Raw genomic sequence first — 249,099 nt, 5'->3', positions numbered from 1 at the left:
GGGGAGTGGTTGTGCTAGGGTTTGAACCCAGGTAGCTGGTTTCTAGATCAAAACATCTCTGAAGGCTAGAGTGGAAAGCGAGTATGAATGGATGTGCTAAGCATTCCCCCACCTCAACCTGCATTTGCACTAGCAGGATTTGACAGACCATGGAGCCCAGACTTAATCCGACATCTATGGTTGTTGTGTGACAAAACTTTTCCTGGTGAGATGCAACGCACACACGTATCTACTCACTCCAGCTGGAAAACCCAAAATTACAGATACCACCAATGTCCAGTTTGGTGAACCAATGACTTTTATTGGGCTTTTTACTGGAATATGGGGGAGGGGTTACTTACAGGAGCAAAAATGACTCAAAGACAGCTGCATCACCAGAGCCCATCCCAGCCCGAGTGATAGCTCACAAAGCTGAGAACCTGGAGCACACTGTACATACATACAGCCTGCAGGCAGCTCCACAGGTTGGAGTGTCCTTTCCTGGCCTCCCAGTTATCTAAACCTCTTACAGGCATCTCCGCTGGTCTCTGCTTCTTCCAGGCTGCTGCTCTGATCTCACGACGGTAGCTTTTCTCCTCTGAGAGTTTTCTTCGAAGCTCAGCTTCTGTCACTCTCTGAGGGACTCCCAGCTTTTCCTGTTTCCCGTGGCTGGGAAAGTCCAGTGAATCCGGTCAGTTTTAGGGACTTTGTTGAAGAAGCTATGTGGAAGAGCTTCTTCGCAGGGCAGAATGTTTCAATTTCACGACTGGCACACAGCAGTGATGCCTCTTCCCATCAGAGCTTTAAAGGGCCTTGCGGTGGACACCATGTCCATCCTGTGGGCTCCTTCAGAGCGGTTTCTACTGAGACGGAGTGAGTAGCCTAGCTAGGACTATCCGGGACAGAATCAAGCTTTAGTCTGAAGCACTGAGCTGAGCCTGTGTGTTCTGCACCCTCCTGGGTGGGGCAGCTATCTGTCTAGTTCCCAGGTCAGGGAAGACTTGCCTCTCGTAAGCAAACTGTTCCGTGATGAATGGGAAAGAGCCCCAACTTACTCTGCACACGGTCAGGCTTAGGAAATGACCAGCCCTAAATCAGAAACCAGTGGTTTCCTCCTCCCCGGTTTGGGATGGGGTGAAAGACTCAGCCCTGGTTTTGCTTTCTTCCTTAAAATTTATCGTTACCACCATCATCACCATCAGCATCGTCGTGTGTGTGTGTGTGTGTGTGTGTGTGTGTGTGTGTGTGTGTGTGTGAGAGAGAGAGAGAGAGAGAGAGAGAGAGAGAGAGAGAGAGAGAGAGAGAGGTGTGCCTGTGGAGGCCAGGTCAGTACTTGGTTCTTTTCCTTCTACCTTTATGAGGATTTGGGGCATCACACTTGGGTGGTCTGGTTTGGTGGCAAGAGTCTTTACCTCTTGAGCTGTCTCCTTAGCTCTTGTTCTTCCTTCCTTCCTTCCTTCCTTTCTTTCTTTCTTTCTTTCTTTCTTTCTTTCTTTCTTTCTATCGTTTCTGCTTGCTCTAAATGGAATGTTCTTTCAGACAGAGCTGTGGGAGAGGGTCTGCAGAAGCTTGTAATGCCTGTTAAAGGAATATGCTGTCAGAGTCTCCTCTGGGCACAGGCGATGCTCGTGTGACAGCCACTCGGTGGTCCTTCCATGCCCTTGTGAGGTGCATGGCAGCAGAGTCTAAAATCACTCCCGGAAAAGAAGCATTTCCCTGTCAGAGTATCCTCCCCCTCCCTGAGCAGGGAGCACTCTCACCCTCCTCCCCCCAGTTCTGCCTTTAAGAGTGCTCCCAGCCACAGCCTGCTGCAGATCCTGCCTCTTTAAGGATCCTGGAGGGGAGGGCACAAGCTGAACCAGTCAGAAGTCAGTCTCTCCAGTTGATTGACAAAGCCCAAGTGACATATGACAAACTTTTCCAGGGGGAGGTGAAACAGACTCATGTAATCACCCCAGACAGGGAACTCAAGAGAGACCAAAGTATGGATAAGACCAAATCTAACGTGGTAAACCAATGTGTTTTATTGGGGTTACTTACAGGAATATGGGGGAAGGTTTGCTCACAGGAGCAGAAATGACTCAAAGACAACTACGTCATCAAGTGTCCACCCCAGCATGGGTGACAGCTCATGAAGCTGGGAACCTGGAGCCCACTGCATAGCCTACAGACAGCTCAACAGGCTGGAGAGCGTCCTCTCCAGTTGTCTCGGCTGGTCTAAACTTCTTCCAGAAGCTGGATAGGTTTTTGCTTCTTCTGGGTAGCTGGTATGGTCTCAGAATCTTCTTTGCAGCTCAGCTTCCTTCTGTCTGAGAGCTTTTATTGCTTACTCTGGCAGGGCGGGGCCTAGTGAGTCTGCTCAGTTTCAGGGAGTTCTTGAAGCTACCTTTTCGTTGTTTACCTCCCTGATTAAGGAGCTTCCCTGCTGGATGGAACATTTTGATCTTGGAGGAGACCTTTACACCACACAACCTTTGGCTTAGCAAGTCACTCTCAGCCAGTACTAGCTAATCTGAGAGTCCCACCAGGCAGGGTTCAGAAGGTACCCCTACAGATCCCACCAACCATGGGTAAAGTTGTTGCTGTCAGGAGGTATGGAGTCAGCCGAGGTCTACAGGGCTCTCAGCGGTGTATGCCTAGCTTTTGCTTTGCTTGCCTCTGGGAAGCAGAAAGCAGCACAATTATTGTTCATTTGTGATCTGGACATCTGTTCTGCCCTCTGTTAAGCCCTAGTGGATGCAGAGCAGGCTCTCGCTACCACCAGTGGAATGAAAGAGGGCAGGAACTTGCTATTACTTTCATGTCCCCATAGCTCACCTGTCAATCTTCATTTGCCTCAGCCCTTCCTCCAAGGGTAGGGGCTTAGTAGGTGCTTGTTGCACACACCTTTAGTGCACCTAGACTTGCGAACAGAACCCCACATGTTTAGGGGGCTGCAGTGTCCCCGGATCTGAATTAGACCTCTCCTAAGTCAGTGCTGTGATCCTTGGTTTTGGTCAGGGACTATTATTGGGCGAGTGGCCACGAGACCCAGCTCTGACCTGCTGGGACTTAACTTTTATCCTTTCAGTAAGAGAGGCACAGAAGAGACAGGGTCCCGTTTGTCCTCTTTCTGCCACAGGACAGTTGTGTGAGAGGAGGCAATGCCTGTTCTCAGCAGCCATCTTGTGACTCGGAGGCCAAGCACGACGACAGTGACACCAAGGTCAGAGGTGCTCTGACGACGATGACGATGACGGACGGCGTTACTACGTTTTGAGTCAGCCTTAGGAACCAAGCTCTGGGCCTCGTCTGTGAAAATGACGTCCTTGGTTTTTAAGCCCTTGCCAGTCTGTGTTTCCTTCTCCTATGGGAAATCAATCCCAAAACACACAGACACATCGATCAGCCTGAGGGTTGAATTAGTGTAAGTTGGCACTTACTGGGTGTTTACCGCAGGCTCAAAGCAACTCCCTTGTATTCACACACACACACACACATCTTACAGCACCCGGTTGAAGGAAGAACTACCACTCACAGAGGAAGGAAGAGCCCTCTTAGAACTGGATGTGGAAATGCACACCTGTAACCCTAGCACTCTGGGGACAGGGACAGGAAGATCAGGAGTTCAGGGCTGTCCCGGGCTCCATAAATCCAACAAACCACCACCACCACCACCACCAACAACAAAGAAAAACCACAAGAAATCCAGACGTGTGCTAGGCGGCGTCACTGTCCCATGGTGAAAGACAAGGAGATGTTTTCCAGAAGACTGAGAGGGAGGAAGATGTGAGGGGGCCCATCCACAGATGTGGAAGTGCTTGGCCATTCTTTCTGGTCATGTCTTGATTGGAGGGTGGAGCCTGTGTGTAAACATGAAGGTGACCTCCAGCCTCGGTCACAGGCTGAGATGGGGACTGGTACTCACTGAGCACCACTCGAACCCAGCTAGCTGTGTTGTGTGTGTCAGAGGTTCTCTGGCTACATTAGGAGGCACTGACGGCTCACGATTGTGGACAGAGTGCTCCTGGAACCCCCGGGGTACCATGTGCTGCTATGCCCTACAATGGAGAACTAACCTGACCTCAAATGTCACTAATCCTGGGTTTGCTCCCTCAGATTCTAATCTTACAGATTAAAAAATATAGAGAGAGAGTTTTGGAAAGGTGAAGTGTCTTGGCCAAGGTCACCCAGTCAGCTGGATATGGCTGGCACATGACTGTCACCAGCTAGGGAGAAATGATTTTAGGACAGGGCCCACTGAAACTGGGAATGATGCTGGATCTCTCTAACAACAGACGCAGTGTTATTTGAGGTCAGAAGCAGTGTTATTCGAGGAAGAGTTTGGGAACAAGAGGCTAAAGACTTTTCAAAGACACTCATTCCATATCCAATACCTGATGGGCTCACCACTTTATATCCATATACCCAGAAAACCTCGCTCATGCCAAAGCCCACGTCAAATGTCACTGTGCCCAAGGCCCCAAAGGAACAAGGCAGCAGCTACCACAGTCTCTTCTAACCTTGCACAAAAGACTGTTTTACTCCAAGGCCCTAGAGAACTATTCCAGGCATTTCGAAGGGAAGTAAATAGGCGATAATGTTCCTGCCCCAGAGATGATGACACTCTAGAGAGGTTATTTCGTGAAACAGGGACTGACTCCATAGGAGATAATAGATCTGAGGCGGGGCAGGTAGGGTCTGAACATGCAGTTTAGAGGCGGGGTCAAGAGGGCAGTTGACAAAGGCAGGAATAATTAAGAGCAGAGATAAGACTTTCTAGGTTGTTAAAATCCCTTTCCAGGGTCTATGGTCCCTAAAAAGTTAGGTGTTGCTGTTCTTTCCATTGTACGTTGAGGCAAACCTTTAGGCTTTAGGCGGAGTGGAGATGCTAACAAGGTCATCGGTGAGTGGCTGAATCCTAGAAGCTGAAGGGATCCCAGTGCCTATCGAGGGTCCACACTCTACTGTAAAGGGGGGCGGGGTGAGAACGTTAGCTGAAAGTTTGCAAGATCAAGGTCACACTGAGCAGCCTGCCGGCTGGTAGCAAAATTCCCATTTTGGCCTTATCTCAGGTGGGTATGAGGGCTGCCTCTTGTAGAGATCATCCAAACGGGCACCTCTGCTTAGGGATGGGGAGCGCTGGGACAGTAAGCGCAGAGCTCCGAGGGAAAGAAACAGAAGGGAGGAAAAAGATGCATCCAGAGTTCTTCAAGGTCGCCGCAGGCCCAGGGCATAAGCGGCCCTGTCGGTGGGAGCGTCGAACAGCTCTTCTGGGCGTCAGGCGATGCGCGTGGTGGTCGCTGATCCGACCCCTACAGATCACCCACTGGGCGCTTCCTACGCGTGGGTGGCGCGAGCTGCTCTTGCAGACCTACTCAATGAGTCTTGGCCTATAGACTAAGCAGAGCCAGGACCTGAGGGGCGTCCGAAGCGACGCGTCTCCCGCTCCGAACTCTGCCTGTGCGGCGCACGCACGAACCGGCTCTTGGCTGACGCTCCCTGGCAGCCGGGTGGTGGCTCCGCCCAATCCCTGCCCAATACCACAAGCCTCCGCCCTAGCTCCTTCTATTCTCCATTAGGCCCCGCCCAGTTTTTTCATAAGGTCCCGCCCCAACCCCGTCCATTTTCTACAGGGACCCCCCCCCGCCCTCTCGCAAATTAACCCCGCCTCCTTACCCGCCCAACTCCCCGCCCTCTCCACCAAGGCTCCGCCCCATTTTGCTATGGCTCCGCCCAAGTTCCGCCCCCGCTCCGCCTGCCCCGGGCCCGCTGAGCGGCGCCTGTCCGGGATGCGGAGCCCGGACGCCTGAGCCGCGGCGCGACCTCGGCGCGGGAAGTTCGGGCGCCGCGCGGCGATGGAGGCGCCCGGCAGCGGTAGTGGCGATGGCGGCGGGGACCCAGGCGGGGACGGTGCGCATCCCGATGCTCGCGGTCCCAGCTCCGGGCCATGCGCGGCCGCCCGCGACTCGGAGCGCCAGCTGCGCCTCCGTCTGTGCGTACTCAACGAGATCCTGGCCACCGAGCGCGACTACGTGGGCACCTTGCGTTTCCTGCAGTCGGTGAGCTCCCGCCACCTGTGGCCGGCCGGCCCGCGCTGCGCTTTTGTCTGTGGTTCCCCGCCTTGTGCATAGTTTGAAAATGGTTACATCCGCGGGGCCGCTGCCCGGGGCCGCCCCGCTGGGGGGCCAGTGAAGGGAGAAGCCCGGACAGGGGCTCCTTAGCTGCATCGGGGACCTCTGGGCTCTGGAGCCTTACCCCAGCTCGAATTGCAGAGCTACAGCCTTAGACTGCAAAACAGCATCCGAGTGCGTCCGTGTACCACGCACCTTACACCGGTATCATCAGGCTGTCCCGTTAATGGGCTCATCAGTACGGCACTTATATTTTCTGATCCTTAAGATCAGGGAAGAGTTCGGCTCTAGAGAGGTTGAGTCCCTTGCTCTGGATAGTACTGCAGGCCGTGGGGTTGGATGCAAGGCGGTGACCCAGGGCAGCCCCGCGGGGGCTTTAAACACCGTTGCGTAGTTGCCCTGGTGTCTCTAGTGAGAATGAGGAAGGGGCCACTTCCCTACCCTCCTAGGAAGTGAGAAAACTGGAGGGGGTGAGATGGGCTGGTCTTGGAGACCTGAGGGCTTTAATCTCCGTGCCTCCTGCTGGGGCCGCTTTAACTCCCTTCTTGGGTTGGAGGAAGTCTTAGCCCTGATTCAGGAAGGCGTGTGTGTGTGTGTGTGTGTGTGTGTGTGTGTGTGTGTGTGTGTGTGTGTGTTTCAGAGACCCCCTCCACTCCCCAAATCACACTGGAGTTCTCTACATTTGGGAGAAAGAGACATTCAGTGGCTTAAGGATGCAGGGGAGTCTGTGTGAGGTCGGGGGTTCCCACTCCGGGAGGAGGGAGTACGAAGGGGGGCACGCTGTGTAGAAGCATTGAAAGACGTTTGGCCCAAGGATCCTTCTGGAAAGGCCTGTGAGAATAAGACAGGGTGGCTTTCTTTTCCATCTCTTCCTCTCTTACAGTTGTGTGTGTGTGTGTGTGTGTGGGGGGGGGGGAGAGAGAGAGAGAGAGAGAGAGAGAGAGAGAGAGAGAGAGAGAGAAGAGAAGAGAAGAGAAGAGAAGAGAAGAGAAGAGAAGAGAAGAGAGAGAGAATCGGCCAGAGCTTGAAGCTGGCAGTTTCTAAATGAAAGAGGCAGCCACATTGGCATTGCTGAGCAATGACAGATTCTAGGGAACTCCTCACTTCCCCCTCGCAGTGGCTGAACTCCTCAGCCTTAAAAAGAAACAGGAAATGTAAATCAGTTTTTATATTAATGGGGAAAAAACACACCTCTCCACCCCTTCCCCGCAAGTGTGCCCCTGGCCGTTGTGCTAGGTTAACTGTGGTTTTAAATTGTCCCTTCGGAGACTCTGGGAGAAACTACAATAATGGAAATTGATTGGAGTCCACATTCTTAGAATTAAAGAAATCGGGAAGAAAAAAGTTTTCTCTGGCTGTCATGTCATCCCCAGGACACCTGTCGTTTGTGGACAGCCATTGCTGTGTATGAGGGGGGCGTTCTGAGATGAGCCAGACATTGATGACACAGTTTTCTGCTACCTATGCTGACCTCAGTTTCCCCACATGTACAAGAGCAAGGAACCCCAGGCTGCTATTGTGCCTTGCCCTTACTTGTGTCTCCAAGCCAGTGCCCGAAGTGGAGGACTGATTGTGTAACCTGAGTAGTGTGCCTTGCCCTGTGAGCCCAGGAGGCCACCTCTGGCCTCTGGGGAATGGCCCTCAGGCAACCCGAGGCCACTTAGTCCTGGAAGCTTGGACAAGAGCTGCATGCTCATCTGACCGCCCGCCCGGCTTTCTTTCCTGCATGTAGCAGGGCACAGACGGGCTAGCAGCTCTCTCTCTCTCTCTCTCTCTCTCTCTCTCTCTCTCTCTCTCCTCTCTCACCTTCCCAATTTGTTAGCTTTTGTACACCCTGACTGAGGGGGTTCCCTGGGCTCCTGGCTCTCTGGGAGGAACCAGTGTAGTTTACAGGGACAAAATGGGTTCTTTAAAAAGTCTAGAGTTTGAGCTAGTGAGGTGGTTCAGAGAGTTCAGTACGCCTGAGAACCTGAGTTTGATCCCTGAGGCCACACTGTGGCATATACAGCTCCTCCCCCGCCCCCAAACAAACAAACAAACAAACAGACAGATAAATAATATACAAGGTCCAGAGCTCCAAATTCACAGCCAGACTGTGTGTGTGGCGTGAGGTCTTTGGCTTTGGGATTTAAGGCAAGCTGGCTCTACATCTTTGGCCCCTATTCCCTTGTAAAGTGGGAGAGGAGACTAGATCTTGTTCTGTGGGTTTTATAGGCTAGGTAGGTTGTGTAACTTACCCAGAGCACTCCGAGCAGTGCCTGCAGGCAGCCAGCTATGCAAATATCCACTGGCCATATGCGTTATGTGATAGTCTTACTGGTGAATAGGGTAGAAGGTTCAGCTTCCAGAGAGGAGGGTGTCATAGGGGGCTGCCTGGAGGAAGTGAGGTCTGAGCCTTCACTAAGAGAAAGCCTGGGGACTTCCATTGAGTTTCCTGTTGACCTCTAAATTCCAGCCACGGAAACCAATGAGTCTGTTCTGTTCCATGCTGGGGCTTTGGGGCTCCTTCAGTGTGTCCACACTGGATTTAGGCTTTATCCAGACACTGGGTTGTACCGTTCCTTGTCTCCCAGGGCTCTTAGACCTCAGGTGAGGAAGCAGAAAAGGTGGGAATATTTTGTGGTGATGTTGGCGTATTTAGGCCATTGTAGGGGTTGAATGACCTACAGAGGTGGCATGGGGATGGTGTAGTGTGTGTGTGTGTGTGTGTGTGTGTGTGTGTGTGTGTGTGTGTGTTGGGGGGGCAGGTTAACGGAACCTTGGGTCTCAACTTTGAAGTCTTAGGCAGTGCCAGTGGGGACAGTAACATGACAGGTGCCATTATGTAAGAGCCAACCTTTGTCATTTACTGTCTAGCATTCTGCATGTGGCAGCTACTTAACCCTTCCTCAAGAAGGGTGCTGTTGATGTCCCACTGACAGATGAGGAAATTGAGGCAGCAGGTCAAAGTGAGCTCCCCAGTGGCCCCTGTCCTCTTTGCCCTGGGCTTATTAATGGTGAGTTCGGTGCCAGGCTTTTCCCTATTGACCAACTTATACCATGCCTCAGTTTCCACATCTGTACTATGTATGGGTGCAGTGGAGCATCTATTTGACACGGGTATCATGCAACTTGAATGAACCTGAAGTTAATGCCTACTGCCTGACATGTAGTAGGTGGTTGCAGGCTGACAATGGTATTTTGGGGCAGGGGTTGGTAGATAGGATGTACCTTTAGGGCTAGACTGACTGAGTCTTTCACCTCCTGTTCCTTGGTTGGGTTGGGTAAGGCCTGGCATGGTGGGCAGAGAACCCTGAGGTGGAGTAGGGTCCATCAGCCTTGCCCTGAGGATTCCCCTTGGCTGAGGACAGAGACCCTGTCATTTCTAGGCATACAGAGGGTCTTCTCAGAACTACCCCAGCTGGGGTCCTTAAAAGGATTGTGGTCACAAAGCTCCCAGAGTGTATCTAGTGGTTCTGCTTTTTGGGGGAGGAGCTTAAGGTTTTCTCTCTGGAGCCTGCTCACCAAAACAAGAAATTGTGGTTTGCAGAGTCACTCCTTGGTTTTTTGTTTGTTTGTTTGTTTGTTTGTTTTAAAGCTCCTAGCCCTTCCCTTGGGGGAAGGGCTTGGACTGGGTATACAGGGCACACTTTAGAATCTGCAGTTTTCCAGTCAGAATGAGTACCTAGTGGGTTTGGGCATCTTCGTGTGCTTGTGTTTGGAAAAGTAGGGTGCTGGGAAGTGTGGGCACAGCAGTTCTGCTTTGTGGGTGTAAACAGTAATCATGGGGGTGGGGAGACAGCTTAGTGGGTAAAGCAGTTGCCTTGCAAGTGTGAGGACCAGAGTTCAGATCTCTAGAACCCATGTAAAATCTTGGCAGGAGTGGCTGTCCATTTTTAATCTCTATTCTTGGTACGTAGGGTAGCGTGACCAACCAGTCAGAGACCCTGCCTCAGTATAGAAGCGGGAGAGAGATCAAGGAGGACAACTGGCATCAACTTTGGGTCTTCTGATTCATGTGCACACATGTGCGTGCACATATACACATACATGTACACTTGCACATGTAAACATGCACATGCACAGCATAGTGAGTGCACACACACACACACACACACACACACACACACACGCGCGCGCGCGCGCGCGCGCCATGGCACATGTGTATGTCAGGGGACCATGCTATGTGAATCCTGGGATCAAACTCTGGTCATTACTCCTGGAGGGCTTATCCTTACCCGCTGAACCATCTTGCCAGCTCCCCAGTTTTAATTTATTTGTTTTTGAGATTAGATTTCCTGTAGCCCAAGCTGACAGTGGACCTGCTGGGCAGCCTAGGATGACTCTGTGTCACGTGACCAAACTTTTCCCCGGGAGAGGAATCCATTCATTCCAGTTAGGGACCCCAACTTGCTGAGCCAGTGAACTTTATCAGGGTCCCATATGGCGAGGGGTTGGCTACTCACAGGAGCAGAAATGACTCAGAGATAGCTGCATCATCAAGGCCCACCCAGCACGGGTGACAGCTCTCGAAACTGTGATCCTGGAGCACACACCACAACCTGCAGCCAGCTCCACAGGCTGGAGAGTGTCCCTTCCAGGCGGCTCAGTTGGTCTAAACCTCTTCCAGCAGCTGGGCTGGTTTCTGCTTCTTCCGGGCAGCTGGTCTGGCAGGGCGGGGCCTAGTGAATCTGCTGAGTTTCAGGGAGTTCTAGAAGCTACTTTTTTTGTTGTTTCCCTCCCTGCTTAAGAAGCTCCCTGCAGGATGGAGTGTATTAACCTTGGAGGAGAGACTGTTAGACAAAACTCCTCCCCTTCCTCCTGCTCTCACATACTTCTTGCCCCCCTCTTCCCCAGTGATCCCAAGCCTTGGAAGGAATGACTGTAGATGTCCACCTATGACTAAGAAATAGGCCGCCGTGCAATGGTTCTCAGAAACTTCACCGGTGGTTATGAGTTGAGGCTGACAGATGATTTATGGGCATAAACACATACGTTTGACAGGCATGACACATCCACCTAGTGACATAGCGCCACCTCAGCCACAGGTTTTTGTCCAGGCTGACAGTACCAGATGTAAACTCTTTCTTGTGGAGTAGGCCTCAAGTCCAACTGGAAGGCTGTACTCATGACAACTGATCAACTACTGCCCAAGCAGGCATAGCCTGCCTCCTTGCATGTCAGTGTTTTAGCACGCAGGGTCCGTAACCTGGCAGAAATGTTGGTGACAGTTCTCCACCAGCACCCTGCAGGGCCATCTCTCCGTATCCGACAGTCATAGCATGTACACGCACACACACACACATGCACATGTGATGTCCTCGGCAATAGGCTCTTACCTTATGATTGGTATATGACCAGCGGCAGTGGCGAACAGCCTTTGTGGTCTGTGGAGCCTCTGGGGCTTCCCTGGGCAATGATTCACAGGGAGGTCGGCCCCTGCCCCTCCCCCACCCCCGGACTAGGGTTTTCACCTAGCAGCCTTTTGGCCTTTCAATTCCTGCAGTCCCAGGAGGGTTGCAGGGTAGGTGGAAGTACTATTGGCTTTCCAAATCTGCAGGGCACTCGGCGTATGTCATCTATATGCAGGTGATGGACAGGACAAGGCAACATCCCAAGTCACTGTCTCCCAGGCCTGAGAGCCTGTGGCCTTCTGTTCTCAGTTAGGCGTCAAGTCATCCCAGAGGTTCACAATGGAGATACTGCAACCTGACACAAGCAAGGCCCAAGACAGCCTGGGAAGGGGCCATTAGTTTGCCTCAGTGGCTCCCCACAGATTGAGATTGGGCACAAAGCAGAGAGGAGGAGGCGCTAACTTCATTAGCTCCCTGCAATCCTTAGTCATTCTCTCTGAGCCATTGCCTTTCCGTCCCCTGGAGCTCTCCCACAGAGCCTCCCTTCATTTCTCCACACCTGATGAACTCAGTGGAGCTGACCTAATTTGCTCTGGGCCGGGGGTGGGCGGGTGGGTGGTATGAGACCCTACTCTCTCCAGCTGCACCCGCTGGCTTCCCGGGTCCCCACCCCACCCCCGACTTGGCAAATGTAGCTGTATCTGTTGCTACTCCATCCACCATACCTGGTTGTTGGGGGGAATTCCTGATTGGGAAAACCATCTCCACCCCTAGGATGACCTTTTGCTGGAGGTAAATGCATCCTCCTTAGTCTTGGGAGAATGACCCACCCTGGGACAGGCTTGACTGTCTCCACTTGTGCTGTTCTGGAACAGCTTCTGTGAACTGCTCCTGGGCTTTAAGGCCATCCATAAACCTCTTAGCACACAGTTTTGGCTTTGTTTCAGTTTTTCCTTAGAATTCCAGCTTGATACATACAGGTCTTGCCACAGTTACCCAGTAACCCAGACAGACCTTTTTACTGTCTCCTCCAGGGTGCTCTCTCACTTGACAGACTCTCTTTATGTGCTGGCCTAAGTCGCTGAGAGCTGCCAAAGCCTTTCCTACTTTATAAAGATCTTGTCCCACCAACAGACTCAGCAGACACTAAAGGTCCAAACGAACCTTGAAGTCCCTGTTAGATCAGCTTAAAACAAAACAAAACAAACAAAACAAACGAACAAACAAAACCTCTTCAGTTAACATAGCTCTGTCTGGCCCCGTGAACTCGGGTTCAAACACAGTTCCTCTTCCTTTCCTAGTTCCCTTAATAGTGCCTGTCCCTCCTCCACAGTCCTCCAGCTACTGATCTTTGTGGGGACTTCAGATGGAGATAACCGTGTGCTCCTAATGGCCCTGATAAGCCAGTCTGTCAGGGACTGGTTTCCCTCCCACTGTCTCAGGCTATGCAGCCCTTGTCTTAAGGAGGGATGGGAAGTCCTGTTACTCGGTTTTTTCCTGCCTCCACGGCAGCCAGATTGGTCCCATCTGCCCCCACGTCCCACAGCCAGAGCTGTAACAGGCTCTTTCACGGATGGTTTAAAAGTCTTCCCTCATCCCAGCAGTTTAGATGCTGCATATTGTCTGCTCACACTGGTTTCTTCCATTGGACCATGGTTAACGTCCCCATCTGCACGCTATATTGAAGATTTTCCCTTGTTTTCTACCGAAGGTTGGACTTGAGGGATAGCTTTCACTGCCTTTACCATCTCTCTCATCCCCTTGTTTATCTTGCCAAATCAGAGGCTAACACGGCTAGCCACATCCTCCTCTCTTGTTGCAGTTGCTCCTTTACACAGACCAGCTCTTCTAGGCTGCCATCTCAGCCTCTCGGCGTACGCATGTCTAACCGCACACAACAGAAGCCAGGCGACCTCTGCCACTGCTTGCCAACCATCTAGACGTTCGTGCGTCCATTTCAAAGATGGCAAGGTTCCTTCCAAACCTTTAACTGTATTTACACTGTGGATGCCACTCATCAAGCCAGCAAGACTGCCAGGCTGGGATTCCTCCCACAGACACTCCTAATCCTGATGGCTCAGCCTCAGTTGCATGTCTTACTACCAAGAACCATGCACCTGCTGTTGTAGCACAAAGGTACACTAACACACACCATCCAGGAAAGGACAACTCTGTTGGAATTTCCCCTGTGGATTCTCTCTCCTTGGGTTCCTCAGCCTCAGTTGTATCCTTTGCTACCCATAGCCAGGACCATGCACTCACTCGTCCCAAACTCATCTTTGGTTCTGTTGTGTCCCTGTTTGGGTGCCAATCTTGTTGCGTGACAACATTTTTTTCACAATGCATTCATCTACTTGCTCTAGATAGGAAACCCAAGATAGACCAAAGTACAGACACCAGCAACGTCCCACTTGGTGAGCCATGAGTTTTATTGGGTTATTGACTGGAATATGGGGGAGGGGTTACTCACAGAAGCAGAAATGACTCAAAGATAGCTGCACCCCCAAAGCCCACCTAGCACAAAGCTGCAAACCTGGAACCCACTCCACAGCCTGTAGGCAGCTCAACAGGTCGGAGTGTCCTTTCTAGTTGGCGCAGGTGATCTAAACCTCTTCCAAGCAGCTTCAATGGTTACTGCTTTTTGCAGGCAGCTGGTCTGATCTGAGTCATCTTTGTGTCTAGGCTCTGCTAACTCTGGCAGGGTGCGGCCTAGTGAGTCTGCTCAGCTTCAGGGAGTTCTTGAACTACTTTTTTGTTGTTTACCTCACTGCTTAAGGAGCTCCCTGAAGGATGGGATGTTTTAATTTTGGAGGAGACTGTTGCACCATTTCTGGTCCTTCATCTCCTTTTCTTTTTTTTTTTTTTTTTTTTGGTTCTTTTTTTCGGAGCTGGGGACCGAACCCAGGGCCTTGCACTTCCTAGGTAAGCGCTCTACCACTGAGCTAAATCCCCAGCCCCTCATCTCCTTTTCTTAAGTTCTGAGATTACAGACGTTTGCAACCACAACCCATTTATATGTTGTTGGGAATTGGTCTTGGGACTTCTTGTATGTCAGGCAAGCATTCTACCAACTGAGATGATATTGAATATCTTATGGTGTTGAGGATGGAACCCAAGGCCTTGCACATGCTAAGCAAGCTTTCTACCACTAAACCATACCCCTGAACCCAGCGAGGACCCCTTAGTGATAACATCTCAGATGTCATCTGGGTTTGGTGGCTTCATTTCCATGTTTGTGCCAAGCAGAGCTCAGGGCAGATGGAAATGTGAGCACTGATAACACTTTCTAGTGTGCAGGTATTTATGGGACTCCTGCTGCTCCTTCCAGACTGTGAGCCAGGCCCCGGGAATGCTGCCCCCAACGGGGTACATGTGGCTCCTGTCCTATAGAGGACGGACAGACGGACGGACGGAAGCGCCTGTGAATGAACAGCTTTCTCTCACACACAGGAAGGTCATTCACGATATTCTCACACTTGTCCTGGTAGCCATGGATCCTGTCACTCCAGGAGAGATGGATGGTGCTGGTGTTCCTGGCCTGGGACACCTCAGGCCAGGAGCCAGGTCCTGCTGGGCAGTTCTTTCTCAGGTTCTTCCCTCAGAAGGATGTCTGTCTTTGAAGCAGGCAGCTCCAGCCAGCGTCACACTTCATTTCCCGGTTGCTTTTTTGCATTCCTGGAAAATAGCTCTCTGGGTAGGATCCTGAAAGAGGGGACTTACCCTAATCCAGTGTGTCTCCTGACCTCACTACTTAACTACAGAGCCAGGGTAGAACAGGCCCTCTTCACCCCTGGTCTTCAGATGGCCCTGACAGCTAGAGAGCAAGCCCTGGGTCATGGGCTGAGTCTTTTGTTTACAGGTGATCCCTGTGAGGGGCATTGGCTCTGAAATTAGACAGGGTCCTGTCCCCAGAGCCCTGAGGACTGTCACCCCAGAACCCAAGATCCCAGAATGGGGTCCTGGAGGAGCCAGCTGCTGGCAGGGCACTCGGGCCTGCAGTTTTACATAGTGGGGCTACTCTGCATGGTGGAACACTTGTATCATCTGTCACCAGCTAGATGCCAGGAACAGCCTCTGCCCAGTGAGACTGACTATCAGGAACGTCTCACAAGTCGCCAGATGTCCTGTGAGGGGTGGCTTGAACAGAGCCTTCTGATAAGAACCACAGGGCTGGGCCCCCTCTGCACTCCAGCTTTGGGTTCCAACCTTTGGGTGTTCACACGTGCTGGCAGCAGTATGGGAACCCATTGCACGTGTGTGTGTGTGTGTGTGTGTGTGTGTGTGTGTGTGTTTTGGGGAGGACCCAGTGTGTTGTGTTTCTCACCCAGCATTGTGGCCCCTGTGTTTTCTCCCCTTATGGGTAAGAGCACTAACTTGGGCTACGCTCATATTTTGACTCTGTTCCTGTGACCGTGGACCTAACCCTTCTCTTCTGTTTGCCCGTCTATGAAGCATGGCTGCTTGCAGTCATCCCAGGATCCCTTCCTGCAGTGCATACAGTGGTCCGATCTGGGAAAGGTGCTCAGTGCTCTGGGTTTTCACTGGTGGCTGCAGGTTCACTGTTGTCCCTGGAAGTTGGGGACCTTTAGCTCCCCCTGTGTCTGAGCATGGGAAGTTTCATGTGCTTTCTGGACTCTCTCAGGGGCAGCAGGGCTCCTCCATTGTCTTGTGGTTGGGCACTCAGTCTGTGTTTGTGGCCTGGTCCCTTCCCCAGTGTGGAATCGACAGTTCCTTTGACTCTTGGCAGAGGAGGCCAGGGTGTTATAGACCAGGGTTGGCCGGTGGCTGTCAGCCTCTGGGGCCTGGGTGTCTTCGGACGGAGAACAGAGCAGGGTGCTTCCACTGAGAGCTTTTATTCATGAATTCACTTCCCATTCGGTCAGTGGACACAAGTATGTATGAGGTTCCCAATGTTATGCTGTGTCTTGGTGTGAGGTTGGGATATGCTGAATGGCCCCTTATCTCAGAGTCCTCAAATACCACAGAAAGAGCCCTTGAAAAAAAAAAAAAAGACCAGTTGTTGTAGTTATGACAGGAGGCCCTACTGTGTGCTGGACATTACACGATCATCTCTGATCCTTCGCGCAGACTCCTGTAGATGTCACCACACCTTATTATCTCTCTCAACAGGGTTTCTCTTTATAACCCTGAACCAGGCTGGCCTTGAAGTCAGAGACCCGCCTGCCTCTCTGCCTCTTGAGTGCAGGGATTAAAGTCCTGCTCCACCATCCCCTGGCTCCAACACACCTATTCTGCATAGGCATTCCCAGAGAGGCTCAGGAATGCACTCAAGTCTGCAGCGGGGATGATGACACACGAAATAAATGTAGGTAACAGGTTTGGTGACAGCTGCTCAAGTGGAGTGGCCAAGGAAGGCCTCTGTGGAGGGGGAAGAGCTTCAAGACGTGTTACAGGCAGTGAGAGGTGTGTGTGCAAAAGCCCTGGGGCGGGGTGGTACCTGGCTGGTTGAACAGATAGAAGTTTGAGTGTTACGGAGGGGAGAAGATAGGATGAGGTTACTGTGGCTGGTGGGGGGCCAGGTGGCTTGGGCTCCTCCTCATCACAGTGCCCCCTCCCCCGTGTGTATGTGTGTGTGTGTATGTGTGTGTGTACTTCGGCTTCACTGGGAATGTGGAGAACCAGTGATAGTGTTCAGCAGGGACATGGCCATGGTGGAAGGCGGTTTGTGTGGAGATCTCTGGAGTTGTCTGCCTCCTTTGTGGGTAGGAGTCTGTCTAGGAGGCAGATGACACACCTCACCTCCTCCAGGCAGACCCCTGCTGCCTACAGGTTGCTGCCGGGTGCCCCAGGGTGGTTCTCCAGGCAAGGTCCCAGCTTCCCTGTGGGTCTGACCAGGTTACAGCGAGGGGTAGGTTGGAGGCAGGGAGGGGAGGCGTTTGGACTGTTTGCAGCCAGGGTGGAGGTGTAGATGAGGTGTTCTGGTGGCTTGTCTTCTCAGTCTGTAAGCCAGAAGATGATAGATACACTTGAGGGTGTCAGCCCGGCCCCGGCCTTCCTGTGACAGACAAGAAGACAGCCTTGTTTTCTGCTCAGGAAGTTAGTTGACTGATTAAAAAACAAAAAACAAACCGTCCAGCGGCACCTTGGGCCCCACCCTGCGCCCAGCCATCCTAACGTCTGAGCCGGTTGTTTGTGTGCGTTCTGAACTCTCACACACCCACCTGTGCCGGTGTTCAGACCCACCTCAGGGGGAGGGGCTCTGGGGACAGGAGGCTTGGCCAGGGCCTCAGCTGTCTTCCCGGTACAGCACGGACACAGCACGGAGGGATCACCCTGCAAGGGTCGCTGTGTGGCCTCAGCCCTCTTCTCTTTCTCAAGCAGTTCTCTTTAATTGAGATACGATTTATGGGCCAGAACCCTCACCCTTTCCAAGTGTGCAGCCTTTGTGAGTTCTTTGGTGAAACCATGCAATTCCCATCTTCCCCTGTCACCCCTTCGGGTCTCATTCATTCTTCCTCTAACGCCCCGGGTGTGTACCACCTTCAGCACTTGCTCTCCGTGGAATATTCTCCTCCTAGATGCCCCCTTCCCCTCCTCTGCCACCCCAGCTCACTTCCTTCAGACCTTTGCCCAAGCCTCATCTCCCCTGGGTCCTGTCTGACCTCTCACCACCCTACCTCACCACTTCCTGTCTCTTCTTTCCCCAGTAGCTGACACCCCTGGTATTTTATTTAACGAGTGATGTCTTTACCTTCTCCCAGAGTGTCAGCTGGACCAGCACGGGAGTATTCCTCTGTTTCATTCACTCCCTTCTCTGGCTTCAAGAATGCCACCTGGCACAGAGTAGATGCTCATTAAACATTTGCTGAATGGAAAGGGCTGCTGCTATGTCTATATGCCTGCGCTGTTACATAAGGTGACGGGCTCGCATTATGTAACTGCTAGTACTTTTGCATAGACTTTGGCAGCCTGAGATTAGAACAGACTAGTGTTTTCTAATGTAGCCGAACTTATGTGGGTGGGTGTGGGCTGAGGGGCTTTGGAGCAGCAGAATGTTCTACTGTATGGCATCCTGCTTAAGAGCCCAGGGTTTGGGCCAGTCCGTCATAGTCAGAATGTCAGGGTAAACGTTTATCTCTGCTTCTGGGGCTGTGCAAAGTAGGGCAAGGAGCCATCCCTCTCTGGGCCTTGGTTTCCTTGCCTGTGAAATAGTTTGGGATGCTTAGTTTGCTGCTTCGAGGTGGTTCTCTCCTCTGGATTGTTTTCCCTTCCCTTCCTCTTGGCACAAGGATAGAGGCTTGAGGACAGCAGGACCCGTCTGAAGCTGGTGGGCTCTGATCCTTGGTGTTTGGCTCTGCACTCTGCACACTGAGAGGAGGTACCTGGCCGGCATGGTTGCCAATAGAGTGAGAAGCTATTCCCCAGTTATTGCTGCAAGAGAACCCCAAGATTGAAAGAGGGATGGGGTCTTTTCTTCAACACGCAGCAAATCTGTTCCCCTTCCCATGATGCGCCGCCACCCAAAGGGTGAAAGAAATGGGCGGCTGCTGTTGTGGGCGGGGCTATTGGTGTGGGTTGGACCTCTGTTATGGGCGGGGCGGGTGCGCTGCTTCTTGCTGCGCAGAGCTGAGGTCACTTGTCTGGTCCCACAGATGCTATGTCTGCGTTGTTAATGAGTTATAGTAAGTTCAGTGGCTTAAAACCGCTCCTGTGTATTTCTTAGAGTTCCTGTGAGTCGGAGGTCCGGTGCAGGAAACTGAAGCTGCAGTACAGGTCACAGCCAGGGCTGGGAGGGAGGGGCTTAGCTCCTTCGTTGTTACTTTGTTACTTTGTGAGAGGATGGCAGTGAATACAGGGTTTGAACCTGGTAGGCAAGTGTTCTACTACCGAGCTCAGCCATACCCCTACTGGCAGAATCTTGGCAGGCGTTCTATCACCGACTTATGCTTCCAGCTCTACCACTGAGTCACGCAGGCATACAGGCACGCGTGCGCATGCCTACATGTTCCCTAGTGGATTTCTAGTCAAGTGCTTTACCACTGAGCCAGTCCTCAGCTCCTCACTGAGGGATTTTGGGCAAGTACTCTACTGCCACACCCCTAGGCTATTACTGGGGGGGTTCCAGGCTAGCTCTCCACTGCTATGCCCCGCCCCCAGGTTGCAGTCTGTGGTAGACTTCTGTGGGCAGAATTCGTGTTCCTATTTTAAAGGCTTGAAGTTCTCCTTTCCCGGCTGGCTGAAGTGAACATTGTAGCACTTTCTTCCTCTCCACAGCCCGACCTCTCTGACATGGTACAGCATATTCAGTATCTTAAATATTGGCTGATTGGGTTGTAGGATTGTAGCGATGAGCCTGGAGCCCAGCCCGTGGTACCCTTCCGTGGTACCACTGGGGACTTTAGGATCAACCTTGAGGGTACTAGGATGGTTGTCCTCTCATCCCCAGATGCCATCTGTCTATGGATTGACCGAGGCTGAGGAAGCCATTCTGGTTGCACTGGTGTCTCAATGTTGGGGTTTTTCCAGGCAACTTATCCTGCAGTGACCTCCGATTGAATTGTGAAGTGCTCAGAGAGCGCACTAGGGAGTCTTAACCCTTTGCACTGGCTTGTAACTTTTTTTTTTTTAAATATGGAACTCGTCACGAATTTTTGTGTCATCCTTGTGCAGGGGCCATGCTAATCTTCTCTGTATTGTTCCAATTTTAGTATATGTGCTGCCAAAATGAGCACTGGCTTGAAACGTGTATTGTGACCCAGCATAGGTTCTGCCTGATTGACCAACCCTTCCAGGCACCTGTGAAGAACTTATGTCCCGACATATTGGACTGCTGGTCTGAGGAGGTCATGAGGGTGAGGTGGCATACTGGGCTTCTATAGCCTTCCTGGTTTCAGTGCCTCCTGCTCTGTTGATCACCCAGAAGGCTGTGGTCACCACTGAGGATGGACGTGTGTCCTTCAGTTTTCACCATGTGCATTTTGGTCTGTGGGATGTAATGTTTCAGTTCTGTCTTCCAGAGGAAGCGATGGCCCCTCTGTCATCGCGGGACCCATCTCTGACCCCTTCTCTACTCCTTGTTTGGAAGCCTATCTGTCTGTTCCCGTGGGCTGCCATTTTTCTTTGCTTTCTATCCCATTCCAGAGTCTTTGGGTCTTTTTTTCTCCAGCACATCTCCTACAGGCACTGTACAGTTGGGCCTGCTTTTTCAAATCCATTCAGACAGCCTTTGCTTTTTAATTCTACAGTTTAGCTCACGTATGTTTATTTCAGTGATCGACAAGGCTGATTTTAGAACCAGTGTCTTGCCACATCCTTCTGGTGTGGAAAAGGGGCCTCTTCCCCTCCCATACCTACCCTTCTGGAGGTAGAAGGAATGTTAAGTGGAGGAGGTAGGTTGAATCTTATCTCCTCAGAGTGGCTAAAACATTATTATTTGACACCCCCCACACACCCCTATCACCCTGAGCTGGCCCCATTAACTTTCTTTCTACCGATGACCTTGCTCCACCCGGCCCAGCCTGAGTCTTTTTTGCTGTTCCTTCTACACAGAGCAGTGCCACCTGCTCTGCCCCAAGTGTCCCCACCTTGGCTCGAAGCTCCAGGTCTCATCGTTTTTCTCCACTTAACTAGGGACTCATACAGCCAGGAGCCACCTGTCTGTTTGCTCCTCGGAATCTCCAACAAGCCTCCGTCTGCTGCAGCATGTCATTGGCACACCCCTGGTGTCTGGCACAAAGCAGGCACCCTGTTGGTGTTAGAGGAAGGAGTGGATGCATAAGAAGAGTTGGAAACGAAACCCTTTTTATGTGTGATAGAGCCACTCTGCCCCTGATGTGTGCGGGCGTGCACCCTGGGTGAGGAGCCACTCATTGGGCTTCTCCATCTCTCACTTTACCACACCCGGGTTTCAGAAGGGTCAGGAGGTCTGTGCGGTCCTGGCCACCGGCTGAGGTTAGCAGCCATTGTCAGGGTGGCAAAGGGATGCACGGCAGAGGCCTGCTCCCCACCCCGCCCAGCTCGGCTGGCGCACATGTGTCATTGACTATGAACACAGACACTAGGACTTGAGCCGTGTTCATGGCTCTCCACGCAGGGTCTCAAGTTAAGCTTTCGAGTCGTTTGTTTCCTTGTTCTTCCCACCAGTCCCACCCCAAGCACACACATTCTTTTTATTGCTTGGTCCATTTGTGAGTGACTGTGGATCCGAAATATATAAGCTGAAGCCCCACAAACAGGTGTATTCATTCCCAGGTAACCGCAGTTTGGTGCACAAAGTCAAATGCACGTTTAACCTTGATACTGAATTGTCCACTGTGCATTTAATACCCCAAATTCCCCGAGAGTCCTTTTTGCCCATTTCCCCTGTTCTGGTAGCTTTAATGGGCAACTTGACACAGCCTAGAATAGATTTCTCAGTTGAGGAATTGCCTACAACAGATTGGCCTGTGGGTGTGTGTGGGCATTATGTTGATTATTAATTGATAATAGCCCACTGTGGGCAGCACCATGCCCTAGGCAGGTGGTTCTGAGCTGTGAAGGAAAGGTATCTGAGGATAAACCTGTCTGCCAGCTAGCTAGCAGCATTACCCCACACCCCCTCCACCCCATGGTTCCTACCCTGCTTCCTTAGCTGTGAAGTGAGCTCCCCAGTCAGAAGTAATGCTGTATGGAATAGTAAGCAGGCCAGAATTCAGCTCCCTACCCTTGACTTCCCTCAGTGATAGATTGTGACCTCGAAAGTAAGTCCCTTAAACCCCTTCTCCCCAAAGTTGCTTTTGTCAGTAGTAAAGATGAAGCTAGGACACCTCTCCATTGCATCCAGGTCCGCCATCCAGGATGCTGTTTCTTTCTCTCCCTTTGGTGAGGTGTTCTCTGCAATGCTGGGATGAAACCCAGGCCTTCACACATTAGGCGACTGCTCTGCCCCTGAGCCCTCCCTACTTTAGAGAGCTGGGGCTGGCCCCTCTAATGAAAACTTCCCACCAAGATGTGGCTCTGCTCTCACATTTGCCCTGGTGCTATCCCTGACTGCCTCTGCGATCTGTGGACCATTAGCTCTTGTACCTCAGTTATCTCAGCTGTAAAATGGGGGCCTCTGGTTCTACCTCTCAGGGTCCTTCTTATTAGCCACACCTTTTTTTTGAGTTCACCTGTTGATGTCTTAGATACTGACTACATTGGTGGTCCCTGGTGTTGCTCCTCTGGGCCTTGCTAGGAAGACATAGGGACAGCAGCATGTAGCTGAGTGCCAGACCTGGAGCCTGCTCCTTGAATGGGCTGTACTCAAGATTGCCATGCCCTTGTAGTAGAGCGTTTGATGGATGGAGATGGGTAGGAGGTCACCGTGTCCCCACAGCCGGACCCCTGGCGCCTTTGCTTGCTCTCTTCTTCCCCTTCTTACGTCTGATCATCCGTATGTGTCAGTGTATCTTGCCTCTCCTGTCCTAGGCCAAATTCTGTGTGTTGTTAGTCTTTGCCCTCAGTGCCCTTGGTGTCACCTAGTGAAGGACAGAGGGCTCTGGATCCTCACCACCCAGCTCAGATCCTGGTCATTCACTGGTGTGTGACCAGTGGTTGCCGCTTTACCTGGTTCTAATGATGTCTCGTCCTGATGGGGGTGGGGCAGACCAGGGAGGATCTGCAAGTCTCCTAGGACAGTGTCTGCCACCTAATAAACATTCTGTCTATTAACTATAAATTACCATAGTAATAAGCTCAGGCTATGCTAATAAAGTACTTGATTATGCTGGTATGTAATACCGTGCTAATCAAGTTTCTATTATTATCCGGCCATTCCTCCTGTGTTGGGTGTGTGGGCAGTCTTCAGCTATCCAGAGTTAGCAGCTATGTGCATCTTCGTTTGAGTGTGTGTGCATGCTTGTGTATCTGTGCACACGTCTGTATGTATAGGCCAGAGGACAGCGCTGGGTATCTTAGGTATTTTCTGCTTTTTAAAAATATCTCCCCGACCTGGAACTTGCCAGGTAGGCTAGGCTGACTGTCCATTCAGTAAGCTCTAGGGATCCTTCTCACTGGTTCACAGTACTGGGAGGCAAACCTGGCCACCATGCCTAGGTGTGTGTCTGTCTGTCCATCTGCCTGCCTAACTACCTATCCATCCATCCATCCATCTATCCACCCACCCACCACACCCAGATGGGTATGTATGTATGCATGCGTGTGTGTGTGTGTGTGTGTGTGTGTGTGTGTGTGTGTGTGTTCATTTACTTAAGACAGGGTCTTTCTGTGTAGCCCTGGCCATCCTGGAATTCATTATGAGTTCTGGGATTAGTGGTTTGTGCCACCACTGCCTGGGACCCACATTTAGCTTTTAAAACATGGCTTTTGGGGTTGAAACTCAGGCCCTGGTGAATGCAAGGCAAGCCTGTTACTGACTGGGCCACCTCCCAGCCCGTGTCAGCGCTTCGCCCCCTTTATTAGGACACTCTGGCATGAAACACTTTGGTGTTAGAACATTAGAATGAGGTCTGGGCCAGCCAAGGTGGAGGCAGCAGGTTATCCATGATCTCATATTTCCAGGAGGGGAAACTGAGGTACAGGGCTGCTCAGCGACTGCCTTGGGATTTCATTGCTGTGAAGAGACAATATTCACCGTGGTAACTCTCACAAAGGAAAGCATTTCGTTGGGGCTGGCTTACAGTTTCAGAGGTTCAGTCCGTTATCGGCATGTTGGGGGAGCATGGCAGCGTGCTGGCAGATGTGGTGCTGGAGTGGAAGTTAGGAGCTCTCCATCTTGATCCAAAGGCAGCAAAAGGAGACTATGTATAGCTTGAGGATAGGAAGCCCAAAGCCCGCCCCCACAGTGACGCACTTCCTCCAACAAGGCCACGCCCACTCCAACAAGGTCACGCCCGCTCCAGCGAGACCACACCTCCTAATAGTGCCACTCCTTATAGGACTAGTCAAACACATAAGTCTGTGGAGACCATTCCTATTCAAACCGCCGCAGTAACCCAGGGTGAGTTGGTGGCTGAGATGGAACTGGAGCTGATGTTTCTACATGGAGACAGTTAGCCTTAACTCTACTGCCAAGGGCCTTTGAGCACCAAGGGAATGAGGAAGGAGACCAGGATTGAGCCCTCTCTGGATGCGGTGGATGAACTGCGTGCCTGTGAACAGTGCCTTTGATTCCAGCATTCATGACAGGGGAGGGTGGGCTGTGTGTTTCTTGTAGGAAGTCACTGTTGGGTTGACACTGTGGGTCAGGTCTCAGTGTGACTGAGGAGCTGTGATCAAATTAGAGCACCTTTCCTATCCTTCGTGATTAGAGCCCAGGCTACCAACTGGGACTCCTCAGGCCAGGTCAGGCCCCTAAGTGGGTTCTGTTGGCCTGCACAGTGTTTTAGATGTTTCTTGTTAGTTGTCAACATTGAAAAGGAACTTCTTGAGCCTGACAGTGGTGGTATATGCCTTTAGTTCCAACACTTGGGAGGCAGAGGCAGGCTGATCTCTGAGTTTGAGACCAGTCTTGTCTACAGAATGAGCTCCAGGATAACCTGGGCTGTACAGAGAGGCCTCTCTCAACCCCCCTAACCCCTCAAAAACCTTTTGATTAAAAATTTTTTCTTGCACAGAAATCTACTTTTATGGTTTACATGTCCAGCTGAGGTTCCTTCAGGCTGCCCTGGCACAGACTGTAGTTTGCCATAGTCCTCACCTTTCTCTAATGCTTTCCCAACACAAACAACTACATGTATTTTTGATAAGTGCACTTACCCCCTTGCCCCCCTTTTTTATTGAATAGTTGAGAGGATAAAGGAATATTTCTTCCAACTTGCTTTCGTCTTTTTGTCAGGCACATGAGGAACGCATGTTCCCTTTACAGGAGAGAGAGGTTGTTTTGAAGGGCCATCCTTTGGTCTCCTCTGTTCCTACTGGGCCATGGGCATTTGAAGTGGAGGTGCCTGCCAGCTCTTGGGTGGTCCTTCTCGGTCTCTGTGTGGAGAAGAGAGAGAAGGTTGTCTCCAGAGGGGCCGATTCTGTGGCCCAGCCTCTATTTCCTGCTGCCTGTGGGCAGTCTCTTTTGCAATGTCAGCTGTGGTACAGGATGCTCTCACGTCCATCTGTCCCACTGACTGCTCCATTTTCCTTTGAGAGGTCTCGCTAGTGATGAAGCAAGGGGTTTCCCCAATGCGATGAGCCTCTCGGGTGCTGTCAGGTCTTCCTGCCCTTACATCTAAAGTTGTTGTCCTTGCCTCTCCCTAGTTCGAGTTTTTGAAACAGTAGTCACCAGCAGGAGCTGTCTGTCAGGGATTCTTTTGTGGCAAGTGACAGAAAAACCCATCCCAACAGCCTTCAGGAAGAACAGGATCTGGCGGCCAGCAGGATGGCTGATCAGGTAAAGGTGCTCATTACCCAGTCTGACGACCTGAGTTTGATTTCTTGGACCTACATGTTGGAAGAAGAGAACCGACTGCTGTGAGTGTGTGCACATGTACACACACACACACACACACACACACACACACACACACACACTCTCCCTTACACCTCACTCTAAATCCAATTATAAATAGTAAACAGGGTATGCTGACTAGCCTGGTGTACATAGTGAGTTCCAGGACAGCCAGGGCTACATAGAACCTGTCTCAAACAAACAAACAAACAAACAAACAAACAAAGAGCAGCAACAACAAAAACCGGAACAGAGAGGCCCGGGTTACCAAAGAGTCCGTCAAGTCCTGGGTGAGCTCTGATTGGCTATGACAGGTCCCCCTGTGGTTCCCTGCACCCCTTGGAGGTGGGGGAGGGGTGGTTCCTAGAAAGAAGACCCTGGAGCATTGGGACCATGAAGGGTTGGATGCTGGGTGGGCTGTTTCTTCTCTTTGCTGGGGCTTCTACCTCAGCCTGGAAGTCCTTGCCATTTCTTGCCTTCTTGCCACCTGCCTGCCATAGTCACGCTGCCTCTTCCCCCACTGTTCTGGGTCTCTTAAGAGCCCCAGTGGTCACAGACCTGAAGTGCCGTGCTCCAAGCACAGTGGCCCCCCCGGAACTCAGAGGGGAGGTGTTCCCCTGTCACCTTATTGTTTCATAACCTGTCTTGGTTCACACATTCACCAGTTGTGTGACCCGGGGCCCATCCAGCCTGTTTGCATCGGTGGTATGGTGTGAATGGTGTTCGTTCTCTTGGGTTGGAGGATGAAGTGTGAAGATAGCTTCCAGTGGCTGGCCCAGCCTGAGCTCACAGCTAGTGTTTGCGGAGTGAACCAGCAAAACCGGCAGGGGCTTGGAGCCCGTTCCAGGTCTGCTGAGGCGTCCGGGCATGAGGTCAGCCCCAGTGGGAAGCATCCTGCTCTGCCCTCCCCTCCCCACACAGGGAGATCTGAATGAACAGAACCCAGAATGTTCCGGCAGTGCTGGCTCCCTCGACAAGTGACAAAGGCATCTTTGTCTGGCCCGGGTGTGAAATCATTCCACGGGGTTTTGGGGCGGGGGTAGGCTCTGGTAGTCAGCTTGCCAGGATGGGAGGGGCGGGGCTAAGGTGTCCCCATCCCATGCCGACTCCTGTAACAGGGTAGCGTGTTCCTCACCCACTCCCCGTGTTCCTCACCCACTCCCCGCTTTCATCTGGGCTAGAATGCTTCTTTTGCCCCCTTCCCCGAGTTGAGGGGAGAGGTTAGAACCTAAGTCTTTCAACATGCTAGACATGTGCTCACCATTGAACTACTCTTCCTAGCTGTGTCCCCTCCCTTTATGTTTTGAGAGAGTCTTTCAGGGTAGCCCAGGCTGGCCTCAAAGGAACAGAGTTGCTGCCTTAGCTTCTTGGGGTTGGGATTTGCAAGCGTGTGTCCCAGTACTCAGCCGGCATGCTCCAGACTCCGCTTGTTTGAGGGAGAACGATGCGGGGCTGCCATTCTGCCGAGGAGACGCGTGTCAGCGTCAGCCTTCTGTCCTTTTTACCACAGTGTGCACAGCAGCTGTGAAACCAGGCTGGCGTGGCTGCAGGGGACAAGCAGAGCAGCTCAAGTGTTAAAATAGCTTGGCGGTGACTTTAAAACGTCTAAGCACCCTTGGCTCTGTTCCCTTGGGAATCTCTCGAATAAAATCAAGGAGGAAAAAAAAAAAAGCCCATGGCACTGGGGATGCTCACTGGGTAAGAGTGCTTGCTTTGAAAGCACAAGGCCCTGAATTTGAATCCCTTATTTATACTCATGTAAAAAGCTGCACAGGGTTGGAGGTGGGAGCCAGAGACAGGCACATTCCAAGAGTTTGTTGGCCAGCCTGTTTGGCAGAAATGGTGAATATCTGGTTCAGGAGAGACCCTGCCTCAGAGCACTAAGGTGGAAAATGATAGAGGAAGATTACCGGAAGCCTTGATCTGTCTTCCTCCTCCTCCTCTTCCTCCCCCTTCTCCTCCTCCTCCCCCTTCCTCCCCCTCCTTCTTCTTCCTCTTCTAATAAAGATTTTACTTATTGGATGTATGTGACACTGTAGCTGTCTTCAGACACATCTGCAGAAGGCATCGGATCTCATTACAGATGGTTGTGAGCCACCATGTGGTTGCTGGGAATTGAACTCAGGAAGAGCAGTCAGTGCTCTTAAACACTGAGCCATCTCCCCAGCCCCCCTGATCTGTCTTCTGCATGTACACTTATTGGTGCGTACTTGGGCACATACGCACCCAAGTGCACACGTGCGCACGCGCACGCATGCGAGCACACACACACACATACACACACACACACACACACACACACACACACACAGCAAGCATGAAAGCTGTAAAGCTTTTATTTCCCCAGCTGTGTTTCTAACCACACAGTAAAACAAGAAAGAACCAACAGGCAAACCACAGAAGTGGTCATCAGCAAATAACTTGTTAGACCATCAAGCAGGCTTTGCAAAAAAACGACCCTGACTCCTGACCTCTCTGTGGATATGATGGCAGCTAGAGTAAGTCAGAAAAGCAATCCCAATGTTTAGGGGGGACAACAACAACAACAACAACAGCAGCAATGACAATAACAACAAAAACAATAATAACACAGAAGCTGTGCTTAATGAAATCCTGTCAGGGGTGGCGGAGGCAGGAGGATCAGGCAGACTTTCAAAGTCATCCTCAGCAACTTAGCATATTTGAGGCCAGCCTGGGCTACATGGGATTCTGTCTTACATAGAAGAGGAAGAAGGAAAAGAGGAAGAAAAAAGTTAACACAAAAGCCTCTTTGGGTGGGCATGCCAGTCAGCTTTCTGTCTCGGTGCCAAAGCATCCGGGAAAGTCAGTTGTAAAGAAAGAAAGATACACTTTGGGCCATGGTTTTTGAGGTCTCAGTCTCGGGTTGGTCCAGTTTCCTTGGGCAGTGTGCCATGGCCGTGGGAACAGGTCCCTGAGACCTGCTCACCTCCGGGCTGGGAGGGAGGGAGGGAGGGAGGGAGCGAGGGGCTTGGGCCCCTATATCCGTGCAGTAGTATCTCTCCAAAGAGCCGAATTCCTTTCGCCAGGCCACACCTCTTAGAGGTTCTGCCACCTGAGTAGCACCCAGGATGCCGTCCTGGCTATGTGACTTGGGAGCAAGGTACCTCTGTGTGTCTGTCTGTCTGTCCGTCCACCCGTCTGACTATCCATCTATCTGTCTGTCTATCCGTCTACCCACCCATCTGTTTACCCCTCCATCTATGTATGTATCTGTCATCTATGTATCTGTTCACCCCTCCGTCTAATATGTATGTATGTATGTATGTATGTATGTGTGTGTGTGTGTGTATGTATGTATGTATGTATGTATGTATGTATCTGTCATCTATGTATTTATCGATCGATCTTCTTTCAGTTCTCATGGCAATTACTGACTGAGCCATCTCTTCAACTCCCCCGTTTCTCACTTTGAGCCTTAGCTTTATTGGTCATAAACTGGGGACACCAGTAGCTCTCCCCTCCTCCTATCCTTGTCCCACCCGAATCAAGGCAGGCTGTAGCGGCTGTTTAGTCTGCTGCTGGGCGTGCGGTAGGCAACTCAGTAATGCTAGGTGTTACTAAGGATAAACAGGCCCAGCCTGGAGTTGAGAATACACAGGACAAACAACCTAAAAGACAAACGAAACAAACAAAAGCAGGAAAAAAAGAGAGACATTTTACAGAACACCCAGACTATAGCCCTGGGTTCCATAAACCACTGCTGGGCCTCTGTAACCATGGTGATGGAGGTGCAACCCTTGGTGCGACCCTGGTTCTTGAGGGAGACCTGTTGTGCCTGCCAGGGGACATACAGAAATGCAGTGTCAGGAGGGAAGGAAGGAAGGAAAGAAGGAAGGAAGGAAGGGTGGATGGATACTTCCACTGGGTAGTACAGGCAGGCTGGGAGTTATCTGGGGCTGAGGGGTTGGCTTGGCAGGTAACATGCATACCAAGCAAACATGGGAACCAAAATTCAGATCCCTAGAACCCACAAACAAGCCAGACTGGTGTGAAGGCTGGCTGTAATGCAGACAAGATCCTGGGAGCAGTGGGCGAGCTTGACGATAGTCAGTGGGCTCTGAGGTCAGAGAGTGCTTACCTTGGGGGATAGAGTGGAGCAAGTGAGGAGGAGCAATGGCAACCAGCTCCTGCCTCTGTGTGGGTTAGTATTATGTTAGCCTGACCCAAGCTACAAGCATTTGAGAATAGGACTCTCAATTGAGAAACTGTCTACAAAAGATTGGTCTGTGGGACATTTTCCTGATGAACCATAGCTGTGGGAAGGCCAAGCTCTGTGGATGGTGCCATCCTGGTGGGTCCTGGGTTCTATAAGGAAGCAGGCTGAGCAAGTCAGTAAGCAAGCACTCCTCCGTGGCCTCTGCTTCAGGTCTTCCTCCAGGTCCCTGCCCTGATTTCCCTCAGTGATGGATTCTGATTGGGAAGTGTAAACAAAATAAACTCTTCCGCAGATTACTTCTGGTCGACGTTTTATCACAGCAACAGAAAGCAAACCAAGACTCTGTGTGTGTGTGTGTGTGTGTGTGTGTGTGTGTGTGTGTGTGTGTACGTACATGCATACAAGTTCATCCCACATGTGAGTATGCATGCATCAGACAAACATCTGATGGCCCCATAGAGAAGGGTCTGGTGAGCAAGGCTGGCCCTTTTTTTTTTTTTTGTTTGAGACAAGGTTGTTCTGTTTAGCCTTGGCTGACCTAGGACTCATTCTGTAGATTAGGCTAGCCTTGACTCACAGCGATCCGCCTGCCTCTGCCTGGAAGAGCCCTGGGATTAAAGGCCTGCCCCACCGTGCTCTTAGCACTGCATGAGATGCTGACAGATGTCACTTGCAAGTCCTTTGCAGGGGGAGGGAGGGCCTGAGGCTGAGAGGACTTGGAAGCCCCTGTCCAAGTTTGTCTTAGCACTTGATTTTGGATGCACAGCTGCCTGCCGGTCACCACAGCACTCCCACCAAGACACCTTCCCATCCTGCACCATGCGTCAGGTCTTTGGAGCCCCTGGAAGGCGGTGGGAAGGGTCTCTGCGGCTCCAGGCAGATCACAGTGTCTGCAGCCTCTGCCAGCCTGGCCAGCCGTTCACTTGGTTTGACGTCTGAGCCGCACACTAGGGTTGGGAGAGAACTGAGAGTGAACACCCCCCACCTCACCCCCCACCCTCTTCTCTCTCTGGGGCTGAGTGGAGACAGCTGCAAATCCCATGACTGTTGAAAGTCACCCTGTGGGGGCAGGGCCCTCGGTACTGCCATCCCCAGCACAGGAGGCCGGGAGTTCTGAAGGTCCAGTGACAGGAGGTAGGATGAGCCTTCCCTCAGGTTCTCCTCGCAGTTGTGTTGTGTTCTGTGGCCGACGTTGTCCTTGGTTGACCTTTGCTCACATTCCATTCCCATGCTGACTTCATTGCAGTCCTGGGCCGCTCTGTCTCGACGATGCCAGACATCTCTGTTTGGCTGTCCAGCAGACCCTGAGAGCCCACCATCTTGCCCTTGTAGCCCCTCTGGCCTCGCAGGGCTTGCTGCCTTTTCGGATCACTGCTTGGTGTCCTCTATCCAATCTTCCTCTCCAGCCGGCCCCAGCCACCAGGATATCCTGCCCTATCATGTCCACAGCAGCCAGAATCTGGCCTCCTCATTTCTTTCCCTCTTGCCTCAGCCACACCCCATGGTGACAGCCTCAGCCTCCTTTGTCCCCACCAGGAAGGTCATCTTCCCCTGTCCTCCTGCTTCCACTCCTGGCCCTAGCACTTGGCTCTCGCCAGGGACCTTGTTAGTCAGGTCACTCCTCTCTGCTCTGAATAAAAGCCCCAGCTGCCCCACAGTGTCACCTCCGCTCTGTTTCCACTGCTCTGACCTCATCTGCACACATTTTGTCACCTCCTGCCTCAGGGCCTTAGCTCATGCTTGGTCTGAAATGCTCCCCAGAGGTGTGTGCATTCTTCACTTTCAGGTATGTTCCAGACACTTTACCTCTCGGTGCCTGGCTTTCCGACATGTGGGTGCCCGGCTCCCAGACATGTGGGTGCCTGGCTCCCTGACATGTGGGTTGTGGGTGCCCGGCTCCTCGACATGTGGGTGCCCCGCTCTCGAATATGTGGGTACCCCGCTCCCTGACCTGAGGGTTCCCTGACTGACCTGTCTGATGTGTCAGCTGCTCTGCGCTCTCTCTCTGCTCTTCAGTTGCTTCCGGTGGTTACATCACTGGAAAGCTCTTGGAGTTCAGAGATCTTGTCTTTTCTGTTTCCTGGCCGAGGGAAGATCTTCCTGCTCATTGTCACCTGTTCCTTTCCAAGATCAGAGGCAACCCATGGGGTGTGTGTCTGTCTCATCTAGAGGAGAGACAGTGGACATTAAGGTTATGACACTTTGGGGTCTCCGATGACACGCCAGTGCTTGAACACCCGGGTATGTGAGCCAGGACTGCTTACAGAAATCCCAACTCAGTCTTTGAATAAAAGAGGGCTTTGTGTGTCTCCCTGACTCACACCTGGGCTTCAGGCACAGCTGGATCAAGGAGCTCCTTTGCTTCCTTCCTGAGTTCCTCCGTGATAAAAACTTTGTGGGGAAGAGCACTGCTGTGATTGATCAGACTGGGCCATGGACTTCCTCCCCAAACCCCTCCCAAACCGCTTCTACCAGGATAGTACTTAAGGTTCAACTTTCAGGAACTGGAAACAGTGGGAGCTGTGGAAGGGGCTAGGAATGAGTAGAGTCACTAATGGGAGTGGGGCCTGTGGGCTCTGGTGACAGGCAGCTTTGCCTGTCCCCCACAGCTACCTCAGGTCTTATAAAACCCCGGTCCTGTTGGGTCCCCTTCCCTTATCACGATGGGGCTCCAGATGGCTTGTCTGTCACTCCCATAACTGTTGGGTGTGTGTCTCCCTCTCCCTCCCCTTCTGCATATGTTGCCTCTGGGCCTCTTGGATCTTGTTTCAGGGCTCTGAGAAGATGCTCGGGGACCACTGGCTGTTCCCCTCTCTTTCCAGCAGGTAGAGGAACTGTTCTGTCGAACCTGAACCTTTTGGCTCCTGGGGATACTCTGAAACTGCCATGCCTGTCCTTCTTAACTTGGGGTCCAAGCTGGGACATCTCAGTTTTTCTGTCTGTTCTAGTGTGGTTTCCTGACCACCCGTGTATCTAACAGGCTTTAGGAGATAAGGCCGGAGACGCAATTGGTCTGTGACACCCTCCTGTTCTCAGGGAAGCGCCCCCTTGGTTCTCTCTTTTCCTGCCTCACCCCGTTAGAGCCTGGGCGACACCTCAGGATGCCTGTCTTCTCTCAGGGCTCAGTCACAGAGACCCTGGTGATTCATACACCCGGCCTGAGCATTTTAACTGTAGCAGCCTTGGTTTCTCTATCCTGACTTTTAAGCTCAAGAGTTCCCCATGTCGGGCGGCAGAGAGGGCTCAGTGGGTAAGAGTGCTTGCTGTGTTAGCATGGGGGACCTGAGTTTGAGTCCCCCACACCCACATAAAAAGCCAGGCATGGCACACATGTCCCCGAGACCCCAGTGCTGTGTCTGGGTAGAGACAGGGTCGCTGGAACTCACTGGCTGCTAGCCTAACTCCAGGTTCAGCGAGAGACCTTGTCTTGACAAGTTTGGATTCGGATTCGGTCCTGGGAAGCTGTGTGACCCAGAGCAGATTACTTAACCTCTCTCTGCCTTGGTTTCTCTACCCATAAAGGTGTTCTCAGCTCCAGGGGCCACTGTATGGTTTCCATAAGGTGATGGCATGAGGGTTTGTGGGATAGTTCTATTCTAGTTGCCCTGGTGACACCCTTTATTTCTCATCTCCGTTCCTCTGTTGGCTAGACCCCCAGTTAGGCCATTTCCTCCTCCACCACATCAAAGCGGCTTCCTCCCGACCCTTTTTGTGGCACCTCAGTCCCAGCCTAGATGCAGCCATTGTCTATGGCTGGAGGTGACCAGCAGGAATGAGGCCTCAGTAAGTGCAGTCTAGGGCATGCTTCCACCCTCCCCAGAAGGGTTAGACAAGCCCCATCCCTTTCCTTACATAGTCATTTGGAAGAGCTTCACCCAAGGGTACATGGGGTGCCAGGGCCCCCTCTGTGCTTGGGTACATGCGGCGGGGGGATAGGGGGAAAGTGTGGCCCTTAGAAAAGCTTCAGTTTGAAGCAGGCGGCCCTGTGGGTGTGCAGACACCTGGACAGGGCAGCTGAAGCTCAGAGTGTCTCCTTCAGTCTGCAGGAGTTCAGGGCTCAGGCACGCAGGACCAGAGGAACTCACCTCTCTCTGTTTTGTCATTGCAGTGTGATGTGAGGTAACTCCAAGCAGCCAGCCCCTGGGCTCCTAACTGGGGTGCAGGGCTCTTGAGAAATCCAAGAAGTACTGTATATGGGGCCGTGATTGCTTTCCACAGGGATACACCTATTTGCTACAGAAGCAGGTCAGGGTCCTGTAAGGAGGCAGGAGGTTCCTAGTCAGTCCCCCGAAAACAAAGAGATGTTTCCATTTCCTTAATCCTGGCAAATGTTTATCGGATCACCTGCTGGGAGCCTAAGGGCTTTCTGCCCCTGCTATCCCAGGTGTGCTCTGGAGATTGCAGCCTCGGAGTCTGTTCTGACCCCTCACTCTCTACGGACACCCCTCCCCCATCGGCCCCTCCTCTGGGATGCTGTAGTTCCCACGTGGTCAGGCCGGAAAGGCTTGAGTCTGTGACGAGGCAAGCGACTCGGGCCAGCAGCTCAGGGTCTGCTAAGGAGACTTCTGGCAGGCTGGGTGGGAGTGGGGAGTAGGGGTGAGGACAGATGCTGAGAGGGCTTCAAGCGGGCAGAGGAAGGGGGTCTATCCTGTGCTTCTCTGGGTCCCTTGGGTCAACTGAGGAGGCTAGAAAAGGAGCGAGAGGTGCTGTATACGTCAGTATGTAGCATAGACTGGTGGCAGCCTAGTGACCGGGAGAACAAGCAAAGCTGGTGGCCTGGGATTGGAAGGGAAAGGGAAGGGGTGGGTGAGGCATCTCAGTGGAGGGGACTCACCTTAGGGGACTTCCTGAAGAAGATGGGGACTTCTAGGGAGGCGGGAAACCCAGGGGTCAGGGGGGAGGAGCATCCGTGAAGGATGGGAGGACTGCTTGGGTGACGTTTTCTCAACCCTACTCAGCCACCAGGCTCTGAGCCTAAAGGCTGCTCTGAGCTGAACGAGAGGTGGTCCAAGGCATCGGCCTCCTGCTGAGGTGGGAGATGCAGTTGGCCTAGGAAGGTAAAGCTGGAGAGACAGACATGCTGACTGACTGTTCTGAGCTGCCCGGCAGGCTGTAGTCTTTCCCTGGAGTCAGTGGGGGTGACAGCAAGGCATAGGTCAGAGCAGAGGCTGCCATTGGGTCACCTTTGAGCAGGAGTGGGGAGACAGGGGCAGCCTGGCTGGCTAGGGGAGAAAACCGTCTGGGGACGGAGGCGGGCATTGGGATGGCTGTTTTCTCTTCTCTACACAGAGATCGCTGGGAAGACCACAGAGTGGCTGGGAACAGAGGCCATGCTGTACCACTCTTTTTGGGGGGATGGGGCGGGGAGAGGGAGCTAGGTCAGCTGTGTGAGTGAGCTACTTAATACCCATGAACTTGCAATTAAATGCGGAAGTAGGAGACAAGAAGGGTGGTAAAAGGGAATATTGTTCCCAGCTCCCTGGGGAAATGGCCAGCCTCCAACATGAATGGGCTTCAGTGTCCTGGGGGGCTGGGGTTCCCCCTCCACCCCTCCATTTGGCTCTTTGTCCTGCTGTGTTGGATCCAACCACAAAGGCCAGCTTGATTCTCACTTGCTGCTTTCTTGGGGAGCAGTAGGGGGCTTCGTCCCCAGAAGAGAACTCTCTGTGGGAAAGGGGGGGTGATGGAATTTGGGGGCTACCCATAGATGCCATCTCCTAAGCTATCACCTCGATAGCTCCCTTTCCATCCACAGCATTCAAATGTCTGGCTCCTTTAGCAAAGTCTTATGTGCAAAGCATACCATGTTAAGTCAGGCTTGTGGACTTGTGATACGATGTCTGTGTAGCTTAACTGGTTCCCATTTCCCGGAAGGGCCACAGGCTGGCCCTTCTCTTTGTTTTCCCCAGGTACCCACAGTGTTGATTTGTTGTTTCGAGACAGTATCTCATGTAGCCTAGGTTGGCCTTGGGTTCACTAGGTAGCCAAGGATAACCTTGAACACTTGATTCTCCTGCTGGGATTCCAGGTCCTGCAGCACCATGCCTGCCCTGATCGGTGTGCCGGGGACCTCCTGGATGTTAGGTAGGGGCTCTGCCAACCGAGACACATCCCAGCCCTGATTTCTGTCCTTGAACATCAGCGTCGCCTGGTTTGGGACTTTAAGCTAGGATTCTGTTGCATATGATCTTTGGTTTCTTGAGAGCTTGTCTGCAGGTTCTGGTGAGGACCACAGCTACCTGTGTTCCCTTGAGCGAAGAATGTTCCTCTGTCCAGGCAGGTTGTCCTCACTGACAGGTGCACAGCTTTGGGAGGGATGCACATGGAGTGGGAAGAAAGGAAGGGACATCGGCTTAGCTGACTGCCTAGCTGACTGACTGATTGACTAGCTGACTGACTGATTGACTAGCTGACTGACATTATCAGCCACATCAACCCTGGTGGTCAGTGGGGTGGCAGACCTCTCCACCAGATCACTTCACATCCCCAAGTGTCTTTTAAATTAACTTAAAAGGTATCACAGCCAATTTTATATAAGATATGCATATATAAAACTAGATAGCGTAGTTGGGCATGGTGCAATCCTAGCACTTGGTAGACTGAAGCAGGAGGATTGCCATGAGTTTCAGGCTAGCTTAGTATACACAATGAAACCAGCTCAAAACAACAACAAAACAAAACAAAAGCAAAACAAAATACCCAGCCAGTCTGGGAGATGGCCCAGAATAATGAAAGACGTACATCTGAAGACCTGAGTTTATTTCATTTGAAGGGACACACACACACACACACACACACACACACACACACACACTCTCTCTCTCTCTCTCACAAAATTAAAAAAAAACAACCAAATTCACCCGTATGTAGTATGTATGCTAAACATGACTTATGTAAAATTTTCATGTGATTCATGTGTGGCAGAGGTAGCCTTGTATCCCCATTTGTGAGTTTAGGTGACACGCATCTTGCACTTTGCTATGGAAGGTGTCACACAGTGGTCTCATCTACCGTAGCCTTTGCATGGGTCTCCATCAGGTATCAGGTGGGTTCTCTGTGCATTGTTTAACCCCCTGTTGTTGGACATTGAGGCTGTGCCCATTGGAGCCGTTTGACGCAATGGTGGAATAGAGATAGGCCAGGCCTCAGTTCTGGGCTGTTGCCTTTCCAGGGTTGGGATTTCTTTTCTTTTCTTTTCTTTCTTTTTTTTTTTTTTTTAAGATTTATTCATGTATGTGAGCACACTGTTGCTGTCTTCATGCACAACAGAAGAGGGCATCGGATCTCATTACAGATGGTTGTGAGCCACAGTGTGGTTGCTGGGAATTGAACTCAGGACGTCTGGAAGAGCAGCCAGTGCTCTTAACCACTGAGCCATCTCTCCAGCCCTAGGGTTGGGATTTCTATTTGGTAGCAATTTATGCTCTATCTCTGTCTGTCTGTCTGTCTGTCTGTCTGTCCGTCCGTCCGTCCATCCATCCATCCATCCATCCATCCATCCATCCATCCATCCATCACAACAGGGTCTCACTAAGCAGCCCTGGCTATCCTGGAACTCAACTATGTAGACCAGGTTGGCCTTGAGTTCTCAGAGATCTGCCTGCCTCTGCCTCTCAAGTGCTGGGATTAAAGCTTGGCCACATTGCTTTCACTGACAGACGTGGATGCGTTCTGGTAGAAAACTCAGACGAGTAGCTCCCTAGCCTTCCAGATCCTTCCAGTGTGTTCATGTCACAGACAGTTAAAATGGACGACTTTTGTGTACATGCATTTGAGTTAAGGCCATGGGCCAGGGGTGACTCGAATGCCCCAGAGTCTAGCTCTCCAGTTGGATCGAAGTCTCTGGAGGCAGAGGCTGTGAGCACGTAGCATCTATGCTGGCCTTGAGGAACATCTGTCGGGTGGTTTCGCATTGCTGTGTGTAGCGCCAGCACATGCCTGTCTTCTGCCTACTGTCACTCAGTGTGGGTGCTGGAGTTCACCGGCTTGTCCCCTCTTTCTGGACATCCCTTGTGTTCTGTCCTTGATTTTACCCCCTCCCCAGTTGTGACAGCCCAAAACATCGTGTGTGCCCTGGGCATGCCACCTGGCCCAGGGGGAAGTCTCTGGTCTGTTCTGAGCTGCTCTGTAGGGAACCCCCTCCCCACAAGGACAAGGCTGGCACAACTGCATTCCTCTTCTGTCGGTAAGGAGATGGAGGCTCAGGGAGGTCGAGTCACTTTCTTGAGGTTACAGAGCAAGTATGTAGCTGAACTGGCTTCTAGCTCCCCCTCCCTTCTACTTTTGGGTACCTACCTCGTACCAGAACCAGTTGTAGGTGAGCTGGGCATTTGGGGGTGGTGGTAGGATAGACTCTCATCCCTGCTTCCATAGGCCTAACATTCTAGGTAGATTTGAGACAGGACGCCAGACGCCAGACATCCACCCACTGGATGCATCATTTGGTGACCAGTGGGTGAAGGTCAGGAGATGGGAAAATCATAGCTGTGGCGCCACCTGACATTTGATGGTGTTTCACAGTGACAGTGGCTGTGGGAGGGTTTCAGTGGGTCAGGTGTGGCACAAAAGAGTTGCTGCTGAAACACCCATGAGCTGCCGCTCGTGCTCTCCTTCCAGTGCTCTCCTTCTGTTGCTCATAGGGAAACCGAGGGGCGGAGATATTCATTTATTTGCTAGGAGATCACAGAGCCCAGAGGTTTGAGAGTCCTCTGTCAGGCTGCCTCTAGGCCAGTGTGGTTCTCAGCCTGTGCTCTCGAACCCTCTGGGGTGGGTCTCAGATGTCCTGCCTATCAGGTGTTTGCATTATGATTCGTAACAGTAGCAAAATGAACGGTTATAGAGGAGCGAGGAAATAATGTTATGGTTGGGGCCACCACAAGGTGAGGAATTGTATTAGGTGGTTGCAGCGTTAGGAAGGTTGCCGTCCACTCCTCTGGGCCCATTGTCCTGTCCTGGGGAGCTCTGAGAGTCCCCGGGAGCTGACCGCTGGCAGCAAGAAGTCAGAGTCAGACTTGAGCGTTTGTGCGAGTTGCATCCAAGGCTTAGAAACCATTAGGCTGCTAGTCTGTCTTTCGACTGTATGTTCCTGGCCATTCGTGTTTATTGCATTTGACAAAAGTGCCAGTCCCATACAGATTCGGTGTTAAGGAGAAGAAGCTGTTCTCAGGGGGAAATGGAACAAGCCTGTCTCAGGAGGGGAGTGTCGCCGCAACAGACTCTGTTCAAGTCCTCACGATGTGAACTCAGGTTGGTGAAGACGGGTTGTCCCGTGCTCTTTGTCCCCCCAGGAGCTGGGACAGCTGAGGGGCTCCACCCACTGAACAGATGGGAAAGTTGAGGCTGAGGCAGGTGAGCAGCAGAGGGGGTCCTGGCCCCTGGATAGAACTAAACCTGCAGGCCCCCCTGAAAGGCTGACAATCCATCAACATCCCTGAGCTCCTGTCCAGTAGGGAGAGCCAGGGCTTCCCCAGGGACCACCAGCAGCTGGGTCCCCTCCTGGGCCTCTGCCCCAGCCTCTTCTCAGCCCCTCTCTTTGTCTGTGTGGCCATGGCAACCCGGCTGGCCACTTGGCACTTCCAGACCCAGCCCCCAGTCTGGAATGGCTTCCTCCTCCCACGGAGCTGTCCTGGTAGCTCTGGCCTGGGAGCCTCCTCCCATCCTCACTGCTGGGGGCCACCGGGTAGGGCCTCCAGGGAAGGTGGCAGCAAGGTTTCTACCCTCCTGGTCTCTTCCTTCTGAGGTTGCTTCTGCATTTCAGTCTCTGGCTTGTCTGTTTCCCTTCCTTCCCCTTCCCTCGCACAGCCTCCTGTGTTCTGGGGCACTGCCAGCCCGCACTGGTCTTTCTTACCTGCCTTCCCTCTCTGTGCTTCCCCATCTCTGGCTGGGTGCCAATACTTCACATATGGCCCCTTCATCTGAGAATGGGCTGGCTGGCTCAGAGACTTGCCTTTAGGACATGTAGGCCCCTTTCTCCAGAGGAGCTCATCTATAGCCCTACACCAGTGCAGGGATTCCCAGCTGTCTTTAAGGGGAAGGGGTGTCTCTTGGAAGTCTTCTTGCCCCTCAGAGACTCCCTCTGGTGAGTGAGGGACGCTGAGCTTGGAGAGGATCCTCTCGTCCAGAAGGATACTTAGCCAGAGAGAATTACCTCACGGGAAAGCCTGGGGCAGACCCTTCTGGGGGAGGTGGGCTGCAGATTCTGTGTTCTGACATCTGACACAGTCACATGAAAAGCTTAATCTCTTAGGAAAACCTACATGCTTTCTTCCGGTCCTCTGTGACAAGGACAGGCCCCACTCTGGGATGTTTAGGTCATTTATGAGTGGCCGCAGCTGTTCTGTAGCTACAGATAAGTAATGCTTTCACCTAGAAGGCCACAGTTGGAGGGTCCTTGGAGACCTTGGTGGGATGGAGGCCTGGTGTGGCCTTTGACCCAAGCTTGAGAGAAAGTGACCTGCTTGAGCAAAGGTCATGAACCCTGATACCCACAGCTGGGTAGGTTAGGTAGCCAGCTGCAGGAAGAAAAAAAAAATCACATTTTGCCTATTTGAGACAGGGTTTCTCTGTTAGTCCTGGAGCTCACTCTATAGACTAGGCTGGCCTTGAACTCGCAGAGATGTGCCTTCCTCTGTCTCCTAAGATGCAACATCACTGGTGACCTAGCTCAATCCGGAACGTTTTAATCACTTTGGAAATACACCTAAAGCCGATTAGTGGCCACTCCCATTCTTCTCTTCACCTATGGAAACCATAGGCCTATTTTTTTGCCTCTATCTGGTTTGAACATCACATGTTAATGGTATCTCACAAGATGTGGTCCTTGTGTCTGGCTTCTTTCACTTAGCGTGATATGTTCAGAGGTCATTACCACAACTGTTAGAATTTCATTCCTTTTTCCTGGCTCAGTCATATTCTAGTGAATGGACGTACCACAGTGCCACACTTTGTTCTTCACCTAGTGAATGGACGTACCACACTTCGTTAGTTCATTCACCTGTTGATATTTGTGTTTCTACTGTTGGGCTGTTGTGAGGAGTGCTGCTATGACTGTGTGTGGTGATTTACACACAGGTGTTTTCACTGTTCCGAGTACATGCTTCATGTGGTTTGAGGTTTCTTGGGTGGACTGAGTTTGGACAGTGTATCTGTCAAATGAGACAGGTGCTAGCTCTTGATATAACAGAAGAATTGCGCTGTGGGCTGCACGTTGGGGAGACCAGTGTTCTCTTTAACGTGGAGTGTTTACTGGATGCAGCCACCAGTCCTGTGGGCTGGCCACTGTCAGAAAACTGAGGTTTAGAAAGCATGAGGTAACTTGCCCAGAGTCACATGGCCAAAGAGGCAGCAGAAGTTAATGAGACCCAAGTGAGGCCTTGTTGCAGAGCTCACATCCCTGTTGGACATGCATCTGAGGCTTCTGTAGAACTAGTGAGCACGAGCCCCATGCAAGGGAATGAGCAGCTGCTTCCTACCATGGAGCCACGGTTACCACCCAGCCACGGTTCCGGCCACGGTTCCCAAATCTAGCACTGCAAGAGATTTCCGACAGTCGGAAATGCGGACTTTTGGGTATGAAACCATTTGCTTTGTAAAAGCTGGCAAGTCAGTCACATTTGCAACAAACAATTCAGGAGCCAAACACAACACATCTGTGGTCCACACAGGCTGCCAGCTCACACTCTGCCCTCTGGCGACTTGCAGGCAGAAGGGAGGTGCCCTGCTGGATGAGGCCCTGACTGAACCAGGGACTCTTCTCCTGGGGGTGTGGCATGGCTCTGACTCAAGCTTGTTCCTGTTCTGTTCTAACGTGAGCCCTCACTGAGTGGGGAGAGGTTAGAGGTTATTTTGGGGTCCCTCATCACCTCTTCAGGCCCTAAAATCATAAATGCAGCAGTATGATCCCGGGCTACTGACTGATTGGTGCCTCAGTGTCCCCCATCTGTTGTTGGTGCCCCTCTTGAATTGCCTGGCACTCAGAAAAAGCTCGGAGGCGCTGGCCATGGTTATTAGCATGCACGTGTGCATAGGCCACTGTCCACCATCGGGCAGAAGGGGTGACAGGGCGGCTGCTCTCCCATGTGCACCCTGCCACTGTGTTTTCTGCAGAAGTGGGGTTCCTGCGTGCCCGTGGCACTGCACAGACGAGCCTGCTAGACGGAGGCTGTTTGCCGCACGTGAGTGTGCGGTTTATTCATGTGGATGTTCCTGTTTCACACCCACTCCCCTCTGGCTTGCCTTCCCACATCTTCAGATATAAATGCATGCTGGGGTTCTTGGGCCCCAGGGATGTTCCAGCTGATGGTGAAGGGACAGGGCGGGTGGTGTGAGGAGGAACTGGGTCCCTGAGCAGGGCTGGTCAGGCAGTGTCCCTGTGACCCCACGGTGTGGGTGTGAATCTCGGTCGGGCATGACCCCTGCTTGCAGAGTGGCTGTAGGCAAGTGCCAGGCCCTCTGGCACTGTCTTGACACTAGGCTCTGGTTGGATGGAAGGAAATCAGTTTCTCCTAGTCCTGACCTACAGGCCGGGGAGCCTTACTCTGCTACCCACACTTTCTGTTTTCTCTCCCCAGAATATAGCAGACACTCATTTAGGCCCAAGCTCAGTGGAGATTGACATAAACCAAAGGGGGCAGAGTCAGTGCAGGAGAGACATGACTAGTTTTTTGTCTTCCCTGCTTACCCTATCCCCAGTTCTCTTCCTCCACCCTCCAATCCATCCCCCACCTAACACGTTGGCTCTCCCTCTTTCCCACAGAGGCCTTTCCCTCTCTTCCTGCAGAACCTTCTTAGAATTTAGCTCGATGTTGCTGCCCCCGCCTCCATTTTTGGTTGCAGGGTGTGTGGTGGGGGTTGAATCCAGGGTCTCCTTACACCCCAGTCTCCCTTGTACTTTTTATTTTGAGATAGGATCTCACTAAGTTGCTCAGAACTGGCCCTGAACCTACTTACTCTGGAGTCTGAGCTTAGGGTCCTCCTGCCTCAATCTTTGAAGTAGCTGGGGGTGACAGGCCCAAGTCAAAGGGGTTGGCTTTGTGACGCTTCCGAGGAGGCGTGTCTAGCTCGGGGGGCGTGTCTAATTTGGGAGGCGTGTCTTGCCTAGGAGGCGTGTCTAGCCTGGGGCTTTCTCATGTCCCAGGCTGGCCTCTGCCATCAGGTCAGGTCGTCTGATCCTCTGACCCGTGTCCGGTGTGAGGGCTATGACTATGTCCTCAGCATTTGTGTACGTCAGTGCTTGTATTTTCCTACTGCCTTCCTGACAAGGAGCCTTAGACTTTGTGTCATGTACACAGTGTCTCTCAAAGAGTAAAAGGCTGAGCCTAGGTAGGTAGAAGTCCACTCAGTTCCCAGGGCCTGTGCTTGTGACCGCAGTACTGTGCCCTCTTTGCTGTTGGGCTTATGCGGTATGCTTGTGTGCTGGGCCCATTTCTTCCTCTGTTCCCTACCTTCTTCATTTTGCTACTTATCCACCATCCATTCACCCACCCGTCCATACATCTGTCCACCTACCCATCTATCCATCCACCCATCCATCCACCCACTCACCCATCCACCCACTCACCCACCCATCTATTCACACATCCACTCACACATCTACCCACCCCACCCCCAAACCGTTTATCCATACATCTACCTATCTGTCCACAGATCTACCCACCACCTGTCTGTTTACTTGTATATCTAACCACTCACTCACCCATTGGTCTACGTGCATGTGCGCGTGTGTGGGGATGGGGGTGTGAGGGCACAGGGGCGGTAGTTAAGAGTAGAGGAGGAGGGGCTGGGGATTTAGCTCAGTGGTAGAGCGCTTACCTAGGAAGCGCAAGGCCCTGGGTTCGGTCCCCAGCTCCAAAAAAAAAAAAAAAAAAAAAAAAAAAAAAAAAAAAAAAGAGTAGAGGAGGAGCATGAGTGGAGTTTATTTTAAAAAGACTTCCGGTACTGTGTAAAGGGGTCATGTAAGTTGTGAGGAGGTGCCGCACAAAGCCAGGCAGGAGACACAGTAACAGTTGGGAGGGGACAGTAAGGAAATCCGGCTGTTCCCTGGGGTCTGGAATCCAAGCTGTGTGATGTCCAGGAGGGACAGGAGTTGAGGGAATTACTCCTTCAACCGGTTACACTTGTCCAGTCTGAGGATGAGCCTTCTCCTTTCTACCCTGTCCCCACCCCCAGGTCCCGGCCCTGTGAACGGAGCCCTGGGCTGTGACTCTGAGGTGGAGCCAGGCGTTTGCAGCTCCTGCTCTAGGCAGGGTACTTCCCCCAGATGGCCCCGCCCCCTGCCTTCTGGCCCCGCCCCTGTCTGCTGACCCCGCCCCCTGTCTGCTGGCCCCGCCCCTTGTCTTTCTGGAGCTGTGAAAGGTGGGTCCTGGTTAGTCAACGGATTTACTTCTGAGTGCTGAGCTTGCTGTGGTCCTGTTTCTCCTGAGGATCAGAGTTTTCTACTGAGGCAGAGCCATGAATGAAGGAGACTGAATAATAGCCTTAAGTGGATTGAGAGACCACAGCACTGTCACTCACTCATTCATTTGTTCATTCATTCATTCATCATTCAGATTTACTCACTCTTACTTGCTCAGCCATTCATTCTCACAGTCATTCATTTATGCATCTGCGCAGCAATTTGCCTATTCATTCATGCACTCATGCATTTGTTCATTCATGCACTCGTGCATTTATTCATTCATGCACTCATGCATTTGTTCATTCACTCACCTACTTTTCATTCATTCACCTATTCATTCACATTCATGCTCACATATTCATTCACGAATTTGCATACTTATTCATTCACGAGTACATCTTGAGCACCTGCCTTGAGGGGCTGGGGTCATTAGGTGCGGGGACAGTGAACAAGCCCGAAGATCCTGTGTGAGGTAGACAACCAGCAAGCAAGAAGATACACAGAAAGAGGGTTGGTGGGGAAGAGAACAGGAGTGCAGAGCGGAGTGAGCCATGCCCTTTCGGCTGAGGGAAGTGTGGCTGTACGAGGTGATGCTGGAACAGAGTCTTTAGGAAGACGGGGCTGGTGCAGGGGCCAGGCTGAGGTCTGGGGAGGAGAGAGCATTACAGGAAGGGGAGAGCCAGAGCAAAGACTGGTGTTAGCCATGCTGTGTGTTTGAGGTACCGTGTGGTGGCCGGTGAGGCCGGGGCTGTGCGGCAGGGGCGACTGTGAAGCCTGAGGGTGAGAACACCGTCTTTCAGGCCCAGTGGGATAGAAGCCTCTGGGGTAGATGGAGTGGAGAGGGTCGTGGGGTGACAAAGGCTGTGCCTGAACTTGACTGTGCCACCATTCTGGCAGGAGACGTGACATTCTAGACCGAGACACTTCTGGTACTAGGATATTTAAAGACAGACCCTGAAGAATTAAGGTCTCCCCAGGAATCTCACACTGGGAGAAGGGACAGGCTGAAGACCCCATTCCGGCCAGAGGAGAAACTTGCCTCTCAGGAGGGTATTTCTAAGTCAGGACAAAGATGGGTCAGTGAGAGGCAGGACCTCCTCTCCCCCAGCACAGCTGCATTCTGTGGGCCTCTTGTCCTTTAAGCCCAAACGGAGTCAGTTCTTTCTCTGATTTTCACCGTTACTTGTGTCTCCTAGGGACAGGTGACTGAGCTTGTTAGGATCGGGAGAGCCCAGGTTTGGACCTTACTCAGACACCAGCTGGGTAGCAGAGAAGCGGTTGGTGAGCACAACAGGGGGGTATGGATGTCGAAGTAGGTTTAACAGGGCACTAACAGGGCACGGGTAGGAAGGGAGGCCCTGGTGTGAGGCATTGTGGGTAACTGGGGAGGGCTCACTAGTTGACTAGCCAGGAGAGGTTGTGTGAACCCTGGCAGGCCACTTTTCTGTTTCTTCATGGCTTCCCTGTCTGTAGAGTGAGGGTGATGATGCTCACCTCTCGGGGTGGTCTGTAAAAATAGATGCCTCATGAAGACTCTTGGAGCGTGGTTGATGCTTATTCTGAGAGCCCTGGAAACTCGTGATGGCCATGCAAACATAGGCAGAAGCATTATGATTGTCGTCATCAACATCAGCACCACCAACATCACCATCCTCAACATCACCATCACCAACATCACCATCCTCAACATCACCATCCTCAACATCACCATCACCAACATCACCATCACCAACATCACCATCCTCAACATCACCATCACCAACATCACCATCACCAACATCACCATCACCAACACCACCATCCTCAACATCACCATCACCAACATCACCATCATCACTATCACCATCACCCACATCACCATCACCAACATCACCATCACCAACATCACCATCATCACCAACATCACCACCAACATCACCACTGTCGCCACCACCACCAGCATCAGTGCAAGTCACACCATCATCCACACAGCCCTGCTGAGGGGAACAGAGTAGGCCTGGAGCTTGCTTACTGTCCCAGAGCAGAGCGGGTGGAGGTCCGAAGGAACAGCTCCATGAGAATTTTAGGAGTGGACCTTAACCCAGGCTGGATGGGCGGGTGATCGAAGGGTGGGCACAATAGGACCTCACTCTCTAAAGACCCCATTGAGTCCATGGCTGGTGGCTTTCTGGGGAAGGGACTGGTGACAGTCCAGACCAGACAGGCTGAAACAGAAGGGACTTGGTATCCCAGAAGCCAGACCGTGAGCTACAGGTGCAGTTGATGCGGGGGTGCTGGGTAGCTCCAGTGGCAGTAAGTATTCAGTGCCTCACCTGGAGGAAGGATAGAAGCAGGTTATGAAAGGTGGGGTGTCTTCTGTCAGAGCCAGGCTGGAGCTTCTGGGACCTAGGAGTTCTTTGGGTCCAGGCCTTGGTGTGGCAGCTGAGATTCCAAGGGACACTTGACAGTGGCTTTCCTGATGTTTCTGTGGGCGAACCTGCATCACAGCCTGACGTGTGTCCTGGGCCTTGAAGAAAGCACTCTGGGCTCAGGCATTGGGTTCTTGGCTCCCATAAAATCTCCTCGGATGACTCAACTACAGGAGATTGATTGAAAGATCTGTTTGGGGTCTTCTCCTTTGGTGCTGGCTTCAGGAATGTCTGCCATCAAGCCCGTGGAGGTCTGCATGGGGCACCCTCCCCGCTCCACACACATACAAAGAAAACCCATGGTTTCTACTTTTCTTTTCCTGGGTTTTTTTTTTAAATGGCATCACTAATTTTTGAAAACAAAGCAAATAAACCACAGCCGTATTTCCTGTCCCCAGCATCTGGTGGCCACTTGTCATCTGTGATGTGTGGGGAGAAGATGCGTTTTGATCATTCTTTAAAACTGGACTGTAGAAAAGTAGGAAATGATGTACCATTAGGTGATGCCCCTGCTGGGTCTTTCTCATTTTTAAAATACTTTGCAAGTAGCTCTCCCCAGGAGCCTCTTCAAGTCTTCCCCCAGATTCCAGACCTGCCTATGAGATTCCTTACAGTTACAAATTTTACAATTTGTTTTCCTTTGAGGTAGAGTCTCTAGCCCAGGCTGGCTTCAAGCTTTCTATGTGTGGACCTTGGACGCGTGACAGTTCTGCTGCATCTGCCTGCTTCAGGAGACACTCATTTCACTGAGGCAAATCCTCAGCCCCACCCCCTTTATCCCTGGGTGGCCTGGAACTTGCTCTGTAGACCTGACAGATCCACCTGCCTCTGCCTCCCGAATGCTGGGATTAAAGGAGCGCCCCCGCTCATGCCGGCACCCACTTTCCCATGCCCCTCAGCCAATGTTTGTTCTCTTGTATAAATTTGTAATCTGGAGCAGCAGGAAGAGGAAGTGGCTAGAAGGGGCAAGGCCTGTGGGTCGCAGTGATGGCTGCCAGCTGCCCGCAGGCACCCTTGCCTTTTCAGTACTTTACTTGGACCCCCTTTGTGTCCCCTGCTTTATTTTCAGGCTTTTTTTCATGTGTGCGTATGAGTGTGCACAAGTATGAGGGTGCACATACACACGTGCATGCATGCACGCGGAGGCCAGAGGCTGAAGTCGATGTCTTCTTCAGGTGTTTTCCTTTTATGTTTTGGAGACAGGGTCTTCTCCCTTGAGCCTGAGCTTACCAGTTCAGTGAGCCCCAGGGATCCTCCGGTTTCTACTTCCCCAGGCTGGGATTACAGATGTCTACCACATACACTGTGTCTTTTTAACATGGTCCTGAGGGTCTGAACTCAGGTCCTGATGCTTGCCTGCCACTTCACCACCTGAACTATGTATGAGCTGTCTCTCCAGTGTGAGCACTTTCTCTTAAAAAAAAATTGTGTGTGTGTGTGTTTGTGTGTGTGTATGTGTGTGTGTGTGAGAGAGAGAGAGAGAGAGAATGAAAATGTGTGTGTGTGTGTGTGTGTGTGTGTGTGTGTGTGTACAGGCATGTGCATGTCAGAAAAGGTTGCAGCAGTCAGTCCTCTCCTTCTGCTCTATGGGATGGGTGTTGGGTGGGATTGAACTCAGGCTGCCAAGGTTGGCAGCAAGTGCCTTTACCTGCCAAGCCATCTCACCGGCCCTTCAAAAACTTGTGAAATAAAAATCATTACAAAGTGTGGACCAGATCCCTGGACGCACAGAACTGGTTTTCACTGGATTGGCAGACTGATAATGTTCACGAGGTTCCGAATAGCAGGGGGCGGGGCTTCGGAGCGGATAGAAACATGGGGGTCTGTCTCCAGGGTGAACGGGAAGGAAGAACGTGCTCAGACTCCTCAAATGGTGGCACTGCCATCCATCACCATGGTGAGGAAGGAGGCCATGGGAACGGCTTTCTGCCAGCCCTGTGCAGCTTTTCCTGGGCGTTTCTGGACCCCAGTGAGGCCTCAAAGGCCATCTGCATCCAGGGCTTGGTGAACTGCTGAGGTTTAAGAAGTCTGTGTGGGAGAGCGGCTCGGAAGGATGAGGGTCAGTGCCCTGCTTCTCTACCCTCACCGGTTCATCTCCCTGCCCCATCGTTCTCTTCTCTTCTCCCTTTACACCTCCCTCTCTTCCTCCCCAGCCCCACCTCTCTGCCAGACCTTCATCATTTGTCACACCTTGGGCCCAGGTACGGAGGGCTCTGCAGGAGGAATCTGCTTCTAGGACACTTAGACTACAGCTTTGAGTGGTCACTGCTCATTGGCTCTTGCAAAGGGCCCGGTCTCTGACTCTGCTACCTCTAGTGCTGCCCCAGGCCCCTCCCACAGGGAATTTCTTCCAAGCCTCTGCTCCTGGGTCCTACCTGGTCCCTCCCTGCTGCCCCTTCCTCTGCTTGGAGCAGCCCTGTACCCAGGGCCCCTTAGCCCCAGCTGCTGCAGCTCCCCCCACCTGCCCTCTCTTCTCTGGCCTCTCTCTCTCCACAGCCCTCTAGCCTCCGAGAGCTTCATCTCTCCTGTTCTAACCCTGACTCCTGCCTTTTCTGCTGATGCATTAGCTCTGAGGAGTCCGAGGATGGGCTGGGAGGCGGAGCGTCTGTAATGCCAGCACTCCCACTGGGGGATGGGAGGCAGAGGCAGGAGAATCTCTGGAAGCTGGGGGAAGGGGCAGCAAACCTGGCATACACAACAGCAAAACAGCAAAGAGGCCTACCTCAAGCAGAGTGGACAGTGAGGACTGACACTTGAGGTTGTGTATACACACACACACACACACACACACACACACACACACACACCACACACCACACACACGAGGTTCATTGTCCAGTGAGAAGGAGTTGTTTGGTGAACTTGAAGATCAGCAATAAAAGCTAAGGGAAGCCAGCCAAGGGAATGAGCTCTTGGTTGAAGGGAGGGAGGCTTAGAAGACTGAGCCGAACGACCTGGTCTGTGGGTGATGGCAGTGAGCTTGGTGGCTGGAGCCACGCCTTGTGCCACCAAGTGGGGCACCTTGAAGCCAGGTTCTTGGGTAGAGTAGACAGAAGTGCAGTTTTCATAAATGAACCTAGTGGAGTTGTGCCTGGTGTCGTCACCCAACACAGGGATAGGGACAGGGTCAGCACGCGCCTGCCTTTTGCCTTCTGCCTTCAGCTGCTGGTTGCAGGAGACCCTGGGCGAGGAATTGACTGACAGGCAAAGCAGTCATCGCTTTTCAGAAGAATGAACCCCGCTGAGATGGCTTTATATACCATAACATCTAAGGGCACACCGAATGGCTTTTGCCAGCACCGTGGCATCTGCAGGCAGGGAGCTGAGAGCCAACCCCATTCAGCTAAGGCTGCCGGGAACGGGTGGCTGAGGGGCCAGGTAGTGAAGAGAAATGCTTCGTGCACAGTCCATCCACAGTCAGACTCTTCTGGTGGATTCCCACTGCCTGAGGGAGGTCAGGGCTTTGTCCTTAGGGAGGGGGCTTCTAGGGAAGGAGGACATGAGGTCTGGGTGGGAGAGGGCACAGAGAGGCCTTCACCTTGAGGAAGAAAGCTGAAGGCGTGAGAGCAGCCGGTTGTCTGGCTGTCATCAACTGTGTTTAGGAGAATCAGTTTAGGTACTGATTAGTGTCCCTTAGGGATGCGTGATCTCCCTGATAGCTTTGCATGAGTGCATGTGGAATAGCTCGTCACAGTGCCTTGGTAAGAGTTATCTCAGGAATGTCCTTTCTTTTTATCACATCTGTCTGTTCGTTCGGCGTCCGTCTTTCCATCCATACATCCATTCATATCTATCTATCCATCTGTCTGTCTGTCTGTCTGTCTGCTTGCCTGCCTGTGTCTTGAGCATCATTGGCTTGTGTGTGTTCCCCCCACACAAGTAAGAGAGCAGCTTCCACCACTGAGTCCAGGAATCAAACTCAGGTTGTGGGTTTGGCACCAGCCATCTTTCTCCTCTGGGCCACCTCACTGGTCCCTATCAAGGGCTCTGATGGTCACTTCTCTTCAAGGGCTTTTTTCATCTTTATTTTTTCCTTGTCAAGAACAGTGAACGCTCTTCACTGCTGAGCCATCTGCTCGTCCCTCACAACTTCTTTTGGAAACCGTCTATAGGACGTTGGGAAGCCAGACTCAAGGGATGGAAGCACCCACTGCAGTCCTGCACCACCGCTGCTCCTGGGTTCTTTCCACCCGTGTCTAGCACATGCCTGGATTCTGTGCTCATTTGTGGAGGACGCAGGTTTGCGAAAGGCAGGGGCAGTGGCTAGCAACATCGCTTCCTTCCTGCTGTGGTATCTTCAAGGTAACCAGGCTCAGCTGGCTTCTCCAGGGAATGAGACTTTGATTCACGGACAGCTCTTGGAATTCTGTCAGCTGGAAGGGGTACCGGTGTGGGCAAGCGATGAGAACGCTCAAGCTGGCGTTTTCGTCGCCACAGTTCGAGGACGGCCCATTCGTGTGGATATTTTCCACAGACCTGCTGGGAACTCGGACCCATGCAGTTTTATTGGCAGCACCTTGCAGAAACTCGATCCTCGATCCTCGGCTGAGGGGATCTGCGAGCTCAGCTGCCGCTTGTATTCTGTGCGGAGCTGCTGAATCCCAAAGTGTTTTTATGGCATGTCCCCGTCACCCTTACTAACACAGGAACACGCTGATAAGTTCTGGAACTTGAGAGCCACCAGGGTAGGCATGGTTTATGTTTGATAAAGTGTGGGCAGTTCTCACAGTGCCATCCAGGGCCCTTACAGAGCCCGAGCTGGTGCCTGTGAGTTGGACTCAGTGGGGAGTGCCAGGAATTGTCTTTCCAGTCACATGCCTGCCCCAGACAGCTCGCTGAGGATTGAGTTTGTCACTCTGGAGGAAGGTCTGAGTCAGCCAGAGCCTTCGCTCCAGAGAGTGGCAGAGCTCCTGGAGTTTCTTTTATTCTTGGATGAAGGGGTTTTTCAAAGTGAGGCAGCGTGGGAAGGGATGGACTAGTCCATGGAAGAACAACATGGCGGCCGTGTTGCGACAGCCCAGAACATACCAACGGGTCTGATTAAGCCGTCCCTAACTCCTTTCCCCCTTTCCCTCTCTCTCTGCTTCGTTTTGGGACAAGGTCCTGTGTCAATCCTCAGCATCTCTTCCTCCCTGGCCTGCCCCTCCCTGCAAGGTAACTCCTTCTCGACCCTTGTTCACACCAGGGATTTGGAATCACTCTGGCTGCTTTCTCCCCAGCATCCGGCCATGTCATCTGCTAGACCCCACTCTCAGGCACAGACACCTCCGCCCTCGCACCTTTCCTAGATCTTGTTTAACAAGATTGCATTGGCCTTGTGTGCCCTTCTGGGCCTTTGGCACTTCCCCACCCCCCACAAGCCCTTGCCCTTGGCTGGTTTTTTGCCCTGACCCCAGGGCTTTTGGGCTTGCTCAGGGTTTCTCCTCTCATTTCCCTTCTGTGTTTGTTGAGCTTTCTCTGCCCTAGTGCAGTACCAGCTCATCCCCAAGCTACTTAGCAACCAAGGTCAAAGAGACCTGTGTGCTTGTGGCTTACTGGATACCCCTGCCTAGAGGGCCCCATGCAGTCATTTAATTTTCCCTTAAAGCTGTATCTCTGTATTTGGAAGAGCCCAGAGCGAGATGTTTTAAACAGATTTAACATTTAGAGTCCGCAAATAGGAAAGATGGCTTTTTTGGGTTAAATTTTGTGTGTGTGTTTGTGTTTGTGTGTGTGTGTGTGTGTGTGTGTGTGTGCGCGCACATACATGTTACATAACATGTGTGGAGTCACTTCCCACAGTAGCCCACATAGAAAGCAACTCTGTCCTCCACAAAGCTTCTGTTGCCTCTGAGGAGCCATGCCCTCAGGTCTGTTACCACCCCCATACCCACTCATCTATTTCCTGGGGCTCATAGTGTTGTCTTTTCTAGAATATATATGCTTCACTGTAGACAGTGTCATAGGGACATAAAGGAGCCCATATCCTGCACACAGGGGACTCACATGGTTTACAGAGTCTCAGGGTCATCATTAGCTGACCTGGGTATCCGCTGTCAAGTATGTATGCACAGCTTGCGTGTGAACTTGAGTTCTCATTTATCCAGAATAAACACCAGGAGTGGGGTTGCTGGGCTGTGCCGGGCTCTGTGTGTTTAGCAGCATGTGAAGCTGCAGGTGGCTTTGCAAAGGTGCTGGGTCACTTACATTTCCCACCAGCAGGATCCGAGAGATTGGTGGTTCACGTCCTTGACAACACTTGGAGTTGTCGGTTTGCCTTTTAAGCCATTCAGGCAGACGTGTGGAAGTGCCAGGCTGTGGTTTTCCCCAGCTTCTCCCTCACTGATGGTGTTGAGTAGCTCTTGTGTGCCTGCCTCCTACTTGCATGGCCATGGGTTCAAGGTCGACTTTGTACGATTTTCCTGTTTCTGCTTATGTAGTAGCACCCTGACCTCCAGGCCTGATATGTGCAGCTGGCGTCATCTGGGGCCCGGAGTAGCTGGGGCTGGTGAGCTGGCTCAGTGGGCAGAGGTGCTTATCTTTGAGTTCAAGACCCGGACTTCTGCAAGCTGTCCCCTGACCTCCACAGGTGCAACACTGCAGGCGTGCTCCTTCCAAATAAAACTCATCAGTAAGATAAAAAGTTACAATGGCTGTGACCACCTGCATAAGGCCATCGTGAGATCAGAGTGGGCCATCAGAGCCACCCCCATGGTTCCTCCCCTGCTTCTGTTGCACATGATCTTGGGGTGCTACAATGCACAAGATGAGAGAGTGGTTGGGATGGGGACTCCTGTGGTACAGTTTCTGCGAGTCGCCATGTAGGCTGGGGTGGGGCTTTTGTATCATGTGACTGCTCAGGGGTCACCCATGGTCTCAGAAGGAACCCTGATAAAGTCATCGGTTCACCATGCTGGGCTTGGGATGGGAGGGGCTTCTTCGGTCTGTGGCTGCCTATCTGGAGTGATAGTCGCTTCCGTGTGAATCCCCAGGAGGAGTCACATAAGGAACTAGTTTAAAAGTTGGTTTGTTTGGTTTCTTTGTTGGGGTTAGGGTTATAGTCTGGACACAAGTCTCTTGCCAGAATGTCATTTGTAAACGTTTCCCCAAGTCTTAGCTTGTTTGCCTATTGTCTTCCTGGGCCTTTGGCTTCACAGAGCACAGTTTCTCTGCTGATTTAACACTTGTCTTCCCCTGTGCTTTTTGAGTGTCACTTACAAGTGAGGTTGATGTCACTTTGCCTAACCTCAAGCCACACAAAGATATTTCCCCTCTGTTTTCTTTCTCAAGTTTTATTGTTTTGAAATTTGCATCTAAATGTGTGGTTGTGTGTGTGCCTGTGTGTGTGTACTAGTGTGGTATGTAGTGTGTGTGTATATCGTGTGCCATGTGTATGTGTGCATAGTGGGTGTGGGTGTGTGGTATGTGTACATGTGTGTGATGTATGTGCATGTATGTGGGGTATGCCTGCCTGTGCGTTACCTATCGAGCCCAGAGGTCAACTTTGGCCATCTTAGTTTATCTCTCCCCACCTTATTTTTTCAGAGAGACTCTCTCACTGAACGTGAACCTTGCCTTTTTGGCTAGCTGGCTTGGTCATCAAGACCCTGGGACCTGCCTGTCTACGTACCACACCGCTAGGGTGACAGGTGTGTGCTCCCAGGCCTGGCTTTTTACCTGAGCGCCGTGGATCTGAACTCGGGTCCTCATGCTTGTGTAGGAATTGCGTGACTCACTGAGTCACGCCCCTCGCCTGTGCGCTCGGCCTGGAGCTTTGTTTTGTATGGAGCATGTTTCTGCAGGAGGCTCATTCCTCCGCACTTCGTGTCTGTTGGCTGAGGTGCTGTTTCTCTGTTGGCTTCCCACTGCATGCTTTGCCTTAGCTGCATCCGGCCCTCGTGAGAGGCCGCTTGCACGGCTGCTCACTTTCACAGACCCACGCCCTTCTCCTCGCACCGGGTGCCTGCCTAATTATTATGACTTCGTAGTCATTCTGAAGATTGGGCCGTGGGAGTGCCAATGTTCTTTCTCAAAACCATTTCAGCTCCTGTAGTCTCTTTGCCTCCTTCTCGTAGGCATTTTTATCATATCAACTCGTGGGGGGAGGGGGGCGTAGTTGGAAAATCCTCTGAAGAAGCTGCACGTTTGGGTTCTCTAAATGAAAGCCAAGCTGCCTGTTTGCTCTTTGGCCCAGTGATGGATTGGAGGTTGGTGGCCGCCCTTTCAGATCAGTGTTTGCTGTCCCCACTGGTCCTTCTTGTCCTTGTCCTCAGCCTGGCTGGCCTCTTTCTATCCCCAAATACATGGCTTCCACAGGCACTGGTGTCGAAGTCCTGGGATTCTTTGGGTGCTTGACTGTGGAATCAGGAATGCAGACAGCCAAGAGGAAGAAGATGAGGAAGAAGAGGGGGATGATGGGAGCTTCCAGTGTCAGCCAGGGCACATCTGTGGCCTTGCTTGGTCCTTGGTAGATGGCCTGTCAGAGAGCACTAAAGTTACCATGTCTGTAGTTTGGAGGGTGTATGGTATGAAAGTCCAGTCTGAGGCCAGCAGTGGAGACAGGCCCCCTGTTAGCAAATGCTTGCACAAGATCCATTTGGCTGCAAGCATGCTTGGAAGAGGTCTGAGCAAGGGGACACTGGCAGCTCCTATCCTTCTCTTCTTCCTCTTGGCTGTCTGCATTCCAGACCCCACAGGTAGAGACACTCAATGAGTCTCAGGACTTAGCTGGTACCACTAGAAGTTGTTGGGGGGGAATTAAATGGGCTCTCTAGTTTATGCTTGCTAGTGTAATTTTTATATACTGCTAGGGAGATTGCCCATGACGCTGTGTTGGAGATGTTGGTCTCCATTCCAGAGAGGAGGCATCAGGTGGGCCATGCAGGCCCATGGTGCACAGCTCTGAGATGAAGTCTGCAACTCAGGCAGGTCCCATGCTCTGTGCCCTGTGGTTCAGGACCCGCTAGCTTGTAAGGCCCCTATGGGTCGTTTTGCCTTAGAGTTGAGTCTGTGAGCCCTTTCTTGCACCCTTCAAAAGCCACATGTGGCCTCTGAGGCCCCAGCTGCAGTTGCCATGGAGCCCAGCTGTCTTCCCATAGCCTGTTGCTAGGCAGATGTCTGGTTGCCAGGTGCTACCTCCTTGGACCCCTTGACTGCCAGAGAACCTGTATGGGGCTGCTGTGGAATGGGGCCCACCTGGTTCTCTTGGTAGAGCTGTAGCCAGGAAAGCTTTGGTCTGGTGGTGTCTGAGCAGCCCTGAGCTTGGGGTCTAAATGCTCCAGCTCCAACATCACTCATTGGACACGCTGACCCAAGGCTGGACAGGTCTCAAATCTTCATTTCATAGATGGGGACAGGGAAGTCTTGTGATGTGGGGAGGGCTGTGTCCCTCGTTACCGCAGGGGACCCGTGGCACTGCCCAAGGTGGGGGTGTGCTCTGCCTTGCACACTGAGGGCTCTGAGGAGGGCTGGGGGCGTCTTTCCTTTCTGGGGTCCTTTCCATGCCACTTGGTGCGTAGCCCTCCTCCTTAGGGCTGGCCTGACCTGCTTAGAATCGACTTCTCTTTCCTTCGCATGTGGTCAGCATCTGCTCATCTCTCAACTGTATCCCTGATGCCCTTTGCTGCCCCTTGGTTCTGCTTTTCAGCCGTGCTCACGCACGGAGCAGGCTCTTGTCACAGAGCCCCTGCACCTACTTTTTAACCGCTTGGCCTGGGGTCCCCACTGCTGCCCTGGGGTTTCTTCCCTTCTGTCTTCTTGTCTAAGGTCCTTCCTGGCCACAGCACTGAAAGCAGCTCCCTCCACTTTCCGCTCTTGTCTCTCTTCTGCTCTGTACGAGTCCACAGAGTGGAGGTTTTGGATCTTGCTCAAGTTCTGTGCCCAGGGCTGAGACCACAGTGCCACCCTCTTGGGTCGTAGCAGGAGGTTGAACACTTGTCTTGAGTCCTACTCTGATCTTATGGAAAATACCAACAGGGCACCCTGGACTAGGACCTGAGCTGGCTGTTGTGTTAACTGTTGGCTAAAGCACTCCTGGCTCTCCAGCTCTCCTTGTGAAGCTGGCTGTGAGAAGAGGTGACTCTGGCCTAAATACACCTTGCCTTGGGCAGGAGCTAAGGCAGAGCTGGCAGCTCAGGGTCCCTTAGCATAAAAGAAACAGCTCTGGGACTCGAACCTAGTTCTGTGCTATGCAGAGCTGTCTGGAAGCCACTTACCCTTATTTCTGGGCCTCATCCACAGTGGATAGAACATGGGGAGTGGCCCGATGGGGAAGGCAGAGGACACCCCCAAATAGCAGCTTTCACCCCCGTCCTCCCACGTGCCCAGCCTACCTCTTGGCCTCTTGGCTTAGCTGCCAACTGGTTCTTCCACACAGCCTGCCTTGAAGGTACTCCTGGGTCCCCTTGCTCAGACCTCTTCCAAGCATGCTTGCAACAAAATGGATCTTGTGCAAGCATTTGCTAACAGGGAGGCCTGTCTCCACCACCAGACAGAAAATGCCTCAGATTGGACTTTCGTACCACACACCCTCCAAACCACAGCCTGCCCTGTTTTTGTAAAAGTGACTCTGGCCTAACCATGCGAGAGGCCAGAGGCCGGCCTTCATCTTCCTCTCTTTAGTAAATCACAGGGACTCTGCCTTCAGAATACTAGTACCTGTTTTTCTACCATTGCCTCCTGCTTCCTCTCAGTCTCTCCACACTCAGCCTGGTCCCTGGCCTGCCTAGAACTTCTCTGTGACTCCCACTGTACCCAGAGGAGAATCAGAGACCCCTGGTTGGCCCCCAGGGTGCTGCATGCTGGGCTCCTGCTGGGTCTCTGGGTTCACATCCTTTTCGCGGCGTTCTTGCTTCTGGGATTCAGCCTCACTGCACTTGGAACACGGGTGGGTTGCTGCCGCCTCGGGTGGGTGCCTTTGCACGTGCAGCTTGTTCTGTGTCAAGAACAGTCTCCCTAGATTCCCACAGCTGATTCTTCAACTTCATTTCAGTATCAGCTTGGACGTTCTTGTTCTTGTCTCTCGTCCCTGCTTAGCCACATCACGCCACGCCTACTTGTTAAGGTTGCATTCAGGGCTCTCTCAAGGTCTCTGTGGCTTTCCACACTAGGTTTCCACAGAGTCTCTCATTACACCATGAACTTGCCCCTTCAATTAGACTGGATGGCCAGCAAGTCTGTCTCCCATAACCCCAGCACCGGGGCTACACATACCATTACTGAGTCCAGCCTTTTAAGTGGGTCTTGGGGATTTGAACTCAGGTCCTTGAATTTGCATTTCCTTTTGAGGAACTGACACTTTTCCTATTGAGCCGTCAAGCCAGCCTTCAACTATGCTTTTTAAATGGAAAAGAGAATGCTGGGTGGTGGTACACACACACACACACACACACACACACACACACACACACACACGAAGGAAAGAAAGATAATTCATTTTTCATATAAAGTTGAAACGATTCCAGAAACGGTGAGAGCCAGTGTTATAAGCCTTAGTTTATGGTTCCACATAGCAGCAACCATCATTAATTCCAGGACTCAGATAGAAGAGGCAGGGGGATCTCTGAGTTCAAGGCCAGCTTGGTCTACATAGTGAGCTCGAGGCCAGCCAGGGCTGCATGGTGAGACCCTGTTTAAAAACAAACAAGAAACAGTAACCATAACAAACCCAAATCAAAGCAGAGGCCCTGGGCTTTGCCTCCCTGGACCTACTGGGTATGGAGGGTACAGGGATGGGTGCCCAGAGGACGGAGCAGGGCCTTAGGTGAGCCGACATCTGAGCTAACACTCGGATGAGTTGTGCAGGTACCTAGAATAGGACGGAGGGGCCTACCCAGTGCAGAAGCCCTGTGAGGCGTGCCTGCCAGGTTATGTTTCTGGGTGTGCTCACATAGGGTGGGGGGGGAGAGAGAGAGAGAGAGAGAGAGAGAGAGAGAGAGAGAGAGAGAGAGAGAGATAGAGAGAGCATGAAGGCTTCAGAGGCTGTGGTAGCCATTGTTGGAGGGATGCAAGGGACACACATTAGCAGTGTTTTCGTTCTGTGGGGTTTGTCTCATGAAGGCTGTCACAGAGGAGCCTGGTTATACCCCGAACTGTAAAGCAAGTGTTCATGGATCTGAGCGGTGAGTGGGGGGCGTATATTATAACCAGAGGATCCCCAGCTCTTGCCAACAAGGTTCTCACTCTGCAGAGTCTCCGTCTCTGGCACCCCAACCTTTTCCTTGTTTGCTTCGGAATTAAGAGCAGACAGACTTCCTGTTCCCCTTCTTTACAGAGGTGACCCATGAGGAAGATGACTTGTCTCGCAACAAAAGGCCCTAAGTCAGAGTCCCCGTGGGAGCCAGCTCTGGGCATGACGTCAGCCCACATCACTGTGTGGGAGTAGACCGGTGACTCAGGAACCGGTCCCTTATCTTAAAACCTCTCCATGCAAGTGGGTGCTTTCCGCCTAGTTGCTAGTGCTGCAGGGTACTTGCAAGCACCCCAGGAAGGAGCAAGAGCATCTCCAGCAGTCAGAGGCCAGGAGCTGCCTTCGCAGGCCTACGGAGAGCCTGCGGCCAGACCACGTTCAGAATCAGTGTGCAGGTCTCGAGTAATGATTGTAGCAATGTCTGTGTTGTGCAGATGGGGAAACCAAGTCTCAGAGAGAAAGGGTGGGTCACTGTGAATCACTCGCCCTCAGTGGGTTGTGGAGTTGATGCTGTGTATGGGGGAGGCAGGCCCAGGGAAAGGGGCTCTGGTCTTCTTCCCCACTCCTTTTGTCCTTTTTTCTCTCATTCATGTACCTCCTATCTATCTATCTATCTATCTATCTATCTATCTATCTATCTCTATCCATCCATCCATCCATCAATTTGTCCTATCCTTATATTCACTCATCCATCCATCTGTCCATCATCTGTCCATCCATTCATCTACTCATCCATCAATTTATCCACCTATCTTTTTATTTACTCTTCCATCTGTCCATCTATCTGTCCATCTGTTCATCCTCTGTCCATTCATCTATCCATTCATTAATTTGTCCACCTGTCCATACACCCACTCATCCATCCATCCATCCATCCACCCATCCATCCATCCATCCACCCACCCACCCATCCATCCATCCATCCATCCATCCATCCATCCATCCATCCATCCATCCATCCTATCTGCCCATCCTTTCTTCCATCCATCTATCCTGCTACCCATCTCATCCCATCCCATCCCACCCGTCCATCAACTCATTGGAATGTATTACGCCAAGTGCTGACTGCCAATTGTAAATCAAAATGTGTATGAGGAGAGAGTGAACCTGTGCCTTCCTGTGGGAAGGGCTGGACTGGGCTGAGGGAGCGACCTTTTATTGACCAAGAGGCTCAGGGAGTAGTGTCAGCTGCAGGGGTGTGTTAAGCATGTATGCAGGAGGGTGGGAATTGAGGCTATCCCTGTCCAGAGCTGTAATAGGAGTGGGTGACCTACTAAGGGAGAACAGGGGTGCTGCAGGCAGGGAGGGTGTGCTGCAGGTCTTGGAGAAGCAACTGGGCCCTGGGGACTTGAAGAAAGAGCCGTGCTGTGCCGTGGGTGAGTGGTAAGAGTGGGTTCCTTGGCCTTGCTGGCCACTCATTTTTGCCTATTTATTTTTTGAGACCGGGTTTTTCTGTGTAGCCTTGACTGTCCTGGAACTCGCGCTGTAGACCAGGCTGGCCTCGGAACTCACAGCGATCTGCCTGTCTCTGCCTCCCGAGTGCTAGCATTAAAGGTGCGCACCTCTGTGCCAGCTCTGCTGGCCACTACTTCCCAGCAGCCTCTTTGCTTCTCGTTCTCCATGACTGTGAGAAGCTACCATCAAGTTCAGGCCTAAAACAACAGAAACTTATCACGCAGTCGTCTAGAGGTCAGAAGTCTGAACTGTGCCCTGGGAGCTAAAGACAAGTAGTTGGTAGACTGGTTTCCCTGGAGCCTCTGGGGCAGGAGGCAATCCCTTGAGCTGCCTTCCCAGCTTTTAGATGCTACTCACAGTCCACACTTTGTGCCTTTAGTCTGATGCAGCATCTGGCCCTGACCTCATGCCTGCCCCCTTCCTTCAGGTCCTCGAATGACCTTGGGCCCACAGACGGTCCAGGGGAACTGTCTATTTCAAGGTCATTTCCTCCATCCCATAGTTTGGGAGCTCACGATCAGCCGGCTTCAGTGGCCCGAGGCTGGTGGGTCTCTCTGAGAGCCCCATGCAGAGCCCCATCTCTGCACCCCTTGATCCTTCCCGAAAGGTGTCCTCTTCACCCAGTTGAGGAAGGAGAGGCTGGTGTAGACCCCGGGGACAAAGAACCTGTGCAGAGCCTCGGGGAATGGCTTTTATGCCACGACCATCAGGAGTCAGGGGCAGGAAGTGAGAGACAGTTGGGACTGAGACTGGCCAGAGTGGAGGTTGCCGAAGGCCACTGCCTGGATGCTGGGTAGCCCAGAGGTTGGAGCTCAGCTAAGTCCACTCGGCAGGATGCTCTTGAGCTGTTGGCTTCGGCTGATGGAAACCTCAGTCTTCTTTTCTGTACAGTGGTGTGGGGCTGGCGGAACGAGGTGGAACGAGGCAACACCAGGGAAGCTGCAGCAGCGTTGCCCACACCCCGAGCTGCAGCAGAGCAATCCCCATCGTCTGTCTGTCCTGGAGACCTGCTCTGCATCCAGGAGCTCCTGCTGCCTCGGAATCCTTTCCCTAGGGTTGCAGCCGCTGCAGCAAAAAGCAAACATGGAAACCTCCAGCCGCGTGGGCGCCACCCCCTCCTGTCCTGTTTGGAGCCGCACTGTTTTCATCCTCTGTGCACCGTTTCCTGGTTCTCCACAGTCCCCTGTAGATAAAGTGCGGGGCTGGACTAAAGCCTGTCCAGGGACAATTGTTTGGGGAGATGGGGAAAAAAAGCTAACCTTTGGACCTGGGTGTGGGGGGCTCCCGGAGCAATTGTCTCAGATGTCAAGTGTCAGTGCCATTGAGAGCAGCAATTCCATTGTCCCAAAGTGCAGAAGGAGTGGGACCCAGGGGGCCACCCGCCCCGGCCTGGGCTCTGGGGTCCTGGAGTGTCTGGCTCTGCTTTGTCCTCGCATTCCGGCAGGAAATGCCACCTAAATCAGGCCTGTTCCCAGGCATTGCTGGCTTGTGAGCTTGTCACTTTTGCTCCCAGCCACCTGCCACACGGGTTTCTGTGGTGGACTTCTGTGGTGTGCTGGAGGCTCTCAGTGTGTTTTTGTCTACTCTGTCTCTCTAGACAGCAGGCCTTGGTTTTGTTTTTGACAGTGTGTCGCTGTATTCCGCATGTAACAGTCCCCTGGACTCGAGGGAGGGGTGGGACGCCTGGGTCTGAGCTGTCAGAGTTTGGTTATCACCACCTCGGCCAGATACCAGGATATTTTGTCCCCAGAAAAGAAGTCATGGGAGCCATTCTATGTCCCTACTTCCCAGAAGAGGGAGCAGAGACAGAGAGAGGGTGTTGTTCCTTGTTCCCCTTCCTCAGAAAAGGGAGGTAAGGCCCAACTGCCGGGACACTCAGCACACTGGGGCATTAGCTAGTACTCGAACCCCAGATGTCTGTTCTAGTGGCAGTTTTGTTAGCTGGCTGTGGCTGGCCCTAGGCAGATACCTGGGCAAGATCTGGTTGTCTGACTAGAGGGAGGAAGCCAGGGAAGCTACCAGACGGTCTCCATAGCTGAGATCTGTCCACCTGTGTATCACGCCCCACATGTGGGTTCCACCATGTCTCTTCAGAAACTCCAGGCAATCACAGATCAAGGGCCTGTGGTGCAGAAACCCAGTCTTAACCTAACTGCAGTGACCCCCCCATTGTTCACAGGATAAAGAAACCGGAGGGCTCAAAGGAAAAGGGAGGAGCTGGGGTCTGAGGAGGAGGGATGCCAGGATAGGCTATAGATCTAAGGGATAACAATGATGAGACTCAGCAAGAAAAGCTCTGTGCTCCATTAGTGATGTCTGTCCTGGCGTGTGGGTTTCTATTAGTCATGTCTTTGTGTAGGAGAGGGTCTCACACTCAGGCAAGGGAAGGCAGCAGTGAATGTGTCAGATGGGAAAGACTAAGGGAGCTTGCTCTGGGGGAGGGTGGTGAGGCACAGGCTCCAGCTACTTAAAGCCTATGTGCCCATTATCCCCAAAGAAGCTAGGATTGGGGCATTCCTATTCAAACTTAGGCACAGAGCCTTCTGCAGGTTCAGCTAAAGAGGGTGTGAGTTGCCCAGGGTGTCTGGGTATCCACTGAGTGGGCCTTGGCAGGGGAGGGATGGGTGGGGCTCCGTGGGGAAAGGTTGCTTCCCCTCTGCGGCCTCCCCTCCCCCACCATTGCGTGGCTCACAGCAGGTTGTAGCAACTTGGGTTTGGCTTCAAGTTCCTCTTTGGTGGGTCACAGGGTGGTTGTCCCCCATCAGGGTCTGGAAGGGAGGTGGGGTAAGGGTATTGGGGTTAGGTGATCACCTGGGAGGCCTGACACTCGTACTGAGGGCTTCACTCTTGGCTCTGGCATTCCACAACACCCTGAATGGACAAGTCAATAAATTGATAGGCAAACACAAGTAGAGTCCCTGGGTGTAACTGCCCACCAGCATGGCTGTGGAGGAAGTGGAGGGGCAGGTGCTTCAGACCAGACAGGCCAGGAAACCCTAGGGCCTCTGCCCCACCCAGAATCCCCACCCCCATACTTGCAGAGAGCTCCCTATCAGTTCACAGTGCCTGCTCAAACACCAGACAGCCCCTCAGACAGCCTGTCTCTCATCTGAGCACCGTCTGCTTGCACAGCCAGCCCACCGGTTCCAGGAAGCTTTGGTGGTAGTGAGCGGGTCACCTTTACTAAGAAGACAGTGTTGAGTCAGAGGTGCTGGGTGCTTCCCAAGGCTGGGGTTGGGGACAGTCTGCCCAGTATGGGCAGGAGGTGCAGGGTTTGCTGTTGGTGACAGGTCACACTGTCCTCTGTCACTGCAGGAGACTAGGGGAGATAGTTCAGGCTGGAAAACCCCAAAAGGTACCACTAATCCAGGTCTAATGGTATGGACCGGTCATCCCTGCTCTTTGATAGGCTGAGGCAGGAGATTACAAGTTCTAAGCCCGCGTGGCCCACAGAGTGAGTTCAAGGCTAGCCTAGACAACCTGGTGGGATCTCAGTTATTTAACAACGGTTGCTATGGCAGCATACCTTGCTAACAGCAACCTTAAGGAGGAGAGGGTTTACCCTGGCTCACAATTCCAGGGTACAGTCAGTCATGGCGGCGGAGGCACGAGGCAGCCACTCACGTTGCATCTGTTGTCAGGACACTTGGAGAGGAACACAGTGCTTTCTCTCTTTTTTATGCAGTCCAAGGCCCCGTGGAATGGTGCCTGGCCCCCATATTGGGGATGGGTCTTCCCACCTCACCCTAACCTAACCTAATCCCTCACTGGGCATGCTTAGTGACTTGTCCCTAAGGTGACCTAGATCCTGTCAGACAATGGATAGTATTGATAGGAGCCTTTACACAACTACCACCGGATAACCGAATGGAGAGCAGGGGGAGTAGCTCAGTGGTAGAGTGCTTGTCTAGCATGTTGAGGTCCTGGGCTCAGTCTCCAGCACTGCAAACAAGCCTAAGCCCACACAAGTACAAACAGGATGGGTGTGTGTGTGATCACACTGGGTATCCAGCTCCTTAATGGTGACTGACACATGTCTGACGCTTTCTCAGGAAGCACGGTGCCTGGAACCTGTGGACACCCAGCTTCCATTCCCCATAGAGCTCTGTAATCTGCAGATGGGGGCGTGACAGGGGTAGATGTTCTCCTACAGTTGCTTGAGAGTATTTTATGTGCCCGTACCACTCCGGTGTGTCACGCATGTGTCACGTGACAGCATCTGAAGCGCTCCCTGCAGATAGAGCACTCACGCTCCCTGATTCATAGAGGAGGAAACTGAGACCTGGGGTGAGGGTGAGTCACTGCTCATCCCCCTCCCCCCAAGTGTCAGTGGCAGAGCTGGACCTCGATGGCCCGCTCTGCACTGCTCAGCATTTGTTCCTGGCCCCGTCTAGCCCTTTTCATTGCATGTGTGAGGCCGGGCAGCGTACTGAGCCAAAAATAAGATGTGACCTGTGTGCTCCCCTGTCCCTGGTCATTGCTCTGGCTAAGCGATCATCAGTGGATCTCCTCCAGGTCATTAAACGGACTTCTGTGTCATGAAATCCTCACTGCATGGCTATCCTGGGCTGGGGTGGAGGAAGGAGATGTCACTATCTCATGAGTGATGGGATAGTGTGTCATTTGTAAGTAAGATCTTTGTGCTGTGCTTGAGGTTCCTGATCCTCATCATATCCAAACCAGGTTTGTGAGGGGGTGGTTTATAGGACTGGGGTCTTTGCAGGACTTACTGGTGCTTAGGGGGACCTCCCCATGTCTGGCTGCGGGGGTCTGCTGGGGGCACTGTGGCAGCCCCTCTGCTGTCTTCTAGGGCTGGTTTATTATCGTTAAAGGAGTGGTTTGTTCTGACTTTGTTGCCAGGGCGCTATTGGTCCATGATCCTCTGCTTCCTTAGACCCTGGACCAGCAGATCACAGTGGGGATGGAGCCCCATGGGCATCTCGCCTCCTTTGTACTTGGTGTGATGTGGGGACGCCCCCACCACCCCTCTCAGGTTTCACCATATGTCGAGTGAGGTCACCCCAGCTGAGGTGTGGGTGTCCTTGGGGACAGCAGTCCCTGTCCCCCAGCAGCTCAAGTTGCCATTGTCTCTCTCCAGGAATGAGTGCAGGGCTCTGCTCTGCATCTCCAGGGAGAGCTCTATCCTCCCTGGGCTGCGACCATGGTTCCAGACAGATGGCTTGGGTCCCCAGGCAGCTGCTGGCTGCTTTGAAAGGCAGGGCCATCTGTGGCCCTCAGTTACTCACTTGAGATGCACATTTGGGCTGGGTTCTCCCTGTCAGGCCAGACCACCACATCCTAGCCCCGGGGCTCTAAGTGAATGCTTCACAGCTGGGCACCCTCAGTTCCCCTCTTCTGTAAAATGGGCACACAGGAGAGGGCCTCCCTCCTGGAGCTGTAGGGTTCAGACACATGCTACTTTTGATGGCACATCTCTGCAGTCCCAGATGCTTAGGAAGCTGAGGCAGGAGAATCACTTGAGCCCAGGAGTTTGAAGTCAACCCATCGGACCTGCTCTCAAAACAAAACAAAAAAAAAAAAAAAAAAAAAAAGCAAAAATAAAATCAGAGCAAATTCCTGGCTGTAGACTCCAGGTGCGAATGTTAGTAAGTTCCCAGCTCGCTCCTTCCTTTCTCACCTCCCTCCCAGTCCTCCTCCTTGCCTGGAGTTTCCTCAGGCCGCACCATGGGCTAGGCACAATGAAGGCAGAGACAGCCATGAATGAACCTATGCCCTGTGGCTCCCTCAAGTAAAGTGGGGTGGGAGCATGGAGCACAGGTGTCCGTGCTGGGCGGGAGGGACAGCACTCTTCATAGCTCGTGTTCATGGAAGACCACTGAGGGGGTCTCCCATCCACTTGACCGTGGGGGGATCTTAAAGGCAGGACACATCAGACAGTGAGTGCCAAGACCCTGGGGGAAAATGGGCTTGAGGAAGGTATGAAGCTGGGGCAGAGCAATCATTTTTCCAGGGTCACATGGACAGGTGGGCTTCTGTCTCGCTTGTGATAGGTGCCTCCTCTGAGAAAGCCTCCTTAGGCCCTGCAGCGGTGGCAGATATCAATCTTCCTGCTGGGTACGGACACCTCTGGGGACCTTGAAGACACATGCACTGTCTGTCCCAACAGTCCATGGGGGCTGCTGTCCCTGTTTGGGTTTTTGCTCTGTGGTTTTGGGTTGGGTGACATGCTGGCTCTTTGTCCCTGGGGGTCAGTTTGTCCCATCTGTAGAATGGGCAGACAGGAAGGCCTGCCTTGTAATCTGAGGCCTTGCTGTGTGAACCATTGAGAGCTTATGAGCCGCCTCCTCCTCTTCCTCTTTTTCCTCCTCTTCTTCCTCTTCTTCCTCCTCCTCCTCCTTCTCCTTAGTGTGGAGTCAGGGGAGCGCTCTCCCACTGCTTGACCTTGGCTCAGTCAAGCTGTAGATCTACCTGATGGTCCATGGGGTCAGGAGTCTATGTCCCTAATCTTTGTCTAGCCAATTCACCCTGGAGCAGTTTGCCCACCTGAGTCAGGCAGCCTCTCTGTCCCCAAAGAGACTCACACCGGAGCTGGGCAGATGGAGCCACTCTCCCTGAATAACTCACCCTGCCCCTTGGGGATGTGCTCTCAGAGGCCTCGCTGACAGGGGGACACTTGACCTTGGTACAGTATTGGTGGTTTGGCAGTCACTCATGTCTGTGATTGAACCAGGAAAGGAGCGGGGGGGGGTCCCCCATAAGCACACGTGACTCACTCAGAGAAGTGGCCTTGCTAGGAAGGCACACCAGAAAGCTTGGGAGTGTGGGGAGAGACAACTGTTTGCATTGTGGAGCAAATCACCTTGTGGAGCCTCGAGCCGTGGGGGGAGGTGGCCCCTTACCTATTAGGGGATAGGACGAGAGGTGGAGGTTCTAGAAGCAGGGCTCTTGATGCACACGTATTTGAGGCCCCCAGAACTATGACAGAGCAGGAAAAATAGGTGTGATTGATCAGCAATGCTTGCTACAGCTGCAGGAGGGCAGGAGACGGACTCTGGGCTTGCAGTTTCCTCCCTGGGGTGTGGCCTGCTCCTGTTCTTCATCTGTCTGTGGGCCAGCTCCTGCCAGGTGTGGCTGACACCTGTTCCCATCTGCCCTGCACATCGAGGAGGCCTCCTGGCCCAGAGATGTCACCTAGTATATGAGCACGGGCAGGGAAGAAGCCTGTGTGGGATGGCAGAGCGTGGTGTCCGCGTGACAGGTGCTCACTTCTGCAGCAGGTCTGCCCTTTGCTGCTTTTGAGTTTTTGTTCACACCGTAACGTGGCTAACACAGGCTCATCCTTGTGCATGCTGCTGGGACCCTGTGTTCTCAGTCACTCGTGGCTGTGGCTCAGACCAGGATGCAAATTGTTCCTAATGCCCCAGGTCCCTAAATAGCTGGTCAGCTTATCAAGAGCCCTTGCCTGGCTGTAGTTTGCCCAAGCTGTGTAGTGATGAACCTACCATTTCCTGCACCTTTGGTGTACGTCGTAATTGCTGTTATTATTGGGATGAGGGGAGTAGGTGGATGCTGAGGGACCGGGTGGACCAGCAGTGGACAGGGCCCTGGGGAGCCACAGGGAGCATCTTAGGATGGGGTCTTGTTTCAGGGAAGTCCCTAAGATGTGAACCGCATCTTCCGCTGCCATCAGACCTTGGGCAGAGACACTCAGAGGGTCCCCTCAGCAGCCTCGCAAATACAGACAATACCAGCACCGCCTGCAGGGTAGTGGTTGTGAGGCTGCTGTGCCTCTGCCCAGAACCCCCCGCTGGCACATTCTTTCCGGGTCACGAGCTGTTCTTGGTGCCCATTGCTCGGCAAGTTGGCTTGTGTGCACGTCCTCTGTGGGTGGCCTGAGCCTCCCATTGTCCCAGCACAATAGCAGTAGCCCAGCTCGTGTGAAGAAACCAGGACAGGAAGCTCCATCTAGGTCAGCCCAGTGGTACTGAGGCTTCCTGCCCGCCTGCCTGGGCGCCTGTGCTGGGCAGGGCTACCTTTGTCTGCCTGTCTGGGTGGCTGGAGACGGGCACCCCAGGCCTAGCTGCTGCACCCTCTAGGAAACTTCGCCCCCAACCGTTCCTACTGTGTCCTTTCAAAAAGCAAGTTCTACTGTTCTGGGGGCTTGAGTTGAGGCTCCCGCCCTGTGTCAGGCCCCTCACGCCTTCGTTTGACTTCCGAGTGTCTACGGTGGACCAGGCTCTGCTCTTGGCCATGAGGGTCCAACTGTGAGCAGAGACGTGACGTCCCTCCTTACTGACTTACCGTTTCTTTATCCTGTTACATTGATAAGACACATGCACACGCACACGCAGACACACACATACATGCATGCACACTGACACACACACATACACACTGATACTAACACTCACACATGAGCACATACATGCACACCAACTCACACAAACACACTGATACACATACAGATACTCTCACACAGACACACATACTGATATACACCACACACAAAGATACACACACATATACACACACCACACATAGATACTACTCACACACTTGCACACATATACACTGATGCACTCACACACATACAACATACACACGGACACACAGATGTGCACACACAGACGTGCACACACACATACTGACAAACACACACTGATACATGCACACTCTCATACATAGGCACACACCGATACACATCATACATACATATATATGTACTCATACACACACACACACACACACACACACACACACTGATACATTCACATACATACACACCGCACACATGTGCTCAAACACACTCTGATTCCCATATCTGGGGAGAATAAGCTAAGATTCAGAGAAGCTGGTTCACTTTTCTGAGGTCACTCAGGAGGCTAGAGGAGAGCTGTGGTTTAAACCCATACCCAGTGGTTTCCTAGCCTCACTCCTGTTTTATTGTCGCTGGTTTGACTCTTAAAAGCTGGTGCATGTTGTTTGAGCTCATTTAAAAAAAAAATTCAAAGTGGGAAGGTAATGACCTCGGGTCAGGGAGGGCTTCTTGGAAGAGGTGAGTAGTGCTTAAGGCCTGGTAAATGGAGCTGGCTCAGGGCGGAATGGGAGGGGAACAGTCAGCAGGAAGAGCTTATGCAAAGGTCCTGGGACAGGCTTGAGAGTGTGGCTTCAGTGTGGGGGGATCTGGACTTTAAAAGAGACAAAAAGCCGTGCGTGTGTGCGTGCGTGCGTGCGTGTGTGGCATGGTGGGAGGAGTCTGTGCAGCCCACCATAGGGAGTAGTGTAGGAGTGTGAGGACCGATCACTCTGCACCTGATGTTAGGACCCAGAGACAGATAACCCTGGTGCTCAGCTGGCTTTTTGCTTGTTACTCAGTCTGGCCTCCCAGCCCGTGGATCCTGTCCCACACACGAGGCACCAGTGTGAATGTGGCTCCTTGGTGATTTTAAGTCAAGATCTTTTCTTTTAAAGCAAACTTTATTTACATTGGTGTTTTACCTCCATGTATGTCTATGTGAGCCTGTCAGATCTCCTAGAACTGGAATTACAGACTGTATACTGCCATGTGGGTGCTGGGATTTGAACCCAGACCCTCTGGAAGAGCAGCCAGTGCTTTTAACCACTGAGCCATCTCTCTAGCTCCTCAAGTCAAGATCTTAAGCTTCATAGTGGGGGAGTCGTGAAGAATTAAGTTGAGTGTTGATTGGTCTGGTCTGTGCATCTTAAGGGACCTTGAGGGGTGAAGAGGCTGAACCCCAAGGAGGCAGAGGTGTCATTGACTGAAGGGGAGCTAGGACCGAGAACACAATGGTTGGGTACATGCGGGCCTGGCCTGTTAGATGGGGTTTCTTGATGTCCACACTCCCTGGGAACCAGGTGGACCAGTGAAGTGATAGCATTTGAAGTCCATCACTACCCATGGTCACCCGGGGGCTCGTAGGTGGAAACTAGAGAATCTGTCCACATGCACCAGCCCGTGCTGCTGCGTGAAGGCCCTGTTTATTCGGGGACACTGTGGGTGTCAGTCAAGGTGACAGAAAGGGATCTGACAGCAGCATTGAAGGGCCAGCAACCCCTCTGCCACCTGCTTCTGCCTCCCTCACACCAGTACACTCCCTGCCATCTCCTGGAGACATCTCCTTAGACAAGCGTGGTAGGATGGGGCCCAGTCTTAATTAACCCAAGGCAGGGAGACCACACACTCTCTCCTGGCTCAGTCCCCTTGCGTCCTTGCTGTCACAAAGATGTGAGACATGTTGATAGCTGACTGGTCCCCTGGACTGGCACAAGACTATGGGCTCATTTTCTCAAGGGTCTCTATGTGACCACTGCCCAGTTAACCGGGGCCAGGCTTCACATCCTGAGCCGGAAGTCTTTGTGGGAGACTGGCCTCAGTTTCTCTTAAGTGCTGGCTTAGGTCCCTCTCTTTCCCTTCACATCCTTAGCCACCTCTGTGGCTTCCACAGTAGCTTGCCCTCTGCCCACTCTGCCCACTCTGCCACACCCCAGCTCTCCAGCCACCGACACAACTTTTCATACAGTGCACTTCCTCCACTCTTACGCTGGATCCTGACATCTGCTCTCTCCTGATAACAGGGTCTCTCTAGCACGCCAAAGGACACATCTACAGTCCCAGCACCAGGGATGTGGAGGCAGGACTGAGTTTCAGGCCAGCCAAATATAAGGAAGGAGGGAAGGGAGCGGTTGGTGGGGGAGGGGAGGAAGGAAAAGTGAATTGGGAGCCGTGAAAACTCTTAATTTCGGTTTTTCTCAAAAAGGAGGGGTGGTCTAGAGATGCAGCCCAGTAGTAGGGTACCTATCTAGTGTGCCCAAGGGCCTGGAATTTCATCCCAGCACCCCACAAAACCCGTCATCCCATCTGGTGACATTGATTGGCCATCTTCTCACTTGGCCCCATGTGCAAGGGGGACAGACAAGTGTCTCTGCACCCACGTGAGTGCTTGGTTGGCTTGGAGTGTCCCGGGTGCTGCTGTCTTGATGTGTGAAGGGAAGAGACGGTGAGAACAGTTGTGTACGCACAAGAACACTCACTGTGCGTGCGGCCATCTCTGGTATCTGGAGCTGAGGTTCCCGTGGGAGAAAGTGAGGGCTTCAGTGGGTAGAGCTGGGGTACAGAAGAGATGAGTCGTGTTCTTGACATTTTATGGTTTTTCCTTTGAGTCAGATAAACGTCTTAAAGCTTAAAAGGAAAACACCAGGGACAGGTGGTCATTGTTGCGTGGTCTGAGAGGTATTTGGGTGAGGAAGCAAGTCTTAATGTGTCTTTTTGGGCTGTAGATTCCTGGGGGGGCCGGGTCTCCGTGTCATTAGCTCCACAAAGGGTCAGACATTGTAGATAGCCATAATAAGCCTTTGGCTGAGGAAGCAGTTGCGGGTAGGGCAGCCCAGGGAAGTAGCCTGTCAGCAGGAGAGCTTTTAAATCGTTGCACTGTGCAACCTCTCAGGGCCCGGCCAGCATTTGAACCCATGTCCCACTAGCAGGGGCCTCTGGGATGGGAGATATGACCCCTCATCTCTGCTTTTGTTTTCCTAGGCGTTCCTACAGCGGATCCGGCAGAATGTGGCCGACTCTGTGGACAAGGGCCTCACGGAAGAGAATGTCAAGGTGAGGACTCCTGTTGCTACACTGCTGGCCCTACTTCTTCTAGGAGGCTCTGAACTCACTCCCCAGCACTGCCTGCCTCTGGTCCCCAGCCTGCTCTCAGCAGCCCTGGCACTGTCGGCCTGTACCAGGAGAGAGGGAGGCTGTGCCCCAGGCCCACTCTCCAGTTCAGACACAGTGTGGCCATTCCGCCCTCTCTCTTCCTTCTGTCCAGCCTGGTGCCTCTGGAAAATCCTTCCCAGATGTCTCAGGAGCCTGATGTCTCCTGCTGCCCTCCTGCTCCTGCAGTGGACAGGCCCACAAGTCACTGGGCCAGCTCCCTTCTGGCTGTGGCGCTGGGAAGTCTGGGCAGTATCAATGGAACGTCTGTGCCTCTGAGGCCCACGCTGGCCAGCATTCTGACCTCATGTTTCTAAAAACCTTTTACTTTGTGCTCTGATTGGCCTGGTCCAGGGGGAAATGGATACAAGGATATATGTGTTTCTGCAGTACCTAGCATTTACCACATATGTGGTCAAGGATGACCCTCACCCGATGCCCTGGCTTGTGGCGGTCACATGCATGTTGATAATTCTGATCCCGCTCTTTCACCTTGCTGGAAGGCAGTGCCACTGCACAGCAGGTCCTGGGGAATGGGATGGCAGGAGTGGTGAACGTTTGCCTGTTTGCTGGGACCTATGTTCTTCATTCCATGCATTCATTCACTACAGATAATCACCGAGCACCTACAATTCATTATTACACACTTGTTAGAGCTTAGAGGCCCTTGTTATCACCTAAAGTTAAGCTTTGTTAGTTTTTTTTTTAAGATTTATTTATTTATTTTATGTATAGAGTACACTGTAGCTGTCTTCAGACACACCAGAAGACAGCATTGGATCTCATTACAGATGGTTGTGAGCCACCATGTGGTTGCTGGGATTTAAACTCAGGACCTCTGGAAGAGCTGTCAGTGCTCTTAACCACTGAGCCATCTCTCCAGCCCGCCTTGGTAGTTTTTAAGAAATCGCTTTTTTATCAGGTCTTAATCTCCATCCAACAAGGGATGGGAGTCCTGAGGGCGTGGCTGTGAAGAGGAACATCCACAGCCTGGGCCTGCTCACAGCCCCTCCCAGCCAGTGAAACTTCCACTGCTGGTGATTGTTTTTGTCTCCTCGTCTTTTTTTAAAGACAGGGTTTCTCTGTGTAGCCCTGGCTGTCCTTGAACTCACTCTGTAGACCAGGCCAGCCTCGAACTCAGATTTCCACCTGCCTCTGCCTCCCAAGCACAGGGCTCAAAGGTGTACGCTGCCACGCCCAGCCCTGTTTCTGTCTTGTCTTTACACTTTGTGACAATGAGCTCTTTTGTGTCCGGTGTCTTTTGTCATCCCACATCTGCAGGGTTTGTTTGTATTCCAGTGTGCAGATCCAGCCCATGCTTCTCCCTGGCTCTGTAATAGTTCACACAGTATTCTCCTATGAATGAATATTTGAGCCTTTTCTACTTTGGCCCTGTTACCATTTCTGAGTATGCCTTCTGAGTATTCCTTGCCTCTTCTGGATGTACACTCAAGGGACAGACAGTATTGCAACCCTTTCTCAGTCAGTACAGTGGCTGGGTCTAGGGTACCTTCAGCATAATCAGGTTCAACGGTGCAAGTTGAGGTAGGCAGAAGGGAAGGTGAACAGTGGTGACAAGCAGCCCTCACAGGGATGGAGGAGGAGTGGGCTTCTGGCTGCCCTGGGCCTGTCAGTAGCTGAGGTGTAGGCGCTGGCCCCTGGCCCTCCCCTTCCACTGTTGTGGGAGCCCGGCCGTGTGAGCAGGCTTGTTGGTGCACATTGCCCTGTATGCCTGAGGCTTCCGAGTGTGGCAGTGTTTGTGTACACTGTGATGCTCTGTTATTCTGCAGCCAGCTGGGATGTCGACTCCTGCCCTCTGAGCCTCCAGTCCTCAGGGGTGAATCGGAGCCAGGAATGGCTTCTTGGTCATGGGAATTGGATGCTACTGATGAGTGCGACAACCAGCCCAGGTCTGCCCCTGGTCTTCACACCTGCTGCTGCTGGGACTGCAGCCAATAGCAGCTGCCTGACCCAGGGGAACCTCACCCTTTGATGTCTGTTCATACACCCTGGGGTGCAGCTATTCTGGGAATGGACCTGCTCCCCACTCCTGACCGACTCTGGCCTTTTGGTCCATTCTAGATCCTCTTCTCCAACATTGAGGACATCTTGGAGGTCCATAAGGATTTTTTGGCTGCCCTGGAATACTGCCTACATCCGGAGCCCCAGTCTCAGCACGAACTTGGGAATGTTTTCTTGAAATTTGTAAGTATGCGGCCCAGAGAGATGGTCAGTGGGTGAGAATGCTTGCTGTGTAAATATGAGGACCCGAGTTTGAACATTCAGTCAACACTGCCTCTGCTGTAGCCTTCACGTGCCCACTCCTGTGGTCTGGTTCTCCCAACGACCTCCCAAGAGTCTATGGGGCATGGTCTTGTACACAGATCCCCGGCCTCAGCCTGCTAGGCTTCATTCTAGCTATTAGTTGGTGACTTACTGTGAGCCTCCGGGCCCTGTTCTTCCACCCTGGGTGAAGAGCTTGGAAACCATCTCCTCTGAGCTGCTAGAAACTCCCCTGGAAACACAAACTTGGTTGCTTCTCTCTTCTAGAATTCCCATGGCTCCATGTCAACAGAAAACAAAAATCCCCACATCCCTGCAGGCCTTCCACTTCCTGGAACGCAACTCCTCATCCAGTCACCCCAGTTCCACTGTTGGTCTAGAAAAGCAGTTCTCAACCCGTGGATTGTAACCCAAAGAACGACCCTTTCTCAGGGGTCACCTAAGACGATCGGGAAACACCACAGATATTTACCTACGATTCGTAGCAGTAGCAAAGTTATAGTACTAAGTAGCAACAGACATAAGTTCATGGATGGGGGTCCCCACCCCATGAGGAACCATAAAGGGTCACAGCACGAGGACTGTTAAGAACCTACAACACTCTAAGCTGTCCCCTTGGCAGGCCTCCCTGTATGATACTGGCCACACAGGAGTGGAGACCTTGTGGCTTGATGGTCTGTCCCCTTCGTGGCAGGTGAGATGGCCCAGCAGATTGAAACGTTTGCTGCGGGGCCTGGTGACTGTCATCTGGTGCCCAGGACCCAGGTGGTGGAAGGAGGGACCTGACTCCAGTAAACTGTTCTCTGAGCTCCATGTACATGGCGTGGTACTCTTATGCCCAGTGACACACCTATGCAAGTACATAAGAATTTACTTCATGGTATTTTCTTTTTTGAGACAGGGTCTCACCATGCAGCTCTGCCTGACTGGAACGCACTATGTAGCTCGGGCTGGTTTTGAACTCAGTGGTTTGTCTACCTCAGCCTCCTGAGTGCTAGGATTAAAGGTGTGGGCCACCACATCCAGCTATAAATACATTTTATTAAAAAAAAAAAGGAGAAATGAATTAAGAGACTAGCCCACGCTCACCTGCCTGCTCCATGGGCCAGCAAATGGCAGTAGGGCAAGCCCAAGGATGTTACCACACGTGACCACAGATCTGGACCTAGGAACAGTGACCCGGAGCATTTCAGGTTATGGACTCTGACTCCGAGGTTGAGGCCTCTGCTCTCAACTGCATCCACCTGCTGGGGTTGCTGTGAAACCCTTGAAAATCATTTCAATACTTGAATAGACGTACTTAGCGTGGTGTGTGGTGTCCTTGCCGCTGCACACAGAAGGTGACAGTGTATACAGGAAAGCTTCTGTTCACGAATCCTACCAGAGACTCACCCACCTGCCCCAGGCCAAGGCCCCCTGAAGATTCTGTGTGGGGTGCAGGTCTGTAAAGATTACAGTGTCTAGGAGGCTGAGGTGGGGAGAGTGGGACGTTCCCGGCCAGCCTGGGCTACTTAGACTGCGTCTCAGGACTTAGAGCAGGCGAGATGAGGGGGCACAGGCCTTACCCACACACCTGGCTGATTCCCCTCCTCCAGGCAGTGCCAGCAGCCGACGGAGCAGCCTCCAGGCTGCTCGGGATGAGTCAGTGTTTTTAATTTCAAATCGTGTTTTAATTTAAAATGTAGCTCCTTCACCCTCTCCATCCCTGTGCTCACGGAGGGAGGGGGTGAGTCACCATGGCTGGGGAGTTTGACAGTAGCTGGAGGCAGGTGTGCAGGTGGCTTCATGGGGAGGGGAGAGGAGCACGAGGGTGATGTAGTGCTAACACCTGTCTAGACCTAAGCTGGTCCCGGCTGGGAGGGTGCCCGAGTTGGGGTGGCCTTGGGGGCCGTGCACAGTGGCAGTGAAGGGGTCCCACTTTGGTGCAGGCAACCAACCCCTTAGACCTGGGGCTCTTAGCAGGGATTTGGTTGTGAGGGAACTGCACCATGCAATGACTGGTGGTCCCACAGTATCAACACGGTGTCCTCTCTAGCCCCAGAGGCCAAATGTAGCTTTGTTCCTCATCCCTACGTCCCTGGGGACCCCAGGCAGCACCTAGGCTGAGGAACTGACCAGACTACGCATCCCCTTCCACATACCCAGTCTTTAGAAAGAACCTACACCCCACAAGCCAACCACCATGTATTTAATTTACATAGACAAGCACCAAGGGGCCCCCTTTTCTGTTCAGGGTGCTGTTCTAAGTGTACCACACATTATATACTAAAACTGCAGGATTGCTGGGCGCAGGGGGCATGGGACGGGACACGGGACACCTGTCTTCCCAGCACTGGGAAAGCTGAGGTAGGTGGAGTGTGAGGCCAGCCTGGACTATGAAGTGAATTTAGAGCTAGCCTGGGCTAAAGAGTGGAACCCTGTGTCTCAAAACCTGACAGTAGCCTTTGGTGGTAGTTACTGTCACCACCTATTTTACAGATGGGGAAACTGAGACCCAGAGAGACTTAAGTTATAGTTTGAGTTTAGGTAGCTAGTCAGCGTCACAACTGGGATTAGGCCCGAGACATACTGCAATCTGTCACTGTCGAAAGTGACACCTACTCCTGAAATACAGGTACAAGTCTGAGTGCCAGGCACAGTGGTGTAAGTTTGTGCCAGGAGGCAGGGCAGACCTGCACACCCTTCTGCCAGCATCCTGTTAGGCAGTCGGCATAAGAGTGACCGAGATCGATTCAGATGGCTGTATAGATGGCCGGATAGATGGTGATGGGTGTGAGATACTGGGGTCATCAGGTGACTAGGACCCTTCTGGGGGCCCCTCAGGGTCAGGCCCATTGGATGTCACAAACAGGAACACAGGGCATAGAGTGGCTTTTCAGGTAAGCATCCAGATATAGTGACCCATGCAGTATTAGGGATGCACACTATATAGTGCCCAGTTGTGCATGTGATGTTGGAGTTTATATGGACACCCTGAGGGGCTCTCTTCCAGGGTGGAGTAGGGTAGTCTTGAAGATGTTCTGGTTGGCCAACGGCAGAGGGAGACCTTAAAGCTGCCGTGTAGCAAGCCCTGGGGAGGATGGGACAGCATGGGACCAGGCCCTGTGGGGCTTTTAGCCAAGGCCAGGATGTTGGGTCTTGTTCTGAGAGTTGTGGTCAGCTGAGGGCTGGTGAGTTTGAATCGTGTGGCTGTTTCTGCTTATAGAATGTATGAAGGGTTGGGGACCCTTGCAGGTGCAGCTGACCTTTCCCCATCTTCATGGCCTAGCTGCTTCCTGCCCTTCTCCAGTCCTAGGTCTTCCTGGCTGTGGTTTGGAGTCGATGGTACCTTCTCCCGGGTATTCTCATAGCTGTGACAGTGTGCATGGCTCCCCTGGCGACTGGGTCTTTCCTTTAACCTGCGTCTGTATGTCCCCGTCTACCACATCCGTGTGTACAGCCGTGTGTCTGTTCATTCCTTCTTGGCCAAACACTTAGCTCCTCTGACCCGGGGGAATGAAACAAGCCACACACGGGGACTTGATACTTAGAGCAGGGCTTCCGAATCCGCAGACCAAGATCCAGGCTGGGGCTGAGCATCTTGATATGAGGACGGTGGGCGACTGAACTTGCTGGGTTTGCGGAGGGCAGCATGGCTGTCTTAGTCAGTGTTCTTTGCTCCAAAGACCCATGACCATGGCAACTCTCATAAAGGAAAGTGTTCAATTGGGGCTGGCTTACAGTTTCAGAGGTTTAATCTAGTTCCATTATGGCGGGAAGCATGGTGGCATGCAGGCAGGCATGGGGCTGGAGAAGTCGCTGAGAGTTCAATATCCAGATCCACAGCAGAAAGAGAGTGACACAGGGATTGGCTTGTGCTTTCGAAACCTCAGAACCCATCCCCAGCAACACACTTCCTCCAACAAGGCCACACCTCCTAACCCTTTCAAGTAGTACCACTCAGTGGTGACTAAATATTCAAATCTTGTAAGCCTGTGGGGTATGTTCTTATCAAACTACCACAGTGTTACTGGCTACTCCTAGCTGCTCCAGGCAGAAAGTTTGAGGCCTTCCCTTCTGGAAGGCTGAGGCAGGGGTGACCTTGTAGATCGTCAGAGGTAGAGTATCCTGTCCTTTGCTTCCCTCTCTGCACCTGTGGCAGACATTACTAATCAATCAGTGTTCTATCTCTTGAGTCCTTAGGGGTCCTGAGAGTGCTTGCCAGCAAGCTCCAGTTTCATTGCCATTGGCTGGGGTTGGCATGTGGGAAGAGCCAGACCTTTCCTTGTCTTCTGGCCTGGCTCCTTGTGGTGTAGGTGGAGGTAGAGAGGGAGGTGTTACTTCATTATATTTGAGCCTTGTGCTTTGCATTTTCTTCTTAGACTATGACTAGTTGCACCCAGTCAGCAACTCACAGCCACCTGTAGTTTCAGCTTTAGGGGATCTGATGCTGTCTTCTGGCCTCTCCAGATGCAGTGTGGCCCTCATGTGCTACACAGAGAATGAAGCACACGCATGCACACACACACACACACACACACACACCTCACACACCTCACACACCACACATACACATACCTCACACACTTCACACACATGCACAACTCATACACCTCACACACCACACATACACACACCTCACACACCACACACACACACACACACACACCTCACACACATATACATACACACATACCTCACACTACACACACACACACACACACACACACACACACACACACACACACACACAGAACAGGACTGTTCAAGAAGATCTTTATTGTCACAACAAAAGCCATAGCTCAGCTTCAGTGAGGAAAGCACCTTTCGTTGGTGCCCGAGAGTGGCACTTCTGAGGTATGCATTGGATTCGGGTGTGACTAGATCCAGGTGTCCCTATGACATTTTTAGGATCATTTTTCTCTGTCCCCTGTCTGTTTCTCAAATGTTGTTTTCATCCTTAGAGGGTAGTGGTGGCAGTACACAGGTGTATCTCTTACAATGGTTGGGGTAGTCTATCTCTCTCTCTCCCAGAACACCACACCTTCTTCAGGGCTCTGTTGGCCACCATTGCTAGGACAGGGAGTTCTCTGATTGGCTGCCTACTGGCAACTTTTCACAGTGCCGAGAGATGACCAGAGGAAAGCAATTTAAGGAGAAACTTTTATTTTGGTTCACTGTCAGGGGGAGAGGCCCACCGTTGGTGAAAAGTGCTTTGTAGATCAGGAAGCAGAGCTCTGCCTGGGAGGTTATAGGCAACAAGGCCCACCCCTGGCCACTTGATTCCTCTGGCCAGACCCTGCCTTTTAAAGGTTCCACAGTGTCCAAATACACCAGCCAGAGACCAAACATTTAAACATACGATCCTATGGGGGAACATTTCGCATTAAACCTCCCCGACCCCTGTTTCTCAATGGGCTGCATAGGTTGCAGGTAGATGTTGGGTCCCCTGAAATCCACGTGGTTCTGTGCCCAGTAGGTGCTTCGAGTGTGTAGCTTGATTATTGTAATGCTCAGATGGTTGGGATTCACCCCATGGTGTACGTATGTGTGCATGCTAGGTAATCATGGCAGGATTTTTTTTTTTTAATGTTGGTACTTTCCCACCAGTGTGTGTTTATTGCTTGTTTTTGTGTTCTTGGTTTGTGTGTGTGTGTGTGTGTGTGTGTGTGTGTGTGTGTGTGTGTTTGTAGCTTCTTCTTGGAGGGTACCCGAGGGCCCTGTGTGTATACCGTGTGTCAGGCTGTTTCCCTCTGCTCACACAGGTCTCAAGGACCTGTTATTCCTAGAAACCAAGGTTTAGGGAAGCAGAGCTCCCTGGTCAGGGTCTCAGCTGCTCATTGTGCTGACTGTACCTCATGATGCCCCAGGGTCCCTCGGAGCTTAGCCCGTGAATTTGTGGTTTGAGCCTTCTACCTTAGGCATTGATTGCCCCCAGCTGCCATCCTTCTCATGCCATGACCTTTAGAGGGCATTGGCAAAGGGTACTTGTCTGTCCCACCAGGAGCTGTGAGATGAGAGTTTTTTTCTTTGCTTTTTGGGCAGTTGGGTCAGTATGGACCTTGTGAGGTTCTGGTGGAGAGTGACTGACTGTCCACGCCCACCGAGAGCACAATGATCTTAACCCAGTGCTTGGCCCATACCTGATGTGGCCGTTACCACTCGCCGGTCGTGGGTGCTGTCCCTCAGGATGTGCGCTCAGATCTGTGGGGCGCAGGGTGAGTGTGGCAGGTTGGGACTTCTGTTGGAAAACCCCATCCTTCCTTCATTTCCCTTTTCTGTTTCCCTCCCAGGCGCCTGTGGAGGAAACAGTCCCCCTCTTGCTCCTTTTGTCTCCCTCCCCCATCTCCCTCCTCTGGCTTCCTCTTTCCTGTACCCTCTTTAGGAAGCATGGACCTCAGAGCCGCTTTAGACACAGGATGAGCAGCTTGCCCTCCACACCCACTTCTTCCTTCCTGAGTTTCCTGGGGTCTCTGGTCTATCCTCCATCTGAGGTCTGGGCTATGGAGGCCTCCATCCCTGAGGGGCCTCCTCAGGACATCCTGGTTTGGGGTTTTACTGATTCTGGGACCCTTTGGAATAGGGACTGCTTAACTTCCTGCCGAGAGGGCTCTGTTCTGTCCAGGTCTGAAATGTGACTCATGGGTAGGGACCTGGTGACCTTCAGGCGACCTCTGGGCTGGAAGGAATCCAGTTTTGGGTTCAGAGTCACCTAGAGGTCAACAGAGGTAGTCTCCTGTTGCAATAAGTTCCTGACATTTACCACCTCACTACTGGGGACACTGAGGTATGGGGCTCCTGTGAGGAGCCCAGATTCACAGCAGGGAATGCAGAGCTGGTGTCCAGGTCTGGGTCCCCTTGCTCAGTGCATGTCCTAAATGTGCTTCTCCCTATTCCCAGAAGGTCACGCAGGCTGTCAGAAACAAATGGACTGCGGTCCTGAAGCAAGTTAGAGTTTCTGAACCACTTCATCTCCAGGCCTGAGCCTGTATCCCGTGCAAGACCCCGGGGAGCCCCATGTGCCTGCCCCCGCCTCCCTCGGGCTGTGTCCTGCATCACCTCACAGCCCTGCTCTTGTCTTGCAGAAGGACAAGTTCTGTGTGTATGAGGAGTACTGCAGTAACCACGAGAAGGCCCTGCGTCTGTTGGTGGAGCTCAACAAGGTCCCTGCCGCTCGCGCCTTCCTCCTGGTGAGTGCCCCGCCCGCCCTTACCCACTCTGTTCACCTCCAGCCCACCTGAGCTGCTGGCCGAGTTCCCATCTGGAGATCCCCCTGGGCTATTTACAAAAGCAAGCAGCGGCCAGCTTAGAGTCAGCGTCCAGCTTCTGGCAAAGTAAAGGTAAGGGATCAAAGTGGATTCTGAGGATGGAACTCGGGTCCTCAGGCTGGCACGCCAAGCCCTCCACCGGCTGAGCCATCTCGCCTGCCCCGCCTCCCACTTACTGAGACTTAATCTTATTCTGTAGCCCACACTGGGATAATTCCTGCCTCAGCCTCCGTGGTCTTGGGGTGACAGATAGGTGCCACAGTGCTTGGTAGAATGTAGGTTTTATTGTCTAAGACAACGTTAGGGTACTGCCCCCATCCTTTTATCAACAGTAGATTTGAGGACTCCCTGATGCCAAATGCCTCTCAGGACCTGTGCTTGGAAAGAGAGCTCGTCAGGGCATCCATCCCGAACTCTGACCTTTGAGCTCCTGCACATTTGGCCGGGGACACCCCACTCCATGCTCCATGTTGCCATTTTCCCATGGAGATGGATCTCAGCGCATGGAGTGGGACGGTTCAGGGGTGTAGCCGAGGAGCTTTAGCCAAGCTCACAGGCATCTAACCTGCACCACAGGGCTCCCCACCCTCCACCCCCCGAGCCAGCATCCCTTCTGCACAACCTCCTGCCAAACGTCCCCAGGCCTTTGATGCCAACGTCGCACGGGGTTCCCTCTCTGGCACGTTCGTACTGCGTCCAGGGCCAGTGAGCATCCAAGGGAGGCGAACCGGCCAAGCCTTTTTCCATTCTTGTCTCCATTCCGTCAAGCCTTCGTGGCCAGTCTCCTCCCTTACTCCTGCCATCCCGACCTTCGAACTTTGCTCCTTGTTCTTGTGTTCATAAAACAGCCATGGCAGAACACAGAGACAAGGAGGTCCCTCTGCCTGGTCTCTGCCTTTCAGCAACACTGTTCTTCTCTATTCTCTGCTGCCCAGGATCCACCCCTGGCCTCTGCTGGGGTCCTGGGGGAATGGGGGCAGGAAGGAGCCAGGGAAACGAGGAGGGCATTGTAAGGGAAGAGCCCTCCACTTCCTTCTCACGCAGCCTTTCTGGTGGGCCAGGCTGTCACACTCCGGCAGCAGCTGCCCGGGGGCTGTGTAGACAGGGAGGAGTGTGGGGTGTTGTACGGGTACCATCTGTCTCCCTCCTTGTTGGCATCTCACAGCTTCTGGCCACCTGCAAAAGAGCTGTCATGGATGCCACGGGAGGTGACTGTGCTGGGAACAGACAGGCTGGCTCTCTGAGATGGCTGTTCACTTGCGGAAGATCTTGGAGGACTTTGGCTTCCTATGTTTCTGTGTCTATTAAACGGTCAGCTCATGAACCCGGTCGGTGGCTCTGTGTGGGGGGCCTGTTATCTTGAGAGGCTCGGTATTGGGTAGGTACAGTAGTGGACAGGGCAGATGTCCTTGTCCTCGTGGAGGCGGTCCAGGCACACCTAAAATGTATGTTATGTAGCTTTAAGCTTCCTGAACGAGACAGGGCACTGAGGACGGCAGGACGCATGCGTACCTCTCAGCTCATATGCACTCTCATACAGTCCGGGGCACAATTCAGGGAGTGGTGTGCCCACCCTGGGCTGGGTCTTTCCACATCAATTAGCAAAGCCAAGACAATCCCCCACATACGTGTCCTCACGCTGTTCTGATCTAGACAGTCTCCTCAGGTGATTCTAGGATGTGCCGAGTTGACAATTCAAAGTATCACAGGGCTCCGTCAATTGGCCGACTGGAGTAGTTTGTCCTCAGACGGCGAGGGAGCAGGCAGGCCAAGTGAGTAGGAATGGCCTTGTAGGAGAAAGGCAAGGCGTCAGGGTAGCCTGGAGCCTGGGGTTCAGGGAAGGAGCAGTGCTGGAGGAGGGAACTGGAGTCTCTTCAGTCAAAGGTGCTCTCTAAAGGCGTGGGTCTAACTGTGATCTACACCCAGGAAGTGAGCGTGGGTAGAACAGAAGACTAGGGCGGCCATGGGATGATACTCATCTGAGGGTCACGTGTCAGCAAGGGTTTTGAGGAATTCTGTCTCTGGGCCTGGAAGAGTCAGGAGAGCAGTGGACGGCCTGGGCGTTTGCTCGCTTTTCTTTCAAATGAAAGTAAAAAGAGGGCCGGGATGTAGCCCAGTCAGGAGAGTCCTTGCCCAGAAAGCATTCAACCCTGAGTTCCCTATGTAGCACCAAAGACACTGGGCATACTGTTGTATGCCTATAGTCCCAGGATTCAGGAGGTGGAGGCAGGAGGATTAGAATGTTCAAAGTCACCCTTTCCTGACAGTGAGTTCCCAGCTAGCCTGGCATACCTGAGACCCTGTCTCAAAGAAGAAAAGGAAAAGCAAGACAAAATGTGGGTCTTGGAGCACTGGGACAGGCGGTGGCTGCAGTCATCCCGTTTGAAACTGAGGGCTTCTGGAAAGTCCTCTCATCCTCACTCTCTGGTCTCCTTTGCCTGGAGCTGACTTCACCCAGGCAGCTTGTGGTGAGGACAAAGGCCTGAGTGTGCGCAGTGTGGGGTCTGGCATCACCCAGCTGCTGCACGGGACCCCTCGCCCGTGCCAGGGACAGATGTAGAGGCTGAGGATGTGTGGGCAGCCACAGCCGGGATCCAGGGTGCAAAATCGCGCTTTTCAGAGAAGGGAGCCTGTGGTGATGTCTAAAGGGCGCTTGGGCTTCCCTGATCCTCAGGCCAACTCAGGGTGCATGGTTTCCCCATGGGAAATGGGAGATGGTAGGCACACTCCTTAGAGGCTGTGTGCCTGTGCCTCTAACCATGCTGGGATCATGGCAAACCATAGGAGGGGGTTCCTGTTTCCTAGGGGGCAGAGGCAGGGGCAGGGGCAGGGGCAAGGGCAGGGGCAGGGGCAGGTGTAGAGAGGCAGAGAGGCAGAGAGGCAGAGGCAGAGGCAGAGGCAGAGGCAGAGGCAGAGGCAGAGGCAGAAGCAGAAGCAGTCAGATCTCTGAGTTCAAGGCCAGCCTGGTGTACATAGTGAGTTCCAGGACAGCCAGGGCCACATAGTAAGAATCTGTCTCAAAAATCAATAAGTAAATACAACACAAGACAACTACTTGACATGGCCTCTGACCTTCGTACACACGTTGCCAGAGCATGCACCCCCGTAGCCCCCCATCTGTGGTTTACTAGTTCTGAAGTTAAGGACTGGACACCCCAAACTCCAGCGCCTGAACTGTGTGAACCGAAATAGTAACAGTTTCCAGTTCTTGGCTGGTTGGAGGTCAGGCTCTGGTTGTTGTCACATGCTGGGGCAGGAGAAGGCTTTGTGGGCTGGGCCCAGGATGAGCAGAGGCCAAGGGTGCTGCTTGGAGGCAGGGCCGCTGCTGCTGGTAGTGGTCGTGGGTGGATCAGTCTGGACTGAGCTGGGTGTGTGGGAGCTCTGCTAAGCATTGTAGAGTTCTGGACTACCAGTTTATAGGCATTCCCAGGCCACCACCATAACCTCGCTTCAGAGGTAAGATTCTCAGTCCCGAGCCTGTCGGAATCTGAGGTGTCTTATCTTAATCCTGCTTCTCGTTTCATACATTGCCGTTTTGGGATGGAGGCACAGTTCAGAGTTCATACTGGTCTCCCGGAGGACCAGCGTTTGGGGCTCTCAACTGCCCGTGACTCTGGGTTCAAGGGAATCTGAGGTTCTTTTCAAGCCTCCAGGGGCATCCACATGGAATATTCATGCAGGCAAACTTGTACACACATGAAAATAAAACTAACAAAACAACAAAAACCAGACAACAGTTGGGTCTCTTTTTCATGCCTTAAAAAATATGAATGGGGTTGTCTTGTACATAACTTTCTGTTTGTCTTTCTTGTTCCGTAGGTTTGGGGGTTATCTGTGTTACTGCATGTGGCCCTGGTTCTGCCACGTTCCCTGATGTTTGGGTGCTGTTGTATGAATCTGCTACAAATCAATTTAGGCAGAAATACAGATGCTTTCCCTCTCTAGCAGATGGCTGGCTATTTAGGGCTTCTCAGGTTTGGTCAGCGGTTTGACTCTGTGTGTGTGTGTGTGTGTGTGTGTGTGTGTGTGTGTGTGTGTGATTTCTCTAGACCAGAATGGTGAAATTGTAAAAATCCTCATAGTCAATGTTTTTGGACTTGCAGTTCTATGGTCTGTCTTAACTGCTGACGTACCGTGCGTGGGGTGACCCCGTGCAGCAGCACTGACTGTGGTACGGATGAGATCAGGCCCCAGGCCATGGCATGTGGCCCCATAAAGACCTCTGCAGAGGTCCTAGAATTTGTCCCTCTCTTAGGGTCACCGAGCTTCTCCTGCACACTTATCTGCACTATGTTCTGAGAGGCCCCATGCTCCCGTGTCGTTATTTGATTCTATTAATGATGGTCTCATGTCTCTTTGTAGAACTGCATGCTTCTGGGAGGCCGGAAGACCACGGACATCCCTCTGGAGGGCTACCTGCTGTCCCCCATCCAGAGGATCTGCAAGTACCCACTCCTGCTCAAGGTGAGACCCCCTTGGACCTGTCCCCAGGCAAAAGTGGCGGGCTCTGTCAGGCTGCCACTGACAAGAGAAGCTGTTAGTTTTTAGGAGCTGTGGCGTCTAGTGGCAGAGCTGGCCCTGGGCCAGGCTGGACCAGCTCCTGCCTCTTTCTGTGTTCTCTGGGCTTCCACAACCAACTTCATCTCCAACGAGGCAGCAGATGGCTGTAGGCATCTGGACTCACACCCTGTCAAGTTTAAAGTCAGTAGGAGACAGTGAGTTTCTCTCTTGGAGTTCTGACGGACAGCCCGAGAGTCAGTCTGGCTGTGGCCAGCCATCTGTGGCTAAGGAATGGTGTATTCCAAACAGTTTGGATTCGAGTCACGTGGTTTGACATTAGCTAATCACAAGAACCTTTGGTTTAGACTCTGATCATCTTCCAACCTACTTAGACCATTGCTTTTCCCTTAAATTGGTCATTAGCCACTGGGTAGTGCTATGCTCTGATTGGCTGAGATGGGCCCCCACATTCTGTTCTACTCCAATGACAGGGTCCAAAGCAGGGCTGTGTTCTGATTGGCTGGGATCTGGGTCAGGTGCTCTGCTCCTGAACCAATCTTTTTACTCAGACTTGAACCTTAAGCCAGTTACTGGAACCCACATGCCACAGCCCCAAGGAGGGACAGACAGGCTGGCACCAAAGCCTGGGCTCTTTTAGGGGGGCATGGAATGACTTGGCATAGCCATTCATGCACCTGCTGTCACCTTCCCTGCTAGCCACTGTGGCCTGGTGTTGGCTGAGCAGTCCAGGGCAGATCCAACCCTTGACTGCTTCATCCTCAGCCTCAGAATTGACAGTTGGGCAGGTCCTGAACTGCATGGACGGTCCTGTCCCCATCTGCTGCTTGGTCCTGCTTTCCTGGGCCTTTACAAATGATGGCTGTTGGCCAGTGCCAACCCTGACTCTGTCTGGCCGGGGCCTGTCTGATGATAGCTGGCTCTTGGGTTTCCTGCTTGCAGGCTAATCCAACTGACCGTCCATGCTCATGCAGGAACCTGCTCACAGGACCACCCCTGTCTTTGTTCTGTGAACTGGAGGGAGGGTAAGGAAGGTGCTGGGGCAAACCTTGACCTTCAGTTTGTGCTGGAGAAGGTGCATGACCTTGAGTGTCTGAGCTGACAGGATCCTGGAGCTGTCAGCACTGCTGGGGTCATGGTTCTTGTGGGTGTGTGTTAGGGTATGTATTTGTGGACACTGGAGGCTAAACTTGGGTATAGTCCTTAAGGAGCCACGTACCTGCATTTGAGATAGAGCACCTTAGAGGGACCTTGGGCTCCCTGTTGTGCTAGACTGGCTGGCTTTCGAGCTCCAGGAACCTGTGTTCCTGTCTCTGTTTCCCCAGCATTGTGATTCCCGCCGAGTGTCACCACACATGGCCTTTATGTGAGTGCCGAGGGTAGAACTCAGATCCCGAGTTTAGATCCTTTTGCTTGCACAGCAGGACTGAGCCATCTCTCCACCTCTCTCAGGACACTGTACTAACACAAGAAACTGTGGGCATGGGGCTTAGCTCTCCCTGTGCCTCCTTCAGCCATGGCCATTTGGACCTCTGAGGGAGTCCGGGGGAAGCTCAGCTGCATCCTCCCGTGGTTTCATGAGTGCACGGGTGGTGGGCAGTCAGGAGCTGCAGGTTGGTCTGGCTGTGGAGCCCGAGCTATCTGAGCTATCCCTTGGAGGCGGTGACCCTCGCCTGTTCCCTCCTCTTTTGTTTGGCATTCACACTAGTTCCTAGTTCTCAGGCAGACTCATGCTGTGGGGTTTCCAGAGAGATTGGTGAGACCAGGGCCAAATCCAGCAAGTGGTTTGCTCTTGTAACTCATGAGCTGAGAACTGGGGAGGGGCTTGTACTTTTGCAAAGCTTCGAAACAGAGAGGGGGATCCCAAACCCCCTACCTGCAAGGCAAACCAAAGTTAACAGGAGGATCTGGTGCTGCTGGCAAGCCTGGCTGTGCGCTTTCTGGCCCTGTCAGGCGGCTCAGTGGTTAGTGCTGGGCTTTGTAGCCCATGGCTGCCCGTGTCTAAGTCACAGCTGTGCAGTTTATTAGCCCCAGCTCTTGAGTAAGTCATGCCACTCCTTATGCCTCCGTTTCTCCTTTGAGGTGCAGAAGGTGTAACAGTAGGGCTTCCGGGTTTGTTATGAAGTGAGTGTATACCCTGTGCATCATGGACAGGAGGGCAGACGAGGCCTTCAGGACACAGAGAGGGGAAGAAAATGGCCGCCCCAGAGCCCATGAGCTGCTGCTGACCAGTCTCGTTCTAGAACCTCACTTACCCCGGCTCTGAAGTCGTACATCTGTTGAAGAAGCATCCTTGGGAGCTCAGTTGGCCCCATGCTTGGGGGTGAAGTCTGTAGGCCTCGTCAGTTCCCTAAATGAGGCCTGAGAACACTGATGGCTTTCATGGCTCTTCTGGGTTCTAAGCCTTGAACATTTGACCCTTGAGGAAAAATCCTTACTTGCAGCCTCAAGAGCTGAGCCAAGCAGGTTTCGGAGTCTTGACCAAGTCTGGGGTCACAGGAGCTTGCAGAGAAGCAGGTTCTGTGTCAATAACCCGTGTGGGAAGACCTGTGTGGCCTCGGAGCTTGGCGGACCTGAGGCCTGTCCTTCTTTCTCTAGAGCCTGGGGTTTAGTCCCACACGGCTCTTGCCCCAGGAAGGTGGAGGCAGCTGGGGCAAACCACTGGCTGCTACTGCAGGAAGCACCCACAGGAAGTGGCGGAGGTCTGGCCTTGCCCTCTTGACAGCTGTGCACGCTGCTGCTCTCTCCTGCTGCTGCATGTATTGGGAGCCTGGAGGCTGCTGGGGACCAGCCATCAGGGCCTAAGATTCCTCCGGGAACATGTGTGCTCTGTGACAGACAACTGCTCAGTGTCCCGTCCTTGGCACTTACCCCTGGAACATTTGTATCAGCAAGCAGCAGGGCCGAGGGCCTTTTACACCCTTGTGGGGGGCCTCCTCTGCTCACAGTTTCCAGGGCATTCTAAAAGATGACCTTGTGAGCACAGCAGCTGACTCCAACCCCAGCCTGTCCCCTCAGCCCTGCAAACATGTACCCGCAGATGTCCCCCGTTCTAAGAGGCTCCTTGTTCCCACTGAACTCCCAGTGGGACAGGCTGCAGGGTTGGGGAGCCCGGGGTAGGGGAGGAGTAGGCAAGAGTGAAAGCCTTTTGGGAACAGCCCCAAAAGCTGAACTTGAACACTGCCTAAGAATAGCCGGAACATTCTATTTTGGCTCTTCAGCCCGGGCTCAGGATAGACAGTTGGCATTTTCAAGCGTTATTGAGTTTTCCATCAGGGTTTCCAAGGAGACGATCCAGAGTTGGGGTGATGCCTTGCTATGTAGCAAGCAGGTCCCTAATGGGAACCCGGGCTGATGCTGGACCTTTTGATTGTCTGCTGATGGTACCTGGCCCTTGCCGTGGCTCTGATACAGCCTTGGATCTACAGGTGGTCTAACAGACTCCAACCTGGGGCTTGCGCCTCCCACTGGTGGGTCTACAAGGATCTTGGAGTCACAGTCCTTATCCCTGTGTGTCTGGCATTTTCCACTTGGTATGACATACTTCACATTATAGTCTGGGTTCATACTCCTTCCCTTTTCATGACTGAATAGTACTCCCCTGTGAGCAGTGCTATGCCTTACTGTCCATTCATTGTCTGGTGGGCATTTAGGAGCAACACTGCTCTGACCTTCCACAGCTCTTAACACCCCCGCTTCCCTGCATGCTGGCTCTCATTTTCCCCAGAATGGCTCTCCTCCTATCCTACCTCCCTTCTCCATTCCAGGAATCAGCCACTTCATCCTGGTGGTTTCTCAGGCCAAACCTTGGGTTATCCATGTCTCCCAACTCTTCCTCCCTCCATTCCAGTTGGGGAAGAAGCCCTATTGGCTCCCTGTGGAGCCTGCCAAGGGTTGGCTGCTTACTAGTCCTGCCCTCTGCCTTGCCCTAGGCTGCACCAGCTCTAGCCTCTGCTGTCTGCCTTCACCCCTGGCCCTCCTACACTGAAAGCATCTCCCTGTGTTCTCTTATAGCACCTTCCCTGGGGTGTGCCCAGATCACCCTTTCCAGGGTCCTGCTTCATTCTGCTTCTGCCTTCCTTTAGCCTCGTGACCAGGGAGTTTGCTGTGTTTGCTTCCCCAGTGGGGATGGTGCTTACCACCCTGATTCTCCGTGTGGATTGAACAGTTTAGGGGGAGGGACTTGTGCTGACACTTCAGTGCCACAAACTTACCTGGGGAGTATTCTCCAATGCTGTCATGGAGGAGGCTGGTGTGGGATTTTTATTTCCTCCCAGCTCCTGCTGGGTATCTCTTTGAGACGTGACTGAAGCTCTGTGCCTCAGTTTCCTAGTGTTGGTAGTGTGTTAGTTATGGTTATTCTACGTGGCCGGATAAAGAACGAGTAGAGGGACCTCTAAGATCCTCTAAGATCCTTCATGACACGAGCTATTTTGAGTGACACAGGTCGGCTTCAACCCTGATCAGCCACATACTTATTCTGGCCTGCGTCTCACCCTCGTACGGTTGAGCTGTCTTTGTCCTTCGGTTTAAGAAGCTTCTAGAAGCACTGGGAAGGCCATGTTTGCAGTCTGACATGATAGCATTACCCTAGCTCAGTTGCTTCTGTTTATTGTATAGATTGCTGTGAACTCTGTCCATCTGCATATATGTCTCTCTCTGCCTCTCTGTCTTTCCTGGGAATGGCACCCAAGGCCTGTCATATCTCTAGATAAACACCAGATTGTTGAGCTACACCTTACCCTCTTTTACTTTGAGACAGAGTCTCAGTAAAGTTGCCCAGGTTGGCCTTGAACTCTCCACCCTCCTTCCTCCTCAGCCCCCTGCGTAGCTGGTGCTGTCCTGTCCTGTCCATCCATCCCCTTGTTGCTGTTTCTTCCAGTCCATCTCTAGGATGGTTTGCTTGCTGGTGTTGGGGCTCAGTCCCCCTTCTCCTGCTGCAGCTGTCCAAGGGAGTGTCCTAAGTATCTGCAGTTTTCCTGTTGTCATCTCTGTAGAGCCTGGGGGTGTCACCCTTGTGGTGGCTTCCTTGGGAGGCTGGCACTCTAGTCCTCTGAGGGTTGTGGAGATCTCCTGACCATGCATCACAGACCCGGGCCACATGTACAGCAGCTCTCCGCCCCCCACCATGAGTTAGGGCAGCATGGATCTTGGCACAGCTGATCCTACTAAGGGGTAGCCAACCTGCACCCCACCAGTGGTCACTGTCAGGTGAAGACCCAGGCCTGCACAGGCAAAGCCACAGCTGGCCACAGGAGGATGGCTTGGGAGGACGCTGGGAAAGTCCAGCTGTGTTTGCACTGGGCAGAGTCCTCCCCACTGGACCTGAGCGGCCAACATCCCTTGCTCCTGCACCAGAGGGCCCAGGAGCTGCAAGTCTGCAAGATATCACCATTTTTATCTCTCTGCTCCTCTTGGAGACTTGGGTCCTTGGATCCACACAGGGTAGAATTGCTCAAGATATTTGCATGGAGTTCGCTTTCTCTGCTGTGGTAGACATCTTTTCAAATTCTTGTACAAGTTTTCACTTCCTGTTTTCTTACTTCATTTTTCTTTCTTTGGCGTGTGTGTATGTTGTGTGTGTGTGTGTGTGTATGTGTGTGTGTATGTGTGTGTGTATGTGTGTGTGTATGTGTGTATGTTGTATGTGTGTATATTGTATATGTGTGTATGGTGTGTGTGTGTATGGTGTGTGTGTGTATGGTGTGTGTGTGTATGGTGTGTGTGTGTATGGTGTGTGTATGTTGTGTGTATGGTGTGTGTGTGTATGTCTGTTATATACTCAAGTGTAGAGGTGTGCATGTATGTATTCATGTACATGTGCATGGAGGTCAAAGGTCAATATCGAATGTCTTCATCTATTGATCCCCATTTTTATTTTGTAGACCAGGCTGGCCTCAAACTCATAGACTTGCCTGCCTCTGCCTCCTAAGTGCTGGGAATACAGGCTCACATCACCACACTATCTCTGCCTTTGTTACACAAGGCTAAGGATCCAAGCTTACATAGGTCCTCACGTGTACAACTGAGCCACTTCCCCAGCCCCCCTTTTCTTGAGTGATCCCCTTTGTCTTAGTCACTGTTCTATTGCTATGAACAGACACTGTAGCCAAGGGAAATTATGAAAGAAAGCATTAACGGGGGGGGGGGCTTGCTCCCAGCTTCTGAGGGTTAGCTCATCAGCACGGTGGAAAGTGCGGTGGCCAACATGGAGAAGTAGCTGAGAGCTTCACATCCTGATTCAGGGTAACAGTCAGAGAGAGAAGGCTGAGGGGTGGGGGAGAGCCTGCAGCAGGCTTTTTACAACCGCAAAGCCGGACCCACATGGACACATCTCCCCCAAGGCCACACCTCCTAATTCTTCCCAAACAGTTCTGCTTCCTGGTGACTAAGCATTCAAGCACATGAGCCAAATGGGGGGCACACCTTTCTCTCTGCTTGTACTGCACTGTTATCCTCAGCGTTACTAGAGGGGACACCAGAACAGGACTGTGCCCTCTGAGCTAGGTAGAGAAGCCTGGTGCAGCGGCCTTTGTGAGCAGAGCTTGCATAGGAAGCCCAATCTATACTCAGCCCCAGAAAGTAGGGGTGTTGCTCTGTTTGGTCTAGCTTGTGGTTGTCACCCCTTCCTTTCTAGGCCCCCCTTTTCTCTGTGGAGAGGCTGGCATGGCCTCCTAGCCTTGTGTTGACTTTCAGGCATCTGACAAGGCCAGGGTACAGGAAGTGATGGGTTTCATCGAATCTCCCAGTAACAAGCCCAATGTTGTCTTTACGCTAGTTCGATGGACACATTCCACTGGTGACTGAAAACCTAATTTATCATCCTATATCGTTAGCCACCTCCACACCTGGGAAACCTAACTTAAACTTGCTTTTCCAGAAAAGAGTGGAAAACAGCCAGGACTCAGGCCCGTTTCAGTCAAAAAATGTTATCGGGGCGCCCAGGCCGGTGTCTCCAGCTGTGCTTCTCTGAACTTTCCGGCTCAGTGGGCCCTCCCCTCAGGTGACTCCGCCATCAGGCACCAGCAGCCTTGGGCTTACTTCGTCAGGGAGAAGAGGGCTTATCCCTCTGAGTCCTCAACTTGAGTCCTGGCTGAAGCCCTTGCTGAGCGGGTCTCAGGCTCCCTTCCTGAGGTGGAGGCTGGAAGACCCAGGCTGTGAGATGACCCTACACAGGAAGCTGGGCTGTAGGACCCTCTCTGGGACCCGTAGCCCAGGAGAGGGTCAGGAATGGTGGCTGGGATGGCACATCTGCCCTCCAGTCATTCTCGTCCTGTTTTCCCATAAGCCCTTGTTGGAGCCCAATGAGACCGGGCAAGCAAGCAGTTGCATACCATACCTGACCTTTGTTTCTTGCCTGGCTGGATCTGGCATCAGAAACTCATGTCCTGCGTTGTACTCTGTGGCTGCACTGTGGCAGGACCACCCCTACTTTGGGGACAGGATGGAGTCGCCCAGAGTCGTACCTGCGGACATCACCTTGGTATAAGTGATTGCAAGAGGTAGAGGCACGAGGTGGCTTGCAGAAGCCCTGTTTCCTTCCTTCCTGGAACCCCATGCCACCTGTGAAACCACACGGGATAGAGCGACGCTGGGGAGGTTCACACCCTGGCTTGTGTGGTGGCCTACTACCCCTCACCGCCCCGCCTTGCCCAGGGCTGGCCTCTTCCAAACAGTTCACAAGAACAGTAGGAGGAGACCTGTAGCTAGCAGCTACCATGGCCCCACTTCCTGTCCGTGGTCTTGGACTAGAGGCTCTGTTGATCGTGCCTCAGTTTCCTCACTGGGATGGCAATGCTTGGTTATGCTGGTTCCGGTGCTGGTGTGTACAGTGCTCCGAGCTGCTGCCGTTGCATGATCCCCACCTGAACAGCCCTTGTCGTTACTCTGTATAGAGACAGCAAGAACCGAGTTACCATGGAAACAGTGGTAACTGTGATAAACATTGTGCTGTTTGCCGAGAAGCTTCTGTTCACTTCTGCATCCGTCGGTCGGTCGTCAGGGGATGCTACCTGGTTTCACTGTGAGCATGTTTTGCTTCAGAGAGGTCAGTTCACTTGTTAAGGAAGTGGGCTGCCTCTATCTCGGCAGCAGGGCCTAGGAAGTGGTTTGAGCAGCGTGGTGTGCATGAGGCCTGAATCTCTTCTCGATGCCTCTAGTGATGGGGTGCTTTATAAGGCAGACTTCTTCCTCATGGAAAACTCTGGCCAGCGTAAGGATGTAATTAACTCCACCCAGCCGCTGTCCCCTGCATCTGACTCCTGGACCCCTGGAACTCTAGTGAGACCCAGTGGTCACCATTCTCCCGAGGTGCTTAGCAAACAGCTCGGAGTTCCTCTCAGAAATACCTCTTTGGGCCCCGTAGGTTCACACAGCAATGTCACTTTGGGTGTGGGTCCCTGAGTTTTCAGGATGGCAGTCTGTCTCCTTGGACCCTGGTTCTGTTCTGCCTTTACCCAGAGAAACCTGAGTTCGGCTGAGTTCTGAATTCAACAGGGATTTCTCACCATTTACCATGTAGGTCGTAGGTCCCAGGGATCAAACGGGGTTGGGTGCAGAAGCCGCCTCCTTTGATGAGACATCCCTCTGACTGCCTCTCTAAACCAATTTTATTTTTTAAAGAATTATTTTATTTTACCTCTGTGTGTGTGTGTGTGTGTGTGTGTGTGTGTGTGTGTGTGTGTCTGTGTGTGTGAGTCCACATGCACGTGAATGTGGTTGCCAGAGGGGCCAGATTCCTGGGAGCTGGAGTCACTTGGAAGTGAACTCAGGTTCTTTGGAAGAGCAGCAGTTGTTAAACTGCACATTTGGACCCTCTCCCGCCCCCACACTTCACTTCCTTATCATTCATTCATTCATTCATTCATTCATTCATTCATGTATGCATATGCATGTACCATGCATGCATGGTGTATGTATGGAGGTCAAAAGGCCCTTGTGTCTGTCATTAGGTACCTTCTGTCTTTTGTTTGAGACAGAACTCTCACTGGTCCTTCTTCTAGGGATCTACCTGTCTCTGCCTCCCACCTCACCATCTCTGGGCTTATAGGTGCATATGCTATGCCTGGTTTTTTAGATGGGCTCTGAGGGTCCACAATCAGGTTCTCTCTCTTGCAAGGCAAATGCTTTACCCACTGAGCTGCCTGCCCCTCAGCCCTGGATTGTCTTTTTTTTTTTTTTTTGGCTAGTTTGGACATGGTTCCGCCATCTCTCCTTCCTGCCTTTGGGACGTGTCCTTGGGGACATGATGGCTCTGATCCAGTCATGATCCAGGCTGCTTTACGTGTGAGTGTGTCTGAGACCACATCGCCTGACCTAGATCACAAGGGCTTCCTTCTCTGTTCTCTTCCCTCGGTTGTACGGTCTTGGTTCTTCCATTTGGAATTCAGCCCACTGAGTTAGCACTTGGTAAGGAAGTGGCCTGGTTTGATGTTGCACTCCGATGCACCGCCCGGGCCTCCTTTCCCAGGAGTGCCCTTCACGGTTGAAAGTGAACAAGTCTATACATCGTGGGGTTCTCTCCGCTGCTCAGTTCTCTTCTGCCGCACTCCGCACCCCTAAGAGCTTGACGAGAGTACCTAGAGGAAGCACGCACAAGGGTGGCTCTTGGTTCTTGGAACTTCGTGGCGTGGGGCCAACACTCCCCTGTGGCCAGAGACACCAAAGTCTGCACTTCCCCTGCAGCTTGGCCCGTTACCAGCTTGTCCTTTATGCTTAGTTTCTGTTCCCACCCTCATTGCTGACCTCAGGCAGAAATAGGGGTAGGGGCAGTCAGCTGGGAAAGGGAACTGAGCCTTTCCTCCTTCTGAGTGCCCAGCATTGGCTGCCTGTGGGGACCGCTCTGAGAGTGGCTGAACTTCCAGCTCAGGCCGTAAGGGATAGGAGACAGGTGCTGTCTGTGAATAAGCTGCCGGCCATTCTGGCCCCCTGGGACTTTTGCGGGGGGTGGGGTGGGGGATGACCAAAGTGTGGCTGGTGCTTGGTTGATCCCTTGTTGTCCTGAGCAAGCTGGTGGCTCTGAGTTTAGATCCCAGCCCCTCCCCCCCAGTGGCTTTGGCTGCCACCAGTTTCCTTTGCTAGATAGCCTATGACCTGTCTTTCAAGCCAAGCCAGGGGACTCAGGGTGAGGCTGAGGCTGAGGAGGGACTGACCCGTGCTTATCCAGTTAGTGGCCAGAGCCACGCTGGTACCCGTGCAGGAGAGGCAGGGGACATTGACTGTGAACACAGGAAATAGAGAAGGGTATGGTGGCAAAGCCGGGGCTGTCTGGTGGGTGGGGTGTCTGGTTCAGGAAACTTCTCTGATGCTGTCCTAGTGCCCTGACTGAGGAAGTCGAGGGCCTGGCACAGGCACTGTCACCTCAGCATCATCACCACCGCTGCTGGCCCCTGAGCCTCCTCCACGGCTCACCTACCACACCTGGTGATGGCTGACTGGGATCTTTTGGTTGAGATCGGCCAGGAGGTGAGTTGGTAGAGTGATAGACTAGGATGCAGGAAGCCCTGACTTCTGCCCTCGGCACTGCACAAACTGACCGTGGTGACACACGCCTTTAATCCCAGCTCTCAGGATGCAGGGGCCGGAGGGTCAGGAGTTTAGGATTCTTCAATGACAAGTGTGAGGCTAGCCTGGTCTTCATGGAGCCACGTCCCTGGAAAACACTGTCCAGCCCTGATAACGTTCCTGCCTGTGTCTGAGACAAGGGTCAACTGATGGCAGCTGGGCTGGATGCTTTATGCACTCTGTCTTGTGTCCTCTGGGCGAGAGGCCTGTTCGTTTATTCAGGGTGAGCCTTGAACACATACGTAAGACAAGTGGTTATCACTGAGCCATGCACGAGCCCCAGGGGGCATTTCCCCCTGTCCATTTCACTAAGAAAGCTGGGGCAACCAGGGTCTGTGGCCACCTCTGTGGCCTGCCCATCTCCCTGTTCTGTGACCACCCCCGACCCCAGTCACCTGCCATCTCTTGTCATTCACCATGTTTCCTACCTCTCGCCCTTTGCGCCTGCTCTCCCGGCTGCCTGCCAGGTTGTTCCCTCTGCCTGTTCCCACCCAACCTCCCTGTTCAATGCTCATATGTGGTCTATTCCAACTTCTCCGGGCATTTCTTACTGCTGCCCACTGATTTTTTTCTTTGCTTTTTGGCCTCTGTATTGGGCCACGATACCCACCAGGCAGTGTTTTTGTCTGTTTTCTTGTATACTGAGTCTACCTTTGAGGACGCTCAAGATGCCACTCGTATAGTGAGTTAATGAATGAGGGAGGAGACAAGTGAATGTCTCGGTTACCTTCTTATCGATGGAATAAAATATCTCACAAAATCAGCGTAAGGGAGGGAGGGTTTATTGCAGTTCATGGATTTTGGGTACGGTCCTTGAGGGAGGAGCAGGTAGGGGCATAGATGGTCTCTGTGCACGCAGTCAGGGAGCAGACAGGGGTGAATGCTGGTGCTCAGCTACTGTTCTCCACTTCGTTCCGTCTGGAAGCCCCTGCCCATATTCAAGGCTGGCTCATCCTGTCAAACCTCTCTGGAAGCGTCCTCCTAGACACCCAGAGATGTATCTTCTAGGTGACCCCAAATCTAGTTGGTTCTCCGTGCAGACCGGCACTCACAAGAACGAGCCGGCAAGTGTGGGCTTTGCTCCCCAGCCCTTTGGCACACTGGTTCGGCATGACTCTCCCTCTGCCGGGGGCCTATGCCCCTGGACTGATCACCCTCTTTTCTGCCGCTTCCCACACTAGGAGTTATCTAAGAGGACCCCGGGCAAACACCCTGACCATTCCGCGGTACAGAGCGCCCTGCAAGCCATGAAGACCGTCTGCTCCAACATCAATGAGACCAAGAGGCAGATGGAGAAGCTGGAGGCCCTGGAGCAGCTGCAGTCTCACATCGAAGGCTGGGAGGTGTGTGGTCAGGGCCCTGGCCTGAGGCGGCTGGGCCCCCAGCGGCAGCTGTAGCTCACAGGCTGGTGCCTTTGTTTGGCCAAGTGGTGGCTTACAAGTGGCTTGAGCTGATTTTCAGTGAAACATAAAATCCAAGATTTCAAGTTCCTGTAGAAAACTTGATAACACTGCCGCGCCTCACAGTAGCTGCCACTGAGACTCCCGTTTCCTTAGCTTCTGTCACTGCGGGCCATGCCAACCCCCCCTCTCCCCCCTCGGTAACTGTGTACCGCCTCGCCTTCCTGCTACCTACAAGCCTTTGTGCTTCTTGTGCCAGCATCGAGGGCAGCATTTGCATATCTCGCTGTATTAGTTTATTTTCCTGTCACCGTGACAAAATGCCAGATGAAAACCACGGAAGGAAGGAAGGAAGGTTTGTTGTGCCTCACAGTTGGGGGTGCAGCCTGTCATGGTAGAGAGGAGCAGTGTCTTCACACAGCGGGTCAAAGCACACTCAGAGGAAGCCAGCAGAGACGAGATAGCTCTCTCCTCCTTTGTACTCAGATGATGATACCACCCACGTTTAAGGTGATCTTCCCTCCTCACAGCCAGAAGTCTAAAAGGTGATTCTAGGTCCTGACAGGTTGATGGGCTCAGACTTTCACACCACCCTGGGTATATGTAGCCCCCACAGTATATGTAACTGACTTTTCTTTATCACACTTACTTGTGTGTGTGCGCACGCGCGTGTGAGCATGGTCAGAGGTCAGAGGACACCCAATAGGAGTCAGCTCTTTCCTTCTACTGGGTGGGACCTAGGCATTGAACTCACATTCATCTGGTTTAGCAGCAAGCCCCTTTACCCACTGAGCCATCTCTTCAGCCTGTATCCAACTCAACTTTCCTAACCCCCACCTCCTACACTATTGAAAGTTTCCTGTGTGTCTCTAGAAAGAGGGCAGAAAATACAACAGACAGGAAAGGCCAGCTCAGCTGGAGGGAGAGATTAAGAGCTGAGATGAAAGGTTCTGGGACAGACATTGCTGTCTGACACCCTCATCCCCACACCGACCCCACCCCCGCCCACCAGGCCCTGGGTGGCCCTGGATTTAATATTCCTTTCTTGTACCCGCCTCCTGACCCTGGATGGAAGGCCTAGCTGCAGAGAAGACTGGGGCTTTGTTCAGAGAATAGGGGGTGACATGTCCCCTGAACTCTCCCTCACTGGTCATCTTCTCCAGGAGAGCCCTCTAGCTCCCAGAGTCCCTTGCAGATGGACTTTGGAAGGGGCATTGAGGTTTGGCCTTGATCACAGTGGAAGGTGGGAGAGAAAATGTTCCCACTTGTGTGAGCGAGAGACCGGCGACCACAGGAGGGCCTGGTTTTCTGTGGCATTAGCAGTACAGCCCTCTGCCTTCCCTGAGTTGGTAGGATGGTGTGTTCAGCAGGCAAGATGACAGGTAAGGCAGCCAACCTGGCATCTGGCTCCTTTGGCTGTAGGGACCACTCATGGCTTTCGAAGCAAGTGCCATGTGGCCTACCTTCCTACTGTGTCACAGGCCAATGTCCTCAGCTCTTCCCAGCCTCTAGACACACACTGGCATGTCCTGGTTGCCATGGGACCGAGGGGGTGACTCCAAGGAGCTCACAGTGCATTTCAGAGCAGGATGTGTGGCCAACCGGGCTGGGTGGGTGGCTTTGCTCCAACAGCACTATTTCCTTCCTGTGCCTTGGACACGTCTGTCACCAGTGCCCTTCCCTAACCCCGATGGCTATCTTGCATCTCTGGAAAGAGATAAGGAAGTGGGGAGAGGGGCTAGAGACCTACTTCAAGTTAGTCACGTGTCGCCGGCTCCTTGGTGTGATTTGGTCATTTGGACCATGCTTGGTGCCAGAGAAGCTGGGGAATGTAGGTCATTGGTCAGACAACCAATGCCTGCGAAACTCGGTGCCCAGGATGAACTGAGGGGAGCAAGGATCTGGGCTATCTGAGCGAGGGGTTCTGAGCTCGCCATGATTCCATTCACTTCCCTCTCCTCAGCTCTTGAAATCTGTATGACCTGGCCCGACCCTCCCAGGACTCCACATAGACCTACTAGGTGCTGGCTCTGTGGACTCCTGCTAGCAGGACTTTCCTACTTCCTGTCTGTGCTCCTCCTTAACACCTCTCCTGGTCTTCTGCCCCAATCTTGTCATTGCCGCTCAGCATACCAGCTATGTTAGTTTGTGTGACACCCATCCCACAGCCCTTGGTAGTGCCCGAAGCTGCACACAGCCTTCTCTGGATCCATCACTCCCATAGTCCTGCCCTAACATTCCCACTCAGCATCTGCCGAGCTCCTCCTGCATCCCGGGGAAGGTCGGTAGGTGCTAATAATCTCCTGATCTTACAAAAGTGCATATCTGTGGGGAAGGCTTAACGTGGCAGATTGCCAATAGATCGCAGGGAAAGACAGACCACAGGACACCCAGACAGAACCCAGACAATCCCTCATGGGACCAGATGCTGAGCCCTAGGGCCTGCCGTTAGCCACAGGAGTTTGTCAGCTCCCTGCACCTCCGAGTGTCTCCTGTAAAGGGACGCGCAGTCCACTGATGGCCCACTCGGTCCTCCATCACATTGCGTTGGCTGTCGGTCTGCTGAGAGCTTTGCCTGTGGAGACCGATAGGGATTTAGGGGGTATGGAGGGAAAGGTGCTCGATGTTATTGTCGGTCTGACGGGGTCTAAAATCACCTCGGAGACAGGCATGTCTCTCAGCCTCCAGGTATGTCAGTGAGGGATGAGTCTGGAAAGATCCACTGTAGTTGTGGCAGGACCATTCCCTGGTTGGGATCCTGGGCTGTGTGATACAGAGAGAGCTGAGCAGCAGGGGCCATTCATGGCTCTCTGCTTCCTGATTGTGGATGGGATGCAGCCAGCTACCCAGACTACCCAGCCGTGATGGACTGTAACCCTGAACTGCGGGGCTGAAATAAACCCTTTCTCCCTTGAGTTGCTTTTGTCAGGGTGTCAGGGTGTCCCCTCTGCAGCAAGGGAAGAAACTTCAGGTGACGTGTTCTTGCTGCTCACGGCTACCCTCCATTGCCCCCTCAGGGCTCGAACCTCACAGACATCTGCACCCAGCTTCTCCTTCAGGGCACTCTGCTGAAGATCTCTGCAGGCAACATCCAAGAGAGAGCCTTCTTCCTCTTCGACAACTTGCTCGTCTACTGCAAGCGGAAATCTAGGTGAGCTGGTGGGACAGGACCAGGCTGTCCAGGAGGCTGGGGCAGGGTCTGGCTGCCCAGGGGATCTGCTGTGGCTGAGGCTGGCCACCATGGTGATAGAAACAGATAGAAAAGGGCAATGCCAGATGGATGGCCCTTTCTCCAGGTGACACCTCAGGCTTGTCAGTGTCCCTCTCTGGGCTTTGCTTTTCCTTCTGAGTATTCCTGGAGATATTCTAAGACAAGTTTGGGAAAGTAGTAAGGAGGTATCTTGCCATATGTTTTTAATATGTGAAGTGGTTCATGTATTAGCATTATGCTTCCGTGGGTCCCAGTCATATTTTCCTTGTGCCCCCGGAACACAGCATCATACAGCAGCTCTAGATGGTTGTGGAAGTTCACCAGCATCCTGAGATCCTAATGTCTCCAGGGTGCAGAGTGGGAGGGGAGAAAGCTCTCCCCGTTGGGCAGGGGGAGAAACAACCAGCTTGTCAGCACCTTCACCTCTCGCTCGCCCTCTGTGGGGACCAGGCGTGAGGGACGGGTGGCAGGTACAGTTGTGTGTGGTTGGAAGTGTCAAGTGGGGTGTGGGGCAGTGGGAAGAGGGATGGAGAGACCCCTGGAGGCTCGGATGGTGGATGGATAGTGGGTTCAGAAGGGAGAGGGAAGAATGTGGTACCTGTGGGGTTGGAGGAGGAGGAAGGAAGAGGGTGATGAGGGATCTGTTTAACCTGGGGATGAAGGAGTGGGGAGCAGATGATCGGTAAAGGAGGGAATGAATGAAGAAGGTGAGGGAGTGGATGAGTGACCCCTTGAGCCTGGTGATGTGGGGGCGAAGGCGGGAGGGGATAGACGAGGGAGGTTGGAAAGGATGAATGGTGGATGAGGAGTCTGTTGCTCCTGGGGATGAGGGGTTGAGAGCTGGAGATGAAGAGAGAATGAGAAGAGATGGGGGAGGGGGCGCAGGGAGAAGAGAGGTTGGTTAGGAGGTGGTTAGCTAGAGTGCGGGTTGGTGAGTTGGGGCAAGCATGGCTGTTGAGAGGAAGATGGGCTGTGGAGGCGGGCATAGACTTGCTTGGTAGATGATGGAGATGATGGAGTGGGGCCTGAGCATAGGAGTGTTGGTGGCTGGTGGGTGACTGAGCGGTCTGCTAATAGGGAGGGTATGGGTCAAGGCTCAGTAGATAGTGGTCAGCAGAGCAGCATGTGCCTGGAGGGCAGGGTTGGGACGATGGCTGCCAGGGTCATTGGCTGGTTCTTCAAATGCACTGTGAATGGGGAGAGGGAGAAAGGAGGTTGGGGAGAAGGGTACTGGGCAGAGGGCGCCTGTCCTGAGAGTGAAACGGTGGCCTTCCAGGGGCTTCTCTGCGCCCAGGCTGGATCGCACGCACGGCATCGTGGTCTTAAGGACTGTAGCCTTAGAGCCTCACTGTGTGAGAAAGCTGGCCACGAGGCACTGGTGGCTGTTCCGCGTGCTCCACGCAGGCTCAGTCTCCTCTTATGCCGCAGGACCCACATCTGTCCTCTGTGTTTGATTTAGAGTTCGGCCACTTCTCAAGCTCCATGACTTCTCCTGCCTGTGCCTCAGTTTCCTTGCTTGTAAAACGGGATGCTACTGAGTGCACCTCACAGGGTCATTGCGAAGGTGAAGGGTGAAGTTAGGGCTGGCTGCTGGTGCCACCCCTATGGACCCCACACTCACCCCTGGGTACTTGGTGTCACCTGTGGGCAGCCCTAGGACACAGAGCCCCTCCTTCTGCCCCTCTTTTTTGTTCTGGGGGTTGGTCCTTCCTGCCACGGGCCTCAGTCTCCCTTTGTGCCATCTCCCAGTGTAGACATGTTCACCTGCCTCTTTCCCAGGTGTTCTCCTGCTTGCTTTGTGCACATCTCCATTGCTGTCTTGTGTCTCCTGTCCTGCTGCGACCACCCCTAGAGGCCTCCTTAGACAATCCTAAGGCTACTATGAAATGTCACCCTGTAACCCTTCCTTGCCCTGGATGCTAGAGGCAGGTGCTTTTCCCGGAGCGTACTGGGGTTTGGGAAACAGAATATCCCTTTAGCATTCCATGGACAGCTCCCAGCTGCTGGCTGAGCTGGGCTTGCTCAGCCCCTGGCTTCCTTGCCAGGCCCTTCTTTCTCTGTCACCTGTCCTGGGAGGAATAGCAGTGACTTCCTCCATCTTGGCTTCTGCTGGGACTGTCGCCGGCTTTCCTGTGGCCAGGCTACATCCTCTAATGGCCACTCTCTTCTTAGTGACACAGGGAACTGGCCCTAGGGAAAGGGTACACTTGTCTCCCAAAAGGACCAGGCATGAGGCCAGTGTCCTGCCTCTAGATTAACAGCCAGAAGGAGTGACCATAGGAAGTACCTGACGTGGCCAGGCAGCTGCTGGCTCAGTTGGTCCCTGTCTGGGATGTGGGTGGAGCAGTCTCCATCAACAGTGGCACGGAGTATCCTTGCTGATTTAGAAGCAGAGGCCTCCCTTCGGCCACCAAAGGAGGAAGGGGGTGTTTTAAAAGTCGACCTTCTCAGTTACAGTAGGGGAAACTGAGGCCCGGAAGAGCTAAGTCTCATATCCTGTTGCTGCCCACTCTGTTCTGAGAGGCCAGAGTTAGCACCAGGCCCTGCTGCCGCCGTGTGACTCTGGGCGAACGCTGTTCTTGTGTCTGTTATGTGGGGCTGAAGCACTGTCGTCCCGGAGGGCATGCTTTACAGAGCGAACAAGACGCATCCAGGCACCACTGGGAAGTGGCTGGGGTGGTGAAGGCTCATGGGTGAGGCTGAGGAGACCATTCCCCTTCCGCTTCCCTTGGATGTTTTGCACGCAGCTCACATGCGTCTGAGCTCGTCTTGTCTTCTGGACAACACTCCTGTCCCAAACTTATCCCTTAGTTCTTCCTCATTCCCAGTAGGTTACATTAAGGTCTCTGTCACTTAGGATTCTCTGAGAACAGACCAGCAGGATGTATGTGTGTGTACATAGGACCTGCATGCTCACAGACTGAAGCACACTCATGTACACAGGCAGATAACCACATATGAATTGATGCATATCCATACACACGTACACCCATGCATTCACACATGTTTGTCCTGCATATGCAAACATACGTACTCGGGCGTATACAACATCTACATACTTGCATGTATTCCCAGATATCAGTGTACCTGCATACACTTCAGATGCACACACATACGTGTACATGCATGCATACCTGTTCATACATGGAAGCAGAAGGGTGGACTTTGGGGTGTACACAAACACACCCATGCTTGTAACTTTATAATAAAGCAGAGTTCAGGCAGCCAGTCCCTGAGGAAGCACAGGGTCCCTCTAACTCTCACAGCATCTGTTCCTCACTCATCACAGACCCTTGGAGCCTGGGTCTGAAAGCCACACTCGTCCCCCACTGCTGCAACCCTCACCACTTGACTTGCACATCCAGCAGGAGCCCAGGTCTCCCCCAATATAGCTGCGTTCTCAGGGGTGTCTAGCCACATTGTGGTCCAGGGTCCTCAGCCTACTCTGCACACCCTGCGTGACTTACCCAGCTGCGGTGACTTGGCCTCAGGTAGAGAAGAGAGGTCTGGCCATAGCCCTAGCTGGCTATGGGTAAAGAAGGTCCACCCAGTGGATCAAGGAGGCACAGAGGGGTCTTGCTCCGACTGGTGTCTCTCTCTGTGCTCTATACCACCTCTCCCAACAGAAGACAAGCTCTCCAAGATTTCTCGTGTTTCCCTGCTGGGCCAGCACTGAGCAGAGTGCCTGGCACCCACCGGCCATTTGTGAGCACTGAATATGCGGCCCCACTTGGTACCCTGTCCATGGGAAGCCCTGGCCAGGCGTTCTTTTGTTTGGTGTCTTAATTTGTTTGGGTGACTGTAACCGGTATCTTAAAGGACACATGTCTTCAAGTGTCTGCCACGTGAGAAGCCTAAGGGTTTAAGGCACCAGGAGACCAGTGTCCAGCAAGGCTTCTGCTGCGTCCTGGCCTGGTGCAAGGGGTTGAAGTACCTCTTCGAGGTCTCTTTGTAAAGAGACTCATCCCATTCATGAGATGCCACCAACCTCTGCCGTCTGCCCACCTCTCCTCTCAAGGCCTTATCCCCCCCCCCCCACTCTTAATATCAGAGTTTGGAAGTCAGCAGATGGATGTGAAGGGTGCCACATTCAGGCTGTAGTGACTGAATGTGTGGGCTACAGGGTCCCCCCAAGTGAAAGCATGAGTTGGGGGTAGGTGGGAGATGGGTAGGTGAATGAATGGATAACATAGACGGGTGGTTGGAAGGTAAGTAGATGGATGAATGGGGATGATAGCATATGGATAGGTGGTCAATGAAATGAATAGATGGATGAACGGGTTTGCGGGTGGGTGAATGAATGGGTGGGTGGATTACAGGTAACATCAGTAGATGGTTAGAGCTGAGTGGGCAGGTGAGTCCTGGCTGGATTATGGATAAATGGAGTGTGTGTGTGCGTGTGTGTGTGTGTTTGTGCCTGTGTGTGTGTCTGTGTATATGTGTGTGTTTATGTGTGTGTGTATGTGTTTGTGTGTCTGTGTGTGTGTGTCTCTGTGTGTGTCTGTGTGTGTCTGTGTGTGTATGTGTTTGTGTGTCTGTGTGTCTCTGTGTGTGTGTCTGTGTGTGTGTCTGTGTGTCTGTGTCTGTGTGTGTCTCTGTGTGTGTGTGTCTGTGTGTGTGTGCGCACGCGTGTGTGTCTGTGTCTGTGTGTGTGTGCGCGCGCGTGTGTGTCTGTGTGTGTGTCTGTGTGTGTCTGTGTGTGTGTGTCTGTGTGTGTGTCTGTGTGTGTGTGTGTGTGTGTGTGTGTGATGGTTATATGGATGGTGGATATACAGATGGTAGGTGAGTGGATGCTGGCGTATGGACGGTAGGGAGATGGTTATAGATGGATGGGTGAGCAGGTGGATATACGCTTGTCTTCTCTATTCTGGTTTCAATTTGAGAGGTACCATCTGTTAGAAATCAGTGCCCGCTCCCACTTGCTAGCCCAGGGGACTGGGTTTCTGTACTTCCTGTTGGTCTTCCACGAGGTCCCCATTAACTGAAGAATGGATCTGCGAGGTCAACAGAGCAATCAACCGATTTCCAGATGAGAAACAATGGCCAGCAGAGAAGAGACTCACCCAAGTCGCCTGCCCACCAGCAGACACCCCATGTGCTTCACCCTAGCCCGGAGCTCCTCCCTGCCCTGGGCACGCCCCTCTATGATGCTGCCCCTTGTAGGGAATGCTGACTTACCATTGTCTTTCAGGGTCACTGGGAGCAAGAAATCTACCAAGAGGACCAAGTCCATCAACGGCTCCCTGTACATCTTCAGGGGTCGGATCAACACTGAGGTCATGGAAGTGGAGAATGTGGAAGACGGGACAGGTGGGCCCTGCCCTCTCCTCTAAACCTCTCTCTCCCTGCCCTCCCTGGCGCTGTCTGTGATGTACGTCTCCTGTATTGTTGAATGTAACTTACCTGAAGAAAAGCACTAGAACTTAGCAAAGTACAGTCCTGGAGCTGAGAACTCAGCACAGGGCAACCCAGCCCTTCTGCCCCATAAGTGACGATGTCTTCATTGAGTGTTTCCACCATTTTGTTCTTCCTTTATGTGGATGCATGTTTTGCCTGCCTTTATGCCTATGTGCACCATGGGTGCAGTGCCCATGGAGGCCAGAGGAGGGTGGATGCTGTGGAACTCGAGTGGCAGATGGTTGTGAGCCACCATGTGGGTGCTGGGAATTGAACCCCGGTCCTCTGGAAGAGCAGCCAGTGCTCTTAACCACTGAGCCATTTCTCCAGACCTACACTGTCTGTGCTTTATAATACAGTCCTTTTTTTTTTCCTGCTTAAAAATATTTTTACTGTGTTTGGTACAGTAGTGTACACCTTTAATCCCCAGCACCTGGGGCAGAGGCAGGCTGGTCTCTGTGAGTTTGAGACCATCTGGTTTACCTCGTGAGTTCCAGGCCAGCCAGGGCTATTTAGTGAGACACTGACTAAAAACAAGTCATTACCTCCTCAGCCTCCCTTACCAGGTATTTTTCTTTAAATTCCTCTGGCTTTTAAACTTATGCATATTAAAGTGGCTTTAGATGTATGGTGGCTATATGGACATGCTTTTGTAAGCAAATAGTCATGTGGTCTTACGTGTTATACCTGGCTCTCGTGCTCAGGGTACTGACCCTGGGTTGCATTCATGTCTCACATAGTGCTGGACAGACCCTGTTTCCTGTGGTTGGATAGCACGCACTGCAGGAACAATCCACAGGCAGGCGACCAACTTAGGATAGTTTCAGCCATTCAGTACTGGGACGAGAGATACTACATCTCAGTAGATGTTCTGTGAGCCTATCTGGGGAAGATTCTGAGTGGTTCTGGGCCATGGCACACCCGTAGGCCCTCTCCTTAGGTTCAGGGTGTGGCAGGACTCCATATTCCTAGGTACCGTTTGACATCATGCTTTCAGAGAGGGCTGCTTTCCTGAGCTCTGGGCAAGAATCTCCCGCCACTATGCTTGTGCCCACATAAGGGGTCAGGACACCTGTGTCACTGTGCTGTCGGAAGGTGGTCTGTGCAGGTCTTCTTTGTCCATGAGAGAGAAGCCAGGAGGGAGCACTTGCTGGGGAAAGGCAGGAAGAGCACTTGCTGGGGGAAAGGCAGGAAGAGCACTTGTTTAGCTCCCCAGGCCTGGCCCTGGTGGTGGCCATCGTTCTGTGGGTTTTTGATTGTTGCCATCTGTGTACTGACCCATGTTTGCCTCCTGCCCCTACCAGCCGATTACCACAGCAATGGCTACACCGTCACCAATGGCTGGAAGATCCACAATACAGCCAAAAACAAGTGGTTTGTGTGTATGGCCAAGACAGCAGAGGAGAAGCAGAAGTGGCTGGACGCCCTGATCCGAGAGCGGGAGCAGCGAGAGAGTGGGTGCCTAGACTGGCCCTGGGCTGCCGCAGAGGGTGGGGGGCCTCTCCTCTCCCAGGAGGAGAACTGTGTATGTGGAGGTCTAGGTCCCTTGCAGAAGGGTATTTTGTTGGGCGGGGACCTCTGCGACTACGTTGGGACCTGGTAGCAACAGTCAATTGCACTACGGTCCGGAGGTGGCTTCCTGGTCACCCTGAGCCTCTGGAAACATCATGTTCTCCCCCTCACCCCCACTACTCAGGTGCTTGCCCAAGCATTTGTATGCTGTCACTGAATAGGAATCTGGGGGATGGTCCTTGTCACAGTGGAGAGCCCCTTAGGACACAGTCACTAAGGTGGTTCACAGAAAGACAGCGCAGGGGTTGAGGTGAGAGGCCAGGCTTGGATGCTCTCTGAGCCATGACTGGGCCCTAAGATGTGCAGTCTGGGAACTAACTTGAGGGCCTGGGACTTGGGACAAGTTACTTCAGTGACCTGAGCTGAGGTGGATTCACTCTCTTGCTGCAGATTCTGACTATGTTGCCCAAGGCTGTGGAATGGCCATCCTTGCAAACTCAACATGTTTCTACCCCCACAGTCACCCCTGTCCCCCGGGTTTACACAGAAGCAAACAGGGCCTCAGTTTCCCCCATGCACATCCCGCCGACCTGAAATCCCAGCTGTTCTATGGATCACAGACACCTCATGTTTGCCACAGTTCCATCACCCTCTGAGCCCGTGTCGCAGGCTCTCCTCCAACCAGTGCTGAAGCACACCCTTGGTGCCACCCCTGAACCCCTCATCGCTGCTCTCTGTTCAGGAGTTCACCATAGTCTCAGGCCTGCCCTTTAACACGGTCATCTAGGCCAACTGCCTCTCACCCTGCTCCATACCTCCCAAGTCACTGTCCCTAGCACGGTGTCCCTGCCTATTTTCTAGAGAAAATGGGGCACTTAAATATCAAGCCAGAATGTATTAAAATGCCGGGAGGCCAGATAGGCTTTTGGCTTTGGCCTTTGGATGGTCAAGGGCTGAACCTCTGAAACTGCTCAGGCCTGGGCGGGGTCAGTCCTGGGGTAGGGGCAGGGAGTTGGCCTGACTGGGTGGGACTGAGCAGTACTTTTGTGGTTATAATCAAGAGCTGGGGTTAGCACAGGGTTTATGTCCTTAAGAGGTGTGTGTGGTCCAAGGGGGGCCTTGTCCTTAGAAGTGAGTGCTGTCTAAAGTTCAACCTCAGGGCTGGGCGCACAGGGCTGGGCTCACACTGTGGTCTGTGGTCAGAGTTTCAGATTGGAATCCTGAGCAAAACATTTTGGGGCAAAATTTTGGTACCACGTTTTCTGTTCAGATGGCATAGTTCCCCGGGCCCCAACTTCTTGTTTGTAAACTGGGAGTCATTGTGTCTCTTTTCTCTGGGGCATGGGACATGTGTCTGGGACTGGGAAGCACTTATTCACTGATACTGTTATTGTCTAGATGGTGGGGATCAGAGAGCGCATGAGTAGAGTTGGGGATGGGGATATGGCATGGGGGGCAGAGCTGTGTGTGTGTGTAGTGTGGAGGGACAGGACAAGGCTTTGGAGCTTAGCTCTGAATTAAGGCACCACCAGTTAACCAGGACTTAACCTCCGTGGGTCCCCATCTAGTCTAGCAGTCCCTGACAGGTGTGTGTGGCAGTAACCAGGGGTCAGGAAGTGCTCCGCAGCTATGCTAGGTTGAAGGCGGGAGCCATGAATGCCAGAGGCCCCCTGGCTGCCTCCTGTGTCCCCATGGCAATCATGTCCCCATGCAGGCCTGAAGCTGGGCATGGAGCGCGACGCATACGTCATGATTGCGGAGAAGGGGGAGAAGCTGTATCACATGATGATGAGCAAGAAGGTGAACTTGATCAAGGACCGCCGACGGAAGCTGAGCACCGTCCCCAAGTGCTTCCTTGGCAAGTGAGTGGCTTGTGTGCCCTTATCCCCAGCTGGCCACCTTCCCATCCCACCCTGCCCCACACGCCCTTTCTTTTGCCCGAGACCTCCTCACACAGCCACCTAATGCCCCTCAGGCCTGTGGAGCAGGCTCAGATGAGGGTCAAGGCTGGCAGCGCTCTGCCAGGTCTGTCCGCTGCATTTGCTCCTGACCTGCTGTGCAATCTGATTCCTAAGTACAGGGTAGAGGCCGAGATCTTCCTGACTCAGTGGGCTAGCCACACTCTTTCCATCTGTGTTCTGTTCTGCCACGGTGTAGGCGTAGGTCACTGGGGCTATGTTTAGAAGATGAGGGAGATGAGGTCGGGTGGGTCTGATGTGGGTCTGAGGCAGGCTGGAGCTCGGTGGCCAGGGCACTGAGGAGGAATAATGTCGGTTGTCCTGGGAGGAAAAGATGAGATTGGAGACCCATGTGTGGGGCAGGCGTTTAGATAGTCTGAGTCAGGAGACCTGCCCCGCGGGCCACCGTGTACACAGAAGAGGCTGAGCCGATAGTATTGGGGAAGGGACAAGTCGAGGCCTCTGTGGACAGTGGCCAGCAAGGTGTGTGTCCCTCGGTAGGGAACAGTTTGCAGAAGCAAGACGACCTGATGGAGCCCGTGGAGGGCAGGAGCCGGAATGTCAGGGACTTGGGTTTAGATGTATGAAAACAGAAAGCCCTACTGGGTGTCCATGTTGCCCATTGGAGCCTTTGGAGTTAAGAAATAGCCCAGGGTAGGCCTGAGGCCTGGCATTAAACATGCCAGGGCTGGGTGTTGGGGGAACCAACACTTTTCATCCATTGTCCTTGGGGGCTAAGAGTCCTGGCTCTGCCTCTCTGAGGCTCTGTGAAAAGGAGAACACTGGGCCCAGGAGTTCTGTGGGAGCTAGCTGGAGATGGTGGGAAGGGCCTGGAAGGAGCCTTTTCTCTAGCAGTGGCCCGCCCCGCTTCTGCCCCGGGGTATTTATATGGGAGAGCCTTCCTGCCAGCCCAGCCGGATGGGATAACCTGTCTGTGATTAAGGCTTCTGAGGCCTGACTCCTCAGGAAGGATTAGAGATTTCTCTTGCTGCCCATTTGAACCCTAGCCAGCACTACAGCTCATGTAACCACAGGGCCCAGAGGAACTGACTCCCCATTAAGAGGCAGCTTCTTCAGGCTTGGCTTCCCTCTGCACCTGCCTGAGCTTCCAACACCCCTTCCCAGCCAGTGTGCAGCTCCAGGAGCCCCTGGTCCCTCCTGTAAGGAGAATAAATAGGTGGCTGCAACACAGGCCCTCCAGCCCTTAATCTGATCTACAGCATTCATTTCAATCTCTCTTCAGCATCTTCAGTCTTCCCCAGTCATTGCTTTCTCTCCTGTCAGCTACTGGAGGGCGACAACCTGGCTGTGGACTTACCCTCATAGCCTTTTAAGCCTTTCAGTCAGACTGGGTCTGCGTCTTACTCCCTGTGCCTTCTTGCTGCATGACTTTGGGCACTGGGTCTCCATGAGTGATAATTAAGGAAAGAGAAAGACTGGAGGATGCAGTGGGAGAGCAATGGGATTGCAGTGGGAACACAGTAGGGGTGCAGTGGGAACGCAGTGAGGATGCGATTGGAACACAGTGGGAATGCAGCGGGGATGCAGTGGGGATGCAGTGGGAACACAGTGGGGATGCAGTGGGGATGCAGTGGGAACACAGTGGGGATGCAGTGGGGACGCAGTGGGGATGCAATGGGAACACAGTGGGGATGCAATGGGAACACAGTGGGGGTGTAGTGGGGATGTAATAGGGACACAGTGGGGATGCAGTGGGGGATTCAGTGGGGGACACAGTGGTAATACAGTGGGAATGTAATGGGGAACACAGTGGAGATACAGTGGGGACGCAGTGGGGACGCAGTGGGGATGCAGTGGGAATGCAGTGGGAATGTAATGGGGAACACAGTGGAGATACAGTGGGGACGCAGTGGGGACGCAGTGGGGACGCAGTGGGGATGCAGTGGGAATGTAATGGGGAACACAGTGGAGATACAGTGGGGACGCAGTGGGGATGCAGTGGGGACGCAGTGGGGATGCAGTGGGGACACAGTGGCACATAGCACTGCACTGGCCAGAGCACTGAGAACACGTGCTATGGCCTCCATTCACATCATCATGTTACAGGGACAGGTGTGAAGAAGTGGCCAGTTTGTGCCCCACTCAGAAATGAACAGACTTCACATTTCAGTGGTAAAATCTGTGTACTGTGGGAGAACATTGTGTGTGTGTGTGTGTGTGTGCGCGCGCGTGCGTAGGTGTGTGCGTGTGCATGTGTGTGCGTGTGCGTGTGCACCTGCCTTCCAGCATCCTCAGATTAGAGAGACAAAAATTAATTCCTTCCCTCCCTCCCTCTCTCCCTTCCTCCCTCTCTCCCTCCCTCCCTCTCTCCTTCCCTCCCTCTCTCCTTCCCTCCCTCTCTCCCTCTCTCCCTCTCTCCTTCACTCCCTCTCTCCCTCTCTCCCTCTCTCCTTCCCTCCCTCTCTCCCTCCCTCTCTCCTTCCCTCCCTCTCTCCCTCCCTCCCTCTCTCCCTCCCTCCCTCTCTCCCTCCTTCCCTCTCTCCCTCCCTCCCTCTCTCCCTCCCTCCCTCTCTCCCTCCCTCCCTCTCTCCCTCCCTCCCTCTCTCCTTCCCTTACTCCCCTCCCTCTCTCCTTCCCTTACTCTCTCCCTGTTGCCAGCCAGCAGCAGGAACTGAGCAGGCAGACTTCTGCCCACAGGGAGATGACTGTCCCTCCAGGAATCAATCGTCACAGAGGAGTACACAGATTAATAAAGGGTCCCCGGGCCAGCGAACCCCACAGGCAGTTGTGCACTGATGTAGAGGGAGAGCTGTGGAGCGGACTCAGCCAGGGTGGGTGAGATAGCTTCCTATCGGAGGTTACATTCCAACCAAGGTCTGAGTGACAAGTGTCGGCCACAACAAGGCCAAGAGGAACAGCTGTTCTGGGCATGGCGTGGCAGATGCAGGAGTCTGGTGGCTTTCGTGAGCCGTGGCACTGGAGTGGCAGGAGAACTGAGTTGGTAACTCTTGGCACAAAGCCCAGGAGTCAGCAAGGCGGCATCTGGTGGCGCCGCCTCAGGGGTCAGGCTTTACTTCAGGTGTTCAGGGAGGCTCAGTGGGGTAGAGAGGTGAATTGTGAGAGCTCAGGACCAGTCAGGACAAGGTGTGCCAGTTGGGCAGTTTGGGAAGGTTATGTGGAAGGCAGAAGCATCTGCTGCCTCCCTCAATGGTGCTTAGATGTCTCGTTGTTGACATCCACACACTGGGGGCTCTGAGGTAGGTGGCTTTGCTGCAGCAGCTCTGTGTGCATAGCTGCAAGCAACAGAGACCAAACTGGGCATAGCGTGGCGGCACACACCCGCACTCTTGGCACTGAGGAAGCTGAGGTATGAACAGTAAGCATTCAAGGCTGATCTGGGCATCATAGCAAGATCCTGTCTCAAAAACTGACCGATCGACCACAGACAACCGTTAAAGACTTGTCGGGGACTGGGAGATGATATAGCAGGTAAATGTGCAAGCAGGAAGGGCTGAGCTTCAATTCCTAGCACCCATGTAAAAATCTGCAATCCCGGTGCTAGGGAGAGGGCCGAGATAAGTGGGGCTTGTCAGTAGCAATGGAGACCTTGTGTCAAAATAATATGGGGAGTGATAGAGGAAGACACCCCAATATTCACCTTTGGCCTCCACATAAACACACACAGGGCCTGACAGACATCACCAGGGACATCGGCAGGGACTTTGTGCCTGGGACTCCCAGATAGCATCTCCACCGCAGGCTCCAGGCAGGAAACAAGTGATCATTCTGGGGCGTGTGTGGTACACGGAGTCTCTGATCAGACGGTGCTCATGGAAGGATGGCAGATATGTGCCCCTGTGTCCTCTGCGCCCAGCCTTGGCCTTGACCTGCAGCAGGCTGAACGGTGCCCATTGGGCAGGGCTGAGGGAGAACAGAAGTTGGCACAGCCTAGCTGTCAGTGGACTCTGCCACTTGATCTCACCTCCACCTTGTACCCCCAACCTGTCTCAGTGCCTCCCACTGCTGTGGGGACATCTTTCTGAATGCCTGGGCCTTGTTCATAATCCCACCCAGAGCTCCTGTAAGAACCCAGCTCCCTGCCCCTGCCTGTCACTCAGAGCTGCTGTGCACTCTGATGTCCAGCTTGGACACTCCCTTCCCTGCTGGCCCGGTACAAGTGGAAGCCTGGGGACAGCATTGAACAACTGGGAGCTTCGTAGGAAATAGCAAATTTCCTTCTCTGCCCCTCCCCTCTCTCCCGACGAGTTGGATCCATGAGGTTGTGGTGGGCCCTTTGAGGAACGCCTTCAGCTTTGGCTGGCTTGGCAGTCTCCACTTGGCCAGCACCCCCCCCCACCCCCCGTTCAGAGTTCGAGGTTCCTGCATAAGAGGAGATTAACTTTATCTGGTTTCCCCTCTGAGTTCCAGCTTAAAGTTTCACAGGATTAAAAAGTCCACCCGCTAATTCCAGATGTCCCTAGGCAAACCACTTGCCAGCCACATCCTGTTGAGTAGCGTCCAGCTTGGGACAACTTTGCTTTAGTTGTCCCAACACGCTGAAGACCCGGCTTGGTTTCCCAACTGGTAGCGAGACCCAGTGTGGGCATAGTCACTGCTCAGTTGCTCTCCTGAGTCTGTCTTCTGCCCCCTGAAGTCCCTTTGGGAATGCCTCCTGGCCCTCCTGTGGCCACAGGGCTGTTCGTCCCTATCAGAGGTGACCCCGGATAGGACAGCCGGTGAGGAACCTTGCTCTGGTTCTCCGGCCTCCAGCCTCTGAGAGTGCTCGCACTGCACCGGCATCTGTTTGCCTTCTGGGGTTGCTGGCAGTCTTCGCCTTGCCCCAAGAGCTGGGACTTGGAGAACAATGGAGTGGAGTGTGAAGGGGGTGGCGTGGGGGGCGGTTAGAGGGACTCAGAACTTGGAAAGTTCCCACCCAGGGTGCCGGAAATGTACCTTTGTCTTTCCCACATCCCTGGGTGTCTCCTGGGCTTTCTGAATGCCTCATAATACTGCTACCTACAGAAGAGCAGGTCCTTCCTCTGCCAGCACTAAAAGCTAAAAATAGCGTCCCCTGCTGTAACCGGAGGTGGGGCAGCTGGTTTCCATAGAGGGGGCTGGGCACTGCTGCCCACGCTGTGGGTGCTGCTTGCTCCAGGCTCACCCTGTTCCGCTGGCTCCAGTGGGCTGAAAATCTCTGCTGAGCCCAAGAGGCCACAGGGGCTGGGACCTCAGTCAGAGGCTTGGTACGTGGAGGCAGAACAGCTACCTGTCGCATCTGTGTCCCCAACCTTCCTGCCTGCCGGTACCAGAACATTCCTTCTTGCTCATTCCCCACTTGCTGTGTGGAGGACTCTTGAGTCTCCAAGTCAACGGACTTGGAGTCTCAAAGGTCAACGGACAAGGTCAACACCTATCAGCGAGGGCTTACATCCTGGGTGTCTGTGCTCAGGGAGGGGGCTGGTAAGCACAGGCAGATCTGCAGACAGTGCTTGTACAAAGAGGAGGCATAGTCAGGCGGGCAGGCTGCTGTGTACAGGGCTCCCTGGCGGTGATGTGGACTGTTGCCCCTTGAAGAGGTGACATGAAAGGACCCAGGGAAGGACATTTCTAGGAAGATGGAGCAGCAATTTCATAGGCCCAGAGGCATGATGGGGTCTAGGATTTTGTTTTTAAAGAAGGGAACAAGGATGAGTGAGCCAAGGCCAGGGATGGGAGAAGGGGACACAGGAGAGGAGACTGGGCTAGGAACGACGTTCTAGGAGTGGAGGCGGTGGCCAGGGTTGGTACACATACTTTTGGGCAGATGTGTGAGACAGTTGAGGCAGAGTTGAACTACTTTCTGAGTGAGGCAAAAGCTATGGGAGCACTGTGAGGACAGAGAGGGTGTGATGGGAGCACTGTGAGGACAGAGGGTGTGATGGGAGCACTGTGAGGGCGGAGAGGGTGTGATGGGAGCACTGTGAGGACAGAGGGTGTGATGGGAGCACTGTGAGGGCGGAGAGGGTGTGATAGGAGCATTGTGAGGACAGAGGGTGTGATAGGAACACTGTGAGGACAGAGAGGGTGTGATGGGAGCACTGTGAGGACAGAGAGGGTGTGATAGGAACACTGTGAGGACAGAGGGTGTGATGGGAGCACTGTGAGGGCGGAGAGGGTGTTATGGGAGCACTGTGAGGACAGAGGGTGTGATGGGAGCACTGTGAGGGCGGAGAGGGTGTGATGGGAACACTGTGAGGACAGAGGGTGTGATGGGAGCACTGTGAGGACAGAGGGTGTGATGGGAGCACTGTGAGGACAGAGAGGGTGTGATGGGAGCACTGTGAGGACAGAGGGTGTGATGGGAGCACTGTGAGGACAGAGGGTGTGATGGGAGCACTGTGAGGACAGAGGGTGTGATGGGAGCACTGTGAGGACAGAGGGTGTGATGGGAGCACTGTGAGGGCGGAGAGGGTGTGATAGGAGCACTGTGAGGACAGAGAGGGTGTGATGGGAGCACTGTGAGGACAGAGGGTGTGATGGGAGCACTGTGAGGACAGAGAGGGTGTGATGGGAGCACTGTGAGGACAGAGAGGGTGTGATAGGAGCACTGTGAGGACAGAGAGGGTGTGATGGGAGCACTGTGAGGACAGAGGGTGTGATGGGAGCACTGTGAGGACGGAGAGGGTATGATGGGAGCACTGTGAGGACGGAGAGGGTGATGGGAGCACTGTGAGGGCGGAGAGGGTGTGATAGGAGCACTGTGAGGACAGAGGGTGTGATGGGAGCACTGTGAGGACAGAGGGTGTGATGGGAGCACTGTGAGGACAGAGGGTGTGATGGGAGCACTGTGAGGACAGAGAGGGTGTGATAGGAACACTGTGAGGACAGAGGGTGTGATGGGAGCACTGTGAGGGCGGAGAGGGTGTGATGGGAGCACTGTGAGGACAGAGGGTGTGATGGGAGCACTGTGAGGGCGGAGAGGGTGTGATGGGAGCACTGTGAGGACAGAGGGTGTGATGGGAGCACTGTGAGGACAGAGGGTGTGATGGGAGCACTGTGAGGGCGGAGAGGGTGTGATAGGAGCACTGTGAGGACAGAGGGTGTGATGGGAGCACTGTGAGGACGGAGAGGGTGTGATGGGAGCACTGTGAGGACAGAGAGGGTGATGGGAGCACTGTGAGGACGGAGAGGGTGATGGGAGCACTGTGAGGACGGAGAGGGTGTGATGGGAGCACTGTGAGGTCAGAGAAGGTGTGATGGGAGCACTCTGAGGGCGGAGAGGGTGTGATGGGAGCACTGTGAGGGCGGAGAGGGTGTGATGGGAACACTGTGAGGACAGAGGGTGTGATGGGAGCACTGTGAGGACAGAGGGTGTGATGGGAGCACTGTGAGGACGGAGAGGGTGTGATAGGAACACTGTGAGGACAGAGAGGGTGTGACGGGAGCACTGTGAGGACGGAGAGGGTGTGATGGGAGCACTGTGAGGACAGAGAGGGTGTGATGGGAGCACTGTGAGGACAGAGAGGGTGTGATGGGAGCACTGTGAGGACAGAGAGGGTGTGATGGGAGCACTGTGAGGACTGTGAGGACTGTGAGGACAGAGGGTGTGATGGGAGCACTGTGAGGACAGAGAGGGTGTGATGGGAGCACTGTGAGGACAGAGAGGGTGTGATGGGAGCACTGTGAGGACAGAGAGGGTGTGATGGGAGCACTGTGAGGACAGAGAGGGTGTGATGGGAGCACTGTGAGGACAAAGAGGGTGTGATGGGAGCACTGTGAGGACAGAGAGGGTGTGATGGAAGCACTGTGAGGATGGACAGACACGGTGTGGTGGAGCACTCTGAGGACAGACAAGGTGTGATTTGAGACACCTGGGCCTTCCTAACTTTCCAGTCAGCTTTCTGGGCCTTGGTATGGCCTTCTCCTTATTTTGTGAATTTCATCTGAACTGCACACCTGCATACATACATCTATACAAACAGACACGCTCATTTAATATCCATGCCATCTAGCCATCCCCCCCCAGCTATCTATGGTGTACCTCCACCATCCACCCAGCATCCCCCCTCAACCTCCACACCTGCCCGTCTACCCAGCATTGTTCTCTCTGATGGTTTATCCATCTGCCCGTTCTTCTTATTTACCTGTGTACCACATGGCCATGTATCTATTGGCTTATGCCTCTGTCCATGTGGATAACTCAGGTTACTTTCCACATCCATCTACCATCTATTCTCTGTCTGTCCATCATTCATCTCCCGCCTACTCATCCATCTTGTCATTCCTCTATCTGTCAGTTCGTCCATCATCCATCCATCATCCGTCCATCTGTTTGTCCATCCATCATCTGTCCGTCCATCTGTCCATGATTCATCTTCTGCCTACTCATCCATCCACCCACTTGTCATCCCTCTGTCTGTTGGTCCATCCATCATCCATCTATCCACCCATCCATCATCTGTCCATCATCTGTCCATTCATCATCCATATCTGTTCATCCAGCCATCTGTCATCAGTCTGTTGATTCGTCCATACATCATCCATCCATCATCCATCTGTCAGTCCATCCATCCTCCATTCATGCATCTATCTAGCCATCATCTGTCCATCCGTCCATCTATCATCCATCCATCCATCACCTACCCACATCTACTCATCTGTCCTCTCATCCACCCATCCATGCACCCACTCACAAGCTATGCACACACCTATTCTGTCAATCATTCATCCACACACCTATTCTGTCAATCACTCATCCACACACCTATTCTGTCAATCACTCATCCACACACCTATTCTGTCAATCACTCATCCACACACCTATTCTATCAATCACTCATCCACACACCTATTCTGTCAATCACTCATCCACACACCTATTCTGTCAATCACTTATCCACACACCTATTCTGTCAATCACTCATCCACACACCTATTCTGTCAATCACTCATCCACACACCTCTTCCACTATTTACCAAATATCCACTGTCCATCTAATCATGCACCCAACTGTCCATCCACCTCCTACCCCTTCCCTGGGTGACTGAGGCTAGCCCAGAATTATTAGGCACAAACAAGCCTTACCATGATTTCTGGGGCTATGGTTTTGTGTGCAAGGGAAAGATTTGCCTGCTATTCCTGGGGTGGGTGGGGCCAGGCCCATTTGTTCTGGTTCCGGGGCTGGGAGCCATCTCCCTGCATCTTCTGTTTCTGGCAGTGAGTTTGTCGCCTGGCTCCTGGAAATTGGTGAGATCAGCAAGACAGAAGAAGGGGTCAACTTGGGCCAGGCCCTGTTGGAGAATGGCATCATCCACCACGGTGAGTGGGAGCGGGTATGGCGAGGTAGGCTGCGTGTCAGGGAAGCAAACCTGTACCTGCGCTTCAACACAGGCTCAGGACCATGGCTGCCCCATGACACTTCTCTGGGGCGACAGAACTGGTATTCACTTGAGTACCAGCAAGGGGGGACTCCTCAGAAAAGCAGATGGCTGGGAAGTAGAATTTTCCACTTGCCCCTCCAGGGAGAGCTAATTTGAGGATGTTTATTGGGTATTTCTTGCAGTTGGGCACTTGCTTGCACAGCCGTGGGTGGGACAGGAGAAAAGCCCTGTCCTCACAGAGCTGACGTTGTGCTTGGAGGGGAAATGAAGGTGGTAGATGGTGCCATCACAGCAAGAGTTAGTTGTGCTGGGGAGAGGAGGGAGTGGCAGTCATGCCGTAGGGGGTCAGTTCTGGACAGGGGTTTGGGACGTCTCCCCTGGAAGTGAAGGAGGCAGATAGGTGCTATGACTCTAGGAATGGGGGACAACCAAGGCACAGGGGGGATGCCGAGTGCTCTACAGGGAGCACCAGAGAAGGCAGTGAGGCTGCCTCCTGAGTGGACAGTGGCTTGTTAGGAAGCCACTGAGGTCAGAAGTCTTGGAGCTAGGGAAGGGACTTGGCTATGGAGTCTGCGTGGGCCCATTGAGCTAGCCAGGAGCCACTGAGTGTCCAGGTCGGGGGAAGAGTCTGTTTTTAGAGTCTGGGACTCTTGGCTGTACAGAGCCTGCTTTGGGGTCTAGGTCTCCAGCAGAATTGAAAGGTAGCCGTCAAGAGGCCAGCAGTATGGTCCTTACCCCGGAGTTCTTGCTTCCTGTTCTTTCCAAGGGCAGGACAAATCAGAGGCGCCCACAGATGTCTAGCTAGGTCGCCAGTCTCTGCCAGGCTTGTACGAGCCGTGGGCCTCACGTCCCTTGATGTACTGGGGGAGCAAAGGGTGGAGACGGAGGGCGGGTTTCCCCAGCCTTACCAGTCCCTGGGTCCTTCCAGTCTCCGACAAGCATCAGTTCAAGAACGAGCAGGTGATGTATCGCTTCCGCTACGACGATGGCACCTACAAAGCCCGCAGCGAGCTGGAGGACATCATGTCCAAGGTAGGACGTCTCCTTGCAGCCTGTGGCGCCCATCCAGCTGGAGGGCCCTGCAGCCTGCCCCGCCCAGAGGGCATGGCTGATTCAGACCCTGCTCTTGCTTGCAGGGCGTGAGACTCTATTGCCGGCTTCACAGCCTGTACGCCCCCGTGATCAAGTAAGTCCCCCTGGCCTCCCTGCCTGACATTAGCAGAACGGCCCCACCCACATCCCCATCTCTCTGAGCCTCTGCCCCCTTGTCCATCAGACATGGTTAATAACCGACCTCTTCCATCAGACTGTCAGGATAAGTGAGTGAATCCATGGGAAGTGCCAGAGCGTAGGAAGGGACAGGCTGAGTGGATCTGCCTGCTGGTCCCCAGCTGTGTGACCTTGGACAGTCACTCAGCCTTTCTTCTACTCACCGATTCTGTCTGAGGCAGGTTATAAAGCAGGACGTACCTCAGGACCTGTGCACTTGCTGCTGCTATGGGATGCTCTCTCCTACATACCAGCTCCCATTTCCCCCTTCCTTATTTTCCCTGGGACGGGACAAGCAGTCTACCTACCACCGAGTTCCATCTTGCCCTTGACCACCTTCCTGACACCCGCCCCAGGGGCTCTCCATACTTCCTGTCAGAGCCATGCTTCCTTATCCTCTGTGTCTATATTGCCCCTCCCAGAAACCTCCTGTCCTAAGGTTTTCAGATGCTCCGGGTTGTGGAGTCTCCTTTTATTTATTTATTTTTAAAAATTTAATGAATCTTTTGATTTTTGATTTTATTGGCTGTTCGAATCTAAATTCAAATGGTTTTGTCGGGTGTTCCACCAGGACCAGAGTTTGTTGAGTGAATAGTTCTCTTCCTGCCAAATGGGCCTTGCAGCCCCTGGCATCTCCTGGTGCCCTGGGGGTTAAAGTCATGTAAAGTTATGCCCACAGGAGGCAAAAACAGTGGTTCAGTGTTTATTATGAAGCTTGTTGTGGGTGGAGGGACAGGGACAGGGGGACATGACTTGTTCTGGGGACTTCGTCCAGTCTGTGGGCTGTGAAGTCAGGCCCCTGGGAACCCTTCACCCTGCCTCCTCAGTCACCCTCATTTGCTGCTCTGTGCCAGTTCTAGGAGGTAGTGGCAAAGGACCCAGCCTCCTCCTGGGCTCCCGTGGCCTCTGCCTGTGCCCAGCAGCCTCCTGGGCCCCCATGGCTTCTGCCTGTTTCCTAGTGGCCTTCCCTGGGCCTTTCAGCCCGCTGGTATGACTTTTCTTTTTTAGGTGGTGGTGGGGGTGTACCTAGGGTCCTTGCTTAGGCGAGACTAGTTCTCAGAAACGACCACACCCAATCCTGAGCATACTTCAGCGGCCCCACCCAAGGTTGTAGAACTCGGTGTCTATCAGCTTCAGGCTGAGCTTGCTGCACTATGGCCATTCAGGGCCCACAGCCCCTAAGGCTAGCAAGGTGGAGTGCACATCTCACTGAGGCTCCCCTGCACCCTCCAGCCTTGGGTTTTGCTCTGGGCCTGGCCTGCAGTTCAGCTGTGTGTCTTTGAAACGTGTGTGTCAGCACCAAAATAAGGCAGAAGGGTGGGAGCCTTGTTCTCCCCTCCTTAGAGACCCAGGGCCCCTTGGCTGTGGAGTGCGGATGTCCGGCCAGGGAAGGTCCTTGCTGTGGGGATGCACAGCTCTGTGGGATGCCCACAGTCACCAGTGTGGCACTCCACCCCAAGACAAATCTTCTCTACATGCAGGCAAAGCTACCTCAAGAGACATGGCATCTCAAAGAGGTTCCCCTGGGCTGGAGAGTGTCTGCAGCCTGAGGCTTCCCCATCTGCTGCTGGGGGTGCAGCTGACCCATAAGTCAGGAGCGGATCAACCTCTTCCCCATGTCTGTTGAGGCTCTTCCAACTGGAACAGGCTCCAGAAACCAACGTGCCCCCCACCCCCTCCAATGCACTCATTGTCCACCTCTCCTCCAGGGACCGTGATTACCACCTGAAGACCTACAAGTCCGTGGTCCCCGGGAGCAAGCTGGTCGACTGGCTCCTGGCACAGGTGAGCGTGCGTGGTCCGGACTCTAGCTGGGGACAGACCCGGCTCTTTTCTGCTCTCTGTGTCTACAGTATGACCACACAGGGAGCCCGGCAGAAAGGGAACGTGCAGTAGCTGTCCCTGTGCAGCAGCTTTCTGTCACGTGGTGTGTCGTCCTTGGATATCCCTGATGCTGAATTACATACCCAGCCTTCTCCCTTTCTGCCATCCTGCTATGTAATCTCCTGATTGGTAGCTTCACAGTCACAGCGTGGCAGCCACAGCTCCAGCCATTGCATATAACCACAGACAAAGACAAGCAGCAGGGAGAGCTGAGCCTTTTCCTTTCCTGTAACGTCAAGGGAGGGGACGCCTCAACGTGCTCTCCTATCCAAGTGGTTTCCCCCTTAGGTGCCATTGGCTGGGTGAGCCCCATTTAAATCCTTAAACCAATCTGTATGGAGGAGACCAGGAGCGTAGAGAGGGGCACTGAATGTCTCAGGATCCACCCCCTAGGTGCTTGGAGACAGGCTCACAGGCTTGGGCTGTGAGTTGAGACACTGAAGGTCAGATATATCTAGGCTTAGAGAAAAGAACCAGCCTTGCTGTGTGAGGTCTCAGATCGTGGCGTCCCATCCGGTCTGACCTTCAGGACAAGCTGGGGTGGTGTGGTGGCCGTCCCAGTGTTACAGATGGAAGCCTGAGGCACAGGTCATGTGACTCGTTCAGAGCGCAGGGCCAGGTAGGGAATGCTGGGCGGGGGCTGCACCACCTTGATGATGACCCAGCTGTCGGATGATTGTGAGCGGAGATGAAATGCTCTGGCCTTCCTCCTCCCTGTCTCCTGGACCCCAGGGCCAGCAAGAGCACTTGGGGCAGGGAAGATGGGCAGTTGGGGTACCCTGAGAACCCTTTGCAACAGCTACCAGGGCCCAGCAGATGGCTGCTGAGGGCCTGGGCACACAAGTCACAGGGGAGGCCACATGAACCATGCAGGGAGGGGCCCTGTATAAACACAGCTCGGCAGAACCACAGCCCGGGGCCAGTGACTGACTACCCCTTGGAATCTCGGTTTTTCCGTCTGTGATGTGGTGGCTGGGAAAGCCTAACTCAGAAGGCCTCCTTGTCATCGGGAAGCCTGGGTCCGCCCGCCTGCCTATGCCTCAGTTTCCCCTGCTGACAAGGATTCAGTCTGTGGAGAGATGGAGCATGATAGGTGTGGTGGGCAGAGGTATCCCATGGTGTGTCTGTGGCCTTTGGTCACTCATGCTCTCCCTGTGTGCTCCCATTGGTCCCTGAGGAAGTAAGGTCGCAAGATAGAGGCGCTCCTTTATGTCAGGCAGGGGTGAGCCGGCCTCCTTCCCAGGGGCCTGTGGGGACGCCATGACTTGATTGAGAGACAGAAGCAACCAGAAAGGAGTTAGAGAGCCCTGGCCAAACTGCTCCCTTCCCCCCTCCTGACTTGTCCTCTGGGACACTCAGGTCTATCACCATGACCTGGGCTTGTCTTGTGTCCTCAGGAGCCTCCTTGGCCTCTGCCTCTGGGGATAGGACAGACAGGCTAGGCCGGTTCTGAGCTCTTTGCAAATCGAGTAGACTCCAGAGGCTGGCTGGTCTTCTTAGACCAAGCACCCAGCCAAAGCCACTAGGGCTGGCTGTCACTGTCTTCCAACTCTGTGGCAGCTCTGTGGGCAGCTGCTCTGGATGTGTGTGTCCCTCCCTGTTGCCTCCTCTGTCCTAGCTCCAATCTTGCCATTCCCCTGCCTCTGACTTAGGGTCCCTTAGGCGTTGTTTGCTTTCTTTGTGATCCTCACCTAGTCATGCCTTGAGGACCAAGGCCAGTGATCCCTCAGCCCCTCCCTAGCGTCCTCAGCCTGCCCTGCAGCCCCTGCTAGAATCCCTACACCTGGTGCTCATGGCCACTGGAAAAGCAATCATGTCTCTTTGGCTGGGAGTAACCTCTTCCACCCTCCAGAAAGAGGGCCAGGCCTGGCTGGCTGGGTGTCTGGCCTCCTTTCCCCTTGTGTACTGTCACAGTTGTGTGCAGGGCTGGCTGCCTGTGTGTCTGGAAGCCTAGGAACCTGGCCCTAGCTGAGGTTCCCCTGGTGGCAGCCCTTGATCCAGTCAGCAGCTGGGACTGAGTCTGCCAGCCCTGCTCCCACCCTGAAGATTCTAGCCTCTCTCTGCCTGGGTAGCAGGGAGATTTGGGGGTTCCAAGATGGTTGTGGTGACATACACCTGTCCTCCAAGCAGGCTGAGACAGGGGGATTCCAAAGCTAAAACTTCCCTGATCTGCAGATGACTTGGGAAACATGCTGCTCTGGGCTGGCGAGGGGAGCCCTGCAGTCAGGCCACTAAGGGAGCAGACACCAGAAGTCAGCTCTGGTCCCCATCCCTAGAGATCAGTCAGGTCCCTAGTTCTGATGACATGTCGTAAAGACAGAAAAACCTAAGTGAAAGATGACTGGGCCAGAGGCCGCATGTCCAGATGTGTAGAACCAGGTGGCCTTTGGGACAGTTGGTCATCTGGCCATTGTCCTCTCTCAGGTCAGACCACCACAGCCTCACCGTCACTTCCTCACATGGCCTTGTCCCTGGTGGGTCAGTGGTGTCCCCTTTCCTGAGGTTTGCAGAAGCCCCTGCAGGCTTTCTAAGCACTGTGGACTTCATTTCTAACATCAGGGGACATGTCTACAGACGTGCAGAGCCATAGCAATTTGGGATTTGTGTCTCTTGTGAGAGCAGCACAGAGGTTGGTGGCCCAGAGCAACTAGGGCAGTCTCATGATGTCTTTGAGGATCCCAGTCTCTGTGTTTTTCTACTCTGCCACCGTTACAGTGTTTTACCCTGTGGTCACATTGTGATTGCAGAAGCACCAGGCATCACACCCTAGTTCCAGGTAGGGAGTTAGGAAGAAAGGGTTAGTCTGTGTGCCCTTACTGGTGGAGGGCTTTGCTGTGTCTCATTTTCCACCTTCTCTGCCAGGGTGGTTGTGAAATGGGGGGAGAGTTTCCTTATCGGGGAGGGATCAGGAAAGGACTGTTGCTAGGCAACCAGCATCATCTAATAAAGTAACATGTTAGGAGTTTATTGGGAATAGTCCCCAACATGTTTCGGGACCTTGGTACACAACATGACAAATCTCTGTCCCCATGCAACTTGTGTTTCTCGATGGTGGCCTGTCATAGCTTGACAATTCCATGCTGGCTCCCCTCACAGTGTCCCCTTCTATTTCCATTTCAGGGGGACTGCCAGACACGGGAGGAGGCGGTGGCGCTGGGTGTGGGCCTGTGCAACAACGGTTTCATGCACCATGGTAAGTGCGGGGCCTGGAGCTCCGCTTAGGGCCTTGATAGCCAGCTTTGTGTGCACAGTGTCTCAGCATTGAAGGCTTATGCTTCAGTCTTCCCCCAACCGTGCTCCTAGGCAGCATGGTGTCCTCCCATGCCACCTCCCCGTTACCTTTGTCTGCCCCTCTCTCAGAGAAACCGTGTCCTCCAGTCTCTTCCCTTGCTCTGCAAAAGGGCCAAGCAGCCGCCACGACACTGTGTGGCTAGGTGCCAATAAAACTTTATTTAGGAAAACTGGCCGGGGGCCATAGCATTCCGAAGGTGATTTGCCTCTCTGTGCCCATGGCCCAGCCCTATGCTCCCTCCAGACTTAGCTCCCCTGTGGCCTCAGTTTCTCTGGTTTCTCCAGAGACTTGGCTGTCTTGTCCCCTCTACTGCTCACTCCTTCAGCTGAAGGGACCAGGCTTGACCTCCCATTGGTCCCGTCTCCTTCCCAGAGGCCCTTTGCACCATGCAGTAGTGCTGGCCCTGCCTGTTCTGGGCAGGAGCCTCTCATTTGTGGGTAAGGATAATTGTGGTCCACTCAGCCTCGTTCCCGGAAGGCAGCTATCTGGGTAGACTGCATAAGGAGGGGTAATTGGGCGGCCTCATGCCCTTAGGGCCCTTCATGGGGAAATTGCAGGCTGTATAGCTTCCCCCCCACCCAAACTCACATATCTGCTAAAATAAGAAAGGACCAAACACTGGGGAGTGGCAAAGGGCAGTGTGGACACAGAGTGGAGGAGGGGACAGCACCTTCTGCCACGTCTGAACTGATCCTCAGTCCTGATGTCTTCTGGGAGGGACTTAGGCAGGGGGAAACCGAGGCCGCTGCAGCCCTAGAACCATCCCAGGGATTCGATGCTCTTGGTCTTCTATTGGAAGGGAAAGCCAAGCTGCAAACAAAGGGTTAAAGTATCAGAAGGAGGGGTTTGAACCCAGGTCTGTGTGCACCTCTCAACACTGGACTAGCAGCCTTGGCTGGGAGGGGGAAGCGGGGCCTCACCGAGCTGGGCTGGTGACTCGAGAGTTCCTCTCTGTCTCCCTGGACATCACTGCTCAGAGACGGCACCGTGACTCTTGCTCCAGCTCTGGAGTCTTCTAACCCCATGTTTACAATGGAGGCTAAATAAGCAGGGTGCTTGGAGCCTGGCTGTGCCCTGCTCTGTGGAGAGTAGCAATTTGCGGGTCTGTGTGTTCCAAAGCAGGAAAAGGGGTTGCCCAGCTACACACTCACATGCAGGTAATTCCCCTGCAGGAAGAAGAATGCCCCGCTTGACTAGAGTGGGGTCTGGAGGAATCTGGATGGGCTCTCGTTGCAGGCTCTCACAGGCCTTCAGCAGCTGCCAACTCTCGGCTTTGATGTACCCTCCCTCCCTCCCTTCCTTCCTTCCTTCCTTCCTTCCTTCCTTCCTTCCTTCCTTCCTTCCTTCCTTCCTTCTTTCCTTAAGATTTCTTGGTGTGTGTGCACACTTGTGTATAGTTACCCATAGAAGTCAGAAAGAGCATCAGACCCCCTGGAGCTGGAATTATAAATGGTTGTGAACTGCTCAATGTGGCTGCTGGGAACAGATGCGTGTGCGTGTGTGTATGTGTGTGAGTGTGAGTGTGTGTGTGTAACATGTGGGTGCATGTGTGTGTGCATGTGAGTGTGAGTGTGTGTGTGGTGTAACATGTGGGTGCATGAGTGTGTGTGGTGTAACATGTTGGTGCATGTGAATGTGTGTGTAAGTGTGTGTAACATGTGGGTACATGTGTGTGCATGTGATGTGAGTGTGTGTGTGTAAGTGTGTGTAACATGTGGGTACATGTGTGTGCATGTGATGTGAGTGTGTGCGCGTGTAACATGTGGGTGCATGTGTGTGTGTTTGTAACATGTGGGTGTGTATTAATGTATGTGAGTGTGTGTGTGTAACACGTGGATCCACTCACTCATGTAAACGTGGAGGCCATAGTGGGCTCTGGCTATCTTTCTCAGCTACTTTCCACTTGAATTTTTGAGACGGGGTCTCTATCTGAACCCAGAGCTCCCCCAACTGGGTAGAGCCTCTGACCAGCAAGCTCTGAAGATCTGCTGGTCCCTGTCTTCCCAGAGCTGGGGTTAGAGACATGTGCTGCCCCTGGCATCTCTCTGGACGCCGCGGATCCGAGTGCAGGCCTTACTACTTGCACGGCAGGCACTGTACCCACCCAGCCATGCCAGGTTTTTAGAGGAGTCAGACAGCCAGGCCTTCCTGTGGAGTTCACATGCTAGCGTTGGCTCACAATTCTACATCCCTACAATGGTCTCTCGGCCAAGCTATCCTTGTCCAGGAGCCACTTCTAGCCTGTGGCTACTGGTTGGCCAAGGCGGCTGAGCCGCTGCCGTCTGACCGCGGCTGTGTCTGTGGCTTGCAGTTCTGGAGAAGAGCGAATTCAAGGACGAGTCTCAGTACTTCCGCTTCCATGCGGACGAGGAGATGGAAGGGACCAGCAGCAAGAACAAACAGCTTCGCAACGACTTCAAGCTAGTGGAGAACATCCTGGCCAAGCGGCTGCTGGTAGGAGCACAGGAGGGCTGCTGTGCCTTCCGTCCCTGCCTCTCGGCAGCGTCCGACAGTAACCAGAGCAGGGCATGCGGCTCTGAGCACGAGTCTCAGGACTGAAAAGCCAGGTCACTGTGCCAGCCAGGGCTACACTCCTCATGAAGCACGGGGGTTGCAGGAGCTCCTACCCTTTCATCTACTACGCAGCTATGGCTTCACCATGCCTCCCGAGTCACCTCCTACAGCACTATAGGTCTCAGGAGCTTGTGTCCTGCTCATATCCAGGAGCCTTGAGTGTCTGCAGTTGGGAACATTTACTAGCCCAGGACAGGGGTTGGGGATTTGGCTCAGTGGTAGAGCACTTACCTAGGAAGCACAAGGTCTTGGGTTCGGTCCCCAGCCCCGGAAAAAAAAAAAAAAGAAAAAAAAATACTAGCCCAGGACAGGAATGTTGGCACCCTATCCCACCTAGCCTGATTTCTTAGGCTGGGCTTGAGTTGGCTGGGAGAGGTCTTTCCATAGCCACTCTAACCTCTCTGGTCTATGGTAATCCTGGGGACTGAGTTCCCTCTGGTACCCCAAAGCCCTCCGGTGTACCCCATCACACCTGAATAAGATTTAGCATCTATCCCGCCTCTCCAAATTAGTCTCTTGGGCACCGCTTTCCTCACTGCCTCAGCGCCCTCCCCACCCCCCCAGTCTTTCACCCTGGGACTGCCTCAGGGCCTTCTCACGTGCTGCTGTGCCTGCTGCCTGGAGCCCTTTCCCCATCTACGAAGTTCTCAGAGGTCACCCGCTCTGTTCTACCTTAGCCTGAGCACATTTCCAGTCACACTGCAGATTGCTCCTTTCAAACACTGTCAGCCGCACAAGTGGGGGCAGCTTAGTAGCGTTCCCAGTGCCGTGGAGTTCCCCAGTTCTTCTTCTGGCCATCCTGCCCTGGGGAAAGTTTTCCCCCAACCCACAACTCCCTATACCCCAGTTTCCTGTTGCTTGGCACTCAGGATCCCTTTCCTTTCTGTCAAAGCACTTGCTGTGATGGTCTCTGGGCTGTGGGGAGGGCAGTGGGCAGGGCAGTGGGCAGACAGGTGATTAGCCCTGGCTTGTGGGAGGAGAGGGTAACATCCACACTTGACACAGTTGTACCTACTGTCCCACAACACTCTGTTTACTACGTTCCTGTGGCCTGGCTCTGCAGACCCTGTCTGCACACCTGCCCCTGCCGTGTAGACTTGGGGCCCCAGCTGTAGGATCCTAGTCGCTGGGGTGCAGGGTGGTGCTGCTCTCATCTGGTTGCCCTAAGTGCATCTTGGGCTTTCAGATCCCGCCGCAGGAGGATGACTATGGCTTCGATCTTGAGGAGAAGAACAAGGCAGTGGTGGTGAAGTCCGTGCAGAGGGGTTCGCTGGCTGAGGTGAGACCACCGGTGGAGACTCAGGCGGGGCGGTACCCCTCCTGGGAGTGTCTTCGTGTCTCGAGGTGGACCAGCTTAGCAGGTTCTGAGGTGCAGGGTAGCTGGGAATGAGGTCTGCTTTCCTGGCACAGTCCACCAGCGCCACCTGCTGGGCCTATGGGGACGTGCAGGGAAAGCGGAAGACTCCGTGAAGGATTTCTTTTCTCTCAACCCATTTATGGTATCTCATTGCACATTCTTGTTCACATTCTCATGGTTACAAAGTGGCCACTACACTGACCCCTGTGCTGTCACAACACAGGCTGGCACCCAAGGGAACTGCCACCCACCCTTGCTTCCTCATTTACAGCTCAGAGCCCATCTTCCTGGTGCTTCTAGAACATCCCAGCTTCCTCGGTGGAGAGGGAGAAGGCCAGTGACACCTGTGCTTGTCCCTCCAGATGGCTGGCCTGCAGGCGGGGAGGAAGATTTACTCCATCAACGAGGACCTGGTGTTCCTACGGCCCTTCTCTGAGGTGGAGACCATCCTTAACCAGTCCTTCTGCTCCCGCCGCCCGCTGCGCCTCCTGGTGGCCACCAAGGCCAAAGAGTGAGTGTGAGCCTCAGGCTGACTCAGCAGGTCTCCCTGGGCCAGGAGGTCTTCCTCTTGGGTGGGCCTGTTACCTTTGTGAGCTCAGGCTTGGAACCCAGCCCCGTCGGGGTGGATACAGTTCCCACCGTCCATGGATTCTGATGACATTGGGGAGGGAACAGGGTGGGGGACGGGGCAGATATACACTGGGCAGGTGTGTGTGAGGTGTGGGCTGAGTTGGTGGTCGTCAGTCAGGTGGAGGTGGATACATGAGGTTGGAGAAGGAAGCCAGACTAAGCAGAGATACAGTGGCCAGAGACTAGGGATGGAGTGATGGCTCTCAGAGACGACTTCTTGAGGAGGCTTCTGGAGGATGGGGTCTCCAGAAAGATGAAGCGTTGTTGATGGCATGACAGAGAGAGACAGTGAGGGGGTTGGAGCAGTGTAGGAGAGGAAGGGCTTTCCTGGGGCTGCAGGAGGAAGTCGGCAGCTGCCCAGCATACAGGGTCAGGGTGGGCCATGTGCAGACATAGGTGCAGTGGGTGTACTTCTGTTTATTTGTATATGAGTGCTCTATATGCATGCACACCTGCAGGCCAGAAGAGGGCATCGGATCCCATTACAGATGGTTAAGAGCAGCCGGTGCTCTTAACCGCTGAGCCATCTCTCCAGCCCTGGTATACTTCTATGTTAAGAAGTATTTGGTGGGGTTGGGGATTTAGGTCAGTGGTAGAGCGCTTGCCTAGGAAGTGCAAGGCCCTGGGTTCAGTCCCCAGCTCCGGGAAAAAAAAAGAAAAAAAAATTAAAAAAAAAGTATTTGGTGCCAATTACGTGAGGCAAATATTGGCCATCAACTATGGAGAGTTTTCAGAGACTCAACCTATGGGCATCAACCCCTTTGGGGGTCAAGTGACCCTTTCACAGGGATCGCCTAAGACCATCCGAAAACACAGATATCTACGTTATGAATCCTAATAATAGGAAAGTTACAGTTATAAACTAGCTATGAAAATAACTTTATGGTTGGGGGTCACCAGAACTATATTAAAGGGTCGCAGCACTGGGGAGGTTGAGAACCGCTGGTTTAGACTCTGCTTCTGTAAGGACAGAAGATTTAGGGGAAAGGTGGCAGGCAAGGCTTAGCTATTAGATGCCAGAGACGGAAGTCACCAGGGTTTAATCTCTGAGGACGGGCTCTCAGGGTTGCTCTGCCTGCCCGGTAGACATGGACGGGATCCTGCTGTGTGTTGGGGACGACTGCCTAGCAGCTCAAAATGAATGACACTTGCCACTCCCTGAGGCTGGTACCTTCCCTTGGCACCCACAACCCCCAAACTGTGCCTCCCGTTGGTATCCGCCACCCTCTCAGCCTCTGTCTGCTTTGGTGATGGCCTTTGGTTCTTTACCACATGCTTTGGGGACCTGGGTGACTGACGGTGTTTATCAGTGCCAGTCTTTTCGGGGTTGATTTCCAAGAAGCCTTGGAGACAGGGCAGGGTAGTGGCAGGAAGGGACTCCTTGAGGAGCCACCCTCTTTTTTCTCATGGCTTGTCTCTGCCCCTGTGCCCTCTAGGACCATCAAAATCCCTGACCACCCAGAGGCCCTGTCCTTCCAGATTCGAGGAACAGCCCCGCCGTGTGTCTTTGCCGTGGGCAGAGGTGAGCTGGAGTCTGGTGTGCAGAGCCTCTCAGGGCTGCATTGTGGGCGTGGAGAGCCACGCACATCCTCAATGCAGGTTTCCATAGCAGCCCCAATGCCAGCATCCAGCTGCCTGTGTGTGAGACCTCGGGTAGAGCCTTAAGCAGGCCAGCTAGAACTAAGAAAGGGGCTTACATTTGCTGAATACTTAGTGAGGGCCAGCCATCCCCCATGCCAAATCTTTCAGAGTCTCTAGAGCCCTTTGAAGAGATGCTCTGTTGACCAACTTCACAGATGAGAACGTTGAGGCCCAGAGAGGTGAAGTAGTTTGTTGTAGACCGTAGGGCAGCGGTAAAGTTGGAAGCCCCTGAGGCTGGGACCTGCACTGGCCAAGGTCCTCAAGGCCTGTGTGTCTCTTAGGCTGGAGGCAGCTGGCCATTCGATTCTATTTCTAGACCTGTCCGTTGACCTACAGATGCTCAGGGTGATGGCCCACTGCTTGGCCTTGTGGTAGAATTGAGAGGGATGGAGTTGAGCTCGGCGGCTATATTTTGCCCTGGATTTTCTGAGTCTGTCCCCTGAGGGTACCTTTGGTGTTTCTCTGTCACCTGGCTTCAGTCCGTCACTATGCGGGCATGCAGGGTTCCAAATGACAGGGGCCCGAGATGCCACATTGGGCCAGCTGCCTCTGCAGTGTCAGCCGCAGCTCTCTGATTGGCAGCTGGGAGGAGGCACAGCTCTGGATGCAGTTGTTGCCAGGGGCAACTGGAACCTGGCTCCTTTGGCCCGGCTCTAGCCTCAAGTGTTCCTGTCCCCCAGGTTCTGAGGCTGTGGCTGCCGGGCTCTGCGCAGGCCAATGCATCCTGAAAGTCAACGGCAACAGCGTGGCAAATGATGGCGCCCTTGAAGTTCTGGAGCACTTCCAGGCTTTCCGCAGCCGCAGGGAGGAGGCCCTGGTGAGCACTCGGCAGGAGGCGGGAGGCTGGGCCCCATCTTGGAGGGCCCCTTAGGGGCACTGAGCTGAGCCGGGGGTGTGAAGGGCCCTTTTACAAACAGGAGTGTTGTAACTCTGGTGTGTGCACGTTGACCGTAGAAATCACTTGCAGGGCTGGGGTCCTGAGTTCTGGTGGAGGGTACAGTCACTCTTCCGTCCACACGCCTTCTCTTGGCAAGTGTGGTCATTGAGTGCCTGTCTCACACCAGATGAGCTTCCTGACTTTGGAGAGTCAGGGGAGATGAGGATTTTACGTGTTTTTGAAGCCCCGCTTCAGTGCTCCTACCTGGAGCTGATGCTCCACACCAGTGTGGCCAGTGGTCCCTCGGGGTCCGGAGTGACATTTTGGAGGTCTCTTCAGGGGTGGCCTCATCCCTTCCTCTCCAGGCACTCACCATGCGACTGGTCCTCTGACAGTGGTTCTTTTCAGGGCCTTTACCAGTGGGTCTACCACAGCCACGAGGACGCCCAGCAGGCGAGAGCCAGCCAGGGTGCCCCGGATGAGGACCCCCAGGAGGATGACTCAGGTAAGGGACAGGGAGTGGGAGGAGCTTTGGGCCAACTGTGATGGCTGGTCTTCTGTGTCCCCAGGGTTCCATCCCAGCTGGTCCTTGGGACTGCAGCTGTGTTGGCCCTTTGGTGCTGCAACAGCTCAGAGCAGGACTCTGTCTTTAGTAGTTCACAATGTAGTCCTTGCAGCCCAGACGTGAATCTCGCTGGGCCGTGGACTGACCTGTCTGTTTGAGCTTCTAGAAGCTTCCCGCACGCCTTGGCTCCCTATTCTCTTGCTGGCGGATGGCCTAGCACAGCTCACCCAAGTCCTAGCTCGATATCTTTGTGACTCTGCCTCTGTCTGCCCGTGAGCCCGGGATGGTTCCCAGTTACTTTTTTTTTTTTCTTTAACAATTTATTTATTTTTATTTATGTGCGTTGGAGTTTTGTCTGTATGTACGTCTGTGTGTGGGGCGTTTTGGGGGTGTCAGATACTAGAATTACAGACAGTTGTGAGCCACCATGTGGTTGCTGGGAATTGAACTCAGGTCCTCTGGAAGATCAGTCAGTGCTCTTAACTGCTGAGCCATCTCTCCAGCTCCTCCCACTTTCTTTTCATTGGCTCACCAAGAGTTGGTTACTTAGTTACAGCCCAAATTCTCCCTTGCTGACAGTGTGACAGACTCCTGGGTTATGGAACCAGAAGTGCGTGCGCATCTTCTGCAGACCACCGTTCTATCCCAACCTTCCATGGTCCCCTCTGGAGTCACCCTTGGCCTCTTACCAGTCAGTTCACTTCCTCTGCTGTCTGTTGATAGGCGTCAGAAACTTACTATGGCCCAGATTGACAATGGTTTCCCCCAGAACCTGAGCCTGCCCCTGGTCGGTCTTTATCCTGGATTCTCAAGCCTCTTTAGTCCTTCCTTCTGCCCATGTGATTCCTGCAACACGCTGTCCACCCTAGCGTTCTTCCTTTCCACAGCCAGGGTCTGACCAGTTCCCACCACCTTAACTGGCACTTGTTTGTTCTGCACCTGGTTTTTACCAGAGTTATGGCAGCCGCTTGCCCACTGTCCTCTCCCTGGTTGATCCCCACCCCAAGTCCCACACAGTGTTCTCCCAAAGCGAGAGCAGAGCCTTCTGGTGGCCTCCTCGCTGCTCAGGGAAAAGAAGAAAACAGAAACACAACCTTCAACGCCAGGGGTCCGGCTAGCCTGGCTCCCAGTACCACCTCCCTTCTCAATGCTTCCTGCCCTCTGCTCTGCATCTGACTGAATGTGTTTCTGCCCTGGCTTCACCCTTGTGTGCACTGCCTGGACCACTGCCCTCTTCCCTTCACTCAAATGTCACCACCGCCTCAGAGGTCACCCTGTGTGCCCTAAGTACTTAATCCTTCCTGGAGCTGGCGCGCTGGCTCACAGAAAAGTGTGGGCTCGGCCAACTGAGATCTGAGTATGGTCAGATAAGCTTCAGGGCTGGCTCAATCCAGTATCTCTCACTCTCAGCCGTTCAGTTGGCTTTTTACATGGTGGCCCTGGCAACTTTTGAGTCCACCTGAGAGAATGTCTCCTCCCTTCTGTGAATCCAGTGGGGTCCAGACTGGCAGTGCTGTCTGTGGAACTGAGGGGAGCAGGTGGGGTCAGCCTCTAATGAGTCTTGGGTCAACTCCATTCAGGAGGGGCTCCCCTGTGGGTGGGATCGTGAAACAGCCATGGGTGTACAATGTGACTTGGTGTCAGGGGTGCTGGCTGCAGCCTAGTGCCTAGGGCCCAGTGCTGTTCTCAGTGTGGTTTGCCCCTCTGGCTTCTAGTCCTGCCCCTGCTGTCCCTGGGTCCCCAGCTGAGCCTGCACGAGGACAGCGCTGTGGTCAGCCTGACGCTGGACAATGTTCACTTGGAGCACGGTGTGGTTTATGAATACGTGAGCACAGCAGGAGCCAAGTGTCACGTGCTGGAAAAGATCGTGGAGCCCCGAGGCTGTTTCCGCCTGGCTGCCAAGGTCTCACCTTGTTCCCTAGTCCGACCCCAGTCATCCCACTCCTCCCCACTCCGTACCCAGTCATCCCACCCCCAGCCCTGCCCACTCAGACCCTGACCTGCGCTGTTCTGCCTTGAGGTCAGGGAAACTGATCCTTTGCCCTGGAGCCCTGGCATCTAGTCTTTATCCCAACTCTCGTCAGCTGCAGGACCAGTGAGGATGGTTACTGTTCTTTTAGCCTCACTTTACCTTTCTCCAAAATGGGCACGTCACAGCCCCAGTCTCTTAGGGTGTCACGCTGTAAAAAGGCCGCCCACAGGTAAGAACTCTGTCGCCGAGGTACTCACGCTCTCGGGACTTGTCCTCCCTCCCTCCTGTAGATCCTTGAGGCCTTTGCCGAGGACGACAGCCTCTTCGTGCAGAACTGTGGGCGGCTCATGGCCATGGGCAGCGCTATCATCACCATGTCCCACTACGAGTTCCACAACATCTGTGACACCAAGCTGGAGAGCATTGGCCAGAGAATCGCCTGCTACCAGGAGGTGGGTTCCCGGCGTCCACACTCTGGTTACGGCCCCCTCGGCTAAGTTCCACCTAAACGTGACGGGCTCAGTCGCTGGGCAGGCCACGGGTGGACTTCAGGTACAACTGTATCCAGGTGTCTGATCGGACCCCACAGCAATCTGTTTGCCCACATCAGCCTCCCTCTGAGGCTGGGCCTTCGCCTGTGGTGACCAGATGACCTGCGGCTCTCGCTGTAGCATCCCCGTCAAGATGAACTCACAGGGCACTCCTGGCTCTGCCCATGCCCCTTGCCTTGACCTGCCCCAAGCATTGTAGAATAAGGAGGTGGCCCTCCCTGAACCTCATAAGTGAGGGCCAGGAGACCTGGTTTCTAAGACGTTACTGCGGCTGAAAGAGAGAAAAGACTCCACGTCAGTGCCGAGCCCCACAGCTTCTGGGAGCGTGTCCTTGTGAGAGACACTCAGGGGGAACAGCTTCATTCACAACCATTAACGCTTTCTCCCATTTGGGAATGTCCGGGACCACAAAGTGGCTCCAGGGTATTCAAAGACTCGCCGAAGCCAGCTCACACTCCTTTGTCCCCTCTCCCTCTCAGTTTGCAGCCCAGCTGAAGAGCAGGGTCAGCCCCCCCTTCAAGCAGGCACCCCTGGAGGACCACCCGCTGTGTGGCCTGGACTTCTGCCCTACCAACTGCCACATCAACTTCATGGAGGTGTCCTACCCCAAGACCACCCCTTCAGTGGGCAGGTCCTTCAGCATCCGCTTTGGGCGCAAACCCTCCCTCATCGGCCTTGACCCAGAACAAGGTACTTGCGTGTGTCTATTAGATCTCTTAGTAGAGCTCACCATACAGATGAGGAAACAGAGAAATGTCCGAAGGCCGCTGTCCAGGGCGGGGTTGGTGGTTCCCGTCTTTCTGTGTTACCGTCTTTAGTTTGAGTTTCAAGATGCCTCTCGTGGTAGACTATGGCTGCTAGAGTACCTGCCATCACGTCTGCACTCCAGGTAGGGGAAAAATACCTCAGTAATTAAAATGTATTTTCAACAAAGGCAGCTGCCTTCTCGGGTGCCCTAGTGCTCTGAGGCATCATAAGGTCAACGTTGCTCCTTCTATTTTTCTGTCCAGAGGTTCAGGCAGGGTCTCCTCTGTGTGGGTTTTGTCCTGTTTCTGAGTAGGCTCCCCCTCCTTTGTTACAGGCCACCTGAACCCCATGGCTTACACCCAGCACTGTATCACCACCATGGCTGCCCCGTCCTGGAAGTGCGCGCCTGCTGTAGATGGGGACTCTCAAAGCCAAGGTCTCATTGACAGTATCTTCGTGTCAGCCAGTGGTGCCCTGAGCCAGCAAGAACGGGGCCTGAGCTTTCTGCTCAAGCAGGAGGACCGGGAGATCCAGGACGCGTATCTGCAGCTCTTCACTAAGCTGGATGTGGCCCTCAAGGAGATGAAGCAGTATGTCACCCAGATCAACAGGTGAGGCCTGGCCCGGGTGCCCCCCTCTGGACATCACTGCTCATAGCGGCCATCTTGAGCACCTCAGGTCCTGTGCAGCATGCTCTGGGCTGTCCCTGCCAGGTGCCCAGAGCATCCTGGACGTCACTGCTCATAGCGGCCCTCTTGAGCACCTCAGGTCCTGTGCAGCATGCCCTGGGCTATCCCTGCCAGGTGCCCAGAGCATCCTGGACATCACTGCTCATAGCGGCCCTCTTGAGCACCTCAGGTCCTGTGCAGCATGCCCTGGGCTATCCCTGCCAGGTGCCCAGAGCATCCAGACAACAGGAAGCCCCTAATTCCCTAGGGAGAGCAGGCTCTAAGGAAGTGAGGCAGGTAGGCAGTGTCCTTATGAGGCTAAAGCCTGTGAGATTCCCTGTGTTGGCGTTGCAGCACAGTGGGCCGCTGACAAGGTGTCCCTGTCACCACAGGACATTGTGGGGCCTACAACAGCTGTCGGCTCTGGACAGAAATAGACCCCACTCACTCACTATTCAGCCTCAAGAGGGGGACACAGGTTAAACAGCTCCTTAAGTTGACATTGGCTAAAGCCAGGGGCAGGCAGTTCTCTACAACATGTAATAATAAATGTCCAGGCTGCGGATGCAGGGAAGAAGAGGAGGGTGAGGAGGAGGAAGAGGAGGAGGAGGAAGAAGAGGAAGAGGAGAAGGAAGAGGACAGGAGGAGGAAGAAGAGGAGGAGGAAGAGGAGGAGGAGACGAGAGGACAGGAGGAGGAAGAGGAAGAGGAGGAGGAAGAGGAGGAGGAGACGAGAGGACAGGAGGAGGAAGAGGAAGAGGAGGAGGGGAGAGGAGGAGGAGACGAGGAGAGGACAGGAGGAAGAAGAGGAGGAGGGAGAGGAGGAAGAGGAGGAAGAAGAGGAGGAGGAGGAAGAGGAGGAGGAAGAGGAAGAGGAGACGAGAGGACAGGAGGAGGAGGAGGAAGAGGTGAAGGCACAGCAAGAGGAGGAACAGGAGGAGGAGCAGCAGTAGCAGTAGAAGGAGGTAGAGGAAGAGGGTCAGGAGAAGGAGCAGGAGCCATTGTGGATCGAGAGGCCCGAAAAGCACAGTGTCTGGACCGATGTAAGGGCTGCTTTTGCTCTCTGTCTGCTGTCTGGAAGGAACATTTTAGAGCCGGTCAATCGGGACCATTTGTGCATGGCCTGGAACCAGATAATGCTAAAGGGAATATTATTACTGTGATGATGATGATGATGATGATGATGATGATGATGATGATGATGATGATGATGATTACTGCTGCTGCTGTTGTCGTTGTTGTTGTTGCAGTGAGAGCGATGCAGTCAAGCCTAAGAAAGGCTCCTACTTTGCTCGGTCTCTGCTGTGGAGCTCCTGGGCATGTAGGATGCTTGCAGCATGCTGGACCTCTGCTTGCTCAGGGCTATGGTGTCCTCCTCCAGTTGACAGCCTAAGTTGTCTCCAGACACTGCCCAGTGCCCCCTAGTGGGCACATTTATTTAAAATACAGACTTAATGGCCTGTCACGTACAGGGACCCGGCGATGCCCTGCGTCCTTCAACTCTTATCTTCACAGCAGCCTCCCGTGGGGATCCTGATGCCCCCCCGCTTCCCAGAGGAGGAACAGAGGCTCCGAAGGGAATAACTTGCCTCTCACCTAGGAAATGTCAGTGCGAGAGGGCCGGTGTGAGCAGGGCCTGCGTAGCCGCAGAGCCTGAGCTGTTAACTGATGCTTACTGTAGCCACCCCAGAGGCTGGAATCTGTCCGCTCCCCACTTTACTTTTTAACTGAAGTTTTATTGTAGACTTTCCTGCTCATGGCGTGCTCCAGGGGCAGAGCTGCTGCCTGTAACTGAGGTGCTCTGACCTGCAGACTCTGGGCTTCTTGTTCATATTTACTTTCTTCTCTGTCTGTTTGTTCTTTTGAGTCAAAGTCTCATGTAGCTGAGGCTGGCCTAGAACTTGCTATGTAGCTGAGGCTAGCCTTGAACTCTTGATCTTATTCTCCAGACTCCAGAGTGCTTGGACTACAAAGTACCACATCCTCAGTCTGTATGAAGTGCTTCTAGCTGGGTCCAGCAGGGGGCAGCACTGGGTATCCATGGAGTTGCTGGTGGGACTTCTGGAGGGGAAAAAGACTGCTGGGTAGCTTCCCTTCTCTCTCACTGTGTGAGCCTGTGTGGCGTTACCCTGCCGGCCTTCGTCCTCGCCCTCAAGGCCGTTACCTTGTTCTGGCAGGCTGCTGTCAACCATCACAGAGCCCACGTCAGCTGCACCCTGTGACCCACCCTTGGTGGAGGAGACCTCATCTTCCCCACCGGCCAGTGAAGAGAGCGAAGTGGACAGGACTGACCATGGCGGCATCAAGAAGGTGTGCTTCAAGGTGTCAGAGGACGAGCAGGAAGACTCGGGCCACGACACCATGAGCTACCGAGACTCCTATAGGTGCGTGCGACCCACTGGAGGTCACCAGACAGTCGAGGCTTCTAACCTGTGGGAAAGTCAAGACTGGCATTTCCCAAGGGGAAGGGCATCGGTCTCTGGAGCTAAGAATGTGTGTTTGGTGGGGCGGAGGTGCAGGGCTAGGGGCATCTGATCCTCTAGGAGAACATTCCAGAATGCCTGCTTGGCTCTCTTGCCTTGAGCTGAGGCCTCCGATCCTGGCAGATGGACCCCATTCATTCCGTGTTACTCCACATGCTCACAGGCTGGACGAGAGTCTGGCTTCTGTGGTGTGTGGGGCTTCTGTAGATCGGAGGAGTCAGACGTTTTCTTGTTTTCCTGCCTCCGAGGATGGGAGTGGCATTTCTGCAATTGTTAAATTTATTTTGAAAATACCAGCGGGGTGTTAATTAGTAACCAGACAAAACCAGGACTTTTGTGCTGTGACAGGTCACCCTCATTACCACAGAGAAGTGGGGGTCCCCAGTGGAAAAATCACAGGGTGGGTCTGACTCAGAGTCTGTCTCAGTCCGTAGTAGTGTGGGCAAAGTCTGAAGCCACAAGATTGAGGGGGTGGTGTTGCCAGCCTACCTGTGTTCCCCAGATCTGCCTGGTCCCCGTGGCCACCTTCCAGTGTCTCTGCGGCAGGATTTTCCGGCTGCTTTTCACTCTGAGTCCTTGGAGCATTGTCTCAGATCCCCCTCTTCCCCCTTATGTCTTTGGCTCTCTGATTTTTCCTTGTCCAAAAAGCTGTTGGCACGGTGGCTAGCTTCCCGTTCCTCATCCTGTTGAGTTCCTTTCGGCCAAGTGCCGTGTGGGCAGGCGTTTCCGAGCTCATGAGAGCTTGAAGTGCTCAGAAACCTGGGTGACACTAAGACCCCTGAGTGAAGAAAGTCCCCCAGTGCTTCTGAGCTGGGGCCTGAGCAAGCTTCCCCCACCTCAGACACCAAGCTGGGCTGGCCTTGTGCTGCCTCTAGCTAGGTGTCCGCCCAAGGCCAGGAGGTTTGTCTACACCCCAGATGGTGGATTCCAGGGCTGGCATGAGGGTGACTCAGGCTGTCTCTTGTCCCCTTGCAGTGAGTGTAACAGCAATCGTGACTCTGTCCTGTCCTACACCAGCGTGAGAAGCAACAGTTCGTACCTGGGCAGTGATGAGACAGGCTCAGGTGAGCATGACCTCAGGCGAAGAGGCTGCTGGGGGATATGGGATGGCAAGGTTGCCATGGTGAGGATTGTGGCGGTTCTGTTAGGGGTGGGGTTGTTTGTTTGGGTCTTGTGCTTTGTTTGTTTGAGTTAGAGATTCTCTGTATAACAGTCCTGGCTGTCATTTTGTAGACTAGGCTGTCCTTGAACTCATAGAGATCTACCTGCCTCTCATTCCTGAGTGCTGGGATTAAAGGACGTGCAGTGCCACATCTGGCTCTGTTCTGCTGTATCTTATCACACTCTTCAACATCATAGCATGGGACAAGTTTTCAGAAAATATTTACTATATACCCAAGATCAGCCAGGTGCTGGGGACATAGCATCCAGTAAAACAAAGAGAAGAACCAGCCATTACCAGTGTCACACACACATACACATGCACACATGTACACACACATACACACATGCACAAATACATACACATGCACACACACACACAGACACATATACGCAAACACAGGCGCATGCACACATACACACACATGCACACATACATGCACACACACAAACGTGCACACGCACACATATACACACACACATGAATGCTTCAGACTAAAAATAATAATCATTGTACACTATGGGTATACATACTTAGTGGTGGAATGTTTGCCCAGCATGTGCAGGGCACTGGGTCTGCCCCCAGCCCTGCTCCCCCCACCACAAGAATGGAAGAATTCATTTTGTGACCACAGAGTACATTACTGAAAATTCCCTCAAGAGTTTAAGGTATCCTGTCCCCTGTGAGTTCCCAGCCTTGTAGGTCTCAAGCTGTTGTGTCTGTTCTCATCCTTCCGTGAGTCTGTCCAACAGAGTCGATGCATAAGAATGCAATCTTAATTCTACATCTGTTTAATGGAAGGGAGGGAAGAGGAAGGGGAACAGAGGTCAGAGCAGACTTTACAGACTGTAGCCCATGAGCCATGTGATGGATGGGAAGGCTATCCCGGTAGCACTGCAGGGGGATGCTCACGTGAGGGAGCTGGTAAAGTAAGCTTGCTGACTCTTGCTCATAATCCTAGCACTTGGGAGGATGAGGTAGAAGCGTTGCTGGAAATTCGAGGCTAGCCTGGGCTACATACTGAGTTAAGAGGCCAGCCTGGGTGTAAAGAGATTAACTTGAAAATCAAGAGAGGCCAGTGCGGTGTCTCAGTGCGAGAAGGTATGTACTGTCCAGTCTGATAACCCGAGTTTGATTTCTTGGACGTACGTGGTGGAAGGAGAAAACAGACGCCCACAGGTTGTCCTTTGACCTCCACATGAGCACCACAGCCAACCCTAGCAAAATAAGTAGGATGTCATTAAATATTTTCTGCAAAAAGAAAGAAAATCCAGGAAGGAAGGACTGGCTGGATCAGTCCTCTCCCTGGCTGTCACCTGCTGCTAATCCTGCAAGGCTTTGATGCCCGTGACAAAACTGAGACTCACAAGGTAAACGGCTCTATCCAGGGCTCGGCTGGGGCCTGAGCTTGTCACATCCACATCCCCTGTGGGTCCTCGTGTGCTTCTGTAGCCATAGCAGTTCTCGGGGAGGTGTGAGGTGGGACAGCATGGCTGACAGCTATGGTTCCTTCTTTGTGCCAGGGGATGAGCTGCCCTGTGACATACGCATCCCATCCGACAAGCAGGACAAACTTCACGGCTGCCTGGAACATCTCTTTAACCAGGTAGGGCCTTTCCCCCACTGTACCCTGGATGGCTCTGATCGCACTGGGGTGGGAGGTATGCTGTGGGTGGCAGGCCCTTCCTGTCTGTAATCAAGGGAGCTTTTTGTCCCTAGGTGGATTCCATCCATGCCCTGCTCAAGGGGCCTGTGATGAGCAGGGCGTTTGAGGAGACCAGGCATTTCCCCATGGAGCACAGCTGGCAAGGTGAGGGGACTCTAAAGGACATGGGCACACACAGGTCTCTGTCCCTCTGCTGCAGGACAGCTATGGGACGGTCTTGGTTCCAACAGTTCCAGCCTGTGAGCCAGGGCTGGTCACTCCTGTGTTCGTTCAGACTGAGCCTGGAATGTTGTTTTCTTTTTTTCCTGGGCCTATGGGGTGAGGCAGGAGGACAGCCTGGAGCATGATCTCAGTCCCTGAGCTGTCCTCCCTGAGCCTGACTCACAGAGTCCATGCACATCAGAGCGTGAATCATTTTCACTTATGGTCAGTTTTATTGCTGATGTAACTTAAAGACTAAACTCTCCTATTAGAAACTTAGTTTCATGAGTACCACATTAAGCTCCGTGTAGTTGAAAGACCAGCACGGCATGTCACTCCTTAACAATAAATCAAAGCCACAGATGAGACGGAGACAACACCAAAACCGTCTTCAGCACATGTTGGTCCCGGTGCCTGCTCAGAGCGCCCTTGAGAGGGATTCCTGAGGGAAAGCCGTGCTAAGGCCTTCCTGGCATCAGACTGAGTGGGGAGGGGGAAGATGAGCATCCCTGATCCTCCCCTTCACACATTCAAGCCATGTAGCTATCTCCCTTCTGACCCATTCGCCCTGCATCTACTCACCCACCCTCCGTTCATCCCTCCCTTCCTCCCTCCCTCCCTCCCTCCCTCCCTCCCTCCCTTCTGCTTTCCCTCCCTCTCTCCTTCTCTCCCTCCCTCTGTCATCATCTGCCCACCCATCTATCATGCACCTTCCTTCCATCTGCTTACCCAACATTCACTCACATCCTACCCATCTGCCCCACATCTGTCTGTACATATACATCTGCCTATACATTCACCAACCCTCCCTCCCTCTCTTTGCCTACCTGTATAGCCAGCTATCCATCTACCTGTACACATGTCCCTATCATCCACCCATCCATCCACCCACCCACCCATCCATCTACCCATCCACCCACCCACCCACCCACCCATCTACTCACCCATCCATCCATCTACCCACCTACCCACCCACCCACCCACTCATCCATCTACCCATCCACCCACCCAACCATCTACTCACCCACCCATCTACTCACCCATCCACCCATCTATCCATCCATCCATCCATCCATCCATCCATCCATCCATCCATCCACCCATCCACCCATCCACCCATCCATTCACCTACCTACCCACCCATTCATCCATCCACCCATCTACCCATCCACCCACCCACCCATCCACCCATCTACTCACCCATCCATCCGTCTACCCACCTACCCACCCACCCACCCACTCATCCATCTACCCATCCACCCACCCAACCATCTACTCACCCACCCATCTACTCACCCATCCACCCATCTACCCATACATACATCCATCCATCCATCCACCCATCCACCCATCTACCCATCCACCCACCCATCCACCCATCCATTCACCTACCTACCCACCCATTCATCCATCCACCCATCTACCCATCCACCCACCCACCCATCTACTCACCCACCCATCTACTCACCTATCCACACATCCACCCATCTACCCATCCATCCACCTACCCACCCACTCATCCATCCATTCATCCACACACCCACCCATCCATTCATCCACCCACACATCCATCTATCCATCCATCCATCATCCATCCATCCATCATCCATCCATCCATCCATCATCACCCTTCCTCCTTCCCTCCCTGCCCTCCTCTCCACCCTTCACCCACCCATCTCCATCCTCCCACCTATTCACTCTCCAGCGCCCATATCCACTGACACATCTGCTGTCATCCACCATCCACCTACCCATTCCCGCCCCACATCTGCTTATCCACCCGCCCATCATCCATCTGTCTGTTTCTACACCAAGGTACCAGTAAACTGATTCTTCTAGGCCTGCTCTGGACACTCTGACCTTGAGATGAGTCAGTGTTCTCCAGACTTCTTGGGTCACCCATTGTGTATAGGAGACTAAATTCAGATAGCCAGCCATCTTCCCATAGTATAAGACAGCAGAGAACCTTTGGACTGTCTCAGGGGCACCACCCAGTGTCAGAGGTGATGTGGAGGGCATAACCACAGGGGTCTCAGAAACTCAAACAGTTAAAGGAGAGGGTCAAGTGCCTGCCTGACCTTTGACTGGTCCTGCTCTGGGCAGATTCAATGACCAACCTTAGATAACTCCTATACCTTTCCTGCTCCAAGCCGGGGCTGCTGCTTCTGTGCAGGGAAAGGTTACTGGGCTAACACTCATCTGCCGGCTCAGTTGGTTATGGCTATGAGGATGTAATACCCAAGGAGCCTGTAGCTTCACCTTCCAGCTCTAGGAGAACCAGCTGTCATTGATTTGTAATGTCTGCACGGGGTTGGTTGTAGCTGTGGGGAGACGGGGAGGGAGTGCCAAGGCTGATTAAGGGTGTCTGTTGTGGATGCCGTACTGTGACGCCTCCCTTAGTCTTGCCTTGCACGACTTGTGAATACCTGTGAGTCCCATCAGTTATGTTGACATAGGGTAGTGAGCTTTGTGACCTGGTGATGGGACACAGGCAGTTGGTGCCACCGTTCTTCAGAGCTACTTCCAGCCCTCTCCTGACCTCACACACTCCTGCTGCTTTGCCGCCCCAGAGTTCAAACAGAAAGAAGAATGCACAGTCCGAGGCCGGAACTTGATCCAGATCAGCATCCAGGAGGACCCTTGGAACCTACCCAGCTCCATCAGGACCCTGGTAGACAACATCCAGCGATATGTGGAAGGTCAGTGGGTGGAAAGGGTGTCACACATGTCGGTGGCCTTTGGTTCTGAGTATAGACTGTGGTGTTGTCTGGAACGGGCCTCGCTATGTGTCCCTGTCTTCATGTCTAGGGAGGAACAGAGAAGCCGAGTCATTTCCTAGTGAATGTCGTGACCTGATGAGGCCCCAGGCTATCTGTATGGCTGGAGGAGCCTTGGAAATGGGGGCCATTCTTACTGAGGCTTCTTGTAGTCAGGAAGCTGGTATTCTGGCTTCATTCCTTCTCCGATCTGAAACTGGATTCCATTCCGGTCTCTACTTGTCCTTGATTGTCACAGATTGGAGCTCACCGGTCTGAGTTGTCAGTGATATGAGAAATCCTGATACCTTAGTGGCCACCTCTACATGACATATGTTTACCTATTTGAGCCTTTGGGCACCTGAGTCAGGCTCCTGGGGCCAGGAGCTGGAGGAAGGAATTGTAGAGGTGTGGCTGTCTCAAGCCAAGCCACTTGGTTCTTAAACAGAAGTAGGTTACTAGCATAAGTCTGGGACCTGACTGCCACCAAGGCAGTCTTTCTTTCTTTTTAACATTTATTTGTTTTATTTATATAAGTACACTGTAACTGTCTTCAGACACACCAGAAGAGGGATCAGATCTCATTACAGATGGTTGTGAGTCACCATGTGGTTGCTGGGATTTGAACTCATGACCTCTGGAAGAGCAGTTGATGCTGTTGACCACTGAGCCATCTCTCCAGCCCAAGGGATCCCTTCTTACCTGTTTTCCGCTGCATAGCGGGACTCCTCCTACCTGCCGGTGGTTAAGTGGCACAGAGACCTACTGATAGTTATTAAAGCTTAGGAGTGTAGCTGGCAGACTCTCAGCCAGCTCATCCGAATTAACCTGGCTCTTCTGGCACTACGTCCTGCAACGTGGCTAGTTCTTCACCCCTCTCTTGGCCCTGGCACATCTGTTCCTCTCCGTGTTCCAAGGGTGAATCTCTCAGGACTCCTCCCAGAGACCATCCCTCTCGCTGAAGTTCCGCTTTCCCCTTCCTGCCCAGCCATTGGCTGTAGGTTTTTTATTAAGCCAAACAACAAGTGAGGAAGGTGAATGTTTATAAAATAGAAAACCCGTAGCTCTCTACCAATACAGAATTAACCATTGAATACACAGAGACACACCTTCACACAGTGTACAGAAGGTTACCCCAACACAGCTCTCTGACGAGCATACAGGGATACTGGCAGTGGGGGCTCCATCTCTGCTGTCCAAGGGCTCTGGAACTTACCCAGCATGCACTGAGCACAGCTCAAGTACCACCTCCTCAGTGAGGAGCCAGAGCCCATGTGCTGTAGGCACTGGCTTGCCACTGCCTCTGCCTGCCCTGCTCAGCCTCCTCCTCTCTTCTTCCGCCATTCAGATGGGAAGAACCAGCTGCTTCTGGCCCTGCTGAAATGCACAGGTAAGAATGCGGCTTTGAAGGGGCCCCTGGGAGGCACAGTGGCTGCTGTGGCCACCGGGTGGGGTGATGTCCCTCTGCTGGCCAACAGCATCTCAATGGGGCCCTCAGCACCTGCACGGGAGGCAGCCTTGGCTCCCAGTCTCACGGAGAACTGCTTGGACTTCACCTTTTCCTCTGGGGCCAGGCAGGGGACAAGTCTCAGGTCCCAGGGAATATGAGCCATGTGTAGTGCTACCTATTGGGCCTGGTGGGTGCTGACAGGGAGACTGGTGGAAGATGATGGGTGAGGAACATAGGGCCTGAGTCGGTAGAGCCTAGCCCTGAATAGTGGAGGTTGGAGCTGCAGGATGCCTCTGTGTGTGTGTGTGTGTGTGTGTGTGTGTGTGTGTGTGTGTGTGTGTGTGCATATGACCACGTAAGTATACAGATGTGTGTTTGTGTAGATGTGCCCACTCTTATACAGATACCAACTGCCTGGCATTGGCCAGTTGGGGTCAGAACATGGGGGAGATGAGGCAGGGGGAGAACATTCTTGGGACTAGTACTGCTAGTGTTCATGCGGCCCAGGCTGAGAGGTCCCATGGCTCATTGTAGTGTAGATGGGACAGGGTTTGGACCCCACCTTGGGAAGAACCAGAGATTTGTTTCCTCAGGAAGCAGGCACTTGGGCAGTGGGAGAGTGAGATTTGGGGTGGATCTGTCTTCTTTTGAGGAGCTAGGTTTTTTTTGTTTTTTGTTTTTTGTTTTTTTTTCCCGGAACCAGCCTTTGGCAACTGATTTGTCCATTCAGAATTCCCCACAGGCCCCCGTGGGTGTGCCGGGTCTTGGGCTCGGGTGTTGAGGGTGGAAATGCTCTAGGCACAGCACCACTCACCCAGAGGCTCCCGCACGCACCTCCCACAGACACGGAGCTGCAGCTGCGCAGGGATGCTGTCTTCTGTCAGGCCCTGGTGGCCGCCGTGTGCACCTTCTCGGAGCAGCTGCTGGCCGCCCTCGACTACCGCTACAACAACAACGGCGAGTATGAAGAGAGCAGCAGAGACGCCAGCCGCAAGTGGCTGGAGCAGGTGGCAGCCACCGGTGTCCTGCTGCACTGGCAGTCCCTGCTGGCACCAGCCACCGTGGTGAGTGGCTGAGGTCGTTGGCAGCACGGGAGAGACACTACTGAGGGTACTCTCGGCCCCCATTCACTGAGGGGTTCATGTGGTAGTCATTTGCTGAGCATTTACCGTGAGGTTTTGGAGTTTGTGGATGAACAGTGAATAGCCCCTATGCTCTGTGGTGTCCTGGGGAAGAGAGGCAGACAGACAGAAAAGACCCGTGGCTCCTGACAGAAAAGGCTCCTGACAGTCTGAGCTGGCAGCCGAGGAGTCCAGGGAAGGGAGAGAATATTACTTGCATCTAGTGTACATGTCGAGGGCAGGGGTGCTGGCCCAGTATCCAAAAGCAGATCCAGTACATGCGGCTCCAGAGACTACCTCAGGTGGCCCATGGGCAGCACGGCCCCAGATCACCCCCTGCTGGTCACTGTGAGCACTGCTACCAGCCTTCAGAGAGCTGCTTCTGGCCCCGCCCCACGGCCGCCCTCTCTAGCCTCTCTTAGGATGATGTCACCAGCACTGAGCTGGCTGCTGGGTCTGCAGCTTACTTCCTAGAGAAGTAGACTGAGAGGAGGGGGTCTCTCCGGAGGGAGTGGTCAGACTTTCTGGGGAGGCGGCTTCCGATCTATGACCACTGCCAGCCAATATGGAGGTCTGAGGAGGAGTATGCAGAGGAACAGCATGTGCAAAGGCCCCGGGGAGAGGCCCGTGTGGCCAATGAGGACAGTCAGGTTGGTGAGATCTGCAGGTAGAAGGTGGCTCTGAGGCTGAAGGACAGGGGACTCATGTAATCGGGGCTGTTTTAAAAGGAAGCTCATGACCTTGAAGAGAGGCGGTTAGGGGACTAGATGGAGAAAGAACCCTCTGAGGTGTCCTGGTGAGAATGGCCATGACTGGAATTGGGAGGCTGGATAGAGGCAGACTGAGTGTGCCCCAACAGCCATGGCAGGTGCTGGTTGGGGTAAGAAGACCAGGATCTGGACAGCTTTGAGAAAGGGGTACAGAACAGGTATTGGGGGGCAGAGGGCAAAGAGAAGTGTGGGTGCTCATGGAGTTGGCTGCGTTTTAGATGATACTTGGTGTGGCTTTACTGGGGCCACACAGAAGTCAGAGCAGAACTGAGTTCTGACCCATATGGGGTCTAGGACAAGCAGTGGGATGAACCATGATGTCATATGTACAGCCACACCCAAGACACCCACAGGCCTCCCAGCCTCGTAGGTGAGAAGCATGGCACCTTCAGGGCAGCCCAGGATAGGGTGGCATCTGAGTCTCCCTCACCCCCCCTCTCCCTGCAGAAAGAGGAACGGACCATGCTGGAGGACATCTGGGTGACACTGTCGGAGCTGGACAATGTCACCTTCTCCTTTAAGCAGCTGGATGAGAATTCTGTGGCCAGTGAGTGAGCCCTCCCTTCCTGCCCTGAGTTGGGTCCCTCAGAGCCACACTGGCTCCCCTCTGCTCAAGCCTCTCGGACCAACACAATTTTCAGAGTCAGCCTTTGGGGAGCAAGCATAGAAGTATTAGCTACTTCTCTTGTTGCTACAACAAAATACTTGGCAAAGTCTTCAGCTGACAGCAGCTACCTGTGTGCAAGCTGAGTTGAGCTCAGGGAGGAGAGGTGATTGATTAGTGATGCCTGCCTGGTACAGGTATGGGCTCTAAGTCAAGTTTGTCAGCCATAATTCTTCTTTATGGTGCTGATAAGCTACAGCCGGGCTTTTTAACAGCTTTTGCTCTGAGCTGCCAGGCAAGGGAGTCGAAGGACAGGGTCAGGGAAGTTGAAGACATTATGGCCAGCTCTCTTCAGTGGCAGGAGTAGTGTCAGGGTAGGTGAAAGGGGAGGTCATCACAGGCAGGGTCTGGAGGCTGCATGGGACTGTTCAAAGCACATGAGAACAGGTCTTTGATGCTATTCCTCTGGGATATTAGGATAGGGCAGCCTCAGATGTCAAACATAGAAGTCCCAGAATGCTACCTCAAGGCTGGGAAGACAAGAGGGTCTGAGGCTACCCCTGTGACTCAGGAGGGCTGGAAGTATAAGGTTAACCCTCTGGAGTGCCACTCTGGCCTCCTTAAGTGAGCCATTCTGCTTTGCTTCCACAGACACCAACGTCTTCTACCACATTGAGGGCAGCAGGCAGGCACTGAAGGTAGTCTTCTACCTCGATGGCTTCCACTTCTCCAGGCTGCCCTCTCGCCTGGAGGGTGGGGCCAGCCTCAGGCTGCACACCGTGCTATTCACAAAAGGTGAGCAGTCAGACTGAGGGACCTAGGTGGAGGCAAAACCACTGAGCACCCCAGGACCCAGCACCTACCCTCCCATGCCTTCCCTCACAGCTCTGGAGAATGTGGAAGGGCCGTCGCCCCCAGGAAGCCAGGCTGCAGAAGATCTGCAGCAGGAGATCAATGCGCAGTCCCTGGAGAAGGTTCAGCAGTACTATAGAAGGCTCAGGTAGCCGCCATGGGCTGGTGGGGTGAGGGTGGGATGAAGGCTGTGGGACCTACAGTGTGCAGACACATCGTGCAAAACCATGGGCAAGCTTAACACTTCTGCGCACACACAGCACTGCATAGAGACCACTGCTGACCCATTATACAACTGAGTCTACTGAGGCCCACATAGCCTGTCCCAGGTCACACAGCCAGATGAACTGAGGCTCTTTGGCCCATTTATCTCAGTGTAGGGAAGAACTGAGTAGCTTCTGGGATCTTTGGGCTCCTAGCACTGGGTCCTGCTCTGAGGAGAATTTCCAGAGAGAAGTGAGCAGTGGACAGAACATTGTCCAGAGGGAGAACAGCTGGATCCAGGAAAACAGCTAAGATCTGACACCCCCACTACAGTTACCTACAGCCATGCCTACAACCACACCCTTGCCATAGCCGCCAACACGCCCACAATCTCGCCTTTACCAGACCCCCCAGACCAGGCTCCCAAACACAGCCTCTCTCAAGTCCCATCTCATTGCTCTCTCTACAGTACCATGAGGAAGAGAACAGGGGCCTGAGTTTCCACAGAGAGGCGCGCTCTCTTCCCAGGCCCCCTCTGTCCATTTGCAAATTGGAAGTCAAAGCTTCCATACATTTGCTAGGCACTAAGACGTGGCACACAGTTTGCAGCTTAATTGTCCTTCTGTCTATCCGGTGTCTGTCTGATTAGCTGCTAATTCCATTTGCTCAGAGTGTTCCTGGAGTCTTTCGGTGGGCCCTGCATGGCCCTGAGGTCTGAGAAGCCATCCTGTTCTTCATGAACGCTTATTCGCTCAAGGGTGGGCCAGCAAATCTGGCTCACTCCTTATATATAAATAAAGTTTTATTCACACACAATTTCTTCCTGAATTCTTTATGGCTTGTATTACAGAAGACAAGGACTCTGGTTAAAAGGGCCAATGTTTTCTGGTTAGCCCTGTATAGAAGGATTTAGAGGGTGAGAAAGTCCACAAGCTGGTAAACCCAGAACAATTTTGTGCCAATCGTTCAATATTTAGAGAAGAGAAGGCAGGAATGGGGCTGGAGGAGCAGGGCTCTGGGCTGTCGTCCAGGGCGGGAAGGTGGAGGTGATGTTGAAGCCAAGAGACCCTGTCTTGCTTCCCTGGGGTCACTGGAAGAGCTGGTAACCGTGGGCACTCAGTGACCTCCTTCGGAGAGTCTGGGGAGCATACAGAGCTGTAGCTGTAGGGGCCAGGACCCGGGGCAGTGTTAGGCTGGGCCAGAGCATGTGTGTGTGGTGGCAGGATTCTCAGCCTTGTCTGTTTCCTTCAGGGCCTTCTACCTGGAGCGGTCCAACCTCCCCACAGATGCTACCACCACAGCTGTGAAGATCGACCAGGTCTGCTGTTGTTCCTGGGCAGGGTGGGGTTGGTCACTACAGGCTGAGTCTGCTCTAACCAGAATCAGGCCCAGGGGCAACCCTTGCTAGCTTGTTTCTTCCTCCTAGGGCTTCCTGGGTGACATGCTCGTGCTGGCCTCATTTCCTTGGGGGCTCTCTGATGAACACTATCACGTTTCTCGAGCTGAGACCCCCTAAGCATCAGAGTGGCGAATGCCACCCTAAGTGTGGCTTCCGTGGCATCCTTTTGCTTCAGGTTCTAGACAGGCATTTAGAAGTCAGAATTCTTCCATCAGAACGAGCGGTGCCACTATTTCTTGGCCTTTTGGCTAAGAATAAGTGTCACGTCTGTTCTTACCAGTTTAGGGTCCCATCGGTCCCCTAAGGACGGCGACAAAGCAGAGGCTTCCAGCTGCTTGGGAGAGATGGATGCGCTGAGATCTAGCTGTGGCTCTTTTGTGTCATGGTAGCCCTGAGAGGTTTCTGTCCCTCTGCCCCTCACCCATAATGCATCTCTCTGGGTCTCCTGGCTCCTCGGGCCCAGGCAGGCCTTGAACTTGGAATGGATTGTGAGGAACTGGCCACAGGGCTCAGAGGCTGTGAGCTCTGAGGAGTATGGGCACCATCTTTGGGGATTTCGTGGTCCGTTGGATACAGACCAGAGGATCATTACGGTTGAGGGAGACGGTATAAGGAATGGCTTGTCACTTTGGTCCTTTGGGCTTGCCACTTGGAGAGTGGGCACTTGAACGAGTTGTGACTGGTTTAGAGAGGATAAAAGAGGTTGCCCCACTTAGGCTTAGGCGGGGCTGGGCTTGGCAGGGGAAGAGCCAGGTTGGGAGGTCAGAACTGAAACAACAGTAAATGCCAACTTACAGGGTAGTGGGAGCTGCTGATGGCTCTCGAGGTCTGAAAAAGGTACTGGGAAGACAGCTGTGTAACGGCTGGATTAGACAGATGTCAGAGAAGGCCAGTGGAGGTCTCAGGGCTGCAGGCCTCTCCTGGACATCTGCCGCATCCCTTGCAGCTGATCCGTCCCATCAACGCCCTGGACGAGCTCTACCGCCTCATGAAGTCCTTCGTGCACCCGAAAGCTGGTGCTGGTGGGAGCCTAGGTGCCGGCCTCGTCCCCGTCTCCTCTGAGCTCTGCTACCGTCTGGGGGCGTGTCAGATCACCATGTGTGGCACCGGCATGCAGCGGTGAGCCTGCCCAAGGCCGAATGGGACATAGCGGAGGGGCCGGGTAGGCTCTGGGAAGTCGGGGGCTCATGCACAGAGGTGGGAGGGCTGGGTTCAAATCCGGGTGCTGCAGTGCCCATGTTCTGGGCCTTGGCTTACCTGTCTCTGAAATGGAGTGGCCAGGGTCAGTGGTGCCTAGGAAGCCGCCCCTGTCTGATCTCCTCCCTCACCCACCGCAGGAGCACCCTGAGCGTGTCCTTGGAACAAGCAGCCATCTTGGCTCGGAGCCACGGGCTGCTGCCCAAGTGTGTTATGCAGGCCACAGACATCATGCGCAAGCAGGTGAGGTCACCCGCTGTGGACAGCGTGGCCTGGACCACGCTGAGCTTAGCCCCGTGGGACGTGGTTCATCTCAGGACTGGTCCTCCTCAGCCCCAGACATCTTGCTCAGTCTGTCTCAGCTGTTCACATTTGCTATCCAACCTGGCTCCCCCACCCCCACCCCATCCCCCACCCCCTGACTTCCAGGCCCAGGCCTGACAGTGGGTTTCCCTTCTAGGGCCCCCGAGTGGAGATCCTGGCAAAAAACCTCCGCATCAAAGACCCAATGCCCCAAGGTGCACCACGGTAAGTGGCTACCCACCCCTGATTGACCACTGGGCTCCTTCCCCACCCCCATGAAGACTCTGTCAGTCTAGCCTTTTGTCATCTTTAGCTACCAACTCCCGCAGCCCCTCAGGAGGTCATGACTCCTCAGTCCCTGCCCACTCTGCCACCAGTGGCTGCCCAGGAGTTCTGAGTGGTGACTGAAGTGGAGGCTTCAGGCAGTGTTTCTCAGTGACAGTGTCCCCCAGAACCCAGTATGTTTCTGATCAGGGCCTTGGTGCCCACTCCCCGCATCCTGTTCATGTCCTTTGGTCTGCCATGTTCTTTTGCTCTCAACTTGTCTTCGTGCCTTTATCATGCCCGGCCTGTTGAGGGACGGTGTCATCCACCCGCTTGTAACCCCAGTTGACCCCGGCAGCAGCCCCGTGAGCGAGGCTCTGCTGGGAGCCTCATTGGCAGGTGGATACATAGAGGCACAGAGATGTTCATTATCTTACCCAAGGTCACACAGCTAATAGCAGAGCTGGCCCCAGACAGTCTACGCTTAGACATTTAACTCAGTACCGTGTCCTAGTGTGGCTTCCATCACTCCAGTTCACCACAGTGGCCTCCCTACCCCTAAAATCATCCCTATCTTTGGCTGCCTCTCTCCTTGAAGCCCTGCACACACTCCTTCATGGATAGTATTCTGCAGTGCCTCCACTCTGCAGTCCTTCCGAATCCAAGGAGCTGTGGAGGCTACAGGCAGACAGGCTCACAATGCCCTATATGCACCCAAATACACACATCATTTGGAGATACCCTGCCTGCCTCTAGAGCCGTGGTTCTCAGCCTTCCTAATGCTGTGTCCTCGTGCATTGCTACTTTGTAACTTTACTTTTGCTACTGTTACGAATCATAATGCAAATATCTGACAGTCAGCCGCCAAAGGGGTCGCGACCCACAGGTTGAGAACAACTGCTCTAGAGGACCGGGATCTGCCTTTGAGAGGGGACAAGGTGCTAAGGGCGGGTTCGGGGCTCACTACTCTGTGTACTCTTCTGGGTGTGGATTGCTTGTCCCAGTAGAAGGGGAAACTAGCCACATGTGGCGGGCCACTCAGTCCCTCCTCACGTTCTCCGCCTCTGCCCACCAGCCTCTACCGCCTCTGCCAGCCTCCGGTGGATGGAGACCTCTGAACACCGACCTGCTCCATGCTCAGCCACTGCCTCTGCAGCTGCCATGTGGGAGGACACGGAGGGGCTGCAAGGTGACCCGAGGCTTCTGCCATAGCTGTGTCAAGACCTACCCAGCTGACCCTGCCGCCACCGTCCAGGTCAAGCCTCTGCGAGCATACACTGTCTCTGGACCGGCAGATCACGGTTGGGCTGGCAGATTCTCCATACTTAACGCCTGAAACCTGAGGGCTGCTTGGGGCCCCAGAGCTCATGAATGTAGCCCGGCCTGGATGCCTGCACTCACCCAGGTCCCCTACACAGGGAAAGGTCACAGGGTCCGGCGGGTGAAGGCCTGCAGACCCCGCTCCTCAGATGGCAAAGCTGCACTTTGAACCTGGGTTCCTCCCAGGGTCACATTCCAGGAGACCCTACCTGTTTCCTGTCCTGGCCGAAGCTTCCGTATGCTTCCAGACACGCCTCCTGCCCTTACTAACCAGCCCAGCTGACTCGGGACAGCATGGCCTCTGCCAGGAGAGGATACTGGGCTGAACAGCTGTCACTCCATGGACACTTGGGAGCCCTGCTGGCTTCCAACCCCCACTACCACTGGGATTTGAGCTGCCAGCTCTGGGCACCAGCTTGGCTCTGTTAATTTATACAACACAACATCTCTGTGGTCTATGTTTTGTTTTCTTTCTTCTTACTGTTATTGTTAGTGTTGTCAAGAGTTTTTCCCCCTCCCCCTAAGGTTTCTGTGATCATGTCTTTGACACTTTAAATTTCAGAGGAAAGTATATCTCGCCTAATGGGACCAACCTAAAGTAGTATCAGCAACGTTACTCAGTTCTACTAAAGAAACAAACAAAAGGAACTAAATTATTGAAAAAGTTTAAGATGTCATTATTTCCATTTTAAAATCTTAAGGGTCATGAGCACTGTCTCCCCCTGCAACCCCCTGCCTCAGCACCCAAGAGACTTTGTTGTTTGAGTGACTGGACCAGAGTTTGAGAGGTGCTCCAGTTGCGGGCTTAGGGCTGGGCTGTGTGTACTCTGTTTTGATATTGTCATCTCACAGCGGGTCGTTTGGGACCTGTTAGAGAACCAGAGAGGTAGGAACCTGTTGTCCTACCTTCTGAGTGGGGGGCTGCACGTGGGGACCCCTGGACTGTTTGTCTGCTCTCCAACTTCTGGACGTCAGAGGGAAATGCATGGAGGAGGAGGGAGGGGACGCCTTCTCACCTGTGGCAGGCTGTAAGGCTGGGTTCGGGAGTATGGTCTCCTCGGTCCCCTGGGGCCACCTTTCTCTTGATAACCAGGTCACCTTTGTTGATGTGTTTCGTTCACCCAGAGAACCAGAGCCCCGAATGGGGAAGGGCCCCGAGGGCCAGGGCATCACGCCTGGTTTACTTTAAATGTACAGATTCTTTTCATTAAATCCATGATAGATTTTTTATTATTATTAAAAGTCAGTATATAATACAAAGAAGGTGTGGTCTGCTTGTTTGGTGGTGAATGTCTCAGTGAGTGTCGCCGGAAAGGTTCCAGTCCAGGCAGCCACATGAACGTGGCTTAGATTCTGGCTGTCAGTGTCCCTGAGCCTACACCGTTAACCACCGCGCCTCAGTTCCCTCCTAAGAGACGAGGACCAGCTCCCACGTAACAACTAAGAGGTTTTATATTGAATTCCAACCTTATTTTGGATCCTAAGCTGTCAAATCTGTTGTTTACGGAAGAGAAATGTGTTTGTTATTTTTCTAGAGGTTTCCTGCCCTGTCCTGGGTGTTCCCTGTGTGTTCAGGAGTCAGGGTGAGTACACAGAGTACCAAAGAACTACTGTCTGCCTCGGTGTCTGAGACCACAGTGGATCTGAGCGGAAGTGGAGTTTCAAATCCTCACAGCCTGGAGAGAGGGCTCAGCAGTAAGAGCACTGGCTGCTCTTCCAGAGGACCCACATGGCAGCTCATGGTCATCTGTAACTCCCGCTCTAGGGGACCAAGACGTCCTCTTCCGGTCTCTGTGGACACCGAGACACACACACGGCAACAGGTGCATACATGGTAGGCAAGACACTCACATACACAAAAATAGATAAATCTTTTTTTTTAATAAGGAATGATTTATTTAATGTATGTGAGTACACTGTAGCTATCTTCAGACACCAGAAGAGGGCATCGGATCCCATTACGGATGGTCGTGAGCCACCATGTGGTTGCTGGGAATTGAACTCAGGACCTATGGAAGAGCAGTTGGTGTTCTTAACCGCTGAGCCATCTCTCCAGCCCGATAAATCTTTTTAAAAAATGCAGTGAGACCTGGAATCCAAGCTGGCCACAGCATGCCACTCAACAGATTCCACACAGGCCAACGAGAGCATCCTGCTGCACCCAGGCCAGGGCCCAGGTGGCTCCCACGCTTTGTGGGTGTTAAATCTGCTCAGGCTGAGGCGGTCTTCACGAATTGCCAGGATTTGTAACTCCAGCCCAGCCAGTTGCTTCTTGGGCTAAATTTGATGTGCAGGCCTTGGCCAGCCCCCAGTGACCTCCTCCTTCTGTCCTTCCTCTTTTTCTCCCTCTTCTACTCCTGTCTTCTCTCATTTCCTACATGTTGGAAAACACTGATACTCCTGTCTGCTTCTCACAAGTCCCTCATAGTCTCCACCTGTCCCTCCTCTATTCTGAAGGCCACTGGGTCTCTGTGGAAAGGGTAGCCCTTGCCTCTCAATTCCAGGTTCAAACAACTCCGTACTGAACTCTCTAAGGGTTTCTTTGAGGGTTTCAGGGCATGGAGTGGAATCCTCTGGATCATCCAGATTCCAGATGTGTGCAGTTGGAGTTGCCAGGGAGGCTCCAAGGTGTCCGTAGGAATCCTGCCCTGGGGTGTGAAGAGAGAAGGTCCCCAGAAGTAATGCAGGGAAACCAGAGTGTGTCTGTGACTTTGAGCCAGTCCTATCTGGTCTTGGATCTGGTGAGAAGAGCTGGGAACATCAATTACACACCTGATACTACCGGGTGCAGCTGCTTGGGTTTCCCGTCTGGTGGGACTTTCAGACTTGGGGTGGGGGTGGCTTATGATTTTTAAGGCTAATGTTCTTGCCTGCCCTCTGACCCTGCAGTCCCTATGCTTGTTGGGAGGGAGGGATGTCATCACCTCTCTCAGAGGCTCAGTTTCCTTCAGGACAGTCTGGCCCTGAAGTAACTTTCTGAAGGCATATAGAGCCCAGCCTGCCCAGCAGGGGGCACCAGGGACCGCAGAATGCCCAGAGGTTGTGGTTGCCAGGTAGGGTCCTTCCTAGGGGCTTCAAATACAGTCTGGCCACAGGTGCCCATGATGAGGACAGTGCCTGCCTGAAAGGGTGGGTGAGGCTGTTTGGATAAGGACAGCAGCGGTCAGGCAGAAAGGTTGAGTGCACTCCTCTCTCTCTCTCTCTCTCTCTCTCTCTTTCTCTCTCTCTCTCTCTCTCTCTCTCTCTCCCTTCCCCTCCCTCCATCCTCCCCCCTCCCATTATTGTTTCTATTCCTCCCCCACCCCACAACCTCCCTTCTGTGCCTGTGCCCATTCTGGTTTTCTTTGCTTTGTGCTAGGTCTGTTTTTCCATTCTTTCCTCTTCCATTCCCTTCTCTCCTTTGCCTTTCATCTTTCTTCCATTTGGATCCAGGAGAACACAAAAGACCCTACAGAGGCGCTTGTGGCCGCTAACCCACAATTTTCGCCTTCCCCAGTACCCGCACTTACCAGCTGGAACCACTTAGAACCATGGCCACCAGGTGGCGCTGTGGGCCAGGCTGTCTCGAGAAAGGTCCCTGGCTACTCCAGAGTTAGAGGCAAGGTAGAGTGGTAGTTGGGTGAGAGGGGGTGTTCAGGAATGACTTGAATGTAGACATTCCCCACAAGTGTATGTCCTTGTCTCTCTCTGCACCTGTCCCACACAGCCAGTCCCTCAAAGGGAGCTTCTCACTCTCCAGTCAACCCAGCTGTCCCCAAAAAGTCTTTGAAGAGCCAGCTATGACATTTAGAAGTGACACTGTGTATCAGGCATACTGCTCAGTAGCTTGAAGATGCTCTTACCACTCTACAGAGGAAAAAAGGGTTCAGTTGGCTTAAGGGTCACATGTTCCCGAATGGTACATTGAGAAAGTTCCCGGTGCAGCTCTCAGCCAGAGGCAGGGGCATTCCACATGACAAACAGAAGCCACCAAAGCCATCGGGCGTCACGGACTCTCTTTCAGATATGCCACAGGAGAAGCTGGCTTTAGTTTGGGAACCTGAATGGCAGAGAGGGAAACGGGAGACGAAGGAACTGAATGGGTCCAAGTTCATCAGCGGGAACAGAAAAAGGCTTGGTTACTGTGATCTCTGCATCTACACTTCTCAGAACGATTGTTGATCTTAGTATCAACTGGGATCAACTGAGAGGCTGCCTCTGGGTGGATCAGTGGGGGTGGGGGTGAGGGTAAGGGTGAGGGCGAGGGTGTTTCCTCCAAGGACTAACAGATGGGGAAAGAGGGAGGCCATCCCTCAGAATGGATGGTACCTTCCAGGATGGCCCAGATCTAAAGAGTTCGAAGGAAAAGCAATACCAGTTATCTTAGTTAAGGTTTCTGTGGCTGCGATGAAACACCAGGACAAAAAAGCACATTGGGAAGAAAGGCTTTATTTAGCTTACACTTCCACATAGCTGTTCCTCACCAGAGGAAGTCAGGGCAGGAACCTGGAGACAGAAGCCGATGCAGGGGCCATGTAGAGGTGCTGCTTCGGGCTTGATTTTCTTGACTCGTTTAGCCTGCTTTCTTTCTTTTTCCTTCTTAAAGATTTATTTATTTATATGAGTACACTGTAGCTGTCTTCAGACACACCAGAAGAGGGGATCGGATCGCATTACAGATGGTTGTGAGCCACCATCTGGTTGCTGAGAATTGAACTCAGGACCTCTGGAAGAGCAGTCAGTGCTCTTAAGCACTGAGCCATCTCTCCAGCCCATAGCCTGCTTTCTTATAGAACCCAGAACCACCAGCCCAGGGATGGTACCACTCACTGGGCAGGGCCCTCCCGCATTGATCACTAATTGAGAAAAATGCCTTACAGCTGGATCTCAGGGAGGCATTTCCTTAAGTGAGGGTCCTAACTCTCTGACGACTCTAGCTTTTGTCAAGTTGACGGGCAAAACCAGCCAGTACAGTGCTTTTGCCTACTCACCTTTACTCTTCGTTGATAAGTTCATCTACCCAGATGCTGCCGCTGACACTGCCACCATTCTTCAGTGACATCAGAACCTAGGCTCTTTGGCCTTCCAGTCAGGTCCAGTTTGATGACCGGCTTCTCTCTAGGATCCTTTAGGCCTTTGATACCAGGCTGAAGCATCCAACCTTACTCATAAGCAGCTAGCAGGCTCTGAGACTCTCCCAACACGGTTGGATTCAATCCTAGCTGTGTAAGCCAATCTAATAGAGCCCTGACAGACAGCGTAGAACACTCCTTTCCATACGGCCTCTTGTTCTGACTTCATTTTCTTTATATTTATTCGCGCGCGCACCCGTGTGTGTGTGTGTGTGTGTGTGTGTGTGTGCGCGCGCGCGCGCACTTATGGGAGTCAGTTCTTTCCTCTCACACATGAGTTCTGGGAGATTGGACTCCCATTGTCAAGCTTGAAAGCAAACACCTTTATCCACTGAACTGTCTTGCCCGTCTGCGTAACCACAGTTTTAGTTTATTCTGGGACTTACGAAGTCCTATGTTGGTCTCATACAGAGACAGAAGCCAGAAGTTGGTCACAGGGCCCTGCCTCTTTGGGGATGACTGACAGTGATCAAATCACTTTGACCAATGAAATGCAAGGGTGCTGTGCTGAGGCATTCTGGAAGGTTCTTTGCTCTGTAAAGGCTTCTGAGAGCCTGTTCCCCCCCACCCCCCCCAGGTCCCCTTCCTTCCTGCTCTGGCCACTCCTTCCCACCTCTGGTACCACAAGCCTATCATGGCTTGCCTAGAACATTCTGGACTCCTGACTCTCCTTCCAGCTCCACCGTCCCCTCTGTGGAGGCAGTGACTAAGTCAGTATGTCCCTCTCTACCTCAGAAACTCTAGAGCGTTCACTGCAGGGAAGTTTAGTTACCCTTCCCACAATGCCCTGCAGGTCCTCACCCCCACATTCCTCATGCCCCACCCCACCCTGCCCTCAGGACTGGTCTTGGAACTTGGTTCAGGGCATGGGCACAAGGTGCTCTCTGCAGACGATTCCCATGAATCCCAGAGGTTCCTCCCTATGGATCTGTCTCAGATCTCCTGTCAGCAAGGATCTGGCTTTGGTCAGGCTTTTCTGTCTCCACCAAGAATTTGTCTTTCTCTGCTTCTCCGAGGCCTTCCTTAGTGACTGAGTGCAGAGCCAGCAGGGCACTCCCCCCAGGCCCGCCCTTCTCCTCCAAGGAGGACCACCTTCACCACCCAGCCTCTGCTCCATCCAGCTCATCTGTCCCCACGGCTGAGGCCCAGAAGGATGAGCTGAAAGACCCAAGGGGACACCTACTCCTAGTAAGCAGATGAGGTAGATCCAGGGTCCTGCTGGGGCCTGTGAGACACCAGGGTGTGAGCATTAACTGAACACCTACTGTGTGCTGGACATGGGTGGGACACATCCCCTCAGCAAATGCTCACGATCACCCTATAGGGGAGGAAAGTAAGATGGTGACAGAAGTCAGCTCACACCTCCGTGGTTAAGGAGCCTCACAGTTAAGAGCTGAGGCCCTGGCATCTGGGTCCAGGGCCTCTATCCTATCCCAGGTCTGCCAGCCAGAGCAGAATGGACGGTACAAGGTGACCCAGGGCACCCCGCACTTAAACATGAAGAAATGCAGAGCCCGGCTGTGGAGACCGATGGCTCCACATGCTAACCTGCTTCAGTGACAGTTGACCCTGGCACTGTTCAGGAAATGAGGAGCAGGAATCCCAGGAAACATGTCCCCAGGTGCTCAGCAGGACAGGGACTGGTGACAGCCCCCTGTGTGGCTGGTGCAGGCTGGAAGAGGAAGGTGAATCATGTGACAGGCGATGCTGTGACCGAAGGTCCTTTGTCATGGCCTGAGGTCTGTACTGTATCTGCAGGGGTCACTGGAGGTGACTAAAGTCATCAGGTGTGTGGAAGAAGGCCACCCGGGCAGGTCTGGCCTTTGAGAGGTCTGAAAGGCGTTTACGCATAGACCTGATTATCTGCTTTCTCTACCCAGAGCCCCTAGGGAAGCTCAGTGATTCCACTAGAGGGGACTCGGTGGGCTTGCTGCCACTTAGATGCTGTACTTAGGCCAAAGGTGGAGTTCCGGGGAGGCCAGGCTGAGAGCACAGGAACCAGGATGTTCTGGGCCACACAGAACCAGGGCCAGTGGATGTCACCTCCCCTCAGTGGGAACTCAGGTTCACAGTCATGGAGAGTCTGATGCTGTGCTTCTCGTGTGGCTGGCACCCCCAGGCTGGATGAGACGACTTGAGTTTGGACATGACATGAAGTAAAAGGTCCTGGATTCAAATTTCACCCTTGCTCTTAGCTGGCTTCAGGAAAGGTCAGGAGTTGGCCAACAGAGAGAGAAGGTGGATTCTCAGAGGAGTTGTGACCTTCAGCAGGCTGAGACCCTGCCCCAGGCCCTGACAATGTCACAGGCTCAACAGGATCCTGCCACAGTTGCTCCTGTGGTCTGGCCACCAAAGACATTGGAACTTCAGGAAGAGAACTGGGTAATTGCCCACAGGCCTCATTGGCTTCTGCTCTGTCATGTGCACTGCCCACTCTGCTCTACTTCCCGGAGCACGGGATCACCAAGACAGGTCTGGGAGCACCAACTGCTTCTCTCAGATCTCCTGAGCCTTTCCTTGTCAGAAGAGAGAGAAAACTGGGCTCTTTTGGTCAGAGGGAATTCTGTTCTGTCTATACAGTAGCTGCAGAAGATTCTGTTTGCTGCAGGGGGACAGGAGGCAGGGGGGCTCTGAGCACATCACAGCAGTTAGTGAATAACAGCCATGCCATGGACACATGTGTGAATGTGTTTATGCATGTGTACATGCATGTGTATTCAGTCTATACAGCAGCTCCACAGAGTTTTTTGTCTCCTCAGGGCTCGGTGCACATCGCTGCAGGTGGTGAATAATGACCTCACTGGGACACACATGCAAGCGTGTGGTGAATGTGTGTGCACGTGAGTGTGCACACGCATGGCATAGGCCTGTCTGCAGGATAAGCTCTCATGGCTCGCTCCAAAGCCTCAGTATCCCTTGGCCCTCGGTGGTGTGATACTTCTGTGGATGGGTGGGTGCGGTGTGACTGGCTGTGTCCTGCTCCTGCCGTCCTGACATCCTCACAGTGATGGTTCTGCTTGGGGTCAGGATGTTTGATCACGGTGACAGACACGGAGCTAGAGCAAAGGTCAACTCCACCAGGTCCAGATCAAAGCAGCGTCCAGCCCACAGGACACAACCAATATCCACGGCGGAGGTGACTGGCCACTCTGTGGGTGGGAGGGGGGATGCTGGCCATGCAAGCAGGAGGGGCCCATGTGGGTCCCCAGCACTGCCGTGAAACAGAACAAAACACAACAAAAACCAAAAAATTTCCAGTGCATAGAGGCCGGAGACTGTGGGTCCTTTCAGCCCATCGGCCAGCCAGTCTGACTGAACTGGGGAGCTCGGGGCTTAGTGACAGAGCCTGGTGCAAAAAAATAAGGTGGAAATGGATAGAGGTGACGCCTGATATCAACTTCTGACCCCTATATGCACGGACACACATGCACACCTGCATGTACATGTGCTTTACCTAGAAACAAGAACTCACAAACACATGCATGTCCTACACTCATACATGCACATACACAACCTACCCTCCATACACACAGATGCATAATACACACACACACACACACACACACACACACACACACACACACACACACGAAAGCTCGCTTCGGCACTATGAGTAGACTCAGCTCAAATTTGCTTACCTCTCACCCCCTCTCCCAAAGCTCCCCTCCCCCGCATCTGAGAGCTGATGATAATTTATTTATTCCGATGAATATGAATAACTTCTTCCCAGACAAGATATGCGTGTTTTAATAAGGAGTGTCTAGAGACACAATTTTTAAACCGAGGGACATCACCCCAATAACAAGAATGTAAGGTGATGATGAGGGCGGCGGGATACTTAGGGTGCCGGGAGGAGTTGACTCACAGACCGGCTGAGGTCTCCCTAGATCTAGGGGAAGGGTACTTGAGACTGGGTTGGTAAGGAGTTAGAGACGTCCTCCTCTTTGTGGTTAAACATCATGAGGCTGCTGTCAGGCTATGCCTATATGAGGAGTCCAATCTCTAGGACCTCGGCCCACGCGCGTGCAGTGCGTATTGGGGAAGGACCAGTGTCTCTCAAAGATCTGATGTCATTGTATTACCACTCGGGTAACGGGTTTGACACCTCCCTCTGGGCTGCTTCAGAGGACCATGGGAAGAAATGCTCTAAAGCGTATATCCAAAGGATAACTTACTCCACGAATATCCCACCCACTCATAAATATTCATGAGAAAACATCCCTAGAGTCTGTAACACTGAACCCTGGGGTAGCCACTCCAGTGTGTCTTTGCAGCATTTGCTTTGATACATGAACTTCTGCTTCAGCTGTCTATGTCTCTTGACTGAACTCTTTCCTTCAAGAAGACGTTCCCTTAACACTCCCTGGGGGCCCACACGGGGTGGTGACACCTGAGACTGCTACTGGGTAAGTCATCTCTGGAGTTGAGTTTGTATGGACGCTTCAGAGGGGTGTGATAGACAGGCCTGTTATTTTGTAAGTGCCAGGCCTTGACCCAACAGACTGTGGGAATTATGGAAGTGTCACGGAGGAGATATTCTTGAATTGGAGGAAAGGGGAATTCCAGAATAATAGCTAAGTCACAACTTCACACACAGGATTGCTCTCGGTTCATCCCGGAGAGCTGGCTGCTGGTCCAGGTCAGCCGGTTCTCAGATCCACAGATCTTCACAGGCTCCAGTACGACCATTCACCATCCCCAGCTGCTTTGCTCCTGTAGCAGTGGCAGAGGCAGAAAGGGAAACTGAGGTCTCCTGCCATAACTGCTGTAAGCAAGTCAGGACACCTCTCAGAGTCCCCATGCTGTCCTCCATTTCCCCTCCTCCCACTACTCTCCTCCACTGCCCCTCCTCCCACTGTTGTCCTCCACTGCCCCCTCCTCCCACTGCTGTCCTCCACTTTCCCCTCCTTCCACTATTGTCCTCCTCCACAGACACAGGGGTGCCTTTCCCCGGGGCTGCAGAGAAAGTAGAATGGTGATTTTTCAGTTTTTGCAGATGAGTTAGAGATATGTGTATGGTATGTCTGAGTGTGTGTGTGTGTGTGTGTGTGTGTGTGTGTGTGTGTGTGTGTGTGCGTGTGTGCATGTACTATGTGGAGCTCAGAGAACACCTTGGAGGAGTCAGTTCTCTCCTTCTACTGTGAGGGTCCCAAGGCACAAACTCAACTCAGGTTGTCAGGGTTGGTAGCAGGTACCTTTATCTACTAAGTCACCTTGCTACCCAAAGGCCTCCATTTTTCTTCCTTCTCTTTCTTTGGAACTCCCCGCCCAGGGTCAGCAGGGCCTAAGGCTCTCTGTCTGTCACTGCTCATTTGCATATTGAAAGATGATGTGTTTCATTGTAAATGATCATCCTTTTATTTCCTTCTAGCCATTCACTGAGGGCGTCTTGAGGAGCTTTTAAGTGGGTGTGCCACACTAAGGTTAATTATCTAAGGCGTTCATTTCAGGGCACTGGAAAGGTTGTTAAGCATACTTCTCTGAATGTGGTGGGGTCACACAAGGTGGAGAGTCTCCGGCTTGAGCCTACCAGGATTGGTGCCCTGGGGCCAGGGAGCCTGAGCTCGCAACTGTGGCTCTCATCTGCGTGTAGGGCCACTTTCTTTGGTGTTGAACCCGAACTGACAGAACGGTGTAACTACTGGGCTAGCACAGATGTGTGTCATACTGCGCGCGCGCACACACACACACACACACACACACACACACACACACACACGCACAGCCCTCTGTATCTGTGCTGCCGCTGAGTTATAGTGGGTGCTGGGGAAGGAGCTGCCCCATGGGTAGGCCAGAAGGGCAGGGCTGGGCTCACATTCAGGCCTGGACTGGATGTTGACAACCTCCAAACTTATAGCACGGACTCTTGATTTCCAGAACTGCACTGAGTGTACAGCAGAAATCTGCTGGTACAGGCTATTGTCAAGGTGGAGAGAGGGCAACCTGTGACCAGAGCCCCCTAGAAGCAACAGCTACCTGAATTCACGCCATCATCAAGCTACTTTTATTGCTATGAAGAGACACCATGACCATGGCCACGCTTATAAAAGAAAACATTTCATTGGGGCTGGCTTACAGGTTCAGAGGTTCGGTCCATTGTCATCGTGTTGGGAAGCACGGCAGGAGGCAGGCAGACATGGTGCTGAAGTAGTGAGACTTTTACATGCGGATCCACAGGCAGCAGGAAGAGAGAGAGGCACTGGACCTGGGTTGAGCTTTTGACACACTTCCTCCAGCAAAGCATCAGCTCCTAATCCTTCCCAAGTAGTGCCACTCCCTACGGACCAAGCATTCAATTATGTTAGCCTGTGGAGACCTTCTTATCCAGCCACTGCACTCAGCAGCTGCTGGATCCAAGAGATCATGTGGTTTGGGGTGTCAGCCTGTCACCTGGCCTCTTGTCCTGACAGACCCAAGATGTTGCTGTGAGGACTGACAGCTGAGGGTTCTGTTTCAATGAGGCTTAACTGAGGAAAAGGCTTTATTTCAAATTAAACAAAAGGCCTCAGCGATGAAGAGCTTGAACTCCTGTGCAGAGGACCCTGGTTTGGCTCTCTGCATCCACACCACAGGAGCTCACAACTGCCAAGGGTTCCAGTTCTGAGGAATCTGCTGCCCTCTTCTGGCCTCTGCAGGCATTACATGCATGTTGGGCTCAAAATAAAAAAGGCACACATTAGTAAAATAAATGAAAGAATATATCTTAAAATAAAACAGGTGCAGGAGAGATGGCTCAGTGGCAAAGAGCACTGGCTGCTCTTCCTGAGGTCCCGAGTTCAATTCCAGGCATTAACATGGTGGCTCACGACCATCTGTAGCTTCCAGTCTCAGGAAACACAGTGCCCTCTTCTGGACTCAGCGAGCACCAAGCAAGCAGATGGCACACAGACATATATATATGCAAAACACCGATGCATATAAAAAATACAGTGAAAAATTTGAAAATAAAACCAAAAGGAACAAACCTCACAGTATGTTTATTCATACAGAGAATATTTACTGTGCACTGACTAAGCACACACTCCACGATGTGCACCAGAATGTGTGTGATTACATGAACATAGAAAAGGGACCAGGAGCCAAGCAGAAGTAGATGCTACTTGTCTCCCTACAAGGTAACAGCAAGGCTTCCTCGCTTAACCCTGTCCTCTCTTCTGGCCCCACCCACCTGTCACTGGCCACAGCCGCGATCACCATGGGCAGGTATGGTGTCTGCTTTGTGGGGATGGAGACTGTTCTCAGAAATGGTTGCAACAGTTTGTGGTCAAGAGTGGGGAGGCTGGGGAGCTTGTGTGAAAACGCTGGAGGACAGCATGTGTCTGTGGGACCAAGGAGTGTGCTTATCTGGGGCGCCTGCTAGGGATTCTGGTCTCAGTTTCTAAAAATCACATCTGTGCGTGTGTGTGTGTGTGTGTGTCTGTGTGTGTGTGTATGTGTGTGTGTGTGGTGTGTATGTGCGTGTGTGTTTATGCGTGTGTGTTTATGCGTGTGTGTGTATGTATATGTATGTGCGTATGTGTGTGTATGTGTGTATGTGTGTATGCATGTGTGTGTATGTGTGTATGTGTGTATGTGTGTATGTGTGTATGCATGTGTGTATGTGTGTTTATGCATGTGTGTATGTGTGTTTATGCGTGTGTGTGTGTGTGTGTGTGTGTGTGTGCTCATTATTGCTTGTGTGCGGAAGCCAGTTCTCTCCTTCCACCATGTGGATCTTGGGCATCAAGCTCAGGTTGTTAGGCCTGAAAGCAAGAGCCCTTACCAGCCAAGCCATCGTGATGGCCCAGATATTCTGAACGTAATGGTTAGTTCATGAAGGGGAGCGTGTCTCTGTCTGCTTGGTTGGTGGCGCACTCAGTCAGTCTAGATCACAGTGTCCCTTGAATCATGCAAAGGAAGACATTCAAAGGTAAAATAGCTTGCTTACAACCTGCTCCGTGCCCCGACAGAGACACCCAGCGCCGAACCTCATCACGCCCCATCTAATGTGTATGTTTGCTCCGTGGAGAACCAAATGGCTTTAAATCCAGTCAGGTGGCGAAGTCACTCACTTCTGCGGTGTTGTTTTACCAATCAGCACGCCCACTGACACCCTGAAGGCAGCTGCAGCATCGCCCTCTCTGGACCAGCTTATAAGATCTAAGCGTGTCCTGTCTCCCATTGGTGCAAGTGGTGTGAGCCCTCACTTACCTCAGCCTATGCTGACTCTCCAGCCTTGGCATGGACTTCAGAGTCTTTCTCTTTCTATTCTGTGAGCATCACACTGGCCTACGGTGTCAACGACATGTGGCTGTTTAGAGCCTAAACATGCAGGATATGGGCTGGAGAGCTGGCTCAGCGGTTAGGAGCACTGACCGCTCTTCCAGAGGTCCTGAGTTCAATTCCCAGCAACCACCTGGTGGCTCACACCCTGATGCCCTCTTCTGGTGTGTCTGAAGACAGCTACAGTGTACTCATATATAAGAAATAAATAAATCTTTTTTAAAAAAAAAACATAAAAAAGACGCAGAATGGGAGCTCGTGGTTGCCTCAGTCACGTGCTCAGGCGACTTTTCCTGGTGGCTAGACTGAATGCTCGTAAATGGAGTTGTATAGAGCACAGTCACGCTCCTGAGTCTGGAAATTGCTTATGACCGTCCTCATACAATGCAGAGTGGGGCTCGCAAGCCACACTTAGTGACGTTTAGGGGGGAAAAACACCTATCAACCCCTGAACTCCAGCGCTGCAGATCTGGGCCTTAGGCTGTTGATCGGAGGGCGTGGCCACAAAGTCTAGTAGGCGGGGCTGGTTGGGGATGTGGGGTGTCTGAGGGAGCGGCTGTGATGCTGGTGGGAATGGCAGAAACAGGAAGAAGCCGACAAGAAATGCAAATCCTTTCTGTCTCCTCCAGCTCCACCGTCTTCCTGTAGGTCTCTTATTGGCAAAGGACAGGAAGTTACGGGTAAACCCAGCAGGAAATGCCTGGCAGAGACCAACAAGAGGTCTCCGAGGAAGGGGTCTGTGGTTGCAGGGACCCTGATCTTTCCCATTAGACAGCCCAGAGTGGGGAATTCCAACTGACAGATATTGATACAAGCACTAATAAATCCCTTTGCCCTGCTCAGTCCCACACTAGGGGACTAGAGACGGGAGATGGAATGTGCTTGACAGCCTTAGATTCTAAGATAGGACTCAGTTTTCAAATCTGTGCAATGGCCACGCAACAATAATCACAGAGATAACGATCTGATGTCCAACCCCTGAACCCGGCACAGTCATGACTGGCAGGTCTGGTTGTCATGGCAACATGCTTGTGGCGCTAACGGGCTCTGGCAACCGGGCTGGCTTGTAAAAAGGGTGTGCACACCTTCAGAGCGTTGGCTCTGAGCCTGGAATGTGGCTCATGTTACCAACCCCTTCTCCAGGCACCGCCATGTAAACTCTCACTGGGAGCTCTTCCTGTGAGCTCTCTGAGTACCTGGAAGTCTGGGCCTGCTACTGCTTTGTCCCCACTAGGTCCAGGTGTGCAACAGACCATCTGGGACCGACGCTAGCACTCTATGTCTGGAAGGTTTTATTTTCCCCAATAGGAAGTGAGGGAACAAAGGGGCGCTTGCCTACTGGGTGTCGCTGAGTGAACTCAGCTGCCTTCAAATCTCTCAGACACACTCTTGCTTCAACCTGAGTCCTCTGTGGCCCCATGTCTGGAGAAGGCTCTCGGTAAACCACTTTTTGCCAGTTCAGGGAGAGCCAGTCCCTCTCCCAGACAGCAGAGTGGCTCCCAATGGCAATCTACTCCCCGCTTCATATCAATAATAGCCCAAAGGAGATAAATCCGGCAATATGTGTGTGATCAGCAGCCTCCTGGTCCCCCCAAGACACAAATTTATGGGGCATCCACACTCGGGGGTCATCTTTCCAATAGTTTATAGTATTGAGCTTTCTTTATTTCCCCAGTAAATCTAATTTATATGGACGAGCAGATCAAGCGGAGCTGTTCCAGGCATTGGAAGGCTGTGAATCATTCACAAGGCTTTAGGAAACTTGGGGAGATTAAGGTTTTGCATAATGCAAATCAGGAGGGAAAGATGTTTGCTCTGCCTCCGCGGAGGATGCAATTAGCACAATGAACACCAAAAGAGATTCATTTTCCTGGGCCGCAGAAAGGTCCGCTTGGTATGCAGGAGAGCACAGTTATTTGCAACACAAGAGCCCAGAGTCGAGGCTAGCAGAGCATCACTGACTGTTTGATTTGCAATTTTAAAGAATTTGAGGATGAATAAAACAGCCAGTTAATTTTCAAAAGGTTGTTGTCAAACGGCCTAAGATCTGGGCCCTCGCAGAACTCAAAAGTCAGACAGCACTCGGTTCTGGGTGTTGGCTATGGAGCCCTGTATGCACCTGGAATTATCTTCCACCTAGCTTGCCCTGGGACCATAAGTCCCAATTCAAGAGTTCAGCTGTTTCTGGGAATCCCCCTTGTGTACCCCAGCTGACCTGTCCTAGCTCCTTTGATTTTGGGTAACTTAATGGTGCAGTGAGCATCGACTGACCATCTGTGAACCAGGCACTTGGAGTGTGGAGCAGATGCCCTTGACCTCTTCAAGCTGATGTGTTCTACTGGGGAGTGAAAGGTGTTATCAGTGTATCAGGAGGTGCTAGGTGTGTGGAGGACAGAATTAGTGTGTGTGTGTGTGTGTGTGTGTGTGTGTGTGTGTGTGTGTGTGTTGTAGCTTTAGACAGAGTGGTTGGGGACATGTACTGGTTGCTCATGGGCAGATGTGAGGCATCTCTGGAAGAGTGACGCAGGCTCAGGGAGCCAGCACCACAGCTGGGAAAATCCCCATTTCAGAGAAACAATGGCCACAACAATGGCCAGTGTGAGTGAGTAGGGAGGTAGGAGATGAGTACCAGCGTGCAGGGCCAAGGTTGCATACGGCCTTTGCACTCATTCACGCATCCACCTATCCACCCATGCATGAATCCATTCTCCATGCATCCATGCATGCATCCACCCTCCCATGAATGCATGTGTTCAACCTCCCATGCATCCATGCATCTATCCTCCCATGCATCCATGCCTCCCACGCATGTGTCAATCTATCCTTCCATGCACCCAAGCATGCATCCAATCTTCCATGCATCCACACATGCAGCCATCATTCCATGCATATATGCATGCATTCTCCCTCCCACGCATCCATTGCATCCATCCTCTCATGCATCCATGCAAGCACCCATCTCCCCATGCCTACCTTCATGCACCCATCCTCCCATGCATCCAACCATGCATCCAACCTTCCATGCATCCATGCATGCTTCCACCCTCCCATGCATGCACACATGCATCTATCCTTCTGCACATCAAAGCATGCATCCAACATTCCATGCATCCACCCCCCATGTATCCCTGCATGTGTCTACCACCCTCCCACTTCTCAATCATTCATTCATTGAATGTGTGTGCTCCCAGCTGGGGAGTAAGCCAGGCTCTGCTGTAGCAACTATGTGAGTCCAGCAGGAGCTATGGTTGGTGAAACTCTGTTCCTTGAGGCTCATGCTCTGCTAAGAACATGGAACCCGAGAAACACTCCAGGAAGGGAGGAGATTTCCCAGTGTAGTGAGGATGTCTGAGAGGGCAATGTGTTGCAAAAGGAACCAGGCAAGCATCAGGAGCTCCTCAGAGGGAGAGCAGTGGCTATGGAGGTGGGCAGGGGCATGAGGCCACTTAGCCTCGGGCCTGGGAGGCTCAGAAGAATCTTCACCTTTGGCTCTTGAGCAGTGCTCATCTCTCCTTTGCACCCATTTAGCAGATAAGAAGACAGAGGCTCCTTGGGATCGGGGTCCTGGCCTCTGCTTCTTGGGCTTCTGTAGTCTGGTAAATAGGAAGGAGAATGAACTTCCTCTAGTTCTGAGGCTAGTATGAGGCTGTGGGAGGTTCTAAGATAAGCAGTGTTCCTGGCACTTCCTTCTGGGGCCCACACCTTGCTCCTGGGCTGGCCACACATTGTACAGGGAAGACTCTGGGAATGGAAGAAAACAGCCCCTTCCCATGGCAGTCATTGTGTACTACGTCCTGGGAGCTCTCCGGGAACTTGAGGCTGATTTTATCTAGGCGAATGGGCTGGTCTTGACTCTGCTGGGACTCAAAAATGGAGACCTGGGCTGGCTGGGCCAGGGTAGGATGGGGTCATACTGAGGCTGCAGAGGGCCGGGACCATGTATCTTCTGGCTCTGCTGCTCTTTATGAGCTCTGGCTGATTCTAGGCTGGGACAATAGCTCATCACCTGTGGAGCCTGAGCTCCTGCTCTTTCCTGACCACCTGTGGTCCTGTCTCCACGTGGCCATGGGGACCTCGGGCCACTCAGAACTTTCTAGGGCTCCTCCTGCACTCGGAGACAACCCATCCCCAAGAGGACAGAGATGTCCGTGTCTAGATTCAGGGGCTTCCAAGAAGCCTCAGTGCTGCCTTCCCTTCTCAGTGGGGGGCGGGACCTGCAGGCATCTGTGCAGGGATTGGCTACGTGGAAGAGCGAAGAGTCCTTGGGCGCCTGAGGCCCTGGGGCGCCCATTCTCTGGGAGCCATTTCTTCTGGGTCCAGCAGCACCCCCACACTCTGCTCCCCATGTTGCTGGGATGTCCCATACATATGGGAGGCATAAAAGACAGCCTCATGGGGCTGGAGAGATGGCTCAGAGGTTAAGAGCACTGTCTGCTCTTCCAGAGGTCCTGAGTTCAATTCCCAGCAACCACATGGTGGCTCACAACCATCTATAATCAGGTCTGGTGCCCTCTTCTGGCCTGCAGGTGTACATGCAGGCAGAAAGCTGTATGATGTATACATAATAAATAAATAAATGTTTAAAAAAAAAAAAAAAAAAAAAAAGACAGCCTCATGCTGGTTCTTTCCTCCCGTGGCCGCAGGAAGACAGTTCTGCTGTGGGGGACGGCAGGCTTGGAACAGAGGCGCGGAGTGGGAGCCGACAGCGAAAGCTGTTTGAGCACGGCTGCTCCAGCTGCCAGGTGTGGACGTGACCTCAGGTCACGGTGCCCGGGGAATCGTCGTGATGGGCATCTGCCTGGCCAGCCCCCTATTTTCGTGTGAAAGGGAGGCAGGACCTGAGTGGGGCTGGGGCACCATCTGCTGTGTGAGTGCTTTGTGCTGAGAACTATGGGTGAGCCATGTGTCCCACCCTAGGGAGGCACAGCCGAGCAGGACCAGCTGGCAGGGGAACTGAGCGTGGGCTGGGGTACCTGTCTCCGTCTGTGTGTAACCCCTCCCAGGGGGCTCTGTGTTGACTGCATCTCAGCAGGCCGAGGGCCCCACAGGTGCTGGGCCTCTCAGATGAGCAGCTCGGCAGCCAGACTGTGCTGGTTAGCAGCTCAGAGGCTGTACCCTGTGAGGCTCCCTTGCACTCAGTGTCCTGGGATAGCTAGAATCCAAGCAGATATGACCAGGGGGAGACACAAAGAACTCAGAGGACAGACGTGGACACTGGCCTCTTAGAACTGCTGTAAATTTGTACATGGAGAAACTCAACAGGGGTCTGGGCCGTGTCCTCCACCCCACCCCCACCCACCCCCTGCCTTCCCTTTCTGACATTTACAACCCAGGGAAGTGGGTGCTTTTCTCTTGACCCTGGTCTGGCCCCTGCTGTGACATGGGGATCCTGGAGGGCAGGCTTGGTGCATTTTGCACTCATCTGTTGGGGATACTGCTTCAGACTGCTGCTTGCCCTGCTCGCTCGCTCGACTGTGGGTGGGGCTGGGATGTTCCGGTGTAACCTCTGCACAAGGATCTTGCTGCGTGGGTGACAGTGGACCTGGTGAGGCCCCAGCCTTGCAACTGAAGAGCTTCTGCTCTGCCACATTGCTCCAACTCTCTGACGAGACACAAGTGATGGGGATTTTTTCTCATCCACACTTGTCTTAGTCAGGGTTTTACTGCTGTGAACAGACACCATGACCAAGGCAACTCTTACAAGGGCATTTAATTGGGGCTGCCTTACAGGTTCAGAGGTTCAGTCCATTATCATCAAGGTGGGAGCATGGCAGCATCCAGGCAGGCATGGTGCAGGAGGAGCTGAGAGTTCTACGTCTTCATCTGAAGGCTGCTAGGAGAAGACTGGCTTCCAGGCAGCTGGGATGAGGGTCTTAAAGCCCACGCCCACAGTGACCTACCTATCTCAACAAGACTACACCTTCTAATACTGCCCCTCCCAGGGCCATACACATACAAATCATCGCAACCCTTAGATGGGTGACCTGCTGTGTGCCACCTAGAGCAGCTGGGACAGACCAGCTTCAGGGGACACAGGGAGGAAGCAGCTCCTGTGGTTTCTGCAGCCAGAGTGTTTCCTAACACACAGGGTGAGAAACGGGAGGGCAAGAGGTAGCCAGCTTCTCTTGCTGCCTCTCCCTCAGGGGCCAGGTAGGTCTTTCCTGGGGCTGGCCGGGCCTAAAGGGCCTCAAGGTTGCAGTGAGTCAGTGTTCTGTCTGTCTCTCTCCCTCTGTTTCTCCAAATTCATGGCCTCCTTTACTTTAATTCACACACACACACACACACACACACACACACGCACTGTCCTTGATGAGGGATGAGGACCACACTTGTCTATGGATGTCTTAGTTACTTTTCTATTGTTGTGATGAGACACCATGATTAAAGCAACTTAGAAAAGAGAACATTTGGGGGAGGGTGTCTTACATTTCCAGAGGGTTACAGTCCATTACCACTATGATAGGGAGCATAATAGCAGGCAGACAGGCAGGCATGGTGCTGGAGGGCTTACATGGTGCTGGAGGGCTTACATCTGATCCACAGGCAGAAGGCCGAGAAAGAGTTAACTGGAAATGGAGTGGGCTTTTGAGACTTCAAAGCCCACTGCTCCTGCCACACCTCCTCCAGCAAGGCCACACCTCCCCAACAAGGCCACACCCCTCCAAGGCCACACCTCCCCAATGAGGCCACACCTCTTCCAACAAGGCCACACCTCTTCCAACAAGGCCACACCTCCTCCAACAAGGCCACACCTCCTCCAACATGGCTGTATTTTTTTTTTTTTGGTTCTTTTTTTCGGAGCTGGGGACCGAACCCAGGGCCTTGCGCTTCCTAGGTAAGCGCTCTACCACATGGCTGTACTTCTTAATCCTTCTCAAACAGCTCCACCAACTGGACACCAAGCATTTAAACATATGAGCTCACAGGAGCCATTCAAACTGCCACAGTGGTTACAAAGACAAGGAATGTAACCCACGGTGAGCAATGCCTTGTGGAACTGTGAGGGAGGAGGCAGGAAAAAAAGCAGAGGGCCTTTTACTTCAAGGACATTTTGCTCCTTGGATTGTTCTTGGATGTGGTTTCCTGCCTCCAGTGTTAAACATTTACATTCAATTTATCAGACGTGTTTTATTCTCGTTGGACGTCAGATCATAGCTACAGAACCCAATCTGGTCAGTGCACCCTGAATCTGGGTATGACCGCCTGCCTTGCTCTCATGCTTTCCCAGCTGTAATCTACCATGTGTGCCAGGCAACTGTGTTTAAGTTGTTCTGTCCTGAGAAAGTTCTGGGAAAGCACTGCTCTGTCAATATTTAGTGTGTGTGCTTACTGACATCTACTTACACGTTTTTCTCATCATGTTCCTCTGAACGCAGACAACCTCCCCTAGACCATTGCTTTCTTGTTACATTGGTGTATAAGAGTACGCTGAGTCTGAGGTAAGGTTGTGTACAGCGTTAGGCTGTCATCCGCCCCATTCTTTCAGGTCCTCAGATCTCAGGTCTCACAGACAAGATAGGTCCATTGCGAAAGTCGACAATGCTGGCTTAGGAAAGTGGCTGTAGGCTCTTGTCAAAGATCCAAGACTTCACTAGTCCTCAGGGGTTGGCTAGGTTTCTGTGGTTCCCCCTGGTCTCCTGGATCATCAGTCTATATGATCCATGAAGACTGTGGGGGCGGAGAGGCCAAACAGGGCTGCAAGCCTGTGAGTCTGTACGGTGAATGACTACACTAGGGACCGGCTATCAGGAGGCAGATAAACTTTACTTAGGGTGACACAAGGCGTAGAAAGTTTTGGGGGACTGAGGGCAAGGACATCCAGGATGGGCAAAGGTCATCGGCTGAGGGTTTTGGGTACAGAAATGCCTCATTAGTATGGGGAAACATTTCAGGAATCCTGGGTGCTAGCTGAACAGGTTCTAATCAGGAGAAAGGAAATTGATCCTGTAAAGGCTACCCAGCATTCCTCAGGTGTGGGTGTGGGTGTAGGGGCTTAGAATTCCCCAGACAAAGTCCAAGAGGAGAAACCCTGCCAATGGAGGGAGTCTCCCAGAGCCCAGAGGCTAGCAGGTCAATGGTGGACTTTGACCTTAATCAGCAGGGTTTTACCACAGGTTTCCAATACCAAGCATGGACTCCGTCTTGTCGAGCGGATCCTAAGTCCGATTAGGGAGCTGTTGGTTACTACTAAGGTATGCTGCCGCTACATCGCCCTCGGGGTTATTGTACTGTACTGGTTGTTGTTGTGGCTTATGGCATCACAGTCGGGTAAAAGTGTTCATCGGCTCCCTCCTTTTGGAAGCCTGTGTGGCACCTTCTGGTACCACGAACGCTAGTCGTGAGGGATGACACTTTCAGGACAGATCCAGCTCTGATCTTCTGGACCCTGTATGTGAAGTACATGACATCTTCAGCATCCTCTGGAGGCAAGCAAGGTCAATAGTAATATCTTATAACATTTTAGAAGTCTTGGATAACCCAGACCAGCATCACAAAAGCGGGCTCTCATGCCTGGTGTCAGGGTCTTGTTAGTTGGTCTATGGCTCTTGTTGGAGTATCCTCAGCCCGGAGTGCAGTTTTCTCCTCACTGGTTTACAGTAGGAAGCCCAGCTACCTGAGAATCCTACTGTTCCACACACAGACACACAGCTGCTCTGGCTTAGCGCAGTTCCAGACAGACGTGGGAGCCTCCCTTGTTCTTTATGTCACCTGGATAGCCCAGAGTTTGATTCTAGGCTAGGCCTACTGCACATCTGCCACCAAAGCCAGAGCCACTGTCACCTCTTCTTGAGCCACTGCAGACATTTCCGTGGTGAGGCTCTGTCCATTGTCCCCATGGCTGAGGACTCTGAGCATATAAGTTAGGCCTTGTCACCTTTCTACGCACTGCCACCCTGTCTCTTAGGTGAAGCCATGGTCCTGGCCTTGGCTGGAGCTTGAACCACCTGTCTTCCTTGGTCCTCTGTACCTGCCTTCTTCTGTGACTGTCCATGTTGTCTGGGTGACACACACCATGGGCTGCTTGCTTCTGGCTTTGTGTACCCGATTTAGGCCCTTGAAAGAGGTCACAGATATGGTTGTTGGGGTGCCAGCTTGTAAGTCTCCTTCCTTTCGGGGGTCCCCTGGAGCTGACCGTGCCCTGTCTTTTCTGGTCTTCTGTCATGTGAGCTTTTCCTGGGAGACACAAACAAATGTTCGTTTATCCCAGAGAGCCAACCAAGCAATGCTTGAGCCAAAATCCAACTTGGTGAACCAGCGAGTCTGTCGTGCTTCCTTACAGTAATATGGATGAGGGGTTATCAGGTTGTGGGCTACACCAAATCAGCACAGCACCAAAGTTTCACCCACCCCAGCCCGGATGCAGCATCCTCTAGCTTCCCTGTAATTTAATAGATGAAGTTCCCACTTCACTTAACTCTCCATACTGTCTGTACAACATCACCCCCTGAGACCACATGTCCATGTGCTCTGGGGGCCACCTTCTCCGGACCCTGCACACCCTCCTGTCTGTGTGGTCCCCTGCTTCCCCTGCTGAGTCCTCAACGTCACGTGGTTGGCTTCCTCCATCAAGGCCATAAAGCCATCGTTCCACTGCACGGCGCTTGGCTTGCTCAGCCTCTGCCTTCCACGTGCGTGCTGAACCCTAAGGCTGGGACGCAGAGCTGAAGAGAGTCCAGTGGATCCCGGCGGAGGGAATAAAAGGTCAGCCTGCAGCATTGCCGCACGCTGTCCGCTCCCACGTCTCAATGCACAGGCAGGATGCGAGGTTACTCCACCAGCACAGGTTCCAGGGCAGCTTCAAAGGTGTCCCTGGCCCGCCAGCTGGCTCTGCAGATTCAGAACCTGCTGCTTTTCTAGAAGAGTCCTCCTCCCCTCCCACCCCCTTTTTCTCCCGCCCATCCTTGCAAGAGGCTTTCACTCTGTCTCTGAGGCTCCATCTCCTCCCCTGTGCCTTTCATGTTGTCTCTGAGCCTCCATTCTCACCTCTCCTTTACCCCCAAGCCTGTGGAGACACAGGGAGAAAACTAAAGGGCGAAGCATCTTTGAAGCAGAGCCCTGGCGGCGTCCAGGAAGTGATGTCACGGGGCTTCTCCGGAAGGCTCCATCCTGTCTTTGCCCTGAAGACCTAACTTCAGGAAGTGATGTCACGGGTCTTCTCTGGAAGGCTCCACCCTGTCTTTGCCCTGGAGGCCCGTCTTGTCCTCCAAGTCGTATCCCATCTGGTTCCTCTGGGTCACTGGGATTCCCTCAGACACGGCCTCTCCATGACCAGCTGTGTGCTGCTCACACCTCTCAAGGTCTAGGGCTGCCTTTGGGGGCTCCCCCGACCTTTCCCAAGGACTTGGTGTCAGGCAGTCGCAGACAGAACATACAATGTCACCACACGCCATAAAAGCCAAGATAGAATTTTAAAGCTCTGTAAATATTTAAAAGTAATGAAATTAAACTCGGACGCTCTTAAGATGGCAGTAAATCCCAGGCTGCATGGTGATGAGGGTCCGCTGTCCAACGCAGTAAAAACGTATACATTGTACATTAGGGATGTCCTGCCCAGCCATAAATCTGAAATTAAACTAACACACGCACTGTGGGAGGCATTAAACCTTCTGCCGAGCTCTTAGGTCTAACCCTGTTGGTCTCAGGATTTAGGAATCTGTTTTGTATATTTGGCGGGGCAGAGGTGGTGGAGGGTGTAGGAGTGTGGGGGGTGGGGGCAGTGGGAATGGGGGTTTGGGGGATTGAGGGTAGTGGAGAGTGTGGTGAGTGGGAGGATGGGGTGTGAGAGTGTGGGGAGTGGGGTCAATGGGAGTGAGGGGTGGGGGTGAGGGTAATGGGAGGTGGGGAAAGTGGGAGGAGGGAGTGGATGGTGAGGGGTTCCCAGACTGTGATCTGGAGCTGACAGGAGGTATGTGGTGCTAAGGACAATCTCAAAAACAGTAGCTCAGCTTCTCTGGAGGGAGCACTAACTTGTAGCTCAGCCTGGGACTAAGCAGGAGGGGACAGGAAGAGGAGGCTGTTCTGTGCTGCAGTCTCACATTTAGCTGTGCTGCCTGTCTGGGAAGCCATCTGTCCATGAAGGTGTGTGGAGACTGCCCTTTATTTTAGAGTGTTGGAGGCTCTGTATCAAATCACATTTCAGAGGATGCAAGCCTGATTCAAACTGACTTACTCCAGTACAGCAAGCTACTGAGCGGCTTTCTCCCCATTCACTCCAGCCCGTATCCCGCAGTGAGCAAACCCAATGTAGAGGCTCCAACCACACCCCACCCAAATCAGGGAAGGTTGCTGTGAGCCATAACTTAGGCCACCTGCCCCCCCCCCCCCATACAGGGTAAGCTTGGCCTTTCAGTTACCTGTCTAGTAATAGTAACAGACGGGGCTGAGAGACAGACATGGGGATGGGGAACCTCTAGGGGGCGCTGCATCAGAGACGTCCTGTATGGGTGATCTCCACATTCACTTATAAGAAAAGCCTAGTAAGGAACTGGTCAGGTAAATGAATGAAGAGATCAACAAACGAACCAGTGTGGTGGTCTGGATGAAAATGGCCCCCCGTAGGTTCATAGGAAGTGGCACTATTAGGAGGCGTGGCCTTTCGGAGGAAGTGTGTCACTGGGGGGCGGGCTTCGAGGTCTCAGATGCTCAAGCCAGGCCCAGCATCATCCTCCCTTCCTGCTGCCTGTTAATCCAGATGTAGAACTCTCAGCTCCTTAGCCAGTACTGAGAACCTCTGAACTATAAGCCAGCCCCAGTTAAATGCTTTCCTTTATAAGAAAGAGTTGCTGTGATCACAGTATCTCTTCACAGCAATAGAAATCCCAACCAGGAAAGAAGCCTGGAAACTCAGGAAAGCATAGACGTGTGTGTCCATTCCCCTGATCCCACCTCCCCACCCATCCTCCTACCCTACCACTTAACGTGTGTGTGCTATTCTCCAGGGCTCTGAGCCTGATGCTGACTTCCAGCTTCTGGTTGTCAAGGTCCTACCTCCTGCATTCTGCTGTGTCCTTTGCCACTGACCCTAAAGCTGGGTGTCCCTGGCTCTGTCTCCTGCTCCCTCTGCTCCCTGGATCTTGTGGGCAATCAGTCCCCTCTGATCATAGCCTCATTTCTTGCCATAATATTGTTCTTAAAGTCTGCTCACAGGTTCTCTAAACCTAAGACCAGGGCTTCATTAATTTCACCCTACTGTTTATAGAATGTTTTGATAAGCATCTCACTGATACTCCCTTGCAACGCAAAGGATTCAAGTCGCAGAAACAAGTCCTGAGGCAGGACTGAGGCAGACTTGTCTTGTCATTATCTGTCCAGAAGCACAGATCTAGGATCTGACCCTCAAACCTTGAAATCCCTGCTGTCCCAAGCTGATGTCTAGTCCCCCTCTGTCTGTTTCCTCTTGCTCCTGGAACTTCATTGGTGGAAACAGTCCTATCCACATCAAGGGTTGGAGGTCTCTGTGCTCACAGATAAGCACAGGGAAACCAGGGATGTTAAACATGCAGCTTGTCTATTCGACAAAGGGGATGTGTATACCCATTTCTCCTCCAGAAGGCTGGGGGTGGATAATAGCCTGTAGCCTGGTGATCTGTGTTATATGAAGGACGAGGCCATACCCAAATCCCCCAGAATGCTTATCCCAGACTCTCCCTCCCTAGGCCTTTAGCTTCGTTTCTCAGTCAGTTGAGCCCATCCTCAGAGGAGATGTCACATGCACTTTGCAGCCTGCTGACCCCCACACTGTCTGCATGATCGAGACCATACCACATCCTAGTCCCTTAAACTATAGAATCCATATTTATGGTAGAGGCCACATGTATTTGGCAAAAGAGTCTCGATGCAGTCACGCCTTAAGCTTTATTGTACACATGAGACTGAGATCATTGTTACTAAGACACCCTTAAATACTTCAGAATACACTACTCAGGATCAGACACTAGTAGTTTGAAGCAACACCTGCTAAGTCTTGCTGAACCCGATTTCCTTCTTGCCTAGGGCAGATTGTTTCTTGGCCGGCTGTAGCATTTGCAGGGACTCCCACACATCTGGGTCACTTCCCATCCATTTTCCTTACGGTTTTCCAAAACAATTGTGATATTTTTTATGGGTCTAAAAGTGTCACAAGTCCCCAGGGCAGTTTCTACTGCACATCTTGGACCATGTGACCTGCGGTCCTGTAGTTTTCCACAATGGGGTTTTCTTTGTACACTGGGGTGGACCTGGGCACACTGAGATGAGGTTAGACATCTTGGCTTAGGGTCAGCTGTGTGGCCTTGGGAAAAACTAGAGGTCTCTCTGTTCTTCAGGTTTCTTATCTATCTGTATAATGGGAACGATAGGACTTTACCATGTGGGGAGTCTGAGAATTCCAGGGACTCCGTATTAGTCATGGAGACACCACAACCAAGGCAGCTTACAGAAGGAAGAGATTATTGGGAGCTTACAGTTTCAGAGCTCTAGAGTCCATGGACAGTGCATGTGGCAGGTATGGCACTGGAGTAGTAGCTGAAAGTTCACCTTTGTTCCACAAGCAGGAAGCAGAGAGAAGGCTAACTGGAACAGAGTGGGCTATTGAAATCTCAAAGCCCAACCTCAGAGACACACCTCCTCCAACAAGGCCACACCTCCTCCAACAAGGCCACACCTCCTGATCCTTCCCAAACAGTTCTACCCACTGGGAATCCAACATTTAAACACATGAGTCTGGGAGGCGGGGGAGGGCTGTTCTCATTAAACACATCACAGAATCACACACTTAACCGGCCGGTTCAAGACTCATTAATTCATCAGCCCACGTCGCGGTTTGGTCATACAGCTGTCCACCTCTGCCCTCAGGGCCCCAGGCGGAGACTCTGTGCTGCAGTCCGTCAATACTTCAGATGATGAGCACCTGCTCTCATTTAAAAGCACATTGATTAGATGTCAGGCTCAGGGCAACAAGGCATCTTCGCGTGGTGCTTTAAAATTCCACTCCCCTTGGCTTAGCAATTGGACTGAACTTGGCGTGCGATCCCTGCCAATGGGGTGAACCTGCTCCCTACTGCGCCCTGCGTTCCTGCAGTTTTGGCCCAGGTTCCTCGAACCCTGACCCTGACAAGGTGCTCTACAGCTCACCAGGACCCAAAGGGCACAGGGTATTGACCATTCGATGTGTCTCCAGGTGTGCCAGCGAAAGACACAGAAAAAAAATCACCCATAGGTTTATAGCCTAATGAGGAAGAGAGGGGAAGAAAAAAGGAATTGAGAAAAGATAGGGGGTGGGGGTGACAAGAGAGAGGGAATGGAGGAGGGAGGGAGGGAGAAAGGAGGGACAAGGGGGGAAGGAGAGGAGAGGAAGAAGGAAGAGAGGGAGAGACTTATCGAGAAGCAGAGGACGACATGAACAGCACCCCAGCTCCTTGCCTCTTTTCCCTCAGGGCCTCAGTTCCTCAGCTCCCCTTCCTGCTGCTGTGGGTCCCTGGAGACTGCTCAGTGCTGGCTTTGCTAATTGATATAAACGACCTGCTTCTCACTGTCGCGTCAGCTCAGCACACTTTCATATTAATTGGGCTGGAGGAGGAAAATTAAGTGCTTCAGCCTGCCATCGTTCAAGATGAGAAATGTGGAAACAGAATATTGAGAGAGAGGGGTGGGGGTGGCGAGCAGTCAGAACCCACAAGGGGAGGGGAATGAAGCCCCACTGGGGAGGGGACCAGACTTCTGGGGCAGCCTGACAGCCCTTCCTGTGCACGTGGGTTTATGCCCATCTGCACAGGGCTCAGTTCCTGGCTGCCCCTTTAAGCAAGGCATCACCTCCTGACCCCTTGGTCGTAAGGACTGGAGAAACCAAAGAGTATGCCAGCCAGACGGCAAAGTCCCATGGTCAGGTGGCATCCAGGACCCAGCCAGCTTTTGTCAGCCTGTCAGCTAGCTGCTCTCTCTCCCTCTCTCTCCTTCCTTGCTTGGGGAGGACCTTTGGCAGAACTGCAACCCCAAGACCTCATTGCTTTACTGTGGCTCTCAGGGTTCACCTGATTGGACCCACCCATTCATGTATGCCCCTCAAACACAGGGGACAAGGGAGTGGGATTTACTTGAGGTCAGGGCTGCCCCTTGGGATGCTCTGGTAGGCCTTAGAACAAGAAGATTTAGCTACATGCTCTGAGGAAAGCCTTTTGGGTTGGGGGCTCAGGTCTAGGGCAGAGACCAACTGGGCCACCCTCTAACCCACAGCATATGACCCAAATGTGAAGTCAGGGCTCCCCAAGGATAATCAGTGCACAGTGTCCAGAAGAGAGGAGGAGAGAAGAGTTTGGGCCACCTGTCACATTATAAAATATTCACTGCGTGCAGAGGAGACAGTGACCAGGTCCTTGGACAGCTAGGTTCTAGCCTGGGAGGGTAGATATAATTATTACTCTGGCAAAATTCCTGACGGGAAGCAACTTATGGAAAACGGGGTTATTTTGTCTCCCAGAGACTCAGCCCTTTGTGGTGCAGAGTGTAAGGGTCTGCAGTGAAAGTCGCAGAAGGAAGACCCCAGATTCAGATAGTGTGCAAAAACCAAGAGCATTTATTCTGCAGAAACAACCAGCGTGTGGGGGTCAGCCATTTTCCAAAATGGCGACCCCAGACAAAGGCACACAGGCCTTCTTATAGGGAACTGGGGGAACTCTAGAAGGATTAGGTAATCTAAAATTTCATTGGTGGGCGCTAGGGGGGGTCACAGGTGGTCAGTGGTCTGCATTCCTATGTCATGTGGTCTGCATTCCTATGTCATGGACGTTTAACCATAGGATGGGATAGGACTGCCCAGCGCAGATGGCCCACTCTGAGATAAGATAGTTCTCCATCTTTGTGGCTATCCCCAGGCTGTTCTTTGGGAGGGGGGTTATGATCTTGTTCTGGATTTTATGGTCTATTCCTATGGCCTAGTTTCTGGGACTTATGATCTGTTTGTGGAGCTGGTGCCTATGAGTTTCTTTTCGAAATCAGGTCTGGTCCTTACACGGAGGCAAATGGGTTCTATGTTGTCCTTTCACAGGGGACACAGTGCACACGAAGAAGCTGTCCTTTCCAGAGCTTTGCCTGACCAGCCGCTTAGGTGACCAGGGGTGAACTCAGCTTGGTGTGTTGGCGTGCTCTTGAACTGACAGAAAGTCATTCTTCAAGGAGACATGAAGAACAGGGTGAAGAAACGGTCTGTGTGATTGAAACTCAGCAGCAAGGGCGTCAGGCTCGGCTGGATCCAGGGGTGCCGACAACCGAGCTGTTGCTGTCTCTACTTCCTGCCTCTTCCTCCTTCAGACAGTTGGTCTTCATGAGGTGATGGGGTTGAGGGCCAGTGGCTGGACTCATCTGACCCTTGGTTTCCAAAGCCAACGACCTGTCTCAGCTAGAACTGTAGGAGAGAGGCTCAAAAGAAGTCCCAGCATCCACACATACTGAACAAACAGGTGCCATGATCATAATAGCCCCACAGCTTGTGTCCACACACTCCTTCTAGGGGCGAATGCACATCTGTCCACCGACATGACATGCACGCACCCGGTCAGTGCTTGGCACAAAAGGTTGAATGATGCAGACTGAATGACAGAGGCAGGTGATTAAAAACTGGCTCTGCTTTTTGGTTTTTGTTTTCTGCCAGCGGCCTCAGTTTTCTCATCTTTCAAATGGGGGTACGTGTCCTTCCCATGCATGGGATTCTTGTAAATCATGGAAAACCGTTTAGATTGGTTTCGTCTGGGTGTGCGTGTGTTAATTTGGACTCCGTGAAAGCTGTGCCTGTCTCCTGACTGTCTTTGAGTTTCGGAAGCAACTTTAACCAAAGGCTGAATTCCAGTTTATTTTCTGTTGCTACGATGAAACACTCTGACCAAAAGCAACTTAGGGGAGGAAAGGGTTTACGTGGCCGAACTTCCTTCATCGAGCAGAGACTAGGGAGGAATTTTGCTCACTGACCTAATACTCAGGGGGCTTCCTTTTATCACTGAGACTAAGAACTTCAAAGAGGGAAGCCTGCCTCACTCAGTAGCAAAACTCGTTTTCTCCAACATCAGCTTGGGGGTGTTCAGAGAAAACCAGACCTAGTTCTAGCCATGATGAAATCTTCCCATTGCCATGGACTGGGGTCACCTTGACACCTAGCTCTGTGACCCCCATCCAAAGCACAAAGAATAAATCTAAGAAATAGTGGTCTCTGTGGGGAGGGGATTCTCCTCTTCACAAAGTGGCCACCCAGGAGTGAGTGAAACTGACACTGGACATGGCCACCAATGTCCTCATCCAGCTGTGGCCAGGAGACTGGAGTCAGTTTCTGAAGAAACCTCAGCTTCTCACCAATCCCAGACCAGCAGAGGGAAACCCATCCCAGGTGGGAGGTGAGTGCTCCCCACGAATGGTGCTCCCGTGCTGCTGCACGTGCAAGAATACTAACCAGACCACCCGGATCCCAGGCTGTGAGTCACCGTCTGGGCACAGACGCACTTGTGTCTTCACACTGGGGCTCCGGCTGCCCACCCACTCAGGGTTTTTATAGCGAAAGCGCCACTCAGCGGGTAAGTTTAGAAGTGGAATGTGTTGTTAGCACAGCCAGAAGCCGAACAAAATGAAACAAAAGAGAAGAAACAAAATGACTGATACGATCAAGTATCAGCCTCCTGCTCACATCCCTGACCCTGGAGGAAATACAAGGCTGGCCCCAGGGAGGCTGGGAGGGAGGATTCCTCACATATGGATGTCCAGCGTGCCTCAGCCATGTCCACCCCCTCACAGCATTAAATTCCATGCCAGGACAGCTCCCTTTCTCTCCTCAGTGCTGTCGGACTGCAGGAGCTCCCTCTATGTGTCTCCCCCCTTTCTTCTGTCACAGAAAGACTTTGATTTAGTTTATTACACCCCCACCCCCGGGGGAAGGAGCTGGAGTCCCAGAGGATCACCTTCACCACGATCTGCAAGGTGAATGATCCAGGGGAGAGTGAAGAGGTGCTGACAGCTGAAAGTCCATGTCCCTGTGCCCCGTTGCTCTAGAGACTGAACTCCAGAGCAGCCTGTGGGGGGTGTGGAGGGCACACCATGGAGAAAAGGCTCAGGACAGATGGGAATCGGGGAGGGTGAGTATCCTGAGAGACGCAAAGCCAAACCCCAGATTCAAACACGTGACTGATCAACAGCAATAGAGGGGTGTCCAAGGTCACAGGCGGCATGGTGTGTTTGGAACAGGTGAGATCTTAGGTCAGAGGCAAGAGGAACTGAGGCTGCGTCCCACAGAAAGGATAGAGATGCTCATTCCAGGACACCAGGGATGGTTTCCAACTTCAACTCTAGAGTCTGTGGAGCCTGAGGCCAAAAGGTTGGGGCTTTTTCTGTCCTTTTCTCTCTCCTAGATAAGATTTCATCCAGAGAAAGATGTGTGTGTGCACAAGTGTGTGTGAATGGGTGTGTGCATGTGTGCATGCGTGCATGTGTATGTGTCTCTCTCTGAGTGCCTGTGCATGTGTGCACAAATGTATGTGGACATGCATGCATGTGTGCATGTATTTGCATGTGCATGTGTTTACAGATAAATCTGAATTCAAGATTCCCAGTTAAATTTGAATTTCATATAAATCTCAAATTAATGTACTCTAGTATAACTGTGTCCCAAGCAATATTTGGTACATATTTACATAAATTTTTTTGTTGTTGATCTGAAATTCATTTTTCTTTTCTAATTCCAGGAAGCTTGGCTATATGTATGTTCAAGGGGGAAGAAGGATTTGAAAATGAATCTGTTACCATATGTTATACTCCTTCAGGCCTTAACTGTATGATGCCCTGCTTCCCCAAACAAAATTCTAGACTATTCCTCTGTCCCCATGAATGAAACACAATCCAGTCATGGGGCCACAGTCAGTTGTGTTCACAAGGGAGGAAGGGTTGGGCTGCTGTCACTTGTCATGTGGCTTCCTCTTGCTCCCTGCTGCTGGAAGACCAAATGTGGTGACAGCAACATTTGTTCCCATCATTCCCTCGGGAGGAGGGGCAGACCTAGCCTGTGAGAGCCAGTGCACGTATGTGTGTGTCAATGTCAGTGTGTGTGTGTGTGTGTGTGTGTGCATGTGTGTGCATGCGTGCATTGCATGCACTTGTCTGTGTGTGTATAGGGGAGCATGTGTGTGCATGTGTGTATGTCAGTGTCAGTGTGTGTGTGTGTGTGTGTGTGTGTGTGTGTGTGTATGCATGGTCACTGCAGGAGCCATCAGTTCAGATACCTGAGGGACCTGGGAGTCTGCAGAGTGCCTTTTGGCTATGTCTTTCCATAATTCCCAGCAAGCCCCCCTGGGCATCATGTTCCTAGATAAGATGGTTAAATTTAATTGTCAGCTTGTCAGCACAACATGAATAACCTGGAGAAAGTCTCAGTGGGGTATTATCTGTATTGGGTTGGCCTATGGAAGATTGTTTTAATTAAGCTAATTGATGTGTGAAGACCCAGTCCACAATGGGTGGTGGCATTCCCTAGGCGTGGGTCCTGAACTGCAGATGAACGGAGAATTTGAGCTATGCACAAGCAAGCTAGCAAGCTGGCAAGTACGCATTCATTCTGTCTGCTCTCCATGGTGACTGTGATATGATCGGTTTGAAGTTCATTACTTGGCTTTCCCACCATCATGGCCTGTAGCCTGGAATTTTAAGTTGGAATAAGCCCCTCTCTCCCCTAATTTGCTTTGTATTAGGGTGTTTCTTTTTTAATTGCAGAAATAGAATTGAAACTAGGGCACCAGGCACCTGGGGACTGGTGGCCCCATTTGGAGTCTCAGTGTCTGATGGAGAGAGGGGAGTCTCAGAGCTCAGCTGTCCTCAGCTTAGGAAGTTCCTCTCCTCCTGTCTGGTGGAGGTGCTGATGCCCTAGGACCTTCATCTCCGGCCCCCACTGCTTCTGATGGCACCCTCTAGACAGTCTTTCTCTTCTGTGTCCTGCATGCTTTTGTGACACACTTTTTGCACTGTGACTGCTGATGGCTGGACCATCAGCCTCTCATGCTCCTCAGGCTGCCCCAACTCCCTCCCACGGGCCACACTCACTTATAGGAACCTTCTCTTGACACACACACACACACACACACACACACACACACACACACACACACACACACACGCTGCTTTCTTCCTTCCGTATCCTTCTGGGTAGCTGTACACCGAGAGAAGCTGGCTCACGGAAAGCTTTTTCCTGCGTTTTCTCATCTGAGTGCTTTGGGCCTGGCTACTTTCTGGCTGGGCTTGAGGCAGATGTGATTTTATGAGGCTGTAAAAGTCAAGCTTTGACTGTGTTTCTGTCAAATTGCTGTGGGAAGGAGACACATTAAAAGCAAGGAAAATAATGAGGGTGGTCTGGGAGGAGTCAGGATGCTCTGAAGCTCAGGGTTGCCAAGTTGGGGCGCAGGTAGCTCTCACAGCTAGCTGGAGTTGCTGTAACCACAGAGGGCGAGGGCGTGGTGGGAGGTGCCTGTGTGGGGCTGGCTAGCCAGGGGCTTGACAGCAGGATTCCAGGAACTCCTGTATAACACAGCCTTGCAGCCAGCACTGCCTGAGTCTTCGTTTAAACCCAAGCTGTCTTGTTGGTAGAACACAATTACATTAGGGGAAAAAATTGTTTATACGTCTTGAGATATTAAGATTATGAAAACAGCTACATAAACCCCTGTTAAGTTAGAAGAAAGTTAATTGTGTTTTGTGTTGCCTCCTGGGCCAGTGTACTGGTACGGATTTATTTCAACAAAACATAGCTAATCTTGAAGCCCCAAAACACATTTTCTCCCTTAATTACAAATAATTGTACAGAATGATTTACACTAGCGCACAGTACCCAGGAAAGCATGTTGGAGAATAAAGGATGAGGGTGGGAGGAGGGGAAACTACGAGCGGCTATAACGGACAACCTCAGGGCTGAGGCACGTGAGAGAGAAGGCCCAGCACGTGGTGGCACAAACAGGCATGTGTCGCTGAGCAGGTACCAGCTCTGGCTCTCTGTGGATCTTCAGAGCAAGGACTTTTTCTCAAGGGGAGAATCAGGGTTCATTGAGTCACCGTGCGAGCCCACCCCGAGCTCTTGGGACAACGTGCTTGCCAAGCCTGTGTGACCCCAATTGATTTCCTAGCATCCCAAGAACTGGGGGTGGTGGTGCAAGCCTCTGCACTCCCAGGACTGGACAGGTGGAGGCAGGAGAATCAGAATTTCAAAGCTACCTTTGGCTACAGAGTTTGAGCTTGTCCTCAAATAAGCCATCAGGAAACCAAATAGAACCCCGTGGGAGGCTGACCCCTAGTGACTGAGCAGGAGCAGTGCAGAAAGCATCCTGGGTAGGACCCGGATCGGCCTCTGGGCTCTGCTGACCCTCTGGGCTTTAGGTTCTCATCTTTTTTGTTTACTTGCTCAGTTTGTTTGTTTTCAAGACAGGGTCTCACCGTGTAGCCTTGGCTGTCCTGGGACTCTGTCTCTAGACCAGGCTGGCCTTGAACTCAGAGATCCTCCTGTCTCTGCTTCCCAAGTGCTGGGATAAAGGCATGCTCAGTTTTCTCATCATAAGGGATTGCTATTGAAGACACTGCGGACTTTCCCGTGCACAAGATGGAAAAGAATCTGAATGAGAAGCCCAGGCTCTAGGCTCCTCCTGGGTCTCTTTAGAGCATTGTGTCCGGGGGCGTGGCATCCTAAGGGGGAGGAGCCTGCAGAGGAGTCCTATAAAGGGGCTCTAACTCCAAGCTATCAGAATGTGTCTCCCAGGACTCAGAAGCAACAGCTTCTTCATCCTAAGAATGGGCTGAGGGTGTGGCATTGGGCTGCTTTGAGGGGAGCGACTGTCCCTGAGCCCTGCCCTGGAGGCAGGAGCTGTGGGGAAGGTGTCCTCCTTCTGTCCCGATCTGTAGGAGAGAGCAGAGCAGTTCCCTGCACACTGTGGAGCTGAGGCTCATTTACTCTCCTTCACTTGACACATTAGTAAAGTTATGGTTAAGTTACTTCTGGTTACCCTGGACCACGTCAGAGGCTCAACTATAGTTCTTAGGCATTGGGCACAGAGCCATTCTTTGCTCCAGCACCATGAGTCTAGAGTGAGAAAAGGTTTCTGTAGGCATTGTCACATGTCCCCAGAGGACATAGTCATTCCTGGCTGAGAACCACTGAGTTCAGGTCTGATACTGAAACAGATGTAACCCGGGAGGGACCATGACAAAAGTGCTTGCGGCAAAGATGTGACTGAAATGGACACCAGGGTCCTGTCATCGTGAAGCTGTTGGTCCAGGAAGGGTCTGGCTATACAGGGCATGAAAGAAAGACACACATTATCCATACGGGGGATGCTTCTGCAGACTTCTGAGGTACACGTGGACGTGGGACGCACACACTGCCACCCTTCTCAACACCAGACTGTGTGTGTGACAACCAAGAATGGAGTTGTTGCTGTGATAAAATGATCCTGTGGTCTGGGGGCCTCTGGAACTGGCTTTCGGGAGGAATGTGGAAAAGTTTAGGGCCATGGACTAGGAACCTTTGGAAGGTGTAAGCAGAATGTGTGTAAGCCGTTCTGGTGGGGGTGTGGAAATGAGCATCACTGAGAGGAATGAGGGCAGTAAAGATCACACTCATGAGGCTTCAGAGGGGAGCAAGGACCCCACGGGCCAGAGGCCACATGAGTGCTATACTCTGGTGAACAATGGCTGTGTCCTTTCCTGAAAACTTGGATGGAGCTGAATTTCCAAAGCAGCAAAATGGGGTTAGTTAGGGGAGAGCATTTCACACCAGTGCAGCATTAGGTGGGGGGAGCATTTCACACCAGTGCAGCAGTAGGTGGGGAGAGCTTTCACACCAGTGCAGCATCCAGGCAGTGGTGTGGTTACTGCTCCCTGCTCTTTGTCAGCTCTGTAGTGAGGGGACGAAACAGACACGAGGGAGGGAAGTGAGCATTATGGGGGGAGGGGGAATGGAAGGTGAATTTACAGATGCTCACCGGGGTGTGTGTTGAGGGAGGGGGGTCACAAAAGTTTCCTTAACTATTAAAAGAACTGATGGCAATAGAGAGAACCCTCGTACCCTTCCGTGGGGCAATAGGAAAGAACCAGCTTGCTGAAGGTTTTGGTTTGTGAGATTTCAAACGTTTTGAAAAGGCAGAGACTGAGCTGAGAATGCCCCTGAGGGAGATCCATGCTTGGAAAGATCCACATAAGGAATCGTCTTCCTAGATTTGATTGCCAAGGTTCATACAGAACATAACAGAGTGGTAGAAGGTGGTCAGATTATAGCTTGAACTGGCGTTAGAACTCGGTAGTGTTCTCATCTTGTGGGCATGTAGAATGGGAAAGGTTTTGGGTTATAGGGGGCTGAGGGTGGACAACCTGTGGCAGGATGGTCCCTAGAAGGGGACCCTGGGGAGCTGTTTTTTAAGCCTGCAGGGGTGAAGCATAAGGAAGAGTGGTGGGCCCAGGATACTGGAGAGCTGGTGACTGTGGCTGCCTACAGAAAGCAGCAGGCACAGTGGAGCAAGAGGGAGACTGCCCGTGCTGCAGAATGCAAGGCAGGGGTTCCCTAGCGGAGTCCAGATGCAGCCACCACAAGCCCTGGCTGTGGAGCTGCAGGGTTGGCCCGCTGGCTACCGCCTTGCTCTGTCACACCTTCCACTGTTCCTTCTGTTTATTCCTCCCATTTGTGCAATGTCATTATTCTGTGGCAAGACAACTGACTCTTAGAGTTTACACTCCCTCACTGTTGAGACCAGACTGTGGGTGTTTGGATGATGTCAGGACTGTTAAGATTCTGGGGATCCTCACAGATGAATTCGATGCCTTTTGCATTGTGAGACGGCCGAGAGCCACTGAGGCCCAGGAGTGGGGTGCTGTGGTGAAGGCAGTGTGTTTTTCTGTCATGTTGATGACGGACAGACCTGTAAGGGTATTGGACTCACTTAGGAGACACAGCTCTGGATAAATCTGTGAGGACACTGCCAGAGAGATTGTGGAGGAAGGAAGACTCATCCTGATTGTGTTTTGTGGGCGGCACCATCTCATGGGCTGGGGTCCCGGACTGGGTAACAGGCTCAGAAGGAGAGAGGACAGAAGGGCAGAGCTGGGGAAGAAGCAGAGCCTCCATAACTACTCAAGTTAGGACATTTCTTCAGTGTCATCCTGACTCATAGGAAGGTAGATTGGGAGGAGCCAAAACCTGGTTCTGTTCATATCCAGTCATCTCTTTGCGGTTTCTTACTTACACTGTGTGCTAAGAAAAGACTGTTTCCTTTCCTAGTGTGAGCCACCCACGCGGCAGTCAGTGTGGACGTCGGGAAGGTTGTTTCTAACGTGTAGCAGGTGGCTTTTCCGCTCTACCTTCACGGTTCTAAAATTAACTGACAGGCCACACATAGGCGAAATGTATAGTTTGGTAAGTTTTTTCTTTTTCTTTTTCTTTTTTTTTTTTCCCGGAGCTGGGGACTGAACTCAGGGCCTTGAGCTTGCTAGGCAAGCGCTCTACCACTAAGCTAAATCCCCAACCCGGTAAGTTTTTAAAAAGCATTTTTATTTATTTACCTACTAGTTCGTTTGTTTATTGTGTGCAAGCCAATCGTGTACAAGTTACAGTGCACGCGTGGAAGCCAGAGGGCGTCTTAGGACCCCATGGCTGTGAACAGACACCGTGACCAAGGCAACTCTTATAAGGACAACATTTTATTGGGGCTGGCTCACAGGTTCAGAGGGTCAGTCCATTATCATCAAGGTGGGAGCATGGCAGCATCCAGGCAGGCATGGTGCAGGAAGAACTGAAAGTTCTATATCATCTGAAGGCAGCTAGCAGAATCCTGGCTTCCAGGCAGCTAGGAGGAGGCTCTCAAAGCCCACCCCCAAAGTGACATACTTCCTCCAGCAAGTCCACACCTACTCCAACAAGGCCATACCTCCTAATAGTGCCCTTCCCTGGGCCAAGCATATACAAACCGCCACAGAGGGCAACTGGTAGACGTTGGTTCTCTCCCTCCACCACGTGGGATCCAGCGTTTAAACTCAGGTCGTTAGGCTTGGCAGCAAGCACCTTTCCCCACTGAGCCACCCACTGGCCCTAATCTGATAAGTTGTTTCGTGCATGTGGGGTCCTAAACCAGGACTGTGACAATCAAGCTGTCTTAAACTTGATGACCCGAATTCAATCCTCGAGACCCACATGGTGGAAGGAGACAGCGGACTCCCAAGGGTCATTCTCTAAGCTCTACACACAGGTCCATGTACTGAGAGGTGAGGCTGTTGCTGTAATACACACATTGTCTGTGGGCCTTTGTAAGTGGTTTTTGGTGTGTGTGTGTGTGTGTGTGTGTGTGTGTGTGTGTGTGTGTGTGTATGTATTTGTCTCTCTGTGTGTGTGTGTGTGTGTGAGAGAGAGAGACAGAGAGAGAGAGAGAGAGAGAGAGAGAGAGAGAGAGAGAGAGAGAGAGAGAGGTGTTTAGAGTCATGGGCTGAAGAACCTTCAGGATACTGTAAGCAGAGTGTAACAGGCCATTCTACTGGGAGTGGGCTGGGAGAAGTGAGGACAGTAGGGACCAGCTCATGGGGCTTCAGGGTGGGGCATGAGCCTTGAGGAATGGGCTAGAGGCTATATGTGTTTTAATCTAGTGAACAATGGCTGTATCCTGCCTATATCCTGAAAACATCATTGGCAGTGACTGTGCCCAGACACAGGAGACGGGGTGGGGGATGGAGGTGGGGGTGGGGAGGAGCTTTGGGCAAATGCACATGGTCCATGCTTGGCTCTCCTGGAAACGAATTCCCACGCAGCCAGACAGGTTGTGAATCTAGAAGTCAGTTGTCTCCTGACTGCCCAGTGCTAAAAACAGCCCGGCCTCCTGATGGCTGCACCTGTGGATAGAGGCGAGGTGTATTTTTAGCAGGTGGCAGACAGCAGGGCAGACTAGGTCAGCACTTCCTGCAGAGGCCGGAGACTCACTACAGCCTAAAGGCTGCTCAGTTATCCTTCAGCTCAGCAGTATTGCAGGTGCCCGGGTAGGAGGCTCCAGCAGGGCGGAGGAAGACCCCAGGTTCCCTGGTGTACCAGGATGTTGACTTCATGGCTGCCTCGGGTGTGACCTCAATTCCCTTCATTCGTCTGCAAACGCTTGATCCCACTATAGAGGACCTTGCCAGGCCAGGGTGGTCAGCATGCACTGTCACACTGGTACGAGGCTTACATGCTGTTAGCTAGAGTCAGACCATTTTGTAAAGCCCCTCCATTTTGTTTGAACTGCGACAGAGTCTGAAGCTATATTAACTTGACTTCCAGAACTACAATCACTCTATTTTCTATATTATTCCCTCCTCACCCTTATAACTGATTCAGAGACAGTGTGACTGTAAGCAAGGGCCATGGGCCACCCATCCATCATGGGGCACAGGACATTCCCCACTTGCTGATCCTCACTCGGCCCAGGGTGTGAGCTCTCCTCAGAGACTGCCTCTTTCCCCATAGTGGTGGCCTAGTAGCTTGAAATAAAGACTACATTTCCCAGGATGCCTTGTGGCCCAATCAGGTATGAGCATTGACTTTTTGCTGTGTTCATTGGCCGGAAAGGTCAGGCACGGCAGGTTGAGAACCTAGAAAGTCGCTCAGTTTTCTTAGTTGTTGGTTTGGGGGTGGGGGTGTGGAGGTGGGGGGGACTGGTCTGCCACAGCTGGTCTTATAACTCGGGACTCTTTCTTTAGTTAAATTGCAGAAAAACTCAACTCTATGGACCAAGGCAATTTTTGGCCCAAGTATTGGAGAAGTTCCAGCAAAGAGCTGCTTCACACAGGGTTCAGGGAGAAGTCACGGGCTACAAGGGAGCATATTTTAAAGTATGGGAAGTGTAAACAAAACGTGCTATCTTTTCTATCGAAGGCTTAAATGAGACAAAACTCCCTAAAAACTGTGAAGAAGCCACTGGGCAGAAATTCAATTCCTCCATGGTCAGCGCTTTTTGAAATCAAAACATATGCTCGGTTCAACTCTCCCTAGAAACCGCTCTGCTCCGCGTTAGCCAATCATGGGAGAATGTAAGCTGAGTTCTGACCACTCAGAGTGAGGCACCGGACCCTTTTGTTAGCACGCTTGCTCGCTTAAAGCCGCAGGGCTAGAAACCCTCCAGGGAAGTAAAACTTTTTGCCTTGCTAAGTATTTTGGATTTTGTGGTCATGTCTTGAAAGCCCAGAACTATGCCTTATACAAGGTAAATATTTACTCCATGTCGAGATTCTACACAACTGTGGCTTGCTTTGTGCTACATTCGAATCGGTGGGAACAGCTGAAGAAATGAGGTTTCAGGTTGACAAAGTTCATGCAGCTGATGGTGGGGAAGTCAGCCATTGGCTAGAATCTAACTCAAAACCTCATAGGATCAGGGGACAACCCCTGTCTGTTTATCCCTGGGGCCGGGGACCAGCGTCATTTGGTTGTGCCTGGGGTTCTTACAGTACAACCATTCAGGCCCCACACAGTTCTGCCATAGGAGGACCCAAGATCCAGTAAGTGAGGGCTGGTCTGCAGGACATTGAGTCCATCCTCGCAGTGGGAAAGGATCCATCCTAGATTGCTCCCCCAAGGTGGCTGAGGTGCGCCTGCCTTCAGGTGACCCTGAAGCAGCACAGGAGTGAGATTTTACAGATGCCCTGGTTCCCAGGTCATTTCTGCCAACTCTAGTATCAGGATGTGTTGCTTAGCAACCTCATCCTTCACCGGGTATCGTTCAGACTTTACCTCCTTATCCCAGTCCTCAGGATAGCCATGGCTTCCTGGATTTATTTCAATTTGGGGCCACATGTTCTAAGCCCAGTGGCTTCTTGAGGTAAAAATTTCCCCCTCGGGCTGCAAAAGTTCACTTCTCTGAGAAGCCTGCACCTGGTTTAAAGGTGAGATTTCTCTTTATCTCTCTACTGCAACCTTCCTGAGACAGTTCCTGGCTGGTGGCTCTGTGCTGGGACTTAGACATTAGCCTTCCAGACTCCCACCTTATTATGTCCCTGGGCTCATGACCAGGGTCTGTCTTCCCATTTTACAGCCAAAGCTGCTGAAGTCCCTTCAGGAGACGAGACTTGGTGGTCAGAGAGGTAGTTGGGGCCCATGCTCTCCTCCCCTGCTCAGCTCAGCCTGATGATTTTTTTGTTGTGATAAACACCATTACTGAGAGCAACCTGGAGAGGAAAGTTTTTTTTTTGTTTGTTTGTTTTTTTGTTTTTTTTTTTTCACCTTACACTTCTAGGTAACAGACCATCAATCACAGAGCGAGGTTGGGATAGGAACTCATGCAGGGGAGGAACCTGGAGGCGGGAATTGAAGCAGAGACCATGGAAGAGCACTGTTTAACTGGCTTGCTCAGTTACCCTTCTTAGAAAGCTCCCCCTCCTCACTGCCTAGGGATGGCACCTCCCACAGTGGGCTGGCTCCTTCTACATCAATTAACAATTAAGAAAATGTCTCAGAGGCCAATCTGATCTGGGCGGGTCTTCAGTTGAGTTTCCCTCTTCCCAGGTGGCTCTAGGTTTGTGTCATGGTGACAGCTGAAGCTGCCTATGATACTCCTGATTTGCGTTCTAGTCTTCTTTAAATGAACACGCACTGAGCCTCCTCCATTCAAAAGGAAACTGTCCTCTGAGCAAGCTGGAGTGGGGATGTAGGAGGGGGTGGGGATGTGAGGGTGGGGATGTGAGGGCGGGAAGGTGAAGGCGTTGGGGATGTGGAAAGTTGGAAGGGGTGGGGGGAGGCAGCAGCATGTCCTGCTGTGAAGGAAGGTTACCCAAGAGCAGTGACTGTCAACTTCTCCGATGCTTTGACCTTTTGATACAGTTCCTCCTGTTGTGGTGACCCCCCACCATAAAATTATTCTCACTGCTACTTTATAACTGTCATTTGGCCACTTTTACGAATAGTAATGTAAATACTTGTATATAGGATGGTCTTAGGCTACCCCTGAAAAAGAGTCATTCCACTTCAAAGGGCTCACAACCCACATGTCAAGAAGCACTGCCCTGGACACAAACATGAGCCTGCACACAGGGCTGCTTCCCGCCCCCAGCCCAGCCCACCCTTCCTTTCTTCACAGTGATGATATGCTAGGCTCAGGAGCTGCTAAAGACTTGTCAGCACCAAGTGAGCATGCTTTCTTAGATGTCATCGGAAGAACCAGGGAAGGACCGGTGGTGTAGCAAGCGCCGGTCACATGCCTTCATCCCATGGTCCCACCTCAGCCCTGGGGTATCTTAGCTTTCAATGGGAAAAAGCAAGCAGGGAGTGATGTGGGAAAACATCGCACTGTGGAGCAGTGATGGGGACCCCGTACTGCCAGCAGGGGTGCAGGAATTAGGACTAAGGAGAGTGAGCAGGACCCTCAGGCTGGCTGCAGAGGCTACTTCTTAAAGTGTCTGTCAGAGAAACTGCGCTGGATGTCAAGAAGTGGCTCAGAGCTGAGGATGTAGCTCAGTGGGCAGGGTGCCTGCTGGGCAAGCAAGAGCCCTGGCTTCCAGAACCAACTGGGTGAGATAGCACAGCTGTAACCCCAGCACTCTGGAGGCAGAGGCAGGAGGATCGGGAGTTCAGTGTCAGACTCGAGCATGTAGGGAGTTTGAGGCCAGCCTGAGTTACAGGAGACCCCATTCATCTCAGAGGAAGAATCCAAACTCTGCAAAAATCAGTAGACCGTGTCAGTGTCCCTTTGACGTCTTCCCCTCCCCCATGTCTTTTCTCTGTATTCTCTCAGGTTCTGCTTACACACACACACACACACACACACACACACACACACGCATGCACACACATGCACATATGTATATGCACGCTTTGCTTCTGTAAAAAAAATATTTTACTTATCTTTTACTTTGGCAAACATTTCCTCATCCTTCCTCGGGAACAGCCAAGCAAAGAATTAATTTAGATTTGTGCGACGCTGGGCCTCTCATTAAATGACTGCCACTATCTCCGGGAAGCCCTGGTGACTGGTTTAATGATCTCACTCCTTACATTCTTAAAAAAAAGTGTGGCGTGCCTCTGGCTCCGGCTTCATTCTGCTGGCAGATTTAGGCTCCCTTATCTTCCTCTGTACTCTAAACTCATTCCCATAATCCCCATCGTCAACTCCCAGTCCCCGTCCCTGCCCCTGGCTCCTGTTCTGTTGGCCCCTCTTGGTCGGCATTTCCCGTTTTTTCCTATTCTGATGAAAAACTTTATTTTACCCAGGATTGTATTTTATACTGAAAAGAGACAATGGTCGCTGTTCTCTCTGGAAGCCGGTGCCGGAGGTTTCCAAGGGGCCCAGGGAACTGGCAGGACTGGAGACTCCGGCACAGCTGGTGAAATGGAGCCAGCCATTCAATTCACCGAATGTGGAAGAGAGGAAGTTATCTCTCGAGTGCCTGCTCTCGATGAAGTGTGACGGGAGATGAGGATTGCACCAGGCCTCCAGCTTCCCTGTAAACAGAACTCCGGGAAGCGGGTTTAAAATCCTTTTGCAGCAAGCTGGAAGAAACAACATTTCCACACCAGTAGTTTATGGTGAGGGTGGCCCAACAAGCATCGAGTTTTCCTATCCTTCTCTGTCTAATAGGGTCTCAAACTACCAAGGATGACCTTGAACCTCTGAACCGCCTGCTTCCACTTCTTGAGTGTTAAGATTGCAGGCATGCACCACAAAGTCCAGTTTACGTGGGCTGGGGGTTGAGTCAGGGTTTCAGCTATGCTAGGCTAGCACACACCATCCGAGCTTCATCCTGGATCCTCACTTCACCTGCTTTCCCGAGTGCTTGGCCCAGCAGGGACATCAGTCACCTGACTGGGACACTGGACTGGGGCAGGTAGAGGCTTCAGAGACAGGAGGGTTATGCGCTGGGCAGAACTCTTCCATCCCGCCTAGGGCTCAGTCTGGGGAAGGACTGGATATGCTGGGAAAAGCCAAGTGTGTGCCGCAATAAGCAGGAGTCCTGACGGAGTCTGGAGGTCTGGAGGCCATCCCTTCTCGTTCTTCAAGCATCTGGAAGCAACAGGGAAGAATAGAGCTTGGGCTCCAGAGGGAGCTGACAGGGGGATGGGCACAGAGAACACGTCCATCATGTCTCCTTGTTGATTTAGAAAGACAATTCAGAACCAACCACAATTTGTTTTCATAGTCTAATATCTGAAGTCGGAATGTATCTCCATGGTGATGTGCTTGGAGTTCACGTCCGTGTAGTTCTTAGCATGTGTGAGAAGCCAACCTTAAGGCTCAGGGCTTCTTCAGAGACTTCCGTGTGTACACAAATCTTTATGTGTCTTTTCATAGGAACCCAGATAAAAACGTTTTCTTCTAATAAAATAACACAGAAATTAATTTTAGGGCAATCCTTTGATAGACACGTGGTTTTCTTCGTTTATTAAAGACACAGGGAAATTTACATACCAAGGCAATTTACAGGCCTGTCTGTTTAACACAATCCAATCCTAAGATATGCTAATTGATACTTATACGCCGAGGAATGCTGGTAGGGAAATATCAAAGTCCTTGTTTTTGGTAATTAAATGATTATGTCACTGTACGAGCAGAAAGTTTGGACGTTAAATAAAACCAGGATAATTCACAGCACACGGCAGCCTCAGATCGGGGCAGAGTTGCTTCAGGCACCATTGGCTCCTGTCCCATGGCATGAGCTGTGTGCAAAGTTCACGTGTGTGGTCAGCCTGCTGGCTGCAGAGCCAGCGCAAGAGGAGACGCCAGCCAGCACAGTCGTAAGCCGGCGGGACTCCACGTGTGCTTGGTTTTGGGCTCGCTTTTGGCAATTGCACCTAGAAACCGTAAATAGTTTTCACTGCTAAGTTTTCACTGGCTATGTGTGCTCCAATCTGTGACCGAAGGTGGGGAGGTTTCTGGCTGCAGTTGGAGAGGCTTTGTCTTAGCCAATGGCACTTAGATTTGGCAAAATTCGCTGGTTATCTCCGGTGGTAATACCTGTTGCCGTGAGGAGAAAAACACACAAGTCCCCTTATCTATGGAGCTTGTGTTCTGGGATCACCAGTGAGTTCTAAGACCGAACCCTAAATATGCTGTGTCTTTGACCACACAGACTCACCTACAGAAAAGCCTGTTTAGCAGGTTTGAGCTGCAAGAGGTGAACCACAGCATGACTGCGTATGACTGTGGGGCTGTCAGTAGGCAGAGTAAGGGTCGCACAGACACAAGCACTGAGGTACTGTGTTGGGTACTTTTCTCACGACTGGGACAAGCTCTCTGAGATGGTGACTAATGCGAGTGTTTACGGTGGCTCACAGTTCTGGGGTTCAGTCCGTCACAGTGGGGAAGTCACAGCCGCAGGTCACAGTCAGGACTGCACACAGTTAGGACTGCACACAGTCAGGAAGCAGAGAGAGAGATGAACACTGGGGTTCAGTCCATCACAGTGGGGAAGTCACAGCCACAGGCCCTGAGGCAGCAGGTCACACTGCACACAGTCAGTCAGGACTGCACACAGTCAGGACTGCACACAGTCAGGAAGCAGAGAGAGAGATGAACACTGGGGTTCAGCCCGATTTCTCCCTCTGTTCAGTCTGGAATCTCAGTCATATTCCGGCTGGGCCTTTGCTCCTTAATGAAATATTTCTGAAAAACGTCCTTCCGGACATTTCCGGAGGTGTGTTCCCACGGTGGCTTTAAATCCTGTCAATCAATAATCAATATTAGCCATTATACTTACCATGACAGGTGGTGGATCTGATAACCCACATGGCTACCAGGTTCCCCAAGGGGATACACTGCACAGAGGGCGATCCACACCCCAGATGAGGGGACAGGGTGCAGCTTCCTCACACCACCTCTAGTGATACTAAGCTCTTTATTCCTGGAATTTCCCACCATGTAGTTTTAGACTGTGGTTTCTGTAGGCAACCAAACGCTGGGAAGGGAAGCCGTGAATAAGAGAGGATTGACATGGTCAGGTGTACCAGACGGGATAAAAGGCAGGAATCATGCACCTCAGCCAGGAAGAGTTTAATAAGGGACAATGAATGGAGGAAGGACAGAATCACAGGAGTCACCTGTGCCGGGAACAGTGCCTAGGAACTGTGCTGCGGCCAGAGGGGCAGGGACATTACTACTGCACTCTTACAACCTGAGCTGAGGGGACTCCTAGCAGAAGCAGAAGAGATTCAGCCGCTCGAAATCTGCAGACCAATAGGGCAGGAGACTGGCATCCCATTCCCATCCAGCTGCAGGATGTCTTCCCAAACCTTAGTCAGATTCCCCGGGGAAACCAGAGGCTAGGAAGGCAGTGAGGCCGCTCCTGAGATCAAAATTTCAGGGCCCAAAGCAGGATTGAGGAGGGCAGAGCCTGGATCTGCGGGGGTAAATGATGTCACCATTCTACTGTCTATGGGGCACACTACAGGGATGGTTCGCATAGGTAGAAGGCTTTGCTGAGGTGCGGAACTCCAGTGCAGGACAGAAGATGCCCTTTGGCGGTGCTGGTACTGAGAGAAGGGAACACACCAGGGTCTGATATCTGTGCTGATGAGCTGGGTCTACCCAGAGCTGTAGGCTGGTGTGTGTGGGTACAGGCGCAGCCATCCCCTTTCCGCTGCTTCCTGGGCTGCCCGAACATGAAACCTGCAATTCCCAGGGTCTTCTGAATGGGAGAAGTGAGGAGAGATGCTGCCACCACTGCCGCTGCCACCAATGCTGCCTCTGATCAATGCAAGTTCTAAGTTTTGATGCCAACAGTGGGGCAGATCGCTGGAGCAATAGGAAGTTCTGGAAGGGCGCCTTAGGTCCTGGTGATCTTTTTTTTTTTTTTTTTTTTTTTAATTAACTTGAGTATTTCTTATTTACATTTTGAGTGTTATTCCCTTTCCCGGTTTCCGGGCAAACATCCCCCTAATCCCTCCCCCTCCCCTTCCTTATGGGTGTTCCCCTCCCCATCCTCCCCCCATTGCCGCCCTCCCTCCAACAATCTAGTTCACTGGGGGTTCAGTCTTAGCAGGACCCAGGGCTTCCCCTTCCACTGGTGCTCTTACTAGGATATTCATTGCTACCTATGAGGTCAGAGTCCAGGGTCAGTCCATGTATAGTCTTTAGGTAGTGGCTTAGTCCTTGGAAGCTCTGGTTGCTTGGCATTGTACATATGGGGTCTCGAGCCCCTTCAAGCTCTTCCAGTTCTTTCTCTGATTCCTTCAATGGGGGTCCTGTTCTCAGTTCAGTGGTTTGCTGCTGGCATTCGCCTCTGTATTTGCTGTATTCTGGCTGTGTCTCTCAGGAGAGATCTACATCCGGCTCCTGTCGGTCTGCACTTCTTTGCTTCATCCATCTTGTCTAATTGGGTGGCTGTATATGTATGGGCCACATGTGGGGCAGGCTCTGAATGGGTGTTCCTTCTGTCTCTGTTTTAATCTTTGCCTCTCTATTCCCTGCCAAGGGTATTCTTGTTCCCCTTTTAAAGAAGGAGTGAAGCATTCACATTTTGATCATCTGTCTTGAGTTTCATTTGTTCTAGGCATCTAGGGTAATTCAGGTCCTGGTGATCTTCAGGTGCATCTCCATGCCTGGCTTTTGATTTCCAGAGAGAGAGAGAGAGAGAGAGAGAGAGAGAGAGAGAGAGAGAGAGAGAGAGAGAGAGAGAGAGAGAGAGTTCCTGAGATGTCTTCAGGACGTGAGGACGATGCAATGAGTTACAGGGAAGTGGGTGTGCCCCCGGGGAGATGGAGGCTGAACTCTCCCACTTCACCCCTGATGTGCTGAGGGCTAGAGTCCAGGAGTCTCTGCAGGTAGCAGGGTTAGGATGTCAGGGACTCCCTTTTCACTTCTAGCAGATCTCAGAGGTCAGGGAAGTCCACTCTACAGGGCAGTCCCCGGGCGGTGAAATCGCAGAGCATCCTGGCCACCAACTGCTCCAACAAGGCCGATTTTCTCTCTGCCCTTTTCAGACTCACGCTGGGTTCCTTTACCAGGCAGTGGGAGATGGATGGTTTCATTACTTGCGGCTCTCAGCAATAAATCTCGCAGTTGCAGTGAATGTGAGCTTTCCCCTTACTTTACCTCCCCTGTCCTGTGATTCATCACATTTAATCTTTCTTTTACCTTTGAATCTGGGGGCTGGGGAGGAGCAGAGGCCCCGGGGACTGAGGGGCTGGTCACTCCTTAGAGGCTGAGGAGAAGGGACTGTACATATGGGGTCTCGAGCCCCTTCAAGCTCTTCCAGTTCTTTCTCTGATTCCTCGAGCTCGAGGTGGGCTGGAGCAATGGCAGCCTCGGTGTAAGGGAAGGGCCTGTAAAGGGACCCTGGGGGACCTCCACTCCTGGTTTGCCAAGTCTCCCAGACAAGAAGGGGAGAAAGCTGACCGCCAGACAGAAAGGAAGCAGCCGTAAAGTTCTCCGCCAGGGGACTGTGGAAGAATCTAATTCCCGATGAAATGTGTTCTTGTTTGTGTACAATTAATTTTCCTCCCAAATGAAGGGCTTTGTCTCTCACTCTGTGTTTCAATAGCAACCATGCAATTAAGGCAGCGCGTGCAGTCTCTCCTCAGAAAGGGGCGACTTGGTGCTAACATGGTGGGAAGCAAACATTGCTTCCTGGGTCTAAGAAGAAGAAGAAGAAAAAAAAAACAAAAACAAAGGGCCAAAGAAAATAGCTTCAAATAGAGACTTGGCTCCCGCAGGGATGATGTCATTTGGAAAATGTGAGCTGGAAGGCTCTGTGAATGAAGGGGCCACAGGAACCCTGTTCTGGCTGCAGGGAGCTAGGGTAAGGAGGTGGGAGGGTGGGGGGACTGGAGGGCTGGAGGCTGCCCCAGGGCCAGAGAGACAGGTCCGAACTCAAAGCCGTGCAGAGGCCAGACGGCAGGTGTGCAAGGGTGTCTTTTCAATACATGATTATTTGCATAGAAAACACTCAAACCCAGTCCCTCTTTCTTCTTGAACTTTTATTTTGTTGATTTCTATAGAGATATATATTTTTAATCATGTTAAAAAAAACCCTGGACACTAAAAAATGGATCTGTGACGGTGTTTCCAGAGAGGTTTAACAGAGTAGGAAGACCTACTCTTGATGTGGCCATGAGTATCTCATAGGCCAGGGCAGGGTCTTGGTTGGAGTAAAAGAATTGGAGAAATTTGTGAACAGGGGCTTATTCTCTCTCTCTCTCTCTCTCTCTCTCTCTCTCTCTCTCTCTCTCTCCCTCCCTCCCTCCCCTCCCCTCCCCTCCCTCCCTCCCTCCTCCCCTTTTCCCCTTTCCCTCCCTCACCTGATCTCTACTTCTTCCTCTTTCTCCTCCCCTTCTCTCTCCCTCCCCCTCACTCCTCCTCCTTCCCCTCCCCCTTCTCTGCCTCTCTTCACCCGTCTCCTCCCTGGCTTCCATGATGTGGATGGCCTTCCCGCCGATACACTCAAAGCTCTGAAACCAGAAGGCAAAGCAAATCCTTTGTCAGCGAAGTTGTTTCTGAGTTAAGGACAAGCTTTTCTTCCCATCCTTTTTTTCTTTATACTTTCTATTTGTGTGAGAGCAAGCTCCTGGTTCTCCACAGCTATCTAGAAGTTATCCCCTGGAGTTTTGAAAAATACAATAAACCAAAGACCAGTTCCTCTTGTCAGCATTAGCTGTAGTAGCTAGCTGAGTTTTATCAGCTTAGGCAAAGGCCTAGCTACCACAGTCAGCCTGAGGTCTGCCTGCAGTGTTGTCCCTTGGGCATGGTTTCAGGTCTGTTTTCCATTTGGTTTTCCCAAGTTCTCAGGCCATGTGTGGTGGTTTGAACTTGCTTGGCCCATGGGGAGTGGCACCACTAGGGGGTGTGGCCTTGTTGGAGGAAGTGTGTCACTGTAGGGGTGGATTTGGAAGTCTCCTCCCTTGCTTAGGCTCCACCCGGTGTGGAAGAGAGCCTCCCCTAGCTGCCCTAGGAAGATAGTGTTTCCTTCTGGCTGCCTTCAGATCAAGATGTAGAACTCTTGGCTCCTCCAGCACCATGACTGCCTGCACACTGCCATGCTTCCCACCATGATGATAATGGATTGAACCTCTGAACCTGTAAGCCAGCACCAATTAAAAGTTGTCCTTTATAAGAGTTGCTTTGGTCATGGTATCTTTTCACAGCAATGGAAACCCTAACTAAGTCACCATGTGTTCAGAGCAGTACAATGAGAGTCATATGTCCTTTCTAGAGGACCACCGTGACTCATCTAGGACAGCCATCTACATGGGTATGTGTGCATATCTGTACGTGTGTGTGTGTGTGCGTGTGTGTGTGTGTGTGTGTGTGTGTGTGTGTGTGTGTGTGTGTTTACATGAATGTAGGGAGCTCAAGGCCAGCCTGGATTGTATGATGCCGTGTCTCAAGGAAGAAAGAATTGGGAATTTTGTTTCCCGATTTGGCCTATTAGGAAAAAGTCTACACTGAATTGTTGCATTTTTACGTCTAGTGGGGGGAGGTCCAGCATGGGAAGCTGGAGTGTGCTTTCTGAGAGCCGTCTATTCAGGTCCTTAGTCTCCTTTCTGTTCAGTTCATCAGAGTTTTTGTATGTTACAGAAACACCAACTACATCACTAAGTAACACAAGTAGCCCGTGAAGGCGATAGATGTGCTAAGGCTAGAGAGATCGCTTAGTGGGGAACGGTGCTCACTACCAACCCTGATGGCTTGAGTTCAAATTCTGGGACTGTAAGGTGGGAGGGGAGACTTGACTTCTGAAGTCTGTCCTCTGACCTCTGTATGTGTACGAGTGCATGGTCTCACATGTGGGTGTGCAGACACACACACACACACACACACACACACACACACACACACACGCATTAGAAATGGAAAAGCAAAATGAACAGACACATTAGCTGAACGTATTTTTCTTAACGTGACGAGTTAACTAAAAGTAAGTGTAACTGCGCAAGGACGCCCATGAATAATTAAGGGGCAACTCACGGTGGCCGCATTTCAAGGAGGCTCATTCCTCAGCCTGTCACCTTCCCAGGGATGCACAACAAGACCTGCTGAAGATTCTCTTAATTAAATTTTATTTGTGAAGAAGAAGAGACGCATCTATTTCCTCGGCCTTCTTTCTTACAAACTCAGTGATCTTGTCTCTGAGCAACGCTTTTCTGCTCAAAGGAGCTGGAGTGTCGCCTGCCGCCTTCCCCCCTCCCACCCAAGGAGGAACTGTCACCTGAGCCTCCTCAGGTCATCCATCGTCCTCAAAGGATCCGTCCTGAGGCATCATGTGAAAATTACAGCTCCTGAGAAAGAATAAAACACACTGTTCCCTGACAGGACGAGCTTCCCTCCTGTGGTGTCTAGAGCTTGCCTGTTGCCCCTGCTAATGACCTCTGTCCCCAGTGTGGCCCTTTCTTTCTGCCACTTCTGGAGCTTTACTGTTGACACCTTTTCTCTAGGTGTCTCTGAACCCCTGAAGGGCCTCTCAGCTTGGCATGGCCCCCTTCCCTTCCCCAGCTCGCTCTCTTGATGCCCATGTGTGTGACTTGACAGCATTCCTGCCTTGCTGGCCACCTGCCCCACGCTGAGGAAGGACACTCTCAAGTTCCAGGTTCCTGGCAGGTCAACAGCACAATTTCAGATTCACAGACATCCTCTCCCTCCTGCATCAGGAAAATAGGATGTTGGCGCTGCCTGAGAAGGAACAGGTGATGTACGAACCTGTCTGCATGTACCAGGTCCTGATCTGTGTCCCTGTGAATAAGAAGCCACTTAAGAGTGTCAGGCAATCAGGACCTGACCCTCCTCCTGCCTTTGACCTTGCCTCAGCTTTTGTGGATTCTTTGTGGGGGTGATATGACAGAGCCCATGTAGTCAGATCAGCACCACCGAGGGAGGACATGGACGTGGTCTGGTCCCTCCTCCCCAGCAGCAGATTCTGTGTTGCCAGAGCGCTGCCCAGGGACCCACGGGATCAGTGTTGACCAAGAGCTGGGCAAGGGTCGGAGACTCCTGGGACTTTGGGTCAGAGACTTCTATCAGCAGACGAAAGTCATCCAGGCAGAGCCTTCAGGTTCTGCCCCACACAATCCACTCTGCCCTCAGTGAATGGCCATTGGGCCATGCAAGTATCAGTGAAAATGGTGTCGAAGATATCAGCAAGAGACCTGGAGCCCAGGTGAAGCTGCTCCTGTCCCCATCTGCCACATGTGCCAAACGCTGGGTTAACCCCAGTTCTCTCAGTGGCTCGGTTTCCTCATGGATAAATATGTAGTCCTGGTGACAGCTCTTGGTGTCACCTAGCATAAGATAAAGGAAATGGAAGGGGGACCTGGTGTCCTTGGAGGAAACCCTTATTCTGGGATGTATGAGCTGGGAGATCTGAGCTCCCAGGTTAGCAGCCAGCAATTCTGGGTGACCTCATAAGAAGTGTTCAGAGATTAAATTCCATGAGTTTCTCAGCCTGTCTTAGCCTGAGTTCTGGTGATTAAAGGAAGAACCCAATTACAGTAGGCTTGGGTGAACACGCAATACAAGCAAGGAAGACTGTAAAAGTTTCATCTAACCGAAGAGTCCAAAGGCAACAGAATGCAGGGATGGCTACTTCCAGGGGCTCACACACTAACGGGGGAACTAAGTGGGTGTGTTTATCTCTCTATGGTCTCTGACCCTAGACTTGCTGATTTACTTTCAGGCTGGCTCGCTCTCTGCAGTCCCCTCAGCTCTGGAGGACTCAATGCAGCTGCTGGGGGTGGGAGGAGGCGGGAACGAGGAGGCAGGGGAGCGGGGGCGGGGCTGACTCTGGAAAACCCTTTCCCAGGTTTTAATGGAACACTGAGAGTCTTCTTCAGTTCTCTAGAGTAGCCCCTCTCCTTCCTGGGTTTTTCTTACCATAGGAGGGAAAAGAGAAGCTTTTAAAATATGATAGGAGTTACTCTCCTCTAGTCTTTGAAAAAACAACAGGACACCTTAGGGTGAGCTGGGGTGCGCTGATTCCACATAGCTGTGACCTATGAGCATCTGCGTGAGTGTTGTTCCTGGGTTGCAGAGCATGTGGGCTCTGGTCCCAGCCCTGTCGCTTGCAGCTCTGGCTGTGGCCAGTTCACGCAGCAGCCTCTCAGCTGCTTTGTAAGTGAGTCCTGTGACCAATTGCAGTGTGTGTGATGAGCTGGGTTGGCATATGTGGTGGACAGGGCCGGAGACCCACAGGAGGTCCCCACTACTGCCACTGTCTGAGGCACTGGTAGTTAGGATTGACATCTCTTACGAAGGTCAGAAACCTTAGTGGTCAGTGTCTCCGAAAACCATCTCCATTTACCTGTCCCAGGTGCCAGAAGAGGTGAAAAAAATATCCAAAATGCTTTGTTTTTATATTTTCTCCTGTCCTCTTCCTTCTTTTTTCTCCTCCTCGCTTCCTATCTTTTTCTTTTTTGAGAGAAGTTCTCATGTAGCCCAGGCTGGTCTTGAGCTCGATTTGTAGCTGAGGATGACCTTTGAACCCAGATCACAGACATGAGCTCCCACACCCAGGCTAGATAAATGGTTTGTTTTTAATCCTCTCAGAGGTTCTGGCCTGCAGGTCAGTGACCTCCTAACATCACAACAACAAATAACACAGTGGTGGGGGAGGTGAGGCCTGGGAGAGGGTGTTAATAACAGAGGTAAAAGCAAACCACGAGACTCTCAGTAAACTCAGTTCCGAGTTCATGGACAGGATAATTACAGTCATTCTGTGCTAAAACTGCAGAGTTCTCAACGCATTTTAAAAAACGATACACTTATTTCTCAAATTGGTGAAATCGATGAATTTTAAGGTGGACAAAAAGCGGGGAAACTTCCCAAGCATCCCTGAAGCGAGGAGACACCGAGTTAAGAGCGCAGCTGATATTCGCACAGTAATGGATTCTTCAAGCACTCCTTCCTTTAAATTGCCTTAAAAGTTTCTTCATCAGAATAATGAAAATAAAACACTCATTATTAAAGGAAGGACATGTCTGTTTTATGAAGTCTCCTCCTCTTTACAGAAACCGTTGGAGACTACCATGGTTCTCAAGGGGCTGTGTGTCAGTCAGGGCTCTCTACAGGAACAGAACTTACAGAATGAATAACACTATCTATTATATATATATATATATATATATATATATATATATATATATATATATATGGATTTATTAGAATGATTTACAAGATATAGTCCAGGTAGTCCCACAATGACTGTCTACCACCAGTGGGAGGCCTAAGAATCCACTAGTTGTTCAGTTCATGAGGCTGGATGTCCCATCCTGAAGAAGCAGGCTCTAATGCCAGTGAAGGAATGGACTTGCCCAGCCACAATGAGGACAAGCAAGCCAAGAGCAACTCCTCACCAGTGCACCCAGCCACTTGGCTTTCAGTCAATGCCAGATGTAGTCAAGTTGACATCCAAGAGTAGCCAATCCAAGCGGCTGTCTCGTAACCTTGAGCAACTCTCCTTCTGACTTGGGAGGACTCTATCGTAGTTTATGACATCTGGACACACGCCAACAGTTGGAAGGAAGAACATGAAGACTGCCTGTGATTTCTCTCCTGTGCATGGCTGCTGTTGGATTTTTGTTTTTGACCATCTCACCGCGTAGGCCTGCCTTATCATCCCGTGTGGCATCGCAGTCCCCACCTCGAAGCTCAGCTCTACTGGAACGTTGCTCTCACTCACCTAACTACGTGATCTACAGCGAGGGTGGGTTTCCCCTGCTCTCCTTCCTTCATATTCCTCCACTTGTTACAATGCCAGCATGTTCTGGGATATTGACAATTTCACATATAAGGTTTTCTCCAGTGTCTCCTCACCTGAAGTGTCCATGCCTGGTACTTTGGTCTTGCATGGCTGGACATGTGAAGCCTTCAAGTAACTATGATTTTTTGGTTGCAACTCGTGGAGGGCTAGACTGACCGAGGCTTCCCCTCAGGTCCTGATTCATGGAGAAGCAATACAGCTCCTTCTCTTGGCAAAGTTAGTAACTGCCTGGAGCTTGGACTTTGAGGGAGCTGTGCCTTTGGATCCTGAGAAACTTACTGTTTCTACTGTAGGGTCTGTGCTTGTTAGTCCCAAGGCTGCCATGATGCCCTCGAGACAGTCTGTGCAACCTTGCTTTATTAGCTTGCCTCTGACTCTGTCCCGTCACCCCCACACAGATAATATATAATATACTGTACTTCCTAATAAACCTGCTTGGCACAAACCATCTGCTCCTGCAAGATCTCTTGACCTCAGCCTTCCTGTCTTCTTTTATATTCTTATCTCGTGACCCTCCCTCACAGGACCCTGTCAAAGAAGTACAGTTCTTTGGTCCAAATCACAACTTGTACTGTGAGGGCCCACTGCCTTCTTTGTGCTCATGAAGGCTTCTCTAAGGCAATGCCTGTATGCTCAGAGAGTGTTCTGGGAGGCAAGTGTATTCATGTCACTTGCTGAGTGACCTTTGGAGACATTGGGTCATGTGACCACCCCGGTGAGCATCCATTCAGGGAGGAGCCTTTTGCTTCACCTCCTCGGGGAACAGACAGGGACTTGTCTTGAGGCCATCAAAATAAAGGGTATGGCAGGTAGCCCCAAGGGTGCAGCTGCCCTGGGCCAAACTTGGGACTCAGAAGTTGGTCTTTGGCTCTTGGCAATTCTGGGATGGAGTCTGAGGTGGCAGGTAGCTAGCATGTGGCTTCCGGGTATCCCAGACTCACCCTGGCAGCCTCCCAAGTGCTGCGGGCCCAGGCATGTTAACAGCACTGTGTCTGTGGCCCCGCTTTGTTTCCATCTCATCCCTGGTTCTGCTGCCCCCACCCAATGGTTGTCCCAAGTGTCCCAAACCTATTTCATGGCTCTCAGTAGGCTGATTAGAGCTGTTCCCATTTCTGTTTTAATCGGTTTAATGGGCATCAGGCTGGGTCTTGGACCTGCTGCAATTTACCGTTTTGATCACAGCCCCTTCATCCCACCCCGGCAACAGTGGCATCCAAGTGGCTGCTCAGCAGGGCTGGGGCCTGAGTCTCCCAGTCTCATTTCAGGGAGCTGATGCGTGACATGACCCTGCAGATGTGGGAATCTAATCTCTTCTGAGATGGCTTTTCCTGGGGATAGATCTGTGTGTGTGTGTGTGTGTGTGTGTGTGTGTGTGTGTGTGTGTGTCCCAGGCCCCGGGAGGGATGCTCTCTGTAATCCATTTGTCAGCTCCAGAGGCCTTGCAGGTGGATATGCAAATCAACCCAACTGCCAACACTCCCTGCTGCAGGAGGGCAGAGCCCGAGAGCCCTCAAGGTCACAGTGGGCAGGAGGCTCAGGACAAGAGAGGGGCAGCTGGTGACCTGACGGTTGGCAGGAGATGTTGGGAGGTGGAATCTCAACTAAGAACCCAAATCACAATGCCAGGGCCTGAGCACTGCCTCAGTCTGCTCCAAGTCCCTGCAGGTCTCCACATTCTGGTCCCTGACGGGTTCTCTTCATGACAATTTTGATGTTTTGGTAGCCCCTAAAGTCCTGTAGTTTCTGGAGCCGCATTCTTACCCCACGGTGTTCTATAAGAGCCCTCCTAGGGCACAGGACTTTGTAGGTCACAAGTCTGGGGGTTGTTGCTTAGATTGTGGCCAGCGGCAGCCCTGAGGCAGGGAAAGGCAGCAGAAGCAGAGGTCAGGAGCAGAAGCCCCAGGCCTCCTAGTTGCAGAGCTGCAGGCAGCCAGGTCTGTGAGGGGCGGGAGCAGGCGTGCTCGTTTGAAATCATCAGTTCAGGAACTCAGGTGCAACAGCTGAATTCAGGTATAAGAGGGACAGACAATTGTGTCCTAGTAGGTGACATAGCCAGACCAATGTCCCCTTTAAGGATCTGTCACTGGTCCATCTTTCCCACAGCTCTGTCAGGAACCAACCTCTCTCCCTCTCTCAGAGGACAGTGTTGGAGTTGAGGAGAGGCTTTGAAGCAGGAAGACCTGAGTTTGACTTGTCAGAACCTGTGCCAAAGGTGGGAACAGTGGCCCATGTTGGAAAGCACAAAATTTGGTTGAGGGCGATGGTGGCAGAGACAGAAGATTCCTGAAGCTCACTAACTGCCAATCCAACCTATGTGGCCAGGAGCTGAGAAAGATATGGAAAGTATCCTGTTGAACTGACACACATCACCACACTCACCACACACCACACACACACCACACCACACCACACCACAATACACACATAAACACACACCACCACCCCCACTACACACACACACACACACAAACACACCACACACACACATACCACACCACAATACACACATAAACATACACCATACCACACATCACACACATATACCACACACACACACACACACACAGCACAGCACAATGCACATATAAACACACTCCATACCACACATCACTCACATACCACACACACACACCACACCACAATACACATATAAACTCCATACCACACATCACACACACACACACACACCACACACACACACTACATACACACACCATACCACATACACCACACACACATATACCACACCACAAACCACACACGTATACCACACACACAGATACACACACACAGATACACACATACACTCACATACCATACAATTACATACACATACCACCCCACACACCCACATACGTACACACATACCACACACACAGATACACACACCACAAACCACACACACATACCCCACACCACACACATAGATACACACACACCACACAAAACACTCATACACCACACACTTACATACACACACCACACACACACACACATACCACACACACACACACACACACACACACACACACACACACACACACACACGCTACAAAAGAAACAGCTCTTTCTGCCTTAAGTGCGGACTAAGTCTTATACTTCCTCTCCTATCCTGGCCCCTGAAATAAGCATAAACCAACATCAGAGAAAGGGAGATGTGTGAGTTGGGCTGGGCTGGGGGTTGGAGGACAGCTTCAAGCCATCAAATGGCCTTTTCCTGCAGGAAATGCCAGCAGATGGAAATGAGTTAAGTCTGCCACAGAGCTGGTTATGATCCAGAGGTGAGGGGCTTTGGAGCAACCTTTACTCGGGAAATATTAAGGAGGGATAGAAACAACATGTGGTTCTGAGTCCATGTTCCTCAGAGGACAGAGCCGAGGGGATGTTTACCGAGCGCGCTTAGAAAATGTCAGGTGTTCAGAGTGAGAGCACCAGGCAGCTCTGAGAAAGGGGCTGTCTAGAGGCAAAGCCTTTGAAGGAAATCAGTTGCCTGGGTCCTGTAGAGTTGTCTTGTCTGGGAGAGGAAGACTATATTCTTGTTTAAGAGGGGCGGTCCATCATTGCACAGAGACAAGATCCTGTCATGGAGTAGGACACAGTATGTGAGACTGGGCTTCCTGTAGCTGGAGTGTGAAGTGGGCCAGGGGGCTCACACATTTGGACACTTGGTCTCCAGCTGGTGACACGGGTTTGAGAAGGCTGTGGAACCTTTAAAAGGTGGAGCCTCGTTGCAGGGCGAGCCTTGAGGCTCTTTAGCCCCACCCCACTTCCTGCTCACTTCCTGCTTGCTGAGAGTAGACGCAGGAGCTGTCTGGGTAGTCTGTGTGCCTCAGAGGACTGCGTGCTGGAGAAACGTTTCTCTTGTGAGTTGTTTTGCTAGAGAACTTACACAGCAACACGAAAAAGAAAAATAAAACCCAAACAATCCAGCACATGGTTTGTCTTGGTCACCACTGTATTGCTCTGAAGAGATATTAGGGCCAACAGGGAGAGACTGCTTCCCAGCAGGGCTGACTGCAGGCTGTGGTCCCAGAGCCACGGCACAGCACCTGTCCCTCCCCCTCCCCAGGACCTTTTTCTCCTCCCCAGATCACTCTCTCTCTCTCCCCTCAGCTTTAATATCCTTCCCAATTCCTTTGGGAAGAGGTGACATGGGTGTGACTCTCACAGAGATTGGGCTCCATCTTAGTTTCTTTTCCTGTCAGGGTCACAAATACTCTGACAAAAGCAGATGAGAGGACAAGAGCTGGTCCCAGTTTATTGTCCCTGAGGATGATCCACCACTGCGGGAGGCAACAGGGAAGGCAGAGGCGGAGGCTGGAGGGTGACACTGCATTCACAGCCAGGTTGCAGAGAGTGTACAGAAAGTGGGGCTGAGGTATAATAAGCTTCAGTACCTGATTCCTATTGGTCCATTGTTTCCATCAGTGTTCTACCTTCTAAAGGTTCCACAACCTTTTAAACAGAACCACCAGCAGTTGGGAGACAGTTGTTCAAATGCATAACCCATGCTGGGTATTGCATTATACCAGGACTGCAGAAAGAGATCCAAGCAAATGGCTCACGAAGTGTCTTTCTAAAGGTCGATGGGGCTGTAGTGGGAAGGCTGGGCTGTGAGCATGGATGCCCTCTATGGTGATGTAATGTCAGTGCAGTAAGAATAAAGAGTCTGTCCTCTTGGCAAACACCTGCCCCTCCTACCATGGAGCCCAGGAGCGTGAATAACTGAATGGATGGGTAGATAGATGGATGGATGGATGGATGGATGGATGGATGGATGGGTGGGTGGGTGGAAGATTGGATACATGTATGTATATGTGCATGTATGTATGTATGGATGAATGGATGGATTTGTGCATGAGTGAAGAGCTGGTCCGAGTCTTGAAATATGAGCAAAGCAGTATTGACCACACTGACCAAGTGGATTTAAGTGATCCTAAAGTTCTGGTTAGCAGACCAGTGGCTGGGCCTCTGATGCTTGTCTTATGGAGTCTGAAACAGAAGTGAGTGAAACTCTGGGACTCTGGTAAAGTGTAACCTTAAGGGCTCTTTGGAGAATCAGTTGTGCTGGATGGTGTTTTGCTGGGGCAAACATGAGAAGGAATGTTTAGCTGAAGCAGACACAGGAGAGAGGATGCTCTGCTTAAGCAAACATGAAAGGACACGTGATGAAGGATTCTTTGCTTACAACACGTATGTATTTGGTCTGCTTTACACTGACCTGCATTTGACTCAGGGTGATTGGATGCATGTGCTGGCTCAAGATCTGTACTGAGGCAAGGCATGTGGAGGACATGTAATGTTTGGAGGCTATAAATAGGACTCAATGGAGTGATGGCGAGAGAGAGCTTGGCTCTCTGGTACAGCTAGCTGTGTAATGCTTGGCGGTCTCCTGTCTTCGCTGATCTTCGCTTCCCTGAGAGAGGCACAGTCAAGAACTTCTGGTGTTCCTGCTGGCCCCTCCTGCTGACATATGCCAGGGCCGAGGCCTGGCGTCTCTGGTAGGTTGTGTCACTGCTGTTGCTAACTTGATCCTATCGAATCGGACCGCTGGTGTATCCGTGAAGTGTTTGCATGTGAGTGGACTGAGCTGCTGCCACTGCTGACCTGTGACCTGAACTGCTGATTTCCGGACAACACAGATGGGAGTTGCTCCAAAGGACCTTTCTAAACAGGTCCACTTCCCCCGTATCCTATTTCCCCACTACCTCTGGTGGGTGGGTGGGGGTTAGAAGGAAGGTTAAAGTATTTAAGAGCCATCATTAAAAATAAGGTTTGAAAGAATTAGAGTCACAGTCCAGCATCAAGGAAGGGGCACACCTGGGAACTCTGACCTGGTAGCAGGTCTGGTCCTTTGAGTCCCCCACACTGTTTCTTCCTTTCCTGTGGCCCATGGGATAGATGTGACGGGCCCCTTCAGCTTCCTTCTGTCTCTTACCTCTCTCTACAATGACCTCAAGCAGCAACATTCGTAACTGACACTATAAGGAGGACAGCTAATCAGGAGGGAACATGAGACAGGGCATGCTGTGCTTTCATTCATAATTTTTGTTGTTGTTATTATTATTATTATTATTATTATTATTATTATTATTATTATTGACAAGGTATCATAGCCCAGGTTAGATCGGAACTCACTGTACAGCCAGGTTGGACTTAAATGTACCACGTCTGTACCCAGCCTGCTCTTAGAACTTTCGATGCTCCTGCCTCAGCCTCCTGTGTGCTGAGGTCCTGGCAGATGGGCTGCCTCTCTTCTTACTGCCCAGCCATTTGTTGAGCAGATGTGCAACTCAGTTCAGAAAACTCTAATGCACGCCGCCTCTCCAGCTCCTGAAACAAGAAAAAGTAGGAAGCATTCGCTGCCCTGGGCTGAGGCCTCTGTACGTCGAGCAACAAAGCAAAAATGTGTTTTGAAACACATTGATGAGGGAATAGCTGGGGTGCGTCTAAGGAGTGTGAGATGATTTGGGGTGCTCCTGAGCCAGGAGGAAGCCGCGTGGATTCTCATGAGTCTCTGTCTCCCGAACTCTGGGCAGAAGGACTGTTTTGGGCTGGCTTGACTTTTTCCAATCTGAGGCTCTCTGTCCTTCCCAAAGCAGAGCAGGCACGGCCTCAGCTTGGGTGGTCAATGGCTCCTGCTGGTGAAGTGACTTCTGTGGTTTCTTTGTTTTAGAGGTTTCTATTTATGGCCAGTAACATTGATTTTTTTTTTTCATCTGCAGAAGGAGATCATCAAGTTTCCCTTAAAACCCTGGTCCAGCCAGTCAGTAACTGGTTTCGGATGCATTTTGATGAGGCCGTGCTGTAGACAGGATGCGACTGTTTTAAAAGGCCCGATGGAGGCTCGGCAGTGTTCTTCATAAATGCCAGTCATGTGTGTGTAATTCAGGTCCTGGCCCCAGCCCATGCAGCCTCACTTCTTGCTCCCCCTCCTGCAGCTACAGAAAGAGGGCAGCATTCTCTGTTTTCCCCACTGCCCTCCTGCTATGCCTTTACCCCTAACCTGCCATCCACCTCCATCTCGGTCTGCCCCTTGGGCCCTTCCACTGTGGGAGAGCCTTCCCACCCCTAAAATAATTCCCAAAATGATCCCTCTAAGGCATGTCCAGCAGCAGGTCTCCCAGGAGATTCTAAATGTCATTAAGGTAACAACCAAGATTAACCATCACACACACACACACACACACACACACACACACACACACACACACACACACACCACTCACCCTTCCTCAAAGGCAGACATATCAGCCACTATTAAAATGCCCATTCCTTTTGGGCTTCCATACAGAGCCTCATAGGACCTACATGGGTGGCCCTAGTGGTCCTCATTTCTCCATGACAACTAGTCTGACACCTGTTGGTTAGCTTAAAATCCCTGAGCTAACCTGATCTCCCATGTTAATTCATGCTGTGTGTGTCTGGGGGGGGAAAGGGGGGTTGGTGTGCACACATGCACATGTACACACAGACACATTCACATGTATTCACACAGACACTCACATACATTCACATACTCAACATGACACTAACAAATTCACACACACACTGACACCAACGCAGTCACATACATACACATAGCAATGTGCACACACACAATCATGCACATTTACACACTCACACTCATATACACGTACACTATCACATAAGCATGCATACTACCACACACACACACACACACACAGAGAGAGAGAGAGAGAGAGAGAGAGAGAGAGAGAGAGAGAGAGAGAGAGAGAGGAGTTGATTACTGGATCTGTATGAATTAGCAGGAGTGATTATATCAGCCTAGCTTTTTGTCTGTGTACAAGGAGATGTGAGGTGGGTGCCCTTACAGAGGTGAGGCACCACAGAGGTCACACAGGAGTCTCAGTAATGGGGTACCCAGGCTGTGGAAAACTGGGTCAAGTGGCAGGCTCCAGGTTCCGCATTCCTCAGACTAGAAGTGACTTGTTTTCCTAGATTCCTTCCCCCAGATCCTAGATAATATGTGGTCTTCAGCCTAATGGACCCTCTAGCCTCCCTGTTGCTTTGATTGCAGACATATTTGGAGATGCACGTGGTGACTCCATGTCATGGGCAGATGCTGCTGGTGGTGGTTGTGGTGGTGATGGTTGGCAAGGCTCACTCCTGGCAGCAGCTGATCTGGCAGGAACCCGTGGGGCTGGAGGCTGGTGGCAGTCCAGAGGCCAGGCATGATCTCTGATAGTTTTAGGCTCCACCGTCCTTGTCCTGTCTTGCTCCTGGGGGGCGTAGAAGGCAGCAGACTGAGGTGTATTGCGGAGTGTGGCTGCTTCAAGTCCACAAATTATAACAACAATCTGTTTCTATTTTTGACTCACGTTCACACTTTTACAGGATCAGTATTGTACAGGGGTCTCTCCCTGGAGCCGCTCACGCCGTGTTTGTAAGGTTTTATTTCCTCTGTTGTTTACAGTGAGAAATGGGGATTTGCAGCACAAGCCGTATCTGTAGCCGGAGAGTAGAGGGCATCCCTCTCTTCACTGTCCGCTCTGGTTGAGTCTTGTCCTCAGTGGCCAGTTACAGACAACTGGAGTGTTAGCAGCCAAGTGCCAAATCGGAGGGGAAGTTTAATGAGCGTGTAAGCTTCAGATGAAGTGTGGCTGATCATGCGTGCTACACAAAACATGTGTTCTCTCTCTGGGATAAAGAGGCCAGCCGCCACAGCTCAGAGGTTAAGAGCAAAGGCTGCTCTTCTAAAGAACTGGGGTTTGGTTTCCAGCACACACAGGACTGCTCGCAACTGTCTGTAACACCAGTTCCAGGTGACCCAACACCCTCTTCTGGCTTTCTCAGGTACCAGGCTCTCAGGAGGTGCACAGGCAGGTAGCCAGGCAAAACACCCAGACACATGAAATAAAAACAATCTTTTAAGAGGTTAAGTCATCGAGGTGTATTGGGTCGCTTAGGTACCAGGTGTCTGTCTCCTTGCAGTTTTTCCTAGGAGAATTCTTGCCTGACTCTATCCCAGAATTCTATCTTCTTCTGGATGTCCCACCTCCTGTTTTTCTGCCTAAGCCATAGGCCATCAGATTTATTTATTGACAGATGCCACACCCATCTAGACCTAAGATATTCTCTCTACAGAAGGATTGACAGACACAGAATGGACATGCAACCCATTTGGGTTAAAGACAAAAACAAAAACAAAAACAAAAACAAAAAATCCACAACCTAACTAGCCAGAAAAGACTTCTGGAAAAATCTAAAGACACAGTAAGACCACTGCTGCTTTAAGTCTGTGGAGATGCCAGGGGAGGGAAGAGGTGCAGAGAGACAAGGCAGGGGCCTGGAGCTGCAGGGAAGATGGCTTCCTTGGCAGACATTCATGCTGGAAGGCCATAGATGATTCCAGTGCTAAAGAGGACAGGGTCACAGGAGAAGCCGAGGTGGCCTCCGTGTCACTCTCAGTGGAGTGGAGAGGGGACCATGAGAGCACTGTTCCTTCTGCTTTCTGAACCATACTTTTCAACTAACTCAAAGCCCAAAATGGTCTCAGCAGAAAGAAGCTTGTGAATAACTGGTCACCCACAGACTGGGAAAAGCTGTGGCCTCAGCTGGGACCATCTAGGGGGTTCTCGTCTAAGAAGGCAACTGCAATGTGGTATTATGTATGTATGTATGTATGTATGTATGTATGTATGTATGTATGTATGTATTTATTATGTGTATGTATTTGTGTGCCTGAGTGTGGTACCCTCAGAGGCCAGTGTATCCCATTTACAGTTAGTTGTGTGATCTGCTAGACCTGGGTACTGGGACCTTATCCCCTACGCCCTGTCACAGCACTCGTAAATGCTGAGCTGTCTCTCCAGCCCCAAGTTGATACTTTTAAAAGTTCACTTCCGGGGCTGGGGATTTAGCTCAGTGGTAGAGCGCTTACCTAGGAAGCGCAAGGCCCTGGGTTCGGTCCCCAGCTCCGAAAAAAAGAACCAAAAAAAAAAAAAGTTCACTTCCAATGACATTGTCAAAATCCAACTCGTGGGCTGATGAGATGGCTCAGTGGGCAGAGGAGCTTGCTGCCAAGCCACACGACTTGAGTTCAATCCCCAGAACCAATGTGGTGAAAGGACAGAACAGACCCAGGTTGTCCCCTGACTTCTACATACACATCGTGGCATGTGTGGGCACATATAAAAATAAATAAATAAAAATTTAAATATAATAAAAATTTAAAAAACCCAACTCATTCTTGACTGTTAAAAACTACTCCCGTGTGGGAACTGAGTCTTTTCTCTCTCGGGACACCCAGAGAATTGTGAAGTGTCGGGCCCTTCAAACATGGCTGGCTGTAGGAGCACTGGTGGAAGAGTAATCACAGAGTGAGAACCAGTGGCAAGAATCACTTCCAGGGCCCCCCATTCCCTACTGCCTGGTTCCCAGTTCCTGCCATGGTGAGTGATGGTTCCCGTCACTCTGCCTGCATCCTTGGTAGTCACATTCATATGACTCCATTAGTGATGTGTCTCGCTGACTCGTGTACCCCGATTGGGGTGATAGGTGGACAGCAGTTACCCTACCCTGGATGTGCCCTAGACCTTTCACAGTCCCCTTCTACCTGGTTAACTTCTATGCTCCCTTCCTGGAGGAGACACAGGACGTCTTTCAGACTCTTCTAGCTGAGCAGGAAGGGCATTGCCTGGAGATGCCTGGAGACCACACTTGGACTGAGCTTCTTCAGAGCTGGGTCACCTGCCAATCCTGGGCTTGTGATTTAGAAGCTGGGCTTACATTTGAGCAGCCCTGGCCCGGAGCAGCCCAGTTTACCAGAGGAAGCAACAGGATGCAGGGGACTAGGGGGGATCCTGAGCTAGCCCACAGCCTCCTGATGAGGGCGAGGTTGTGGCTGTAGGTGGGGCAGTGAGTGGCTCTGTGAACCATCCTTTTGTACCATCACAAAGCTGTCCTGACACCACGGGCAGCCGTGTGAGCCTGGTAAGTGTGAACATTGGGGGAGCTGCCAGAACTCCGCAGGGACTCCATGCGGTGTGGATAGACCCCTCTGAAGATGGATAGGGAATGTTCCTCAGTACCACACACGAAAACTGTCTCCTGGCGTACACCTCTGAGCTGTAAATGGCAAGGAGCTGTCTCTGTGCATCCAGTAGGTGCTCATTAAATGTTTGTTAAGTGAATGAGTTGGAGGCTGGAGTAAGAGAGTTGGAAATGGGCTGTCCTGGGAATTCATCCTTTTTCCTTTATTGACTTTCAGAAGGCTAGATTTTGAGGGTGGATATTGGATATTGAGGGTGTCTTTTCTTCCTTTCTTCTCTCCCTCCCTCCCTCCTTCTTATCTTCTTCAAGGCCCCACCCTTTCTTGATTTTTTTTTTTTTTGAGATAGGTTTCTCTGTGTAGCCCTGGCTGGCCTAGATCTCACTACGTAGACCAGGCTGGCCTCAAAATCCCAGCTATCCACCTGCCTCTTTCTCCAGCCTGTTGGCTGGGACAGCCTGTGCTGCCTGGGACATATTTCCTGTTTAGATGTGTGAACAGATACATAAAAGGAAGAATTTAAAAAGAAACAGTCTAGACTTTTGGAGACTCCCAAACTTTGACTAACTAAAACCATCTTTAATTCAGAAGCCCACGAGGAATCCCAGACTTTTGCTTTCATTTTTCTGTAATCTAAAACTGCTGTAAGAATTCCCATTTCACCCAAATGTCAGGCCAATCTCATGTTTCCAGAACCCTTAACAAGTGGCATCTCAGATGTCAAGTACCTTGTAGGGACTGTATCCCACTGTGACCTCTGTGGTACATGCTTACAGAGAATCATCCAGCTATTAAACTGGGGACACAGGGATAAAATCACACCTCCTTAGAAAACTCAAGACTGCAAAGCAGCTGCAGGGCCAGCATCCTGGACCTGGGTCTCAGCTGCCTGGCTCCCAGGTACCCAAGCCTGTCCTTCTACCAGGCCCGTGACTGGTAACTAGGACCTTAGTCTGGCTGCTGGCACCTGCCTAACATTGGTCAGGGAGGCAACACCAGGCAGTTCTCCTAACAGAATATACCCACTAACCAGCAACGTGTGTGTGTGTGTGTGTGTGTGTGTGTGTGGTGTGTGTGTGTGTGTGTGTGTGTGTGTGTGTGTGTAAAACACCCAGCTAAGCAAAAGGCTCTAGCCCTGCCCTCCAGTGGGCTTCCCTCCCCTCCCCTCTTGTCTCACTTTCCCACTGATGCCTCTAACATTAGCTTCCTGATGGCCCGTCTCATCGCACCCTTGTGAGGGGTCTCAGTTAAAGCCCTGGCTTGTCAGGAACAGACGCTCTAACATATAGAAGTCTGGAAATGAGAAGAGATTGGCTTCAGAAGACTTGGATCCAAGCATCCCACTTGCATCAGGCTGTAACATCTGGCTGCTCGTCCTGTTGACAGTCTTTTCTGCTGTCCCCCCTCCAAGGCTCAGGGAGCATTGCGGAAGAGAAGGCAGAAAGCAGGCAAGAGTCAGAGGATGGAGGTGAACAGCAAGAAATGCTTGCTGCCGGCAAGTCATGACATGATGGCACATGAAGGGGCTCATGGGGTCCCACCCTCCCTGAGAAGAGTGGTTGATGGGCGAGGGGTAGACATTTTCTTCAGTGGTATAGCCACCAGTAGAGCCTGAATGACCCCTCACTTATGTCCTGCAAGCTTTGGGAAGAGGAAGGGAATTCATTAGCAAGAGCGGAAGGGAACAAGAGAAGATAATGGAGGTGAACATGACTGAACTGAAACGCATCGTGCACATGCGTGACGACACCAGAAGGAACCCATTAACACTGCGATTAATTAATAGATGCCGATAAAAACCCTTTAGGAAAGGAAGAAAAACGAGTCATCCTGATTGGACCAGCCCAGGTCAGGTGACAACCGCCAGCTCAATCTCCACAGCCAGGAGCGTAAGGACCATGCCCGTTTCCACGCACTTCCTGTCTCGTGACTGAGCTCGAGGCAGAGCCTCAGACGACAACGTTGTGGACGTTGACCTCATTAATAGGGAGCCTGGGATAGAAAAGGACTGGTCTCTTAGGGGACCAAGTCATCTAGAGAGTTGTCAGGTAAACAGAAGAGGGGCAGAGGTTGGGGGTGGGGTCAAGAGTACATCCTGCTGTGAGTGACTTGGGCTTAGAGGAGAAAGGAACCAAAGCTGTACTGCATCACGTGACAGGCTGGGTGGGCAGCGCAGTGCTGAGAGGGGGCAGGCGCTCATCCGTTTCTTCATGCTGACTCCCCTGACGTGATGGCCGCTATCTTCTGGGTGCCTCATGGAACTAGATAGTAGCGCTAGGTCCAGTCATGGCTCCTGCCTCCCGGCGGGCAGGACAAGGGAAAGAGGAAGCCAATTGGCACAAAGGGAGCACCACAGTAGGTTTTTAAAATCCCTCCATGATTCCTGTTACAGCCCAAACTTGTTCTGATGTGTTCAGCGTTTTAAGACTTGATTAACGCTATATGATAAAGATAACCGCAATACCAGTTACTAACTACCAATTACTCAAGTGCGGATTGTTGTTTGAACGTGAAAGGCCTTGCACAAGCTCCCTTGCTCAATGCTTGGGTCCCCAGGTGGTCTTGGAGCCTTGTTGAAGGAAGTGGGTCACTGGGGGAGGGCGTGGAAGTTCCGCAGCTCAGTCTCACTTCCGGGCAGCAGATGTAATGTGACTAGCCGACTTCCTGCCTCTGCCACCACGCCTATGACGCAGTCTGTCACCTTGAACTGAGCAGAACAGACCCTTCGTCCCTTAAACTGCTTCTCCTTGGGTATTTTGTCATAGCAACGAGAAAATTGCCGCCACCCAGGTATAATCATGTGTTCCCCACAGTCAGTCCTCACAATGATCCCCTGATAGTGGGGGGAATAATGTTCCCCAAGATGCCCACACCTGGTCTCTTTAACCTATGTACTTGTGCTGTGTACCTTGGCGTGGTAAAAGCTACACCTCAGAGGAGATGTCATTCTTGATTATCCTGGTGGGCTCACTGCAATCCCAGGAGTCCTTATGGGAGGGAGACAGGAGGTCAGAGGTCAGAGGTTAGAGGTCAGACAAGACTGTGACTATGGCTTTGAAGGTGGGGGACATAGAATCAACAAGTGCTGCTGGCCTCTGGAAGCTGGAAAGGGGGAGCTCTGGGTCCTTCAGGAGGGGAGCTGTTTGCACCATTTGAGGTGTCTTCAGGTGACAATGAGCATGTGTTGTTTAGCCACTGTTTGCAATATCCTATTAGGGCAGCCTTAGCAAACAAGCATCCCGGTTGTATAGAAATTGTCACCATTCTGTTTGCCAAGGAGGAAACTGAGGCACAGAGAGGCTAAGTAACTCACCTAAGGCCACACAGCTCCGTGTCACCGGTTAGGACCTGGGTAGGCTTGTTCAAAGGTGCAGCCTCATGGCCTACACTGCTCCATGGATGGTGGCTGTTGCCTGTAGGGGTCAGCTCTGATTTGTACTTAGATTTAGGGGCCCAGTCTTTTTTAACAATTCTACTTCACAATTTGGAAAATTCCAAACGTACACGAATGCAAAAAGACTGAGGTAATGAAAGCCAGACCCCCATCACACATTCCCCACCCGGACGGCTCCTGCTGCAGCCAGCTCTCACCAGGTTCTGCCCTGTCCTTACATCCCTCTGAGGAAAACCAAACATGGCGTGTGCCATCTGTAGCTCCCTGTAAATGTTAAGGCTTCTTCTGCTCCCCAAAGCAAGATGCAGACAAGCCTGGTGCTGGGCTTATTGTGGAAGCCTGTGGCAGGGTTCTCTCGGGACTCAGCCATACCACTCAGTCCCAGGCTACGATGACCCTTGATCTTTCTAAAATACCATTCATTAGCAACACGTTTTGCTTCTGTGCCCCTCAAGATGAACTGCTTGGCTGACCTGGACATCAGCGCTTTCCTGTCCTCGCTGTGTGCGTATCCTCTCATGTCGCTGCTGTCTGCCGTTCTAATTCTGACCAGGAGCAGTGAGCGGCAACCACACCGCACTCTGGACCCTGTGCCACCTTGAAATTTCTTGTCCAGTCAGTCCAGCACTTTTGAATTCAACCTCCCTCACATCTCCAGGAAGCCATGTGTGGCTCCTAGCCCAGTTGTTGATGACATCCTTGTTCCCGTGAAACCTCATGAGCCAGTCCTAACTGTTCACATTTTCCTCAGAACCTCAGAACTCCACAAGAAGTGCCCTCCGGAGTTTTTCTTCCACCCCAGGGCTTTTCCAGCTCACAAAACACAAACCAGGCCCAAAGGTCACAAACAGTATGGCTCCTTTATCATAGCAATGACCACAGGACCCCAGGTCTCTGCACCAATTGCTCTACTGGTTACTTTTCCTGTCACTGACAGAAAAATACTGACATAAGTGACCCAGGGAAAGAAGGCTTTATTTTCGATTAGGAGTTACGAAGAGGCACGGTGACCAGTCGCATTCAGGAGAGAGGGAAAGGGGTTTTCCCTCAGGTAAACCTTCCTGGAAACACAGCTCTCAGTGTGTGTGCTTTGTGACTGTAGTCGGTATAGTTGGTGAGGGAGGTTAATAACCACAGTTAGAAAAAAATGGATGAACACAGCCCCTCTGTCACAGTGGCCCAGAAGCGAGCCCTCTGACCCCCAGATTGAGCACAGACACCTGCGTGTGGAGGGGGAGGATGAGGAGGCCAGGGCAGAGAGCAGCCAGTGAGTGGCTGGTAGGAAGAGGTCTTGTGGGAATGCTTTAGAAGCAGCAAGGCCAAGGTGACAAGAGGGAAATGGAGTCACGCGGGAAGATAAGGCAGAACTGCAGACTCGGTGCCTGGAAGGCCCTGGTGGGCAGAGTTAACTCCAGACACAACGTTTTTCATCTCAACTTGCTGCTGGGAGGGTTCATCCCCTGTCTGGAAGTGTCCCACAGGAACAAAGCCCCCAGCACACTTAACTTCACCCGGACTGTGGAGGCTTTTCCAGTGATCCCACTCCACCCCTGGTTGTGTCTTGCTCCTGCTCCTTGGCCTTCCTCTTGGCCTGTCTGGCCACTTGCTCCTCTGACGCCATGTCCCCAAGCCACACAATTTCCTGTGCATTCCTGAGGTGATTAAAAGGCACGGCCAGGTGCAGCTGTTGTTCTGTGTTGATGCCCACAGAGAGGGAACAGGATGGACAAAGGAAATAATTGTGAGGCTCGGATAGAATCAGCCAGCATGGAGAAATAACAAAGGCCAGCGATTTCTAGCTGACGGTGACATTTCATTGGATGCTTGGATCAATGAGACTTTCTAACAAGGGGCAGGGGAGGGCTGCTTGATGAGGTGCACAGGGTCTGCCTGTTGCTGGGAGTCAGGGGAAACCCTGTGCTCATGGGAATTTACTAATTCTGTACGTATTGAGCACTCATTGCGTGCCTGGCATGGCTCTCGGTGCTTCATGGGTGTCCCCTCACTGCGTCCTCCAGAGCCGTGCAGAGGGGCCACACTGTTGCTGGGGTCACAGAAGGAGGAGCCACAGGCATAGACCGTTTCGTGGACAGAACCAACTGCAGATGCTGGGTAGCACAGGATCCTGAGCTCTGTAACTTTAACACGTGATTCATGGTGCTCCTCTGCTCCAAGTGGGAAACTTGGTGATAGACTCACCCCGAGGTCTGTGCTCCCTCCTAAAGCTGCTGACCAGGTTCAAATCTCCCTTCCTCCGAGTGCCTGCATGTAACAAGGGACCAATGCGCATGCATGTTTGTATGTGGGCATACTTGTTGGCACACATGAGCAGGGACACACCAAGTGCTGGACTGCACACGCACATGTATGTTACAGAAGAGTAAGGATCTGAGGTCAGGTGACCAGGATCTGAGGTCAGGCTCAGCTGCTCACTAACCCACAGCCTCGCTGATGTCTTAACCCCCTTGGTATCTGGGTGGTCTTCTGCCCCATGGTGACAATCGGCATCTTGTAGGGCTGCTGTGGAGAGTCTGTTCTCATGTATGTGGGTGCACGTGTGTTTGTGTGTGTGCAAGCTCCAGTGTGCACATGTGTACACACAGGACCAGAGACAAACTGAGATGCTGCTCTCTGAAAGGCTGTCCACTTTGCTGCTTTGAGACAGGGTTTCAGTAGTCTGGAGCTCCCCAGATAGGCTGGGCCGTTGTACTCCTCAAAATGAAACAACCCGCTGGCCTCACTGCCACAATCCCCACTTCACCCGGCTGCACATCCCTCTTGTTTCTGCCCTGCACACTGTCGTCTGTCACTCAAGTCTGGCTCAAAGCAGGGCCCACCCGCCTCTGCCTTCGCAACTCCAGAGTTACAAGTGCAGACCACCATGCTCAGCTCTTACGTTGTCCTGGGTGTCAGGGTTTGAACCCGGGTCCTCCCAGTCTGAAGGTGAGTGCTTTACAGACTGAGCCAACTCCAGAGTCTCAGCTCCTGCTATTCTTGCTGCTCTTACTGTGCTCGGAGTCACAGACAGTTATGGCCAATGTGGTCCCCTATTCCTGCTGTAGCTTCGCAGCTTTTCTAGCTTGTCCCCTTATCGGACCACTCCCAGGACCCCTCTCCCATCTGGAGGCTCGCCCCATCCCTTCAGAACAGTGTTAGATGGCTCCTTCACCCCGACCCTGTCTTGCCTTGCTGCAGGCAGAAGCCACCGACCTCTAACTTAAACATATGCACATTCTTTCAATCAAGTAGTCCCTATTTTTAGGAAAGCATCCCAAAGAAACCAAGGCTCATCTATATGCACATATATATGCATTCATATGCTTTGGATAATAAATATTCAAAGATATTTATTCCAGTGCTGATTGTGGCTGATTCTCGTTGATCACAGAATCTGAAAATATTTCGGAGCACTGCAGCACCACCTGGCAACGTCATCATTAGCACAGGGTGTATTGAAGCTGCAGTGTCACTAGGAGATGCTGTCCTGGGGGACCACCCCGGAGCAGGTATATGTCTTTGACTGGACATAAGAGTGCACAGAGTCGGTAAGATGAGGTTAGACCAACAGGCTCTTTAAAATCTTGATTAATATTGCTGTCTTGATGTATTTTAATATAACATGTAAGCCATCTACATACCTGTGAACCTGAGCATGTGCACACAGGGACCCACACAGACACAGACACCCACACCCACACAGCTTCTGTGGAGAACCTCAAGCCCTTGGAGACTGGTATCTGTTAGCTCCAAGGGAGTTTCTGCAACAGAAGGATAGAGAGAGAGAGATTTTCGAGTCTTTAGGAAGCACCCAACATGTGCGTGCACGCATGTGGCTGTATATACATGCATCAGTGTGTGTGTGTGTATGTGTGATGTGAATGTGTGGGTGTGTGGTATTCATGTGTGTGTGTATGCATGAGTGTATCAGTTTGTGTGTGTGTCTCTGTGTGTGCATCAGTATGTGTGTGTGATGTGAATGTGTGTGTGTGTGCATGAGTGTGTCGGTTTGTGTGTGTGTGTGCGCATCAGTATGTGTGATGTGAATGTGTGGGTGTGTGGTGTTCATGTGTGTGTGTGCATGTGCATGAGTGCATCAATTTGTGTATGTGTGTGTGTGTGTGATGTGAATGTGTGGGTGTGGTGTGTATGTGCATCAGTGTGGGTCTGTGGTATGCATGTGTGTGTATATGCAGAGATCATGAGTCTGAGCTCACTCAGGAAATGAGAATTCTGTTCTTTACACCTCAGAGTGGAGCAGGAGGCCCCTGGAAGCCTCTGTGTTCTAGGTTTCCCACCTCATCCCGGGCAGGGTAGAGAATGAGCTGGGGAAAGGCACCGGGAAAGAGTAACTCAGCAGACTTCAGAAGGCCTCAGCTGAAACTATGCAGCCGTGGGTAGGCAGTGTGGAGCTGGCAGGGTATCGCCTCCTCACAGAAGCAATGATGGAGCAGGGCCCTGTAGGCAGTCAGTGGGCGGGGCTGCTGATGCTGGGTGACCATGCACCAGTGCCCGGGACAGGTATGCCCCAGGCAGACTGCGTCCCACTCTAGTTCGAAAAGACCTAGTAGATGCTTCCAGCTGTTGGTGAATCTCACTCACCCTGGAACTGAAGTTCTCCCAAGAAGCCACAACTATAAGGAGGAGCCTGCAGACCGTTTGACCTTGGCTAAATAAAACACTGGGCTGTGTGGAAAGATGGGATTTGCTGACTGAGAGCTACAGTTACCTCAGGCTGTCTTAAGCCCTGAGCTAAAACAAATCGGTCCTCCATTAAGTCTTTCTCCACTAAAATGTTACTCTTCTGGCTCCTGGCTTTGGGGAAGTCAGTCTAGGGTCACTTGGGCCCACATGTCCAGGGGAGCAATGTGGCACTGGGTGTGTGGGGTCGAGGCTGTCTTCACCCGCAGGAAGCACAGAAGGAGAGGAAAAGGACTAAGAAGCAAATAGCCCCAGGGTTGTCCCACAGTGCGCTATTTCATCCAGCTGGATCCCACCTCCTCATGTTTCTGGAACCTTCACAATTAGCCCCACCCACTCGACTTGTGAGCCTGTAGGGGGTGCTCCTAGCAACCACTGCTGTCAATCTCCGTGTTCAGCCTGGCCTCCTCTTGGCTACAGATGAAGCATCATTGAGCCTGAGGCATCTCCAGTCCCCACCAGCCCTAAAGCTAAGGTGTGAGCAGACGACCTCTCAGACCTGAAGAAGATAGGCAGGATGAGCAGCCCGGACAATGGCAGTAGGGGTGTGGAGCGGAGGTCATTGACATGGCAGGGGACCAGGAAGGAGACCAGTGGTGACTCGACCCAAAACAAACCAACTCTGAACCTAAGGGGAATGTGAAATGTTTGTTCTGTAGCCATGTTGAGTGAGCATGGCTAGGGAACCCTGGTTACCTCAGAGTCCACTGTCCAAGGCAGAAGCAGGTTCATGGTTTTACAGCTGTACAGAATGTAGAGAGTCGTAAACCAAGGCAAGGTCAGAGTGCACTGGTGGGTGCATCAGAGAGGCGGATACAGAGACGGGGGCAGGGGGAGCTTTTCTATGGCCTCAGGTGCTGTCTTGGCTTTCGGGTTGGGGGAAGCCAGCGGTCAGCCAATTAAATTGACGCAAAGGTTTTTATCTCCAGTCACAAGTTGTCCGTCCACTTACAGAGATGGACAAGAAATGGCTGTTACAGGTGGCTAGAACTAGCCCAATGTGGCTGCTCTTCAGGAATTCTCATCGGCACGCTCAAGGGACATTTCATCTAGATTCGCTCAAAACCTTGCTAATGGTAATGTCAACAGCCGATGTGTTTTTATAAAACCAAGGGTATGTTTTATAGAGCAAGGTACCTCAGCGGGCCCATGCTGAGGTATCCCCCCACCCAGGGGATGGTTACCAGCCAAAGGAAGGGCCTAGTATAAAATAGAGTTTATTTGAGGGCATGGGAAGGGGAATTTAAAAGGGAGTAGAGGCAGAGAAAGAGAGGGGACAGAGAAGGACAGAGTGAGAGAGACAGACAGACAGAGACAGAGAGAAAGAGAAAGAGAAAGAGAAAGAGAAAGAGAAAGAGAAAGAGAGAAGGGAAGAAGCTGGCCAGGCTGGGAACGTGTGTGTGTGTGTGTGTGTGTGTGTGTGTGTGTGTGTGTGTGTGTGTGTGTGTGTGTGTGTAGGGAGATAATGGGGTCAGGAGAGTGAAGGGAATCAGGCAGTCAGAGAGGCCTTACAGTCCCTTTTATAGTAAGCCAGGCCTACCTGACTGTTGCTAGGTAACTGTTGGGTGGAGCCTAGGAGGAAAGGAACAGCAGCCTTGGCACAAGGCATTTGAGGGACCAACTCAACTCACTAGTTACTAGTCTTGGTCAGGAAGCTGATTCGTTCTTCATGGGCACTTATGCCTGGGCATTTGCACGTGGGAAGAGACATTGTCACATTGCAAATTACCTTGCCTATTTCATTTTTCTTATATTTCTTTCTATGTTAAAGTCTGGATATCAAATAAAAGAACAAAACAAAACCAAACCAAAAGAATCACGTATGGGACCAGAGCAATGACTCAGTGGCTCAGAGTCCTGAGCTGCTCTATCAGAGGACTAGAATTTGGATCCCAGCCCCAACGTGGGGTGGTTCACAAAGCTCTGTAACTGCATCTCCAAGAGATCTGATGCCCCCTACTGACAGACACACAATAAAATAATATAACAAATCTTAAAAAAAAAAGATATAGATTACACTATCTGTGACTTTCATTTTTAAGTCTTGACTACAGTGGAAATGAATTTTGAAATTGTATCTGCAATGTAGATTCAGGACTGTTAGGGCCGAGAGCCGCCCTTCCTAAGGCTGCCTCCCTAAGATGCAGCCTTTCCCCAGGGAGCCTGCGACCTCATTCGAAGGGGCTTTTGAGCTCTTGCTAAATCGAGCCAGGTTTTCTTGGCAAGAGCTCCTTGCTTTTCTTCTTATCTGGCACGTTCTTCTCTGCCAAGACTCCTCTTATGGCCACGGCTGGAGGCTGGTGTAATTTTTATCTTTACATCCTCAGGCTGTCGGAACAGGCCTGGAACTGTCCCCATCAAGTGTGGTGACCTGGCTTCGGTTCGTTACAGATGCTGCTGAGGCTGCTGCCAAATTTAGGCCACTGTCAGTGAGCAAATAATTTGTCCCTCCATAGGAGATAGAGAGACATCAACGTGAAGAAGCAGGACAGAAAGCTTAGTCATGCAGAGGGCATGGAGCACAGAGGGCAGAGGAGTGGCCTCATTTATAGTCTGCAGCAGCCTGGGGCCTGGGGCCTGCAGCCGGGAGCCTGGAGCCTGGAGGTAACTGTGGAAACACTGTCCAGGGCAGCCTGTGCTCGGCACAGCCACAGAGGCTCCAGACAGGAGCAAACAGCACCGGTTCCCAGGACACTGAGAGGCAAGAAGTTAGCCAGAGGCTGACTGATCCTTAGCACACACAGTGTGGGTCATTCCACATGGAATCTGGGAGCTTCAGCTGATGCTCAATACAATGACTGGTTCTCACAGGGGTCCATGGGGGACAGGGGACTTAGCAGCCAGGGGAGGTCTCTTGGATACCAGGAGAGCTGTCACTGTGATTCATGGCTCCTCTGACATCACAGGGCGCTCTTTGTGATGCAAAGTCAAATATTGTCTAGACACACACCAGGCGGCCATGGGGCCTGTTGTAGCTCAGGGAATGGGACAAGGAGGCTGGACAGACAGACAGGAAGGCCAGCAGGCGACAGACAGACAGACAGACAGATACCCCACAGCAAATAAGGAATCGATCAGATAGGATGTTCTTGTAAGACACAGACAGACAGCCCTTTCCAGAAGAGGATCCATTATATAAAGTGTTCTGAAGCCACGTGGAGACAGAAGACTCTAGGCACATACCCAAGGGTTCAAATTATACATGATGGGTATGTTTCCACTTTTCTTCTTTTACTCGGAGAAGAAAAAAACCCAAATAGTCAAGGCTCCACATCGAACCAGAAGAGGGAGGGAAACCCTATTAAAGTCACCTGCACCAGAGTAGCTGAGCCAGCGGCTCCAGGCTGCTGCCTGGGGTAGAAGACTTGATGTCTGTGAGGATCACACTTCCTGCTACTCATTCTGAGTTCTCCAGTGAGGTGGTGGGGGTCTGACAGGGAAGGAGGCGCTCTTGACTGGGCTGGGGTGTCAGGGACTCTCTTTCCATATGCTGCCTCCCTGCTCAGACAGGATTGTTCACTACGGAAGATGCCAGCCTTGGAGCTGCTCCTGGATGTGCAGGCTCTGGGGTCAGGAGACTGTTCCTTTCCCCACACCCTCCAGCCCCCCCACCCCTACCCCATCACTCTACTCCCCTCACCTCCACGCTTTCCCTCTCTCCTCCCTCCCCCACCCCACCCTCAAGTCAAAGACTCCGCGATGTTCTGTCTTGAAATCTCTTTTTACCGAACAAATAATCTATCTCTTTTGGATCCAACCTCACCTAGACTCTCAGGCCAGGAAGAAAATATACATGAATTCGTTGGCAGGGTGTAGCGGGAAGCTGTAGTCCCTGTTCCCCTTGAAAAACTCAAGAGCGCAGATTTTACCACCCTCAATACGGTCCCCATTCTGGGCTTCCTGGCTTGGAATTGTCATTAAAGGCAGCGACATGCCCAGGACTTCCCTGACCCGGACCTCTGAGTCCTTCCATACCCTTAGATCAGTTCTAAGAATTCACACCACAGCCAGATTACACAGTACAGTAATTCCACTTCCGGTAGCAATCTCCACACTAGTTGATTACGTGTTGCTGTAACGAAGACCCGGGACAGAAGTAACACGGGAAGGAAAATTCACTTGGCTTATGGCTTTGTAAGGCCATAGTCCACCCATCGCGACAGCATGGCTAGGGTACAGCGCCTCCATCCACAGCAGTGGGAGCTCCTGGTGCCAGCTGTTCACATGGCGGTGAAACAGGAAGCAGAGAAAGCAGGCCAGAAGTAGGGGTGGAATCGTCTTCAAAGATATAATAGTCTTCTGTTTCCACTACCTATGCCTCCACCTCCTCACATCCTCACAGCTTTCAAAACCAACCAACCAACCAACCAACCAACCAACCAACCAACCAGCCAGCCAGCCAACCAACCAACCAACCAGCCAATCAGCCAACCAACCAACGCTCCACAAACTTGGTCCACAGCACGATTGCTGGAACACTCCAGATTCAAGCACAGTGATCCTTGGGGTTAGGACTTGGTTACAGCTAACCTGTCTTCCCAGCAGCTCTGACAGCACCCCACAGGGTGGCCGCCTAGAGCACAGTGCTGCACAGGGTCGCCGCCTAGAGCACAGTGTGGAGTGTGAGCCAAGGGCCTTAGCACAGCTGTCTGCTGGCACCTGGGGAGGCAGGGATCCCTCTGTCTGGGTGAGTGACATTTTCGTCTCTGAAATGGGGATGATGCCGGCTTTAAATGGCAGGTTTCTCCTGAACACCATGGGATCAGTCCTGGAACAGCGGGCCCTCCGAGAGATGATTCTTTTTTTTTTTTTTAACTTCCCCCTCACACTTGGCGAGGCCAGGCTGGTTCAGTGGTGGGATCAGTTACCTGGCTAAATCAATGTTGTAGGCTCAGAGATAAAGGAACCTTACAGCAAAGGGCTTGGCAGGTACAGGGCACTGTGAGAAAGAAGCCCACATCATTCCAGTTGCTGTCTGTGCCTGGGTGGAAGGCAGGGGAGGGCTAGAGTAGAGCCCAGGGCAAAACCCATTGGGGTGGGGGAGAGAGAGGGGGGGGAGGCAGAGACAGAGAGAAAGAGACAGAGAGACAGAGATCACTAATTATTGATCGATTATACCTGTGCACATTAGCTGGCACCCATTCCTTGCCAAACTCTGCTCCAGGGCAATCAGATAAATGTCCTGATTTGATCCTCACCTGTGACCGTCCCTGGCCCCATTCCACAGTGTGTGGTTTGAAAGGAAGTGACCCCCATAGACACAGAGGGTGGCATTATTAGGAAGTGTGGCCTTATTAGAGGAAGTGTGTCCTGAGGTGTAGGCTTTGAGGTTTCAAATGTGCAAGCCAGGCCCAGACTCACTCTCTTTCCGCTGCCTGAGGATCCAGATGCAGAACTCCCAGCCATCTCCCCAGCACCATGTCTGCCGGCGTGCCACCATGTTTCCCACCATGGAAATAATGAACTAAACCTCTGAACTGTAAGGCAGCCCCAACTGAATGTTTTCCTTTATAAGAGTTGCCATGGTCACAGTGTCTCTTCACAGCAATGAAACCCTAAGACACGTAATTAAGGAAAACAAGGACCAGGGAGGTTGGGAAAGCACCCACTGATTTCACAGTGAAGCCACGCGGTTGGCTCAGAATCCACACCGTTGGACACCGAGTCTGCAGAGGACAGGCATGTCATAACAGGGTGCAGACTGAGGCAGAGGGGAAGCAGGTCTCTGCTTCATCCAGCGAGGCCCTCTGGGTCTTGGGGGATACGTCCAAAATCAGCAAGCTCGTATTCCCACTAGAAAGCCTCCTGGTGCATAGGAGGACATAATAGGTATGCACCAAGACAAGTTCTAGAGACTTTAAAGAGCTGACTTTTTTTTCTGGTACATCTGAGATCAGACTTGGGACACTGTACACTCCTTGAGCTGATGTTTGTTTTAACTTGCCTTGAATTTGGCAAGGCTTGGGCAACCCAGTAATCTTAATCCAGCTAAACCTTTTTTTTTCTTTTTTAAAAAAGATTTATTATGTACACTGTAGCTGTCTTCAGACACACCAGAAGAGGGCGTCAGATCCCATTACAGATGGTTGTGAGCCACCATGTGGTTGCTGGGATTTGAACTCAAGACCTCTGGAAGAGCAGTCAGTGCTCTTAACCACTGAGCCATCTCTTGAACCCTTCAACGTTTCTTTAGACGCCCCCTTGGTGTCCCTCGTCTGCCGTCGTATTAATGCAACCCCTGGTTTCCCGGTGTAAAAATGTCTCACATGTCCCATGGCTTATAGTGCTCACATGGCCGCATTCTGGTTGGTAGGAAGGGAAGTGATGGTCTGAGTTCCAGATTGTGCTCTCAACCATAAGTCTCTTCCTCCATCTGTCTACTTCCTGCCTGTGGGAATGTGACTCTGCCAGGGAGTCCCCCTCATGTCTTGAGGGGTGGGGGTGGGGAGTGGAGGGTGGGTGGTTTGGGGTCAGCATTCCCATCTTCAGAACTGCTGCTTTAGGTATGGGTGGATGGGGCATGGGACACACAGTTTATTGTAGATTTGGCCTCTGTGTCTCCTTTGCCCAGTTCTTTTCTCCATCTTTGCTTGACAATTCCAATTCCTGTTGACCCCACCTATCTTCTAAACTATCCGCCATCCCTTCTCTCGGTGAGGCACCAGCATGCAGTTGGTGACCTGAGAGCCTGTGATGCGGTCCGAACCCCTCCCCTTCTCCTAGCTTTGGCATCCACATCCAGAGAGCTCATGACCTTGGTCTAGGAAGGGGTCATCTGCAATCAAAGAGGCTGGCTCAGAGGCTGTGTTACACAGGTCCTGTGTTCTTGGTACGTCTCTGACTTCCAAGCAGGATAAGGCAGCCATGATGCTGTAATTAAATTAAGATGGGGGTGGGGGGAGGATGGGGGGTGGGCGGGGAGGATGGGGGATGGGCGGGGAGGATGGGGGATGGGTGGGGAGGATCGTTCCATGCTGCCGACTGGATGAGAACTGGGAGATTGGACAGGTCAGCTATAGGCAGACAGGATGAAGGGAGAGAGAAACCAAGACAGGAATGACGCTGATGGAGGAGGCCTGTGACGCGGCGTCAGGCCCAGCACATTTTTTCATTCTACCCCATCCCAAGCTGCTGCCTCCCTCTTGGTATCTCCTGTGACCTCCACTTCTGAGACCCTTGGCCCCTTGTTGGCCTCAATCAAGAAAGAAGAGGGAGGAGGGAGAGGAGGAAGAGGCTAAGTAGGGAAGCCTGGTTTCTCAGAAGTAGGCATCTGCTTCCTCCAGTGGGTAGAACTGTGTCACGTGGCTGGGCAGAGCCGGGAGCCCTGGTGTCACACACAGAATCATGTTCATCATGGCTCTATTGGTAGGGAACAAGGATATGTGAGGGAATGTGGCAGAATCTGACACAGTCCAATGATCTGTCTGATAAGCCTATGTACAGCTGTTCCTAACAGAGGACCGTGGTACCCATCTCCCCAGACAGCTGTGCTTCTGAATGACCACAAGCTCCCAGCCCGAAGATTCCACCTGGGCTCGGGTTACCCCAAGTCGCCATCGTATCTCTCAGGTGCAACAGAAACCCCAGATTCATCACTCTCTGTACACAGCCTCCTAGCAACACTCAAGTCAGCTCACTTGGGGTATCCATTCCCGTCACCCCAACTCCACGAATCTCAACCTATGGAGTGCAGCAGCCTCCATATGCAGACTTGCTGAAATGCCACAAGCCCTGTGCTGGCTGTGGAGCCCACCACCATCTCCAGCAGTTTAGGGGCCATCCCAGGAATAAGTCATGGTTCCGTAGGAGCAATAGTAACCATTATTTCTGATTCAAAACTGCCCTGGGGTCTTGAGGTAAGGCTAGGGAGAGGCCCCACCGTCTTTGCTCAGCCACGCACACCAACCAGTGACTGTTGTAATGATCGAGTTGTAGCTTTGGATGGATATAGCCCTGCAGGAAGACTTGGCCCGGGTGTCAGGAGCGTCTCAGACACACAAGGCATGTTGCCACCGACAGTCGTGGGCTCAGACCGTGTGAAACGCCCTGGCCTGCTGGTTACGATGCAGACAGGTGGGCAGGGTGTGCGTCCATGCTGCGTTACAGGATCCAGAGACACTTCCACAAGTAAAATGCAGCCTCAGAAAACAAGCTGAGCTCAATCAGAGTCCAACACAGCTCTCCCAGCCGTGGTGACTGGAATGTACCACAACCTGGATTCAGCGGTCACCGGGCTCGGCTCCCCTGCTCTCCCTAGTCTTTGAGGGTTTGTTTGAAAGCAGATCCCAGAGCTCAGGCATTGTCTTCTGAGACTACTGCAAGATCCTGACGACTGCTCGTATATGCCCTCATGGCGACTGCCTTTTACTGGCTGCTTTTCTAGAAGTTGGGTAAGGGCCACTCGACGGTACATCTCTGTGGGAAAGTGTCACATTGTGGAGCCACTCCTTTGGTGTGTTAGGGCGTCTGTCACCTTTTAATTGCTTCTACTTGGAAGGACAGGCGAACACTGAGAGACCCTGGGCGGGGAGGACAGTTTCAATTAAAGTAGCTGTGTGCTGGCGCTCCAAGGGCCATCTCCTCAAATTGGCTTTGTCAGGTGATAGGGCACGTTTGTGAGGTGTCCTGGGTCACTCCTGCGTGACACTGCCCGTGAGTACTGAGCCACCCCACCTTCCATTGCTAACTGTGATTGCAGGCTGTGGCTCTTCAGTTAGCTACCAGGCTGACGACCTACGTGAAATGAAGATTGGAGCTTGGAGCTCCCACTGCTTGCCAAGTAAGGACTGTGAAGAAATCCCAGCAGAGAGAGAGAGATGGAGGAGAGCGGCTGTGACCTTGCAGGCACTTTAAGCTGATGTAAGGGGTTGCCGTTGTGGCCTTGCTGACCGCCTGGGCCATAGGCATGAGCTGTGGAGGTCAAGTCTATTTCCAGAAGGACGACGCCCAGAATACTGAGCTCCACACCGTGCTGAGGCTCATTAAAGCCTCCAAACCCCTCAGTGTGCACGTGAGTCTCCTTCACGGCTGCGACACAAGCCTGTGAGAAGGTAGATCTGCTCCCGATGTCTTGGGAAGATGGGACAGGTCTGGTCTCAGGCCTTTTCTGGCCTTCCTTGGATACTTCTTAGCCCCATCAAAATGGTCCTTCTGCTCCACCTCTGAGCCTACTCCCTGCTGCTTCTCTTTACTGAACCTCCCGGGAGTTCTGAATGTTTCCATCTCAAAAATCCTCCTGTCTCAGGAGGAACGAGAATGGCCCCAAGAGGAAATGGTTCTTTTAGTTACTCTTGAACCCCAAGAGGGTTGCAGGGGTGGGGGGCTGCTCAGGATGGAGACTGAACCCTGACAGTGGGCGGGTGGCTGTCAGTCACTCTGGCCCTCAGGCTGCTGATGTCACTCACATCTCTCCCCTCTGAGGTAGAAGCTGAGGCTGTCCTGGGAGGCCCTGCAGTGACTTGGGGGATCATTCTAGAAGGGGTTACTCCAGGTTCTTCCTCTGCTGAAGGAAATGCTGAGGTCCGTGAAATGATTTGCTCTTCCCCAGGGACCCCTAAGATAAGAGAATTCCCTGAGTGGGGTGGGGTGAATGACCTCTAACTAACCTTTCAGGGTGTGTGACGCTATCAGGTTTGAGATGTCCTCAGGTTGAGTGTCTTCTGCAGGGTCACGTGAAAGGTAAAAGATGGAGCCATCTTTGAACAGAGACATTCTGGATTTGAAAGCTCCCAGGCTGAAGGCTCCTTGGAGATACCCACAGCTGCCTGGTGGTCGTTCTCACGGTTTCCCTCGGAGGCCGTTTTTCATCACTGTCTCATTAAGAAAAAATTAGGTTTAGATGAATTCTTCTCCAAGGACCCCAGCTTGTGTTAGCCTGTCTCGACTGAGCAGAAGTGAGAAACTGTCACTGCCGCTGTGGCTGTGGAAAGAGTCAATGCCAAGCATCCATCATGAGAGCTCTTACCACTAATAGCTCAGCAGAAACCAGAAAGCACTTACAGCGGCCTCGGACTGCAGCTAATTTCGTGGTTCCAGCATCACCTTTGCCAGAGAGCAACACAGGCCCGCAGTGTTTGCTGTTACCTGGGAATGGAGGCTACCAAGTTCCACTGAAGCGGGGCTGGTTCCCTGTGTGGGGACCCTGAGCCAGGCCAGCTCAGCCTTGGACAGACTCACGCACTGCAAAATTCCACCCGTGGATGTGCCTCACATGGCCAGTCTTCCGGGACAGGAGGATGCCCGTCAGTGCCTGCACCTCCTTGTCTTAGAGGTGGGAGAGAAACCACGAGAACCCAGAACAGGACTCTGGGGGATGGGACAGCCAGAGGGAGGGTCAGATGTGTGTTAATGAGTTCTGCTCCAAGCTGCTTCTGTCATGGATCCGTGCATGCCACAACTCGCTTTGAACCGGGTGGGGTAAAAAAATAGTTTTCAAAATCTTACCAACTTCATCATGGAAAAGTCAGGCAACTAGAGACTGGAGTTGGATTCATATCAGGCTCTGCTGCTGGGCCAGGAGGTTTTCTTACAGACTGGGTTTTCTGCCCATTTGGATGTTTACTGTAGAGTGGGGACTGGAGTCCCAGGAAGTCTCAACACTAGCAGCCAATAACAGTAGGAAAGGGGGTGGGCTCACTGGATCAGGCCAATCACAGCCTGTTCCTGGGACTGGAGGTGGGGTCAGCCCCAGGGACTGCTGGGTAGGGAGGTGGAGAAGTCACATGGCTAAATGGGAAGACTCGCTACACTTCCTATAGTTCTGCTGTGTTGTCCTGTGGTTCTGAGGAGAGGGGAGGTTCAGTGTTCTGAGAGCTGCAAAGCTGTAGGTAGAGGGGCAGTGCGAATATTGCTATGATGGTTCAATAACCCAGAAGTTATTAAAGTGAAGTTGATTGTTTAGGGTAACAGAGTGCCTGGTGTCCAATATCTCAACTAAACAAACGAAAGCATTCCCTCGCAATATTGTGAAACCAGCATTGCACGAAATTGAATTTTTAATTAAAATTAATTTTCATTACACAATTGTATCCCTCTGTAGCAAAACCAGAACCCAAAGGATGAGCTCAAATACCCAAGTCGCCTCCTGAGGCTGCCACCTGCCCCCATCCCATCGTCCCTGCTGTCTTCCTAGGAACCTTGCTTGGGGCTTTTCCAAAGCTGCCATATTTGTGGCGACACGCGAACACCAATTCCTTCAGCACATGTCCTCTGGGTACCTACTGGGTGCTGAGCTCAGCTTCCACGAAGCTTACCAGAGCTGTGTAAGAAATGGGAGGGGAGTGCAGGGGGGCAGGATGTCCGCTAGGAAGGCATGCTAGAGGAGGTGGAACTGAGGCCACTGGAAGAGAACTCATCCTTGCAGGAACAGCAGCAGGGCTGAGACCTGAGATGAAATCTTTGTGTCCAGGGCAGAGTTGACAATAGGCAGCATGTGTGTGACAGTGTGGTATGTGGGGCACACAGGAATACCGAGGGTCAGAGAGCAGCTGGCATGCAGTACCTACTGGTTTTGAGTAGGTTGGAGAGGCCCCTAGACAATCGCTGGGTGTATACAGCTGTGTTGACTCCATCTAAGGAGTGACAATACGGCCTGAAGTGTGTGCCTTACACTGAACACGCATGTGTCTGTGGGCAAGGCCATACCTCCCTGCGCTTTGCAGCACATGTAGACAGAGCCTTGGCTCTGTACAGGTCTGTGCGCACAGAACTGCCTCTTCCCCTATGGCAGCATTCTTTGGGAGAATCCTCTGTGGTTTGTGCCCCTCCTTGTCTCAGGATATCTGAGTAGATTACAATTTCCTGACACTCCAAATGATAAGCGGCCCCTCATTGTAGACATGGGTGGAGGATGTGTTGTGTGCACTGGAAACCTCCCCGACGTTGACAAATTCTCTCCAGAAAGGGACGTGTGACTTCAGGTTGCTTCCTCTGGAGTGTTCAAAACTAACAAACAGCAGGTCAGGCCCAACTTTCGTCAGGGATGGGCTAACCCAAGTCTATCCTGAGAAGGACCCTAGGTGAGTCTTGAGTGTACTAGAGTAGGATGCATTCTCTTCACAGAGGCGGTGCGGGGCGTGGCTGGGCATCAGGGCCAACATGGTAAGTCCTTCACTGTGTCTGAGGTTCTATTCCACATGCTCTGCATCTCACCTGCTCTCTAGCCTGTGCCAGGAGACGCTGTGCTGTGACTGAACCCTGTTGCTAGGGGGAGGGAGGCAGCTGTGCAAAGCGCTGAGGACACCTGAACAGGGAACTGAAGCCTGGGCATCACTGCTCCTGAAACCAGGGTATCTGAGGTAAGAATGAGGTCACGTGTCTCGGAGTAAATACAGCAGGCCTGGCTTCCAGGGCCTCAGCAAAGGCAGCCTCTGGGGGCTGAAGTCACTTTTGATGAGCTCGGCCTCGGCTAAAATATGCACCCCAGTCTGGCTTGAGCCTGGTTAGACAGGGCCCAGACTGGTGAGACCCCTGGAGATGATCTTTAAATGATGGCTGAGAAACTGAATGGGAGGGAGTTGGTTGAAATGACATCCTTTTTCTCCTTGTAGTGTGGAGGCGTTGCTGGGATTGGGAAAGACGGATCACAGTGTGTAAGTGTTAAACAGCGGTAGCGTCTTCCCCGCTAGAGGAGAGAACAGAAGAAATGGGTCAGCATTCTGAGGAGACATCTTCTCTCTCCCTGCCGAGGGACAGACTTACAAAGGATGGTATTTACATTTTCTCAGAGCCTTTAATTTTCTCATTTATCATTTGTCAGAGCCCGAGGCCCTTCCTCGGTGCATGGTGTTTGCCAGCAGCTAATGATCCCTTTACCAAACATCAGGCCAGCCAGGAGGCTCCCTCATTGCTGCTGATTTCATGTGTTAGGATGTCACTGGGCCACCACAAGCAGGTCTCAGGCCCCTGGATCACAGGGCCACTGCAGCTCTGGGGTCCCTTGCTTCCCTTAAACTCCTTCAAGACCAGAGAACCATGAAACCATCTTAGCCACCAATTCCTGAGGTAATGGCTGAGCACTGAGGTGGATGTGGGCTTCAGAGGCAGGCCAGGGCTTCCAGAATGCCATTTGAGGGGGTCAGGAAATGAACCCAGCATTCTGAATGTGCCCTATAGGAAACACTGACATTGTACTATGGAGCAGAACAGACTGGCACTGTCCTTGGTGGAGACCAGTTTGGGCCCTGCCTTGAGTGAATCCATTTTGCAAAGCATCAGGTTGCTTCATTCTGATTGCAAATCCCGAGACAGAATGATAAGTCAGCAATCACCATCAGGGCCAGAAAAATGGCTTTTTGGGTCAAGGCATTTGCTGCCAATCCCGATGACCTGAGTTTGATCCCCAGGACTCACAGTGTGGAAGGAGAGAACTGACTCCGGGGTTCCCTTAAATTATCCTCTGATTTCCACATGCATGCTCCCTCCCCCGCCCCCCCACTGAATCAATAAATAAAAACGTGATATAAAAAATTAAAAGCAACAGCTACCATCTGTTCGGTACAAACCACGAAGTGCCGAGTGACACATGATTTATTTACATAGATAAATTTTTACCACCTATGAGCTTACCAAGTTAAATCAGGAACACAGTGACACGTGGGCATATTGAAACCATATCAGGAACACCGGGTCTCTGAGCTCGGTTGAGATGTAATAGGTGCATCACCTGGTCACTCTTAAGTCCAGGAAAATTGTCTCTGGAAAGGACCTCCACACCTGTCCCCAGGCCCCAGCTCAAGTATCGTTTTCACGCTGGTGACACACAGCTTGCCTCAAAAGTGACACTTGAAATGGCTTGCCTATTTCTGCAATTGACAACCGTGAGCGTGAGAGCTCTGTGACCATGCTGGGACCTCACTGGGTATCACTGAAGAGGTTTCCTTCTGCTTCAGCCCCCTGCCTCTGATTGCAGGACGGTGTTCTGAACTCTAACCTCACTGAGGCCCTCGCAGCCATTGGGTAACCCAGGCAGACGCCAGTGTGTGAGCTAAGAGCTTTTAGTACAGCCGATGAGGCTCGCAAGGCCAGGTCTAGCAAGTGTAGGTGGGAGGCTTGGTGAATTGCAGACAGTGAATTGACACGACCTCTGAATTTACTGATATTCGATCTAACCTGGACACCACGGAAAGACGTATGTCTAATCTGTGTTTCTGTCATAGCTCATTCATGGCACACTGGGAATAACCAGAGGACCGTATGGGGCTTCCAGGGTGTACATGTGCCTGTGTGTGACTTGGGAGATGACTTGGGACACCTACAGTCACTGAAGAGAGAGACAGGAGAGGACAAGGAAGGTACACTTAGCAGGTGGCTACACCTTAGAAACCAGCTTTAAAAACTCAGGAATCAGGCATCTGTCTGATGCGTTACCAAATCTGGCTTGTTTTATTTGTTCGTTTGAAATTTGGTGGTTTTCCTGCTTGGTGGTTAGGTCTCTCCTCCTACAGATCCTGCTCCACGAATACTGACTGTTCTCGTGTTGATGATCTGTGTGCAGGCCCCGTGTGTCTTGGGGCTCAGCATCTGAGTGGTCTGTGATAGGAGGAGAGGGCATTTGTAGGTTCCAGGGCTGCAGGGGTGACCAGTTTTACTTGGTTGTGGCAACTGCTTTTTGGCCATTTTCTGGCTCTGTTGAGATATAGACCCTGTGTACCCATGGACTTGTTCCCTCTGCAGTGGTATGCCCCCCTGTTTCCCTTTCTGCCAAGAGTTAGCAGAACCTTCTCCCTGGAGTGACTGCAGTGGTACCATTGAAGCTCTGGCTAGGGCTCCCCTGTGTTTAACAGTCTCCCTCGGATGTCTCATGAGACTTTGATGGGCATAAGAGACCCTCGTGGTCACCATCCCCGTGTTCCAGATGAAGAAGCCAAGTCTTGGAGGCTCACACAGAATAGGCATTAAGCCAACTTTGGCCTGCGCAGATCTGAAGGTTGACATGAGAAGAATGCCAGGTCTCATCCAAAGCCAAGGTCAGAATGAGAACCATTGGGACCCGTGAAAGTGGGCTTGACTGTCAACCCAACTCGGCTGAGAAATGTTTAGAATGAGTGTGTCTGTGGAGGGGTTTCCCAAGAGGACTGACATGAGGGACAGTGACTGAAGGGGATGGCCCATGCTGGGTGTGGGCAGCACCATCCTATAGACTGGAGGTTGGTGAGGACTAAATTGCTTGGAGCACATGGGTATTTCCTGTCCTTTCTGACTCACTGCATCTACCTTTGCTGTCACTGCCCAGGGACATCACACTCCTGCATCACTGTCTTCCTCCTCCTCCTCTTCTTCCTCCTCCTTCCTCCTCCTCTTCCTCCTCCTCCTCCCCTTTTCCTCCTCCTCTTCCTCCTCCTCTTCCTCTTCTTCCTCTTCTTCCTCCTCCTTCTCTTCTTTTCTCCTCCTCCTCTTCCTCCCCCCTCTTCTTCCCCCTCCCTCTCCCCTTCCCTCTCCCCCTCCCTTTTCCTCTTCTTCCCCCTTCTACTCCCCTTCCTCTCCCCCATCCTCTTCCTCTTTATTCTTCTTCTTTCAAACACAGACATACACCAGGGACTCTCCAACAGGCCTGCAGGTGCCTGGAGGTCCTAGTTTCTGGGACTAAGCAGTCACCAGGCTCTCTACTCTGATCCTCCGGATTTTCTCAGTCAGCATCAGCTGAGTGATGTCATGTCCTGAGACAATGTTCATTGATGCTGTGCTGACCCCTGATTGCCCAAGACGTGACCAAAGACACAACACAGTCTGCAGCTCAAGTAACAGTTCACTTCCAGCACTGCTGTGCCTGTCACCTGTCAGACTTACCCTTGTACAAGATGTTGCCAGTCACTAAGCAGACTGCTGTACAATCAGTTCCCCTCAGCACTGGGAAGCACTGACCAGAGACGCTGAGGCATTGGCTCCAAGGGTGGGATTTTAGCACCAAAGCTTGCTTGGTAGAGTCAGGCCAAAACAACACACAAAAGCCTCCAAGTTAGTTAACCAGGGCCAGAGACGGTTTCCTGTTTTCTCTTCCTGAGAATGACTGCTCAGCTCACCAGGACTCTGTTCCCACACCTCTCTTGTTCTCCCTGGCAACGGTTCCCTTGGGCACGGGTTCCCCTGGGTTTAGGCCAAGAACCCCTGGCTTGGACTCAGAGACTTCACTGTGGTGCATGGGTAGAGCCTCTATGTGTTTGGTTTTGTTTTTCTGTCATTAGGCACCTCTGTGGCCTCTGGTATAGAGAAAGCCCGTTGGGTGTTGGCATCTTGGCTTGCTCTCCATTTTCTGGTCTTCTTTTCTCTATTTGCCAAATTAAGCTAAGGAAAGAGCAATCTGGTCTTGTTCACAGCACCTTTGCTGGAGACGATCCAGCTGTGCCCCCGCCATTGACTGCGCTGTGGGGTTTATCCCCAAGTCATCCTCACCGCCATCAACATTATCACCATCATCAGCATCACAATTGACATCATGATTCATCATCATGGATACGTTTGATGATTACCATTGTCAAAGTCACCATTCTCAATGATCGCATCCATCTTTGGAGGTGAACAGAAATCTTCCAGAAGTCAAGGAACCTGCGTCTGTCAGCAAGTGGCAGCAAATATGGACATCAGGAGGCTATGATGAACTTCAAAGGCTTAGCAGAGCTGGAGATGGAAGCTTCTAGAAGTTCCAGAGAGCAGCCTGCTCTGGTCCTTCACAGCCTCCACAGTTCCTGCTCTTGGCTACCTTGAACGAGCCAAGGGCTGAGAGCTTAGAGAACTTGAGAGCGTTTATAAGTTTGGGGGTCACTTCTCAGGCATCTTCTGGTTGATGCTGCTGGGTGCATGGGGCTGGAAGCCCAGGGTTTTGTCCGCTCATCGTGTTACTAGATTGGGCTACTGTACTCTGCAATGAAAACACAAATAGGCAGTGAAAGGCTTCCATTTGGGAGAGACTTTCAGTGGGGTCTAGTGTTGCATCAGGGGACTAAGAATACGGCAGAGCAGTGAAGTATATTAGTCAGGGTTTTCTACAGGAAAAGAATGGATACACCTGCATCATATACAGACATATACACACATATATATGTGCATACATACATACTACACACACACACACACACACACACACACACACACACACACACACACACACTGCACATGCATGCAGGATTCACTAGAGTGGCTGTGGCCCATCTAGTCCAACAATGGCTGTTTCCCAACAGAGAATCTAAGTTCAGTCTCTGAAGCTGGATGTCTCAGTTGGTCTTTGGCGTATGTAGGAATCCAGAAGTAGACTCTAGAGGGCAATCAGGCAAAGGGCAAAGTCTTTCTTCCTTGTCCTGTAGGCTGCCGTGAGAAGGTGTGGCTCAGATGTAGGGTAGCTCTTCTGACATCAAATGAACTGGATTTAAGGTCGGTCTTCCTACCTCAAATGATCCAGTGACTCAGAAGTCTCTCACAGATGTGCCATCAACTTGGGCTTTTAGTGAACCTCAGATATAGTCAGGTTGACAACCAAAATAGCCATCCCATTCCAGAAGGAACCCTCTGAGCCTCAAAGGTTGAGAATCAGGTTGCTAATATGGCCACGAAAGGGTGGGGCAGGCTTGTGTCCACCTTCCAGGTCCACCAATCATAAGCTTTGCACGTGCAAAGTTTCCATTGTAAGGGGTTTGCTCAGCTATTTGGAGAAGTGTTTATCTCTGAGCCACTCACAAGTCACCAGGCTTTGCACGGGCAAAGACGTGGAGCAGTGTTGCCTGGAGGGGCTCCTAAGGAAGCAGTCTGTGTTTCCGCAATGTTGTTAGGTTTAAAGGAGTGACGAGTGGTGGGTTTGGGGTACATGCTGAGATGAATTGTTATCTGAGATAAGAAATGCATTAACACTACAGACAATACAGAGGGGGGAGCTCTGAAGAGAGGGAGTTTTAATTCAAAATGCGGAGCAGGATATCTTAAAGGTTTCGAAGGAAGTGGGGAGGTGCTGCGCCATGAGGATTTACTGCATAACAGCGAGGGCGCCACGGAGGTGATAGAGAAGGGAGGAGGCTTGCCTTGAATCCTGGGTGATAGAACAACCCAAAAACAGGGGTCGTGCCAGTCTCCTGGCTCCCCGCACATCCTCATCCTTTCTCAGCCAGACTCATGACCCTGCACCCCGACCCTGCAGCCTGGACCCTGCAGTCCTGACCCTGCGGCCTGTAGATGGAGGACCCAGCTCACCTCTCATGGCTCCTCCTAAAGGCAGAGGAAAGAGGGTATCTAATCTGATTGGTAGGAAGCTTGAGAGCTGGGGTGCTTTGAGTACATGTGAGAGAAGGGTTTTATCTAGGGGACACTGGCCATTGTCCTTGGACACTCAGGTTGTCACAGCTGGAAGTAAGTGTTCCTAATCATAACTGGGGAAAAAACCAAAAAGGCTTTTTGGGGGCCCATTTTCCCCCAAAGTGTGGTTCATGGACCAGCAGTAAAATCTAGCATGAATCCAGGAGGAAAATCCAGTTGGAGCTGGACTCTCGGGCCTTATCTTAGAACTCATGACAGAGAGAGTACATGCGAGTTGGAATTCTGGCTGACATCTAAAGGATTCATGAGTTCATTTACGACAGCTAGAGAAGGCAACTCCCCTGTGGTTGACCTGCTGGCTCAAGTATGCTGGCCTGCTGGTTTTACCATGGCTCAAACATCTTCTGGCTTTGTCCAAAACAGAGGAAAAGAACAGCTGGGGATGTGACTCACTCTGTCCTGTATCATTTTCCCCAGAGGCCTTTAGTAGATGTTGTTTAGTCTCTATTGGCTAGAACTGGATACCACGCCTCTTGCGAAGGGGTTGTAGGATTATTGTGAACCACTGACAAACCACGACTGTCCTACAGGCCTGCATCAGGTCTTCCTTTCTCTCATACATTGTTTTCCATGGGTTTCTATTATCTAGACAGACTGGAGAATAACCATGTGTTGTCTGTCAAACCTACCCAAGCCATCTCCTCCCTGCTGTTTCAGAGAGACCCACCATGTCCTAAGTGTAGTGGTTTGTCTATATTCTGGGCAGACCCAGCTCCCCACAGCCACCCTCTAGGCACTAATGATGTAGGAAGAAGAACCAAGCCAGCTCAAGTGCAAGCACCCCCAGCAACTGGGTTTCTTCGACTGAACTTCGGAAGGAAGCTGGATGAGTTGCAGGATGCTGGGAGATTAAGCGGGAATAGGTAGGCTCAGGGGTTGAGTGTGAGGCAGCTCCTGGGGGGGGGGTGTCCCACACTACCATTGCTGTGGGCCTACTTCTGCCTTTGGGCTCTTGTGTCATCTGGGATTCAGGTTGGGATGTGCCTGTGTTTCTGGTATGGAAACTCTGGACTGGAGACAAGTGCTGGCACTTGGCTACAAGTCCTGTGAGGACCACAGGGACAGAGTGGAGCCTGTCTGTGAGTGTGACCTCTGAGAAGCAGAAGAAGGGACAAGGCCAACAGGATAATCTCTCACCCACTGTCTAAGCTGGCAGCTGTCCTCTCTAAGTGAGGACACCGCTTCCCCAAAGACTCCACTCTGCTCCTTCAACCCGAATGTCCTTCCAAACTGAGCTGAAACACCTGCCTCCCCGTGAGCACCAGAATCCTGGCCTTGCCTCCTCTGCCTTTGTCATGGGAGCTGCTTCAGAGGATGCTGGTAGAGGACAGATGTGCTTTGCTGGATGCCCACTGACTTTTCAGTTCTCCCAGGTTAACATCGGG

General features: G+C 52.3%; 1 protein-coding gene, 1 long non-coding RNA gene and 1 other non-coding gene across 4 annotated transcripts; 1 reads left to right on the top strand and 2 right to left on the bottom strand.

The window, feature by feature from the left end:
* Positions 1-5,711: 5,711 nt before the first annotated feature.
* On the top strand, positions 5,712-156,537 carry Prex1 (phosphatidylinositol-3,4,5-trisphosphate-dependent Rac exchange factor 1). Of its 2 annotated transcripts, NM_001135718.2 has the most exons (40): positions 5,712-6,020; positions 71,919-71,990; positions 74,169-74,291; positions 81,434-81,538; positions 85,979-86,080; positions 97,879-98,040; positions 101,115-101,248; positions 106,500-106,618; positions 108,010-108,159; positions 109,932-110,079; positions 119,334-119,434; positions 120,425-120,528; positions 120,633-120,682; positions 122,475-122,550; positions 125,770-125,842; positions 128,253-128,395; positions 129,702-129,794; positions 130,235-130,383; positions 131,939-132,024; positions 132,824-132,960; positions 133,429-133,525; positions 135,301-135,488; positions 135,848-136,009; positions 136,588-136,798; positions 137,190-137,466; positions 139,700-139,906; positions 140,981-141,069; positions 142,691-142,773; positions 142,887-142,977; positions 145,605-145,733; positions 147,139-147,180; positions 148,084-148,304; positions 149,579-149,678; positions 150,387-150,530; positions 150,621-150,735; positions 152,043-152,109; positions 153,137-153,309; positions 153,528-153,630; positions 153,848-153,915; positions 155,030-155,464. In NM_001135718.2, the coding sequence occupies exons 1-40, from the start codon at positions 5,817-5,819 to the stop codon at positions 155,070-155,072; spliced, it is 4,941 nt and encodes a 1,646-aa protein (NP_001129190.1). In that variant the 5' UTR covers positions 5,712-5,816; the 3' UTR covers positions 155,073-155,464. The 2 variants fall into 2 exon arrangements, with proteins under 2 accessions (NP_001129190.1, XP_038961066.1); XM_039105138.2 differs by lacking the exons at positions 5,712-6,020; positions 71,919-71,990; positions 74,169-74,291; ... (11 more) ...; positions 125,770-125,842; positions 128,253-128,395 and having other exon boundaries at positions 129,727-129,794; positions 130,144-130,383; positions 155,030-156,537.
* Positions 20,012-20,118, bottom strand: Rnu6-760 (RNA, U6 small nuclear 760). Its single transcript, XR_005502986.1, has one exon. It is a non-coding gene; the product is annotated as a U6 spliceosomal RNA (small nuclear RNA).
* An 80,678-nt stretch (positions 156,538-237,215) lies between the features above and the next one.
* On the bottom strand, positions 237,216-239,997 carry LOC134486478 (uncharacterized). The gene is made up of 2 exons (XR_010065463.1): positions 239,861-239,997; positions 237,216-239,226 (listed from the first exon to the last, which is right to left on the bottom strand). It is a non-coding gene; the product is annotated as an uncharacterized LOC134486478 (long non-coding RNA).
* Between the last annotated feature and the right edge of the window lie 9,102 nt (positions 239,998-249,099).

This window comes from Rattus norvegicus, chromosome 3 (assembly GCF_036323735.1).
Source record: "Rattus norvegicus strain BN/NHsdMcwi chromosome 3, GRCr8, whole genome shotgun sequence".
NCBI lineage: Eukaryota > Metazoa > Chordata > Mammalia > Rodentia > Muridae > Rattus > Rattus norvegicus.
This window is presented reverse-complemented; position numbering and strand designations above follow the sequence as displayed.

Excerpts from the sequence above, each read along its gene's own strand:
- Prex1 (NM_001135718.2), top strand. The coding sequence starts at position 5,817 with ATGGAGGCGCCCGGCAGCGGTAGTGGCGATGGCGGCGGGGACCCAGGC. Across the intron at positions 101,249-106,499 it reads TACTGCAAGCGGAAATCTAG|GGTCACTGGGAGCAAGAAAT; the intron begins GTGAGCTGGTGG and ends ATTGTCTTTCAG. Across the intron at positions 152,110-153,136 it reads CAGCTGTGAAGATCGACCAG|CTGATCCGTCCCATCAACGC; the intron begins GTCTGCTGTTGT and ends CATCCCTTGCAG.